This window comes from Vigna angularis, chromosome 6 (assembly GCF_016808095.1).
Source record: "Vigna angularis cultivar LongXiaoDou No.4 chromosome 6, ASM1680809v1, whole genome shotgun sequence".
NCBI classification, from domain to species: Eukaryota; Viridiplantae; Streptophyta; class Magnoliopsida; order Fabales; family Fabaceae; genus Vigna; species Vigna angularis.
In genome coordinates, this window is record NC_068975.1 from 30,158,070 (window position 1) to 30,369,058 (window position 210,989).

General features: G+C 33.9%; 25 protein-coding genes, 2 long non-coding RNA genes and 1 pseudogene across 55 annotated transcripts; 15 read left to right on the forward strand and 13 right to left on the reverse strand.

The window, feature by feature from the left end:
- Window positions 1-5,722: 5,722 nt before the first annotated feature.
- On the reverse strand, window positions 5,723-20,514 carry LOC108343177 (vesicle-associated membrane protein 722). Its single transcript, XM_017581283.2, has 5 exons — window positions 20,046-20,514; window positions 17,459-17,600; window positions 17,251-17,371; window positions 6,405-6,467; window positions 5,723-6,051 (listed from the first exon to the last, which is right to left on the reverse strand). The coding sequence occupies exons 1-5, from the start codon at window positions 20,233-20,235 to the stop codon at window positions 5,902-5,904; spliced, it is 666 nt and encodes a 221-aa protein (XP_017436772.1). The 5' UTR covers window positions 20,236-20,514; the 3' UTR covers window positions 5,723-5,901.
- Window positions 20,515-25,636: 5,122 nt separating this feature from the next.
- LOC108343052 (uncharacterized) lies at window positions 25,637-32,642 on the forward strand. Of its 2 annotated transcripts, none has more exons than XM_017581087.2 (10): window positions 25,637-26,019; window positions 26,252-26,295; window positions 26,610-26,736; window positions 26,861-26,984; window positions 27,608-28,152; window positions 28,284-28,560; window positions 28,647-28,926; window positions 30,204-30,365; window positions 30,927-31,388; window positions 32,072-32,642. In XM_017581087.2, exons 1-10 carry the CDS (start codon window positions 25,824-25,826, stop codon window positions 32,375-32,377), a joined length of 2,523 nt encoding a protein of 840 aa, XP_017436576.1. In that variant the 5' UTR covers window positions 25,637-25,823; the 3' UTR covers window positions 32,378-32,642. The 2 variants fall into 2 exon arrangements, with proteins under 2 accessions (XP_017436576.1, XP_017436577.1); XM_017581088.2 differs by having other exon boundaries at window positions 30,207-30,365.
- Window positions 32,643-33,961: 1,319 nt separating this feature from the next.
- Window positions 33,962-40,866, forward strand: LOC108343299 (uncharacterized). 4 transcript variants are annotated; one of them, XM_052879384.1, is made up of 9 exons: window positions 33,962-34,308; window positions 34,621-35,485; window positions 36,362-36,550; window positions 36,633-36,724; window positions 36,908-36,968; window positions 38,799-38,866; window positions 38,960-39,029; window positions 39,766-39,969; window positions 40,097-40,866. In XM_052879384.1, exons 2-9 carry the CDS (start codon window positions 34,787-34,789, stop codon window positions 40,481-40,483), a joined length of 1,770 nt encoding a protein of 589 aa, XP_052735344.1. In that variant the 5' UTR covers window positions 33,962-34,308; window positions 34,621-34,786; the 3' UTR covers window positions 40,484-40,866. The 4 variants fall into 4 exon arrangements, with proteins under 4 accessions (XP_052735344.1, XP_052735345.1, XP_017436982.1 ...); XM_052879385.1 differs by having other exon boundaries at window positions 38,963-39,029; XM_017581493.2 differs by lacking the exon at window positions 36,908-36,968 and having other exon boundaries at window positions 33,964-34,308; window positions 38,807-38,866; window positions 38,963-39,029.
- A 662-nt stretch (window positions 40,867-41,528) lies between these two features.
- On the reverse strand, window positions 41,529-44,067 carry LOC108341916 (coatomer subunit zeta-2). Its single transcript, XM_017579600.2, has 6 exons — window positions 43,990-44,067; window positions 43,313-43,472; window positions 43,075-43,222; window positions 42,877-42,954; window positions 41,859-41,943; window positions 41,529-41,768 (listed from the first exon to the last, which is right to left on the reverse strand). The coding sequence occupies exons 1-6, from the start codon at window positions 43,996-43,998 to the stop codon at window positions 41,709-41,711; spliced, it is 540 nt and encodes a 179-aa protein (XP_017435089.1). The 5' UTR covers window positions 43,999-44,067; the 3' UTR covers window positions 41,529-41,708.
- Window positions 44,068-47,234: 3,167 nt separating this feature from the next.
- On the reverse strand, window positions 47,235-55,746 carry LOC108341603 (uncharacterized; annotated as a pseudogene).
- Window positions 55,747-57,962: 2,216 nt separating this feature from the next.
- LOC128197320 (uncharacterized) lies at window positions 57,963-59,026 on the forward strand. Its single transcript, XR_008249714.1, has 2 exons — window positions 57,963-58,106; window positions 58,180-59,026. It is a non-coding gene; the product is annotated as an uncharacterized LOC128197320 (long non-coding RNA).
- A 3,446-nt stretch (window positions 59,027-62,472) lies between these two features.
- LOC108343386 (actin-depolymerizing factor 2) lies at window positions 62,473-64,389 on the reverse strand. Its single transcript, XM_052879684.1, has 3 exons — window positions 64,228-64,389; window positions 63,015-63,280; window positions 62,473-62,933 (listed from the first exon to the last, which is right to left on the reverse strand). The coding sequence occupies exons 1-3, from the start codon at window positions 64,228-64,230 to the stop codon at window positions 62,783-62,785; spliced, it is 420 nt and encodes a 139-aa protein (XP_052735644.1). The 5' UTR covers window positions 64,231-64,389; the 3' UTR covers window positions 62,473-62,782.
- Window positions 64,390-65,704: 1,315 nt separating this feature from the next.
- Window positions 65,705-69,812, reverse strand: LOC108343551 (uncharacterized). Its single transcript, XM_017581901.2, has 7 exons — window positions 69,326-69,812; window positions 69,092-69,161; window positions 68,483-68,538; window positions 68,259-68,334; window positions 68,096-68,132; window positions 66,080-66,194; window positions 65,705-66,000 (listed from the first exon to the last, which is right to left on the reverse strand). Exons 1-7 carry the CDS (start codon window positions 69,628-69,630, stop codon window positions 65,760-65,762), a joined length of 900 nt encoding a protein of 299 aa, XP_017437390.1. The 5' UTR covers window positions 69,631-69,812; the 3' UTR covers window positions 65,705-65,759.
- LOC108341056 (pleckstrin homology domain-containing protein 1) lies at window positions 68,482-74,474 on the reverse strand. The gene is made up of 3 exons (XM_052878673.1): window positions 73,836-74,474; window positions 69,092-69,161; window positions 68,482-68,538 (listed from the first exon to the last, which is right to left on the reverse strand). Exon 1 carries the CDS (start codon window positions 74,306-74,308, stop codon window positions 73,868-73,870), a length of 441 nt encoding a protein of 146 aa, XP_052734633.1. The 5' UTR covers window positions 74,309-74,474; the 3' UTR covers window positions 68,482-68,538; window positions 69,092-69,161; window positions 73,836-73,867.
- Window positions 74,475-75,455: 981 nt separating this feature from the next.
- Window positions 75,456-86,329, forward strand: LOC108343454 (cinnamoyl-CoA reductase 1). 9 transcript variants are annotated; one of them, XR_008250155.1, is made up of 6 exons: window positions 75,456-76,525; window positions 76,672-76,829; window positions 82,227-82,356; window positions 82,678-82,817; window positions 85,604-85,690; window positions 85,789-86,329. XR_008250155.1 is itself a non-coding variant. In XM_052879657.1 (4 exons), exons 1-3 carry the CDS (start codon window positions 75,693-75,695, stop codon window positions 85,684-85,686), a joined length of 1,074 nt encoding a protein of 357 aa, XP_052735617.1. In that variant the 5' UTR covers window positions 75,456-75,692; the 3' UTR covers window positions 85,687-85,690; window positions 85,789-86,329. The 9 variants fall into 9 exon arrangements, 5 of the variants coding, with proteins under 5 accessions (XP_052735617.1, XP_052735618.1, XP_052735620.1 ...); XR_008250156.1 differs by lacking the exon at window positions 82,678-82,817; XR_008250154.1 differs by lacking the exons at window positions 82,227-82,356; window positions 82,678-82,817; window positions 85,604-85,690; window positions 85,789-86,329 and adding exons at window positions 78,341-78,764; window positions 78,871-79,011.
- LOC108343463 (leucine-rich repeat receptor protein kinase HPCA1-like) lies at window positions 80,979-87,596 on the reverse strand. The gene is made up of 19 exons (XM_017581770.2): window positions 87,308-87,596; window positions 86,975-87,089; window positions 86,806-86,877; window positions 86,522-86,596; window positions 86,315-86,386; window positions 86,042-86,203; window positions 85,870-85,944; window positions 85,465-85,536; window positions 85,296-85,367; window positions 85,097-85,165; window positions 84,925-84,999; window positions 84,760-84,831; window positions 84,505-84,642; window positions 83,879-84,327; window positions 83,635-83,793; window positions 83,414-83,550; window positions 82,604-82,823; window positions 82,087-82,322; window positions 80,979-81,763 (listed from the first exon to the last, which is right to left on the reverse strand). Exons 1-19 carry the CDS (start codon window positions 87,387-87,389, stop codon window positions 81,278-81,280), a joined length of 2,838 nt encoding a protein of 945 aa, XP_017437259.1. The 5' UTR covers window positions 87,390-87,596; the 3' UTR covers window positions 80,979-81,277.
- A 5,687-nt stretch (window positions 87,597-93,283) lies between these two features.
- LOC108343464 (leucine-rich repeat receptor protein kinase HPCA1) lies at window positions 93,284-103,738 on the reverse strand. 2 transcript variants are annotated; one of them, XM_017581774.2, is made up of 20 exons: window positions 103,598-103,738; window positions 103,161-103,324; window positions 102,246-102,363; window positions 102,082-102,153; window positions 101,716-101,790; window positions 101,541-101,612; window positions 101,168-101,329; window positions 100,988-101,062; window positions 100,317-100,388; window positions 100,158-100,229; window positions 99,971-100,039; window positions 99,795-99,869; window positions 99,597-99,668; window positions 99,331-99,468; window positions 98,708-99,195; window positions 98,459-98,626; window positions 98,232-98,368; window positions 94,579-94,798; window positions 94,177-94,412; window positions 93,284-94,023 (listed from the first exon to the last, which is right to left on the reverse strand). In XM_017581774.2, exons 3-20 carry the CDS (start codon window positions 102,341-102,343, stop codon window positions 93,562-93,564), a joined length of 2,763 nt encoding a protein of 920 aa, XP_017437263.2. In that variant the 5' UTR covers window positions 102,344-102,363; window positions 103,161-103,324; window positions 103,598-103,738; the 3' UTR covers window positions 93,284-93,561. The 2 variants fall into 2 exon arrangements, with proteins under 2 accessions (XP_017437263.2, XP_052735616.1); XM_052879656.1 differs by lacking the exons at window positions 103,161-103,324; window positions 103,598-103,738 and adding an exon at window positions 102,593-102,792.
- Window positions 103,674-105,920, forward strand: LOC108341893 (uncharacterized). The gene is made up of 5 exons (XM_017579559.2): window positions 103,674-103,997; window positions 104,072-104,238; window positions 104,670-105,333; window positions 105,435-105,526; window positions 105,618-105,920. Exons 1-5 carry the CDS (start codon window positions 103,674-103,676, stop codon window positions 105,766-105,768), a joined length of 1,398 nt encoding a protein of 465 aa, XP_017435048.1. The 3' UTR covers window positions 105,769-105,920.
- Window positions 105,921-109,217: 3,297 nt separating this feature from the next.
- LOC108343239 (ferric reduction oxidase 7, chloroplastic) lies at window positions 109,218-115,058 on the forward strand. Its single transcript, XM_017581381.2, has 9 exons — window positions 109,218-109,668; window positions 109,745-109,838; window positions 110,064-110,264; window positions 111,122-111,356; window positions 112,773-113,100; window positions 113,190-113,442; window positions 113,620-113,875; window positions 113,985-114,417; window positions 114,617-115,058. The coding sequence occupies exons 1-9, from the start codon at window positions 109,434-109,436 to the stop codon at window positions 114,784-114,786; spliced, it is 2,205 nt and encodes a 734-aa protein (XP_017436870.1). The 5' UTR covers window positions 109,218-109,433; the 3' UTR covers window positions 114,787-115,058.
- Window positions 115,059-117,178: 2,120 nt separating this feature from the next.
- Window positions 117,179-120,830, forward strand: LOC108343019 (endoglucanase 25). The gene is made up of 6 exons (XM_017581024.2): window positions 117,179-117,691; window positions 117,799-118,112; window positions 118,517-118,975; window positions 119,549-119,684; window positions 119,785-119,957; window positions 120,074-120,830. The coding sequence occupies exons 1-6, from the start codon at window positions 117,319-117,321 to the stop codon at window positions 120,473-120,475; spliced, it is 1,857 nt and encodes a 618-aa protein (XP_017436513.1). The 5' UTR covers window positions 117,179-117,318; the 3' UTR covers window positions 120,476-120,830.
- Window positions 120,831-120,936: 106 nt separating this feature from the next.
- LOC108342084 (MLO-like protein 13) lies at window positions 120,937-126,061 on the forward strand. 3 transcript variants are annotated; one of them, XM_017579789.2, is made up of 14 exons: window positions 120,937-121,602; window positions 121,770-121,827; window positions 122,249-122,469; window positions 122,596-122,712; window positions 122,840-122,888; window positions 122,986-123,059; window positions 123,892-123,966; window positions 124,136-124,224; window positions 124,326-124,375; window positions 124,462-124,502; window positions 125,243-125,449; window positions 125,538-125,605; window positions 125,714-125,774; window positions 125,918-126,061. In XM_017579789.2, the coding sequence occupies exons 1-14, from the start codon at window positions 121,483-121,485 to the stop codon at window positions 126,059-126,061; spliced, it is 1,374 nt and encodes a 457-aa protein (XP_017435278.1). In that variant the 5' UTR covers window positions 120,937-121,482. The 3 variants fall into 3 exon arrangements, with proteins under 3 accessions (XP_017435278.1, XP_017435279.1, XP_052735263.1); XM_017579790.2 differs by lacking the exon at window positions 122,596-122,712; XM_052879303.1 differs by having other exon boundaries at window positions 125,538-125,774; window positions 125,918-126,005.
- A 948-nt stretch (window positions 126,062-127,009) lies between these two features.
- On the reverse strand, window positions 127,010-131,081 carry LOC108342034 (uncharacterized). Of its 3 annotated transcripts, none has more exons than XM_017579736.2 (5): window positions 130,869-131,081; window positions 129,374-129,643; window positions 128,423-128,659; window positions 128,091-128,308; window positions 127,010-127,598 (listed from the first exon to the last, which is right to left on the reverse strand). In XM_017579736.2, exons 2-5 carry the CDS (start codon window positions 129,626-129,628, stop codon window positions 127,370-127,372), a joined length of 939 nt encoding a protein of 312 aa, XP_017435225.1. In that variant the 5' UTR covers window positions 129,629-129,643; window positions 130,869-131,081; the 3' UTR covers window positions 127,010-127,369. The 3 variants fall into 3 exon arrangements, with proteins under 3 accessions (XP_017435225.1, XP_017435227.1, XP_017435226.1); XM_017579738.2 differs by lacking the exon at window positions 130,869-131,081 and adding an exon at window positions 130,582-130,780; XM_017579737.2 differs by lacking the exon at window positions 130,869-131,081 and adding an exon at window positions 130,426-130,780.
- Window positions 131,082-133,551: 2,470 nt separating this feature from the next.
- LOC108343149 (vacuolar protein sorting-associated protein 53 A) lies at window positions 133,552-146,419 on the reverse strand. Its single transcript, XM_052879201.1, has 24 exons — window positions 146,127-146,419; window positions 145,953-146,047; window positions 145,809-145,865; window positions 145,567-145,717; window positions 145,381-145,451; window positions 143,824-143,948; window positions 143,443-143,603; window positions 143,206-143,347; window positions 142,750-142,813; window positions 142,352-142,537; window positions 142,198-142,239; window positions 141,604-141,708; window positions 141,463-141,522; window positions 141,164-141,241; window positions 137,984-138,091; window positions 137,811-137,876; window positions 137,646-137,723; window positions 137,441-137,574; window positions 137,260-137,353; window positions 136,867-136,944; window positions 135,855-135,917; window positions 135,019-135,087; window positions 134,738-134,833; window positions 133,552-134,037 (listed from the first exon to the last, which is right to left on the reverse strand). The coding sequence occupies exons 1-24, from the start codon at window positions 146,173-146,175 to the stop codon at window positions 133,747-133,749; spliced, it is 2,463 nt and encodes an 820-aa protein (XP_052735161.1). The 5' UTR covers window positions 146,176-146,419; the 3' UTR covers window positions 133,552-133,746.
- A 2,583-nt stretch (window positions 146,420-149,002) lies between these two features.
- Window positions 149,003-152,204, reverse strand: LOC108342852 (pentatricopeptide repeat-containing protein At5g66500, mitochondrial). Of its 3 annotated transcripts, XM_052879011.1 has the most exons (3): window positions 150,343-152,204; window positions 149,803-150,000; window positions 149,009-149,714 (listed from the first exon to the last, which is right to left on the reverse strand). In XM_052879011.1, the coding sequence occupies exon 1, from the start codon at window positions 152,131-152,133 to the stop codon at window positions 150,508-150,510; it is 1,626 nt and encodes a 541-aa protein (XP_052734971.1). In that variant the 5' UTR covers window positions 152,134-152,204; the 3' UTR covers window positions 149,009-149,714; window positions 149,803-150,000; window positions 150,343-150,507. The 3 variants fall into 3 exon arrangements, with proteins under 3 accessions (XP_017436200.1, XP_052734971.1, XP_017436199.1); XM_017580711.2 differs by having other exon boundaries at window positions 149,003-150,000; window positions 150,348-152,204; XM_017580710.2 differs by having other exon boundaries at window positions 149,011-150,000.
- A 959-nt stretch (window positions 152,205-153,163) lies between these two features.
- LOC108342853 (sodium/hydrogen exchanger 6) lies at window positions 153,164-161,479 on the forward strand. The gene is made up of 22 exons (XM_017580712.2): window positions 153,164-153,527; window positions 153,602-153,653; window positions 153,739-153,798; window positions 153,910-153,934; window positions 154,127-154,212; window positions 155,211-155,322; window positions 156,606-156,668; window positions 156,831-156,850; window positions 156,939-157,033; window positions 157,171-157,199; window positions 157,297-157,328; window positions 157,428-157,475; window positions 157,574-157,634; window positions 158,121-158,218; window positions 158,311-158,386; window positions 158,500-158,519; window positions 158,696-158,793; window positions 158,933-159,042; window positions 159,373-159,471; window positions 160,303-160,400; window positions 160,486-160,565; window positions 161,158-161,479. The coding sequence occupies exons 1-22, from the start codon at window positions 153,338-153,340 to the stop codon at window positions 161,205-161,207; spliced, it is 1,602 nt and encodes a 533-aa protein (XP_017436201.1). The 5' UTR covers window positions 153,164-153,337; the 3' UTR covers window positions 161,208-161,479.
- Window positions 161,480-161,710: 231 nt separating this feature from the next.
- LOC108342854 (protein ENDOSPERM DEFECTIVE 1) lies at window positions 161,711-166,014 on the forward strand. 2 transcript variants are annotated; one of them, XM_017580714.2, is made up of 6 exons: window positions 161,711-163,515; window positions 164,198-164,317; window positions 164,678-164,794; window positions 164,919-165,008; window positions 165,449-165,556; window positions 165,638-166,014. In XM_017580714.2, the coding sequence occupies exons 1-6, from the start codon at window positions 162,580-162,582 to the stop codon at window positions 165,725-165,727; spliced, it is 1,461 nt and encodes a 486-aa protein (XP_017436203.1). In that variant the 5' UTR covers window positions 161,711-162,579; the 3' UTR covers window positions 165,728-166,014. The 2 variants fall into 2 exon arrangements, with proteins under 2 accessions (XP_017436203.1, XP_017436204.1); XM_017580715.2 differs by lacking the exons at window positions 165,449-165,556; window positions 165,638-166,014 and having other exon boundaries at window positions 164,678-164,780; window positions 164,858-165,003.
- A 3,534-nt stretch (window positions 166,015-169,548) lies between these two features.
- On the forward strand, window positions 169,549-172,290 carry LOC108340959 (uncharacterized). Its single transcript, XM_017578547.1, has 4 exons — window positions 169,549-169,862; window positions 169,961-170,096; window positions 170,173-170,340; window positions 171,249-172,290. Exons 1-4 carry the CDS (start codon window positions 169,675-169,677, stop codon window positions 172,182-172,184), a joined length of 1,428 nt encoding a protein of 475 aa, XP_017434036.1. The 5' UTR covers window positions 169,549-169,674; the 3' UTR covers window positions 172,185-172,290.
- A 1,659-nt stretch (window positions 172,291-173,949) lies between these two features.
- On the forward strand, window positions 173,950-176,117 carry LOC108341103 (aspartyl protease family protein At5g10770). Of its 2 annotated transcripts, XM_017578734.2 has the most exons (3): window positions 173,950-174,091; window positions 174,217-174,374; window positions 174,586-176,117. In XM_017578734.2, exons 2-3 carry the CDS (start codon window positions 174,272-174,274, stop codon window positions 175,899-175,901), a joined length of 1,419 nt encoding a protein of 472 aa, XP_017434223.1. In that variant the 5' UTR covers window positions 173,950-174,091; window positions 174,217-174,271; the 3' UTR covers window positions 175,902-176,117. The 2 variants fall into 2 exon arrangements, with proteins under 2 accessions (XP_017434223.1, XP_052735401.1); XM_052879441.1 differs by lacking the exon at window positions 173,950-174,091 and having other exon boundaries at window positions 174,182-174,374.
- Window positions 176,118-180,895: 4,778 nt separating this feature from the next.
- LOC128197314 (uncharacterized) lies at window positions 180,896-182,712 on the reverse strand. 2 transcript variants are annotated; one of them, XR_008249700.1, is made up of 4 exons: window positions 182,572-182,712; window positions 182,371-182,470; window positions 181,537-182,245; window positions 180,897-181,188 (listed from the first exon to the last, which is right to left on the reverse strand). It is a non-coding gene; the product is annotated as an uncharacterized LOC128197314 (long non-coding RNA). The 2 variants fall into 2 exon arrangements; XR_008249701.1 differs by lacking the exon at window positions 181,537-182,245 and having other exon boundaries at window positions 180,896-181,188.
- On the forward strand, window positions 181,914-183,698 carry LOC108342339 (uncharacterized). The gene is made up of 2 exons (XM_017580097.2): window positions 181,914-182,016; window positions 182,213-183,698. Exon 2 carries the CDS (start codon window positions 182,233-182,235, stop codon window positions 183,307-183,309), a length of 1,077 nt encoding a protein of 358 aa, XP_017435586.1. The 5' UTR covers window positions 181,914-182,016; window positions 182,213-182,232; the 3' UTR covers window positions 183,310-183,698.
- Window positions 183,699-184,557: 859 nt separating this feature from the next.
- On the reverse strand, window positions 184,558-189,841 carry LOC108343356 (uncharacterized WD repeat-containing protein C2A9.03). Of its 2 annotated transcripts, none has more exons than XM_017581587.2 (10): window positions 189,548-189,841; window positions 188,732-188,880; window positions 188,362-188,529; window positions 188,189-188,275; window positions 187,803-187,937; window positions 187,603-187,713; window positions 187,169-187,260; window positions 186,945-187,050; window positions 185,342-185,428; window positions 184,558-185,217 (listed from the first exon to the last, which is right to left on the reverse strand). In XM_017581587.2, exons 2-10 carry the CDS (start codon window positions 188,873-188,875, stop codon window positions 184,807-184,809), a joined length of 1,341 nt encoding a protein of 446 aa, XP_017437076.1. In that variant the 5' UTR covers window positions 188,876-188,880; window positions 189,548-189,841; the 3' UTR covers window positions 184,558-184,806. The 2 variants fall into 2 exon arrangements, with proteins under 2 accessions (XP_017437076.1, XP_017437075.1); XM_017581586.2 differs by having other exon boundaries at window positions 188,732-188,911; window positions 189,548-189,768.
- Window positions 189,842-190,764: 923 nt separating this feature from the next.
- LOC108340924 (uncharacterized protein At3g52155, chloroplastic) lies at window positions 190,765-196,492 on the forward strand. The gene is made up of 5 exons (XM_017578491.2): window positions 190,765-191,086; window positions 191,715-191,814; window positions 191,910-192,089; window positions 192,650-192,767; window positions 196,024-196,492. The coding sequence occupies exons 1-5, from the start codon at window positions 190,849-190,851 to the stop codon at window positions 196,084-196,086; spliced, it is 699 nt and encodes a 232-aa protein (XP_017433980.1). The 5' UTR covers window positions 190,765-190,848; the 3' UTR covers window positions 196,087-196,492.
- A 5,959-nt stretch (window positions 196,493-202,451) lies between these two features.
- Window positions 202,452-208,765, forward strand: LOC108340944 (uncharacterized). 6 transcript variants are annotated; one of them, XM_017578521.2, is made up of 14 exons: window positions 202,453-202,735; window positions 203,233-203,483; window positions 203,836-203,917; window positions 204,050-204,153; window positions 204,288-204,414; window positions 204,619-204,713; window positions 204,937-205,060; window positions 206,102-206,182; window positions 206,740-206,838; window positions 206,939-207,118; window positions 207,395-207,505; window positions 207,589-207,660; window positions 207,868-208,005; window positions 208,389-208,765. In XM_017578521.2, the coding sequence occupies exons 2-14, from the start codon at window positions 203,443-203,445 to the stop codon at window positions 208,590-208,592; spliced, it is 1,458 nt and encodes a 485-aa protein (XP_017434010.1). In that variant the 5' UTR covers window positions 202,453-202,735; window positions 203,233-203,442; the 3' UTR covers window positions 208,593-208,765. The 6 variants fall into 6 exon arrangements, with proteins under 6 accessions (XP_017434017.1, XP_017434010.1, XP_017434011.1 ...); XM_017578522.2 differs by having other exon boundaries at window positions 203,255-203,483; XM_017578527.2 differs by having other exon boundaries at window positions 203,296-203,483; window positions 203,836-203,921.
- Window positions 208,766-210,989: the final 2,224 nt, after the last annotated feature.

The following is a 210,989-nucleotide window of genomic DNA, read 5'->3' on the forward strand; positions in this document are numbered from 1 at the left end:
TTTTCTATAAAAAAGAAAATTACTGATAGTGAAACATTGCATGTTATTAACATATTTGATTGAACATTTTGTGAAATAAGTCAAATGATGAAAAATTCACGGGAAGAAGAGTGGTAAGTTTATCTGATATGTGTATGTGAATCTGATACGTAACTTCTGGACACCAATAAATATGGCAATGTCCATTGACAGAAGAGCAGATTGAAAAAGAAGCATTATTAGGTTTGGCAAGACAGACACTATCAGAAAAAGTTATAGCAAAAAATGAGAAACAAAGAGAGAGAGAGAGAGAGAGAGAGAGAGAGATAGGTTTGCATCACTTTCTCCAATTTCTCTTTTGGAGGCTGCTGCTTCACCACGACAGCCATCCATTTGTACGTATTATAAAGAAACAAAACATTATATTATATATAATTGATAGATAGTGTTGTCACGAGTCACGTACTTTAATCAAAGTTATGAATAGAATTAATATATAAAAAATGAAAGATAGAAGGCCTTAAGGGATAGGGTGTGGACCAGTATGAGCATGAAGCTCTTGTGGTGACATAGATGGATGATGGTTTTTTTGTTTCCTTTCAGAGTTTTAAATCAATTTATCAACTCATGTAAGAGTACTTGTTTGGCTTTATTCACCATGTTCATGATGTGATTCAATACAATATTTTTATATCTCTTTTCTTTTCAAACACAAGTGGAAACCCATGAAAAATGCACAACCATGATTTTTGTAAGAACTGACGTAATTTCAACTATTGTAGGTAGGTCTCTTTCATAGACCAAGCACAAGGGCTAATTAAGCCATTCAAACAAAAAAGGAAAAACAAAACATCATCCATTTTTTATATTATTCTTCCTTTCAGTAATTCATTGTATATATAATCAGTTATACTGTCAGCATATGTGTTTAGGGCAACAACCCAAATGGCACGCAAGCATGCTTTAGAAGTTTATTACAACAATATGTAAAGAAATCAAATGGTAATGGAAGAAAATTTCTTTTATACTTTTTTTTTTGTTTTGTTTTGCCAAAATGAAATTTTGATTTCGATTCAAAAGACTAGAAAAATGTTTAAAATTTTCTGGAAAGTTGACCTGAAGGTAACCTACATCATCACATGCCATGCCTTCCATAATTGTCTCATGTTAGTTATATATTAATTTACAAGAGGTGGCAATTCAAAGGGATGCAAATGTTAATCTAAGACTAAAAGGGTATATAAAAAATCAAAACTTTCCTTGTTTTGTAAGGCAAAAAATAATGATTTTAAATTCTAAAAACTGTAAGAAAAAAAAGTAATATACTAATCGAATCAAAATTTATCATTTAAAATTTTATTTTTATTTGTCTTTAATTTAAGATTAAAAGGGTATATAAAAAATCAAAACTTTCCTTGTTTTGTAAGGCAAAAAAATAATGATTTTGAATTCTAAAAAATGTAAGAAAAAAAAAGTAATACACTAATCAAATCAAATTTATCATTTAAAAAAAAGAGTATATTTAAAATTTTATTTTTATTTGTCTCATAAAGACTGCCAAACAATGCTATAAAAATTAACCATTAGCCAAGAATGGTGGTTACGTAAAGTATTTTGTTTGAGGAGTAAGTATGTGTGAGTAAGACACATGAATGACATCTTTTGATTTGAAAAAAAAAAGGATATTAATAATGAAGTGTGGGAAGTAAATAATTTTATTTATTTGTTGTGATGGCAAAAAACATGATCTCATGGTATCATATGGTTGTAATGAAGCAGAAGAAAGCTAATTATCCAGTTTCCTTAATTGCTTTTATTTGAAGACTCTTAAGATAATGATGGGTAACATAGTTATTAAAAGAAAAAGACAGTGTTGTATTGATGAGAAATGAGGTTGAAATGAAAGCAAAGAATTTGATGAGCAGAAAAGGACAGAGTAATTTGATATTTGCAATCTGTTGAATTCATGGAAATAAGATTTGGTCCTACAAAAAGCTTTAGCCACCCCAAATACTTACTTTTCATCCATAATTAAAGACTATTTTAGTTTTGGCTTGTTTGTGTGTAACCTCCAAAATGAACCATATGTGCAAGGAAAGAAACACACTAATGGACCTGTCTTTTCAGGAAAACAATGAAAAAGATGAAAACGGTTTTGGGGAAAGACATTTATGATATGCTGTGCAAACTTGCAATCATGTCATTTTCAATAACTACACCCATTTATTTAAAGCTGATTTAGACCATTTCATGTGCTTGACCCTTCTCACAAGTTGTGTTTTTTATGCTTTTATTTATTTATTGTGGTTCTCATCCACATCTGGGTCAGTCTAACTTAGAAGCAAGGAATCAAGTTATACATTTGGATCAAAAACCATTGTTAGGTGAAACGTTGAATGGGGAGATAGTGACAATTAATATACTCTTTTTTCTAATGCACCTCCTCATATATAAAATTCCACCTAGTGTATTGGATAAATGTTCCTTCTTTTTAATTCTTCTTATGTGTAATAACATGTTTGTTATTATAGGTTGTTGAAAATTTTATATTCACTATAGCTCAAGATGAGCCACAACATGAATTATAATATATTAATAAATATAAATATAATATTTTTGTAAGATCAAATTGGGTTTAAAGTCTATATCTTATATTTAAAACATCTAAATTTATCCTAATACAATTAGTTGTTTGTTACATCTATCATATTATTTGTATATGATTGTTATTATACCACTCATTAATATTTAATGTAGGAGAAGTGTGTATGAGATTTCACATCAACAAAACGTATGATAAATTTATAATGTAAATAGATGTAAATCTCATTTTATAAATTTTTTATGCTTAAAATACACTTTTTAATATATATAAATTTAGTCCATTATATCATGCTAACTTCTCTAAAACGTCTAACTATTTTCTGATTTTTTTTCTTCTCCACCTGACCCTGTGAACCAGCCTCCATGATGAAACAAGATCTTGACTTTCTCAAAATAGTTATATAGGAGATTTCTATTCAAGTACATAGATAATAGTATATACATGTTTTTGAAAAAAGTTTATATTTGATAAGCGAGAATTGAATTTATTATTTAAAATGAAAGTTAAGCATTTCAAGGCTTCTTCCTATTTTTGAAAAACTGGTCTAATGGATTGCAAGAACGTGTTAAAAGTGAAGCTTCGTAAGTGACAATGTCAAATTCACAACGGTTTTGTGGCTAATTTTTCTTCTTGTAATGTGTGTTGTTGTAGATAAATAACAATGGTCATAGTTGTTGGATGAAGAATTGTCCTTGATTGAAAGGGGTGATTTTCTTGCGTCATTTGATTACAAATTTGGGAGAGTGGTATAAGAAATTTTTGACTGACGTATATAGTTTGACTTCTAGGGTGAACTATTTAATAACAGAGAGAAGAGATATTAAAATCATCCATGCATGTTTTCTAATCAAATTTCTACTGGAATATAGCATTTGGTGTCTTTTGTGTTAACATGTGTGAACTATTAACGAAGCACACATGTTTGTAAGAAGTTCTAACAAAGAAAAGTTTGAATGGTTTGGGCCATGTTGACTAAGATAAAAGAATTGGGCCATTTAACATAAGAATTTTTGTTGATTGTAAAGAAAGGGAACTTTTCAACACCCAATGCACGAGTTTGAAAGTTTGCCTATTTGACCCCTCAGGCAACATGCAACAATAATATGCTTGTAAAGTGTATTTTACTTTTCCAATTTTCTTCTGGAGACTATTGAATCATAAAACTTTGCCCAAATTTGTGTATTTTGTTCTTTCTTATTTTTAAACTTATGGGTTTACCAATATTAAGTTGTTTTAATAAGAGAGAAAAAATAAATTATTTATTATGCATGAAATGTGAGTGCTTTTACTAAAGAACATGTGATGTTTTTACAACTATAGGAGAGAGATTTGAAGCTAACACTTCATGTAAATTATGCAAACTTTTCTATCACTGGTCAATCTTAGTGGATATCAAGCATGTGGTTATGAAATTAAATGCATTTTCTAATTTGAGTAGGTGATGCAGAACACGTGTCTTTTGATAACAAAATTAGTTAAATGTTAATGTAAAAAGTAGAGAATATTAAACAAGTTAATTGTGATTTGGATGTTAATCTTCATTAGCTGTTACTTAAAAAACTGCTAATAAAGAACAAAATAATTTGAAAAACACCTTTGGAACATTTTATTAATTGGTTAGTAAAAGCTGCAAATTAAAATGTTTAAATATAATTTTACTTGTATATGAGAGAGTTGAATGATTTATTTTTACAATTAAAAGCCAAAACCACTTATTTGGATTTTCAAAATTGAGGTAAAAATTTAGAAAGTAAATTGAAATTTTATTCAAGTTCATTTTAATCGAATACGTTCTGTTGAAAACTGGTGGCCCCCAACCTAGCATAGTAATTAAGTTTTAAATTTAATTGTTAAAATGAAATTTTTTTCAAAGTGATTTTTTGTAATGAAATGCAATGTTTGTAATTAAGAGAAAATAAATTGTCAGATCACACGGCAGAAAAAAAATGAAGATGCTTTGATGGTGAGAAGTTTCATAAGATTTCCCCCCTAAAACTTTGCTTTTATGACAGACTATTCTTTTTGACCAATTGCGCAAATGAAGGTGACTTGTTTTTTACATTTACATTATAGTATGACATTTGCAGTCTGTATTGAATGCTAAAGACTTTTTTTTGTCTTCCAACAGTTTAAATATGTTTCCATTAAAATAGTAGAAACATTACTAAAATACATAATACTTCTTATATATAATCAAGTTATACAGATAAATACATGAAAACTTCTTCGGCATTTACCTAAGAACTACATTTATTATTTTATTATTAGATATATATTTAAAGATTTTAAGTTATTGAAATTTATATCATCCATTTTCTACACTGAAACTGATAAATGGGTTTTTTTTATTAATAGTTCTTCAACAAAACTGCTTATAAAGGATTTTTAAATCTAAAGATTACAGAAAATATAATAGTTTACTCTCTTTTCCTCACCTTATAATAATAAAAATTATTAGCAAGTATGATGAGAAAGTAAAAACAGTAAAAAAATTAATGTATCGTATTAAAAAAAATTGAAACGCGATTTTAATTGGAAGCTGCCAGTAAGGCGTTTTCGAGAAATGCCCTGTGAGAAACCCAGCCCCCTCCCACGGCATCTGAACCACCGACCAAGTTGAATGAACTGAAAAAAACAATAGTGTTTAAAAAAATGTTATTAACGTGCTAAATGTTAGCGTAAAGAAGATTTCCAGCACCAAAAAGATGACACGACTAGCAGTATTCCAAACATGTATGACTCATGGTAACTACCATGTGATAAAAATACTCAGACTAACACCAAAACAAAAATAATCTACCATGACTCAAAGTAAAACATACATTTGAAGAAGTGAAAACTAATATGTAAGTTTTCAATGAAATAAAACAAGGTGAGAGACTTAAATATTAACCTGAAACTCTCACTATTATATACTGAAATAGAATCATATATTTCTGCTGTCAGCAATTTTCTTTGGTGCTACCAACCGACACTCTCACTGAAAAGTTTACTTCCAAGGAAATAGTAACCTTGGAAGGCCACAGATTCACTAGATATAAAGGTTGATAATGCAAAATGGCGTAAATGGAATCATTAGAAAGAATAAGATCAAATAACACATTTACATGATTGATGACAATAAAATGGAAACTGAACTTCAAATCGACAACCCAATTTATAAGTAGAATAAAGCATTTATAAGTAAAACAAAGCGACCAACATAAGACCTTTATCTATATCTATAACTATATTACATACAAACTCATGCGATACATAATTAGGATCTTTCCTCATATAATCTCAAGCTTGAAATAACATGATAAAGAGAATGGTGCCTATTTCCCACAGTTGAACCCACGACACACGGATAGGACTATTACAAGGATCAGTGCTATCAGAATTCCCAGGACAATGAGCTTTATCTTCATGTTTTGTAGCCACATTTTTCGACGGATTCTGGTTCCAGAAGTCCTGAAATCTTGTGCCTGAAAAATGTATTTTTCTTCAAAATGGTAAAATATAAATTTGCACTACCACATCCGTATCAAAGCCAAAAAGAATGAAAGCATACGGAAATCAGGATCCGAGACTTTTCTTAGATTTTTTGGCATGTGGAGAGAGAAGAGAGCGGAAAGTGGAATATATACAAATCATTTTTTAAATATAAAAGAAGATGTAACTAGATAGTCTGAAACAATGAAGACACCAAAACTGAGGAATCTCCTCTCAATATTTAGAAATATGCTATAGTTAGCATTCGCTTAAGAAATTATTAGTCCCACCAAAAGAAATAAATCTCCTTTCACATACATACTTCATAAACACAGTACATACTAACCTGGTTATGAAGGTTCTCTGTCTTATCCACCAGAAGCTCTATTTTTTCACCCCTGTCCAGAACCTACATTAAATTATAAATGTCAGTATAATTTGATCAAATGCCCTTATCTTATACATCAGACTTGTTGATCCAATTATAGTCAAAGGCCTGCAATAATGTTGTCTTGACTTGTCTTGGCATACGTTGATAAAAACGAACATTGTAAACACAGGTTGATAAGGTGCAGTAGTTCTAGGAAAGATATAATTTTGAAAATCACAGTGCACAAGCATATCAAACAAAAATGAGATAGGCCGGCATCAAAACTTGCCAGTTAAACAACAAAAACAGAGAGAAAACTAAAATAGTTAATATATAAACATCAGAAATAAAGTGGTTTCTAGTATTACAATAAATAAATAAAATGACCACTGATGCATGTCAAACCCATTTTTATCTGTACATTTCTGCAGAAAACTTCTGCTAAGGTTCAAAGAGAAGATACAACAAGGAACATGAAATGAACAAGCAACTGCGACCAGTGAATTTATGATGATGAAGTCAGAGAATACAAGGGGAAAGTTGCGTACAATGACACCTCCCCCCATACATTTGGGAAGGAGACTGGTGTACGTTAGCTTTAGCGTACATAAGGTAAATTTATCTTGGCTTTCTTTGAAATTTCGAACGCTTTTATTGCATCTTCGTTGTGATAATCTTACTTCTGCAGTTGCAATAGTTATAATTAGTTTGAATTTCTGCATCGCATAGTATGAGTACCCAAAACTATTTTGCTAGTACTTCATACCCCCCGTATTTTTAGGTTTTCAATAAACCCCCAATCGGCAGTATCTCTTTTCTAATCACCAGGATCAGACCTTAAAGTTTCTTTCATCAAAATATAACAGCAAAATGTAATATTGGGGTATGAGAAAAAAAAAACTTAAAATTAATCCAACTGCCCAAGGAATAGAAGGAAATAACGCTTCCAATTGTCAAAGAATTCAAATATTGCGAACGGCCTGATCCCAACATGAAATAAGCTAACGATTGCAATTTATACAATGCAAATAATTGGAACTACACATGCACAATAATGCTCAAAACTCATTAGAAAAAAAAAAAACTTCAAAAACTAGAGTATGGTTGCAGTAAACAGGGTGGAAATATACACAAAAAGGTGCTGAATGCAATGCATATAATTTATATTATAATCAGAAAACAAATAAATTAAGACACCAATAAATGCAACAGGGAGCTGGACTAGACAACATTGTCGAAGCCTAGAAATAGTTAGAAATGAAATTAAAAGGTGTTATATGAAAATGCTGCATTTAGGCCAAGGCTAACGGTGAGCAATAGCTGCCGGACAAGTAATAGAGTAACATAGAACAAAGAAATCAGACAACTAGAGCTACTTTTGTCAAATAGGTGAAGAATTGAGTCAAGTAATAATACAATGAACAGAGCAGAGACACATACCACAAGGAACTGAACAGAAAAGTACTGGGCAGCTAGAATTGACTGAAAAAATGAGAGAAAGGCCCAGATTTGGCTGCCTGACAATTGCAAGGTTTCTGCCAGAATTTAAAAAACAGGTAGAATAGAAAGCAGAATTTTCTTTGAATGAACCAGGATTTCTAACTTCAAAATCATTAAATGGAAAAAAGATTGACAATGGAGCCAGAATAACCATATGTGTGCACAAAACAGGCTTTTCAGTCCAGCTTAGTGGGATGACCATGAAGGACACGATCCCTGCCACTACACACACTGCAAAAACATAATACGATGCAACTAATGCTGCAGCTAGGTGCCATTACATGCCGCTACAGTATTAACTATGAATTATTAGAGAAATAGGTATCACTATAACACCTATTACTAAGTAATTTAGCCTGCTAATGCAAAAGGTACTCTATGTATCTAGCTCACAGCTCAGTACTTCTGTTAACAAATTCTGGCTTATTTACGAAAATGGAGCAGTTTTGGTTTGTTAACAAATTCTGTTAACAAACATAGACGTTATGATTTTTGCATGAAGTTGTGCCCGTGGGGCGATTTCTCTCTTCTTTTTTAAATATCTGATTACGTTTTAAAATATATTTAATGTGTATTTATGATTTGTATTAGAGATGATTTAATTTTTTAAATTTAATTGTGAATAAATTTAGTAAATAGTTTATTTTAATATTGTAATTATTATTTAAGATTTTAATTATTAATATTTTAAATTTTTGTCAACAGAAAGTGTAACACCCTGGAAAATAACGTACGCTGGAGTACGCGTGGCAGCTGGAGAACGAGACACCTCAACAACGTACGTGGCAACCGCAGAGCGTGACACTTCACCTACGGACGCCAGGTGTCACGCTGCATGGAGTCTGGAGTAAGGAGCGCAGTGCAGTTTGCGTGTTACTCTGAGAATGCGACACTTCAACAACGGACGCCAGGTGTCATGCCGAGGGGAGTCAGAAACCAGTTAGTGGAAAACAAGTGACGGCTGAAGAGGGGACGTTCGTCCTCGACTGTGGAGCAAAATTTGAATCTCAGAAAAGTCTACTCCACTCTCTGCATTCACTTTCTTCCTTACCAAAACTCTGACCTTTCTTCTTCTCCACCTTCTCTCTAGAAAACTCCCTCCTTCTCTCTACTGTTACTCACCCATTTCTTCTCCGTTCAACATTCAGAACCATAGGAACGTTCCCTGCGTCGTGAGCTTTATCCTGGACCGAACAGCTCCAGATTCTGAAACCGGTAAGTCTCTCGACTTAGACGCTCGTTTCTGGATGACATGCGAAACTAATATTCAGTTGCATGCAAGGGTATAAACTAAGTTCTCTGAATTTTCTTTTGGGTTAGACTTAGTTGAAGAACGTAAGAAAAATCGTGGAGGGTAGAAAGCCATAGTTGGTCGAGTCAAAATCACACTCTTAGGACGTTCACTTCTGATCCAGGTAAGGGAAGCTTATTTGATTTAATTCGTATGTTTGTCTTGTACTGTATGAACATTATGTGTGTCGCATGAAGTATGATCTGTGTTATTTGATTTTTGTATATGATCATAAGTATGAGTTGATATATGGTAAATATGAAATGTACTATGATATGAGTATTTGAAAATATGAAATATATATATGCTAAGAAATGAGTAAATGTAAGTGAAACTTGAATATAAACTTCCTTATGATAACGTACGTCCGACATTAAACGGTTCTTGACCGTTTGGTGTTCTAGTAAAATTCTTTGAATTGGAATACTTTCATTTGGGAAGAATTCTGGTCGAGGATGAGCTGTGTCGGTCTTTTACTTAGAGCTCATAATGAACAAGTGTCGAGCACCCTTGATAACACAGATCATCCATCTGTGTCGACCGACAGTGTCGAGCACCCTTGATAACACAGATCATCCATCTATGTCGACCGACAGTGTCGAGCACCCTTGATAACACAGATCATCCATCTGTGTCGACCGACAGTGTCGAGCACCCTTGATAACAGATCATCCATCTGTGTCGACCGACAGTGTCGAGCACCCTTGATAACACAGATCATCCATCTGTGTCGACCGACAGTGTCGAGCACCCTTGATAACAGATCATCCATCTGTGTCGACCGACAGTGTCGAGTACCCTTGACAATACAGATCATCCATCTGTGTCGACCGACAGTGTCGAGTACCCTTGATAATGCAGATCATCCATATGTGTCGACCGACAGTGTCGAGTACCCTTGATAATACAGATCATCCATTTGTGTCGACAGACAGTGTCGAGCACCCTTGTTAATACAGATCATCCATTTGTGTCGACCGACCGTGTAGAGCAACCTTCTTAATACAGGTCGTCCATCTGGGTCGACCGACCGTTTCGAGTACCATTGGTAATACAGGTCGACCATCTTTGTCGACCAACCATGTTGATCACCCATGATAACACAGATCATCCATCTGTGTCGACTGACCATGTCGAGCACCCATTGTTAATACAGGTCATTCATCTGTGTCGACCGATTGTGTCGAGCACCCTTCTTAATACAGGTTGTCCATCTGTGTCGAGCACCCTTCTTAATATAGGTCGTCCATCTGGGTCGACCGACCGTGTCGAGCACCCGTGTTAATACAGATCGTCCATCTATCTGGTAGTCGGTATCACTTTATTTTGGAACGGGGTAAATTCTTCGGTCTCGTTCTTCACGTTTGTCCTCGTTGTAAAGAGGGCTGAACGTTCGTGATTTTATGTACTTGGACTGAAAGACAAAAATGAAAATAAAGGTGAAAGATTATAAATGATGAACAGTATATGTGATGAATAAACGGTTGTGGAATTTGAACGAGCGTTCCAGGGAGGAACGACTCTAGAATGAAAGTTGTGATTTGTAATGTATGAATGTGGACAAAGCTTGGCCGACGTTTCATCCTGATGTTCCGTGAGTACTCGTCCTCACATAGAGGGGGTACATCATGTGTGGGAACGGCAGGAGGTCCTAGTCCTTAGGGTTACTTTGGACGGAACGGACTAACCTCGGGTGGCAGCTGAGGAGAAATTCAGTTATCACATCACCCGGGTGCAAGAAACGTAGTAGCTACACAAGATTCATACAGTCCGGACGATCAGTCTAGTATCAGGAATTGGTTGAGTAATTGAATGAGTTAAATTATATGTTGAGAAGTATCGATATGATTGTTATGATTATGAAATGTGTATTTTACTTGAATTAAATTCAATAAGCTTACACTGTGTTCTCTTCTTTGCGTTGTCGATCGTCTTTGTACGTCCGTCCTGTCTATGCAATGATCATTCGTGTGGATGTGAGCAGATGGTGAGACGTTGCTTGAGGAAACGCTGGAAGAAGAAAATTTGGAGGAAGCAACCCTCGTAGATGTTGAAGTGAAGGCCGAACAGTAGATGTTCGGTTAGACGTTTAGATTTGATATTTTATTTTATTGGTTCTAGAGCGACCCCTTTTTATTAAGTGACCGTTCGATATTTCTGTTTTGTAAACCGTTCGGTCAGGTATGCTTGGGTCGAGCGTTGTTTTGTATTCAACTTATTGTAAGGTCGTTCGGCCGGAACCTTGGCTAATTAATTAACACTGATTTGGTTTATCATTAATCGTAATTAATTCTACTATATGGTGTTTATTGTATTTTTGGGATGTTACATTAGTGGTATCTGAACATTGGTATCTGAACATTTGGGAGATTAAAAATAATAATGATAACATAAAATGTATATTGTCATAGTAATAGAATATTTGAAATGAAAATACATTATAGATTAATAACCACAATATAAATATTTATACGTGTGAATCAATGACACAAGGTGGCCTTCTAAGTTGTCTACTAGGCCTTTTGTGTGCTCTATATTCAGTGAATGGGTCATATGGCAGTGCAACTGGCATGCGAAATTGTTGTTTAATATTATCGTCATTGTCACCATCTTGCTCTTCATCCTGTCCACTTTCATTATCAATCAATGTGAAGACATCGATAATAATCTATAGGTGGTATTGGATTGTATGCAAGAAGTGTAGTTGTAGAGGTTGGGAAGATATTATGAGACGGACTTGAAAAAAAGTTGGGTTCAAATGGAAAGATATTGTATGTGGAAAGGGAACTTATTGAGATGAACATGGTGTGAAGATTACCCATGTATCTGAACATTGGTGGTGTTTGAAAATTAAATTGAGCAGCATATTACTGCTGAAATTGTTGGGCAACAAAGGAATATCCAATATGTTCATATTGTGGAGGGGTTTATAGAGGCTCCCATGGCATGTCATATTGTTGAAAATGTAACGACTAGTTTAGTTTTATAAAGACTGCATTATAAAATGTATTAGAAAATGAACTTATATTGTCATCTGATATTTGATGTTTGTTGAGGTGTTATGTGAAAGATAGTTTGTTGAATGTAGCATTGCATATACTATGAAGTATCACACAAATGGCTATTTCTACTAAAATTATTTTCTTGAATTAGACCGTTATGCTAGTCATTCCACGTTAGTATCCATTTTTATGATATTGTGACCAATATCTATTTGTTCTTCCTCTCATGTCTTCTTTAGGAAGCTTATCTGAGTTTAATGGGTTAGTAGGAATAGATTGGCCAAGCTCAAATTGTCACATGACTCGTCAACTTAATGAAACTCCACTATGACAACATGAGAAGAACAATTTTGCAGCTGACAAAGGGGATGTGAATAGTAATCAAAGTCCTGACGTTATTTCTACGGTAAGGAATCCCCAAATCTTAAAACAAAAATGGTGTAAACATGATGAGTCTCGAAAAGGAAATAAAAAACTAAGTGGAGAAATATGTAGTTATTGTTTATTAATAACCTCTTTTGGTTTTATGTGATCAAATGTGTTACTAAGAGCTCAAGGGAATGAATAAGTGTGTTTATCTTTTGTGATGGATGAGACCACCTATCGCAGTAATAATTAGTTAGAAAAATAATAAAATTATGATACAAATTAAAACTTAAAACAATAGTGTATGACATGAAACATAACCTTTCTGCCAAAGGAAAACGAATACTTGCAACAATTTTCTGAGCAGTTAAAGGTTCAAAGCTAGAGATATACATTTGGATTGTTACTATTGCAAATTAACACTAGGTTCAACCGTCCGCATGTATATTTCGAACTATTGAACCTTTAACTACTAAAGAAATTACTACCAATCTTGGTTTCCTTTTAGCAAATGGGTTATTTTTCATAGCATATACTATTGCTTTAAATTTTAACCAGCATCATAACTTTTTGATTTTTTATAGGATTAAATATGTTTTTTTATCCCAAAACTGTTTACTAAAATGGTATGTTGTTCCTGCTTCAAAGAATGTGTCAATTTCATCCTTAACTTTATAAAAATATATAAAATGTCCTCAACAGAAACTAATAGTTAGAGTCTCCCTCTCCTCCTTGCAACTCTATCTATAATTGGGGGTTCTTAGGTTTTGTGTTCAAGGGTGAGGGTGGAGGTCGTGTGGGCCCTATATGCAAGTTGTGCACGGCGGTGAGCGAGGGTCTATTCGTGGAGACCATGATGGAGTTTGTGGAAAGGGTATGGAGTTGGACAGAGTGGGAGAAGGTGTGATTGAGCTCAACGACGCTGCAAAGGGTGGGAAAGTGGTTGGGAGAAGACTTTTAATCTGACAGATCACTCTGACTGCAAATTCCTTTCATTTCAATGGCTTTTTGCACTTATAAAACCCCTACCACTACCCTTCAAATTCATCATTCCATTTTTGCAACTCCGAAACCATATTCTTATTGTCCCTTCAAAATGTCACCCTCAACCCTCTCCCACAAATCCCACAGGGCAACAATATACTCCCCAATTTCCCTTTTCTGGTTTTCCCAAAACCCATTTCTGAAAGTAGGTTTCGCTCCCTTGATGATGGGGTGGAAGAAGTTTCTAGAACCATGTGGGAACAGCATGAAGAAGAAGCAGAAGCAAAATATGAGAAGGATGGATGCACGGTAACAGACACCTCAAGAGCCTTGTGTAACTAGAGGTGAAAGGTGAGGTCGAATTCCATGGCCTCCACAATGCCAAGGAGAGAGAGGGAGTTGGAGTGAGGAGAAAGAGAAAGAGAGAGAGAGATAGTTGTGGGGAGGAGAGGGAGACTTTAATGTCGTTAGCTATTGTTTGCTATTGAGGACATTTTACATTCATTTATGAAATATAGGAACGAAATTGGTACATACTTTGAAGCAAAGACAAAATACATTTTAGTCAATACGAAAAACATATTTATCCCATTTTTATAACTAAGTATTATTGCTTATAGGTGGTCTTGTCCCAAACAGCAGACAAACACACCTACTTATTCCCTTCAACTCTTATGTAGCACATTTGACCACATATAACCAAGAGGTTAATAATAAACAATAATCACATTTTTCTCCACTTTGATTTTTTTTAGACTCATGCATATATCATTTTTTTAGTTTTTATGGACTTCTTATCGTAAAAATAATGTCAAGCCTTTGATAACTATTTATGTCCTCTGTGAGCCACGCAGTTGTTCTTCTCATATGCTTTGCCAAAGTGAAGTTTTACCAGTTGACCGAGTCAAGCTAATTTGGGTTTTGCCAATATATTCCTATTGACCTATTAAACTTAGATAAGCTTCATAAAGAAAACATGAGAGGAAGAAAAAACAGATATTGACCACTACATTATCAAAACTGGATAGAAATGTAGAATTATCAACACGACTGCCTAATTCAAGAAGACAATTTTAGTCGGAATGGTCATTTGCGTAATACTTCACAATATATGTAATGGCATATTCAACACACTATCTCATACATAACACCTCAACAAACATCAATATTAGGCGATGTTAATTCATTTTCTAATACATTCCATACTACATTATTTATTCAAACTATATTAACCATTGTGTTTCCAACAATATGACACTTCAACAACCATAACCCCACCACGATATGAACATATTGGATCTTCTTCTAATTTCAACCGCCATATGGTGCTAATTTAATTTCCAAATACCACCAATGTTTAGATACCTAGGTAATCTTCACACCATAACTAGTTCATCTTCATCTCAACAAGTTCCTTCCACATACAACATCTTTTACTATGACAATATATATTTTAAGTTATCATTATTATTTTTAGTTTTCCAAAATTCTTTCTATTGACATAAAATTTGAAATATTAATAATTACAATCTTAAAAATAATAATTACAACATTAAAATAGACTATTTACTAAAAAATTCAATATTAAATTAAATTTAAAAAATTACATCATCTCCAAATAAAACCACAAATACAAATTAAATATATTTTTAGACTGTAATAAAAAATAAAAATAAAAGAGAGAGAGAGAAATCGTCCAAATGCTCAACTTTCATCAAAATAAATAAATAAAAAATCACAAGTCCTGAAATGCAGCATGACTTCAAAAAATAAAAAAAGGAAACTAAAAACCTTTGCATCGACATAACTTCAACCCAAACATAAAAAGTGTAAAAACATTGAATTCCTCTTTCCCATCACAACTTCAGTTTGAAAAAAAAAAATGTTCCAAGCCAAAGTCATGCTTTAAAGCATGACTTCAAAAAACAAATCAGATGCACTCAGTAGTCTTTCGTATCACAACTTTAGATATAACAAAAAGCGAATAATTTGTTATCACAAAAGTCATGCCAGGAAGCAGCACTCGTTTTTTCAAGGTTAAAGTCATCCCTCGTCTCACGGTTTACGCATTCTTGTAATTTTTTTAAAAGTACCCATTTACGTATAATCAAACAAAAACTACACCATTTTCATAAATAAGCAACTAAGTGTCCGATTGTTTTCTACAGCTACTATAGGTATGTCTACTGTCATGTTCTCTACAATCTGTGTTGGGAAACTAAAAACGCCTGAGTTAAAAAGACTTCAACCCAAACATAAAAATGTAAATACACTGAAGTCCTCTTTCCAAGCACAACTTCAGTTTGAAAAAAAAAATCTTCCAAGTCAAAGTCGTGCTTCCAAGCATGACTTCAAAAAGAAAAATCAGATGCACTGAAGTTATCTTTCGTATCACAACTTTAGATACGATAAAAACCAAATAATTTTAAAGTCATCCCTAGTCTCACGACTTACTCATTCTTGTAATTTTTCTAAAAGTGCCCATTTACATATAATCAAACCAAAACGGCACCATTTTCGTAAATAAGCAACTAATTTTCCAATAGTTTTCTACAGCCACTATAGATATGTCTACTGTCATGTTCTGCTACAGTCTTGTTGGAATACAGTAAGTTCGAGAAAAGTTATCTGCCTAATTAGGTTTTGTACAGAACTACTCAGTAGTTACATGTTTCACATAAATATGAGTTCTCACCTTATTTTCTCTTAGTTTTCTCACACTTCCTATCATTTTCCTTTAACAACTTTTGGTCTTTAAAATAAATGACTGGTGACCATTACCAAATTGAAAGACAACATTATCTTCTCTCAACCTACTCTAATACCCTTGATTCCTGTCAAGTATCAACAGCTGTTAAAAACTTATGCTTACTACTGAGGAAACAAGTAGGTGGAAAGGTCCCTTACCTAACTCCCCACAGCTCAATAGAAACAAACTTTTTTCATCTAAATGAAGAACCGGAACTCACTTGGCCATAAGCATTTTACACAATCCAACAATTAGACAAGATTACATTTTATTATTCTCTATCAAAACAGAGCCTTATTTCAGTCTTCTTGCAATGACATGACAGCACTCAGTTTTATAAATGCTTTCTTGTAAACCTTATTTTACTGTAGCAGCGCTCAGCCTACTAAAACCATTACAGACTCTAAAACCTAGACAGTAGAGAGAAAACATGGGAAAGAGTTTCAACATAAAATGGAAATGGAGAACTTAGATTTCGGATTAATCTTCCAACTACCCTGCCTTGGCCTCTTTTTGCCAATTATGCAACCTAGCTACTTGAAGATTACAATAAATAATCTCATTGTCTTTCTAGTTGTATGTCACATATACAAACCACCACCCTTTAAGGGAGAAGAAGATTTGATAATCACTTTCAGATCCCAAATGTAATAAAGACAATATCTACATACAGGTATGTCAGATCACTATCCAATATGCCTAAGCTTGATCAGACCAAATACCAATGTGTCACAAGCACAATCCATGAACTTCATACAAGATAGACTCGTGTTCAGTTTTGCAGACATCCATTCAATGTTGTTGTCTTATTTATTCTGGGAATTTAAACATTCACAGTAATGTTTATTGATCGGAAAAAATGATTGTACCCATCGATCTCTTCAGTTTACTACCATCTTAAATTAGTGCAATTAAGTAGTTCATGTGTACCTTTTCAATATTCTCCATCATGACACCTTTAACTTCGGAAACCTGAGCTTTCACCTTCGCAAGCTTGTTGACCTCTTCGGGATGATCAACACAGTACTGCATATGTTCCTTTAACTTTGGCCTGGACACAAACCTTAACACATTAGCTAATACAGCAATATAAACCCACTGCCTTACACTTTAAAAGCTTAGAACAGAAACATAATACCCAAATTCCTTGTTAAGGCTGTTCGCAGGAGCTGTGGTGGCCCTTCCTCCACCATATTTTGACACAAAATCATCTTTGACACGCTCTAAAAAAGCCATGGGCACTTGCCTTCCAATTGATTCATCAGCAACAATACAATATGCTACAAAATTCCAAAAGTAGGACATTTCAGAACTACCAAACTTCAAAATTTTAAGCTTCACTTATGCAAAGCAATATCAGTTGATAAAACTAGAAAAAAGAAATCCCAAAAATCAGAAACACTGCATGGTTATCAATCTTAGATAACATAGATTTGTGGCCAGAACCTCCAAAGACAATAGTAAGATAATGGATAATTGGATGACTGCCATTCTGAATCTTTTATACAAATTAAATAATTTTACTTCAGATATGCAGATGATTGAAACAAAAATTTAAGATAAATTAAAGTCTTGAGCTAAATAACAATTCAAAAATTATATTGTTATTTTTAATTTCGAATAATCCTTACAGTTCTATAAGACAGAAGTAGAGAACACTTCTTACAAAATAATTACCTGAAGAATGGAATTAAAAATCTACTTTGTTAATGTGGGATTGTTTTCACTGCTTCATGTGTTGTGTATTCCTAGACTTATGGAAACACGCCAGCTTGTCACAGCATGTGTTAACAATATATTAAACCATTTTGTATGCATTTTAATAGAATTTGGATACTCCCCTGAATTATTGTTAACCGGAGAGGTCCTGTTTAATAAATTTTAACAATTTATTATGGTTACTACTTAATATATATGTTGAAATAAAAATTAGAATTAAATATGTTTTTGATCTCTTAACTTTTAATGAAAATTGAAATTAATCATTTTTTAAACTTTGGTCCAATTTATTCTTCTAACTTTATAAATGCGTGAATTTAGTCTTTTTAACCAAATTTTCTTAAGTTTATTTGACGTTTCAAATGTGTTTTATAATAGCATTTGAGTTATTTACACCTTTTAACACATTTTCGCTTCAATATTAGCTTAAAAATGTGTTTGAAACATTAAATAAACTAAACCAAATTAAGTTAAAATTACTAAATCCACGCATTTATAAAGTTAAGAGACTAAATTGGATCAAAGTTTTGAAGATAGACTAATTCTAATTTTCACTAAAAGTTAAAGGATCAAAAACATATTTAACCCTAAAAACTAACAAACTCACTAGACCAGGCATGCATGCTACCCAATTTACTTTCATAGTTTTAACTGGTTTTTATTTCAACAGTGGATTAAGTGAAAATTAATAAACATAGTAAATGGCTAGGGCTTCTTAAACAAGACCTCTCAACAACATAAAGTACTAGAGTATCCAAAAATATAATACATTATATACCAAAAAACTATATTATATTATACCAAAAATATAATACATTATACCCAGGTATTCTTATTATAAATTATAATAACTAGAAGATGTGTTTCCTGTCAATATCTTGGTTGGCTTCTTAATGGCCGATATAAACTCTTTTAATATGTATGCAATGGAGAACAAAATTTAGGAGTTAACTGATATAAAACACTTGATGATAATTTACACCAAATTATAACAATTTATAAAGACAAATATTATGAAAAATCATTAGTAATGTACTTATGATATTTATCTTATTTTTATGTTTATGCATTGTATTAATAAATTAGCATCTTTTACATATTATAATTTTAACATACATTCCCAAGAAAATATATTATGAAGCAAACACATTTTAGTTATTCCGAAGAATATAAAAATATATCCCCACGTAACTTTAGTTATTAACCAAACACGTTTATTTAAAAATAAGCAGACATGTTGGCCCAAAGGAATGTAATCCTAGGAAGAAATTAGATAACTCAAAGTAAACTCAAAAAAATTTTAAAAAAAAAGGGGTGACCGACGCTACAACAGAAAAACGGAAGACCGTAGACAACACTTGCGTGAGACCGTGAGGAAAAAAATACCAGCATGGAAACTGGATCGTGTTACGGATAACAAGCACAACAGAGGAATGGCGTGCAGAACTTCGATCGGTTGACTGCAACTATGTCGACTAGCATTGCATCAAAAGGATTGTGTAAAAACAGATAAGAATGTGAGAGATAACAGAAAAGTGTTTTGAACGAGGGATTTCGAACTCAACACACTACTGATGAAAAAGAATGATTTCACACAATAATCCTCCAAAAACAAACACAAGAATAGGAAATCCACAAATATTCACAATTCTAGGCATGACATCTGCAAAACCAGAGCGCTCCCCGATTCAACTAAATTTGATACCACCACAACGGTTATGTGTCGCGAACCATAAACAACTTCGCACAGGAATAATACCAAAGCTGAATAACCATTTCATTCCCCCAATAACTACAAAACACATTCCTAAACCACGTAACGAATACAATCCACGTGTCTCTCGGTCTGTTCGCAAGTTTTACGCACACGAACAACGCAAACTAGTTTCATCAACAAAAGGAAACTTAAAATAAACGATCTAGAATCAAATTCAGCACAAGCAACAAGCACGAAGAACATCATCACAAAAACTGAAAGAAAAACAAAACACAGAAAGAATACATACTGTAGCCATTGTCGACGAGGTAATTGAAGGTGTGAGCGTCGCAATTGTAGGTGAACTTGTTGTTAGTGGCAGGAAGCTTCTGAAGGCACTGGAAGGCGATGGAGTTGAAGTTTCCGCTGAATTCAGTGTACTCCGCGAGAATTACCGTTCCACGAGACACGAACGCGTAGATCAGAGACTTCTGCCCCATCGATGAGAATCTGAATTGAGTGTTTGGTAGGGTTTTGGAGTTCGGTTGTTGCAAGAGAGATCTGGAAACAGTTCCGCAGTGGTGACGGTGTCACGCTTTTGCTCAATCCAACATCCAAATCGAAATTCTTCTTTCACACACGCTTTGTTTGGGATTTGTTGAGAGAGAAAGAGGAAGAGGCAAAGGAGAACAGGGAAGGGGGTTTACGAAAGCGGTGAGAAAGAGAGGGAGAGAGTGGTCATAGGGAGGTTTTAACTTTCTGTGAACCTGTTATTACAACGCATGTCAGAATTCTCTGTTGTAACTTTTTCTATTTTCCAATGGTTAATATGGTTTCGTTTCGTATTTATCAAATTGGTATCATTTGACAAATTTTATTATTTAGTTTCTTTTTCATATTTTTTTCGTTATGATTTTTCAATTATAATTCATCTTATGCTATAACCTTGTCATTTAATTATTAATTGCAGTGACATTAGCATGACATTTGATGAGTATAACATAAAATGAATAATAAAATGTACGAACATTCGAAAGTGTAGTATTGAATTATGTGGAATTTTAAAATTAAAAAGGCTAAAGAAACTAATAATCAAATATTTAAATATATGATACAAATTTTATTCTTGTATATACACGGATATATTGTTAAATATATAATACATTCTTTTTGTTTATAATAGCGCCTGAAATGGTTTGCGTGTTTTGGTGTGTCTTTAAATTATTCTAATTTTAAAAATAGTTGTGGATAAGCTTGTTCTCTATAAGTAAGTAGAAATAATGTAACACTCTAAATTAATAAAGATCATCTATTAATTTAAAACATTTATAATTTCATATTAAATATAAAACTATATAAGTAATGGATAAATATTGTAATACATGGAATCTTTAGTTATTTAAAAATTTGTTGTGTTTTGGTATAGAACTTTGATGTAATTTGATCTGGTTCAGTTGGATGTATGATTTAAATTGGTTGGTTGAATAATGTGAAATTTTGTTTTAATTGTATTGAGGACCGAAATTAACGTTGTTATGTTTGTGAGGGGTTAATGATGTGATTGTCTCAAGAATTGTTAAGTCTTTTACTTGAATGCATTTTTTTTACATGAGAAAATATCCTCTTATTTGGTACAATTAATTAAGTTGAGTAACTTTTAAAAATATTCATCATTTTCGTTAAATTATTTTTTGTTTTTAAAAAAAAATTGTCACATGTCACACATAAAATATAAATAGGTTAATAAGAGAAAATGTTTTTTTAATTATTTCAAATATTAAAATTTAAAAATTATATTTACATTTTTAACATTTTAAAAAATTCTGTTTAAAATATAATTTTTTATTGAAATTAAAAATGTATAAAATAAACTTAATTTTAATATTTAGGTGGAATGATTTCATATATAAATTTTAAAAAATATTTGTATATATATAGCTTATAATTAAGTTTAATTAGTAATTTGATCTCATTTTATAAAAGAATAATGCATTATTACAAAAAAATAAAACTATAATGAATCGAATTTTAAATATAATAACTAAAGAATAATGATATTTTTTAACAACATTTTATTGACAACGTTTTAACATCAACTACGTGTTATTCTGTGATTGGTCAATGTTCGTGTTTATAATTATTATTATTGATTGTAGGTAATTTTGGACTAATCACATAATGACACGTAAATGGTGTTGAAATGTTGTAAAAAAAATATTGTCAAAGTATCATTATCCATAACTAAATTAAATACAACAAATAACGGTATACAAATAAAATTGTTAATAAATAGCGTGTACATATACATTAAAAAAATGACTTAATTAAATATTTTTTTTAAATCTAAAAGAGTTAATTGCATTAAATAAAAATTATAATTTTCTTTTATTGTTTTTCAAACAAATTATAAAAACAAAAGTGGAATTAAGCCTGTAATTATTTATTAAGACGAAATAAACTAGTTAAAATGATACTTAATACCCAATTTCCTTTGAAACTCATAAAAACTAACAATAATTTAAATGGTTATTTAATCAGTGAGATGAAACGTGTCAGGGACCTTATCTAAAGTACATAATTGTCATATAGATATAAGCATCTTTGAAAATGAAAAGACGGTAAAGTTAGGTCACCCAATTGAATGTGTAGAATGTACATCCATCAACACGATATTTGGTGTCAATGATTAACATTGCTAATAACATTTAATTTGCTTCTTACCTAACAATACAAAGATGTATGAAGGTAAATTTTTTGTTATTTATTTGAGTGAATTTGGAGGTAAGTGAAAGTGAATTTGGAAGTATTTTTTTTAATTGGTCACATCAATCAAATTCTGCGCTAATTATCACAAACTTTACTTCCAAATTCACTCTCACCTACCTCCAAATCCACTCAAATAAATAATAAAAAATTTATCTTCAGATCCTCTCAAATTCATTTAATCACTCTCTCCCAAATTCATTCAAGTGAACAAAGCCTAAAAGTCAAAATGAGTCAGCCTAGTTCAAATATCGTGTTGAGTTAGTTCAGGTCGAAAGTCGATTTGAGTCGGTCTATGTCAAAGGTTGAGAAAGATCGATATAGGCCAAATGTCGAGATGATTCAATCAAGTTAAATGTCAATACGAGTTAGTTATATTATGTCAAAATCAATTAGCTTAATCTTAAGATCAAAATTATCTCACAATAGTTAAATGTTGAGACAAGTCAATTAAAGCAGAGGTCAAGATGTGTCAACTCAAGCTAATAATAGAAACGAGTCGTCTTAAATCAAAATTCAACTAAAGTCAACTCAAACCAAAGCCCAAGTATCTTTAAAATATAATGTTGTCTTAAAAAAACTAGTTTGCTTTATTAAAAAAATATAATTAAAATCTAAGATATTTTAATCACTTAATTTAAAAAAGAAATACAAAAAATCTAACTATAAATAATTAAAATGTAATGCACTTCTATTCAATTTCATTGAACAATTAACACCTTAATCCTAACACAAGCTAAAATTTATTTGAGAAGAAAGTTTATTTGAAACAAAATTGTTTTTGTTAATCATCGGTTTTAAACTTAGCAAGTTAAAAATATGACAGAAATGTCATGAATTACTTTTGTAATTTCAAATGAGTTTTTTTTTACCGAAATAAATAATTATATGCACACTCGTTTAAACATTGTTTACTTAATTATAAAACTCAATCTATGTTTAAAAAACTAATCAATAATAATTTCTTAAAATGAAAATAGAGAACCCAATAAATATTACATATGACATGTAATTTTAAATTTTAGGTTTAATGTCTCGGTAGGTCCTTATTTTCGGCGTAAATCTCAAATAGGTCCCTTTTCTTTTCGGGGTCTCAATTGGGTCCCCATTTTTGTAAAATTGTAACAATTAGGGGTCTGCCGTCAAATTGAACAAACGGCCGTTTAATTGTTTGTTACGTGGCATGGACAGTGTTTTCAGTAATCACAGGTGGAATTAAAAAAGAGTTTCAATTAAAAAGTATGAGGTTAAATCAGCTTTAGGGAGAGGACATAGTGGGAAAACTGATTATGATTCCCATCTCACACTGACTTTCTATCAAACACCTTCTCTTCAACCTCGCCACGTCAGCCCTATCATCTTCCACCCACTAAAACCCTAACCCTAGCCGCCACTGCCGTTCCGCTTCCGCCGCTCCCGCCAATGCCGCAAGTCGTCGCCACGGCCAGAACATCATCTCCTTCCTTTCTCGCCGGCGCATCAACGGACCACCACGGTGCCTCAACCAAGACCGCCGCCACCTTCCTTCTCCTTCGCGCAAGGGTTCGAAGCCACCACGACCGCCATCTGCGAGTTCGTCTTCGCATCACCAACATCTCGCCGCCGTCGCACAAAGTCACCGTCCTCTTCTCCACCACCATCAACCACGCCAGCCGCCGCGACACCACTCTTCTCACACGCAAATCATCGAACACGCACCAGCCACCGCAACCTTCCTTCTCCTTCGCGCAAGGGTTCGAAGCCACCACGACCGCCATCTGCGAGTTCGTCTTCGCATCACCAACATCTCGCCGCCGTCGCACAAAGTCACCGTCCTCTTCTCCACCACCATCAACCACGCCAGCCGCCGCGACACCACTCTTCTCACACGCAAATCATCGAACACGCACCAGCCACCGCAACCTTCATCGCGCCTCTCCTCCATTGACGAAAGCTTGGCACAATCATCTTCATCTTCTCCATTCTCGGAACCCAATCGCACCTTCATCTCGGATCATCACCTCGCGATCTTCACCAACCATGTCGCGACCACCACTAACCTCCCTCACCTTGCGAGCTTCCTCGCCGTTGCCCAACCTCCATGGCAGCCATCACACGCCACCGCACCTTCCCGCTCTACAATCGAACCTGCATAAAAACCAGACCTGCAAAGAAGAACCCAACAATCACAAATCGCGCACTGTTAGGCGCAGGACCCATGGCTTCCTCAAGCGGAACATGTTCGGGTTCATCCTCTCTCCTTCAGAACTCGGGTTGTGTGTGAGAAGGAGAGGGGAAGATAAAGTGGGAATTACCACTGTGCCCTTTCTCTAAAGCTGATTTAACCTCATAGTTTTTAATACAAAACTCTTTTTTAATTCCACCTATGATTACTGAAAATACTGACCATGCCACGTAATAAACAATTAAACGGCCGTTTGTCCAATTTGACGGTAGGCCTTTAATTGTTACAATTTTACAAAAATGGGAACCCAATTGAGACGCCGAAAAGAAAAGGGACCTATTTGAAATTCACACCGAAAATAGGAACCTACCGAGACATTAAACCTAAATTTTACATGAAAACTTCTAAAACTATACATTATTATTATTATTATTATAATAACATTATATTATATTATTATTATTCTTTATTATTATTATTATTATTATTATTATTATCGGAAATCAAACAAATTTAGATCTGCGTGAAATATCTGATCTATTGGTATGCAAGCCAAATTTTATAAACTTTGGATTTTATTATTATGATATTGTTATAATAAAATATCATGTTAGAAATAATATTAAAAAACTTGAGTGCTGCATCATGTATGTATATATATATATATATATATATATATATATATATATATATATATATATATATATGTAATGTAATAATTCTCAGTAAAACTACATATTGCATATTGTTTTTTTACTATTGATGGTTTTAAACAATATATTGATTTTATTCATATTTAAAATTATATATTTTAATTATTTTAAAATATTATACTGTATTTTTTTAATTTTTGTACACTTAAAAGAAAAAACAAACTACACGACCGAATAATAATTTTTATGAATTAATATTTTGTTCCATTTTTAAAAAAAGTTAAAAACAAAAAAGAGAAGTGTTTTAAAAAAAATAATAATAAAAAGACGCAGAGAGAAAAGGAGTGGGGGGAGAGCGAGAAGGGGTTTTCGCTTTTTGGTTGCAAACTGTGAAGCGAGGAGCGTACGTGCGTTTGTGCGAGAGGTTTCTTCTTTCCCGTTGTTGTCGCGGCGGAACCCTAGCTAGTCCGGTGGTTGTGAAACCTAGAGAGACAAAGAGAGTGAGAGGATGAGCGGGAAGGGCGGTGGCAGCCACAACAATGGCGGCGGCAAGGCGTTGTCGGCAACGATTCCGGCGTCATCGCGGAAGATGGTTCAGAGCTTGAAGGAGATTGTCTCCAATTTCCCCGACCACGAGATCTACGCCACACTCAAAGACTGTAACATGGACCCTAACGAAGCTGTTAGTCGCCTCCTTTCACAAGGTTCCTTTCTCTCTCTTTCTATCTCTCTGTGTTTTTCGTTTCGAGGTTCTTGATATTTCTTTCACTTGGAGCGAAACGTGCGAACACCTTCGTTCAAGGTTTCGAAATTATTGCTTTGCTCGCTCGCGCATTGCTGGAAAATGAGAAACAACAGAACGAATTAATCCACGTGTTAGAGATGCTATCAGATATGGGTGCGATTTTTCTAATCTTAGGTTTGTTAATTGTGTAGATCCTTTTCATGAGGTGAAGAGCAAGCGGGAAAAGAAAAAAGAGGTGGACGATTTTTTTTGTTGGTTTCAGCTGTTCAGGATTGATTCCATGATATCTTAAAAACAAGAAGAAAGAATCTGTCTTTGATAATGAGATAATCAAATTATCAATTCGGTTTCTTCTTTCATGACTGTGTTCTACTGCTGTGTGACAGTAGGTGAATCTGTGTGCTAAGTTTGTACGTGGATACGAAGAGTTTGTTTGACTTGAGCATTTTGTTTCTGCTAGCTGTCTCTACTTTTGTTTTTAATATTTTGATATTTTGTTCGAGTTTGTCTATGTTTTTTGTTTACCTGTTTTTGTCCTTGCTGGTTCAGATTAAGGACCCAATAGATTCCAGGTCTCGTGGGAGTGGGACAAGCAATACATCTAGTCGTGGTGGCGGTAGGGCTGGGACAGATCGTCATGGTGGACGTGGTAGTGCCAACCAATTCGGAAGCAGCGGTATGCAGCTGATGGGTGTTTGAACTTGAAATATTGCTCTGGACTTAATGAAACTTGTATTATCTGTCACGTTTATTGTCACTATTATTATTATTTAGATTTCTGCCCTGTTTTGGGAGGCCAGATTCTGGTCTGCAGGGGAAGCCTGCATACAAGAAGGAGAATGGAGCACCTACTTATGGAGGGTCTACATCTTCAACATCTAGTGTGTTGGGAAATAATTCGAACAGGAGACCGATATCCTACAGGTTTATTTTCCTTCGTATCATATATATACTCACTGAAAATTGACATGATTGAAATGGTAAAATGTATCATGATGGCTATAAGGATTCCTGGGGATTTGATACATCTGCAAATTTGGACTAGTTATTATAAGATGAAATTGCAAACCAAGCCTGACATACTGAGGTTAATAGATAAAGTAACAATCCTTCAATTTATGTTAAAAAGTAGATTCTCTTCATCCTACTCTATAACAATCTATTTTGTGTATCGATTTTTATATTTTCTTCCCAAACAGTTGGTGATGTGTCAATTATCCTCTGGATTTGTTTTAAGGTTCTACATTGATCCTGCTGTATGTATTATGAACATTGAATATTTTGGATTTAGAATGAGTTCGGTTGGAAATGAAGTGCTAGTTTTTGTTTTGTTTTATGTTTTGTGCAACTTCTATTTGTAACATTTTAACTGTACAGAAAATCTATCTAATGCTTACGTGGTCATTCCTCTTTTCTCTCTCTGTTGTAGCATAAAATTGTCCTTTTTTCTATATATTGCCTTCATGTACTTGGATACAAATTTCATTAGTATTGGGTTGCTCACGTGCAGTTCCCACTTCTCATGTCTCATTTTAAAATTGTTGCAGTGATTCTGTGGCTACTGAAAAAACACATGCATTAGGCATCAGTGATGGACCATCATCATCACAACGTACTGGAGTGCAATCTGCATGGATGGGGAATGCAGGTCAAGTATCCATGGCTGACATTGTCAAGATGGGTAGGCCCCAGACCAGACCTTCCATGCATCACTCTTCCATCCAGAGTGGTAATAATCAGAACATCTTGTTGCCTCCAGCAGCTTCGGATAACAATTTGCATTCATTGCAAGGATATGCTTCTAAGGTTTCAGAAACAAATACTAATCAAGGTCATGCCCTTAGTGACAATGTTCCACAGATTGATGAATGGTCTTGTATTGAAAACCAACATGATGTTAGAGGATATGAAGATGCTGATACCCATGCAAATTCTGAGTACTATGCAAACTCATCGAGCTTTGTTGAAACTGATTGGCCGCAGAAAACTCCCTTGGATGAATATGATGCCGAAGATGGTTCCATTGAGAATGCAGACAATAATGAATATGCTTCAATATCCGCTAAAAGTACATCAGAAGATAACACGGGAGGTACATCTATTTTTTGTGGTTTACATGGAAATAAATTTCTACCATTCTGGCTGACATCTTTTTGGTGTATGTGTCGTACATCAATGTAAGACACATTGCCTGTGTATTAATTATTGGTTTCTTCATTTCAGCTGAGGATGATGTTTCATCAGTGGCTGCAAACATAGAGCAGCTCAATATACAGAGAGATGATCATGGGACAGAACAAGAGGATGACAATCCTTCTGTAGTAATTCCAAATCACCTACAACTCCATACACCAGAATGCATGAATCTGAGCTTTGGAAGTTTTGGATCCGGTAACCCCCTATCTGGACCAGGGTCATTTACATCTAGGCCTTTGAAAAGTAAGCTAGAGGATACATCTGGTGCTGCAGATGTTTCTACAATTGAAAACTCAGACACTAGGTACGTTGGCTATATTATAGGATATTTTATTCAAACTTTCAATACTATGATTATTCCTAGTTTCCTTAAAGATGTTTTTCTTATAGAAATTCTGACTATTATGGGGATGAGCATCTTGCTACTACTACATCAGATGGAAATTTAGTTCAAGCAACTGGTGTGAGTGCTGGGACATTTGAGCATACTTCAATTTCACAAGAGGCTTTAAAACCTGAAGCTCCTGAAATTGCTCAGGAAAATCAGTATGCATTTCCTTCACAATCTCATGGGTTTGCATATGAAAATGCCCACCAACCGGAGGTCACATTTCCTCCTTCACAGACTAGCTCACAGATGCAGAATCTTGCTTCCTTCTCTGGTGTAATGGTAATGCATGTTCTATGGCTTGGTCGTATTTTAGATTGTAATGGTGATGCATGTTTTAATGGTAAACTTGTTTTAATGATAATGCACATTTCCTTCAGTGAATTAGTTTTGAATGATTTGTGGCATGTTTAAGTTAGATTGTCATTTCTGGAAATGTGAAAATCTTATGCTCTGAAGCATTTTGAAAGTAGAGATTTGTTCCTTCAGCAAAATAGTTGTTAGGTCCGTGCATCATTAAGCAAACAAATCCTAATTGGATGTATTTTAGTGTGGAACCTTGGGGATTTGTGGTGCTGTGGATTGATTTTGTACCTAATGGATGAATTAACCTTGTATTCTCTCAAACCTTGGGTTGGGAATCTTGGGAGTAGAATAGTAATAATAAATTATTGTTAAACACATAGTCTCACTGAACAAGCAAAGACTAATTGGACGTATTCTAGTGTAAAATTGTGGTCCTGTGGATCGATCTGTTCCTTACGGATAAATCAACCTTGTATTCTTTCAAACTTTAGGTTGGGAATCTTGGGAGTATAGTAGTAATATATTTTTGTTGAACCCATAGTCATCAGTCCTATAGTAAAACTGCTGTAGTGGGATAGCGAGATGATCATGGTTACTATTTATGAAATTTTATTCATATTACATTACACATAAATACCCAAAAGTAAAAAAATCCTTAATAAAGAAATCTTAATTTAAACTCATAATTTTTAGCAAAATACAGAAATTAATAACAGAAGTGCATAATGGCCAAGTTACTATGGGACACGGGCCCTTGTAGTGTTTGCCAACCGAAGTGGATGCTATAGTTGTGCCGTGTGTTGATTCCTAGACATCCCTTTGAACAGAGACATTAAGGCATTATTATTGGGCTATTTTGGGGGTTTAAATTTCCAAAATTGAAATCTATGGATGGAACTGTAGTGTAAATTTCCAAAATTTCCAAAGACTTTTCTTTAGAAAATGATAATTGATGATTCCTTCTTAGGAAACTTATATTTGACTTTTGTTTGTATTTACATGTATGTTTTGTTTAAGACAGCAATGACCTTTTGTTGTTACTTAAGAGTTTTATTAATTTTGAGTAACTTTTATCATTTTTTCGAATTTATATGTACATAGCAATATAGTCTTTGCTGTCCTGATTGTGAAATTGATTGCCTAGCTTTGCTGTCCAGATATAAAACATTGGTTGCTGTCTTAGATCTTGTAATTTTATTTAGCAACCCTGCTATGTGGATATAAATTTTACTGCCTTGCTGTCGATGTTTCAGCAGGCACATTCAAATTCTTTGCCCAATGCTCTGCTGGCTTCAACAGTTCAAACAGCAAGAGAAGATATCCCATACTTACCCTTCCCTTCAACACAATCAATGCCTACAAAATATAGTAATATTGCTTCTTCAATTGGTGGTTCCAGCATAACCATGTCAGAGGTGCACTTCTGCTCTTGAGCGTATTTAAGCTTCTCTATTGGCTTTTGAGAGATTTTTGTTTGTTAAAATGAAATGTTATTGATGGCAGTGTTTTGAATTTTCTTTTCTATGCTGTTAGCCTAAAAGGTAAATACTGGAGTTAGAATTCTGGTTTATATTATATTGAAATACTTCGGTAGTATTCCAATATTTTTTAGTTTAATTTTCATTAAGCTGCATCACGAATTTCACCCTGGCTATTATGTCAATAGTTATAAATTACAATTATATACCAACTATGGAATTGACTACTATGTACATTAGTTAAAGCTGGCTTACATCCCCAGTTACTCAACTCAAATAGATGGGGTTGGTATGCCAGTTCTGCTGGTCAAATCTATTTGTTTCACATCAAGAAAAATGCTCATAGAGCTGCTCTTGGGTTTATTCTGGATTTTATTATTTGTTAATGATTAAATTTGCATGTTTAATTGTTGCATCTCTCTTTTGAAGTTTTGAATAAAATAGGAAGATAAAAAATTTGGGAATTCAGTTATTTGATACTCTCTTGTCAATGTGCAGGCTCTAAGAGCAAGCGCCATGTCTACACCTCAACCTAATGCCCAAAACTTGTCTGGTGCAAGTGTTGCCACTGGACCCGCACTTGCTCAGCACCTTCCTGTGCATCCCTACTCCCAACCTACTCTTCCTCTGGGTCACTTCGCTAATATGATTAGCTATCCATTCTTGCCTCAGAGCTACACATATATGCCATCAGCTTTTCAGCAGACTTTTCCTGGAAACAGCACATATCACCAATCTCTGGCAGCAGTGCTTCCACAGTATAAGAATAATGTTTCTGTCAGCAGTTTGCCTCAGTCTGCTGCTATTCCACCTGGATACGGCTTTGGCAGTTCAACAAGCATTCCTGGAGGGAATTTTTCTCTGAGTCCGCCTGCTGCTCCTACTGGGACAACCATTGGATACGAGGATTTGATAAACTCACAATTTAAGGACAGCAACCATATGATTTCACTACAGCAGGTAGAAAGATCTAGCCTTAAAATTACTTACATTTAAGTTTAACTCTATTTTTTCCTGTTATGATTCTTCTGACAAGTTTTGTAAATTTCGTAAGGATTCAATGTAAAATTATAGGTTTAATAGGTTCGGAGGTCCCTATATTTGTGGGTTCGTTTCAATTGGGTCCTCCAATTTTGAAAGTGATCAATTTGGTCCCTAATTTAACAAAATTGAGTCAATAATACCCTTTCCGTTAAATGCAATGGACGTCATTAACTTTTTAAACATGTGGTATGTTGAAGCATCCTTCAAATAAAACTGTGCCACCTGCAAATAAACGGATGCCTCAACATGCCACATGTTTAAAAAGTTAACGCCGTCCATTATATTTAACGGAAAGGGTATTATTGACTCAATTTTGTTAAATTAGGGACCAAATTGATCACTTTCAAAATTGGAGGACCCAATTGAAACGAACCCACAAATATAAGGACCTCCGAACCTATTAAACCAAAATTATATGCTGACTTTTATTTATGCTTGATAACAACTTGATCCTTTTGAAGGCTTATATATAACTGAATTGCTCTTTTTGGGAGTGGTGGTGGGGGTGAGGAAAGAAATATGAAATGGAGCCTTGTTTACTTCTTTCTATGATATTTATACTCAAAGCTGAGATGGGTTTAATTCTTGTTTTCTGGTAGAACGATAATTCTCCCATGTGGGTTCAGGGGGCCGGCCCTCGAACAATGTCAGCCGTTCCTCCCAGCAACTACTATAGCATGCAGGGACAGAATCAACAACAGCCAGGTGGATTTCGTCAAAGGCAGCAACAGCAACAGCAACAACCTTCACAACATTTTGGATCCCTTGGGTATCCTAATTTCTACCAATCTCAGAGTGGCATTTCTCTGGAACATCAGCCACAAAATCCTCGGGAAGCCTCCTTGGGTGGTCCGCAAAGCCAACCATCCAAGCAGTCCCAACAACTATGGCAAAACAGCTACTAATCCTACTCACCTCCCGGTTTTTCAGGGTATTGATGTTTGGAAGTGGTTAATCAGAGGCATTAACGGTCTAGTAACTTAATGTATCATTGTTTGGTCTCTAGAGACCACGAGCCCATTGCCACGAGGTTGTATTCTACATAATTATGTTCGTCATGTTTAACGTAGGTACTAAGTGTGCTAATTTGGTTTACTCAATACGTTTTTTGTTTTGTTTTAATATTGTCATCTGATCATAGTGGAAAGTCACTTTTGGATAGTTTTCTCACTTGTTAACTTTTTACGTTCACTGCTGTAACTAATCAGGTTAAGTTGCATCGGCTGGGTGTATAGTTCAGTTTTTGAAGTCCATCGTCGGTTATAAAGGAGTTTGACAATCTTTTCAACTTCAACATCAATGTCGTTTTATCATCAGGGGCAACATTGATAATGGCTTATTTGGAAGTTGAAAATGATTTTTAAAGATATAAAGTGATTTTATAAATTGATTTACGGTTATTTTTAAAACGAAGCTCTATTTTTTTACTTCTATTGCAGGCTTCAGTTTCGGTGGTTATATAGGTCCCCCTTTCAGAAACTATAACAACTTTTCTATAAGCAACGACGCTTTAAGACGATGTTTGTTGCCTTTTATTTCTAAATACTTGAATTTTTAAATTGATAAAATACGTAAAATTGGACACCTTTAAAGTAGAGATACTAGTAAAGCTAGAAACAAAAATCTCATCTGTCATTGATTTAAATTAGATATTTCATAAACATTATTCATTTAAAAAATTGGTAGGTACTGAATTATTTCACAATTTTAATCAGGTCTACGGACAATTTCCCCTTTCTTAATTGTTACCGTTATTATAAAAAATTAAACGAAGAGATTTACTTAGTCTATAAATCCAGTATTGACTCTTATATAGGTTGACATGGAGCATTTTCACATTTACAGGTTAACATTCTCTTTTGTCTTGAATAATATTCTCACTTTTTATACTCATCTCATATTTTCCTTCAACAAATATTCCATATCTATGAGTTCATTCAATCTAATATTCTTTTATAAGAGTTTACTTGAAAAAACTTAATATAGACAATTAATTCTCGAATAAGGATAATTAGATGGATAGATTTAGTTAAAAAATACAAGTGCATACATTGTGTTTCCGCTATTTGACTTCTAAGCCTTAATTCGGATTTGCATACATTGTGTTCAGCGTTCTCTTAAATTTTTTGAAGACTTTCTAATCATGGAAACTATGCCTCTCTAGCCTTACAATAAATCAAGGATGAAAAAAAGGACTGCGAATGAGAAATTTGAGCTTTTAAAATTTGGAAGCCCTCACTATTAAAGATCTTGTACAAAGAATTTACTTGATCTAAATGAAACTAATTATGTTATTAAATAAATTTTATTTGAAATATTTTTACGAGTACAATCGATTGTGCTATACTTGTAATAATCTATTTTCTTTTCTCTTTTTATTATATATATATATATATATATATATATATATATATATTTTTTTTTTTTATGCCTCTTCCTTTATATACTGTTGGAACACCGGAGTATCTCTGTTCTGCTAATCAAACTAACAAAATGAAGATTAGGTTCCCTCATAGACATACCAAATCCGAATAAATGCAGAATTTTGGTTAATCTGAGAGTTGAAAGTAACGTTAGACATCTTAAAGAGATAAAGAAAAGAAGAAGAATAGATGCTTGAAAGCGTAACAACTTAAATTACAGTAAAATAAAGTAGTATAAGTTATTCGATTTTTTTTTTTATAACGTGAAAAACGTGTGCCCAGTTGCAGCAACTATGATTGTTAGCGAGGAGTGGTAGAGTTTCGTGTGCTGCGTGTTCTTTTTTCATTAATTTATAATTAATTTTATAAATATTCTTTTGGGGATTGAGAGAGTCCACCCTCCTCTGTCTCTGGTAATTTCCTTTCGTTCTTCAAATCAAATAAAATGTTATTACTGTCTTCATTATTTGCAGTTTCCTTTGTTTACCTTCTGTGGCTGATAGATAGATACAGTTTCGAGTTATTTGTTGTTTGGGTATCAATTTGAATTTTGTTTTTCTCCCATGTTTGTGTAAACCACGATTTTACAATGCCATACCCTAACCTGTTCCTTCTTTTAATCAAGAAAATAGATTGCATGACAGATTAATAATTGATTTGCTAAATTTAGTAAGAATATCTCTGATGTATTTTTCTACAAAATACGTTTTCCGTGCAAATTGCAGCATTGATTTGTGATGAGTCAGGGAAGCAGGGAGCATGTTGATTGTCAAATTCTGGCTTGAAATCTGAAGTTTTTCAAACGCCACGCCATTGTAACTTTCCTCATATAAGAGTGGTTTTGAAGGGATGACTTAAAAGCTCTATGCCGGGTTCATTACGAGCAGAAAAATGAGTGATGCAGAAGTTCAATTTTATTCCGCAGGAACAACGAAGAAATCAGATAGCCAAAAAATTTATCATGGTAGAGATCCCAATCATGGAAGTAACTTTTGGATTGATGGGCTTATTTGTGCTTTTGAATATGTTCGAGGACAAAACAGATCAGCTAAATGGAGGTCCTCATCAAATACCGCAGACAGACTACAGGTTAATGGGCAACAACATTCAAAGATGCATGCCCCTTCTGATGGTTTAAAGGAGGCTTCTTCCTTGAGACCGGATAAAAACAAGTTGTCAGATCTTTCGTCTGTAAATGTCTCACGGGACAGTGTGTTTGGTGCCTCTGATGACGACAAGGAGAGCCAGGTTCGTCAGGCTGGCCAGTCTAGAAAGTATGATGGTGGGCATTGGGTACCCATTGGATGGGCAAGAATTTCTGAACTTGTCCAAACAGTTCAGGTTGATGCTGTATGGTCTTCTCATCAATTTGAGTTTGAGGATTCTGAAGATGATTTTACTGTAGCAGATTTGGCGGCTCCCTACTGGGAGCGTCCGGCTGGGCCTATTTGGTGGTGCCATGTTTCTGCTGGTCACCCCAATGTTGAGGCTTGGCTCAACAATGCTCAATGGCTACATCCTGCTGTTAGTCTAGCTTTGAGAGACGAAAATAGACTTATAAGTGACCGGATGAAACACCTCTTCTATGAGGTACTTAGCATTTTCAACATTGGCAATTGTTAGTTTTAAAAAATGCTATTATTTGGCAATCTACATTGGGATCTTTGTTTGCTAAACGCATTTACACGCAACAAATCAAGCATACATATAACTGTTGGAAATTTGGATCTTTAGTTATGTGTTTTAGTACTAAGTAGAACGAAGACCGGTAGCAGCCTAGCAGAGACCAATAAATCCCATGCTATTGTCTTTAGTTTTTCGAGAAAATGATAAAGAAGTCATTTTGGGAAAAGCCAGCATCAAGAGCTTGAATCCTTGTACTAACTTGATAGTTTTAGTATAAGTATATATTATAGCAACAAAACTTTAGGGATGTGATATGGTGCATTTTTTAGAAGTTTGCCAAGAAAAATAAGATCTGAGACTTTGTAAATCAAGAAATCACAAAAAACAAACTAGAAGAATAAAAAAGTAAACCTTGGGTTCCTTAGGCATTAAACCTCAGTCTGGATTGTGTCACACAACCAGCAGGTAGCTGTTTTTTCTGAAAGAAATCCATATAGGAACATTTGCTGTGTTGTCGACTGTGGTATTGGTACACATTATTCATGGTCCCCCAAAAGGACCTTCAGCACACATGGTGGGTCTTCCCCTCGTAATAGGGTTGGTTGATTGTATATCAAACGTGACCTTACTAAGATTAGATTCTTGGATCACTTAGTTAAAGAGAGACAAGTTACTTCTATTTGTGCCAACCATTGATGGTAAAACAAATATGACTGTTTAAGTAGACATTCAATGACTGGGACTGCCCCCCCACCCCAAAGAAAGCCTCCAATGACCCCATTGCGACTTTTCCTTGAAAACGGGTCTAAATTATTGATTGGAATTATCTCTTATTTGTAGGTCCCAGTTAGAGTTGCGGGAGGGCTGTTATTTGAGCTCTTGGGACAATCAGCTGGTGATCCTCTTGTTGAAGAAGATGACATTCCTATTGTTCTTAGGTCTTGGCAAGCACAGAACTTCCTTGTAACTGTAATGCATGTAAAAGGATCTGTGTCAAGGATAAATGCTTTAGGTATAACAGAAGTTCAGGTTGTTCTTGCTCTCTGGCCTCTATTTACACACTAATATTATTTTTGAAAGCTGTAATTCATTCAGTGACCCACTATGGCAGGAGCTTCTCTCAGCTGGAGGGTATAATGTGCCGAGAACAGTGCATGAAGTTATAGCACATCTTGCTTGCCGCCTCTCTCGATGGGATGATAGGTAATGACAGCATTGTTATTTGTATTTTTTTTTTTACTAGTGAAAAACGGGTTTTCCTTCGTATTTGAAGCTGGTAAAGCTCGCATGAAACAATATGTTAGAAACAAATAAAAAGAAAATGGCAATCTGTATTAAGAAAGAAGAGAAATGTATTACAGACGTGTATTCTGCAATACCTTGCAGGCTCTGCTTCTATTTCCGGTTAGGGTTTGATCAACTAACTCTTGAAGCTTTACATATACATGTCAGTCTCATGTCTCAATATTTTTTTCTACTTTCTATTCTTAAGTATAAACTTTGTTAAATAAGTTTTTCTGTTTGTATTTTAAAGGAGATTAGAAAGATCTTTTGTTCTTGTTAGTTTGCAAATATTTTCTTACTACATACCGCACTTGAGAAAAAAATGAAGTGGTTCATATTTGCCATCATGTCATGCACTCATGTTTTGCCTTTCTCCTTTGTAAATAGTTTCTAGCTCTTATATGCCATCATTGCATGCGTTCATGTTTCCCTTTCTCCTCTATAAACAATTTGTAGCATGTAGGCTTGTGCATTGTGATTATATAGATCTAAGCTAAGTTAATTAAAATGACGTTTTTTTTTTCTGAATTTAATATAATGGTTTCCTTGCATTTTGGATGGTCCAAATTTGATTTGATGTGTATCAATAGGAAAAGAAAATGCACTAAAGAGGAAAAATACAAAATAGGAAATAGAGAAATAGGTATGAAATGAATAGGAAAATGGACAATTGAAAATACTCACCAGCTTAGATGAATTTCTAGAGGGCCCAAGATTCCGTAATTTTCAAATTAATTGCTTGTAGTGAATTTCAATCAATACAACGCTCAGAAGAGGATACAATACTAAGGACAAGCTTTCAATCCAAAAAATCGGAGAGTTTTGATATGGTTCTCATGCTGAAAACCACCTGTACTTTAACTCAACATGACTCCTAAACTTATTAGTACTGATACTCGTCCCACTTATATTTTACACTCGGTATCCACCCGACATACATAATTAATTACATATGATTAAGATAATGAATGTAATTATAAACAATCTTTTATATGTGGTTAAAAGTTTCATGAGGTTATTTGAAATATCTGATAGTGATTAACTTTGCCTCAGAAGTTGGTTAATAGTATCGTGCGGTTCTTGACTCTCACATGCCGTTACCCACTTGAGTAAAAATGATAGTTTCATCGGATAAGTGGCTATGATTTAAGAGGGAAGGAATGTGATTATATGCAATTATGAATGTGGTTATTATTGTCATGAATCTATTGAAATATCTAATCATGGCTATCTTTGTCTCGCAAATGATTAATAGAGTCATAAAATGTTTAATAGTGGTTAATTTTTCCTCACTAATGGTTGATATCAACCATATATCATAATTATATAGTCATATGTATTTACTTTTAACCATTTATAAGATTAATTAATCATATTTATGCATTTAGTTAATCTTGTTTTCGGTTGGGAACTGGGTGGACAAAATCTGGAAGTACGCTGATCTTTATTCTGGAACTCACCTAACTCTCCATGTTATTGATTCTTTATTTTTTAAGTTACCTGGAGCTATGGATGCGTCTAAAAGTATTTCCTAATTCTGGAAAACAAGAAAAAAATGAAAAATCAGTCAGAAGTAGGTTAGGTCTTGCTTCTAGTAACATAACTTCAGATGTTTGAGGGTGACTTAAGTTTGTAAATATTATTACATATTCTAAAAGAGAAGCAATCAAGGATATGAAAAAAGAGAGTTACTGTTTATGGAACATAAAAAAGGAATATACTGTGTTGTCTATCAGTTCTGACTGTTATCCACAAAAGATAGTAAAATGTGGATTGCCAGGTTAGGTTTTGTTGCATTTCGCTATTAAATTTTGTACTTTAGATTTGTTGACTTTTACCACCTCCTACTTTATTGTACCGGGCATATTGTTCCTTAGGAATGTCCTAAAGATGGACAATGTACCTCATGCTTGCATTGATGTTCCAGCACACTCTTTTTTCCAACTTTATGTAAACTTGAAGTCATGTTACTTTGGTTTGACATTTGTTTTAGTTTTTCAGGTTATTCCGTAAATCTATATTTGGGGCGGCAGATGAGATTGAATTGAAGTTTATGAACAGGTTTTTAAATGTGCAATGTGTGTGAATTCAAGTCATTTCATTCTTGTCCTATAAACTGTCTTGCACTAAGTTGTTAGTTTTGTCTTTGACTAGGAGAAACCATGAAGATTTGAATCTTTTCATCTTAATCTTAAATCAAGAAATCAGAAAGTTATCAACACAGGTATGTCCTAAAGATACATCCATAGACAAGGTGCTGATTTCATGATTAGGATGGAAATGCATTTTTGTTTAATTATTATTTCACTCAGTAATAGGAGACTAAACGATGGTTAAGATTTTCAATCGGTTGTAGTTCAAAGGTTGATGTTGCCGTTGCAGGTTTAGTAGTTCACTTAACCAATAAAATAGTACTTAATGTTAGATTATACAGGAACTGTATGCTTAAACTAGACAACGCTAGGGTTTATTTATATTTCTCAATATTGGTTACGAGTAATATACTTCATCATATACATTATTTCCTAGGTCTTTCTATTTTTCTAACTACGGAATTAAAAGTGGTAAGTTTTCATGGGAAAATGTTTGACAAATACCCCCTCCCCCATTGATGATTTCAATACAATCTTACGGTGATTTCTTAAAAAAAATAAATTCTACTTACTGATTTCTTTATCTGTGCCCTTTGGGCACTCATTAGCAGAACCATTAACAATTGTTTTGGAAGAGATTCAAATTCTGAGGGATAATTTGAATCAAACATGCTTGAAAGTAAGTAGTTTGATTTAGTGTTGGCTTGTTAATTAACCAGATGTACTTAATCCAGAAATCAATTAAGCTCAACATTGGCCTAATGCTGCTGGAGTCTTTTAATTATATTGATTTATTTTCCTAGAAGCAATTCATAATGGTCAAATCATTACACAGAAGCTTTTTACAACATTTGTGTTTCATTGCAGGTTATCAGAGTGAAGTGGTCCCTCCATGCAAGAGAAGAGATTGTCTTTGAGCTTCTCCAACATCTAAAAGGAAATGGAGCAAGAAACCTGCTAGAGGGAATAAAAAAGAGCACAAGAGAAATGATCGAGGAGCAAGAAGCAGTTCGCGGCCGTCTGTTTACCATTCAAGATGTCATGCAGAGCACTGTTCGAGCTTGGTTACAGGTATCAATGCTTCAGAACCTTCATTTAGAACACTTTCCTTACTTTCAGACAGTAGCTAGAACAACTTTATTTTGCTCACCCTAGATTTACATGACAATTATCTTGCATCTGCTGAATACCTATCCAGGATAAAAGCCTTCGGGTAACCCATAATTTAGCTGTATTTGGTGGTGTTGGTGTTGTACTCACCATCGTTACTGGGTTATTTGGGATCAACGTTGATGGGATACCTGGGGCAGAAAATACACCATATGCATTTGGTGTTTTTACAGCCATCCTTGTCTTCCTTGGAGTAGTGCTGATTGCAGTTGGCATGGTTTACCTTGGGCTGAAAAACCCCGTTGCTGAAGAACAGGTTGAAGTTAGGAAGCTCGAGCTGCAAGAATTGGTGAAGATGTTTCAGCATGAAGCAGAGACTCACGCCCAAGTCAGGAAAAACATTTCTCCCAAAAACTTACCCCCTACAGCTGGTGATGCTTTCCGTAGTGGTGCGGATTATCTTGTCATACAATAGAGATACTAATACTATAATTGTCCAAAAGATTGCTCAACATCAATCACTTTTAGTGTTAAGGTTGTTTCAAGTTTGAAGTTAAAGCATGAATTTGCTTATTCTCATGCTTTGGTGTGTGTGAAGGAATCCTCAACCGTTGCCTGCCATTGGTAGGTCTCAAAGTCTCAACAAAGCCAAAATTCTTGTAGCCTTTGATCTGAGTTCTTCAATTAGTGTATTAGAAGTTTATATGAATTGAATATTTGTACACCTCGTAGGTCATCTTTAGTTTACCTGAATTTGCAGACGGGTGCCAATTTAATGTACATATAGAGGAATTTCTCTATAAATATCAAAGTGAAAGATGTGATTCTAGCGAGACTATAAAATTTCTAGTTTTACTACGTTGAAGTGGAATTTGTAACTTTTTACTACCTATATTTCTTCAAGTAGAATTACGTTGAAGGAACAATTGGTAGTTGTTACCTCAATCAGGCTCTATACAGACTCGTTTGTATTTCGAAGTGTAACACTAATAAGACAGGAGATAGAATTTTTGGATTATATATCGCCCGGTTTGAATTGGTTTCTAACTTAAAGAGAGCTTTTATAATACTACTAAGTATTTTTTTTTCTGTAACATAATTCATTTTTTTTTGTAACATAATTCATTGACAAGTTATATAAAAAATTTCCTGAGAAATTTAAGATCATTAAATTATTTTTATCTCTCAAAAACGGTTTTATTTATAGAACTTATCCTTTTTACACTTATTCCACTATAAACATTTAGAGAAGCTTATTCAACCTGACTCGTGTTCTAACCTTTTCCGTTCATTAATTTCAACTCTCGTTAATTTTGTGGGTGAGCATCAGGTGTTTGTATTTCTCTTTTTCCCGAAAATTATTTAACATGGCAAGTGACGTTTGCAATATGAACTTAATATAAACAATCAATTTCTGACGCAAAGTTGTAAGCTTTTGTGCTAAAGTAAGAAATTTAGAATAAATATGTACTAAAATAATTTTTTGTGAAACTTAAAAGATACGCAGCACGCCTTTATCCTTAAATTTTAATGGGAACTATATAATCAATTCGACACAAGAATAGTGCCAAAATATCCTGTATTCTCATGTCAAGTAACATTATCTTCAAGGTTCGATTGTTGGATAATGGAATGTTCTTATAAACGTTTGTAGGAAAAGTCAAAAAGACAAATTCCTCCTTTGTAAAATGCCATATGAATCATTTAAGAAGGGACCTTGCAAGATGTTCCCTGGCTGTGGCCAATGCTTGACTTAGTGTCTGCAATGCAAAGAAATACACACATTCCTCAGATTAGTGAATTTAATGTCAATTTTCATTTTTGGTATTAAAGTGAAGGATGTAACGTACCTGTTCAGACAAAGGAGCACCAGAATCTATACTATTGCTAGCAACTTTCCCAGCTATAACATTTGGATCAGTTTCAAGAATGATACTGCACAAAATGTGACGACATGAAATTTATGTGACACACGGGTGGAGCCAAGAAAAAGGTAGAGCAGATATAATAAGGAGAGAAGTGCAGAGGTGAAAATGTGTGCCATTTTCAAGATAAATGTGATTTAAGATCTGATACCACTAGTATTCCAAAACAGTACCAAGGGACCTCCGAAATCACAAAGGCAGCTGAAGCATCAAGGTCCTACAACTATACGTGTACTGTACATTTTCCCACGGAAAACCAGGGGGTAAAACATTTAAGGAGTAGCAACACAATTAACTTATAACCAAGTCAAGTGAAGTCTTTTAAGGTTAAGTCATGATCTCTGAAAATGCATGGCTTGCTGGAACTTTTATCCAAAACATCCAAAGAACCTACCACTTCATTCAAAATGTGCCATCTTTTTGTTTAGCAGGGGAAAAAACATATATCTTACCGAGGGCATGTGGTTGGCTTAAAAATGAAAAGAACTTAAAAATAGATGTCATCCTGAGAACAACTCAGCGGAAATGTCATATGTATACAAATTCCACCCTTGCTGTTGAACTGTATAGATCTTGTCAAAGTGACATTTATTGTCTCATTGATCACGCTCCTGAGCTATCGAAAATTGATGCAAGCCAGTTTACTACTTGAACATTTGAATGTTTAGAAAATTTGAATTCAAGAGTATCATGATGAACTTAGAAAGCCCCAACTCTGGTATTCAAGTTCCTTCCTAGCAGAATAACAGTTCAAAGAAGTTTCTTTTGCTTTCATGGTGAAAATTTACAATTCTAATAATTTAACCGCATTAAAAGAATCTCTGATGTATCAAATAGCTGCTACTGTTTGCATGTTGGAAGAAGTGGGAAGAGCAAGAGAAGTCATGGAGAAGCTAACAAACAAACAACTAAAGAATGTAATGTTATATGATTAGTAGCATACCCGCCATCAGCAATTTCATCAATGCACAACAGAATGAGATCCAAGTTCTCAAGTGCTTCCTTCTTGTCCACATTGCCTCTGGAGGGAGAAAGGCAGAATAAAATCATCAAAGGACTACCGTGCTAATACTTAATAGTGATAGATAGAAAACACCCTTGACTACGACGCATAGATAAATAGTTCACTTAAGACAACAACCTGAGCAGGAGCCCCACAGAATCGAAAAAAGCCTGAAGAACTGTAGCTAAGATAAGCTCGTTTTCATAATCACCACCGGTGACAAAGAAGTGAAGATCTTGGACAAACTTGTAAACAACGATATTGTTCTCAAACATTGCTATTTCCGCTGCCAAATAAACCAAACACAGACAAAGTTTCATCGATAAATCATGGCAGGGTCATTCATCATGTTCTTATATCACAGAAAATTATGGACCTTCCGTGCGAGCATTGGTCTTCTGAGTCTTGGTAAACACAACTTTCTCAAAATTTTCCTTGGCACTATTCGTTGGCCAGTCTTCAGAGAAGTATTTGACAGCAACACGTTTCCCATCAGAATCCAACAAAAGGATGTTCTTCACAGAAGGGCATGTCTCCTAAGAAAAACACAGGGAAGAGGATCAGAAAATTCCTCAAAGGGAACTTCTGAAAACGTTTCAAAATCTCAGCATTTCATCTAGCTTAAAATTATTTCAATTTTCATAGAACTAAGTGAATTAAAATCAGGTTCCATCAATCCCAGAATAATCAATACCTAAAACACACAAAAGTCATCACAGTTCAATTGCAGCCTAGTGTTTGGTCAAATCAGAGTAGTGTGATCCGCAAATAAGGCAAGAGTGCTTTCATTTTCGTAACCAAATTCAGATGACAAAACTACCACATACATAAATAGTTACACGAATTAGATGACATGATTCAATTATGACTGTAATGCAATGAAGGGAAGACATGCATGCATGTAAAATCGTAAATTAGGTATAATATATGAATCTGATCCGAGTAACAGCCACAGAGAAATGGGGCAAAACAGATCTGGATTGGTGCGAAGTGGATGACGGCAAAAGAATGAAATTGAAATGTCGAAAAGAAGAGAGAAAGACAGAAACTTACATGAGACATGGTCGGTTCGGGAACAACGAGAGAAGACTTTCACTGAATCAAAATTTTCAATCTCTGTCAACTCTAGTACTTGAGCTCCCTTTCGTTATTTATTTATTTAATAATAATAATAATAATAATAATAATAATAATATTATTATTATTATTATTATTATTGACTCAAGGAGAGAGTATGTGATTTTGTAACATCCCAAAAATACACTATAAACTATACAATAGAATAATTACATTTAATAATAATTTAGATCAGTCTTACACTAATAAGAGCGTACGGTTATGGCCGAACGGCTTAAAGATGAGCAGAAATTTAAACCTAACGCCTTAAGTAATTCAGACCGAACGATTTACAAAAACCTATACCGAACGGACAAACAAAAACAGAAGGAGAAGGTGATCGAACGACCCCCTTACTATAATTAGACTACTGGCCGAACGTCCTACTCTTCGATCTTAACTTCAATCTCCACTAGGTTTTCTTCTTCTAACGCCTCTTCCAGCAGTTCGTCTCCTTCTGCTCCCATCCACAACGGATGATCATTGCAATGACAAAGACGGACGTACAAAACAAGACAGGACAGGAAACATAGGGTAAGCTTATGTAATTTAATTCATGTATAAACATTCATTTCACACAATCAAACACACAAGATATATTTCATCATACGTTTCATATAAATCATAATACTAGACTGACTGTCCGGACTGTATGAAATCTATGTAGCTACAGGCGTTCGTGCACCCGGGTGATGTAGTAACTGGGATGCCCTCAACAGCTGCCACCCGAGGTTAGTCCTATCTGTCCAAAGTACCCCTAAGGACTAGGACCTCCTGCCGTTCCCACACATGACCTACCCTCCTCTACGTGAGGATGAGTACTCACGGAACATCAGGATGAACCGCCAGCTTAGCATGCCCACAGTCATACTTTACCAATTCAATAATCATCCATGAGTCGTTCCTCCCTAGAACGCTCGTTCAAATCCACAACATTTCATTCATATCACATTCTCTTCATATTTCATTCATAATCATTCTCAATTTCATCTTTCATTGTCAATTTTCTCAAATTCATCTTTCATTACCAAAAAAGTTAAATTCCATCTTTGTTCAAAGATTCTTACGAATACCTGATACCGAACGTTCAATCCTCACTCAGAACGAGGACGAACGCTTGGAATGAGACAGAGAAGTCTCCCGTTCCAGAATAGAATAAGACCGAGGGGACTACTATTGGTTTGAGAAAGAAACCGAGTATAATCATATATAACAGAAACGACTTAGAACGATCGTTACTTAATCAATGAGCCAATTAGATGAACTGACCCTTGAGAGTTCTAACCGAACACCGAAAGAACCATGCCAAATACTAAAGCTCTAAGCCGGAACCAAATGGATGTATACACTTCAAGACCTTCAGAGAAAAATACTTAAAAGGATTCACATTAATAAACCGAATGCCAGTCAATGACCGAACACGGTAGAGAGAAAATTCTATTGAAGTTGGACGAACGCTATTTTCATCATGATAGATCGTACAAGAAACGAGTACGAGCGTTTGGTATAAGACCGAGCACTACTAAACTTATAATAGAAAGCTTGATAAATATAATAGGATACTATTGGAATAGTGTTTAAGAATAACTAAAAATACAAATACATATATTTACAAAATTTAAGTTTATCACAGAATACTCAGATACAACTACGCTTGGCCGAACGCTCAAGTATAGTATTACCACACGAAGACGCTCGTCCTCAATTAGGATTCTTTCCAAATGAAAGAATCCAATTTTAACCAAAGTTACTAGTATTACCGAACGGTCAATGACCGTTCAATGACGAACGTACATTATCATAGGAAAATTTCACCTCCAGAATTCATTTATATTCAAACTCATTTCTCAACATATAACTTCATAATTTCATACATTCTTATCATAGTACATTTCATATTCCTCATACATCAGAACATAATAACCATCATATTTCATATAGTCAAATATCTCAACAATCATGCTTCACTTTAATTTAACAACACAACGAACGTTCATGCATCACCATAAACATACAAATTAAATTAAATAAGCTTCCCTTACCTCTGAGCGTGAACGATCGTCCTAGAGATAGAATACGGTTTGTCTGACTACAATTCTTCTACCCTCAACTCTCAATCAACTCTTCAAACCAAAATCAAACAACAAACCAAAATGGTTCATAATGAGAATATGAACCCATGCAACCGAAACTTGGTTTGCATGTACCAGAGAACGAACGACTAACTAGAAAAGAACTTGCCAGTTCAGAACTCGAAACTGATCGGTTCAAACTGAAGCTCTTGACGCCGGGAGTGCTTCTACGGTGTCTGAACGGAGATCGGAGAAGAGAAAGGGTGAGTTTTGGTAGAGAGAAGGGAGAGCTTTTAGAGAGAAGGAGGAGAATTTGAGAAAATCAGAGTTTGGAGAAGAAGATGCATGCAGAGAGTGTGACGTAATTTTCCAAAAACTCAGTTTTGCTTAAAACAAACGTCCGCTCCTCTGCTGACACCTGCATTCCACTATCTGATTCTGACTCCCCTCAGCTTGACACCTGACGTCCGTTCAGAGGGGTTTGGGTGCGTTTTTAATGGTTCTCACAGATTTAAAATGTAAATTAATTAAAAGTACTGAATATATATATATATATATATAATTTATTTATTTACTTAATATATATAAAAAAGTATAATCAAATTAAACACTTAGTAGCAGTAAACATGATCATAAAAATATCAAATCAGTAAAAGTATAAGAAAAATTTAAAAAAATCTAAAATTAAAAAATAATTGATTGAGAAAATAATATAAATTAATCAAATGAATATGAACTAGATTAATTTATTTGAGTAATGTAAAGAAAATATAGTTCATACAGTGGAACAGGACTTCTTGTAAACTTTTTTTTTATATGTAATTCTATGAAAAAAGAAAATTATGTGAGTTGTCATATGCATCAAATCACTCTAAAATAATTAAAACTCCCATAAAAAAGAGTAAGTCACTACTTTTTTTAATTTTTTTATTGTCTCTGAATCCAACCATTTTAAGAGAACCATTATAAACTTCCAATGACGATGACAAGAAAATATTTGAACTTTACGGGTATCAAATTAATGGCTGTGTTATTTGTAGGTTTTTGTGAACGTTCATTAGTGTTTGACCCAATGAAACAAATAAACTTGACTTAAGGAAAAAAGAACACCATGGAATGACAAATTCTTCCCCTTTGCATGACAAAAAGTTGAAACAAACGATCTGCTTGGCAGAAAAAGAATACATTCTGTGCTTTCAGGAAGAAATGAATAATAAATTATGCACAACATATTATTAGCATTATTCTTTGATTTGTTTATTCAATCTTGTCTGCTACAAGGCGAATCTTATTCAGAGATTCTTTAAATGCTTGCCAAGAAACCATATAATGATCTTGGGACATCATCCCCTCTTCAACAACTCGCATGGCACGTTTGTACAAATGATCAAAACACTGAACTGGGTTGCTAATATCAACATTATCAGCACTAAGATGAGGTACATACAAACGCTTAAAATCTTTCCTCCATCTTGACAAAATGTATTGACATGGAATTTCCTCCACACCATTGTAATTAAGGATATACAAGGCATGTCTGCAGAGGTAGCCCTTGAAATTAAAGCAACTACAAATGCAGCGCACTTCTGTTCCAGCTTTATCATACATGACTTCAAAATGCCTAGCATCTGTTGCAGGGTCTTCCACTTCTCGTTCTTTTACCATGTAAGTCACCATAGAGCCACTAGTTTGAGTCTGCGTGATGCTGAAACAAGAGGGTATCATCACCACCTCATCTTGAAACTTCCTAAATACAGCATTTGTGTACAATTTAGAGATTTGCAACTCGTAGTAGCATCTTGTCTTCAGTATTGAGCTCAAATCGCATGACTCAAGATCATCAAGAACTTCGGTTTTATGTTTTTTCTGCTGAACTAATTCATAAATCTCAAAAAATTCTTTCAAAGAAGTTTGTTGATGCACATGACCTTTGAAAAAGGGAACCACAGACTCACCCTTTTCATAATCAGATATTCCAGCAAAAAATGTGTCTTTGGAGTACACTGGAGCCCAATGCTCTCGTTCCTCATGCAAGGTTAGGATCTTTTCGTGATTTCTTATTCCAAAATGCTGGGTTAGATCATCCCAAGCCCTTTCAAACTCGTCTACTGTTTTAGAGTCATATATGACTTTAGTAAGTTCAATTTGAAATGCCTCGTACTCCTGAAACTGCACAAGACACCCAAGAATGCTCTGCATGACTTGCGATAGACAAATTCTATGGTGAGCTCGCGGGAAAACCTCAGCAATTGCACTTTGCAAGGCCTTACACTGGTTTGTGATCATAGTTTGTGGAGGGCGACCAGTCATACATGTGAGCCATGCCCTAAATAACCAAATATATGTTTCAAATGTCTCATCTGCAAGCAGACCACATCCTAGCAAAATAGATTTGCCATGGTGATTAACACCAACAAATGCAACAAGAGGAATCTCATAATTGTTTGACAAACACGTTGAGTCAAATGCAACCACATCACCAAAATAACTATAAGCAGCCCTAGATCTAGAGTCAATCCAAAATACATTCCTCAGTTGTCCATCATCATTCAGATCCATGACATAGAAAAAGTTAGGATTAGTCAATTGAATGCGGCAGAAGTAATTTGAAATCAGCTCCGGATCACCTTTTTTAAGTTTCAAACGCTTGGAACAATTAATGTGGTTGTTAGTTGCACCTTCAGTGGAATTTGAGCTTCCATAACCTGATGCATCTGCAACAGGCATTCGATATAACTTGATTGTTCTTACTTCAACGTCTAGAGTTGGCTCAACTTTTCTTTTTGCCCTACTGTCCATCCTCTTATGTGATTTAGAGTTTTGTGCTCTTTCAGGATCAAATGAATGGTTATGCTCAAGCTTGACTTCATCGACTCTCCACCTGTTAGATTCCACTAATCTCAATCTAATCATTGCTAGACAGCCCGTTCTTGTTTCTTTCCTGTGACTATTTGCTTCTTTGGTTGTTTTGAAACCCTCACAGTTGCAGCACAGAACCGCACCACGCTTCTCTTTGCTGTTACGTTTCGTCCAAGAAGATTTAACTCGAGTAGCAAATCCAATTTCCTTGGCATAGGTATTGTAATAGTTGTAGGCATCATCATAGGTGTCAAACTCCATTCCCACAACTGGTGGGGGGCAGTCTTTCCCTTGAGATTCTCCACTGTGACTATCAACTACTGTGGTTTCATCCCTCCCATTTTCACTTCCATTTCCATCAATCTCAAACAATTGTCCACATTCATTGTCAAGCTCGTTGCCCTCATCAACTATGTCAAGAAGTTGTTCACTGTTCGGAGAGCCATCATCTATCTGGAAAAGGTGAAAAAATATTTCAAAATCAAAATAAGAAATTTGAGCAAGCAGTAAAGTTTTACAGGGAAGTTGAAATATATTTGACCACCAAATGATCTTGTTAGTTTCCTAACTTGAAGTTTTTATATTGATAACTGATATGAGGTTTCTTTTATTTGTTCAGACAAAATCATTATCCTTTATTTATCTACCCCTCTCACCATACATTGTAATTATATACTTGAAGCAATAACTCAACCAGTTCTTCCACACAAGTTCATCGCCCAGACCTTAAGCAATATAAAAAAATGCATTAGATATCTATCTTAGTTTCAATGATTTATAATCCACTAAGAGGAAAACTAAAGTCTCTCCATCATTATCTTGTATTTGAAGAGGACCACCAATAATTTATTATGAAACAGGTATATAGGGCTATGAATGATATTTGTGATGAGATATTAATAATTTCTTGTTGACATACATGCACAATATTTATAACGAGACTTGCTGTATTTTATATTCAAAAACAGTTGTTTTAATTAAAAAAAGGCATTGCATTTTATAGTATAACTAGCTACGGCAAGTAATGGTCATAAAAACTACAAAGGAAAAGAAGAGAGTCCTCACTAGGTAAGTATCTAGGCAGATTATATGCATATGAAATATCGGTCATATATTGGTGGCATCAGATATGAATAGAACACCAATACTTCACAAATTAAGAAGTATTTAAGCTTCACCAATGAGACAATCGATACACTTCTTCCCTCATTTAACTCACAAGAAATTCATATGAATGCAGAATTGCCAAAAAATCACCAGTCCAATGACATTGTGCCTTTTTCTCAAAACTGGGACAACCCCTTGAACGCATTTAACAAGCATTAACAGGAGTATCAATACAAGAATGATCAAGAGCCTAAGGTTCTTCAAGACCTACCGCAGTATGATAGTTAGAAACCAAAAAAGTCACCAATTGAGCCGAACACACTTGCTCTTAAAAGTTTTAGATTTCACAGAAAGCACAACAGAAGACAGAGCATGAAGTCACAGACAAAACTTTACCGTGATATCAAGATTAGGACTCAGCGACAAGTCCTTGTCGCTTGGAGAACACATGGTATCGTCAGTCATAGCCAGAGAGTTTACATGAGTTCTGTCAAGTATGAGATGTCAGTTAGCCTTGCCATGCCCATAAGCTCAAATTTCAAGTAATTCCATTTAATCCAAACTTATTCACAACATTATGAGTCTCAGTTTTATAAAAAAAAAAAACTAGAAATAAAAATTCCCGAGTTAGTCAAAAAGTTAAAAACAAAAACGGTTAAACGAACACTTGATCATCACATTTACATATGAATTTGGAATGCAGAAAAACAAGTGTGGATACGAAAAAACAAATCCCTCACAGAAATTGATTGTCTACATATTCATTAATTCCATCATTGCTAGAAGAAAGACTTTTAGCAATAGACATAGACAATTTACGGTATGTGAAATTTGGATTTTACGCATAATCAAGTAATTGACCAAATGGGATTCCGATTAGGTTTGCGATAATGCGGTTTGAGCACACGAATCAACAAAATTGAATGAAACAAAAGCTATAGCGGCGGAAATCAGATAAAGATTGAAAGTATGGTGAAAAAAAAAAGATGGTTGCAGCGGAGAAAGAGAATCGTAAAAGTTAGGTTGCGATGAAAGTGATAGAAACTCACAGTAACAGAGAAGATAAGAGAAGAAAAGAGAGAGTGGCAGTGAACGAAATGCTGTTTCTCTGCTCTCTTCTCTTCACTGCCAACTGCGTTCTTCCTTCTGTTATCTATTTTCTTTTTCTCATTTTTACTAACATAGATTATTATTTTTTGCAAATTCTATAAGCATCTATTGCAAAAAAAAATGTTATTTTTCTTATTTTTATGAAATATTCATTGCAACTCACTACTGCATGAAATCATTGATGTTTGGATTTCTCTTATTTTAATTTAAGAAATGATTCCTTGATATTCCATTAACCACTTAACAACCTTTATTTTTAGGATAATTTAATTATTAAAAAGTGATTTTTTCTATTTATTAAAAGAAGAAAATACAAAATGAAATAATAAATGTTTAATTTTTTTTCTTCATAAAGTTATGTTCATTTTTTTATTTGTCATTTTGTTACAAAAATATTTAGATCACTCTACCAAATAACACATGACAAAAAAAAAACACTTGGCAACACAAAATAAAAAGTGTGCATATTGTACATACTACGTGGACTGATAGTTAGAAAAAATTATTTTACGCTTTTCACAAATAATTTATACTATTTTGTTGCCTTCTGTTTGAACAAGCGAAGATATAATGGAAGAAAATAAAATAAAAATATTACATTTTTACTCGAAAAGAAAAAGGTGAAAGGAAATCTACTTCAGATATGAAAACTGAAATAAACTCCCCCATTGGGATTAAATTGAAAAGAGGAGAATCTTTCATTGTTTTAATTTTTTTAAATAATAAATGTTTTCTTACAACAAAATAAAAATAATAAATTAATGTGTTAAAATAGGTGATATGATAAAAGTTATTCTGATTTTAATTTAACATCTTAATTAATATAAAAACATTTCAATTCCAGGTTGATGCAATATATAGCAGGTATTAAAGGGTGTGAACTGACAAATATATGTTGAGAATTGCAACCCAACATAATAAAATTAACATTGACAAGTATATATGTTGTATAAACTAAGAAAGAGCAGAACTTAAAAGATCCCATAAATATGAAGAAAAGGAAAAAGGTGACTATTGAGCGAAAATAAATAAAACAGGGATTCTCCAAAGGTTTCTCTTTCTACAAGAGCAAATGTTCATAATTCCCAATTGCTAACAAGTTTGAATAGTTAAGGTTTTTCGAATTCAGTCTTTAACAGAAATAATCTTCTGTTAGATTTTACTGGGTTTCGGTCGAACCAAATTTAAAACACAACTTTGTAACATTGGTAAACCATAACTATGAAAAAAAAAACTACTTTGTAATTTCCTAAGTCCATCAAGTTCTAATTAATGTATTGAACACATTTAACTTACAGCAAATTAGAAGAAAAAGGACTTAGGAAACAGAATGTCAATTATTCAATCAACTACCGAAGCAAGCAGTACCACTACCACGTAAATAAATAACATGTGAGAAACTACCTATGGTTTAACTCAAACATCTTTAGCTATACAAGTTATGGACATTGTAAAAATATCACAGTTAAACAGCGCTAAGCAGTTATACAAAGTAACAACACTAACAGTAATTTTTTTAGCGTACATTAAAGCCGGTCACTCTTGTCTCTGCTCTACATCATGAACCTTACTCAATGATTCTTCTAAAGATTGTAACGCTACATTGTAATGATCTAGAGAAAGTATACCCTCCTCAACAACTTGCAAGGCACTTCTAAATAACCGATTAGACCATTGAATGCGGTCAGTATCATCAGCGGTACCAGAGCTGTGATCAGGAACATAAAGACGCTTGTAATCTTTCTTCCATCGCGAAAGAATGTATCTGTGAGGTATCTCTTCAACCCCATTAAAATTGAGCACACACAGTGCATGTCGACAAAGATATCCATAAAAATTAAAGCAACTACAGATGCAACGAACTTCACCTACGGTCCTACTGTACAAAACTTCAAAATCCCGTATCTCCCGTCGGTTTCCCTCAATCAAAACACGCTCCTTGACCAAGAAAATTATGATGGGACCATCCACATGTAACTGTGTTGTACCAAAACAAGAATATACTTCTTCCACTTCTAACTGGAATTTCATGAACATTTCTCTAGTGTACAATCTGGAGAGCTGCAATTCAAAGGAACATCTAGTTTTCAGCAAGGGGCTTGAGCTCCTTGATTGAATATCTGCAAAAGACTCTTCTTTGTACTTCTTGTGAAGAGCTAATTCATACTTATCAAGAAACTCCTTCAGCGGAGTCTGTTTGTGCACGTATCTATCAAAAAAAGGAGTAATGTTCTCACCAGGGCGAGCTGCAGACATTCCAGCAAAAAACGTGTCCTTCAAAAATACTGGAGCCCAATGAACTCGATCTTCATACAGAGAACGAAGCCACTCATGATCACTAACTCCAAAATGTTGAATCATAAATCCCCATGCTGCTTCAAACTCAATCACTTTCAATGTTTCATAAACTGCTTTAATCAGTGCTTTCCTGAGTGCATCATAGTTGTGCAAACCTCCCAATTTTTCTGGTATCTTTTTCATAATTAATGACAAGCCAAAACAATGACGACATCTAGGAAAAACTTCTACAATTGCTCTCTGCAAAGCCTTGCACCTGTCAGTAATAATAGTTTGGGGAGAACATCCCGCCATACATTTAACCCATGTCCTAAACAACCATATATAAGACTCTGTTGTTTCACTTGCAAGGAGACCACATCCTAATAACACCGAATGACCATGGTGATTTATTCCAACAAAAGTCACCAACTGGATTTCATATTTGTTTGACAAGTAACTGTTGTCAAAATAAATAACATCGCCAAAATAACCACACGCAGCCCTGGACCTAGCATCAACCCAAAATGCATTCCTCAAGTGCCCTTCGTCATTGAAATCCATCAAGTAAAAGAAATTTGGATTAGTCAATTGCATTCGGCAGAGGAAATTATAAATGGCCTGTGAGTCACCTTTTCTAAGGTTCAACTTATTAGAAAACTCACAGAAACTTCTGTCTTCTCTAGCAATGGAGTTTGCAATTCCATCACCTCCCGCGTCAATCACAAGTGCACGATATAACTTAATCGTCTGCCCCTCGGAGCTAGGCAACGACTTCCTCTTCAACCCAGTTCCTATCTTCTTAACCAACCTCTGTATCTTAGCACCCAACATGTGGTTATGTTCAAGCATAACTTCAAGCACCCGCCATCTCTGTGACTCCACCAATCTCATCCTTATCATTGCAGGACAACCAGTTCTCGTCTCCTTCCTCAAATGATTAACATCCTTTATTCTCTTGAAACCCTGGCTACTACAGCAAAGCACTGCACCATACTTCTCTCTGCTATTCCGCTTGAACCACGAATTCTTCACCCGTACACGAAACCCCACCTCCTTGGCATAGCAAATATAATAATTGTAAGCATCATCGTATGACTCAAACTCCATTCCAACAGCAGGTGCAACAAATTCCTTTCTCCCCTCAGGAAAACCATTCTGACAATCCAATTCAATCAGCGCGCCATCTTCGTCTTTCTGAACCTCAATGCATTCCCCATCCGGCAATTGTTCACAGCAGAGAGAGGTGTCTTCCATCTAACATAGGCCTCCTATACCAAGTGATTGCACCTCTTAATCAACCAAAAAATTAAAATAAAACATAAATTAACTACAATCAGTGATAGGGCTTTTCATTTCAACCTAATCTTGATACGAATTTATGGCCCTAAATTCTAAACCTAACATTTTGTAAATGCTCAACTGCAATATCTCCCTCAATTACTAACCTCTAGATATATATTTTTTTATTTGAAGGAACATAAAAGGTTCCGAATCTGTGAAACCCTCGAAATAAGCATTGGTAAAAGATGAAACAAGAGAACATAATAGGATCGAGTGAAAAATTGAAGACACGGAGAATGGAAGAAAATTAGTGAGAACTGAACAGAGTTACCAACCGTGAATTCGCTAATCTCAGTCCGAAAGATAGAAGCAGAAGCACAGCATGCTGACGCTTCTTCTTCGTTCTCTTCAAACGCGCTTTTTAGCTCTCTAAAATACACAATCTTGTGTTTTTTTCGAAGAATACAGATTCCAAAATTTTCTGCACTTTTCAAGTTTAGCAAAATGTGCCGATTTAAATATTTTAACAAACGAGTAAACAATATATCCATCAGCAGAGGTTATTTATATCAATTTTTTTTAGGGTTAAACATGTTTTTAGTCCCTAAACTATTGGCCGTTTCTGGTTTTCGTCCCTCTTTTAAAATAAGGGTACAATTTAGTCTTCATTCTTTTCGAAACTTTGGTTTTAGTCCTCGAAAACTAACATCGTTAAAAATGTGCTGACGTGGCTAACGGTAGACTGACACAATTTTTTTTTTTGCGTTGAGTCAGTCTTTCTCACCTTTTCTCCCTCTCTCTCCCTCGTCTCTTCCTTCCATCTTCCACCCAACCTCCCCACCCTCTGCAAAAAGGGATACCCTTTCCCTCTCCTTCGAGTTCTAAGACTGCCGTCACCCACGAAGCTAACCGTTGTTGCCTTTGCCAAACTGGCCTGAAGCGACGCTGGAGGGATGTTAAAGGATTTGGTGAGATGGGTGTCCATGGCCCTCCCTTGTTGGACTGAGAATGTCTGCGGTTGTGCTAAGATTGTGTTGAAAACGATGGTGCACGAGAAAATGGGAATAATCGATAGCAATATCTTCACTTGCTCAACTTGCCCAACACTGCATAATCTCCATGCGCTTTCCTTTGTGTTTGTCCCCTCTTGGACTCTGATACAAGCCTTGTTCAAGAACCTGATCAAACGTAGTGCGTGTACAAAATTTATTATAAAATTGATCAGCAAAGATGCATGTACTGCAGAAATTTGGATGAAGAGTTTGAATCTTGAGGTTTATAAAGCTATTTTGTGCGAAAAAATTATCCGTATTTCTCTCTGTAAGTGAAAAAAAAATACAAGAAAGTATTTCATTAAACATTCTTAATCTGCAGACATTGCTAACAACGTCTAACTGATTATCCAACTGCACTTTTAAGTTGCATTATCTCTTCTAAATCCTTTGCTTTAGCCTCCCTCTCTGCATACTGTCTCTGACATTCTTCAAATAATTCTGCATCCATTTCTATGAACATTTTCTGAAAGTTCACGGTCAGTCCATGAACAGCCTGGTTCCAATGACTCTGGATATTTTTCTCCAATGCTTCAAATATGATTGGTAATACTACAGTCTTGTTTTGGGCAATTAAGCTAACAATGTGCTCATTATTTCACAAAAAGAGAGTTCGTTCTGCAACCTGCATTGCTAGGTATGCTTAAGTATAGGGTTCAGAAGGATTATATAAAGCTAAAAGCATCAATAGACCAAGAATTACAAAACAAAAAATAAATAGAGATTCAAAGCACTCAGGATTCTCACTTCCGTATTTTGATTATGACTGGAAAGATAAGATTTGTAAGAGATGATTACAGAATCAAATCAAACAAATAATTTAAAGAAAGAAACGTGAAGACATTGTTGATCCTGTAATGATAAAAGACCATAATTATAGCACCTTAATGGAAGAAATCATGGAAAGTAATTAACATTTAGCTTGAACTTTGGAGGCAGACCAAATGTTTCTATTTTAAATATTTGGGATCTGTAATACAAATGAGGAGGGTGAACCCTAGCACAATAATAAAGTTGTACCTTGGTGACCAATTGGTCATGGGCTCAATAAAAAAAGTTGGGTTTTTAAAGAGATAACTTCACAGAAAGGTGGGAGGTGATACCTGTGGGGAGGTTGGAGGAGAGATGGAAGGAAGAGACGAGGGAGAGAGAGGGAGAAAAGGTTCAACGCAAGAAAAAAAATTGTGTCAGTCTACCGTTAGCCACGTCAGTACATTTTTAACGGTTTTAGTTTTCGAGGACTAAAACCAAAGTTTCGAAAATAATGAGGACTAAATTGTACCTTATTTTGAAAGAGGGACGAAAACCAGAAACGGCCAATAGTTTAGGGACTAAAAACATATTTAACCTTTTTTTTAAGAATCTTTTGAATATTTTAATATTTTCGAAAGTCTCGCCTTTATTATAATATAATATAATATAAGTAGGTATAAACTTAAAGTCTATCTTTTAACATAATCTAAAAATCACTTAGAGTTAGTGATATTTGTTATTTGTTGAACATAGTGCTTAATCCTAAGTATGTAAGTGAATGTAAATATCATTTTATAAATTGATTTTATGAAAGTTCGAAATATATATATCTCGATAGGAAGGATGTTAAAGTCTATTCCTTAACATATATAATCATTACACTAACAAACTAATTATTATACTTACTTGAATAAATCGAGTTGTGAAGTTTAAAATACTTTTTTTTAAAGAAAAAAGAAAAACTCAAAAATACTTATAAATTTGAAGAGACAAAATTAACCTTGTAACATATGTCATTTGGGTTGATGTATCAATGAGTTCAGTGGTTGGAGTTTGATTTGTTAATTATTCCTTTAAACTTGTTTATTAACTTAAAATTTAATAGCATATTTTGTCCCCAGTTTAGTTGAATAATGTCAATTTATTTCCCTGTTTTAAAAGTGTTTGAAATGTATTTTCACTTACTAAATTTTGTGTCAAATTCGTCCCTTTCGTTAAATATAACCAAACGGAGTTAATGGGGTGATGATCTGACAGAGTTAATGGGGGTGATGATCTGACACCAATTAATGGTAACGTGTCATTATTTAGTTGTGTGCGTGCTGACGTGTTAAATCAGCTTTGACTCAAATGAATATGGTCAATGAGACCTTGTTAAGTGTTAGACCCTTTCCCACCCAAAATTAGGGTTTCAGATTGGGAAAAAGGAAGCTCTTGCGCCTAGAACTCGATTTTGCGAATTAGTGATTGCTCCTGTGCCGTGACGAAGAAAGATGGTTGCTGGTGGTGTGTGAGGAAAACTGGCGATTTGGCCATGGAGGTTTCGAATAGCTTCACGCGATTAGGGTTCATCGCGACTATGGGGGTTGATTTCTGAATATGGTTTTCTACAGGTTGAAGAAGAAACTCGCGCGAGGAGATTGCGAGTTCGCGAGCTCTCTGTTGATGATAGTGGAGGATTCTTGCGGTGGTGGTCACGGAAGCGCGACATGGATATCACGAGGCATGGATGAGAAGACGCTCGCGCAGCGGAGGCTTGCGGTTGCTTAAGGGTTTTTGCGTTCTCTGAATTTCCAGATTCGTGATGAAGAAGATGAATGCTGGAGCGAATCTTGTGGAGTTGCTATTGGGGTTTTTTCCGCGATTGGGGCTGGTTGGCGGAGGGATGGTTAAGAAGCTGCCATGGTTGCGTGATGGCTTCTAGTTTTTTTTTTTGTTTTCAGGTATCGGGATTGGTTAGCAAGAAGGTGGAGGCTCGCGACTTTGATGGTGAATGCGGAGCATCGCAATTTGGGGTTGAAGATGAAGGTTGGTGTTGTTTCGTGGTTTAGTATTGCAGGGTTAGGTTGCTGCAAGGGAGGCGCTGCTGGGTTGCGTTTGGGGTTTCCATGGAGGTTTTTGGCGTGGTGGAAGGTTGCGCAAGAAGATGAACCTATGGTGGCGTCTAGGGTGAAGACGAACAGGGTTGGTGGTGGCGTTGATGGTGTCTTCACGGTTGCGTCGCGGGGCAAGGTTGGTTGGGTAGCGGCAGCGGCTAGGGTTCACGTGACATCACAAGGGTTTGTGTCTAGGTAGAAATTAGGATTTCTGTGGAGAAGGCAAAACTGACTTGGCAAGAGGGATTAAATAACACGTCAACACACAACTAAATAATGACACGTTAGCACTAACTGTTGCCAGATCATCACCCATTAACTTCGTTTGGTTATATTTAATGGAAGGGATGAATTTGACGCAAAATTTAATAAGTCATGACACATTTCAAACATTTTTAAAATAGGGGACTGAATTGACATTATTCAACGATAGACTATTAAACCTTTAAGTTAAATAAACAATTACACACTTTTAATTAACTTTTTTATTATTTAGAGGTGATTAGATTAAGTTCTAAAGTCTTGCCATGGGTCATGTCATATATGATACGAGATCTTTGATTCTTTAAGAGAATTTGTATGAAAAAAAAGTAACTTTAAAAGAAAATTATTGGATAAATTCAAACTTAATGTGCTTCCTCTGCAATTTTTATTTTTTAAGCACTTTGCTGTATTATTTATGGGCAATAATACGTTAACATGAATTTTTTTATATATTTTAACACACCATACATATAATTTTCTTTTTAAATTTAAAATACATCACTATAATAATAAATAAATAATAAAAAATAAATAATAAATCCGTGATAATATTATATGATATGGTTAGAACATATATAATTTTCTTATTAAATTTAGTAATAACATTATACCATCTATAAGACTCATTTGCATAATCTAAAATTGACTTAAATGTTGTATGGTGTAAAAAGAATTATTAAAATTAAGAAATACAGTTGAAAAGTTATTCCTTAATACACTTAAAATTACGAGATACAGTTGAAAAGTTATTACTAAATAAACTTTGAAACTTATTGAATATAAGTTTCAAATGTTTGATTAGTTTTTTGGAAAAACATTTATCAATTAACACAAAAATCGAATAAGTTAAAACTTTTCTGTATGATATTTTTCAAAATAGAGATTTCAATTTGAAAATCTTGTTACTTGTTTATTTCAAAACTTTTCAAAATTTGAGTAATTTCACCATAGAGATACAAAGACCAATAATATTGAAACTCAATCATATAAGAAATTGATATTACTTTCTACCCAAACCTTTAAGACAATAAGTTAATAGATTTTTTTACTTTTATATAGTGTTCTCACTGTCCAATGTGAGACTAATTCACATTTGAATTCCCCAACATTTTCTTATATTATAGACTCTAAATAAAAAGTCTTATATACACTAGTATAGTTGAAATATAACTTAAATAATACACAAATCCATTTAAATTAAAATAGAGACAAATGTTAAATTAACTATGTTATCATTTGTATAATACGGTATTTTGTAACTATTTCTTAATACTCGATTATTCCTCTAACTTGACAAATATTCTCAAATTCCCATGTTTTTCTTAAATCAAATGAATTTGCTAAAAAAAGACAAGTACAACTCTTCCATGTTTTTCTAAAAATAAAAGCATGAGACGATATAAAATGAATGAAGACACAAACTCTACTATTTTTCCCAAATAAAACACTGAATGAATTTTTGTTTCCAAAAGCTTTTTTTTTCTCCCATTTTATTTTACTTAAGTTCCAATTGATTTGGAGAAAAACACATAATAAACAAATATTCCTTATCAAAATCGACTGGAGTTTGATATTCATTAGTATAGGTTATTTACCATTACAAGCTGAAATACTTCATATCATCAACTAAAAAAATTGAATTGTGTTTAACAATTATTTAAAGCTTAATACTAATTTTGGTCCCAATTTTTGTCAGCTTTATTCAAAATGTCCTAATTTTTTTTTTCTATTCGATGTTGTCCTAAAGAATGTAATTTATGTTCAATTTATTCCTTTTTGTAGATGGCGTTTAAATCGTTAACTGCACACTGTCCAACTGTGCAATAAGTGAATGTCATGTCATTTAACTGGTGACCTGCCTTGCCATGTGGTAGCCCCTTTCCCACCCAAAAAATTAGGGTTTCTGAATGCAAGGAGGAAAGACTTCCTTACGCCTGCACCGCCAGAGAAAAACCGAAGCTTGTGATGGTCCAATTGACCATAGTGGGTCTGTCAGAGTTTTGCAGAAATGAGAGCGAACTCCTTTCTCGCGACGCGATGAGGGTTGCAACGGCAGTGCCTCCGCGAAGGTTCGATCTCCAACGTAGTCGCGATGCGAGAAGCCCACCATTCTCAGGCGGTTTCGCGACAATAGGACTCGCGATTGAGGGTTTCGATTTGGGGGTTTTTGTTGTGTTATCTGGTTTTTGTAAATTAGAATATATAATTTTTGTTTCAAAATTGATTTGGGAAATTCTTGGTTCTTCTCTGTTTTGTGAGTGGCTAGGGATTTTGTTCTTCCTTGCAAGTCTGGGTTTTGGGTTTTGCGAAGTGGGGGATGAGGGTTCAGATTGGGAATGTTAGGGTTTCTGAACTTGGAATGAGGGTTCTTTTCTGTTTTTACATGAATTTGTTTTTTCGTTTTGGGTTCATTTGATTTGCGATAATGGGTTCCGTGGTGGTTGTTGTTGGATGCACAGATGACGCCAATGAAGGTGCTGGTAGGTGGCTATGGGTGGTGTTTTTGGGTGGTTGTTGGACGGAGAAGATGATGGAGGTGCGAAGATGGTGGTTGGTCGTGACTTTGGTGGCGGCAGTTAGGGTTAGGTGGTGGCTAGGGTTTATGTGTAGGGAAATTAGGGCTTCTAGAGGTAGGAGATGATGATGACATGTCAAGGATGATGTCTCATTTATTGCACTGGACAGCCGTTAACGATTTAAACGCCATCTGCAAAAAGGACTAAATTGAACATAAATTATATTATTTAGGACAACATTGAACAAAAACAAAAATTTTAGGACCATTTCGAATAAAACTGACAAAAATTGAAACCAAAATTGGTATTAAGCCATTACTGTGTCGTGACAATTTCTATATAGTAAAGTTCCAAAGTTTTTTTTTGTTTACTCCTTATTTGTGCTTTTATAAAGTATTTGGATGATATGGTAAAAAGCGAACGAGAGAAAATAATAAAAGAAGAAAACTGAGATTTATTAAAATAGGTAAAAGATAGAAAAAATGAGTAAAAATAAACATATATTATCAGAAATATTTTTTCTATTTCTGGTAAAAAATTGTTGCGAAACCTTTTTTTATTTGTAATGTATGATTATTACTAATATAATTATAATAAAACAAAAAGACAACAATTCAATACAAGTTAGAAAAACAAATGAAATTACCACATTTAATCTTTTACGGATTAATTAAAATTTGATGTCAAGAAAATCATTTAATTTGTATTTGGATTGAAATTTAAGAATCAAATAAATTTAATATATTTGAATAAAACATTATATGTTAGGACATTTTGTGTAAGGAAAGGGTGTGCTCCATTTGATAGGAAATTGAAGATAAGATTTTGTTTTTGTTCCACCTCATTTGTAAGTATGTTTGGAATGGGGAAGTGGTCTGGTTTCAACTAACAATACACAACCAATACCAATTGAACAAAATCTTCTTTCACCAAACCACAAAAACAAGAAAGGGATATATAGCATGAATAAAAGGCCTTTGTCCGCCCATACAAAAAAAGTCACAGAACATTAGTAGATGACACGAGTCAATAAGTGAAGAACCCCATTTTTTGTCTGATCACACAAAACAATTACAAATTCAACTAGCATTGGATAAAGACCACTAAAATACCACTCAAACGCAAAGGTTGTATAAATCACAAATCATAATAAAATACACTGGAACAAGCAAAGGTTGTCAAAAGGTGCAGTAGAATTTATTCCACAACTTGGAAAATTGAGAGTTTGGGACCATAACTACCCAAGTTGACCATCCATCCCACAAACTAGGATATTTCCATATGAGTAACTAAGGCTTAAGGGGTGCTCCCACCAGAAAGCGTAATATTTATATAATCATTTAGTTGGCACGGCTTTTGAACACATCAAGACCCATCTCAGTGGGATCAGTTGCTTGCAACTCTACTTGAATACCATCCAGCTCCCTTTTGAATCTGTCTTTGGAGCTTGCATAAATCATCTTGCTCCTGACCCTTGATGTATCAGGAGACCTACGAACAGAAAGCATCAAAATTAATGCAGATGGAAACAGGGCAGGGAAAACTGTGTGTATATTCAAAAGCAAAAATTACCACGCAATGAAAAAAATTCTGCTTTTAGGGACATTCCCTTCAGTCATGAACTCAAAATCATAAACAGCATAGCGGCACTCGTCAGCAGGAAGGCTACTAGCAAAATCTTCATAGCCTTGGTTTGGCTCACCAAGCTTCTCCACAATGACTTGCTTCTGCTGCTCCTCAATCTTAAAAACTATGAAACGGTGCGTCCTCTTGGCCTTAAGCTCCAAAAACCTTAACTTGCAGTCATCATGGACTGCCATACCTGATGCTGCGTTTGCCTATTGAATTGCAAAGTTGCAGCCACACACCACGACCATCAACACCGAGTATTTGAATAAAAAATATCTTTTTTTTTTCGATTCAAATAGTTACTCCAAGAAAGAATGAAACAAATGAGTCCTAACATATTAAAGTTGAAACGTATCCAAAATAAAGGTAAAAATGGTTACAAAATAGAGAGTAAATTCAGAGATTGAGGACAATGAAATGCAATAGAAGAAATATGTAGCGAACAAAACAAAGTAAATACTACAACACTCGTAGAAACACAGTATAGTCCAAATCAAGGAGCTAGAAGCAAACAAAGATTAGTGCCAAAGGAGAAAAACATCAGTAAAAAGCCGTGTTATGTTTGTCGCGTCATCTTCAATACCAAAATAAATCATATTCATTCATTAATGAATCTTATAAAAGAACCGTGACATATTAAATCTAATAACAGCGTAAGAATAATGTAAAAAGGAATAAGAATATATGTTAAAAAAAGAATATATGCTTTAATTGAAAATTCTTCACCGCATAGAAGAAGTTAAATCCACAAGCTCATCCCATAAAATTAAAATAAATAAAACCAAACCCATGCGTCAGATCCCAAAACCGATTTCCCCGCAGATCAAACACATCACACATCGTAAGCTGTTTAAATTGTAATTAGAATTAAAATTATGACAATAACCTATCAATTTGGAAAAAATGAAAAATAAACCGAAACACCGAAATCAGATCTGAACACGACACGATTTTATATTTTTGAACAAAAAACACAAAAAAAGACATCGTTTAAGTGCCACGGTCAGATCAAATAGGAATCCAGCTCAGAAAATCCAACGCCACATAAATAAAAATAAAAAAAAAAGTGGAGATTGGCGGATTTAGTAGTTCATGTGTGAGAACAAATCGGCAATCGAAACGGAGAAAGGATAAAGAGAAAATTAGACAAACTGACCATGGAGATGACGATGGTTTTGCGGTCGTTGGAGAGAGCGACGGTGGGGGAGCGGATATAGGAGCGCGTGAGAGAGAGAAAGAGAGAGAGCGTGTGCGTGTGTTTCTCTCAATGATCGAGGGTTCGGAGAGGAAAGGGGGAATGAGAACTGTGGTGTGGTGGAGCGTCACAAAATTATTAATATCCGCAGCGTGTGCCTTTACTTTTCGTTAGCCCAATGGGCCTGCTTGGGTCTTGCGGGCCCATTTCTATCAGATGCGTTTATTTGTCCCGTAAATTTCACGGTCTTCCCGACCAAATGTGTCGTCTCCTGACCTGGTTCCACCTAACATCCGATCTTTCCACCTCCCAAATTCTACCAAACATAATAATCTCCCCCTCCCAATCCATTATTAGGTTAATCAACTCAATCATATTCATCTATACAAATTTACCCACTCTTTATACTTTTTCCAGCTTTAACATTCATTTAAGAAATTTATCCTTCTTAACAATTCTTTCACGAACACTGTTCTCAACAGTGAATTTCTAACAAGATATTGTAAAAGTATTTTGAGCATGAGTGTAAAATATTTGCACATCGGTATGCAATAAGAGTTTACCATTTTACAACATAAAAACTAATTCAACTAAGATTCTTATTATTTTATGTATTAAGCAAGCATTCAAATATTTATATTGCTTGATAATTTGTCTCTTATTTGATTTGTTTAATCTACCCAATTTGTATAAAGAATAGAATCTACGTGAGTTGTTATTCTTGCCGTAAAATTGTATATATTTTTAATCAAAGTTAAATAGAATATTTTGTTTATAAAAAATTGGAGATAATTCAAGTAATTATCGCCTAATTGACAATTTCTTCAACGCAATACCCAAGCCAGAAGCGGTTTTTTCACTAGAAAAACAAAGCTTTGCTTGTTCCTAGTAGGGTCGGATATTTACCTCAAATTAACTCAAGACTTGGAGAGAGGACAAGTTAAACATCACACAAGTTTATGTGCACGAGGATGTAAGCCTTACATTTTGTTTTATTTTTAATGACATTTGTTTATGTTGTAATCACGACTTTGGAATTTATGATAACGGATTCATTGCATGTGAACTCAGTTTTATTTATTTTGATAAGTATGTCGAAATTATTGTGGCACTGATGTTATTATATGATGCTTTCTAAATTTCATGTCAGTTTCAGATCTTAAATATAGTTTATGTGTAGGAGACAAGTATAGGTGCATGAAAAAGCAGGCAGAGACAGCTCGCCAACAATTATGGCTTGCTCATGCTGAAAGGTCTGTGGCGGGACTAAAATAACTAGAGAGAATTTTTTAATTCATTATAACAGATCAACAAATAATCCTCTTCTAAACAAAAGGTATTAAAAGGCTTTTTGAACTATCAAGATTGCTAATACTTTTACTTTTGTCATCTTTAAGCAATTAAGAGGGTGCTGAAGTTGTGTTGAGGGTATAGGATCTCTCTAAATGTAAATAAATAAACATTGACAACATGAGTATATTGCTTACATATCATCATAGTTCATCATGTATTCTTTGTTCTAAAGGAGCCTCTATATTATGAACATGATCCACTCTGACTTGATGCAGATTCACGTTCCCTGCAACAGCTTGGGGTCTTAGGTCTGCTTGTCCCACAACACCAGCTTTTATTGCCTCAGTAATCTTTCTCTGCAACGTAAGTAGTCCAATCCGCTTGGAAACAACATAAAGAACAGCAAGGGAGAATAAGAAAAAGCCAATCCCAAGAATCAACCTATTCAAATAGTTAATTGTTAGTAATAACATTCAGGAACAACAAATGGGGTGGATACTAAAATAAACTGTTTCCATACCTGTCCATGACATCTTGACGTTGCATTACGGAGAGGAGATTTCGTGTTCTCATGAACAAAGAGCGGTGCCCTTTATATTCACTTTCAGCCTTCTTTAACACTCCAGTTGATTCATCTATATACCAAAACAATTTTGCCAAACAAATATCCAGAACAACCCTATTAATTCACTGTCCCGTAATCATATTAGTGGAAATAATTCCAGCATCTCAGTTCATCAAAAACAATATTATTGAACTTAAATTTTTAACAATAACTCCAGCACAACCAGAGAACAAAGAAACATCTTTACATAATAAATACGTCACAGGGAAGGTAAAAGAATCAGGCACATGCAAATATAATATGCATAATATAATATTCTGGGCATAAGGAGCTATATGCAATTCAAATTTCAAAACTGTAAAATATGTCATTGTTATTTGGTAGCATAAAAATCAGATGAACTTATCAATCAGTGGTCATAACTGACTAAAAAAATTAGCTCCAAGTATAAAAAAAAATTGAACCAGATAGGTTAGCCAAACACAGTTATCTACCAAGTACTTAACAATGTCCCCTGGGAACTGTTAGCAGATTAATATACAAGTGTGTAAAGTTACTAATGTTATCGTTATTGTAGCCCTATAGAATATCCTCAAACACAATCTATGTCAAATCATACAAAAAGCTCAAATCTATTTTTGAATCAGGTGGGATGGTTAAAGGAAGGTGAAAGAAAGTAAAGGTTATTAGCAATTTTTTTGTGTACTTTTAATAATGATAAAAAAAGTATCCCTCGTATTCCCTTCCAGCCTCCATTTTGAGCTGGTCAAAATTTGGGATACAACTTAAATGTTCGACCTCTCTTTTCTTAAATCCAAGGAGGAAAAGGAATGATGTCTCTTATCCTTTCATTCTAACTCTTTACGTTCCACTAATTATTATCTGCCAAAGGTGTGTCTTACCTTGTGAAATTAAAAAACAATTTATTATCCTCATCAAAATGGCATGCCTAGAGAAACTGACCATTTAATTTCACATTTGTAAATCCAAACTATAATACCTTTAAGCTTCAGTTCACACAGTAATGGCACAACAGCATACTTTGCTTTAAGGCTCAAAATTTGAGGCTGATTGAGTACACTTTCAACATATAAATGCTCCAAATTGTCAATTCTAGCAAACAAACGATCAAGGAAACTTTATAAACCTTTAACAAGTTCCACCTAATAGATGATGTCATAGAAATTGAACAGGCCACCAAGATTTTTCGACTTTATTTTCTTCAATATTCAGTTTCAAGAGCTTTTTTTTCAAGGATATGTAACTTGATTTGTGGTTAGAAGGATTTGATTCTTAGAAAATTCCAGAAAAGAGGGAAGTGGGACAAACATAGACTAGAGGGGAAAGGCAGTTATGCTAAATGAAAATTGATTGGGCCCAAAAGTAATTCAAGACAGGGAGGAGGTAACAAAGATTGTTTTTATGATCCATATCAGTGTCACCATAGTGCTCTGTTCACATTATATTAATCCAAGACGCTAAGCATAATCTTGATTTTCATGGAATCTTTCAATTTATTAACAAATATTTTAGTTCCACTGCACTACATTCACTAGTAGTGGTAGAACGAGAATGTGAAAAATTCATAGTAATAATTAATCCCATCAATTTCTTATAAAACTTTCAAATCTAGAAAACTTGAGGGCCTTGAATATTGTGGGGGTGGACACGAAGATTGATTTCAAAAGAAAAGAAGGCTTTAAAATCATGACATTGAGCAACCTGGAGCTATAAACACAACAGCCGCCAGCTAATATGAAACTCATTGCCTGCAACCTTCTTTCTTCCAGTCCAACTGGCTGATTTTGGCCAGCTTAAAATTCTTTTAAACATTTTTATTAGTCATCAGATAAATTTCACACACACCCAAGATAACATGATTTAAAACCAATGGAAACTTAAAGTACAATTGGAGAGATAAAAAAGCCGTCATCAATATAAACAGGGAGAGAGGGAGGAAAAAGTACATACCAAGAGTCATAAGTGTGCTTGTGTTTCTTTCAACCTCCTAATCAAGGCAGAAGAGATATGATGAATATGATAATCAGCATACTAAAAAGGGTCAAATTTTACAGAGGACTAGAGAGAACAATTAAACTATAAATTTAGCGAAAAAATATACCTAACAACTAACCTGAACCATCAACTGACGAGTTCGACGAAGGCTTTCTGTGATGCTTTCTGCAGCAGATGTCATTCCAGCTTTTGTCCTGGAAGGCCACACAATTTAGAAGACAAAAATACTTCATCATGGCATCATGCCAACTGAATTTTCTATTGAAATGGCACTAAATAATAAATAAATAAAATACGCAAAGCAAAATTTAATCCCAGCCAAATGAGACACCAAGGACATACTGTAAATTGCGCCTGCGAGCAGTGGACTCTTCTCCACCACCTAGAAGTAGTTCTCTCTGCACCATAAAGAAACAAAAAAAGTTGCACAGCACAATGTAAAGAAACACAATTCACACAACTCCATGATCACAATACAACATGTTTGCGGTCAAGACAGGACCTGTTTCAATAAATTTACTTGTAAACACTTTTTACGAGAAAAAAATATTCAAAAGGAAGAATAATGAAATGAGTTTTGATATTAGTTAGTCTTAACTTGCGTAGAAGTTAATAATATCTTTTACAGAAGCTAACATGAGAGATTTTATAAACTGGTTTATTCATAAGCTAAAACTAAGTTTTAACTTAAAAAAAAAAAACTCATTTAATTTTTTCTTCTTATTTTCCTTTTTAAGCATGTGTTGAGAAGTTTATATAAATAACTCCATAATCTTTCAACAACGGAAACTTATGGAGAAGTTTATCCAAATCTTCTACTACAGTAACTACCGCAGAAGTTTATTCAAATAGCTAAATAGTAATATAGATTCAGCAGGGCGGTTATCGATAAGACTAGAAAACCTTCCAAATAACATCACAAAAATTAAATAGAAAAAGTAAGTATATTGCCTCCTCCTGAGCAGTTTTCCTCAAGTTAGCCTTTGCTTGCAAATTGGCATTCCTCAGATTCAGCCGCAAACTGTTCAATTAAAAAAAATAAACACTATCAACAGAAATTAAAAAATAATAAACTGACAATCCACCACCACTAATTCAAATCAATGCACTATTCAATCAATTCAAAAGCCAACAAACAAACAAACACGAATTTAATCTCCATTTCAGGAAGAGTGTGGGCGGTACTTTTGAGTTAGGGTTTTCCAGGATTGAAGCAATGCGCGTGCAGATTTGACCTCCGGCGGGGAGGGCAACTGAGGGGCGAGAAGATCGAGAGTGAAGAGAAAGGAAGAGAGGAGTGACAAGCCATCCTGAGCGATCCCGTTCAACCTAGCGAGCGAATTTTTCTCCTCTTTCTCTCTTCCTGATTTTCCATATTCTGCGATTGCCTCGATATGTTTCTGCGTTTTCCTGTACGTTTCATCCCATTCCTTCTTCACCTTTTCCACCTCCTCCACCACCTTGTCAATCGTCGATTCTGATTCCTCCATCTTCTCGCAATCGCTTTCTGTTACTGTGTTCAACGCTGTTTTTGCTTCCCCTGTTTAATGGGATCTCTAAACAATTTGTGAGCGCCACTAAGGAACTCAATTACTCAACTCTCGTTTATGTTTTTCTTTTGCTCTTCGTTACTCTGTTATTAACTCACTTTTTCTTTTCTAATTATTTGATTGACTTCGTTGGTTGCTTCACTGTAGTTCTTTCAAAATGAAATATACTTAAAATGCATAATTTTATACTGATTAAAGATGGTGGTTACATTTTCTTAAATTTTTATTTATATAAAACAGTCTATTATCTTTAATTATATTTATTGAAAATAATATTCATATTTTAAGTTTATTTATTTTTCAGTTGTCTAAGTTCTAATTTCTTTTGAGAAACAAATATTTTCTTCTTTTCATAATAATAATAATAATAATATACGTTTGCAGGGGTAATTTTTTATTATATAAAGACGTATAATTTAATAATTAATTTAAAAATTAGCTTTGTATGAATATAAAATAAAATATTTACATTCGATAAACCTATTCCAAAATTAAAAAGTAATTTATAACTCAAAATTAATAAGCAGTGATTGAAAAAATATTAAACCTTTTCTGGACGTTTACATTTCTATTGTTACAAAGTTACCCCTCTTAATCACGTGTTTGTTGGATTACATACATGAATGAAGTTCTCCTACTTTCATTGGAACCATGGATTAGAGGAAAATCCATTTTTGTGATTTTTAATTTCAAATATTTAAGGTAACATACAGTTTGGAATTTGTTCAACGAGGGTTCGAGTCTTACGTATGAGAAACACAAACGGAGAAACAAAAGACATTAGTTCCTTTTTATCCCATAAAAGACTTCAAGCTTATATTTTTTACACAGCAATGAAAAATAAGAGAAGACAATGATGCATACAATATTTGAGGATAGAATAAATCATACATGTACAACTTAGAAGAAAACAACCTTACTTTTTAACAGTTCTCCAGCCACAACGATTGTGACATACACATTTAAAATAGCACTGATGAAATTGCTAATGGCGGGTATGATATATGCCATTCATATGAATATATCTTCTCCTGTTTATTTGTCAGCTTCTCTACTTTTTTCAGAGATTCAGAGATCATTTTTTTTTCTGCAGTTAAAATGATTAGAACTGTAACTCTTCGTCATAAAAAGCAAAAAGACTTTCTTTGAATCGTTATTCTGCTAGAAAGGAACCTGAATACCAAGTTGGAGCATTCTAAGTTCATCATGATACATAAATTGTTTAAGAAAATTATGCATATAAATTTTGGAAAAATAATGGTTTTTACCTGACGGTCTCTTTTAATAATTAAATATTATATTCAGATGATGACTTTTTCGCCCATTATCTAGAGACAGAAATACTAGTACTAATTTGTCAATCTTCTTCCTCATAATAAAGTACCCAAGCAGTCAAGTAATTTATCAAGAACTGCAATAATTATTGGAGTAGCAATTGGGGTTCTTCTGTTATGCTATTGTTATTATCCTGGCAGGTTTTATGCTTTCTGCCAGAAGATAAGGGCAGAAAGAGCGATGTCTCGAAGCAATACTTTGGATCCTTAATTATTTATACAGTTCCTGCACAGCCACAAGGAATTCTGTGGATTTATATTAATTTTCACAAAAATGCAGAAAACTGGGATCCAAGTAAAAGCAACAAGGCAGTTCTCTTTCAAGGAAATTAAGAAATACACAGACAACTTCTCACAAGCCAAGGATATTGGATAAGGGGATTATGAAAAGGTCTTGAATGTTTCTTGTCAACTTTAATGTAATCCTATGAATTATGAATAAGATACATACATGACGGGTGAGAACTATTCTTAAAAGAACAACAAAGTTTAACCTTGCAACCAATGACTGGTCAACTTCTCACCCTATACAGAAGTATGACACGCCTGGCAGAAGCATTTTTATTTACAAAACAATAATAACTTGAATTTCAAGTTAACCAAATTGAATTTCAATAATATTCATACTGCTATACGAGCTAAATATCCAGCTTGATACTTACTGCACATACTATATTAGTATTATTATTACATCCATCTTTTGGTCAGTACTCACTATTCAGTTTCCTAAGCATCATCCAAAGGACATTGACAAAGCACTAAACTATACCTGCTTCTGAAAGACAAATTAACTTACTTAAATCCAATTTCCAGTTTTCCTTTTTTATAAATGTGATATTCAAATCTGTAAGTGGTTGTCAAACTCATAACTCGGTATTTACTCTACCAAATAAAAAATAACACGTATGCAGGTAAATGCAGAATTGCGTTGAGCAGGAGCAGAAGGCTGAAAGTAGCCCTAGGTGCTGCAAGGGGTTTGGCTTATCTTCATGAACATGCTGATCCCCCTATTATACACAGGGACATCAAGATCATGATACCACTCAAGTTAAAGGAACAATGGTTTGTATTTATACATCTATGAATTTTTACTATAAAAGCAGCAGCAAAGTTACTAATTGGAATATTGCAAATGCGTGGAGGTAGAATATGATTGATTGCATGCTTTTGTAGAGTTTTAAAATATTTTTCATCTAATTTTTTTCCTGAATTCAGAATTTTCATGAATTTATGTAAGCATCTAAGCTCTTCCAGTCAACACATACCAAGACAAAGAAAACACATCGTCTGTGTGGGGCAAAATCTACTTTTCAAAATATTGTGTTGGAGAAAATCTCATTGAACTTTAGTGACGGCTGATGAGAATGCATCCAATTTGTTAATGTATGGCTACTTGAACCCAGATTATTATACTAGTTAGCGGTTGACCAGAAAGAGTGATGTCTATAGTTTTGGAGTGCTAATGCTGGAGCCAATTACTCCAAAAAATCCATGAGAACGGGGGAAATACACAGTGAAGTGGTCAGGAATACAATAGATAAGACAAAAAAGACTTGTATGGTCTTCACCAAATTATTGATCGAGCCATCTGTTCAGGATCAAGACTGAACGGTGAGAAGTTTGTGGACCTTGCAATGGAGTGTCTTAAAGAGTCAGGAGTCGACAGGCCCACAATGAGTAAACTGGTTAAAGAAATTAAAGACATGATGCGATCTGTCGGTATGAACCTAACATTTGAATCAGTAGCATCCCCTTCATCCAGTAATAGATTTCAGGACGGTACTGAGTTCCCAACAGGACCACCCTTACAGCAATTAATCTTTTGGTCAAATGCATAACATTTATATTTAAAAAGTCAGCCACTAATAAAATAGTTTAGTGCAAAAGAAATTAACTACTAAAATAGATAATCTTCATGAAAGAATCTGTATTTTCCACTAGAGATAAACTATATGACATTAGAACCACAGTCAAGTCTTAACTAACAAGGAAACATAACAATAAGCAAAATTTGGTATTCAAGTAACCATACCACAATGCATATTAGTTTTAACAGCAACCAGAATAGAATAGGAGTTAAGAGCTTAAGTGACAACAGCAACGTCGAAAGTCACAAAGGCACTTAAGAGCTTCAAAAGGCTTCGTAGGCCAACAATATAGGAAATGGTGTCAGAATAGAAAAGGATGCTCGACAATTGTCAGCTCAAATTTTAGGGATAAGTCTCACATGCATCCCTCTTTTATTCTTCTCATGTTACTGTCCCATCCTCTCTATAATGATGCCTTGTCCTAGAAATGGGAATGGCTTAAATGTATATCTAAAACATCGATTCAACCCATCACTTTTTCTTAACCAAAAAGAATCCGATACTACACGATATTTATCCATGAAGCATCTTATATATATATTTTATCCAATTTAGTAGGCAGAGGAGGCTAATGTGAGTTCACACTTTCGCTGAGGGCAACGCACTGCAACCGGATTTCCTCAAGAATAATTGAACACAATTGAAACTCAAATCATGTTGTTCACCTTCTCACTGATATATAAACGATCTCAATTTCTAGAGCACAAAGATATTAGCCAATAATGAAACTAAACTGAATTTGATGTGAAGGAGTGAAATTCAGAAACAATATTGAAAAGATTGGTCCAATCCACAAAACCCAAAAACATTACAATTTGATAGCAGTTAAAGTACTTAAACAGAGTTCCCTCGTGAGAACGCGAACGATCGGCTATTAAAGTCATAATTATAACCATTATAATATACACAAACAGAGTGAAAAAAAGGAAAAAGAAGAATTCACCGAAAGAGGCAAGTGAATTGCAGAGGTCGTGGTCAGCGCTTTCCGGAGTTGCTATCATAATCGACGATCTCGGAATCGGTGACGGATCTGGAGTGCTGGACGATGGAGCGACCGATGGAGTTGATCCAGTCTTCCTTCTCCTTCTCGGAATCAGCGATGAAGTACATAGTATCGGAGCGCGTGGAAAGCTCGAAAGCGTTGGGCTTGTTAAGGATGTCTTCGGCGCCTTTGACAGTGAGACACGTGGCGACGGGAACGACGCCGCGTGGCCGAGAGGCGCGTGTAACGGCGGAATCCTTGAACCAGAAGAGTTTTCCCTGTTTAAGGACGAACCAACGGCGACGCCAAGTCTTGATGTACTCGCCTTGCTTGGTTAGCCAGCCGGTTCGCTCAGGGTTGGACCAGAACTCGACGCCGTCGTAGTCGGTGGAATTGTCAGACATGCCGGTCGCCGCGCGCCACAGGCTCGCCATCAGAGTCGAAGATGAAAGTGTGGAGAGACAGAGGGAGAATAAGAGCAGAGAACAAACAAGGAGAAACCACTCACTCACACCGCTTGGTCTCTGGCCACTGGCTTTCTAGGGTGACCACAAGGCACCAAACCAAAAGTTGGAACCTTTGTACAAGAGGAAAATGCCAAAATAGATATTGGGTGATCCAATACTCATAAGAAAAGTTTAACAAACTAATCCAAATTAATGAGTATGTTATATTTTAAATTGCAATATTTTTCATATATAACTATATCATCACAATAATTTTTTATATGTAATATTTAAAATGTATTGATATTAATACGTTAGCTTCGGTTAGATTCGGTAGGTTTAGACTCGATTTGAGTAGTTTTGTTTCAATTTGGTTTGGTTAGGCTCGATTGGATTCGGTTTGATTTGGTTCGTTTTAGTTTGGTTTAGTTCGGTTCAACACCACTCAGCTTAGTCCGCTTTGTCTTGATTCAGCTTGATTCGGTTCAGTTTGGTTTCGTTATACTCAGTTTGGCTTAATTCATCTAGGTTCGGTTCGATTTGATTCGTTTTAGTTTGGTTTAGTTCGGTTCGACACCACTCAGCTTAGTCCGCTTTGTCTTGATTCAGCTTGATTCGGTTCTGGTTTCGTTATACTCAGTTTGGCTTAATTCATCTAGGTTCGGTTCGATTTGATTCGATTTGGTTTGATTCGGTTTGGTTCAACTCATTTGAGCTTGGTTTGGGTTCACTCGATTCACTTTTTGATTCGCATTAGTTCAGTTTGGCTGGCTTTGGTTTTCCTCGACTCGTTTGGTTTGATTCGATTCGGTTGTTCACGTTAACTGCGGAACAAATTCAATGTCCACTGAAACTGTTCTCCGGCAGAGGTTCTTGCCGGTAACAATCGCCATATTAAATTATTAATAAAAACAAAAACTGATTATAAACTTTATAATATCTTAAATTGAGAAGCTGAATATTTTGTAGCGATTCATGTGCTCAAAACCGTTAAAAAACTGGTGCAGTGGTCGCCGGCAATGGCTTACAGCAGCGGTACTAGGCGGTGGATATGGGAAGGTAATCGGAGAGATAGGAAGAGTATATAAAAGAGGAAATTGTTGTGAAAGGCAACTTTCAAATATACCAGTATTTTTATGTATCAGACAAAAACAACTTTTGGCATTATGCAAGTATTTTTTTTGTTCTTTTTACAAGTGAAGTAAATTTTGATGTTGATACAAAAAAAAAAACAGAAAGTGTGAAATTAGCTTACTGTCACTTTCCTTTCACGGTGTAATCACAGTGCAGATTTGGATCACAATTCCATTTATCACAAAAGAAATGGTTATTTAAGGATCAAATCGTTCAATAGAAAACCATTTCCATTCCCATGGCCAACGAAAACCCAGGCGACGAGGTTGTGTGCGTGACCGGCGCCAACGGTTTCATCGGTTCGTGGCTGGTTCGGACCCTCTTGGAGAACCAAAGCCATAGCTACACCATCCATGCTGCCGTCTTCCCCGGTTCCGACGCCTCTCATCTCTTCACCCTCCACCCCGCCGCCGCCTCCCGCATCACCGTCTTCCCCGCCGACCTACTCGACGCCGCCGCCGTCTTCCGCGCCGTCGCGGGATGCTCTGGCGTCTTCCACGTTGCGTCCCCCTGCACGCTGGAGGACCCCGCGGACCCTCAAAGCGAGCTTCTAGAACCCGCGGTGCAGGGCACGCTGAACGTGCTCGAAGCCGCGAGGAGCGTGGGCGTTCGGCGCGTGGTGCTCACGTCCTCGATCTCGGCAATGGTGCCGAACCCGGGGTGGCCGGCGGGAAGGGTAGTGGACGAGGAGTCGTGGACAGACGTGGAGTTCTGCAGGGCGAAGGGGAAGTGGTACCCTGTGGCGAAGACGGAGGCAGAGAGGGCGGCGTGGAAGTTCGAGGGCAGTGTCGAGGTAGTGGCGGTCCTTCCGGCGACGTGTCTGGGTCCGTTGCTGCAGCCGGAGCTGAACGCGAGCTCCGGCGTGCTGCAGAGGCTTATGATGGGGTCGAAGGAGACGCAGGAGTATCACTGGTTGGGTGCGGTGCATGTGAAGGACGTTGCTAAAGCTCATGTGTTGCTCTACGAAACTCCCTCTGCTGCTGGTAGATATCTCTGCACCAATGGTATCTATCAGTTTTCTGGTTTTGCTGCCTCTGTCTCTGAATTGTACCCTGAATTCCCTATCCACAGGTTTGATTGTTTGCTCCTTTTCTACAGCTATGGTGCCTAACAGATTTATATAAAACCAGATAGTTCGTAATTAAACAAGATAGAATGCATATTTAAGTTTTATCTGTGTAAAGCTATCAAATTCTCTGAGCAAGACCTACATGCAGGTTCCCAGAAGAAACACAACCTGGCCTGGTTCCTTGTAATGGTGCAGCAAGGAGACTAATAGACTTGGGCCTTGTCTTCACACCAGTACAAGATGCTGTGAGAGAAGCAGCGGAGAGCCTTATAGCTAAAGGGTTCCTGCAGCGCTCACCCTCACAGAGTAATTAGTTTTCATTTAGTTTTTTCTCGTCTGCAAAAGTAATCACTGCTTTATATTTTTATTTTTGATACAAGGTAGAAGTAATAACGAATGCCATTATGTCAAGCTTATCAAGGTATAAGTAGAGTAATTTATATCTATTTTGTTGTCACTATGTTCATTTTATAAACATGGATTTTGGTGTCTGTTTAATTCCTTTAAACTTAAAGATTTGTGTTAAGTGAAAAGTGGGAGTGTATTTATCTTGATTTGAATTAACTTAATTCCTAATGCAGTGTCAAAATTAAGAATAGATATACCCATGTCACTTGATCTACTTTCCCCTGAGCAGATTCAAATCCAAGGAAAACCTGTCATTTGTTTATAGCATCCCCAAAACATATTATCGTATGAAATTCAATAGGATTCTGGTTTTAGCATATGATAATATAAAAGGAAAACATTATATAATCAGTCTTTTTATTCATCCAAAGAAGTATTTTGCCATATAATACAAAGAAATACGCAAGAGAAAGATTATCACATGAAGTCAAATCTATTTTTAAAGTGAAATATTTCATAAAGAATCTGGGAGTCATTTTCCTCTTGCAAGTTTTCGAAACATTTGCAAAAGAGTCATATCCTATTTATTTTTCGAAGATGAGAATGTCCATGCAAACAGTAGTAATGATGGTCTAGATAATCCCCAGGGGAAAAGTCGTAAGATGTAGCTTGTAGTTGAAATGTTGCACAGTTTGTAATTTATGTTGCAGTCTCTTATATTTGTATGTTGACTAAGGAGGTCTCATAAATGCAATTTCCATTGATTACGGTCAAGTCCTTATCAGCACTTTTAATATTCAAACCATTAAACTAGAGGGGCTTTGTAGCATTCACCTCTAATCTGATAATAACAATGCAGGATTCTTGAATCATAATACCATTAAATAAAGTTGCTATACGTATATAAAATGATAGTTAGTTTGTTATAGGCTTTTGCTATGCTCATACGAATAAAAAGAAAACTGTCATATTATACAATTTTTGCGTACTAAAATGACTGCGTGGAATACTAAGATAGAATTGAAGACATAGAATCCACTGTTGCTTTTAGGCCCTGTTCTCGTCAATAATGGCTCCAGCTAATAATAAGAATAAATTGATGGAAGTATTTTTATATCACGTTCAAGGCAAAGAAGGAAAATTCAGGGGAACAAAAAGCTGTTTTAAATTATGTAGTAATTCTAATTATAATATTAATTTAGTAAAAAGGAAAGAACCACTCTTTCGTTCATTCCACTGATTGAACTGCAAACTGAAATTGGTTCGAAGAAAATATAAAAGAAGCATGTTATAGATCATTGTTAAGACTAGTAAAACATATGAAAACGTGACAACCTCCCATTCTTTATTTTTTGACTGAAGAAAGAACAAAGCCAGAACTTTTTAATAGCGATCAAATCTTTCGAGCAACCAAATTATCTGTTAAAATGTGTTTAGTAATGTGGTGTTGATATCGAATTCCTGGCCAGAAAAAGTGAGCTTGTGGGCGAGATCCGCAGATGGTGGTAAAGTAACAAGAAGCAAGCTATGAATAATAGGCATACTCAACTAGCAGGGGCTACAATTTCCCTACCATTAAGGGTCAAATCACGAGGCAGGTTTTAGTATTTATATTCCTAGAACGTCCACACCGGCGCTTCACAATGACCAATGTTCATGTTCCACTGCTAAAAACATGTACAGAACGTGGAACTATTTTCCCTCCTTGGATCTGCAAATCATTAAATTCCCTCCTTAAATTACACAAAATATTTCCCCTCCTCTGTTCACTTGTACCTCGTTTTGTTCCTTTCTCTTCTAAGCCATTATGGGAAACGAAGCTCATGACCAACAATACTCAAAAAAGTTGCAAGCATATGCTCACAGCCAAAAGCACAAGCTGAAGCCTATTGTGTTAGTCATACTCACCAATCTTGCCACCATTTACATCTTCACTGGTCCATTTAGTTTTTTGTACCACTCCTCAACGAGTTCTCGTGACTCAAACTCTATCTTGCAGGAACTCAACTCCACCAGAGCTCAACTTGCTGCCACTCACTCACTCTTGTCTGAACTACACCACAGACTCAACTCCTCTAACTTACTTGTCCAGGCACTGCTTATCGACCTTACGCGTCAACAAGAAAAGCAATCCAACAGTGCTGATCAGAATCAAGTGAGTAGGAAGTTAGGGAATGATGAGCTTACTTTTGCACTTGGTCCTCACAAGCTCCCCTTTGGGTACTCACCAATGATAGGGTCAGATGAGATTCACACACCTGTTGGTGCATTCTGCATGAAGCTCCATGATGAGTTAAATCGATATATGACGTATGAGATTGGAGGGGAGTGCCCTATGGATTATGTGCTTGCACAAAGGCTCATGCTCAAAGGGTGTGAGCCACTCCCTCGTAGGAGATGCCACCCCAAGTCTCCTGCAAATTATGTGGAGCCAACACCTTTGCCTGAGAGCCTTTGGTCAACCCCACCAGACACCAGCATTGTATGGGAGGCTTATGCTTGTAAAAGTTACCAGTGCCTTGTTGACAGAAAGAATAAGCCTGGCTCATACAATTGCAAGAGTTGCTTTGATTTACAAGGGGAAGAGAGGAGTAGGTGGATCTTTGATGATGGTGGACTTGGTTTTGGAATAGACCAAGTTCTTGCAACCAAACCTGCAGGGACTATTCGAATTGGACTTGACATTGGTGGTGGAACTGGAACTTTTGCTGCAAGGATGAGGGAAAGGAATGTCATCATCATCACTAGCACACTGGATCTGGATGCTCCTTTCAACAACATCATTGCATCAAGGGGTTTGGTACCGATGCATATTAGCATCTCTCAAAGGTTTCCATTCTCTGACTACACACTGGACATTGTACACTCCATGGATGTCTTGAGTAATTGGATACCAGACACCATGCTTGAGTTTGTACTATTCGATATATACAGGGTTTTGAGGCCAGGTGGTCTGTTCTGGCTTGATCATTTCTTTTGCTTTGCGTCACAACTCAATAAAACTTACGTGCCTATGTTGGATCGAATTGGATTCAATAGATTGAGGTGGCAAGTTGGAACCAAACTTGATGATGGGGTTCACAAGAATGTGTTGTACATTTCATCCCTAATGGAGAAACCAATGACTTGAGGTAAGTGTATGAACGCATAAGATTACTTAGGGAAGCTTTTTTATCACCTTGCCAGAAAATGTTAAGATCTTGACTAAAATGGAAGTTCTTCTGAATTTATATTGCACTGTTAAGATAACTAGTACTTCACTCCTATCAATTTCATGCACTGGTGGTGACTGTAGTGAGTTTCATAATCTTCCAACCAAATTATGAGCAACGAGGACAATAGAACTGATTAATGACGATAAAGGTTTTGATACTTTACGTAACATCATTCGTTTAAGCCGTTGTTGTCGCTATAATTAAAATAAAAAGTTGAGCCAGAAAACTTATATTGAGTAAACGTAACATCTAAGATGTTTTTGTCAAAATGGTACTTTGTTCCCTTATTTTATCGAGTAACTAACAAATCTCTCATTCCGCTTTGAAGCTCTAACACTGTTTTGTAAGAGGTGGAAATTAAGGGAGAAAAGTGTATTAAATTGTTTTTAACCTCAGCCGGCTCTTAAGCGATATGAAATTGTTAGGTATACTAAAAGAATAATTAGGTTCAAACTTACTTTTTATTTTCATCTTGGTGTTACAAGTTCTTTTTTTCTATACATACATTGCGCAACTTTCAAACAACAAGCAAAATTTTCCTAAATCATGATGTTCCACTAGAACAATCAAAGGGAGGGTTCTTTCTACTTTGCTAATAACAAGTTTATGGTCGTGATGTGGCTTCATCTCATCGTTAAGTATACATTTTCTTGGGGGATCATTAACTGGCATTGTTTCAACAACTTCAACATGTATTGGTTATCATTGCTTTTACTTGATTGCGTGCAAAGACAGTAACTAAATTCTACTTGGTGGCTAAGTACTGCAGGTTTTACTTTTGTTGAACTGATACATTATCAGGAAACATGTGGTGCCACTTATTTACAAATTAAGTAAATACTCTTTATTAGAAGTCAATTTTATGCATCTGTTGATTAGATTATAGATGGTGTAAAAGAAAAGCCATTGAACTCATTCATAAATTGATAAACCACGCCCATATACAAAACAAAAAGGTCTATATTTTTGTATGTTCCATATCCGAACCTATATTCTTTCTACATTTCACATCTTTAGAGGGAGAGAAATGGGAAATAAATGATAAATAAGCAAACGTGAAGCATAATACAGACTTATACTTAGAAGCTAACTACCACAAACTCTAATTCTACAATTTCTAAATTGCTTTTTTGGCCTAGAAATGCTAATAAACAAACGTCCTTTGACTTCAATCTTGAGAAAAAGACTAACTTAACTGTGCTCACTTGTTGAATATAAATTTTCTGCACTTGAACCAATAGATTCATTGCTGTAAAGGTGGTCTAGTTGGGAACTCACTATACTCACCTGAAATCTATGACTGGATGAAGAGGATGCTGCTAATTCAGATGTTAGGTTCAAACCAAGAGATCGCAACATTTCTTCAATTTCTTTAACCACTTCACTCATTGTGGGCCTGTCGACTCCTGAATCTTGAAGACACTCCATTGCAAGGTCAACAAACTTCTCAAAACCCTCCAGTGTTGATCCTGAACAAAGGGCTGGATCAATAGTTTCGTGAAGACCATACAAGTCTTTTGTCTTATCTATTGTATTCCTGACCACTTTCACAATGTATTTCCCTCGTTCTATTGGCCTTTTTGCAGTAATTAACTCCAGCATTAGCACTCCAAAACTATAGACATCACTCTTTTCAGTCAACCGCTGACTAGTATAATAATCTGGATCCAAGTAGCCCTGCATCAACAAATTGAACTCATTCTCATCAGTCATCACTAAAGTTCAATGAGATCTTCTGCAATGAAAAATATTTTAAACTAGATTTTGCTCCAGACAGATGATGTGTTTTACATGTCTTGGTATGTGTTGTACTAAGAGCATAGATGATTACAAAAATTCATGAAAATTCTCAATTCAGAAAAAAAATTACGTGAAATTATTTTAAAACTCTGCAAAAGAATGCAATAAATGACATTCTACCTCCACGTTTTTGAAAACTTTCAATCAGTTATTTGGTTGCTTATTTTATAGCAAAAACTAGAAGATATACATATACAAACCATTGTTCCTTTGACTTGAGTGGTAACATGATCTTTATCATCATCTAAGATAGACTTGGAGAGACCGAAATCAGAAACTTTAGCATTATAGTTCTCATCTAGCAAGATGTTGTTTGACTTGATGTCCCTGTGTATAATAGGGGGATCAGCATGTTCATGAAGATAAGCCAAACCCCTGGCAGTACCAAGGGCTACTTTCAGCCTTCTGCTCCAGCTCAATGCGATTCCACGTTTCCCTGAATAGATCATATGATTGTTATTACTTATAAGGTACGTTAGGAGTTATGAATTTGACATATTTATAAGAATAGAAACACTGGAACTAGGATTTGAGTAAGTTAATTTATCTTTCAGAACCAGATATAGTTTAGTGCCTTGTCAATGTCCTCTGGATGAAACCTAGGAAACTGAATACTGAGTACTGACCAAAAGATGAATGTCATGCAGTGAAAATATTCCATACTAATAGTACTCATTAATATGTGCTTTTATCAAATTGGATATATTTAATACGTACATGTGAGAGCATCCTTCAAAGTTCCATTAGGAATGAACTCGTAAACCAGCATTTGTTCTTCCTGTTCAAAGCAGAATCCCACAAGGCTAACCAGATTTATGTGGTGGACCCGGGAAAGGAGTTCAATTTCAGCTTTGAATTCTTGTGCTCCCTGCTTTGACTCTTTTTGAGCTCGTTTTATGGCTACAACTTCCCCTGTGGGAAGAGTTCCCCGGTAAACCTGTGAACATTTACTTATCAATCTATTGCTAGAAGTATATAGTTAAAGTTCTGTCAACAAATGTATAACACGTTCTTGTTAAATTTGTTGCCAATGAGGGAGTATCATGTCTCTGTTAATGGTAGCTTTAAGCTCCATGTGCATGGAATGGTTAGAAATGTGGGAGAATTAGAATAAGGAACTAACTGAGGAGATCTTCCAAAAATTAATCACTATGTGGCTAATTGACAAAATTTTTAACTCACAAGTTATTATTTATTAGTAATTGAGTTTATGCCTAACTCCACCTTACTAAATTAGTTTGTAGAATAATATTTGTACCTCTTTTATATATTATAAGTTGGTCTAATCTTTAGTCTTTGCAGAATTTTTAACATTATTGTTTTGTAAGTAAAAATTCTTGTGCCAGGTGTGTCTAAATCATACTTTTGAAGTATTATGAAATTGAGTATAGGGTGAGAAGTCCATGACCAGTCAAGTATGGTTGCAAGGTTAAACTTTGTTGTTCTCTTAAGAATAGTTCTCACCCATCATTATGTATTTATTCATAACTCAGCAGCACATTAAAGTTAATAAGAAGCAATCAAGACCTTTCCATAACCCCCTGATCCAACATCATTGGCTTGTGAGAAGTTGTTTGTGTATTTCTGAATTTCCTTAAAAGAGAACTGCCTTGGTGCTTTTAACTGAGGGGTGCCGCAATTGCTTTTACTTGGATCCCAGTTTCCTGCAATTTTTTTTTCTGCGTCAATTAATATAAATTCACGGAAGTCCATTTGGCTGTTCAGGAACTGAGTTTAGAATTATTTACCGAAAGGATTGCTTCGAGATATTGCTCTTTCTGCTCTTCTCCTCTGGCGGAAAGCATAAAATCCAGCCAGGGCTAATAACACTAGCAAAAGAGAAGAACCTCCAATTGCTACTCCAACAATTATTGCAGTGCTTGATGAATTACTTGACTGCTTAGGTTCTTTATTATGAGAAGAAGATAGAGAACTTAGGATAAGTATTTCTGTGCCTAGATGATAGAGTGAAAAAGTTAGTGGTGTAGTTACCTTCATCCTGGTTTCCTGCAATAAAATCAAATGCACTATATGCACTTCGGTTGCCAAGCAAGAAGCTTATACTAGATTTCTCTTGTTGGCTGAAATGATTTTGGTCTAGTGGGAAAATTTGTATGATAAACTCAAAACCTCGAAATGGATCTTTAGTTGAAAGGGTTAAAGAAACTGAATCAACAGGTAGATGATGAGATTGAAATTCCTTCAGTAGAATTTCCTCCAGGTTTGCTGTATTACTCCAGTCAAAATAGGAAGGGGCTCTGCAAGTCAATGTTCCTGTATATGGATATCCACATTTGCAGTTGGGGCTGAGAGTCTGATCTGGGCTGCAGCTACCATGTTCACAATTATTTTGTTGCTTTGTATCGAAGATATCCAGGTTGGTGCAGTAATCCTGCACAGTTTCTGCTCCATTTTCAGTGCAAATCGGGTTATGTGCGAGCCTGCAGACAAAAGTTCCGTCAATACTCAATAGTTAGTAGTTTAGTCATATAAAAGGGCTAAAAAAGAAAGACCTGTAAATATTGAATCTTATGCTGAAAAAGAAGGCTAAACTTGTATGAGGTGACAAATAAACTATGTACGAAAAAGGCCCAGAATCATTAACAAGTAACTCTTACATTATCCTGATAAGTGGGGGATCATTTGATTGCTTATAGTCCTGAATTGAATTTGACCTCAAATCTATAACTCGCAGTTGTCTGCTATAGTTGGTGCCAATATCCAAGGTTCCACCAAGGTGGTTGTCTTTCAGCACACTGAGAATATGTTACATGGTATTTGTCATGTATGTTATTTCAAATCTATAACTTCATTTATATTTTTATTTCTGATAGTAAAGACTGTAAGATTAATCATTAAGGCAGATGACTCACACATTCTGTAAATTGCCAAGGCTAAATAAAAAGTTCGGAATGGTTCCAACTAGGTACAAATTCTCCATTTGTCTGCCAACCATCATGAGAGTAAAATTTATTGAAGTGAAGAAACCACATATATGGAGAATTCAAAAGTGAAACAAGTGCAAAAGAAAGACATACAAGGTTGCTAAATTCTTCAGATTCGAAAGCCAAAGTGGAACGTTTGACTTTTCAAAGCTATTATTGCTCAGATCCCTTCAAAACAGATTTTGAAGAATTAATCCATTTGTCACACATGAAACATTTATTTTGAATATAGAAAACTTCCACAGACGAACACTTTTTTACTAACAAGTATCTTAGTGAGTTCATCCCAGTAAGGTTTGGCATTGCACCTTCCAGCTTATTGTTGGACAACAACCTGAAAAAAGTAAGAAGTATAAAACCAAAAATATTTCCGTACAAAGATTGAATTTCCCCTGCTATTGATACCAAAATATGAATAAAGAAGAATAAAACTGTAGTTGGCACATTATAATTTAGGTGCTAACAGGTCTGTGACATTGATAAGGTTGTCGAAGCTCTGAGGCACATGTCCATTCAGTGAATTATTTTCAAAGCGCCTGCTAGCCACAAAGATATATTTAAGCATAAAAGCATCAAGCAAAATTCTAAAGAAAATTCTTTTTGAAGATTTAATATAGTTAAGTATTCACTCACACCACTGTCAAACTCGTAACTAGCCCAAGCGTTTCAGGAATGCTGCCAACTAGTAGATTGCTGTGAAAAATCCTGCCAGTAAACATATTTGAGAATGTGTTAGAAAATGTGTTGTCAAAATGTGTGTGCGTGCATGCAGGGTACATCTATTACTCTCAAGAATTTCTTTCCCAACAACCATTCATCATCAGAAGGTGGACTAGGAAGGAAGACGATGTCTAAAGATGTAAGTGTTTGCATCTCTGTTCAGTTTTGCAATATCACAGTTAATATATTTTCACTTTGGTCGCATGAATTTTCTGACATGTGACAAGTTAATTTTAGGAAACTGAAAATGGGAAACTTTGCATACTGGTTCAATCATATTCAAATGCTACAAATGATAAATCTAAGGACAACTCTTACACATGTATCAGAGTCATTTTCGAGCTAAAAAGTTTCGGAGGAATTTGTCCTGAAAGCCTATTCTTCCCAAGATGACTGCAGACAATATTAGAAATATGTTGGATGCACCTTTCATTGCATAAATAAAAATCATTGATAAAGAAAAACTGGAAGCTGAAGAGAATTGATGTACAAGTGCAATGCATTGTGTAACATATCAAGACCAGGGGTAGTGCCACTAGATACAGGGATGGATCCATCAAGCTGGTTGTCAGCTAAATCTAGCCAAGTAAGATTTGACAGATTGCCAATAGAAGGTGGAATTGATCCAGCAAAATTGTTGGAGTTTAAAGATCTGCCATAAGAAGTTTCTGTTTTAGTGTATTTACCCAAGAATTCAAGTTACCACCAAAAGGGTATTATTTGAATTGTCTTAAAAAAATGAACAGCAAAAAATAAATCTTACAAGACTTCGAGTTGTTGCAGAGATCCTATTTCATCTGGAATACGACCAGTAAAACCACAACCAACAAGAGTTCTGGAAGATAATGAGAAAGTACCAATGTTTATTAGAACTGTTTCACCATCATGAAAGGGTCATAGCCTATTCTTGTTGTTGCTGCTGGTAAAAGGATCCATATATAAACTTGACAAAAAACCAATATTTCCTTACAGTTTCGTTAACTTCTTCAAGTTTCCAATTTCTCGTGGAAGTGGTCCTGTCAGGCCCCTATTGTTTGAGAGATCCCTGGAGAAGGAGAAAACTATTACGAAACAAACCGTGAACTATTCCTGAAAAAAGGTCTCAAAAGGGAATTATGATTCATTTGTAAACTCTTGGCAATCACATAGCCTAACATATGCTCAATGATTTTTCAAACCTTTTATGTTTTTTTTAACCCTTATGCAGACCAGTTTATTATATATGATTCTCTCAATCTAAATTCAAAGGCTTACAGATTATCCAATTCAGAAAGTGATCCTATATCTCCAGAAAGCTGGCCGGTCAAACCAATATCTGTTAATGATCTGCAGCACTAGCCAGAAAGTTATATACCCTCTCAAAAGTATATATTAATAAAGGAAACAACGTAAACAAAACAGAATCAATCAAAAGTAACCTTACATGGAAACCACTCGTGAGTTTCTGCAGTTAATGCCATACCAACTGCAAGGATCTGAACCCTCCCAGTTTTGAATTTGACCTTGCCAAGACTCACTCAGAGACTTCAGAACTTCAACTGCATGATAATTTTACGTTGAAAAGCAAAATTATATATTTCATTCATTGAAGTCTTCAATCTTAACACATGCAAGTATATCCAAACTTTCACAGGCATGCAGAAGGTAAGACTTATATCATACATGAGGAAGGCTTCTCAGTTCTCTCTATTGCATGAAGAATCATGCATATTTTTCCAGTTTCTAAGATGGAACTCATGGTTAAAACATAACTTACGATCTTTGGTAATATCTTGTGCCACTGCACAGAGCAAACAGTTGAAGAAAAGCAACAGTGGTAGCAGTATTCTTTCACCCATTATCAATTAACTTCCACTTTCATAAGAACACCATAGAGCTGAATACAAAACTGTGCTCTTTATTATCACTCATTCACCACCTTATCCACTTATAGAGAAGTTAATGACACGAAAAATCGATTTGAAGTTTTCTTCTTCTTCTTCTTCTTCCTGTTTTGTCATAAATTCGTTACCGAGTCAATGACTTCGATCTTGAAATTAAAATGGCTGCAAGTTAAATTAAAATTATACACATGTCGTTATATTGTTTGAAAAGAGAGGACAGATATTATTCATTAAACATGCACTAAAAACTTTCCAATTTCATCAGGACCTTCGTATATATACTTTTAAAATGTATAATATAATATATATAACATGTCTAATTTGGTTATCGTATTATTACTGTTATTGTTTTATATATAAAATTTGATAGAAAGAATCAGATAATATATAATTATAATTCAATTGTTAAATCAGTAAAAAAAAAGGGTCAATTTTTAAATAATTTATGTGTAATTTAATTTCTGTATAATAAATTCTAACTGACTCAACGTACAAAAATTCTTATATAGAAAAGTATGGAAGATTTAAGACATTTAAATTGGCTGGTGTAACCACAGGGTAATCAATTAAAAAAAATAATGCAAAACTATATATGTATGTATATGTGTGTTTGTGAAATTATTTTAGTTAAATTAGTTATTTTTAAATATTATAGTATATGTCAAATTATGTGATGTAATTAAATTTTAATAATTTGGAAAATTGAATAACATTTTGTATATGCATGTTGTAATTAAAAAGAATATGAAGTTTAACATTTTATAGAAAGCTCTTGAGGTGTAATTTGATTAATTTTATGTGTGGTGTAAGAGAATTTATTATAATGTAGACTTTTACTTGTTTTTCAAACTTGAATAAGTTTTACATCAGATGATCTTGATTACCTAATAAACTTTTTTTTTTCAAATTGGGTCCCAAATAAATTAATTATTTTATTTAAATTCTTGTTTTATGTGTTTGTTAGATTGTTTCACATGTCAAACAATGAGTGCTGACCAACAATAATATTCAATGTTTTCAATTATTTTGTATTATACAATTATCATATATATGATGCAAAATATATGCCGTTTTGATACAAAGGGATAAAATAAATCTAAAAATACTTATTGAAATTTTTATTATACATGAATCTGGAATCTAATTTATATATATTTAGAGTGGGAAGTCCAAGTCGTCTTCAAAATTTCAAAACCATATATTAAAAAAAGAAGATGAGGACAATTTAAGTTTCAAAAAGAAAGAAAGCATCAAAGAAGTTAAGCCTACCCTTTTATCTATGGGGAATTATAGATGGAAAAATGTTATGTGAAACAATTTGAATACTGTGTAACAATTTTTATAAAGGTAAAATCATTTTAATAAAATTTAATTTTTAATTTTTTTTAAAAAAGAGAGATAATATTAAATATCATTATCTATTATAGATTAGGTATTTTAATAATGATATACTTGCATAGTATTTTAAGTAGAGTTTCATCTATAAAATATGTTCAATTTTTATATGATCAGTTTCAGACATAAAGCTTTCTTTGGTTAAAGAGAAATTGTAAAAGTGCTTAATACTGCATGTAAATTTTTCTTTAATTGATAGATGTAAATATTGTGTTGTTATAGAAATTAAAACAAATGAGCTGTTAATATTATGTAATTATATAATAATTAAGTAATATTTTTTAATAATTTTTAAAATATTTTTTTTAAGACGAACAATAAACTACAAATATTCATAACATCATTTTTAACTTAAAATCTTAAAAAAAATTATGATTTTTTTAGTTATAATTATTTCACTCATTTTTATCTAATGAGTAATTATTTATTCACGTCGAATTTCTATCATAATTAAAGTAAATATATATTTTTTATTATCCTTTTAATCATCATGATAGTTCTGTGCAACATTTTAAATTAGTGATAATGTTGAGAAATAGGAATTAGCATTGACTGAGTCCATTTGATAGAAATTGTGGAAGTTTATGATAACAATGTTTTTGTTGTTTGTAATTAAGAGAAGAAAATAACGTTTTCAAAAGTCTAAAATTATAGGGTTGGAAGTGTTAATCAATTAATGGTTTTTGAGATCAGTTTGAAGTCACTTTAAGTTCTAAAACCACTCTTATTGGTTTATCAAATAATTCATTCTTCTATATGGTAACCAATGATACTCGTGTCATCATTTAATTCTCTTAATTAACACGTTTCTTTCATAATTCTTTATTGATATGAAAAATACTACCAAAATAGTCTTCATCACACATGTATCATTAAATTTTTATTATATTTAATATAGTATTTGTAATTTATTTTATGGAAGAACTATTATAATAATTTCTCTCATTCACATGTCTATCAAGTTGCTTTATGTGTGACATGATTGTGTACTTTAAATAATAATTGATCTTAAATTTATTTTAGGGTTAAATATGTTTTTAGTGTCTAAACTACCAAGCGAATTTGTTTTTAATCTCTCTTTTAAAATAAGGTACATTTTAGTCCTCCTCCTTAACGAAACCTTAATTTTTGGTCCTTTAAAACTAACATCGTTAAAAACCAGCCGAGCTGGCTGACAGTGTAGTGCCACATAATTTTTTTTTCTGACATCACTCCTACCAGATTTTCTCCCCTTCCACCAACCCAACCCTATTCCCCCACCATGGACCTCAACCCCCAAACGGCGCAACGCCCCCCACCCTCGCCGCCCTTGAGATGTTCCCACTGCCCCTCAGCCAACGACGATCCCCTCAGCCACCCGCTGCCCCTTCCTGCATCGCTTCCTCAAATTCCCCACCATGTCTCTCACCGCAACACCTTCCAAAAATACCACCACAGCCACTGCCCTCACTGCTAACGTCTGGCCATGTAACGTTTGCCACGTTTGAGAACATGTATGATGACCGTGATGCTCCTCCGCTTGTTCACCCGCACCTACATTTCCCAGAGTTCCAAAACTACATCCACTCAAAAATATCAAAACTCCTCTCCTCCTTCTCCACAGAACTCACCCTCGTCATCGACAAATTGAACGGGCTCACTCCGAACCCGCTTTTCGCCGTGGCACATCTCTACCTCAAGTCGCAGGAGGCGCCGAACATGAAGCGCTTCTGCGCCACGATGTCTTGGAAATTGCGCCACGTGTCCCTTTTCATGGACGACAACGACGAGATCATAGACTCCTTCAACGGTGTGCCGTTTTGGTAGAGGCTTGTGTCCTGACGCGGCAAATCGAAAGTCGTGGTGCAGTTCTTCGAGGTTTGTGACTATGACAATGGATTGGGAATTGAAGGAGATGATAATTAGGGATTTGGATAGGTTTGTAGAGAGGAAAGATTTATATAAGAGTGCTGGGAAGGCGTGGAAGAGAGGGTACTTGCTTTCGGGTCCCCTGGAACTGGGAAATTGAGTTTGATTGCTGTTATGGCTAATTATCTGAATTTCGATGTCTATGACTTGGAACTCACTGTTGTTAATGGAAATTCTGACCTTAGGAAGTTGTTAATTGCCACCAGGAACCATTCCATTCTTGTTGTGGAAGACATTGATTGCTCCCTTCATTTGCAGGGTAGGCTTGCAAAACGTATAGCAAGGTCTGCCATATATTTAAGCTGTTTCTTTTATTACAAGTACACCTATAACAAGGTCTATCGTTGATCAAATCGAAAAAGTCATTAGCTATGTAAGCTGGAACTAAGAAAATGGTTCATACCCACTTTCAGCATCTTCTTTGCTTTCTCCATTTGAATGGGATAAGGAAAATTGACAGTGGAAACTTTTTCAACATGTGCACGAAAACGAAGAATGAACTTACAGTGTCAATGACCTTTTTGCAGAGGGTGGGGAGGTTGGGTGGAAGATGGAAGGAAGAGACGAGGGAGAGAGAGGGAGAAAAGATGAGAAACACTGTCAACGCAAGAAAAAAAATCGTTTCAGTCTACCGTTAGCTGGTTTTTAACGATGTTAATTTTGGAGGACTAAAATCAAAGTTTACTTAAGGAGGAGGACTAAAATGTACTTCATTTAAAAGAGAGACTAAAACCAAAATCGTTAGATAATATAGAGACTAAAAATATATTTAACTCTTTATTTTATTATCTATATAATGCGTCACTGATGTATTCCTCGTTATAATAAAAATATATTAAGAGATAAAAAATAAAAAATTACTTGAGAAACTTATACTTAAATAAGTACACATAAAATTTATTTACGGACTTAAACATTTTTATTTATTAAGCGTAGGGTTCAAAGAAAAAATTATTAAATAATAAAAATGAAAATTAGTTATTTATGAAGTACTTTAAAATTATTTAACCCGTTTTTCTATGTACAACAAGACTCACCACACCTCAAAATTGTTCAACCAATACTTTTATTTTTACTTCAAGAAAAATCTAAATTACCAAGATATTGATTGAAATTTTTTGAATTGAATAATTCAAAATTTATATTATGTGATTTAGAATTTAAAAATTTATTTAGGATGATACTATTCTGGATTACATAATTTATAAATTTAGAATACATTTATACATTAAAAAATATATTTTGAATTTTATAACACACAAATTTGAAATATATTTCTAAATATGCATTATAGATTATAATTTAAAATTCATTTTTAAAAATGTATTTTTGATGTCAATATATTTTTAATTGTGTTTCAAATTTCATAATAAAAAAATTTAAATCAGACACAATTTAAAATTTTCAATCAATACATAAAAGGGCATGAAGAAAGCATGGAATTTGAGGAATAGATTGCACATATATAAATATTGAAGGTTTATTTACGCAAGGGCTTTTACTTTCTGCAACTCATAATTTTTAAAATTATCATTCTATTCTTTATAATAGTAACTTCTGGATTACCTTTTCCAGAAATTTTCCATAACAAGTTTTATAGAATTTCTATAATGGGATTTCGAGAATATAATTCTTGGAACAGTATTTTTGAAATAAGATTTTCAGAATATATGAGATGTAATTTAAAATGTTCTTTTTGGAATATGCTTTTTAAAATAAAGTTTTCAGAATATATAAAATAATTTTTGAAAAAAATTTCTGAAAATATCAGATGCATTATGGAACAAGATTTTTTGGAATAAAAATTTTAGAATAAACTTTTCATAACATATGAGATACTTTTCAAATTGAGCTTTCAGGAATCCAAAGTTTCTCTCTTTTCTCTTCTTCCGCTCAAAGTGGAGAAGTTGGGGGGTGTAGATAGTAATCAGTAGGCTATAGAAAGCAAAAAACTTTAATAAATATGTACTGTTATCAAAATGGGCCACTTGACAGATTAAGACAAAAAAAATGTATCCGATCAAACTGTGATTACGGAACAACAAACTATTTTCATAAATTTTGAAAACGATAGAAATTTAAATACAAACGTTCAAAAATAAATAAATGTTTTTAAAAATTAACTCACATTAATAAAATTAAATTAATTTTTAAGTAAGCGATTTTATATATAAATTATACACATGCATATTAATTTTAACTTTTTAAATATTTATTATTATTTAAAGAAATAAACCATGTACAAGTGTATATAGGTCGGTCCACCTAAGTTCATATGAATCAGAAGCTGAACAGGTGAATTTATCAGATTTTTGAAAGCAGATTTGAAGTGAACCGATATTATTTGGAAACCTTTTTTCAAAATTTATTAGTAAAATTAAGTGTCTCACACCTGTTTCTTAAAATTTCGGACCAGTTTTACACGATTTCAAAATACATTACTTAAAAATACTATTATGCTAGCCAAATTGAACAGAAACAATTTTTATAATATGTTCAAAAGAACTATATGCTACACAATCCCAGCAAGAATAAGAAACAAAAAGTAAACAATAATCTAAACAAGGATTTCTGCTCAAACTTCAGCTTCAACATTCGTGTTCAGTCTTAAGCAAACAGCATACTACATTATTAACATGTCCTCCATTTTTGTTCTTGTTTCTTACATTATTTGCACAAGTTACATTTGAAGTGAAGATACTTACATACTGAGAAAACATTACATAGCTCATAAATTAAAAACATATAATTATATGATACAAAAAGGTTGATTGAGACCATATAGTACAGGACTATGTAATAATTTGTCCATCACAGGCAGAATTTATGGACGTGGAAGGACAACACTCGAATCAAAGTATTCATTGTCGTAAGGATGGAGGGAACTACCCTTTGTTGGATTGTTATAACTAGATGAAGTGGACCCTGATACTGATAAAATGGGGCTTGAACCGGCCAACTGCAACATGTTCTCAATTTCTTTCACCACATAATTCATTGAAGGCCTGTCAGAACTTGACTCTTCAACACACTGCAAGGCAAGATCCACAAACTTCTCAAAACCATTCAATGCTGTCCCCAATTCAATAGTAGGATCAAGAACTTCCTCAAGACCACAGAAGCCTTTTGTCTTGTCTAGAGCACCCTTGACCACTTTCACAATGTACTTCCCTCGCTCTATTGGCCTTCTTGCAGTTATCATCTCCAACATTAGCACTCCGAAGCTGTAAACATCACTTTTCTCAGTCAACTGTTGAGTCATATAATACTCTGGGTCCAAGTAGCCCTACATGAAAACAAAATTTCATTGTCAATTCTTAAAATCTAGAGTATAAGATGTTAACTTACTTCAGACATATATAGGAGAATTTTTCTGTCTCTTATGAATCACATTGAATACTGGTGTAAAATGTTAAATGGTAGATGAGGATGTACAAACCATTGTTCCTTTGACTTGTGTGGTGATATAACCTTTTGCACCGTCACCTAAAGGTTTGGAGAGACCAAAATCAGACACTTTAGCATTCAAGCGTTCATCCAGTAAAATGTTAGTGGATTTGATGTCCCTATGTATGATTGGAGGATTGGCAAGTTCATGCAGATAGTCCAGACCCCTGGCAGCACCAAGGGCTATTTTCAGCCTTCTAATCCAGTCTAATCTGATTCCAGATTTCCCTACACAGACCATAAAAGCTGTTTGTTTTAGTATATTGAAAGCAAATAATTTTTTTGAAGCTCTTTCAAAACAAAACAGTATTGAAAGACAAATGATTATTATTTAAAATAAATTAGCATAAGCTACACATGCTATACTGAGGTTGAATTGTGGATAAACATATACCTAAAAGAGTGTCCTTCAAAGTACCATTTGCAACATACTCATAAATCAGCATTTGTTCTCCTTGCTCGAAGCAGAAACCAATAAGGCTGACAAGATTTTTATGGTGGACCCTTGATAGAAGTTCAATCTCGGTTTTGAACTCCAACCCTCCCTGCATAGATTCCTTCTGAGCTCGCTTGACTGCAATTAGTTGGCCGTTGGGAAGAGTTCCCCGATAAACCTGTCAACTAATTCTTTAAGAAACTTCCTAGATGAGTATTAAAAGGTTTGGTGTTATAGTCACAAACTTGCAACGAAATCTCTCATTTTCTCTTCATGAATGAGTAACAAAACTATGTCATGCGATTAATTATGTGTACAGGATACAGGAATACAAGGTTTTCTCATTACATATAATTGAGTATGTCATCTTGATTGGCAATGGATCCATTTATGTTGAAATTTCAGGATTTTATCTTGCAAAATTTTTATCTCTCTCTCTCTCTCCTTACAGGAATACAAGGTTTCCATCACTACATATAGCCATCTTGTTTTTTTGTTTTTTATTTATTAAAACCATGTTTGGCATCATTATGAAATTTTAACATCTCAACTAGGTTGATACCTTAAATTTTCATCAATCATTTACCACCACATAAGCCATCCACAAAAGAAAGAGAGAGAAAATACAAAAAGCACGAAGGGACTGGACCAAAACTCATGCAAGAAAAAGATACAACCTCCAAACAAGTAATAAAACCTGAATTCGGAGAGACTTAAGCGATAATTGTGGAAATCATATAGTCATCTTGGTTGGCAAAGGATCCATTTGTGTTGAAAGTTCAAAATATTATCTTTATGAAAATTTTATCTCTCTCTCCTTTATTACTATATTTTGACAAGGACTCACTTATTTAATATCTAAAAAGAAAGAGAAAAATTAAAAATAAAATAAAATTGTATGATATGGAACACATAACTCAGTGTTGAAGTATATCAATATTAAAAAAAATACTGTATTCTTTCAATCCCAATGTGACTAAATCACATAAACATTGGAAGAATATTTGGGTGTGTATTGTTTGTCCATATCCACAGCGGTGCTAGAGGAAAACTTGAACCTAGAGCCTTAAAATATGTTTTTATAGGATAGTCACCCACAGAAAAGGGATATATATACTATCACCCACCATCCGAAAAGTTGTGTCAAGAAATGTCACTTCTTTTTAGCAACAAAGTTACTTTCATTTAGATCATCTTTAAAGAGAGACTATAAGAAAGGAAGAGGATTCTCCTCTGCTGCCTCTTGATTATAGACTTGGACCACAAATAGGGACTAAAAAAGAAACAGATTATGAACCCACTAAACCCACTCTAGATGCGGATGATGTAAGATTCGGGAAAAATCTTGTCTATACAAGGAAGACAACGGCCATTATGCCCATGTCCATGAATCTAATCCAACATTACATGAGGTAACTGTTTTTCCTAATCCTGTAATCTCTATTGAATCAATATTTGATTTCTCAACTGCATAGGAACTTGAATCCAGTTTGACACCAACCTAAGAGGACCTAGACATTCTAATTGTCCTTACAAAAGAGACTAGAAAATGTATCATCAAGTCACAATACCCTTTAGCCAATTATCTATCCTTTAAACATTTGTCACCCACTCATAAAGCCTTCCTTACAAGCCTAAACACTACCACAACACCTACCTCTCTGTGTGAGATTGACTGAGAGAAAATGGAAATAGACCATGAACTTGGAAATGGAGGCACTGGAAAAGAATAGTACTCGAGAATTGATTACTCTAAAAAAATGAAAAAAACAACAATAGGATTCAAATGAGTATATACTATAAAATACAAGGTTTGTGGGTCCATTGAAAGGTACAAAGCAAGATTAGTAGTCAAGGAAGACACTCAAACTTATGGAGTGGATTACTTGGAAACATTTGCTTCAATTACAAAAGCGAATACAATCAGGTTATTATTACTCTACCCTAAAGGAGATTTACAAGAAATTTCCCCCTGGATATGGTGGGAAAATTGTTGTCAGTATTGTTAGTAAACTGAAAAAGGCATTGTATGGACTAAAACAATCACCACGAACCTGCTTTGGGAGGTTTACTAAAATTATGATAGGTTTAGGTATCAAATAAAGCCAAGGAGGGAGGCCATACATTGTTTGTTAAACACATTGCGTTTCAGGGAGTAACAACGTTAGTGATGTATGTGGATGATATTACAGTGACAGGTGATGAAGCAACAACTATTGAGTCAACATCTAGCTAAGGAGTTGAAATCAAGACCTAGGGAAAATTGAAGATTTGTTAAACACATTGAGTTAGGGGGAGTAGCAATGTTAGTGGTGTATGTGGATGATATTATATTGACAGGTGATGAAGCAACAACTATTGAGTCAACATCTAGCCAAGGAGTTGAAATCAAGACCTTGGAAAATTGAGAATTTTTTAGGAATTAAAGTATCCCATTCTGAAAAGGGTATTTTTATATCTCAACAGAAATACATTACTAACTTTCTCAAGGAAACTAGTAAGTTAGCATGTAAGCCTGCAAGTACACCAATTGATCCAAATTTGAAGTTCGGAAATGTAGAAGAAGATACTGCTATTGACAAGGAAATATACCAGAGATTAGTTAGCAAACTCATATTTGTCTCACACTAGATCTCATGTTGCATTTGGAGTGAGTCTAGTCAGCCAATTCATGCACCAAACAAAGGAGATTCACTTACCGGTTGCACTAAGAATTGTGCAATATCTGAAAGGGACTTTGGGCAAGGGATATACATTCAAACGAAATGGGAATGTAAATCTTAAAGTATATACAAATGTTGATTATGTTGGGTCAAGTGTGGATACGACATCAACTACTAGATATTGTACTTTCCTTGGTGGGAATCTTGTAACATGGAAGAGTAAAAAACAAAATGTGGTAGCAAGATCCAGTGTTGAAGTAGAGTTAAAGACAATGGCACAAGAGATTTGTGAACTACAATGGCTGAAAATCATCTTGGAAGACTTAAGAATAAAGTGGGATGAACCAATGAGACTTTACTATGATAATAAATCTGCTATTAGCATAACCCATATTCCGATGCAATATGATAGAACCAAACATATTGAAATCGATTTGCATTTTATCAAAGAAAAAATTAGACTTGGTCAAATCTGCCTTCCATATGTCTCCTCTCAAGACAACCTTGCAAACTTTCTAACAAAGGGGCTGAATAGCAATGACTTTGAAAGGATTGTTTGTAAGCTAGGAACAAAAATACATATTTTTTCTAAGTTGGTAATCATATTTTATTATTCCATATTTAACTGTTTATAGTTAAACTGTATAACATAAATATCCTGAATCGTGGGAATTTAATTATATCCCTAAATAATAGGGATTGGATTATATCCTGAATCATAGGGATCTGAATACATTAAGTGTTGCTATTATATTTTCAAAATTAGTTTTCCAATTGTGTATGTTTATCTTATGTACTCTTAGCAATAACATTATTCTACTCTACCCTAATATTTGAGACTTCCCAATTCTGAATTTCCTTTGTCCCTTACGACTTTTTTCATATTGATATATTTGACCATTGCTTAACTATTATAGAGAAATGAAGTAAACAAGAGGCATTCAATACCTTCCCATAACCGCCAGATCCTATATTATTGACTTGTGAGAAGTTTTTGGTGCAGTTCTGTATCTCTTCAAAACTGAAGCACCTTGCTCCTTTCAACTGTGGGATGCTACTACTGCTCTCATCCGGACCCCATTGTTCTGCATTTTATGAAATCAAACATTTAAATAAACCCAACTCCTCAAGGATAGATAGCTATGAAGAAGGATTTAAGAATAAAGTTATTATACCAAAAGGATTATGTTTCCCAGTTGCTTTTACTGGCTTATTCTTCCGGTGGAGAGCATACACAAATATAACAAGTATTAAAACCAACAGGGCAGCACCACCAGCCGCAGCGCCAGCTATGATGGCAGTATTTGAAGATTTACTAGGTGGTATCACAGGACCTTCTAGTACTAAAGGGCAAGAAAAAAAGGTAGTCTTAAAATAGAGCGCATACTATACTTAATTTCATTACCATATAGAATTGGATTTACCTGTGTCATTCATAAAGTTTTCATAGTCATCAGAAGTAAAATAATATGGTCCAAACATTGAAGGAGGCTTGTATGTTTGGTTGCTGAGAATAAAGGCTACACTGGAAATTCCAGTTCGATTAAAACGATCTTGGCCAGATGGAAATACTTTTAAAGTCAATTCAAGGTACTGATACGTGTTCTTCCTTGGATTGCTTAAAGAAACTGAGTCAACAGGTATATCATTATGTTGAAAAGACTGCATCAGACTTAACTGAAGGGTTATATAGACAGTCTCGTTTTCCAAAGCTGAGAAGGAAGGAGCTCTGAGATTTAAGGTTCCTGTATATGGGTATGCACATTTGCATTTCGGGCTTAATGTCTGATCTAAGCTGCAGGGAACAGGTACACAGTTTTCTGGTGGCGTTGAATATGAGTTGTTAGGTGTTGTTATGGAACAATAACTCTGTGGAACTCCTGTCTCTTGGCAAATTGGATTATTCAAAAGTCTGCACATATAGAAGTATTTCAAAATAAGCCTTGTAAACAAAGACAAGAAAATATTGAAACTTTACAAAGAAATTTTTTCATCTAAGTAATGAAACAACCTGTTAAAATAAAATAATCAAACAATTATGGCATACATTATCTTCACTTTAGAAACGTCGATTTGTGGTTTAAATTCTTCAATATAATTAATCTGCAAATCAAGAAGGTCCAGTTGGTCGCTGATGGATTTGCCAATATCTAAAGTGCCATTTAGCTGGTTGTTTTTCAGCACCCTGTGGATCACGGTAAGAATTTAACTTGTATTTCATTCTACAAAAGATGAACAGGAATAACTATTGAAAGTACCATATTCAAACTTTGAGGAACAAAAAATTGCAAAAGAATACAGGTTGTTACTCACACTGTCTGCAACTGTTGCAGGTTGAACAAAGAAACAGGAATAGCTCCTTGAAGTTTTGTATTCTCCATCATTCTGTCATACAAAAGAAAAGTATGAGAATTAGGGTGTTGAAAGTCGAAACCTGGAAGAGAAATGGAAAGCTGATAAATGAAAGAGTAGGGAAAGGTAAAACTGATGGATGAAAGTTGAATTACATACATTGTCGTCAATGCTGGAAGAGTGGACAACGACAGTGGAAAGTTGGATGGATCAAAACTGTTATTGCTCATATCTCTAATTTAATTTACCAAGTTAGTCAATGATACAAAATTTGCATTCATTTTGAATTACAAATGTTATATAGAAAATAAATTTATCTTAGATAAATGAGTTACAGGTAACGGAGGGAATTCATTCCAGTAAGGTTTGGGAGGGAACCAGACAGGCGATTGTTGGACAGGAACCTGACAGACACGAAATAAAAATCTCCATCAATGTAGTTAAAATTTATCATAATTGATATTAACACATACCTAAAGAAATAATGAAAATTTGTTTGGAATATTAGTTTTTTCAACTTACAGTTCCCTAACACTTGTAAGATTGTTGATGTTCTCAGGCAAAGACCCACTAAAAAAGTTGTTATCAAAACGGCTGCAGCCACAAAATATTTCACTATTTAAAGACAAAAGAGAAACAAATTCTATTGACATTTTTAAAGTATGAGATATGGATACTCACACCACCTCCAGAGACTTAACAAGGCCAAGTGTAGATGGAATGCTTCCAGTAAATCGGTTGCTTTCAAAAAGCCTGCCAAAAACATTGTATACATTAAATTCACCATTTTCATTTGACCCTGCCCTCTCTAGCCTCCTTGTTTTGACTTGAGTCCTACCACTGTGTTTCTTTCCCTTCAATGTACAAATAAAGGCAACTACAGTTTGCCAACTTAATTTTAACAGGCGAGAAATATTTTATCTGGGTCTTTTAAACCAAAGAGAGAGTTCATTAACAGACCAATAGGGGGACTTAACTACATATATGGGTGAGAGCATTTGAAACTTAATTTTAGATGATCTTGATTTTGAAAGGAGCTTTGAAGTCGACTGATTTGTAATTTGAAACTTTTATGTGCAAAGTTTATAGAAAAATTAAGTGTTTGTTTACTAAAACTCCTCCTGACCAAGTTTACAAAAATTCCGATGCATGAAACCATATAGAGATTGATTTCCCAAAGTAATTTTTTTCCAATATGGGCTAATAGAGTCACTAACATGAAACCAATAAGGCCCTAATATAATGTGGCCTCAAGGTAAAATTCAATTGGGGACATGGCATGTGCCTTTTGTTGTTACTGAGCTTTACAGCCATGCAAAATAAATTCCAGAAAATATTGGGGTGGATCTTACACATGAATGAGAGACATTTTTGAGCTAAAAAGTTCAGCAGGTATGTTTCCTGAAAGCTTATTCACCCCAAAATGACTACAAAAAAATGGAATATATCAGAGGAATTTTGATAGACATAAAGCAAACTATATTTTAAAGAGAAAAAGCAATGCCAACTTTTGCAAAAGGCATTTCACATACAAATGCTTTGTGTTGTACATCATGTCAAGACCAGGGGTAGTTCCATTGGATATGGGGATGGACCCTTCAAGCTGGTTTTCAGCTAAGTCTAGCCAATACACATTTGAGAGATTCCCAATGGCAGCTGGAATTGGACCAGTGAATCCGTTCGAATTTAAAGATCTGCAATTGAAATAAACTTTGTTATGTTAAAAGATATATGTAGCATTAAGAATAAGGGATAGCAAAAAGAAATAGATGTATGATACTAAAAACCCAGTACATATGGGAAGTAAAAGGACTCCAAATGCTATCCTGATTAGTAGATTTCTTGGTTAAGCTAAATAAAGAGGTTTTTATACATATCTTCTAAACTAAATCAAGCAACCCTTACAGGAAGACAAGCCGTTCTAGATTTCCAATTGTAGCTGGAATAGGACCAGTGAAACCACAGTTAATAAGAAGTCTGGAAAATAAAATAATAAAGAACACTGTTAGAGTTGTTTGGTCAAGCTAAATCATACTTGAGTTATGATCTTAAGTTCTTAACAACATTCATGCTGACTTACAAGTTTCTCAGCTTTCTCAACTTTCCAATGTTATCGGGAAGTGGTCCAGTTAAATTCTTATTGTAAGACAGATCCCTGCAAAGCAAAAATCAACGAAGAACAAAGTCACAAATCCGGGAAGTTGTAACTGAAAATGAAATGAAGACTTCATGCAATACTTATATAGCGTCCAAACAGATTAATTTTCAGGATGCTCAGCCATCAACAATATTTTGGCTTATATTCCACACGTTCAAAGGACAAGTTAAGATATCTGCTCATGTCAATACTAATCAAGTATTAGGGTTGAAGCTGATCATATTTCAATCCATTTGTATTTGACTTGAATATAATGTGTTACAACAAATACCGAAGTAGAAAACTTACAAGATCACGAGTTCAGAGAGTAATCCAATATCTGAAGTAAGTTGACCAGACAAAGCCATGCTTGCTAATGATCTGAAATGGTAGCAACAAAGTTAATATCAAAGAAGAAACTTCTGGATAAGGTAGCAATTTCAAATGAAATTAAACTTTGAAAGATAAAGTACATGGAGGTAATGCGTGAATTTGTACACTCAATGCCATCCCAGCCACCGCAAGGATTTGAACCCACCCAATTAGGTGGAATGTTATCCCATTCACTCATTAGAGTCAGCAGAGCAGTGTCTGCGTCAGAAATTGAAAAGCAATAAAATTCATACTGAATCCTCATACGAAAACTTTACAGAAGGTAAGAGTGAAATCTTGAGGCCTATTTTCAAAATTTGATTCTCATAAAGTATTCAGATTTTATTTTGCAACTGAAAAACAGATTGAATATTTGTGATTTGAATATATGTACACCAAAAATGTCATCTGGATGATGAAAAAAGTATTTGATTACAACTGAACTTACAATCCTGATTTGCTGTATTTGCTTGTACAATCAACGAATGAGTGAAAAATAGTAGTAGGAATACTAAAGCTCTTTCACCCATGATCAACTTAAAGGATGACACACCAAAATTGGCTACCCATACAACTTTCTAATGCTAAATAAAAAGATCCTTTGTTGAAGCATTCAGTGCCAATCAGGTGAAGCAACCCACCACTTTACGACATCTATGGAGAAAAAGTCAACAACCTTATAGTTCTTCCTTTTACCCAGTGTTGGTCTCATATAGTAAAAAATTAAACGGATAAACATGTCGAAAAGAACTGGTATATGGTGATACAATTTAAAATAGCCGCTAAAAAAATGATGGCACATTCCTGCATCACTTGAACAAATGACCAGAAGGATTAACAACATACTAAGTCAACAAACACACCATATTAAAATCATGCTAATTTACCAAGAAAGAAACCGGCTAGCTGTGTATCATGAATAATTGTTTTTTTACCATCTACACTAAATCTTCGATGAAGCAGAAAGGTTTGGAACTTTGGCAATAAGGCATAATAAAATAGCTGTGATTGCTCACCAATGCAAAATTGACTTTATCAGGTTTTGAATGCTTCTTCGCCAACTTAACTCTCTCACTGTCTAAATCCTGCAGACAATCTTACATGTCATTATCTGGCTACAACATGTACAGAAGATATGTACTTGCCACATAGTTGACTTGCTCTTTCCCTCGTCAGAAGACTACGACACAAACAAAAAGCATACTAAAATAAGCGACAACATTAATTTCAACTTTTGTTAACGTGGAGACAAAGCAACTAAGCTAAATTTAAAAAGAAACAATAAGAAACTTCAATAAAAAAATGAAGGAAAAACTTTTGAATGGTTCTTCATGTTGCCACTGATGTTAAAAACTAATTTTACAAATATAACCATATTTTATACTTTAAAATTTAAAAACAATTTCACTCATGGAACAACACCTTCCACTTCGCACAGTTGCACTATACTCACTCGCACATTAACTTAAGAGAAAATCCAGTTTAATGGTTGGTATGGTATGTTCGGATAAGAGAATGAGATAATTCTAATGGAGGACACACAAAACCAGGGTTGCCACCGTCATTGCAGCGAGCACCCAGAAGGAACAGCATGGTTCGAATTCCACATAGAGCTTCCCTCCGAATCAGAGCCATTCCAGTTGGAGCAAGCAGTCTGCAGTCACGGCTTTTTCATGATGGCACCCAACCGCTGGGACCCTCTCTCCAAAACCCTAACTCGTCCACTCCTTCTCCACAACCCTTCTTCTTCTTCCTCTTCCCTCCTCGTTTCCATGTCCCAGCGCTCTCAATCGCTCGCCGTTAGGGTTCATGCCGTCCATTCCATCTCTCCCCAACAACAGCGTCACATCACGGTACTCAACTCTGTAAAAAGTCGTTTCTTTTCGCGCTACTCATTCTTAATTCGCTTCTTCCGTTGCGGTTGTAGGCTCGGATTTCCAGAATGCTGCGGCTGTCCCAAGCGGAGGAAAAGGCCGTGAGGGAGTTCAGACGCGTGCACGCTGATCATCCAAATAGAAGCTTCGGTGGACGGGTGTTTAGGTCTCCCACGTTGTTCGAGGACATGGTTAAGTGCATACTCCTCTGCAACTGCCAGTGAGTCGTGTCTGGGTAAAGAAATATTTTGGTCGTTAGATGTGTAAACGGCTGACAATAGTTTTGGATGTACATTTCAAATGTCAAATTCCAGTTAGCACAATGGAATTCAACTTAGTTGTGTCAAATTGGTCTTTAAAAATTACTCTTTTATGACAAGATGGTGCCACAAAACATATGCACATTACTTAGTTGTTGCCCTTTTGTATGCATTGAATTAGGTTAGAACTTTTGTTGTTTCTGGGATTAAATTGTCACGTATTTGTAGATGAGAATAGTTGTTGACCCTTTATTTGTTCTGTTCCTCACTCTGTTGGCGTGGAAAACGTTGTTTTTGTCAATTGTTGTGGTGGGGTTTGTTTGCTCTTTGCTTTCACTTTGTTTTTGTCCGATGTTGTGATGGGGTTAAGTGCATAAACAAAATCTTTCAGGTGGCCAAGGACATTGAATATGGCTCAGGCGCTCTGTGAGCTTCAATTGGAACTGCAAAATGGGTTGCACTGTAATGTTGTAGGGCCGAGCAACCCAAAAGTTGAAGCTGAAGGATTCGTTCCCAAGACACCAGCTTCTAAAGAAAACCGGAGAAAGAAGGCTCCAACAAAGAGCGCGCTACTTAAGAAGAAATTAGAGTTGGAATTGGAATTGGAATTGGAAGTGGATCGAAATCTGCAAATGGACAAAAGTTCAGACACAACCTCGCTTCCACCAGATAATGGCGATTCGGAGGTGCTTGGTTCAGATGATTCATGTTATCAGTTCCCCAATGAAGGACAGTACTTTGACCGTACTGGAAATTTTCCTTCCCCAATTGAGCTGGCAAACCTTAGTGAGAGTTTTCTGGCAAAGCGATGCAGACTTGGGTATAGAGCACGTTATATATTAGAACTTGCGAAGGCCATTGTTGAAGGAAAAATTCAATTAGAACAGCTTGAAGAGCTGTCGAAAGATGCAAGCTTGTCCTGCTATAAGCAGCTTGGTGATCAGCTCAAGCAAATTAAGGGGTTTGGCCCATTTACTCGCGCCAATGTACTTATGTGTTTGGGATATAATCATGCCATTCCATGGGATTCTGAAACTGTTAGACACTTAAAGCAGGTGCTTTTCCTGTTTCATTATGTCTATCCTCACCTCAGGTTTCCTTCTAATTTTGTCTATTATAAAAATGCCCTTGATGTGTATGAGATGTGCTTATGCAGGTTCATTCAAAAAATACAACCTCTAAGACAATTGAGAGTGATCTTGAAGAGATTTACGGAAAGTATGAGCCCTATCAGTTCCTAGCATTCTGGTAAAATTAATGACTCAGTCTGCAACTTCCTTTTTGTTCTCTGGTGTTATTTTTTAGGTGTAAATTTCCTTACTCAAGTTCTTCCAACCAGGTCTGAGATATGGGACTTCTATGAAACAAGGTTTGGCAAGATGAATGAAATGCATTGTTCTGTTTATAAACGTATAACTGCCAGTAACATGAGAAGCACTGTGAAAGGAACAAACAAGAGGAAAAGACCATCACGGATATTCCAATGCTGAAGTCCTACTCCAAAAATTCACTCTTTTATCTCTGCTTTTTGATGAACACTTTTCGTTTTGTCATTGAGCTAGTTAGCATATCTACTTCAACAAAGCTCAACAATGTTTTTGGGATCTGATGCAGAATTAATTTATTGTTTCAAGTTTGTATATACCCTCGTTTGCTGCACCATGCAGCTGTTGTCTCCGCCACCACAATCATTACCGTCACTCGGTCCTCTTCTTCTCCCCTACATTCTTTGAGAAGTTCTGGAAACTTGTTCTAGAAATTTTATTTTGAAAATTCTTTTGAAGTGCAGAAAGTAGAAGCTCATAATAATTCCTGCACCGTGTCTAACAACAGAAAGACTAAAATACCCTGAAGTTATAATTTAATTAAGCTGTTTCTTTCCTTTTTTTGCACCTTCCTGTTTTCCTGCTGTCATGTGACTTTTAAAATTCCTACAATACCCCCTATGGGTATTTGTAGTGGTGGTGATTTTTGGTTGGTGGTATTGGCGGTGAACTTCTATGATGATGATGGGCTGTTTTCATTTTTTTGAATATATTTCGAATTATGTAATGAAATTAAATTACATATAAGATTAAGTTAATTTTTAATTTTCTTTTAAATGTTTAAATGTAAAATAAAAATATTAAAGGACCAAAATCATAACTCTTATATTATATAAGAATTAAAACGTAATTTAATTCTTTTTAAATTTTAATTATTTAAGTATAAAGGAATTATATGTTATATAGGGAAGAAAAACTGATAGAAGGCTTTATAACAGAATTTAAAATATATAAAAAATTAGAAAAATTATTAGAGAACTGAAATTTGGAATTACTCATGACAAGAAAAAAATAAAGTTATATATGCATAAGCTATTTGTATCACAGGTCAAACAATACTGTTAATCTTTTTTCTCTAAAAATTGGCATTTTTATTATACTTAAATAGGTAATTTCGCTTATGATATCGTTTTTTGTAATTAATTTTAAGATCGTTTAACTATTTCTCCTTTTATAAATTCTAAAAGGAATAAGTATATTAGTAAATTAAAAAATTTATGTGAAATGGAAAAATAAGGTAGAAAAATAATTTGGATAAAGTGAGAGAACTTATGTAAATCAAATATGAAAAGAGAAACGGACATAAAACACAAAACATATTAAGTTCTTCAAAAAAACTTTATTAGTTAAATGGAAACAAAGATTAGACAAGGATGAAAATTATTTCAAGAAAGAAATTCTTGAATCAAAACATGGATATTGAAAAGATTTTATTGGAAGGAGTGAACATCAAAATAGGTCAATATGATAAAAAGATTTAAGGGAAGTATGAAAGGAGAAAAAAACATGGAGATAATTTGACCAAAATAGAGAGTAAAAAGCAAAGTTTTGGATCTAGATAAAATCTTGGAAAGATACTTCACTAAATTTCATAAGGCTTAGGTTTCCAAGACTATATGACTATATGGAAATTCCATAATGAATGAGAATGGAAAGTAACATGAAAATGATAATGATTTAAGTGAAAGTTGCTTCAAGTAAATGAATTTATACATCTAATACAATAAAATAACAATTAAGAAAGTGAGGGAAGAACAGGGATGAAAAAAATATTTGTAATAAAAGTATTCGCAAATAAAAATTCATGATGAATAATTGGCAGCATTTATTATTTGTGGGCAACAAATATTTTAATATTTTTTATAAACAAATAAGGTGTGAGTATCATGGATATTCATTATAAAAAAATTAAAATTAAAATTTAATTTATATTTTATTAAGTTAAATTTAATTAAAAGTAAAATTATTTCCTATTTTATTAAGTTAAAATTAATTAAAATTAAATTTTAATTTATATTATATATTATATTTTTCAATTTTACTTAGATTTTATTTTAAAATTCATTATAATAATTCTTAATGTAGAATATAAGTAACATTCTTTATGAATATTAGTAAAAACACATGCGAGTTAAATAATCTTTATAATTTTATTGCAGGTAATGTTTATTTATTTATAGATAGTTTTTTACTATAATATTTATTTTAATTTAAAAAAGATAGTTAAATTTAAAAAACAATAAATTAGTAAAATAATTATTTTAATTTGAAAAAACTACTTAAAAAGTAAAATTAAAATTTGGAAAAAAAATACTTAAAAAGTAAAGTTGAAAACAAAATGTATACAAAAGAAAAAAAAATCTCTTTTTACATAGAAATATAGATAACAAATTAGGAATGTGTTGTACAAAGATATATTAAATTATTACAAATAATGAAAGTGATGGGTTTGTACAATTGATATAAGTAAAACTCTATATGGTCATAATATTAAACAATATATAAATAAAGAGATGAAATTGAGAATAAATATTTTTATTATTATAGACAAGATTCTAATAACTTTAAACTAAAAATATATGTATGAAAGTGTTTTGAACCAAACTTTTTAAATTAAGTCGAGTTATATATGAGATGGTTTACAATTTTTTATCTTCAACTAAATTAATAATTATTTCTTCAAAACCAAATTAAATTGAGTATTGTCCTTTTGTAAAACTGTCAGCATTTGTATGAGGAAGGAAATATAAGAGATACAGAAGAAGACACGTGGCAATATTGGGTACTCAAAGCAACAAGTGGTTCTCATGCTCGCACTTGTTTTCTTTGTCTATTTCACATTATGTCTCTATTTCTTATTTATTTGTATCCTTACACACATATAAATATATATAAATATTCCAATTTCATATTTAATTTTTAATTCACTTCAATTCAGGCGAGACAAACGAGGTCGAACATTTATGTGTCTGTCTATATGGGACAAGGGGGTTTCCTCTGACCACTACACCAATTTTTTTATTTATTTTAGCACTAAATATAAATATTATTTATTCATGCAATTTTAAAAAATATATATTATTTTCAATATCCTATTTTACTAATAATACATTTTAATCCCTAAATAGGATGTCCTTATCATGAACGTCCTGACCTTAAAAGTGTGTTAATCATATTTTCTCTACCTCAAAAAAAGAGAGTGGAAAAGATTTAATCATAAAAATAACAATATTACATTTTACTAAAAAAATCAAGAACACAATCCCTTTCATGAAGTTCTTCTTCAGTTTCTTTCTACTCAATTTTATATAATAATCCTAATAAAATGAAACATAGGAACACAAAATAAATAAAATAGTAATATTTTAAAATTGAAATAACACAAAAAGTTAAGAGATTACATTCAAATAGTGAAAATTGTAGTTTTAAGCCATTCCATCTGAGGCTCAAATGCATGGTCCTATAGAGAAAAAGACGAGAGAGAAAAACAAGTGTGTCGATGTTGACGTTGATAACCTGAGATGTTACATTTCAATTTTGTTCCTCTCTTCAATCCATAATTGTAGTGGTAATGTGTGAAATCTATGTTTCTACACCACCACATATGTTCTATCTCAATTATGTAGTCTATTCTATTATCCGCCATCAGTTCAAAAATTCATTTGGGTGGCTCTAAGTTGCTCAGCAAATCAATATTTTGGGTTCCACACAAAAAGCTTTTTGTCTTCATTTCCACTTCAAGCTGGTATTTTTATGCCTCAAGAAGCTGCAACTAATTGCATTAGTGCATAGTGTGGAATACCCTTTTCGGGGAGGAAGAATTTGTGTCCATGGAGAAAAACAATGTTGACTACAGTCCTTTGCTTTCTCCTCGTGGCGATGAAAGTGCAAGCAAGACATTATCATCTTCTCTTGTGTCAGCTACTAAAGGGACTCTCAAGTTTTTTATCTGCGTGATCTTTGTTTTGTGGACAGCTTTTATCTTTTTTCAACCTGCAAAGCCTGTGAATAAATTGTTTTCAACATGGAATGAGCTCAACCGTAACTCTCCTTTTGGAATCACAGGTTAGTTTATCTTTTTTCTTGTTTTCACCTTGTGTGTGGCGTGAGTTCAAAGCTAAAAATGTGTTTTGTTTTGCAGGAAGCATTTTTGTGGTGTTCACTGCCCCACTTCTCATAATTGCATTTCTTGCCATTGCGCACCTAAATCTTACCGGGGAGGATCAGCTTCAAGGGTATGTGATTTCCCAAAACGTTTCTATCCCTGTAATGAATTTCTTCATCACCATAACATGATTCTAAATGCGGTCACAGTTTTGTCACATCCTTGCTATTTTGAAAAATATTGGCACAATGAGATCACAATTGCAGTTGCAGTTACTTTTGGTGATGTGACCGAAGTTGCAATTTTTTTAAAACCATGGTTTTGAGTATATGTTGTACTTTGTTTATTATTGCAGGAAGAAGAGTTCCAAACATCCTAGGTTCCGCCTATGGACATTTCCTGTGCTTATCAGAGGACCATTTGGGGTTGTTTCTGCCACAGAGTTAATTGGGATTGTCCTCTTTTTGCTGTATGTTCTCTGGGCTACTTACGCTTATAGTGTGGAGGCCCTTGGAATTATCTCTGAATCTGATATGTCATCCTTTAGAGAGAAGAGGTACAATAGTCTTGTGCCTTCATTTATTTTATTTGGATTCTGCAGACTTAGTTTTTTTAATGAGATGATAAAAGGTAGTAGCACATTCTTATTAGCTGAAATTGGTTTGAAATCATTACAATTTGTGGATTTCCTTAATATTTGAAGAGTGTATAGAGAGACTGACAGTGTATGTTGCTAGTATTCCTCAAAATGAAATTATTTTCTTTGTTGAAGACTTCCTAGTTTTCCCTTTGTTGTTGGAGTACTAAATTGTTTTCGAATTTGGATTCTCTGCTGTCTTTCTGCCGTGTCTTCAAAATATACTGACGACACTGATTTTGATATTTTAAAATATATAAAAAAGAATTTTAATAAACATATCAATGTATTTTTCTTATACTTGTTCTTTAGGATTTCTTTTGGGATTCTCCAATAGATATTTCTCAATTAGCGTTTGATTGGTTATTGAAAAAAAACTCTACCATGAAACTAATAAAAAGGGGGAATTGTAATTAAAAATTCTTGGTCCAATAAACCCCAGAGAATCTATTGAGGCTTTAGAAGGTATACAAGAAAATCTCAGCCAAGTTTGATACTGTGTAGATTACTATAGCGATATGAAACTTTTGTGTCCCAACACATGTATAATTGGAGTGATGAAATGTCAATATAAATTACGTGTCTTGATATGGAATCCATATATTAGTCTTCTGATCATGCTTCAAATGGAATCTTTTTTGCTTTAATTATCAGACAACGTCCATCCTTGAAAATTAAATTTTGGAACAAGCATTTTTGGCTTAGAAATTTTGCAATGTTCATGTAGATTTAACAACGATGAACATGATGAAGCTGTTTCATTTGATTCTTTTCAGCATATTCATGATAAAAATTATGGGACTTCGAACCGGAGCAATTGGATTAATGTGTTTGGCTTTCCTATTTGTCCCGGTTTCAAGGGGATCTGTTCTTCTCCGCTATATAGATATCCCTTTTGAACATGCCACAAAATACCATGTATGGCTGGGACACCTCACAATGGTGATATTTACTATCCATGGACTTCTCTATGTCATTGCTTGGGCAATGGAAGGCCGCCTTGTAAAGGAAGTGAGTCCTCTTTAATGGATTTCTTTTCTGAAGATAGTTTATACTCACTGAATTTGAATGTACAGGAAAAACAAAAGTGTTATTTTTCAACTCCCTTTGTGTTCTATTTGTTTATTTGTGTATTTGGTATAATGATATAGTTCTTGATTGCTGAATGAATCTGATTTTAATGAACTGATGTAAATGAAACATTGAATGCTTTGAACAAGGCCCATTTGTTTTTAAAGAAAAGAAAAACAAGCAGTAATGATGCATTGTTGCAAAATAATATTGGCTATCAATGGTTGATTTTGTGCTGAATTGGTAATCTTCTAAACAAATGTTTGCATTATCTATTTACTTTTGTGATTTTCATTTTTTACTTATTTGTCAAAAGGGAACCTTCCAAACTAATAACGTGTATTTTGTAAATTGAGTTTTAATCACACATGTAAGTTCTTAATTTAAAGTATAATATAGGAAAACATAATGATGAGAATATCTCTAATTATCAATTGTAAATATTTCCCTAATTACTGAGATATCAAATCATACCAAACTCAAGCAAAATTGAGTTAAAACGGCTGAACCAAGCACAAGGAGATTGCTTTTAGCTATCTTCGTGCTACAGACAAGATGAGTCACCAGAGACTATTAAACTGGGTAGTTGATCCATAAACTTTCTTTGTACAACTCGCCATGCAAAAAGGCTTTTTTGATGGCCAACGGGTGAAGAGTACAACTATGGATGGCGGTCATGGCAAGAGAAAGGCTTTTTGCAATGGGGGAAGATGGAAACTTCAATGGATCTTGCTAGTTGGAGAAAGGAGGATTCAATGATGGTGAATGGAGGATCGCAGGGCCACAAGAGCAGTGCTACATTTTTCCAAAGAGATCTTATCTTGATTCACAATTCATCTAACTTTAATGGTTTTTGCCCCTTAGAAAAAAATAATTCTTCCATGTAAACTAAGAAGGAAAATAAACTAAATACTGACCTTCATAGCTGCTTGCATTTAGGTTTCTCAACTCTAGGTTAGAAGTATATAATAACACAAGCCATTGCACTCCTTTTGTCTTGTTCTTTTATTTTCTTATGCCTTACCAAAATGTCTATAATGCTATCCTAATTTCCTCTTAGGTTTGGTAGTTGTTGATCAGTGGTGAAGTGACATCCTTTATTTCTTTATGCATGATCTTTTTATTAGGATAAATTTGAACTTACGACCTCCTACAACCCATCAGTCTCTAGCCACTAGCCCATGCCTAATTGAGGCTTAATGAATGAGTTTGGTTGGTCTCAAGTGTCTTGTATTTAGAGAAATGATGGTTTATAAACATTAAAATCTAATTTTACTTCAATAGTTCAAGCTTTATCTTGAACACATTGGCACAATCATGCTAACATTTCCATGCCTAATATGGTCCCTTTTGCAGTTAGTACAATGGAAAGATATTGGTGTAGCCAATCTCCCAGGAGTTATTAGCCTTCTAGCTGGTCTGTTAATGTGGGTGACCTCTCTTCCTGGAGTGCGAACATGGAACTTTGAGTTGTTCTTCTACACCCATCAATTATATGTAGTCTTTGTTGTCTTTTTGGCCTTGCATGTTGGTGACTTTATTTTCACTATGACTGCTGGTGGAATATTTTTCTTTCTGCTTGATCGGTTTCTGAGGTTCTGCCAATCACGAAGGACAGTTAATGTAATCTCTTCAAGATGCCTTCCATGTGGCACTGTGGAATTGGTTCTTTCAAAACCTCAAAGTAATTACATATTCACCATAGTATTTCTGTGCACATAATTTTGCACCTTAACCAGTTCGCTGACAGTAAACCTTTTCAAAATGTTGTAGATTTGAGGTACAATGCTCTAAGTTTCATTTTCGTTCAAGTCCGGGAACTATCATGGCTACAGTGGCATCCATTCAGTGTTTCTTCTAGCCCTTTGGATGGAAAGCATCACCTTGCTGTTCTTATAAAGGTTCTTGGCAAATGGACGGAGAAGTTGAGACAAAGGATTACTGATACTGATGCACAAAAAGATTCATCAGTCATAACAACTTCAGTGGAGGGACCATACGGCCACGAAGTACCATACCATTTAATGTAAGTGGTTACATGCCAATCTTTTTGTTCTGCACACATAATAAATGATGGAAACCATGATTTAGTCCTTGTTCCTTACTATGCATGGAGTTTCAGACCAAATAAGATTTTAGACTAACTTATGTTTTTGTTCTTCACTTCTTCAGCTAATGAAATGACTGGCCTTTTTGTTCTTAGGTACGAAAATCTTATATTAGTGGCTGGTGGTATTGGACTTTCTCCCTTCCTTGCTATACTGAGTGACATTCTCCACCGTGTTAGGGAGGGGAAACCCTGTCAACCAAGAAATATTTTACTTGTTTGGGCTGTGAAAAATTCAAACGAGCTTCCACTTCTCTCAACCATTGACATGGAAACAATTTGTCCATCCTTTTCAGATACAGTAAACATTGATATTCGTATTTATGTCACTCGAGAATCAGATCCTCCATTGGTGAGTCTACATTTCTTCATACAAATTTGTACTTTCTTCTGATGGTGCTTTGTTATCATTTACACATTTTTTTTTTCACTAAATTGTATTTGATTTCTGTTATCTGCAGGAAGAGGGGTACACTCACAAACCAATAAAATCTTCATTCTGCCCTATGGCCAGTGATTATGGCATGTCTGTTCTGGTTGGCACAGGAGACAATTTCTGGTCCGGACTTTATGTCATCTCATCTACAGTTGGCTTTGTGATATTGCTGGCTTTGTTGTATGTTTACTACATAACCCCATTTCACATAGAGATATGGTGGTACAAGGGACTACTATATGTGATATGCATGGCTGCAAGTGTGGTTATCTTTGGTGGTTCAGTGGTTGTATTGTGGCACAATTGGGAAAAGCAAAGTTATTTGAAAGAAAAGTCCAATAATGAAAATGTTGATGACAAGATTCACCAAAATGAATCTTTGGCTCCCAAGGATCAAAGTCAAGTCAGTATTGAAAAGTCAACTGTCGTTACCTATGGTTCCAGGCCAGACTTCAAAGGTATGTCTTTATGAAAATAATTTTTCAACAAAACTAAGATGTGTTGTTGTATTGTATGATCTAAGTTAAAGTTTCATCTGGACAATCTGCATAATAAAGCATCCAATTAAATATCATTGTATTTTATTGAAGTGAAACTCTAAATCTAACCAAATATTTACTACCTATAGTTACTAATCAAGATACATATGCATTGCAGAAATTTATGAATCAATGTCAAAGAAGTGGGGCCTTGTTGATGTGGGTGTCATAGTTTGTGGCCCTTCAACACTTCAGACAAGTGTTGCTGAAGAAATCAGGTCACACAGCATGACAAGACAACGCCATGATTCCATCTTCCATTTCCACAGCCATAGCTTTGATCTCTAGCTCCCCAAAAGGAAGATGGAAGACACATATATGTGTGTGTGTATATATATATATATATTCCCTCCTAAAATTAGAATCCTTCTGAGGATTATAGAACTTAGAAGGGTTCTAGAATTGTCACCAGACATGTTTTATATGCAGTTTCAGGGATGATTATAATGTTAATCTTCAGTTTTCTGTGGCTTCTTTCAGTCTCATCTCTTAGAAGTGTAAATTACTGGATCAGAGGATACCTTAAATCCGAAGCAAATACTATTTTAAAGTAATTTTCAGTTGTAGGTGAGTATAGTTTTTGGTACTGTATTTAACCTCACCTAACTATCATTCTGTGATAAAATACATATCAACAGATTAGGCGTACCGAACCTTTGATTTATTAGTGTTTTTTTATTGATAAAACAACAACGAAATATGAATTATTGTAGCTAATAAAATGATGAAAGCATCTCTGCAAGTTTCATTGGTTGCACTTATTAAAAGATGGTACGTCATTATAGAGGATGACACATCATCGTTAATGAATGGTGGTTATCCATCACATTTCCTTCAGATTTTGTTAATGGTTGTGATAAAGTAACTAGTTAGTATCTGATTTATCAAACGATATTTTTTTATATAAACTTATTCTATGCAAGTTGTGCAATATAAACCAGATTGTAAAAGTTAACCACACACACTTATCTTCATACTAATCATTGATTACTTCAAGTGGTGTATGTTGTTAAATTAATAAAGGTATCTCTCATTAAGAAAAAATATATCATTATATAAGTGATGGGATTAAAGTAAAAGTTTAGTTAGAAAAATTGTATGAGATAATGAAAATGTAAAGTAATGTATGAATTGATGTGTAGTTGCATGGTCGTATTCTTCCATTGCTTCATTATTGCTTTGAAGACAAGCATCTGGTGCTTTTTAGGTGTGGAGTTTCTACTTTCTACACATTTGGCTTTGCTCTCTCTCAACACTTTCGTCAAACATCTCGCTTTCATTTTTCTCATTAATTGCATGCATGAATGGGATCTGCACAAAAATAAAATAAAACCAAAAAAACACGTTTATCAACGAAAATATTTGTATAGAAAAGTTAAATACTAAATAATTAAGAGGTCAAAGTTAGATTAAACACTTTATCTAAAATTTAATTTATCAAAATCTTTTTTCATCATTTTTACATTTAAAAACATAAACATCTTAATCTAGCTCTATCTTAAATAATACAAAACTTAGCTAGTATATGAAAATTAAATTAAAAAAATATATGTTAAAATTAGTTACTTAAATTTGTGAGTAAAACTTAGCTAGTGGTAAAGTTGTGACACGAAACCTATACCGCAATAAAAAGAAATGGTAAAGGAATTACGTAAAGCAACACCAAAAGAATATTAGAAGACTGAATAGTTTCCTTCATGTTTGGCCCACCTCAACAATAAAGAAAGGGATTAAAATAGAAAACCAACTACCGTATGTATGTACGTGTATATATACAATACCATACAATACAAAAAGTACGTTTTTATAGAGTTTTGTGGATAAAAATTATATTAAAAATGACTTGATTAACTTGATTTAACACTTGCATTAAAATTAGTGATAGATAAAAGTAAACCTAATTAAAAAAATGCTAAAACCGACAGAAGAGAAAGTGAGAGATGGTATGTATCATAATTTCTTCCTGTGTCGGCAAACAAAACCTATAAAAGAAATGCCACGTTCACCAACCATAATTTTTTAATTAGTTTTAAATTCCATAATCAACATGCTAATCACAAATTAATACTTTGTTCTTTATAGGGATCGTAATTGGAATCAGAACAACACAACACATGATGTTTTTATATTGCCCTAATTGAATTGGATTAGGTATCAATGCACGTGACACATTTCTGAGGATTTCCATTGTAATTTTATTTATTTATTTTTAATCAAATTTATTTAAATTTTATTTTTAACCTATGTTTTTTTATTGTGTTGAATGAGTTGTGAGAGCGGTGCGTTGGATTTGCGGACAGTCTGTCAGCGTCGGCGGTAGACACGTCAGTGTCTCAAACCTAATTAATACAATTTCCCAAACCAAAATCTTGATATAGTAATTAGGAAAAACTAAAACAAATCAGAAAAACGAAAGCAAAACCCCAACGCATAATTAATTAATGATGAATGATAATTAATAATTATCATTAAATATTATTATTATCATAAGAGAAAGGCAAGCACCGTCACTACCAGCCACGCAATCTTTTCAACTAAAACTTTCCATTTCCACCAATTCAAAATAAAATAATCAAATAACAGCGATTAAGTTTAACTTTTTTCGACTTTTTAAATAATTATTAAAGAAAATAAATAAGAAGAAAAAAAAAGATATATATAAAAAAAAGGAAGAAAGAGGACAGCAAGCACCAGCACAACACACGCAGTCCTACTAATACTAAGCAGCCAAACCTCTGAGTTCGCTGATTCGAAGAAACAGTGTGTTGTGTTGTGTTGTGTCGGTGGCATCGTTGGAGTGAAAAAACAAAAGGAGCGAGAATGTACGGTAGAGATCCGTGGGGTGGTCCGTTGGAGATCAATGCGACGGACTCCGCCACGGAGGAGGAGCGGAGCCGGAACCTGCAGGACTTGGACAGGGCGGCGCTGTCGCGGCCCTTGGACGAGACGCAGCAGAGTTGGCTCCTGGGTCCCGGCGAACAGAAGAAGAAGAAGTACGTGGATCTCGGTTGCATCATCGTCAGCCGCAAGATCTTCGTATGGACCGTCGGCACGGTTCTCTTCGCCGCATTCCTCGCTGGATTCATCGCGCTCATCGTGAACACCGTCCCTCGTCACCACCACAAACACCCGCCTCCCGACAACTACACGCTCGCCCTCCGCAAGGCCCTCATGTTCTTCAATGCCCAGAGATGTAAGCAACTGAGATCCCTCATCGAGTAATCGTGTTTGTGTGATCATTGTTTGTTTAGTACACGTACACTAACTTGTCTGAACTGGTTGTGTTTGTTCCTGTTGCAGCGGGGAAGTTGCCGAAGCATAACAATGTGTCTTGGAGGGGGAACTCGGGTATGCAAGACGGGAAGTCTTCTGATACGTCTTCTGCGATTAAGGATCTGGTGGGTGGGTTCTACGATGCCGGGGATGCTATCAAGTTTAACTTTCCTGCTGCGTTTTCCATTTCTATGTTGAGTTGGAGTGTGATTGAGTATAGTGCAAAGTATGAGGCTGCTGGGGAGCTTGATCATGTTAAGGAGATCATTAAGTGGGGTGCTGATTATTTTCTCAAGAGTTTCAATAGTACTGCTGACACCATCACCTCACTTGCTGCTCAGGTATCCAACGACACCCCTTTTTCTTTGTGTTTTGGTTCATTCTTCATTTCTCACGTCAAGTCATTTGCTTCAGAAGTTTCGTTCTAGTGGTAGTATAGTAGGGAGCATGATTTTAAATTGTGTTGCAACTCGCCATCCTTGATATTGTGGGAAATTGTGTACAAATATGGCTGATCCATACTTTAGGAACGGATCAAGGATTTAAATTGTGGTCAAAGTCACACGTTTGTTGCATCTCGCAATTTTCGGTATTGCGGGAGATTGCAGATACATGGGGATGACGCAGTTGCAATTTTGAGTGGTTTGAAAAGATAGGTTGGGTTGATGGGTTAGAATTTTGTTGTGGGGTGTGGAGTATGGAAGAGGATGTGTGCCAATTATTGTTTTTTGGGCTTGTTTGACAGGTTGGGGTAGGAGATACTTCTGGTGGGAGTACTCCCAACGATCACTATTGCTGGATGCGTCCGGAGGACATGGACTATGATCGCCCTGTGACTGAGTGCCACAGTTGTTCAGATCTTGCCGCTGAGATGGCTGCTGCCTTGGCTTCTGCTTCCATTGTTTTCAAGGACAATAAGGCCTATTCCAAGAAACTGGTGCATGGTGCAACCACGCTCTTCAAGTTTTCGAGGGATCAGAGAGGTAGGTACAGTGCTGGGAGTTCGGAAGCTGCAATATTTTATAACTCAACCAGTTACTGGGATGAGTATGTTTGGGGAGGCGCTTGGATGTACTTTGCAACTGGAAATTCGTCATACCTTAAGCTTGCTACTGCTCCTGGCCTGGCCAAGCATGCTGGTGCCTTCTGGGGAGGCCCTGATTATGGGGTACTCAGCTGGGATAACAAACTTGCTGGTGCTCAGGTAATTTTATAGGGATTCTTTATTATGTGTATGTGTGTATATCTATATTATGCTCTAGTTTGTCTTGGTTTGTCATTTGGAAACTAGATTAACATAAACAAACAATAGCTAGAAGTTAAAGTCATGATGATGAATTAGATATAATGAATTTCTAAGTTTTTTTGTTCACTTTTCATTTTTCAAGAAGACATCTTAGTTTAATAATAATTGTCTTAAAGTTGTAGTGTTTATGGTGGATGCTGTGTGGTTTTCAATACTTTGTCCTTTAGCAGCAAAAGTCGAGTTCTACACTAGATGTCTGGCTAATCATTCCAAAATCGGAAATACTTATATCTGGTATTATTGCTACTAACCTTGGATTATTTACCTTTGTAAATGTCATAAGTTCTTCTGCCAATGCTTTTCTGCGTTCAGATCTTCATGTTAAACTTAATTTTGTTCTCATATATGTTGCCTTTCCCGGCCTTCCCGAGATGTTTTTCCTTGCACGTGGTCTTTATGTCATGCATTACCTTGCAGGTTTTGGCAATTTTAATGAAAATTCATTAATTGATTTGATTTTTCATTATTTAGGTTCTTCTGAGTCGTTTGAGGTTGTTCTTGAGTCCTGGCTATCCATATGAAGAAATTTTGAGGACCTTCCACAATCAGACAAGCATAGTCATGTGCTCCTATCTACCAGTTTTCACAAGTTTTAATAGAACCAAAGGTAACAATTCTTGCTTCAAACCTTTCCACCAGTCACATCAGAATTCATGACTTTCTGATTACTATTCTCTGATGTAAATGTTCGTATTTTGTGCACTCAGGTGGCTTGATTCAATTAAACCATGGTAGGCCTCAGCCTCTGCAATATGTTGTCAATGCCGCCTTTTTGGCTGCCCTATATAGTGATTATCTTGATGCTGCTGATACACCTGGATGGTATTGTGGACCTAATTTCTTTTCAACAGACGTGCTTCGTAACTTTGCCAAGACCCAGGTATGTGGTATTTCCTTCGAGATAGTCATGTATGGGATCCAAATCCCTCATATTATTGATATCACTATGATGTGCCAGGGTTAATTTTTCTTTTCCTTTTTTGGGTGTTTTTGCAGATTGATTACATTCTTGGGAAAAATCCGAGGAAAATGAGCTATATTGTAGGTTTTGGTGATCATTATCCAAAGCATGTCCACCATAGAGGTGCATCTATTCCAAAGAACAAGGTCAAATATAGTTGTAAAGGTGGATGGAAATGGAGGGATTCTTCCAAGCCAAACCCAAATACAATTGTTGGTGCCATGGTCGCTGGTCCTGACAAGCATGATGGCTTCCATGATGTTCGTTCAAACTACAATTACACAGAGCCAACACTTGCCGGAAATGCTGGTTTAGTTGCGGCACTAGTGGCATTGTCAGGCGACAAGAGCACATCAATTGACAAAAATACCATTTTCTCTGCTGTTCCCCCTATGTTTCCCACGCCACCACCACCTCCAGCACCGTGGAAACCATAAGTGCACCCTGCCATTGCTTATTTCTTTCCATCAAGTACCCCTGATGATTCGAGTGACGTGTAACCTTCATTTTGTATCAACTGGAAGATCAAGGTAATTTTGCAGAGAAAAGCTTGGAGAAATGGAATTATAGTGGAGCTTGGCCTAATCAATATATAGCTGCCTGGAGCCAATGATTGATCCAAGTTAAGAATTGATAGAGTGGGTACTTGAGAGTGTGTCTCTTTAAATTTTTGTGATACACATAGTATATATGTATCTAAATCTCAAATCAAATCTTGTATTCTTTAAACATAAACTGAACAGCTTGTAATTGTTTGACAGTCTCATCTAATGCCTTCACAGTTTTTCTCAATATTTGTCTTCCATGCTATCTATTTTCGTTTAGTCTTTTATTTTTCTTCTCGTTAAGTTTGGGTTCTTTGTTATTCCTATTTTGTGAAGTAGCCATTTAAGCTGCTCTAAAAGGCTCTACTAGTGGATCTAGCCATGCACAATCAAATTTTTAACTGCTAGAAACCATCCTCTTAAATAACCTTCCCTTTTGTGTATGTACTTCGAACACTATTAAGAGACAACGACACGAAAAAGAGAAACAAGTGGCACACTATTCAATCGTATGACTTTGACAACAGTACGTTTCTTTTATGCTCCACGGTGCTGCACTTTCTCCGTAAAACACAAAAAACAACGTTACACTTCAAAATGCACTTTCGATTCTTTTTTGTCGTCGTAATGTGAAATTGCAATGTTGTCAACAAGCTATCTTTATCAGTAAATCTTGCACGCTACTCCGTGACCAGCACCTTTGAATCTGGTTCGACCTTTTATGCATGCCAACTTCATTTATTTGTCTTGATACCTTGATAAGTTGGGAAACATTCCTTGCTTGTTGTGGCTTGCATCAATTCTGCACCATGTAGAATATCGTTGCCTTGACCACCATCACTTTCAAGCCAAAATATATATTGAACAGAAAGAGTTGTTTTGTTAACGAAAGTGCAAACATGGCAGAAGAACTTAACCACTCTCTGGAATACACACCAACATGGATTGTTGCGGTTGTTTGCTGCATAATTGTTTTCATCTCCCTTTGTGTTGAACGTGCCCTTCACAAACTCGGAAACGTAAGCTCACATCTCTCAATTCACAGTTCTTCTGGCCTAGTCGATTTCTCAACCATTTTGTTCTGTTTAAGGGAGTTGTATTATTCTTGTTAAGTAATTATTTTCTTTTTGGTATGTATTAAATCATTTCATTCATGATGAGTTGTTTGTTCGGTTCAATGTTACAGTACCTAAAGAGAAAAGGTCAGAACGCACTGTATGAAGTCTTGACAAAATTGGAAGAAGGTAGTCTCTTCAGTTTCAATTTGATTCACTCTCAAGCACAAAAGCTTTTCAATATTATGATATGTTGGTACATCTAACAATCTTTATTGGCATTTTTATCTGTAAAGAACATTATTATGATTTTGAAGTGGGAATTTCAATTAACATAGAATCACTGAATCAATGGTGACATTAGTGTAATCCAGTTCCTCAAAAATAAAATCATTCAAATACCGGACCGAGTCTTGTAAGTGAAGAAAGTAAATACAAGTAACAACTGCATTTTTGAATTGGACTATACAATATGTGTTCTCAATCCTATTGAGTACAAAGCATTTGCGTCACATCTATTGAGCATATATATCATTCATGATACTTCTATAAATGTCCAATGCAACATGTTATTCTTTAGCCTGATCAGTGTGTATTTTTGTTTCACCAGAATTGATGCTTTTAGGGTTCATTTCCCTTTTGTTAACCGTCTTTCAAGGTTTAATAAGCGACATTTGCATCTCACCAAACCTTGCAACCCAAATGCTTCCATGCAAAAGGCCTCATAGGTCTTCAGAAGGTTCAGCGCATTATCAGATATACTATGATGCTATAATAAACAGAAGGAGGCTTTTGTCTAGTGGTTCTGGTTCAGATCATTGTACACATAAGGTTATTACCAATGTCACTGAAAAAAATTGGAATTCTGTAAAGCTGGAAATATCACAAAATAACATTTTCACATACAAACAAATTATTTGATTCATATTTAAATCCATGCCTTTTTTTCCTAAGCAGGGTAAGGTTCCACTGTTATCATTGGAATCTTTACATCAGCTTCACATTTTTATCTTTGTATTGGCCGTTGTACATGCAATATTCTGTGTCACAACAATGCTTCTTGCAGGTGCAAAGGTAATATAATATGCTCCTTAGTAAAAGTTGGTGATATTATGTTCCTTGAACTTGATATATTCTTAGTAAAAGTAATAGTTCATCCATGATTTGCAGCATATTAAAGTTTAATATTTACATGGTGTAGATGCGGGAATGGAAGGTATGGGAGGATCATTATCGAGATCACAGTGAAGGTTCAAATTATACTCTGAATTTAAAATTCAGATGATCATACAAGAAAATGAATTTTTTTTTCTCTCTTCATATTCTAACTTCCTAGCTCAAATGCAGCAATAGATAAACATGAGTTCTTCAAAGAAAAAAGTCGAGGATATTGGAGAAAAGCAGCTGTTATTAGTTGGCTGGTAAGTCTTCAGAACCTTCTTCAATCTTCTTCTAACTTTAACCTTTAGGATGAAGAAAATTGAAATTGTAAACTTCTACCAGTTCTTATAGAAGTAGTACTTCTAGAATTTGATAAGAATGCTCTGATATATTTATTATAAAACTCAACCAATTGCATGAAAGTGAGAATGTTAAAATAATAAGGAAATTTTGCATGTATTCCATGATTATTGTATGCATTTAATGATTATGAATTATCTTTTATACACTTGTAATCAATTAGATATCACGGTTATAACTTTTAGAGTCTGTTTGTGAAAGGGTTTTTAATGGAGGAGAGAGCATGTGACCTTTTCTTTGTTTGGTTTACAAAGGTAATAGGAGATTTTAACAATTAATTTACTTTATAATACCTTATAATTTTGGACCAAAATAAATTAATTTTTCACTAAAATGCTTTAAATCATCTCTTCTTAGTTCAAAATCCCTACAAAATTGGAGGGTAGTAAAATTAGGATGCATAGGGATTTTCCTCTCTTCCATTTCCCACTGATAAAACATTATTGATAATTATTGTAAAAACCAATAGATATATCATATGGTAGTTGTTATAAGTTAGTAAATATTCTATTTTACTGTATAGGAATAAGTTATGCAGATAAAGTTTTAGAATAAAGGAGAAAACTATAAAAGTAACAGTGTTTATTAAATTGAATAATGCGTCAAAATTTAAATTACAAAATTTATGTTACAGGGTTTTGAGAAGAATATTTTCTTCAAATACTTCATTTTATTAAAGTCACATGGCTGGTTAAACTCTAAGGATATATAGTTTTGTGTTTGTTTTGGCAGATATCATTCTTCAAGCAATTTCATGGCTCTGTTACAAAGTATGACTACTATGCACTTCGGTATGGATTTGTCAAGGTTAAGATCTTTTCATGCCATATATTGTTAATCATTTGGAGAATAATAACTATTTCATCATAACATTTTTCATATGATGAAACACCACTCAAATAACCCCAACTATAATTTCATGCCATATATTGTTAAGTCACATGAAACAAATTATGATACTCATAACATTTTTCAGAAACACCACTCAAATAACCCCAACTATAATTTTCATAATTACATGCTGAGGACACTTGAAGTAGACTTCAAAAGAGTTGTTGGTATCAGGTAAGAGTTCAGACAAGTTCTTCTCACCTATTTCAGTTCATTGCAAGAAAATTTCCTTGTAATGAGCCAACTGTTCTTGATTTGTTTACCTACTATTGTAGCTGGTACCTTTGGGTTTTTGTTGTGCTGTTTTTGCTGTTGAACATTGAAGGTAAATGCTTAATCAAGATCCTCTAATTCTGTTGAAAGTAAACACTTATAGTTTTATATCTTCCTACTTATGAGTTTACTATGCAGGATGGCACACTTATTTCTGGTTAGCCTTTTTACCCTTGATAGTAAGTGACTTACACTCTTTACAATGTTTTTGTTGACATTACAAAGAAACCATCCATTTCATCTTTAAAGTATTATCCTCTCTCCTAAATGAATATTGAAGTAAAAATATTAGTAAAACACATTTAGTGTAGTGGTTAGGTATCTTATACTTACATTGTGAAGACATTCTATTTTGGAGAGGAATCTGATGCATTTTTTCTACCTGAGGGGTTCATCAGGGAAATATTATATGTAACTTGATTCTAACCATTATCGGAAATATTATATGTAACTTGAGTCTAATCCATTATCTGAGAAGTTCATCAAGGAGATATTATATGTGACTTGAGTCTAATCCATATAAAAGATTGATACCACTTTTAATCCAAAATCTCAAGATCTAGTTTATTAGTCTTTTTTTTATATGGTATTAAACTTTGTCATTTCTATCCAATGTAAGACTTAAACTCATACTTGAATTATTTTCCATAGAATCTCAGGTTCAATCCCTACAATGTGTGTAAATTTATCAGGTTAAAAAACAGTCACTGCAATGACCCAATGAGTAAGAAAAAACCCTATAATATGAACAAAAAAGAGTATAATACATCAATTTAGTTTCTTAACTGATGGATTGGGAGAGTACTTAGAAGAGAGGGTGATGCTTTGGGAGTCAAATTGGTGATTTGTTTATAACAATACCAATTAAGCATGAGATGTTGGTATGATAAGAGTTATACTAAGCTTGCTTATGAAACAGCTTCTACTTCTGGTGGGGGCAAAGTTGGAGCACATAATCGCTCGTTTGTATCAGGATTCAATAGACATGTTGGGAAGAGATGATGACAAATCAGTGAAGCCATCAGATGAATATTTCTGGTTTACCAGCCCTCTCCTAGTCCTCCACTTACTTCACTTCATTTTGTTTCAAAACTCTTTTGAGATTGCATTTTTCTTCTGGATTTGGGTGAGTGTTACATCCATAAGCTTTCCTTTTCAAATCTTAATCATTTTACTAAAATAACTTGTCTGTCTCCTAACCATTCCCTATGCAGTGCACATATGGATTTGATTCATGCATTATGGAGAAAGTAACCTACGTTATCCCAAGACTTATAATGGGGTAATATACCCTTTCAATGTGAAAATGAAAAACCATAACTTGAATACTTTTGCTATATTATGTGCTATGTTTTAATCTCACTGCTTAGAGAGGTAATGTGTCATGCAGTGTAATTGTTCAAGTGCTTTGCAGTTATAGCACCTTGCCTTTGTACACTATTGTGACTCAGGTAATTGAATAATCTAAAAGGTTATATTTCCTCCATCGGATTCATAAAAACTAGTTTGAAAGTACAATATAAGGTTTGATGAAATCAAAACTGATACAAACGTGTTTTTCTTGTTGATTTTAATATCCTTACAATGAGAGCAGATGGGTAGTGAAAGCAAACCGCATTCCAACTGCATGATCAAAGAATCAACCCAAACTGATGAACAAGCAATAATCATGGTGGAAGATGCAACATCTGCAATTGAGCTTGTTCCCTTGGAGAAACCTAATACATCCAACAGTTAATGAATAAACACTCACTTTATTCCTGAAAATGTTTGACACTGTCATATTAGTATCTCATAAGTTAAAACAATTGATAAGTTTCTGAAATGTGAAACAAATCTTTAAATTTAAAAACGTACCACCATTTTAATTCCTTCAACTGTAGACTTTGTTGACACGATTTTCTGATGTACATTTCTAAAACCTTTTTTTTTGGCTTCAATTCATGAACTGATGTGACAGTGTCTTACAATTTCAGAATCCAGATGATTTTTTACTCAGTATGTATTCTTCATCAGTCACTAGCATGAACTGATCTTGATTGTTGAAAAATTTGAAGTGTCAATACGACATTACTAATTGGTTTTAATGATGATTTTATTATAACGTATACTATAATTCGGTTCTTATTTGTTGTTAGCATGAATACATGATTGTAAAGGGGACACACCAACAGTTCAACTGCATTCTTGAACATCACATTTATTTTTAATTAGAAGTAAATTATTCATTAAATGAAGGTACTGAGTGAAGCTTACGCAGTCCAGCTACAGCAGGTGATTCCTTGCTTTTGTTTTTTTAAAATGAAAATCATCCTTATGCACACTTCTCATTTTTCTCTCTTCTGTAAATTCATCTTAGACCATCTCATTCGTTTTCTTTTTCACATCTTACAGAAAAGAGTTTCTATTTCGTTGTTTAGATAAATTGAAATGGGACAAAAAAATAAAAGTATTTTATGCCAATTAAAAATTAAATTAGCCGCAAAAAATATAGAGGTTCATTCTATTTTCCTTTCATATAAAATTATATATTATTTTTTAAAATTTTATGCTATAGGAAAAGGCCCCCAAGAAAACAAGTTCCTTAAAACATACCTTTTCCCCCATAAATATATGAACAGTTTTATCTAATTTTAAGATCACATATTAATATTAGGCATGCACAAAATATGGATATAAAACTACATAACTCAAGCCAGTCTAAAGGATACTTTTTATAACAAAAGTATGAAGACAAAACCATAATACTTCACATCCCTGCTGAGAAGGATATTATTTCTAAGTTAAAGATACACTCTTTGGTTTAATTTACACTAAATCATGTCGTTAATTGCACATTTTATGTAATAAAAAAATGTTAGTAGGGCTTTCTTTCCAATTTATTATTTCTACCCGATTGGTGCATTTGCAGACTTTTCTATCCTACATGCTCATTTGAATAATCAATACAAGGCCTAAGAGGGAGGGTAAAAAGCATTGTGGTACATGTAGTCCTAAACCAAATTTAGATACATAAATATACACTAACATCGTGGGCAATTTTATTTCAATGGGAACCCTTCTCAATCTCAAGAGTAGTACTCCCTGATACAGAGGCAGCTTCCTCATTGGCCTCTGCAATTTTGAGTTCATTAAGGGCCTTTTTTGCATAAACAGTGAAAGCAATGGTGGTAACAACAGCAACTATGAAAGAAATTATGTTGTACACAATTTCTACAGTTGTCAATTGGTGCTTCCCGTACTGTGCGTCTGCCAAGGTCTTCAGTAATCGACCACTGTTCAAAATTGACCACCATTAACAAATGAGGAAAACATAGTTTATTAATGGCCATTGATAAAGAAAACAAGTTATGGATTCAGTCATATTGGGATCAATGAGCTAATATTTTATTCATAAAGTCATATATGTCTGTTTTCAAACAAACTTCACTAAGTTTAACTTTGACCATCTGTTGCCCTTCGACGGATTGCCAAGACATGAAAATGTCTCAATTTTTAAACAAGGAAAACTTATTTTAAATAATCTTAGCTTATGAGACAATCTCCTTCATTTTTTCTTTGTTCTTGTCTTCGTCTATAATAAGTGTTTGAGGAAAAAATTATCAAAATAGGGAAATCGTAACTCGTTTTTTCCAATTAAGAAAACACTTTATAATTATATCTGTAAGTATTTTAAAAATTGACTATACCCCTCTTAGAAAATTATAGAACTACACCCCTGCCACCCATCCAAACATAGCATAAAGGCCAAATAAGAAAGCACAAACCTGTAGATGTAAATGAAAGCTTCTGGCACCATTCCTGTTATTGATCCACATAAGTACGGCCAAAACCTCATATTGGTCACAACTACAGCATAATTGAAAATGGTGTACGGAAAAGGTGAAACTCTGAACAAAGCAACTACTTGAAATTGATGGAACCAACTCCCTTCCCCAGCAAGTCTAATCATTGCGGCATTCTTGGGCCATTTCTTTAACCATTGCTGAACCATTTATAAACAAAAGAGTATAAACAGAAAAGTAAAAAAGGAAGAAAAAAAACTGAAAAAACAACATGAATCTAGACTTGTGATCACTTGAGAAACAAAACGACTTACATGAATACGGTCACGGAAAACTAGTCCAATTAAGTAAGGGAGGACCATCCCTATGGTTGTGCCAACCATTATTATAACAAAGCCAAGGCCATAACCAAAAATCATCCCAGCCAACCACATGGAAGGGCCAGAAGGGATAAAAAATACTGGGAATAAAGCCAGAGAAGCAACAAGTACAAGGGCAAGAACTGGACGGCCAAAAGCGGTCGCTTCCCACTCCATGATTGGGTAAATTATCTACAACAGAAAATTTAGTAAGACCTGGGTTCAAAATATGAATTAACAGCAACCATGTGGAGTGCAAGCTATTCCACAAGAATTAAAATATCGAGTCTAAGCTTGTTCACAGGCAAAACCAAAAATATCAATATGGATGCAATTCCCAAACCACTTCTAAGTTTATAACCATAAGACATTTATGATATGATACTCATATGGTCTATAAAACGACTGCAAACTAGGTTTAAAGAAACAAAGGGAGGGACGAGGAAGCAGAGTTTCCTAACACAGCAAGTGCAGAAAGCTGCTTTGTTCTTTCTAGTCATATAAATTGTCACATTAGCATTCACAACATGAGCTACTATATTGATTGAACTCCTCTAATATTTTCTCATCTCGTTGGATAGAAACATAGTCAACCGCAAACTGATGCCGTATAACATTTGTGAAGAATGAAAGAGCTACCCAAATACATAAAGCTGCCATGTGGGATGCCAAGGAAAATGCCAATCTTCAAATATTATTGTCATATAAAACATTTTGGTTGACAAAAATAGGAGACCGAAGGTGCACAGAAATGACATAATTAACAATATAAAATAAATCCATGAGTCAAAAAACATATTATAGATTAATTTCTGAATAGGAATTGTAAAGCTCACATCCCCAGAGAACGCATATTAAGAAAAGAAATTCTGGTTACCAGAACAATTGTAAAGCGAGAGGAAGTACCTTTTCGAAAGTAAATGGCACTCCCCATTTCACTATAACAAGAGTAAGTACAACAATGACAAAGCACCAGAAAAAGGCTTTCACCCACCACCTGAAAGATTTAAATCTCGATACTGCTACAGGCTGTAGTATTTCATTTTCGACAGCCCTCGGTTCATCAGAAATGGCAAGTCTAACATATTCACTATTCCCCCTCACATGATGACTTGAGATTGCATGCTTTTCCAACTCCTTTGATGATTCTGGTGTCATCATTGTGATGCCAGATGACTAGAAACAAAAGCACAACACAAGGATGAAGCTGAGATTAATTAAAAATTCAAAGTGAATGCCCTAAATACTTAAATCAAGTAAGAACAATCATATGGCATAAGCAAAATCTATTTATAAACCAAGACCAGAAATTATCTACCCGAATCACTGCCATTAACAATCACATTGTATTTGTATGCAGGTGAAGAATTAAAACAAGGATGCTTAAAATGATAATTAACACGACTTCTATTTGTATGCAGCTGAAGAATTATGTAGAACTTTGAAAAGAATTGGAAGTGTCAATTTAAAAATATATAGTAGGCTATACTCCTGTTTGTAGATATAACAAGGCAAACAGAAGCAAAAGCAGTGTAAGCAAGCTATACGAGTTACTTATATTAATAAATTTCCTTTCATACCATGTGCAGAAAAATTGCACAATACTAAATCAGTCAAAAATCATGTAGAGATGGCAAAGCTGCCTCGCTATTTATATCCAATTAAAAATCTGACACTATTAGAGCGTAAGATACTGCATATAAAGGCAGGGGCCACAGAATTTAACCCAAATAAAGCAATTTGTGATACCAGTCAGAAGCTAAATAATATCCAAAGAAAAACAGAATCCACGCATGCTAGCTGAAAAAAAGCGTCTGAATATAGGGGACTGGTTAGAAAATATCAACGACTGCAAACAGCCCTGAAAGCATTATTTTCCTTTCTCTGACCCTCTTTGTTTTACATAGATGATATTTGCTCTCACAACCAACAAGAGCCCTAAGCACTAATTCAATTACCTTCGATTCCAAGAGCCACCCAACAGAAAAGAAGATCCCTAAGTATTTCAACACCAAAGCTGGGCCCCTTTTGATTTGAAATGAAAACCCAAAACAATTTTTTTCTCCTGAAGAAGACTTTCAATAACCAAATAAGCAATAAGCAATTGCACCCACCTCTCTAACTACCTGAGAGGATCAAGGTGTTGAAGCCAAATTTTCCCAATCTAGAGATAGCTCTAAGTGAACTAACTAAGCCACTCCCTTTAAGCATCAAACCACCATAACATAACTCCAATTAACTTATTCACTTCATTAAATTGCAAAAATTTAAAACTTCAAGGCGCCTCCCTCTTCAATGTCCGCAATAAATGAAAGAAACAGTTTTGTTCTTTTTCGTTAAGAATTTCAAAAAAGAAAAAAACTATAAAGAAATATATGTCCTTGGAAACTGTGAAACTCACCAGAAGAGGAAGAAAAAGGAGAAAAAGAATCAGAGAGTGTTGTAGTAACAAGCTGAGAGTAAGCGACAGGTTCCTAGATTAACCTCGGCAGAGCTTGGCCGTCGGAGGGAGTCGGCGACCACCGCGGACGGCGGACGGAGGAAGTTCAACGCGTAAGCCAAGAAAAAGAGAAGTTTGGAATTCACCGATGTTTCATTTTCAAACTTCAAACAAGGCACCTTCGTCTTATTATATTTATATTTCTAACTTTATTTTATTATTATTACTTTCAGAAAGAAAGGAAGAGAGAAGGAAAAAGTTGTTATGGTGGCTTTGGCAAAAAAAACGAAGCAAATTAAAAAAAGTTGTTTTAATTTCATGGTATATTTAATGCAATATATTTTACATTATTAATTAACTGATTAAATATAATAATTTAGGAAAGATAATAGAATTTTAGATTATTAATATGTTTGATTAAATTTTAAATCGATCATTGATTAATATATGAAAAAATCTTATGCTGTGGATACTTTAGTTTATGATTGTAAAATTGATTAATCAAGTTTTTGTGTTTATTTTTTCTTTTGTTTCTAGTAGAAGATAAAACTTACTTATTTTAGGTATGGATCAAGTTATTAATAATAATTACTTATTTTGTTAGTTTTACATAAATTTATTTTTTTAATTATTCCCAAACATACACTGATAATTTATTTGCCAACTCCCAAAAAAAAGAAAACCTAAATACCTATTGATAAAACCCAAGGAAGTGGGTAACAACTAGAGTAACTTTGATTTAAAATAGAACGTTGGATTTGAATTTTAAAATAAATTAGAAAATATCTATAAAAATAGTTCGTAGGTGATATACTAGTTTGTAACAGAAAAATTAGTTTTTAGTTAATGAATTGTTAACTTAAAACTTTTTAATTGCTAAATTAGTTTATTAAAGTATAAAATGCAGTAAAATTAGTTAATAGGTACAAAGTGGGATAAAAAAAATGCAATTGTGTTTTCTAGATAAAATATATTATCATGTAATTATAGTTTTATATTTTAAAATATAATTAAATTATAAATATTCTTTTAGTGTTTTTATTCATTTGTTGAAAATAACATATGATTTATTTTCAATAATTTATTTTATTTAATTTCGTAGATCAAATAAGTATTAATAAATTTTAATTATTTATTTTCAAAATTTTAATTTTTTTATTATGTTGAATTTTTTACAACATTTATTATATATAACTATATGTAATAATAGATAAAAATAATAATGATGGAAAATGTATCAGAATAGGAAAAAAATGTAGACTACAAAATTACAAACTAGTGAAAATAATTCTTAACTTATAAATCAAAATATTTTAAAATAAATTAATTTGAAATAGGTTTAACCTATTTTATTAGAGAATCAAATATCTCACCTGAATAGTTAAAATGAAAATTTGATGACTTTGTAAAACATAGACTTTAAATATTGTGAGCTTAAAATATTTGGAGCCATCATCAAACGGTCAACGAGGTCACGCGCTAAACTGTTGGGTGAGTTCCGTGGTATGTAGGTAAGGCGAGCATAGGCGATAGATCTGAAATATAACAAAGCGCGTGGAAACTTGTGACGTATTTGTAAGTAGGATTTTAATTCAACAAAAATCAAAGACATGAAACAAAATAACAAGAGATTGCAGATTCCGTCTTTATCTTCCACATCTAGAAGGTTAATATAGGTTATGTCAGAAGGTATTGACTTTGGACTTTTGACTTTTCTATGTCGCTTCTTTTCTTATCTATGATTGCAGATTAATTTGCGGCCAGCTCTCCAGATTTATGCTATTGATCCAGTAACGTTGCACTTCAACCTAAAACAAAATTTATTTGATGCTTTATCTTATTACTTTAACTATTACTATTTACAAATTTTATCAAATCAAGTTATTGCTTTTCAAATTTTATTATCATATTTTACTACAAATTCATTAAATACGTAATATGTAATGTATTCGATATGTATTTTATAGCTTTTTTAAGTGATTAATTTATAGGCTAGTTGATTAGTTTATCTGATTGAAAATAAATTATTTGATGTGTTCGATTATATTGATTTTTTAAAAACTAAATTTGATTTGATTTTATAGAAGTAGTGTATGACTTAAGTTAAAAACTTGTGATTTTTTCCTAATCTCTCAGTTAATTTCAAAAAACATAGTTTACATGATTAACATTTCGTTGTCGATATGCAGTCATATTTAGTTATTTGTTACTTTTAGTTCTAATAATAAGCTCTAATAATACATTTAATCCACATTTTATTAAAAGTCAGTTATCATCTTACATATGCATAATAGTTAACATTTTTCACGTCAGTTTACAAGAATTATTTAGTTAATCGGACAGTTTTGTCAAATATATTTTTTTAATTCAATTAACTAGTCACTTTTTGGTTTCCAACTCCTAGTTTAATTTTTAATATGTAAGCTTCAGAACGCGTCAGTCGAAGAACATTCCGTAACTTCATTTACTAACAGGTGTATTCCATTGTCCTCTTAGCCCAACATCGTCCACAAGGCTCTAGAAAAAATCTCAAGATCAATCACACAAAATTCAACAGTCTCACAATGGAGCAAACAGACATGACAATTTTAACAGCCCATGATAGTGTGAACAGTAAGTAATCGGGGCAGTAACAAGCAACAGATAAGAAGAATCATTTACGAGCTACAGAAAAAATGATACAAATTTGTAGACAGATCTCTTTATTATCAGCTTTCAGTTGTTCAAGTGAAATGAGATGAACATGATATTAAACTTACATAAAGAATGAAAGAGAAGAAAAAAAACACTAAAGGCTTAGGGTACCGGCCAAAAAATTGGGGTTGTAGCACTCTCTTGATCATGGATTAAAGAGCTTTCTGAAAGGACCATCTTTCCGGTCTTTGGCAGCTTCAGTTAGAGCTAGGAACCGCTTGAACCCAGTGGTGGCAGCTCCTCGTCCAAGTGCAGCAGCTCTAGTTAGAACATCCTCTCTCGATGCTATGAGTCCAACCGCAGAGGGGCTAGGTACTACAGGAGCTACTGGAGGAGCAGCTGGAACAATTGTAGGTGCAACCTGAGTTTGCTTAATTCCAGGCCCAAGTTTGTTGAAGTCATCAAGAATGCTTTGTTGATCAGCTTTTTTTAGACCCTGAAAACACAACTCAAATCATCCACACATTACAAATCATACATTCAGTTGGATCTGAAAAACCAAATGATTTGCCTCATGTGATAGAATCCATAAGCAAAGCATGAACCATTACTGAATATTAACTAATATAGTTAATTGAAATATTGGTTTATTTTGTACATATTTTCAGTTGAATTTATGCAATGCATGCTCCTCATCAGTCCGATTCTTCAGCAATTATATCAGTACCTTCATATAATTTTGAACATATTCCAAGTGTTTCCATGCAAGCTCCTCAAGTTTGCAATATAGCACTACTTTCCTTAGATTTAATGTCCATTGAATTACAGATCCTTGATCTGCTCCAATGACAGATTTGATAAATTACTAATCTTCACCAATTGAGTCTTCTAAGTGCTTCTTTGTTAGCTTCTCAAATTTTCCATGTAACATTGCTGCTATCCTTAGAGGATGACATTTGCTTATGACTGTTCAGCTAGAATTAATAAGCCTCATTGACAATGAACTGAATAATTTATTTCCTATAATTAATTGACAATGAATCAGTCGTGAACATAATCATAAATTTATTTCCTATATTCTATACGAGCAGCCTTGGCAGACCTCATCTCCATAAACAGAGGTCTAGAACAAAGAAATAATGCAAAAACCAGCAATCAATCAACCAGAGATTTCGATAGAACAAGCTAATTATAACCTTAAGCTCCAGGATGCGTTGGAATTCCATGGGTGTACCCTCAGGTAGCAATGCACGATAAGTATCTGCTACAGAATCAACTGGAGAAAGTATAACCTGATCACGGACATTCATACAAATTTGTCAGAAGGAATTAATTTCACTGTTGGCTTTGATTGAGTTTTAGGTTGAAGTATTTTTCTATTAATAAACTCCTTTAGATGTCTTAACACCAAATAAGCTATAACCCAAACACAATTATTTTTACATAATAACATTTTACTAATAAACGCACAACAAACCTTCAAAAGGGCCTCAGCTTTGCTCATCTCGCGGCTCACAAACTTGGAATAACTAGCAGCACCTGATGTCTATCACAAAAAAAAAGAAAACAGTTAGTCTAAGGAGATAAACCAGTGACAAGCATGCAACAAATTATAAGTAGAGATGTAAACACAATGTCATTTTCACTATTAACTTATTTGACAATGGATTCTAGACTGCTTGAAGATTGTTTTGTCAATGCAGTGCAATAAAGCTCATATGCGTCATAAAATAGCTGGTTGGTCAAGAAAGTCACATCAATCAGATTATTATTGTTTCCTACTTGGTCTCCGAGTTAGGCAACCAAATCTTATCTCACTATCCTAGCACCTCTCATTTTAATGAACTGTAATGCAAATTAGAGTACAAACCGTGTATTGATTGATATTTAAGCATTACTACCAACGGGAAGGTAGATTCTTTAAGCATGGACTCAAAGAGATGGATATCCAACAAAATCTGAAATATCAATTTCTAGTCACTTCGGTTTGATTCTAAAATATCAATTTCTAGTCCAGGTTTATGTGTATTTTATCTTTGAAATTTTATGATCAATAAATATCGTCCATCCCAAACCTAGAGCTGGAAATATATTTTGAGTTTCTTGTAAAAGAAGCATTTGCACAGTAAAGTGAAAATTTCCGGAAAAGAAAAACTTGAAAATGGAGTTGTCAAATTAATGTAAGCAAGGAGAGAGGGACAAATGGACATCAGAACAGCATAGGTTATCATGATGGTGATATTTCTTGCAGTACAAACATCATACCAAGTTATATTTAAGCAGTAGAAACTATAAAATACAAATTAATATCACCTGTCTACCAAGGGAAGGAACTTCAAGAAGAATCGTCTTAACAGCTTGGGTATCCAATAGCATCTGCAGAAATCAGTTCGTTAGTTTATTAACATCATAAATTGGGTTGCAAGAGCTCCTTGGAAGCTTAGATTATTATGATTACAAAAGGAAGCAAAGGGCTCTTCTTACCACATCAAATATTTAATTGTAGTCATGATACAAAATAGAAAAGAGTCATTGCGTTATTCATGTTGTTATTTAAGATATTAATATATTTCTTATTTTTATGGATTTTATCTTTGAAAAGAAATCTAGTTTAAGGAACTTTTTATTTTAGTAAGACCATATACCTAAATATGATTTATCTTTCATTTATGATTTATTTGGGTGATAAGTACCTTTAAGGTGTATTATGTAATTAAGTCATTAGCATAATTGTATGTCCTTTATCCAGAGAATATATGAAAACTTGAGTCAGTGGAGCACTCCACCCAAAAGGATCAATCTAGGATCAGGGGAGCACCCAGCCAAATGTAGTACTCTTTTTGTTCATTTGTTTGTGGTGTACCTTACAAAGAGGAACACTCTGGGTTATACACTTTACCTGCCAAAAACTATGGTGGGGGCGAACATTATGGGCTCTAAAGTCTAAACCTTTTTCAGGTATAGACAAGAGAAATGGCTCAATTCATTAAATTATCATTTAAGAGTAAGAATGAAGAAAGTTCAATTTAAAAACTTTCAAAAGAGAAAGTCAGAGACATCATGCAATTAATAACCATCTTCTATGTTGGACATTTTAAAGGGTTCATCATCACAGGGATCTGATTAGGGTATTTAAGAGGTCCTTCGTTCCTTTCTTTAATTTTAATTTTGGGTTTTGGAAGATACCTTGTCCTCTGCATAGTACTTCCATAATAAATTTCTTTATCCATAAAACATAAACCAGCTCTCAAATAAGAACCTGTCAAAAACTATGCCTTGACTTTACCACTCATGTAAATGAAAGAATTAAAACAATAGTCAGTACCTGTTGAGCTCCAGTTTCTGATATTTGTTTGCACTTGAAAATGTTAGAATAAAAGCGTGGACCAAGAGATGATGCAAGCTGCAGATTAAAATAAAATATTAGATTAAAAAACGTTCAACTAACACATCATGTGTTTACTAGGGATGCTTGAAGTAACAAACTATCAGGAGATATTATCAAGAATAAACTTCAGAAGATATTTCAGAAACAAATGAAGATGAATATGAAATAACAGAACAGTAAATTCAAAAGAAAAGATTATATTATAAAAAAAAATAATGAATACTTGATTAATTATAAAACTGTAAGTATTATGCTATAAGAGAAACTGTCCTGAGCTTTCACATAAAGAAACAAAAGTTGCATGTATTTAATCTGTGTTATAGAGATCACCTTGTCCAGGAAGAACTGAAAGTAGATGGGTGAAAGAAGACTTCCAAGTGCAGGAATGCTAGTGGTTAAGATCGAATTTATAGCATTAACATACCTGCATGACAATAGTACAGTTAAACTAATGAACTTTGTCATAAGATATATAATCATTTGATATATTTTATCAAGGAATTCAACTGACTCTGATTGATCACCAACACTCTCAAGGGTACCCCAAGGCACTCGGGTCATTGCAGCCATTTCAATGTCAAATTTAGTTTCCAGACCATGCACCAAGGTCACCAATGATTTTGTTATAACGGCTGAGAACTCATCCTGTATATATCTCCGTTAGAATGAGAGCTGTAGAAAAAAAACACACTTACTAAGAGAGAAGGTATTAATACCTGCACTTCAGACATATCCACCCCTTCTGCATATTGAGGGTCAATTATTTTAGACACGCTTTCAGCCAGTTCACCAGCCTATCAAGTACAAAGCTAAAAGTCAGTAAATCAGTCTTCAGGCATTTACTCGTTATCAAATGGATGAAAAAGGTCAAAGAAACCAACCGTTTTGTGGCAATATTCTGCTGAATTTACAATGTAACAAATCACTCTTTCGTCCCTATCAGATGTCTGTTCAACATTTCCAGAGAATAAAAACACACACATGATGAAAGCTGTTTGACAGCATTAATATGCAACTTCTCACTATGATGCATAACCAGTTGCTTTGAAAATACCTTTATTTGTCCATCCATGCCTGTGGCTGCTGCAACAATTCCAGTTCCCCCCTTTGGGAGTCTAGCAAAGAGCTTTGTAGCATACGCTTTGAGAACTCTTTGGAAAACCTAAAGATTGAAAGGGAATAAAGTCATAAACTGCATGAAGCTAGACCCATTACAATCCAGTATGCACTGCAATTGAAAATCAATTTACTTTCAGCCACAAAGTTAAAAAATACTACTTTTAATACTTCAAAACTTAAAACACTATAGCCAAAGATGACACATCCGTCTTACTAATTTTTCTACCACATTCAACTACACTTAATACTAACATAAGCTAAAACGGGAAACTCTTGAATAAGATGTGGGGCAAATATTTTGTGTCATCACTTAATTATATCAAACAGTTCTGCAAAAGAAAATGCTGTTTAACCTGATACAAGCCATGATACTCCAGGATCAGATAACTCACTCTTTGTCTTCTCTCTATTTATTTTTGAAAGGAAAAAAATATAATTATAAGACATAAAATATGTAGGAGGAAAATAATATATTATCTTAAACTGATAGGATACAGAGTGATAGAATATAATGGGTTTAGGATAGAAGGAAGAGGAAATGAGAGGGCAGTTAGGAGGGAAGAGTTCTTTGACAGTTAGTTAGTTAGTGGGAAGGGGAAGAGAGACTTTATAAATGTGTTCTGTACATGGGGCATGATTGATTTTTGTATTCATTTGAGTATAGACAGGAACATTTGTTCTGTGGAGGGGGATTAGGCTCCCGTATAGTGTTGTATGTATATCTTGTTGAATAGAAATACAAAAACCCATTCTTTTTACAGTATGAGTTCTTGATTGTGAGTGTGAGTGATTGTTTTAGATAAGTTTCATACCTAGAAACCTATCAATTGGTTCGACCTGCCAAATATCCTCAGGAGAGGAGTGCTGGATCATTGGGAGAGAACTGTGATGGAAGGAAGAGTGAAGGCTTTGGAGGGAAGAATAAATGCCCCGGAGGGAATGATGGAATCTGTGAAGAGGTGGGTCAGCGAACAGAAAAGGGAGCTAGCAGAACAGAAAAGGGAGCTAGCAGAATGGAGAAGAAATATCCAAGAAATAAAAGAAATGTTGCAGAAATCCAAGAATCACAGAAAGGGCTCAGAAAGAAGTAAGAAATCTGACAAGAAAGGAAAGAAAGAGGGAGAAACAGGTAAGGATGTTATGCAAGATAGTATGCTAGACATCAAGAAAGCCAAGAAACTTTTAGATGGAGGAGAAACAGATAACAGCGCAAAGGAAGGGGTTGTCCAATACTGTGAGGGGGATGTTTTTACCATCACATCAGGGAGTAGAGGGTCAAAAATTGTTGTTTTGAGTGATGATTGCTTTGCAAGAATTAGAGGGCAAGAGAGGAGAGAATAAAATATATGTGAAGAAGACAATGACGAAAACTGTGATGAAGACATTGGGGCGGAAGTGGCTGAGAAAGTGGCAGAAGTTGCTGCTGTAAGGATGGATAACGTGACAAATGTTGGTAGGGAAAATACATTAGATGAAGACCATGATGGGAAGGTTGTAACTCTTGCTTCTCCAAGTAAAGTTGCAAAAGCTGCTATTTTTAGTGAAGATAGAGTGGTAGGTTGTAGTGGGTATGTCAAAACAGTGAAGAAAGGGGAAGAGTTGTTGAGGTCTGGGGTTAAAACAGTGGTGTCAGGGAGTGAGTGACCCAGTTGTGGTCTGGGTGTCCATGGGTGCATCCACTAGGGTTGTTACAGATCCATTTCCTGAAATTACTGAGGTTATAACACCTGCAGATCTAGCTTCTAGTAACAGCCACAAAGGAATTTCCAGCTTTTCTGCAGAATCTTTATTAACTAGCCATCTTATATTACTCACAGTGGTGAAAGGTAAAGATGGTAGGAAAGAAACTTCAGGAATGGAAGCAGTGCAAACAGTCTTAGAAGCAAACTGCGATACTTGTGCTCCACAGTGTAAGAGGTGACAGGTCAGAAAACAGTATAGAACAGTCATATGGTCCAGGGGAATCTTAGAAAAGGAGCAGTTCTTATTAATGGAAGAAAAGGAGTCAATAATTATCTCATATAGACCACCACCCAAGCCTCCTGACTTGAATTGGAGGGTAGTAGCCAGAGGGTTCCCTTCATATGATAACACGAGGATGAAGAGGAGCCATGAGATCAAGCTTCCCGGTTCCAACCTTGAGGACAAGGTTGTTCTGCAATGGGGTGTAATGATAGGATATAGGGTGATAGAATATAATGGGTTTAGGATAGAAGGAAGAAGAAATGAGAGGGCAGTTAGGAGGGAAGAGTTCTTTGACAGTTAGTTAGTTAGTGGGAAGGGGAAGAGAGACTTTATAAATAGGGTGTGTGTTCTGTACAGGGGGCATGATTAATTTTTGTATTCATTTGAGTATAGACAGGAACATTTATCCTGTGGAGGGGGATTAGGCTCCCGTATAGTGTTGTATGTGTACCTTGTTGAATAGAAATACAGAAATCCATTCTTTTTACAGCATGAGTTCTTGATTGTGAGTGTGAGTGATTGTTTTAGATAGGTTTCATACCCAGAAACCAATCATAAACACTAAAGAAACACTTTGAACATCCAGAGTGGACTCTTGACTAACACATTAACAATAAAAGATAATAACTTCTAATCAAACTGAAATGTGAGGAAAACACTCTATTATTAAGCTTCATTAAGAGAGGTGCATTAAAATAATAACAACATTGTAAGGACTAATGATATTACAACACTCACTGAAACGATGCCTATTATTCTGCTTCTTTTACTAGTGTTCTCAATTCAAGGAATCCCGTCTTTAACAGAGTTCAAGTAATTGTCATACTTGAGTAGGCACAACCACTAATAAGCAAATAGATGGAATGGAACCCTTCAACTTTATTTGAGCAAGGACTTTTTTTTTCTTTATTAATGAAGTTCATCTGATACAAGTAAATAGGTTGACATATAATTTTTATTTCAATGGACATTATGAGCAATAGTCCAAAATTTGGACACAAACAATAGTACATCATTATATTTTGATTTCAATGGCTACACAACTATCATAACAAGGAAAATAAAAAGGCAGAAAATGAGTTAAAAGCTTATGCATTATCACTTCTTATATAAAATAGAAACATTAAACTAAAAAATTACAAAACTTTACCTTCAACAGATTGAATAGTGTCTGGTTCTTTGTTAAAGCACTGCATCTCTTCAAGCTTCTCTTGATAATAAGAAACAACTATGTAGCACGACACAGAGAAATCAAGTAAATACAAAGCATATCAAAAACTGATTGTGAAAGGGGCAAAAAAATATTTAAGCTATTTAGCCACATTAGTCTTTCACAACAGTTAAGCAGATACCAGCTATAAGAACTTCTAAGAGCTGACAAGACATGAAATAATAAAGAGGCAAATTACACTGCTCTAACATAACCTGCTAAGAGATCGAAGGACTCACCTGCATGCTACTGGATAAAACATTACTCTGACTTCCCTCCTCAATATCCCATGTCTCCTCCTATAGTGAATGAAACGTTTAATCAAGATTAAAAAAAAAAGTAAATAACAGAACACCTCTAAAAGGTGATACACAAATTACCTGTACTAGTTTCTCCAGACTTTCCATTAGCGTCTTCTCTTCCAATTCTACATATACTGTTAAGTGAGGCTCAAAGCAAGATGAAATAATTCCACGGAAGTTGAACTGTCCAAAAAACACAAATGTCTGTCAGGTTTGTCTTGGCAAAATAGGCCAATAGGAACAAAATGAGAAAACCTCCAACAAAGCCACAACTACAACCAACAGTATTTGTGAAATCAAGAAAATATAATCCACAAAATTCCTGTGTTTCTATTATGGAGAAAAAGTAAGAGAAAATAACCTTGACTCGAGATTTTTTAAACTAAAAGCAATGTCATAAGGTATAATACATCCTCTTTGGGGGTGTAAGAAAGTACTAAGTATGTTGTGTCACAAACTTAACTAGGAATTATTGCATAAATAGCCACACAGCAGAAAACAGTGACCAAGAAAGGAAAGAAAAAAAATCACTGAAAGACAAACCAAAAAGGTTAATTCCTAAAGCATTTATATCATCATGACAGCATAATATCTCAGACCACAATGTAAACATATGTACTTAATCTATAAAATCAATTATATAAATTGAACTGTAGTCAAGTGAGACCGTACCCCAGCTCCAGGCACTGCCAAATCTTTAGTTCCATCTTTCTCCTATTTATACAAAAATTAAAACATGACAATCATTTGATAATTACAATTTTGAAAGGAGAAGAAAATAACTTATAAATAAGCACTGTTAACTTCAAAAATTTATAAAACATACTTCAGTGTCACCTCCTTGATGTGCAGCAAGCTTTTTTTCATACTTCTTCCGGATATCGGAGGCACTATTACTAGAATTAGACCCCTTACCGATTTCTTCGATCTCATTTGCAATTTCTCTGTTTTGAGTGCCTCCCCCAAATTTCTCAGCCAATTCATCCTCAAACTCTAAAGTTCTTTGTAAAGCCTGCAAGAAATTGACAGATGAAACACCAAAATAACAAAAAAATGTAAGTGTTTTCATCTGAAATACAAAATTGACAGCTTTTGTACATTGTAACCAGCCTCTGTAAAATAACATAAGAACATCCATTGACAGTTATATTGTAATTAAAGGTCCTGGGAATGGGAAATGGATACAAAACAGTATCATCAGTATTGTATTACTCAATGGCTTACCAATAACAAGGTTCCAACATCTGGCTTTTCCTTTAGATTAGCAAGAATGTCCTCAAGTTGTTTTCTGTAAAAACAAGTATCATAAACCCAATAATGTTTTCTATACAATAACCAGAACTAAATTTATTACATTTGAAATGACAATATTCTGTAAAATGCTTAATTCCATCACAACATTTTGGCAAAACCATAACATAAAATATACAACAAAACATCCAAAAACATTTTTGTAAATGATCGGAAATTCAATGTCAGATGTAAGGAAAATGAGGTTCGAGTAACATTCCCAAACTTCCGCAATACATTTATTCATATTCAATAAATTAAAATGTCATTTCGCAAAACACAATGGGTAAACGGGTTTTACTATGGCCATGGTTTTTTTAATGAAGAAGGCGTGAATGTTGTCATACAACTTATATTATGATGGTTTGAATAAACAAGTAAATACCATACCTCGTCTTCTTGCAAAATAGGATGCAGAGCCGATATGAAACATGCCACGAAAGTGGAAAGATTTTCCAAATTTCTTCATTTGATCTCATTCGGCGCTTAATCCATGCATATCTTCGTTCGGTTTTGTCCAACTTCGCAAGCTCTAGAAATGTGGAAAAAGATAACCAAATATAAAAATTTGACAAGAACCCTCTGAATTAATTTATACAATTAATGTAGCACATAAATCAAACATACCAGCTCCTTCAAAAATTTGTTCATACGAAGTAAGCTCCCTATTGCAGAAATTATTTACCAATTCTTCCCTTACAGAAGGCTCTAATGCATCAACAACCAGGCAGGCATCAGACAACTGCTGTAGCAAATTAGTTTCTTCTGACTCCTTTCCAGTACCTAAGCTGAGACAAAAACAGAAAATTGAGAAAGCCAGTTACACATAGCCTCTTTGGATCAGACAGCTTCTACAACAAGTACTGTTAATGGCAAGTCATAAAAGAAATATTAGGAAAAAATAATAGATGAGCAATCTAAAGAAACATGGTAAATCCAGTTCGTATTGTAGTGCCTGTAGAGATTTCCAAACAGAGCAGAAGATAGAAATCTGTAAGAATAATATACCTAGAAAAATCAGAAAACACATGTGACTTGAGTATTTGCTTGATATTCTTAAACTTCTCCCTCAGTTCCAAGATCTTCGGGATATCCCTATAGGCCTCAAAATGACTACATAACTGGTTCACTGCCTGAAATACAAGATAACAGCATGAATAAATCGATAGACAAACAAAAGAAAGAAGTTGAGTTTACAGATTAGTAAATTAAAACAATAAGCATAACTTTCTATATCAAATATATGAAAAAAGGACCATAAACCATGATCAAATACTGAAGACCAAATAAACCACAGAAGACTTCAAAGGTATAGTATTTGGGCGAATTATTGCACTTAGCATCGGGTTTAAGAACCACTTTCTGGATAAAATAAGAAATAATAGCTTAGGGTTTTCAGGAAGCTGGAAAAAAATAAACAATTATTTCTTCAAAATAAGTTGAACCATATATGTATTTGATAGTAGATGGTTTTAATTTTGAAAAAATTATTCCAGTTAAAATTGAATCTGAAGAGAAGTGATTTATGTTTGGGAATTTAGTGTCTCAAAAGTAAGTTTGTAGTGAAACTTAATATCTAATTCTCAACTTAACGTAAAAGTTTCTTATTTTAGAATCATGTTTAATCATATCTTGCAGTCTGAAACATAAACCATAAGCTTTTCCAGATATTTGTATGTTCAGTAATTACAAAATCCAGGCAAGCTGAAACCACATGCTTAGCTGCTGCATTAATGCAAACAGTAGCCTATACAGCAATAACAATGACAAATAACCAGGCCATATCCCACCACCTGCAGATACAAATTCAAAGAAAAAAAGGGGTGTACACCCAGAAGAAAAAATAAATCAAGGGGATTGATATTAGAAAAACAACTGGTAAATCTAATGAGGTTTCGTTACTAGAGCTGAAACATCCAACAGCCTATTTGTAACTCCTCCCCTTCTCCCCAAAATTAAGAAAAAGCCTATTTGCTATACATCCTTAGAAAATCTATAGAGATAAGCAAGGATAGAACCTTCCTATGATAAAATTTCTATACATTGTCCACTCTTTATCATTTGACTAAGGTGAATTAAATGTGGAAGATATGTTACAAGGAGACACCTTTGCGGGGAAGACACCATATTAAATCACTTTACTTCTCATAAAAATTCTCTCAATATCTACAATGACGGAGATGCCTTCTTATACATCACAATAACTACATTTCCCCTTCAATACAGAATGAAATATGTCATTTGACTCAATCAATGATCCTTTAAAAATTCTTTAGTGAACTAATTTACCACTAGATGTAGTGCAAGAAAAGATATGCAAAAGCAAAACAATCAAATATTATTGTTTAAAATCAATGATAAAGCTTAAAAGTTAAAACCATAACGCTTTGCAGAGGCAACTGAAAGCCTCAAACTGCTAAACAACTAATAAGCAAACCCCATTAACAAGCTCCAATGCAAATACATCCTACACTAACACAGTAATCAGAGATATCAACAGTTAATCACAGAAATGCGGACAATGCGATACACAACAGTAAACCGTGCAGTAATTATATTGGATACCTCCAGCTGTGCAGCTGCCTCTTTATACTGACGCTTTGAAGCCATCACTTGAAGCTGTTCAACAGCAGAGACTGCCATATAATAGGTAAGTTTGTTGAAGTAAAGGATAAAAAAGCGTCTACGCGTCAAAAAAATTTACCAAGCATGCAACAGACTATAGAACAGAGGCGTAAAAGCAAGATTTACCAAGCATTGTAAGACGATGAAGTGCAGTAATTGTGGTAGTTATATGCTTCTTCGCGAAGTCCAGTTTCTTAATGTCACGGCATATTTCTTGAACCATTGTCTCACTCTGCACAGCTTTAGTTTTTATCTCTCGGATCTTATACATAAGCTCCTGCATTTACAGAGCAAGGCACTGATAAAACGCACGCGTCGAAACACAAAGGTCGAAGCAGGAAACTAAACTACTTCCCACGCGCGCATACCTCGACGGCACGTGTGGCGGCTGCGAGATCTTCCTTCGCCTTAGTTCCTGAATTGCTCTGAAATCAGAGAATCGGAGGTATGAGAGAGCGAAAACGACGGAATAAATCCAAACCAGGCGACGTTAATTGAAGAGATTTTAACACCTGTTGGCGAACGGCGGTGAGGATTCCAGCATCTACGGTGCGAATCTCGTTCTGGATTTTCTGCATCAGCGGCTCCACGCCGGAGAGAGACGCCTCTGCATAGCCAAACGCGGATTTGATAAGCGAAACGTTGGAATAAAAGCGTTGCAAGTGAGATTGGGATTTGTGGCGTACCGTTGGGGAACATCTGGTTGATGTACTCCAGAGCGCTTGACTTGTCCATTGGTGAGGGCGAGAATGAGCTCAATCAGAAATGCATGAACGAGGATGGCGATGGTAACGTTCGGATCTCTAGATACGCGTGTTCAACGCCATTGATGCTCTTCGATTTCCGGTGGATCCGACTGCAGAAGTGTCTGCTACGACGCTGGTGATACTGCTACTTTTCGTCTTCTTCTTCAACCTCTGGACACTGCTCTCTAATACATCAGACTCCGAGGACTCCTACTGAAAATTTCATTAGAACAAAAAAAAAAAAAACTAAAATGTTATTGCTTAAAATCTATATCTACAATTTATTATTTATTTAATTTAAGTAACTGTGAATTAATATATTTTTTTTTTAAATATGCTAACACTTTAAATTATTGCTTATATTTTTTTTCAATTTCATATGTTTTATCGTAAATTTTGTTGTCTTTAAACATGGTTGATCAAATTAATCTAATGGATGTCTTTTAATTTATATTTTTTTTTTCACAATTTCTACATTATCACCTACAAAACACATTTTTTAATAAAACTCATTCATCATTTTATACTAATGATATTTTACTTAAGTAACGATAATATCATTCTTATATTAGCATGTTAAAATAAAAATAAATAAATAATAGTATAATTTTTTTACAAAAATTTAATTAAAAATACTTAAATTTATCATTAACTTTAAAAATAATTAATCCTACATTAAAGAAGGAGTTAAAATCAACCTTGGTCAAATAAAATATAGATTAATACAATTTGATGTAAAAAATTATTTAAATCCTTTATTATTATAATAAAACTAATGATTTTCATTATTAATACTTTATTAAGATAAATTTGTTAACTTTTCCTTTTTCTTTTTTCATTTTGACATGGTTATGTTGCAAGCCACCCAACTAGGGATGACAACGCGTCGAGTCGGACACGGATAGTGCTTACCCACAACCCGACCCGACAAAAAAAATTCACCTGCTACCTGTACGGATACCCGCTTAAAAAATATCTGCGGATATTTTAAAACTCGCGGATACCCATGGATATTTGCGGATAATCGCAAATATTTAAAAAATATATTTTAATAAATTATTAAAATAATTTAAATAAAATTACAAAAAATATATAAAATATAATATAAATTAAATTAAATATAAATATAAATTCAATTTTAATTAAATTTAATCTTGTAAAATATAAATTAATGTTAATTTTAATTAAATTTCTATTTTTATTTTTTGCGGGCAGCGGGTATCCGCGAGTACATATAGTATAATACCTACACCCGACCCATTTATAAGCAGGTATTAAAATATCCGCTACCCGCGAGTTGCGGGTAGTAAATATCCGCGGATATCAACTATCCATCGCGAATTTTATCCGCGGGCACGGATTTTTTTGTCATCCCTACACCGAACTAATATGTCTATTGTAGGATGTTTTAGTGTATTTGAAAAAGAAGGTAAAATAAACATTTGTCATTTTTTTCATAAGCTCTAAACATTTATTAATTTAGTTAATTTGACATGAAGTTACACGTTTTTTAATGTATTAATTTCGATATTTTTTCATATCATCATGTATATAATTTTCCTTTATATGTATTTGGTTTAGTATATTTTGTACATAATATCGCTTTCCATATAAAAAATATTAAAGTTTTTTCATATATAGTACCTTGTTTGTCTTATACTTAACATGTATCACTTCTATTTTTAAATATTTGTAATTGTTTTTTTTATCTTCATTTATATTATTACGTGATGATTCACATACTTTTTCAAAATATGTTTTATATATATGTTAAATGTTAAGTCAATACGCGCAGCAATTAATCCAAGTATTAACTTGTACAATTAAAGAAACTAAGATTAAGATAATCAAAGAGAGAAAAATAAGCTAAATTATCTAAGGGTGACTCATTTTAACATTGAATATGTAATGAAAGTAGTAAGCCAAAATTTTTAAGTCTCATTATGACCATTGGGATTGTTTGAATTCCTGAAATATATTATTAATGCTCCCAGCTGTAGACATTCCTAAGTTATTGAAGGTAATCTGATCTATTTACAAATAAAATACAAACTAAAGACTTCAATAACCTATAATACCGTATGGTTAAAGCAACCATTATTATTAGTACTATTACTAATAATATAACAGTACATTTATTGCAATTTTTTTTATTCATGCTAATACTTTTTAAAATATTGAATATGTTTTTAGTTTCTAATCGAAATTAAAATTTGTATTTATTCAAAACTTAACTTTATATATTTTCATCTTTAAGTTTTAAAATAAATTGATTTATTTTTTTAACCAGTTACATTTCAAATGTTAATATAAAAATATATTTAATCAACTTACTCAAATATTTTCAATTTCAAAATAAATAAATAAAATTATTTTTTTAGTTTAAAGACCATGGCTCCCCTCAACACTACCGTAGCTCCACCCCATCCTCTGTCATTCTTTAATCTCGTATGTTTAGAGTTTAATGATTGTTATAAAGCATTTTACCACCACTCTATGTTTAGGGTTTAATGATTGTTTTTATATTAATGAATCAGAAATTCAAGGTTGGCATATCTTAAAGATTAATTATTGAAAAAAATTCATAAAACTTTTGAGAACAGATTTACACTATTAGTGCACAGCATGTATTTTCTCTTCAAAACAGAAAGCATATTTAGCACTAAATACAAATATATGTGGAAAGAAAGGGTATAAAGTGAAAGCAAACACACAATCCTGCAAAGTCTTTGGTATATATTCTGTACGTGGTGGTTCCTTCCATTACCTATCTGAAGTTGCAAAAACGCACCAAACTGTTCCTATTGTTTACTAAAAATAAAGTAAAAGGTATCAAAGTATAGAAGAAACGTCGACTACTAAAATGAAGCATATTGCACTCAGAGGATGAATTGAAGGCATAAAAATTCTGAGCACATGTGCATAGTTACCATATTTAAACAAAGGGCTGTCATAGTTTGTTGTGATATTTCACAGGAGATGCGCTTGAATAAGCGGAATCTCTAACTTCAGCTACCACGTTTAATTTAAACAATAATAAGCAGTTCCTAACTTCAGCTACCACATTTAATTTAAACAATAATAAGCAGTTCCTAACTTCAGCTACCACATTTAATTTAAACAATAATAAGCAGTTCTTGATGTTCACACAATGATGTTATTTCTTGCAAAGTTTTCACATCTTGATATAACCACATCCTAGTCACAGATCTGCATGTGTTGCGCACCATAAAGATGGCTGGTCACTGGTTCACAGATATTCAAAAAGAAAAACCCATGAGAATATCTCATTTTAGGTCGACCCCTCTTCCGATTTGCAACTAAAATGAAAAGAAGCAGTAATTCTACAGATTTCCTGTCATTTTCTGGCTATTTCTTGATATCGACAGACAGGTACTCTTGATTGGAGCCTTATAATGTAAGAAGGAATTGTGGAGCTCCAGACTTCCTAATGGATTGCTCTTTATTTGATACTGCAGCAGTGAAATTACCACTGTACTTGGAACTTAGATGCCTCTTTTGCAATCCCTGAGGCAAACAATTCATCAAAATGGATAAATTCTTATAGAATATATATCATGAGATTGGCTAACTGCCAGCGGAATAACTGCAAGACCTCGGAACACAAAATGGAATCTCATAAACATGGTGTGAATGCATTAGATTTAGAAGGAGAACTTGCAAGCTCCATGCCAAATATTAAGAAACATCTGTGTAGTAAGTTTCTATTTTGATTCAGGTCGTGTTCCGAGACCAATTAGCCTTTGTAAGTTCTGACCGGTACCCTATTGCCTTTGTAGGTTCTGACTGGTACCTATACCAAAAGACAAGCAAACAAATGTATAAATAGTAAGCAGACAACAATAATTACATAACTGAAACTATACAAGCAATAAAGCAACACAGTAAAAGCAATAGCCATAACTGATCTTGGGCAAACAACTTAGTACTTTTAAGAGATTGACTATTGACTATATACATTCTACAATACACTAGGGTACATTCCTCCTACATGTCAGACACAATCACAAGTGTACCTTTCATTTCAGAACCCGTCACTGATGATGAATCGATCGTGAATCAAATCATATGAACCACTTCTTACAGGTGAAAGGAATGGATAGATGAAATGTTTTGGAGGAATAGGAAAAAGTACCTTACTGGTTGATCTGTGGACATCCAATGCTAGCCAATGATCTAAAAGAATGAGGGTAGATAGATACGCACTGCCGGATCAAATGTAGCTATTGATGCTTTTATATTGGCAAGCACACCAGAAATCTCCCAATAACAGTAAAGCGTCATCCGTCTTGCTGAACAATCAAACAGATAGTGACCTAGCATGTTGGTTCAAGCCCAGAACATTGATCCAACTATTTCCAGCTTCCTTGACCAACCCTTTTGTCCTCATGATGCTTCTCAGTTCATCAACACGATCCCACCTGCCAATGGCTGCATAGAAGTTTGATACAAGAACAACATAGCTAGATTTATTGGGTTCCAACTGCAAGAGATGCTTCGCAGCCAATTCACCTCTTTCAACATCCTGATTAAGACTGCAGGCATTCAACAATGCTACCCATATTCCTGCAGTAGGCCTAGTACCGTGCTCAACCATATTGTGATACGCAGACCATACCCCTTCTATGTTACCCGCCCGGCCTAAGATATCTATGTAACAAGCATAGTGCTCTGGATCTGGTTCAAGACCGTACTTCTCCCTCAACAATTTGAAACATTTTTCGCCTTCCTCCACCAGTCCAGAGTGACCACAAGCCGATAAAACTGACAAAAAAGTGACGGAGTTCGGCAACACCTTCCCCCCTTCTTTCCTCATCTCCTGAAACAGCAAAACAGCTTCACGCCCACGCCCATTTCTTCCATACGCATCAATCATACAAGTCCAGGAAATCACATCTTTCTCACAAATTCCATCAAACAACGACTGGGCAAGCGAAACCTTTCCACATTTCGCATACATATCCAACAGGGCATTACACAGCTGAGTCTCACGAGTAAAACCCTGCCGAACCGCAACAGAGTGCATCTGCTTCCCTGCCCACAAATCCAAATTCTCAGAGCACCCCACCAGAGCACTGGTAAGCGCCACAGCATTGGGTCTCACCAAGCCCATAACTCTAAATGCCTCGCCATACCTCCTATTCCTAACACACCCAGAAACCAACGAGTTATACATCATATCATCCTTCCAACCCTTCAAACTGCAAAACACCTTCAAAGCATCATCAACACACCCAACACTGGAGTAAAAATCAATAAGAGCAGTGCTCAAAACAACCATATCACGCCCCATACACACCACCAAACCATGAACCTGCCTTCCAAGCTCCAACGCCTTCAAAGAAGCACAAGACTTCAACGCAGAACACAAAGTAAACTCACTACGCTCAACATTCTCCCTCCCCATCGCCCTAAGAACCCCAACAGCCTCAACAGGAAGATCACACCGCAAAAAACACGAAAGCAAAGCGTTCCAAGCGACAACATCTCGCTGACCCATTTCGTCAAACACCTTCACTGCTTCGTCCAAAGACCCGCACTTGGAGTACATATCCACCAGCGAGGTTTTCGCGACGGTGCCGGAATCAGCACCGGTTTTTACCATTTGGGCATGGACTTGTGTCCCGAGTTGAGAGATATGCAAGAGAGTACAAGCGCGCAAGACAGAGGTGAAGGTATACGCGTCAACGTCGGCATGCGCGCGATGTAGAGAGTGGAAGAGGATCCATGCAGAGACAGGATCGCCTCGGCGAACATGCAAGGCAATTAGGAAGTTGGTTTGGGAAATGTTTTGGGTGAGAGATGATGACGAAAAGTTGGTTGTGAAAGTTTGGTGGTGCAAATAGTGATTGATGATTCCGATGATGTTCGACACGTGGTTGAGATTGAGTGTGGAACAAGTTTTGTGTCTGAGGTTTTGGATCATCTTCGTCCACTGCTTCTACTGTGATTACCACAGAACACAAATGCAGGTCTATTTCAACTACAGAACCATGAAGTTTCATTATAACTAACTCTGCCACATTCTTTTATAATGCCACATTATCGTTTTTAACTTTTATTTACCGATAGCCAAATGGTTTTTAATAAAATAAAATAGAATAACATACATTTATAACATTTAAGTTTACATTCAGTTAAAATTGAAAATTTTGATGAATATATTGAAATACAATATTCAATTTTCAACATCCCTTTGTATTTAATTTGGCTAATATAAAAAAAATTCATCTATATATACACACAGTATATATATTTGAAATGCAAACTTTAAATATTTAATTTTATAACTAACTATTATATATTAAATTTATTGATTTGTAGAATGACAATTTATAAATTTACACACGTCTTTTAGTTAACAGAACAAAACTTCCACAATCATATTATGTGCCAATTAAACAATCAACCTCAGGAAAAAAGAAGAAATCACTTTTTATCTTAAATAATAAAGTTCTTAAAATAAAAAGTAGAAACACTTTTATTTTGTCACTAGTACTGTGAGGAAAAGTCAAGAGTGCACTTTTTCTTTACGTGACTCAGCACACGAAATGGGACAGACAAAAACGAAAAATTGACTCGCCTGTGTTTTATAAGAAATAAAATATTAACTAAATAAAGGTTTTTACATTATTAATTAATTAAATAAAAACTATTTCACGTAATATTTTTTATTACTATTTTCATTAGAAATAGTGTTAGGTTGAAATATATATTATATAGCGTTTTTAGAAGATTTTAATATGTGTGGGGAGAAATTGTTGGACGGTTAATTAGTAATGGTGAAAAAAAGGAAGGTTGACAAGCCAAAAACTAATATGAAACAAAGTTAATTATACAAAATATTATTACATGAATAAATTTATACTCATTAAAAATAAAAAAAAATATTATGATAAGAGTGAATAATTTATATTCTAGTTAACTTGTGAGTTCATTTATTTTTTACTATTATTTATTTATTGGTTCGTGCGGAGGCGGAGTCCAAGAGGTAAGAAGAGTGGAGAAAGGAATTGGAAGAGAGAATCTGATCAGAACAGAGTTGTTGAGAGAACCGCGTTCTGTTCTGATTCGCCAAGAATTCAACGATCCAAACGCAATCGGAAGCAATCGGTTAATTGCTTCCGGCGATGACAATGGCTTCGGAGATTGAAATTTCTCCGGCCGACGCTCGCAAGGCTCCCGGCAAAGAGCAGCAAGCGGCCGGCGTCGGAATCCTTCTGCAGATCATGATGCTCGTCCTGTCCTTCGTCCTCGGTCACGTTCTCCGTCGCAAGAAGGTTTACATCATCCCCGAAGCCAGTGCTTCTCTTCTCATAGGTACCTTCCCTTCCCTTTCTTCAACCTTTTCTTTTTTCATTTTCCCCTTTTCTAACCTAACTTTCACTCTCCAGGGTTAATTGTTGGCATTCTAGCAAACATTTCGGACACCGAGACTAGTATCAGGTTATTTTCACCAATATTAAATACCGTTATTGGTTCTTTATGTTTATTTTCTGGAGCTGACATTTGGAATGTGAAATTTGTACAGGGCGTGGTTTAATTTTCACGAGGAGTTTTTCTTCCTGTTCCTGCTACCTCCTATCATATTATATCCTCCGATAGATACCTTTATTGATTTTTTTTCCCGCGAATTTTTAGTTATTTGTTTTATTCATGTATTGTGGCTGCCCTATGTCGTGTTTTTCTTGACTCCTCGTACTCAGTCCGGGTTCAGTCTCGCACCTGTGAGTTCCTCCACTGTGGTCTTTGGTCTACAAAGCTAGAACATCTTTTGAGAATTTGTTTACTGAAAAAGAATCCCTCTATATGTTCAGTAGAGAAGCTCTCAGAAACTCTTTTTGTCCTGTTCCCAAACAGTTCTTCTTATCTCTGAGACAAGCCTTTTTGACTTGGGTTTAATGGTTATTCATTTGCAGAAACCCTTTTTCTCGAATTTTGGAGCAATAGTCACATTTGCTATATTCGGCACCTTTATAGCTTCAATTGTTACCGGTATCTTGGTGTAAGTTTTTTTACCTCTCTTTTGGTGTAATTAGTACGCGTTCTTATTAGGCTAATTTGTAGAAGTTCTTTTAGTTTTTTTTTTTTCTTGAAAGTTTTTTTGGTGAAACTCATCCAGGCATACCTTTATCAATCTTGAATCTTGAATGGTGGTGCTTAGCGACTAACTTTGAAAATGCTGTAGAGAGATAAGGGGAAGCAGGATGACCACCATTTAAATGTTATGAAGGTTTTAAATTGTGGTCATGTTACTGGTAGTGTTTTCGCTGCAATCCTTGATATTGTGGTTTATTGTTGACAAATGCGGTCAATGCAGTCATAATTGTGGTAGCAGTGATCCTAAGAATTTTGCCCTTGTGGCTGAAATTGCAATTGCAGGTTTTAGAATCTTAGTCAGAATGCATATTAAATATCGTATTTTACATATAAATACTCTCATAATCAAAACAAAATGCCCAAAATTAAAGAAAATCATGATAGATAATATCTTACAAGTTAAAACACAATTACCATCAATGTCGAACCAATAAAAACATGATAGTGATGTCAAAAAATGAAATATGGTAGTGAAAATAATGGAAAATGAATATAGCAAATTAGATAATAATTATCCTAATGTGACCTGGTAAGGAGAAGAAAAAAGAACACGTTAAAAAGAAGTCTTTTAAAATGTTTAGGAACAGAGGTAAAAGCTAAGGTTACTTTTCTGAAGAATATTGTACCCGTAAATCCCCCACAAATGGTGTTCTAGGGTAACAATGGGTTTTTAGAAGGCTGTATCATGGTAGTTTTGCTATCCCGCAAAAAAAAAATCATTTTTTCGGTGTGGTAGCCACAATGGTCACCATTGGAAACCACTCTACTATTTGAATCCCACAGCGGTTGAGGGCATCTCCTCTCCATTCCACTATTTTACTATAGTGCTGCCATAGTGTGTGCTATTGATTGTATGAGCAATTTTTTCAATTAATTGCATATTATTTTTCCTCTACGATGCAGTTATCTTGGTGGTTTGCTCTTTCTAATGTATAAGCTACCTCTCGTAGAGTGCCTGATGTTTGGTGCTCTTATATCAGCTACTGACCCTGTAACTGTTTTGTCCATATTCCAGGTGATTTTCCTCTTTATTTTATAATTCATCCGTTTATACCTGTAGTCTGTTAGTCCATTAGTATGTTTCGATATATCCTAGTTTTTTAATCCATAATGCTCTTTAATTTAATCCAATATGCATGTCCAATACAAAAGGCAGCAGAACATCCATAACCTGGGTTGATTAGCTTTCCCTCCTGTCTGTTTTTTTTTTGCTCATTTTTCTACATTTTTCACACAAGTTCAAATATTGGTTTAGATTATCATAACATTTGGTATAATGACAGATAAATTATGAATCACATAAGATAGCAGTATATGTCATATTTTCATCAATAGTATGCAACAAGAAAATAACATGAAGCCTAAGTGAGGAAATTTTAAAACTTTACAAATCTAATATTCTACACCATCAACTCATCAAGAACTGGATGAAGTGGTCAATTTATGAATCACATTAGGGATTTGTACCGTAGTTATTGACTTGAGATTGTGGTTCGTAAAACAAGAGTGGGATGACCTTCATTATATATGTATATTATATATATATATATGTGTATATATATATATATATATATATATATTAAGACAAACTAAACAATTCATTCTACACTTATATCTAATAATCAAAAACCCCAGATAAAAGAAATTCAGGATAAACCATTAGTAAAGTTTACACACAAAATCACCATCAATCTGGGGTCAGTAAAAAATTAGCAGAATGTGAACTGGCAAGTTCAAAGGAATTAGAAAGAATGGAAATAGGATAGTCATTGAAGTATGAAAAATTTAAGGTCAAAATAGTGGTAAATTGTGGAATGTTTTACCTCGAAGAAACCATCCCAAACAATGATGTTTGAGGCAATGTTGTTAAATGGCAGCACCATGGTTGAATGGTGTGGTGAATATTTTGCCAACTGCCGTAGGCAATTTGTGAAGGGAGGTCTGTGTCAGCAGTGCCATAGGCTGCAATGGTATCTTTATATGGTGGAATTCCGCCATTTTGTCATCCACCCCTGATAGTTCTAGGGGTAAAAAAGCCTTTAAGGCTTTATCATGGTAGTGCTGCTATATCGTGTAAAAGTTTGCTACTTCAGCTGCTATTTGAGGCCCATAGTGGCCTAGGCCTACTCCACTATCCTGTTAGAGCTTGCTATTGGCCACTAAACATTATGCTCTCCTATTTCCTATCTGAGGTCGTCTTCTGTTTTTCTTCATAGTAATTTTGACTGTATGCATAATAAATCTATATCATATGATATATTTAATTTCTAGCTTGGACTTCACCTTTGTTATTTGCAGGAGCTGGGCACTGATGTCAATCTATATGCCTTGGTTTTTGGGGAATCCGTTTTGAACGATGCAGTAAGTTCCTGTTGCCAGAGAATATACCTAATTTTTTTTTTGCTGCAGTGCAGATATGGTTAAAGATAGATAGTGCTAATTCGCTGATCTTTTCCATTATTTTTGTAACAAATTATATGTTTTTTCTTTTTGTCGTAACCCTCCCTCTTGTGCTATGGGCAGATGGCAATTTCTCTGTACAGGTACTTGAACTTCTGAAGTATGTGGCTTTCATCTGAAGTAGACCAGTATCATTAAGGTTCACTTTTAACTTAAGAACGTATTTTACAGGACAATGTCATCTGTTAAAGCTCAGCCATCTGGACAAAATTTATTCATGGTGGTTGTTCGGTTTTTGGAGACTTTTGTTGGGTCAATGTCAGCAGGTCAGTCTTTATAAAATGTTCTGTGTGGGTTGTGGTTAAGGGGAGTGGGGGAACCTCACTAAAGAACTAGTTTTATCTTATTAGCTTTGCATCATAGATGTTATTCCGTAGTTGTGATTCATTTGGTGATTTTGCAGGTGTTGGTGTTGGATTTATATCTGCTTTGATATCCTTTGAAATCCATTCTTGTCCTATATATTTGTAGTACACATTTTTTCAGATTTAAGAGTAAAAGTATGTTGTGAACCCTTGACTACCTGAACCTATTTAAGTATGCAGGATTAGATATTGACAAGTAAGTATTTTATATTAGTTTTCATCGGGAAGATTTGTTGTTTGATGATTACATCATGTTTGGAATAAACTGATCAGAAGAATTTATGGTTCCATCCAGCCTTCAGAACTTGGAGAGCTGTCTATTTGTCCTTTTCCCATATTTCTCGTAAGATGTATTCTTGGATCGTTTGTTCATAAGTTTCATACAATTTTCTCAACTTTCATTCATGATGTAAAACAATACAAAAATATTTTCCTTTTTAGGTACATGCTTGCTGAAGGCCTTGGTCTGTCTGGTATTGTTTCAATACTGTTCACTGGAATAGTAAGTGCATATTATTTACACACGTATTCAAGGAGGGATTAAATTACATTGCTGTAAGTCACACCGAATATTACACCGTTAATAATTTTATATAAAATGTGAATTTTGTCAATCCAAGCTTTAAATTATAAATTAATATCATTGTGATTATTCATGTGTAATTTTGTTAACATTGAACCGCAATAACAAGACAATTAAATTATTAATATTTTAGTATATTTTGATAATCACTTCAATCTTAATCTATATAATAGATGCATCAAATAATTTTAGATTAATATGAAGTTTTGAATATGTGATCTATGTGATAGAAACTTTCAATCTAATAATGAATTTTAAAAAAAATATGATCCAAGCGCAAGATATTGAACGGTGTAACATTTGGCATAACTTACATGGTGTAATTTGATCCATACACACACACATATTCTGTGTTTCATGTCTATGTTAAGACATCTTTATTAGTATTCTTGTGTTTTGTTTTAGGTCATGAAGCACTATGCGTATTCCAATTTGTCACAAAGTTCTCAAAGATTTGCTTCAGCCTTCTTCGAGTTGATATCATCTTTAGCTGAAACATTTGTGTAAGGAGAATTTCATTTGTGGTACTTACCCTGTGGTGTTTAGACATTTTCTCTGAATGATATGTGCACACCTTTTGTCTTATGTTGTACAGATTTATATACATGGGCTTTGATATTGCTATGGAGCAACATAGCTGGTCACACGTTGGATTTATATTCTTCTCCATTGTATCCTTTTTGGCCCACAAATTGGAAGTGTAGTGATATGTTATTTATATTACCTTAGGGGTTTTATTCTTTTCTCGGTGCTTCTTCCTTAACCCATATAATAATCCCTTCAGATATTTATTGGAATTGCAAGGTATTTAATTTATACTGATTGATATCATTTTATGTTTTTATTACTGTGGCACATGCTCATTTCTGGCATTTTGGATAGTTTCTCTACAGTAACTATTCTCATGCATTTTAAGCATATTTATACTTTTTCATTTCTCTTAGAAGTTGTAAATTATATTCGTGGGTTGCTATGGGCAGGGCTGCAAATGTCTTTTCTTGTGCTTATTTAGTCAATCTGGTCAGACCCAGTCATCGAAAGATACCTCCAAAACATCAGAAGGCACTTTGGTATAGTGGTAAGAAATTGAACAAAACATAAATCATGTTATTTACTGTAAAAGGTTGATTAATTCTGTCTATGAAATAAACCACTTCCTGCCTCTGGCACATTCTATAATGCCATGCCTAATTTGTTCACCTTGTGCACGTGAATAGGACTTCGAGGAGCAATGGCTTTTGCGCTTGCTCTGCAATCCGTTCATGATCTTCCAGAAGGACATGGACAGACCATCTTTACTGCAACTACTGCAATAGTTGTCTTGACGGTAGGCAAAGTCTTGTCCATCCATTTAGCTAATTACTGTAAAAAATAAATATGGGGGAAGTATAAGGTACTTGACCATGTTGTATATATCGTATACATTATAACTACTATTTGCATACACAGTGCCTATAAGGGCAACAACCGACTGTAGGGAAGATAAGAATGTGAGTTGGATAAGTAATATAAGATCAGTGACGTGTTGTTAAAGATTGGTCCTATTCACTTAATTTTCTTATTTGGGTTATCAGCTGGTAGGTAACTTTTATCCCCAGCTTTTGTTTAATTCCCATCCCTGAGCAGTAATTTCAACACCAAACATTATTTTTTTCAGGTATTGCTAATTGGTGGTTCAACAGGTACCATGCTGGAAGCTCTAGATGTTGTAGGTGGTGATAATGATAGCCCTTTGTCTTCAGTTGGTACTATTACAGTAAGTTTTACAACAAATAATGCCATTTAAGACATTGTTTTTTGTGTATTCTACTTTTATGGAGTTTCTTGCATGTCTTTTACCTTGAAATTTGCTTTTGGAAGCATCACACATCACTATTTGGAAGATGAAAGACCAGATACTAGATAGTAGGTTGGATTTATGACTTAATTGTAACTTCTGTCTGTTAGTCATGCATATATCATTTTGGTTTAGTCATTTAGTGATGGTTATGTAGGATGAGGGTCTTATTCTTGACTAATAAGACTTGGGTGGATCTAGTTTATAGCTATGTATAAAAGTAACTTTTCCTTTTTGGGAGGACAACTTTCTTTTGGTAGAAATAATATGGTACATTTGATGTAGAAAGAAGTGAAAACATGCATTGAAATAATGATTATGTTTATGAATGACTTGCGTCCAAAGTTGTAAGTTATTGACCACACGATTGTAGAGAGGATTGTAGAGAGAGACTAAAAAGAAACTCCTTTCCTATGAAGTAGAGGGTGAAGATTTTCCTGGATGATGGAATTCTACTTGCCAAGCATGCCCAACCAAGTAGCAAGTGTTTGGTTTAATTATCCCATACTAAACTGATGGCTGGGTAAAACAAGCTTCATGGCACTTGCAAAGTTCTTATTGTGTGTGATTTGAATTTTAAGTCTCCATGTGCTGTAATGAATTTTTGTTATCAAATTGTTTGTTTTATTCCTAAATTAGATCACTTAATTCTGACAGTCCCAAAATGACTCCGACAATGGATATGAATGAATCTACTTATTTAATTGATTCTCTTTCAAATAATGTCTTTTGTTTTTGTTTTTTTGCAAGAATTTTGATGGAAACAATGGTTATATTGCTCCTCCTTACAATGAAGAGTCATCTTCAGGGAACAAAATCAAGATGAAGCTAAAAGAATTCCACAAGAGGTATTGTATATGTTCTGAAACTGTAAATATGGCTAGATATGTAATGATATTGCCAGTCTAATTTCTCTTTGCTTCTTTATTGCAGTGCTGCATCCTTTACAGCAATTGATAAAAACTACCTCACCCCATTCTTTACAGTTCAAAATGGAGATGAAGATGATGAAGGTAAGTTTTATGGAAAATTGTCATTCTCACTGAAAAATAGAAGTAAATAGGTGCAATAGGAAGCAAGATATTACATGGGTATATGATAGGTTTTGAAAATCGTAGGACAAAATTGGCTAAGATATCACATAAAATTGCTAATAAAAAAATATTACATATAAAGTTAATATAAAAATATTAAATTGGGAGAACTTTTATGTTTAAAAATGATCATGAATTTGTAGACGTTATTAAAATGCTACAGTTTTGTTTAATTATTATGGAAATGCAATTTCTATCAGTATATGTTTAAAAAGTAAAAGTATATTAGTGTAAAAAAAAGTAAAAGTAAATTCTTTTTTATAGGATGAGTCTACAAGTATGTAGAGAGTATGTGCAATGTTAGGATACGGCCATTCGTGAGCCCATTTAGAAGTGTTCGTACATCCTTAGGTTGAGTATTATTCAGTATAATTTGTAGTTAGAAGTGCTTAAATAATTATTTCACTTTTGACTTTTTTTCTAAGGTAATGAGTGTTTTTAGGTGTGTTACTGTGAAGTAATTTTTTTTTAACATTAACTATATTACTGCAATTTGTTATTGATTTTACAGCCGAGCCTTTTACATCGGGATTTCATGGGCAGAACCGTTATTCGACATGATTCCTTCCAGACAACATACTGCATGCGCTTTTGTACAGAATTTCCGTTACGCAATTTATAGATAGCTCGTAGGAATTGGCACGATACAGGGATCGAATTTACCTCCTACATTATTCCGACTTGTACGATTGAGAATGTGAAATCTCATTAGGTTGGAGTTTGGACAACATCATCTCGGCAGATGTAGCATATTCCAGGCACTTGATAATTTGGATCTCACCACCACACATGCATTTATACAGGTTTTCTTACTTAGAGAAAATTCTTGTTCACCCCACCATTGTGACAGTGAAATTATATAATCTAAAAATGAATACACTCACGGAAAATTATATCACAAAATAAATACATCATGAACTATGGATGAGTCCTTTTACAGGTAATTTAAGATTGGCGAATAGTAATTGCCACAGACGCATTTAAATTTTCAGGGCGTTCAAATGATTGTGTAAGTAGAGTGCAATTTTAAATCTTAGATGGTTTTCATTTTGTAAGGATTTAGAATGAAGTAATTGTGTTTTGAATATTTTTACAGAAACGAAACAGGATAAGTTTTTCTCAAGCGAAGTGGCAGACTCTAGCAATTTAACTATATTGATTTTGGAGCAAAAATTTTGGTTTACTGATTTCGTTTTTAATAAATAATATACCCAAAACTTTATCATAATTAATTACTTAAAATGTATATAGTTATTATTATTATAATATTTAAAAAAAACTACAAAAGATTATTGATGTATGGAGTATCAAAAAGATAGAACGAATTAATTAAAAATATAATTTCAGAGGGGGAAAATCATAAATTTGTTAAGTAAAATAAAATTCACTGTGCACGTATTTGTTTTTGAACTAATGATGGAAGCCTGCCAGCCCTTAAGTTATATCAGAAGCCTCTCTTTCCATGTCAAAACCAAAACTTTAATCTCTCTAAAGTCACCTTATTCAATAACTACACTAGTAAATAATAAAAAAAATATTTTGGTAAAAAAATTCCTACATTTTATTCTTCTACAAGATAAAATGACCATAGTTATACTACCGTTCATCACATGAACATTAACAGCCCTGTTTTATAAATGAACCAAAGGCTAGCCATAGCAAATCAGAAAGGCTCCTATCCCAAATACAAATAAATATGTTTGACGAGGAACAAGTGGCATTATTTATTACCCATTCCGAAACAACACGCAACAAAAACTAACATTAAAAAAAAAAAAACTCTTTATCGAAATTTGAAATTAGAACCGTTACAACTTAAACACACATCCCCAACGGCTACTTCTCCTTCCATTCCAACCCAAACCCTTCCATCTTCTCCCCGAATCACTCAAAACTTCCGCTTATCTCATTCACACCCACCACTGTTCAGATCATGCAAGAGGACAACTCCGATCTCACCGCCCCTCCGCCGCCTCCTCCACCCCCCAACCAGCGGCGGCCGAGGGTCCGAGAGGTCAGCTCCCGGTTCATGTCCCCCGCCGTGCAGCGCCGTCCCCGGATGGAGCCCGATCCCTGCGTTGACGAGAACTCCGAAACCCCATTTCCAATGGGATGTTCTGTCTCTCAGAGAAAACAACCACAACGTTCCATGAAGCTTTTCAAAGAGAACAACGGACACGAACAGGTTCCGCCACACCCTTCAAAATCGTGTTCTGGCAGAATCGGCAGCGGCAATTCTACACCTTGTGTTCCTAGGCCTGGCACTCCCACTCCCTCGGTTTACGTGTCTTCAAGGTATAGACTCTCACAACAACACCATCACCATAGTAACCATCACCATCATAGGTTTGCAAATGGCATGGCTTCAGCTGCTGAGAAATTGATGCAAGCCAGTGGGTTGAATCAGGTCAAGCCTAATGTTGCTTGCTCCAGTGATGATTCTGGGGTGAACTGCAGTGTTCAGTCACTTCCTGAATTGGGGGATAGGGATTTGTTGCTTCAGTCCAATTTATCTGTGGGTGAGATAATTGTGGGTAGTAATGGCGGGGATTTGAAATTTCGCCACCCTTCGCCATTGTCCCGGTCGGTTAATTTACCTTCTTCTGGAACTGAGAAGCAGCCTCATTCTTCAGTCTCCAAGCAACATGGGAATGGAAATCAGTTAGCTAAGTCAGGGGGGCTTAGTTTGCCTCCTGTCCCGCCTCAGAGTTTATTAAAGCCAGCAGTGGATGTGAGGAGAGGGAAGAAAGGGTCTGGTCATCAGGAAGATGTGCATTCCCTTAGATTGTTATATAATCGTTATTTGCAATGGAGATTTGCCAATGCAAAAGGGCACACCACGATGAAGGCTCAGCAAGTAGAAAGCCAGGTTAGTCACCCTTCCACTTTCATATTGGTCAGTAAATTACAAATGTTATAGTGGTCGTGATGGTACAACAGAAAATTGCAATCATCTGGCTAGACAGTTTGTTTTTATGATCATGGTTCTTTGGAGTCCAGAGGGATAGAACAAGAAGAGGATACTTGGGAAGGTTGTTTTGATTGAGTTAGAAGGTGGACCACTGTTTTAGTTACACTGCAAAAACTGGACATGGGATAATGCTAAAATGGCATTGATTGTGTCGTGAAAGACATTGTTGCTAACTTTTTCCCCTGGAGCACCTTACATCATGAGTTAGTTTGTGGTTGTTGTGACTACTGGACGATGTGGCTTAGTTATAGTGAACAGCATAATTAAGCACCTTTTCAATTAGAGCATATTCATAAACTACTTCCACAAGTTCAAATAAGTTTTTCGAGTGCTCCCTTGCTTACCTGAGTATGAGCTGTCCATCACATCCTCATTTACCGAACATTTGAGTCTTGTTTTATTTCAAATTATATTTTTGCAAAATTGATATGGTCTTCATGTAGTAAGTCTTGGTATGAACTGTTCAGCATTTTCAGTTGGCTAAGATATATTTTATTAGCTTCAAGTATTTGACTATACTGTACAATTGAATCCGTTTCACTGATCTATTTGTTGTTTTTCCTCTTCTTGTTCCTTGCAGAAAGCACTATATTCTCAAGCAATGAAAATATCAGAAATGCGTGAGTCTGTAAACAAGAAACGCATAGAACTGGATTTTTTGCGGAGATCAAAGACTTTGACAAGTATTATTGAAGCTCAAGTAAGGCTACCAATACTTCTGAAAGCTTACTTTTATAAATTTGCATTCATGTCCCGAGAGCAATGTTTCCAGTCTGTGAAGAAAAGACAATTGTTTGTTGACTTCTTGTGGTATCTATATATGCCTATATTCTGTTCCTTCCGACGTAACCAACTCATGCAATTAGTATGTGTGTGTGTGTGTGTGTTGAAGTGGAATTAAGTAGATGATACCCATGAATTTCATAATGATGACATTTAGTCAATTGATCAAGGAGCCTTTCTTCTCTAAGTATGCTTTATGAACAATCATTTTAGTTATATATATGTACAGTAATAATCAGTTTCAGTAATTTGTATATTTCCTTGGATTAAATTACAGATTCCATATCTAGATGAGTGGTCGACTATGACGGAAGAATATTCAGTCTCGATTACTGAAGCAATTCAGGCTTTAGTGAATACCTCAGTGCAACTTCCAGTTGGTGGGCATATTAGAGTATGATTATTAATCCCCATCTCATGCTTGTTGATTATCTGATGGTGTTTATTTTCTTTATAGTATGCTTATTCACGGGAAATTGTCTGCACGGTCAAACTCACAAAAATATATTATGCCACAGGTTGATGTAAGAGAGGTGGGGGATGCTCTTAATTCAGCATTGAAGATGTTGGAAACAATGATTTCCAACATCCAAAGATTCGTGCCCAAGGTGAGACAAAATGAAAGAATGGAGCTTTCTCCTTACTTTTTTTTTACTTAGTGATGTAGCCAAAAGGGTCTAGCAGTGTCGTCAAAATTGGGCTAGTAATTAAATCTCACTTCACTGTTTACTGGTTAAATTGTGGTTGAATGTGTAAGAGTAAAATATATATTTAATTTATGTAATATACCAAGCAATGAATTGATATAAATATTAAGAAAAAGAATTAAAATCTCTATATGTAATATAGGGTTGTGGACCAATTAAGTGTCTGGTTTTCCATTCAGTTTGTCGAACTGACCAATTTGAACCACTTTTAATAACAATATGGGGTTTAAAAGATGAGGTTCTCTAAAACTTATTGAAGAAAAATACACTTAAGAATACCCAGTTAAGTTAAATCGTACATAATGCATGTGGCACTGATAATAAAACTATGTCAAACTCAGGCAGAAGAAATAGATAGTTCTATTTCAGAATTAGCCAGAATTGCTGGAGGGGAAAGAGCACTTGTTGGAGAATGTGGAGATTTATTGTCAAAGACATACAAATCACAGGTTTGTCCTGCTCTAGTAATGGTTGAGTCGGGGATTGTTTATCTCCTGCAGTTTATTTCATATCTTGAAGCCAATTTTCAGGTGGAGGAGTGCTGCTTAAGGAGTCAACAGATCCAAATGCATTCATTTTTCCTTGAGAATAAGAACAAAAGAATAACAACCAAGAACTGATATAAAACAATTGAAAGTTAGTTGTGGAAGTCCTACCCACATCTAATGTTGTAGCTGATGAAGGAACATCAACAGTACAAGTGTTCACATTCTTTTTCCATTAGTTGAGAAAAGGGGGAAGAAAGGAACATGATCATACGTAAAATTTGTTTTCTCAAGAAGTTCCACAACCATTGTATTCTTATCAACGTAAGTCTCAGGCTTTCAGCCTAGTCACCATCTCTTCCCCATTTCACACTCATAGGATGCCCCAATAATAGTAATAGGACACTTTGTCCTTGAATGAATGGAATGAAATGTTTGCAGAGTGGTGTTATTTCCTTTTTGCAGCTAAAACCACATTCATTATTCATACACACATGATGTTGGAAACCTTGTACTATATAATTAGTATGATGATTACAAAACTGACATTAATTACAAGTTCTAACCACCATGGTTTCTTACGAGTTTGATTTATAGTTAAAAAATTTACACACTCTCTCTATTTAAGTATTGAATATATATATTTCATATGTGTAACTCCATATTATTCCTATTTAATTCTTTATTGACGTTTTCAACTCATGTTTCTCTCTGTATATGATTGTTAAATCAACAAAAATATGTGTTTTTCTAACTTGACTTATATTTATCTGATTATTTAACTTACTGAGCTTTTAAATATTTATTATCAACCATAACATTCTCATAATTGAATTTTAACAATATGATCTGAACTCATTTGTGGTCAATAAATAAAAAATGTAGCTATTATGAATTTCATGAAAAACAACAAAAGGAAAAGGAAAAAAATAATATGAAATTTTATACAGTCGGAGTATTACATAAACTTGCGTTTTTAGTATTACACCATAAATAATATATAATAGATATAAAATAGGATTTATACAGAAACATCACTTTAAAATGTACAAAATAACTTCGATTATTGAAGAAATTTGTGACGTATTATAATTCTTTTTTTCTTTATAAATTACTTAAAGATAGTTTACATAAACCATACTCTGCCATTTCAATTAAAAAGTGATAAAATTACTCTTTTTGTTAGTGTATATATATTTTTATTGTAAATGAGTTTGTATTTTTATTGCTTATTTCTATCATTTTTTTATGGATTTTGTAATCAAATTTATAGTTTTCCTATTCACACACCTCTATTTTTCTATTACTTCTCGATAGCAAAAACCAGAAAAAATGTTAATTCCTGCGTACTATTATTACTTTATATTCATAGAGAAATGTTACATACATAATAATAATAAAATATGAAACGTTAAATTAATACTATTTTTTAAGATAACTTCAGTATTTGTCAAGTAGTATTCAATATATTATTACTTTATATTCATAGAGAAATGTTACATACATAATAATAATAAAATATGAAACGTTAAATTAATACTATTTTTTAAGGCAACTTCAGTATTTGTCAAGTAGTATTCAATAAAGTAGATAGAGTTAAAGTAACCTCATTCGTCTTCTAACGAATACGAAATATTTGAATTTTATGAATGCAATGCAATGCTCAGAAATAAAAGTGAAAAAATTATGCTCATAGAATTAATGTTTGAAGAACAAAGAGGAAACTTAGAAACACAATTATGATGAAATAAGCTAATTTGACTGCTTTTCCAATATAGATTCATCATCGGTTATCCACATATCATTGTTCAATTGATTATTCTTTAAGTTTCAAATTAATTAAAGTACATTCTTAATTAATCTGAGGGTGATCATGTAGTTAACTAAAGTAGATTTTCAATCAAATGCAATACCTTTTTATATTATTGTCAATGAATTCAACCAAAGTACATTCTCAATCAAATTCTATTAAAAGTTAATTAATCAAAGTAAATTCTCAATTAATTATAGTTGAAATTATTTCCACCAATCAAATTACATTCTTAATTGATAGCAAAAACTCGTTTAATAATATGAAAGTTCCTAAATTTAATCAAAGTAGATTTTCAATCAAACCTATAAACCCTTGAACTCATATGATTAATATGCATGTAGATTCAAACACGTTAAGATGCAAAAATCATTGCTTTTAATATGATTGAGAGATGAAAGACATAGAAGATGAATAACTCAAATCAATAATAAAAAGAAACAAATTCATTAATTCAACTTAACCTCATAATCCATAATGAAATTACAGTGGAATAGCCCTAAAAGCTTAGTCCTCCATGAATAGAGTGAAACACATGATGAAATAAAAGTGAAAGGAGTGGTGGATGCTTGCTTCAATGGAAGAGTTTGAGAATGAATGAGTTATGATTTCTGCCTCTCTTAGGTCTCTTTATATTGGCTTGATTGGGGTTGGACTCTGAATCTTCTATTGATAAGATCTTTTATCTTATATCTAATATCTTCCAAATATTCAAATATTTGATAATATCTTGTCTAGATTCAAATAGATTTGACAAATATTATTGTTAATAGTGGACTTTTAAGCCTAACTCAACCCCACAAAATCGGCTTATAGGGTGAGGTTTGCACCCACTTAGAAGTAAGAATTGGCCTTATCTTTAGTCGATGTGGGACTTCCAACACACCCCTTCACGTCGAGGTATAGACATCTCGTGCGTGATAGTAGAAATTGGGTGGTCCGATAACGACCTGATAGCGGGTGGAATAAAAGAATAAAATGCCCACTCAGAACTCGTTAGGATAGGCTCTAACCATGGCTCTGATACCATGTTAGTAGTGAACTTTTAAACCTAACTCAATCCCACAAAACTGGTTTGTAGGATGAGGTTTGCACCCACTTAGAACTAAGAATTGGTCTTATTTCTAGTCGATGGGACTTCCAACAATTATCTTTTTTATATTTATTGATATAGTTAAATAAGATAATTATTAACAATATCAAATAAAATATCTTAAGATATATTTTCTCCAAATTATCTTTTAAAATATCTAACATACTTGAACCTCCCAAAAATTACAATTCAACTCTTTTTATTTTATTCAAAATTGCACAGAAGTTCAAAAATTCTTCTAATTGCACTTTAGCCTTTTCTTACTTTTCAAAATTGCAATTCAAACTTTTATTGCAACTTCATCAACAAACATTAGACTCTTTAAAATAATTTATGCAATTAAAATCTAGCCTTTTTAATACCCAAACCCGATAAAGCCATGTAAAATCTTATTCAAATAAATCATTTAAGCACAATTATTCCACTAAAATTTTGAAATTAAATATAAAATGTGAACATAAATATAGACTCATCAATTAACATCAATTAATTAGTGTAATATGTACTTATTTTATATTTTTTTAATAAAAAAAATTGCGTTATTAACTATAATACAGTAGTTATTTTGAAATCTACTACTTACAAATTTAGTTTTGGTCGAAGATAGTTAATTATTAAACATACATCCTTCTTTCATGTATGTATTTATGTTTCTTTTACTTCATAAACATTTTCTCTATTCATATCAATTATAATCTATCAAATATTATTTGCATATTGGATAATACAGCTAATATCAACATTATCACCTACTAAAAGGCATATTGATTCCCTTAATTTGTACAACAAGATAATAAACCTTTTATTTTTCCCATAAAAGATAAAATACTATTTTTGTTTTTTAAAATACATAAATTTCTTTAAATTCGTGTACTCTATAAAATTCTTTCTACAAAATACAAAACATCAACTATTAAAAAATATTACATCATTACACAATCTTAATCTTTGTGATTTTTTTGGCCTAAAGGTATTTTGAATTTTGAGTTGAATGCATCTCTTTAATTGTAATTACATATTACATATATCATATATAATTTCGTGAATTTGTAGGCAGTGGAAAAAGTACATCACCATCGCATCGACATCCCACATCGTTTCGTTTATCTTTCTTCGTTTTAGGGTTTTACGTTGTGCTTTGTTTCTGAAATCTAATCGTCGAAACAGTGAGAGAGAGAAATGGCGTTGAAATTTTTGAACAAGAAGGGATGGCACACGGGGAGTTTGAGGAACATAGAGAACGTGTGGAAGGCTGAACAGAAGCATGAAGCGGAGCAGAAGAAGTTGGAGGAGCTTCGCAAACAGATCCAGGAGGAGAGAGAGCGCACCGAGTTTCGTCTTCTTCAGGAGAAAGCTGGCCTCGTTCCGTAATTTCTCTTTCTCAATTCAATTCAATTCCTAATTTTCGATTCTTTAGGGTTTTCGTTTTTTTATTTCTGATTTCCTTGTTTCTGTTTGATTGCAGGCACCAGGAGCGGTTGGAGTTTTTGTATGATTCGGGATTGTCCGTCGGGAAATCTTCCAATTCCGAAGGATTCAAGGCACTTGAACAGTTGCCGAAATCCGATGGGACGGATGCGCCAAGCTCCTCTGCTTCTAAGGTGTGTTGTGAACTGCTAAGGTTTTTGTTTGCTGTGAATTGGTTTACTTATGATTGAATGGGTTTGTTTGCTGTAGGAGGGGGCAAGTGTGCCTGGAGCATTGTTTGAGGAGAAGCCTCAGTCTGCCAATGATGCTTGGAGGAAACTCCATTCTGACCCCTTGCTCATGATCCGCCAACGTGAGCAGGAGGCGCTCGCAAAGATAAAAAACAATCCTGTTAAGATGGCTATGATAAAGAAATCGGTAAGTCTTTTTATTCCTTTTTTTTATTATTTAAAATGAGATGCCATTGCCGGAATTAACAACTTAGGCGTGGATTATTGTTCCCTTTCATACCAGTTATGCTTATGCTTAAGATATGCTATTTTTGTTTTAAAAAAATTGTTTCGGGGGAACTGAGGAGGGGAGAGGGAAATAAAACCCCTTCAATATGAAAGGGGAGGCATAAGTTGCTGGGAGGGATTTTGGCCTCCTAATTTCCCTTGCCATGCAGTCTGAACTTCTAACCAAACACTAGAAGAAAGAATATCTTAATTTTAAAATTTCTCTCACATCTAGCTAAACATTGTTAAATGTGTGTTAATTTTAAAAGTTCCTCTCCCATCTAGTCTGGATCACATAGTAATGGACTTTCACTAGCAATAGGAAGAATAATCACTCGATCCATTTTCTATAATTTAATAATCCTTGGTTTTAGGGGGAAAATTACAATAATCCATGTTCCTTTTGCAACCCTCTACTCCCCCCTGGCCCAATTTTTTGGATTATATTTAAGTATAGATGGATTGATTGGACTGTGAATAATGGATTACTTTCACCCTTTTGTGCAAACCTGTGCCCATAGCAGCGATGTAAGTGTCCATGCAATTTGAGGTTGTTGCTCTCTTTCGTAGTGACTTTTGCTTCTGTCTGATATTGGTGTATAATTCTATGAAATTTAAGAATTGCATTGCTTTTTGCTAACTCGTCTAGGCCTTTTATTTTTTCTTCTGTGATTAGCTGATTACGTTTAGATTTTGAAGAATCTTTAAATTGCGTTGACATGGTAGGATGATGAAAACAATTGTTATGGTTTACCTTCAGTAAGACCTTTTGTTTAATGTTGTTTCTAATTTAGGTCCTGTCTTAATAATGCCTGGTATTGTTGTTAGATTGAAGGAACTGATCACAAGGAGAAAGCACATAAAAAGGAAAAGAGGAAGAAACATCGTTCTAGTAAATCAAAGCATAAAAAACACTCTGATTCAGAAGATGACCCTACAGAAGGGAGGAAAAGAAGGACCGATAATGAAGATATTGACAAGAAGCATAATAAGGCTCAATCTGATTCAGGGTATGAATCAGGTGAAAGAGAAAATAGAAGGAAGGATCGGTATGAAGACAAAAAATACAGGGAAAGATCACCCAGCCACCAACAGAGACAGAGAAAGGGCAAAGACTACGAAGAAGGTGCTGATGACAGAAATCATGGCAGGTCCAAGTCAGAAAGGAGTGTCTATGACGCTCAATCAAATCCAGGGTATGAAAGTGATGGAGGAAAGAGAAGGAGGAATCACTATGAAGATAGAAAATACAGAGAAAGATCACCCGGTCACCAACAGAGACAAAGAAATGGCAAAGATTACAAAGAAGACGGTGGTGACAGGAATTATAATAGGTCTAAGTCAGAAAGATATGCTTCAGAAGATAAGTCCAATATAGATGCTCCTAAAAGCGGAGGTGAGCGATTTTCTGAAACAAGCTCCAATAGATATTCAGCTTCTTCACATGAACGTGGATACAAACGCAGAAACGTGGCTCCTAAGCTTTCAGAGGAAGAGCGAGCTGAGAAACTGAGGCAGATGCAATTGGCTGCCGAAGTGCATGAAGAGCAGAGATGGAAACGTATAAAGAAGGCCGAGGAGTCTGATGCACGTGAAGTAGTCCAGAGTAATAACGCTGGCGGCAAGAATTTCTTGGACAGTACTCAGAAAAGTGTGTATGGTGCAGGGGAAGGGGGAAGTGCATCTATAGCTGAGAGTGTTCGTCGTCGGACATACTATTCTCAAGGCAGGTCTGGTGGTGAAGGCAATGCATTTCGGCGATGAATTCTTGGTGTTTTCTTTCTTGGATTCCTTTGGTGTATAATATGTCAAAACCTGTTTAATTTCATTTAGATAATATATGAAGAATTCATGGTTCACTCTTTCATGATTCCAAATTTCTTATGTTTCTCTGATTTAATATCTTCATTTCTCGATGGGAAATATTTTAAGGTATGACATACTGTAATTTTATTATTATCCTCGTTAATTATGATATATTCGAGACATATTTATATAAAAAAGTATATCAATTATTAAGTTCAAAATAAGTTTTCAATTTATACTTTAAAAAACTAAATTTAAAAGACCAACTTTCAATATGCTTTCATTCTAGATAAACTTATTTAATTTTAGGTTTTGTACTACTTTTGTATCAATAATTGACAATTATTTATGTGATTTCTCATTTTTTTTTTCATATTGGATAAAAGGAGTTAATGTAGTTATTTTCTTTAAATTGGTGTTAAAAACCCTAAAAGGTGATAATGTAATTGACATGTGATATTAAATAATTGTTTATCCTTATTGAAATGGTAAATAAATTTAGTTAATAAATCCATATATTTTTTAAATTGGAAAAATAAAATAGACTTTTTGAAAAAAACTAATTTGAATTTTTATTCAAAATTAAATAATTAAAATATATTTAATCTTATAAATGCAATTCCTTACAATAGCTACTCAATACATATTTAAATTGTCTATTACCTTATGATTTTTAAATTAAATAAATTATTTTAAAAAGTTTAATTTGATTCAACTAACTTTCATGCATTCAATTTTTATCCCAAAAAAACACTTCACTAGTCTACATCAAATACCCGGATCAGTCAACAGTTTCAATTTAACTAATGGTTCTATTTGAATCAAACAAAACTTCTTCCAATGGAAGATATACAAAGGCAGTGTACCCTAATGGCCCCAATGAACATAATCAAGGCAAAAAAAACCTTGATTTCTGGTTTATAATAAAAGAGAGTACTTTTGTTCTTATGTAGCAAGCAGCTAGTAGCTACTGATGTGATATGGCTAAGCACTCTTCACTATGCAACGTTTCCTCCTTCATTAATACTGTGGTACAGATTGCAGTTTCATGTCTCTTTCATCAGTTTTTTACAAGTAATAAGGCTTTAAATGAAGGCCAAATCATCATGTCATGTCAACTCCTACACTCATTGGAACTCTCATCAACAGCTAATTATGATTACACCTATCATTAATGAATTTCTGCCGACAAACACCTTGGTAACTAATATCTCATCATGGTATAGCATATTTTCAGATCTCATATTCTCTACTGTTTTTTCTTTTCCCTTTACTGAATATTGTTTATATTTAAAACATCAAAAATATTAAAATATTTTGAAGACACTTTGCAAGGTAAACATTTCATGCAGTTTAAGTTAATAAATACAGCAGAGGCAGAACATGTTGGTCACAGTTTATGACCTTTTGATATCTTGCCTTATCCATTCTCATTCATTGAGCTAGAAAAGATAGAGCTTCACTATCAGAAATTTATCTTCAGCAAGCATGGTTATTCTTCTTCCTCTCCTGTTCACTTTTGCTTGGTTGAAGTTATGTGATTAATGATATTAACACTGTTATTACTGAAAAAGTGTATGTAGGTGTAATGTAGGTGCTCAGTATTTAAGATACTGTTGTAACAACTTTAATCTATCATGAAGAATAATATTAATACCATAGGGTCATAGTGGACCATGTTTCTAGTTACTCCATTGTAATTCACGAGCTGTGTGAGCTCCTTGGGTTGGAGGACATTTAAAGCATTCACTATGCAGATACTGAAGGAAACTCCTTTGAACTTCTGCCAGCCTGCTATTTATTTTTGAGTGATTCCAAATCCTCGTATAACATCTTTCTATTACTTCTCCCACTTTCTTTCTATGGTAAATATCAAACACTTTTCATTTTCCTCAGACATTAAATGTTTTATTTTTTCATTTCATATTTTTATTATAAAAGAAAGACCTTTAAGAAATAGAGCATCACCCCTTGATCGCTTTTCTTGTAGGAAAAGTGTCGGTTTGGCTACAACTTATACAAGAGTTAAAGCCATTCCAAAACCAATGTTGCAGAAGTTGCCAAGTGAGGTGTACAAGATGACCATCTTTTGGTTTCTGGTTTTCTCTGCACATCTTGCTACAGCATCCTCTGTTGTGGAAGTTCAAGGCATGCATTTCAGTGGCTTGTTAACCAGTTCTTGAGTTAGATTGTATTACTGCTGTCAAGTTTCCTTTTCTGTATAGATAATTTTGTTTTAGTTTACAAGAATATTACCTCTGGTGTCTATAAAAAGAAAGCAATCTTGAGTTTTGTTTTCAATATCATAATGAAATGATGAGTTTGTGCATATTAACCTTACAAATAGTTCACTTTTCAGATAAGGATCCAAGGCAGAAGAAAGAGGGCATGCAGCTTAAATTGTACCATGTGAAAGGTCTTGAATCCTCTCTAACCTCCACATCACCATTTTCATTCTCTGACATGATCAAAAAGGACGAGGAGAGGGTCAGATCTCTTCATTCCATACTAGCAAACAAGGAGGGTGTCAGCAATTCTGCCACCACTGCCTCTTCTGATAAACTAAAGGGACCTAACCTTCTGACCACACCACTGAAATCAGGTTTATCAATTGGTTCAGGCAATTACTATGTGAAAATAGGACTTGGGACCCCTGCTAAGTATTTTAGCATGATTGTTGACACTGGTAGCTCACTCTCCTGGCTCCAGTGCCAGCCTTGTCTTATTTACTGTCATGAGCAAGTTGACCCTATTTTCACCCCTTCCACCTCCAAGACATACAAAAGATTTCCATGTTCATCCCCTCAGTGTTCCTCTCTCAAGGCCTCCACACTGAATGCTCCAAGTTGCTCAAATGCAACTGGAGCTTGTGTGTACAAAGCAAGCTATGGTGACAATTCTTTCTCAAATGGCTATTTGAGTCAAGATTTTCTAACCTTATCCCCATCAGAGGGATCATCAGCTTTTATATATGGCTGTGGTCAGGACAATCAAGGGTTGTTTGGAAGGGCTGCTGGTATTATAGGTCTAGCCAATGACAAGCTCTCCATGCTTGCACAATTGTCCAAAAAATATGGCAATGCTTTCTCCTATTGCCTTCCCACATCTTTTTCTCAACCTAACTCTTCCCTATCAGGTTCGTTGTCCATTGGAACCTCATCATTGACATCATTACCGTACAAGTTCACTCCCTTGTTGAAGAATCCAAAGATTCCAAGCCTATACTTTCTTGGTTTGACAACTATTACTGTGGCTGGAAAGCCAATAGAAGTTTCTGCCTCAAGCTACAATGTGCCTACTATTATAGACTCTGGCACAGTAATTACAAGGCTACCTGAAGCTATTTACAATGCATTGCAAGAATCTTTTGTGAAGATCATGTCCAAAAAGTATGCACAAGCCCCAGGGTTTTCCATATTGGATACTTGCTTCAGGGGGAGTGTTAAAGGAATGGCAACAGTGCCTGAGATTCAATTGGTTTTTCGTGGGGGTGCTGCTTTAGCACTTCAAGCTCATAACTCCCTTATAGAAATTGAGAAGGGTCTTACTTGTTTGGCCCTTGCTCCTACCGCAAACCCCATTTCCATTATTGGAAATTACCAACAACAGACATTTATGGTAGCTTATGATGTTGCCAATTCCAAGATTGGATTTGCAGCTGGTGGCTGCAAGTGATCACAAAGCTAGCTAGCAAAGGGTGCAATTTGTCAGTGCTGTCTGCAAATATTTGCTTCAATAAAGGTTAATGAACTCTAATGAGGCATGTGCTGTGTATCTTAGTGAAAAAAAAAATAAGAGAAATGAAAATTAAATACTCATATGAAAATTGCAGTTGTGTTAGATTGAGTGGAAATAGTACTTTGAATATATATATTTTGCAGCTTCTTTCTATTTTTCTGGTGGGACAGATATATATATTTAGTCAGTTTGTAATAGATTGAAAAAATGAGTAATGTAATATAATCTAAAAAATAGTTTTAGAGATCTAAACAAATTAAAAGCTGATTTATACTTGTTTATTTTATAATCTCCTTGAAAAAAGTTAGACAAACTCAAAGAGTTGTACTCATGTCTTCAATTCAAGTTTATGCTTAGATCTTCCATGGGGAACCTAATAAAGGTGTTGGTTTGAATAATTTGTATTGGTTTAGGTGCAATAGTGCAGTTGTGGCCTTCAATAATCTCATTTGGTTGTTGCCACCCATTTCAGCTAGAAAGAGGAAAAGAGATCAAAGTATCACAAAACAAATAATAATTCAAATTATCCTAAAATTGGTAACAATAATCCTACTATCCAAAACTATAAGAAATCATAATATAAATAAGAAATATGGTTTAAACTGGTGGCTGAATTCGGTATTAATATGATAATTAAAATCGATAGGTTAAAATCTTAGTGAAAAGTAAGTCTAATGTCCCTTTCTCTATATGATTAAAAAGAGTAGATGAAAACTTCGTATGATAATAAAATCCCTAATTCTCTTTCTCTAAACTTTAATAGACGTAGGTCAAATGTCCAAATAAATCCAATGCTCTTAAAGGATTTATTCTTGCGACTCTTTCATAAGAGATCCCATTTCCTTTTCTGTCTCTAAAAACCATTAAAACGTAAGAAAAAAAATAAACAAACCTAATTAATTTTCAAACAATGGGACTGGAGAATACTTTTTATTCTAAACATCATTTTCGAAAGGGAACAACCCAATTAAGTGGTGTATATCCTTTCAAAAGTTATCAAAGTTATTGAAAAGGATGGAGTATGAATTTTTAACTTTAATTTGAATGAAATATAAAATGTAGTTGTGATGGTTTCTTATCGTCAAGATGAATTAACATAATTGAAATATGCTATGATTTTAGAGTATGTTAAATACAAACAAAATCTGATAAAATAAAAATAAAAGATGAACATACGATTATATAAACATAAAATTTTACGGATAATTTTTTTTTAAAATAGTATAAAAAACAAATCCGTAAAAAAGGCAAAACTATATAATATTTTTCAGACATACATTAAACCAAATTCTGATTCTTCAATAAATCTCCTCCATTTGGAAACAATAAGTTCAATGATTTATCACATAAATTTTTTCATTATTCACGGTCTCTTTTTACTTTTCAGAAAATTGTACAATGAATACAAAAATATTCCTTAAGCATGAAATTTATGTCCTTATATAAACTTACTTTTGTACGAAGATGATGTAATTCACACATTAAAATTATCTGTGATATGATAACTTTATGCATCTCATGGAAATAATGGAGTTTTAGAGGTTTTGAACTTTGTATTGCTAAGAAGTCACTCTCATATGTGCATTAAAAAGTTCAAAATGGCTACATTATAGAGCAATTGTTGTTACTTGCTTTGCACATTTAAGAGGACCACACATGTAAAGAAATAAAGGAATATCACCTAATTTGTTTTAGTAGCATTTAACTGTTTAGTAATAGATTGAACCTCATTATTGAACTCAAAAGTGTTCTAATGCAAGTGCAAACTGTGTCCAAAAGCTAAAATATGAGATATTGGTTATAGAACAAAAAACTTAACTTTTGGAAGTAAATAATGTTGGGAATCTAGTGTGAGTCTAAATCCCACACATTAGATAGAAATGAGAAAGTAGAACATTATATAAAGGTAAAAGACTCATTAGCCCATTGATTTAAAGTTTTGGGTAGAGAGTGGTGTCAATACTTTATATGGTTGGACTTTAATGTTATAGATGTTTGTGTCTCACAACCTCCTTCTTGTTAGACTCAACAAACAGAACATTCTAATTCAAGTGTTTTAACGTAACAAGCTTCCTTATACGAGAGTAAAATTATCCATATTACCAAAGTTAAGATTTAAAAAAAACGTATTGATAATGGATGATTGATGTTTACATATAAAATGATTATTGTTCTCATTTATATAGTACAAATTAACATAGATGAGACAATATATTTGTAAATATAACACCATAAATCTAACAAATTTTACTATAAAGTAAGTTTAAATTTAATTCACATCACAAAATTAACTAATATGATGATACTAATTTTTATTTATATATTATAAATTAATTTCACCTCTCTTTTTAACGTGAGATTCCCAACCATTAGAAATAAAATTTAGATTTAATTCTTGACATTTGTTTTCAATTAATGTGCACTAATAACTTTGTGTATTAAAAACCAACAAAATTTTAATTTAATTCAGATAATAAAAAAATAAAATACTTATAAAATGTATTTTAATATTGTTGAAACTGTTGGGTCTAATGAGGAGGAAGTTCGAAGTCACAAACACCAATGAGAGATGAGTCCAATCATACAAGGGATTGACACCACGTCTACTCAAAATCTTAATATAATGAATTAATAGGTCTTTTATCTTTATATATTGCTCCACTTTCTCATTTATATTCAATGTGAGACTTAGACTCACTTAGATTCCCAATCAAAACTCTGTAAGATTAGATTTTTAGTTTAATGTAACAATTTAAAAAGCATAATTCTATATGAATGTAAATTTATACTTATACTATTTTTTTTGGCACAATAGTAATTTTCAGGCTCTTTTGGTAAAAAGACTAAATCATACATATTATAATTAGGCTTAAATGCTTATTTGGTTTTTATAAGTGAATTTTTGTTTAGTATCCAGGTTTAGAAATGTAGACATTTAGTTTCTATATTCACACTTACGTGGCTGCACTTTTTTTCTCTCTCATATGCTCTCTTTCTGTCACATTTTTCTCTCTCTTCCACCATTAACTTATGCTCTTCATGCCACATTAAGTACCATAAATTGCACCATTAAAGAATAAAAAAGGTGCTTCAATTCCTCATAGTGCAAAAGAAATAGCAAATCTTTATTTTTTAAACTCATTATTTTAATTTTGAGAAGAGGATGAAACACAATTATTTTCTTAGAGCATTAATAATATATTTAGTTTGTATTTATAAAGTTAAATATTTTTTATTATGTATTTTAATTTGAGTGAGTAGTTAAATTTTAAATATTTTACATTTTTTAGTTCAGTCAATAAAGTTTGATTTTATAATCAATTAATACGACCTACTATTATTTTTTCTTTTTTATTAAATATTTAAATTTTTTGTCATTAATTAAGATAATCTGACTGTTTGATTTTACTTTCAAGATATAACACTGCAAATTTCAACAATAAGAAAAATAAAATTTTAAATCTTGATTATTTTTCTAAAAGGTAAGATGATTTTATTTTATAAATTAAACTGTAAAATACAAATTAGCATATACAGTTACAAAATATATATATATTCGATAAAATAATTAAAATTTTAAAATTTATTATTGTTAATATTTGAATTTGTAATATTATACACAAAATTCTAAAATTAAATGGTGATTGAATAGTATACTATCAGACAACTATTAATAGTACAGTCAACTATTATTCCAATTCTAAAATTTTGATAATCTTAAATAATACCGTTAAATAAGTGATAGAAAACTGAAATAATATGATTCATTCATTTGATCAGTTATACTAGGTTGAATAAGAGGAAAGTGATTATGCAATTTGAAATTTACATGGAATAATATGAATGAAAGTGATTCATTCAAAATTAAAATAAAGATTTGTTATTTCTTTTGCACTATGAGGAATTGAAGCACCTTTTTTGTTTTTTAATGGTACAATTTATGGTACTTAATGGTGATAAGAAGAGAGAAAAAGGTGAGAGCAAAAGAAAGAGAAAAAAAAGTACAATCACCTAAGCGTGAAGTTAACGCTCTTTCTACCAACTTAATAGATAAGACTAAATTGATACCGAAAACAAAAGAACCAAATATCTACATTTTTAAAACTAGATACTAAACATAAATTCATCTCAGATCGAGACGAAGTAAGCATTTAAGTCTTATAATTATTACTTGATTAACAAATTTACAAATAATAAAAGTAAACATAAATAACATAATTCTTTCTAACCTTAAATATTATTAAACCTTAAACCTTAGTACAAAGGAACGTTCTTAAGATATTTTTTTATTAAAATATTTCAATATAAAAATTTAAAACTCAATATTTATCATTCTTTGTTTTGTTATATTTAATTTTATTTTTTTATTCAATGTAAAACTTTTAACTCATTATTAATTTTTATACTTTATATATAAATTACGTGATTATATCTTATAGAATTATTCAGTTTTCCTATATGATATGAATAATTTATAATCAATTCTCTAAAATAATGTTATTATAGTCTGGTAAGTTTCACATTTGGTAACCTTTTTTTGGCTAAACTACACCTCAATGCATCTTACAATGGGAAGACTAATATTCAATAAGTCAAACTTACTTATTTACACAAAAAATGCTTTAATTATTTGCAAAAACTGTCAGGTCTTTTCTTTTATTTTTTTTAAATAAATAAAAAGTCTTCTGTTATCTTTTATACATATGTAAAAAAAAAAAAAAAACTGACTCAATGGTTCTATACAATAGAATGAGATTATGTGATGCAATACTTCCAACCTCCCTCAAATTCAACCCGAAAACTGAGACTTTTTATTTTTTTAGTAAAAAAGTTATTTACTTTTTCAGTTTTGATATGATTAAAATTGCTTTCATGGGGCATAGTAACTGTAACATGAGACAGTGACTGGTTAATTTAATTAAGAATTAGCTAATGATGTATGAACATGAATTAGTTTAGTTTGGGTTTGAGGGTCTACAAGGGACCCATTCTCTGCTGTCCAAATTCATTTTTCTCCATTGATGGTAACATGCATTTGATATGGTAGCAGCACAACACGTTGCGTTGGCCACACTGCATGGCACTGCACAAAGACTATGGTACCATTATTTAATACAAGTTTTAGGTGCAAAATTCAAACTTAAAATTTCAAATTACTGGTGGGGTCCACCCATATTTGATTGTCAAATGATATGTCTGTTGCAGCCTCTCATGCTGACCATATCTGCAAAGTCCAAACCTTGAATGAAATCAATCCAAAGGGAATGCAGAATTCAGAATCAGAAGAAGAATTGCAGATGAACAACTGCTGCATCCAAATCCACTAATGCAAGTAAGTTGTTACATACGACATTAGGACATTATTTGTATTTGTTAATGATCATGGTCAGTGATGGTGGCAGAAAAGCTGTGCATATTGTTAATCTATGTTTTGTATTTGTATATGGAGAGAATAATCTTTTGCGCAAAATCCGGATAGAAAATGCTGCAGACATTGAGCATTGTGCAGTGAACATAAATTTATGCATACATGGCAAAGACATTGCAGATGGTATCATAGCACTTTCTAGACCTTAAATAAAGAATGATTATGTTTGATTCTCCAACTTGGTCGTATTACCACCAATTCACAAACAGTTTCCAGATCTCAAGTTAACAAAATGAAGGCTGGCTCCACTTGTTCACTCTTAGCATAACCTGCCACAACTAAAAAGACATGGTTCCAGCAAAATGGAACACTATGATCAGAGGCCAGTATTTAAATTTTAGATTATAGGGTCTGTTCATTGTAAACCTAGTCAAATGAGATAATTAAATATCTGGTAATAAAGATGCGCCCTAGTGTATTGCTGGATTTTGCTTTTCATAGCTGAAAAGTGAAAAGTCTTGATGTCTAAAAGTGCTGTCATGCTGGATTTCAATTTCATCATATAAAGTTTCTTGTTTCAGGTTCTTATCGTTGCTTGTATTATCAGAGGGACTATAGGGATTCAACCTCAGAGAATTCGTTGATTCAACACTTGTGTGATATTTTGCAGGTGCAAAACTACTGGTAAGGATTTCCCATGTAATTCTCTAAACTCTGGAGTTTGCTTATTTTATCTCCTTACATACTATAAATAGATGCCATTCAGACAACTCATATTTCATGTTCTCTAGGAATTTGATTCTATTTGTGTGAATTTCCATTTTCTATGTAGTGATTCATGCTACTCTTTGTTGCTTCTGTCTCCTCTTTTCCTTGTCAGGTGTGCCTTATCTTTATTCCATGGGGTGTTTTTCTTCAAAAGTGATAGCAAGATCAATTAGTTTCCATGAAGAGAGAAAGAAGAGATCACAGAGAGCAAGTAATGGTATTCCACTGTTGGAAGATCTAATAATCTCCTCTGGTGGCAGTGATCAGTACCTAGCTCTTGTCTGTGCAGCTAACACAGTATCCAACAAACTGCACTCTGGGAATCTTAGTTCTAACACATCCTCAAAACTTGCCATTGAGCCTGCCATTTCTGAAACCATCAAGAATTTGAAGCCTGTATCAGAAAGACTAGTTCAAGGAGAAGGGAAGAAAATTGATAGAGAAAAAAAGAACAGGTCCAAAAGTTGGCACCAGTTTCCAGAGCATATTGTGCAGTCTCTTGCTCAGGAGAATTCATCTGGTTTTGATGATAAACATGACTCCAGTTCTAAGGGTGCTGCACGTAGTAAGAGTTTTCACACAGTGGAGGAATACGATGATATAGTTGAGAAAATATGGTCAAGCAAGTGTCATACAAATCAACAAAGTGAGTTCAATGATGAAGAAGATTCTGGTTCAGGATCAAATACAACTCACCACACTGATTATGCAGTCAAGAGGATGCAAGTACCAAGCTTAATAAAAAAGCATTCATTGAAAGAAAGAAAAATAGTGAAGGAGAGCAAGAACTTGATTACAGCAGCATCAGAAAGCAGCACAGAAGCTCCAAGTCCAAGTCCTAATAATAAAAGTAGCATCATTGAGAAGGGAAATAAGAGAAAAGCTGTGGCAAAGAGGCTAGAATCACTTAGAATCCCTTCCAGTGTTGAATATCCAGCCATTGCTAGTCTTAGAGAATGGCTTCCCAAAGGTGGAATATACTCTCCTGGATCCTATGTCACCCCAAAATTTGGTAGCTATTCTATAATGGATATCAGTAATGCAAATGAGTCCAGTGAGGATTCTATATTCAGTCCAGAGTTGGTGTCTGCTTTTGAACACTGTATGAAGAAACTTGAAGCAGAGGAAGAGAACATTCTGAAACAAATTGTAGAGCATGTGGATGAAGAAAGCGAAGCAAGCAGCACCATCAAAAAACACTATGCATAAAAGTCACACTCATACTTCAGGTGAATTTTGTTTATAAAGGATAAATAGCAGATAATGTTGCCATTTCTACTCCTCAATATCGTTCACATCTTCAATGTCTGTGCATGTGAATTTCCAGTTCACATATTTTCATTCGAGAGTATTTTGGAAAGAGCTGCAATAATTTTTATGACAGTCAATGTAAATTTACGTTCACAGTTATAAAAATATTGGACAAAAAATTTCACTACCAACTAATTTACAGTGTTTTTTTTTTAAAATTTTTTGAAATGATAAAATAAATATTTACGGGGACAACAGATGAAGCTACCAACATAATTTGTAAAGGACAAAAAGTTTGAAAATAATAAAAGAAAATTACAAAAACTAAAAAAAAATCATCATATTTGAACACCTAGATTTTTTTTTATAGGTGTTTTCTTTTACCTAAACTTTAACCTCGTTTAAAGTAGTACCTTGTCCAAATAAGCATTTAAAAAAATTAGTAAAATTATTTTATTTTACATAAAATTGCTTCAATTTACTAGAAATAAATAAAAACGTTAAAATCATATTTCTAGAACTTTAATTTTTATATATATATATATATATATATATATACACACACACACACATTAATCAAATGACTTTTTTTCGTGGATTACAAATCACAATATTTAACTTATTGTATAATGTTGTTTAATACTATGTTTAAAGTTGATTTTTTTTTTATTAAAATCAATCATCATAATAAGTAATTTTTTAGACTAAATAAAAAAATCTCTCAAAAAGTAACATTAAATCCAAATATAAAAATACAACAAAATAATAAAAACACAGCATGCGCCTAAAAAACTAACTAAATATTTTTCTCACTGATTTTTCTAAAAACTCTATGTTTTTATCATTTTTATGATAATAATAAGAACACCAATAATAATAACAAAAAAAACTCTTTAAAGAGAGAAAAGAGCGAAAAAGCTTTCTAGATGAAGCCTTCAATGTTGCCTTCATATATTACTTTTGCCTGCTTATATATCCCAATTTAATCCACACAGGGTAAGCACAGATGAACAGCACTTGGTTTCATCAAACACTCACTCTCTTTGTTGCATTCTTCAATCTAGTATGGGAATATATGCAAAGCTAAATTCACTCATTCTCACCAACATCCAACCATGGAAAATGAGTGAATCTCTACTTGCACAAGTTACCAAAAGGTGGAAGTGACCAACCAAATGCTGTAAAATATTATGTGTATAGATCCTCTGTACAAACTTCCTCCAATTTATTACCATCCCAAGATTGAAAAACAGACATTCCAAGACAATGTTATTTAGCATGAAGGTGTACATCAAACAACTGTAACATCCTCAACCCATGCTCTTCTAAAATGTATGATGAGGCAATCCACCAGTTTTTCTTCTTTGGCTAAGATGGTACCACCAAACTCAAATTCCTAAACACTACACAACACAACATAGACTGTAGGTACTTACAAGGTGTAAGGTTACAAATTTACAAGCAGTCCAGATACATGTAATTTCTGCGTCGATTCAGCTGTAGAAGGCTTCCATAGGTGCGGTCCCAAACACCAATGAAAAGTGATTCTGTGTCAGGGCTAAAGGACACACCAGAGATCTCCCCAAAAAAATCAATCTCCTGCTCCTTTTCAAACCCATGCTTTGCATCGTAAACATGCACGAAGTCGGCTGGCTCTGCCATCGCCATGAACTGCCCGTCAGATGTGAAACGTATTGAACGTATAGCTCCAAGGTTGCCTTTAAGAACAGCAACAGATTTTGACAAGTTCCGAACATCCCAAACACGACATGTTTTGTCTTGGTTCCCGGTAGCAAATATTTGCCCATTAGGATGCCATGCAGATGCAAATGAGAAATCCAAGTGTCCATGCAAAGGTGTGATAGTCTGCAAGCACAACCGAAATTAAAATTAGATATTCACAACTTTTCACATTTGCATATATTCAAGAGAGTCCTTTTGAGAAATATAGAACGGGAACCTATAACATAGACAAACAGAACATGCCAACCTTTCCTGTTTGAGAATCCACCAGTAGTGCTTCTGGGTTGTCTCCAACAATTGCAAGTAGTTTCCCATCAGGGCTTAATGAAGTATGCTGCAGACCGAAAGAAAACAAATTCATATTACCATTTATGCCATTTACCAATAGACACTAAATCATATTTTTCCAACACTATCAGCAGGCATCCACAATGCACATCAAACATGAATTAAGAACATATAAATAGAAACTGACAGGGACTAATTATACTGAAAGTAAGATAAAGTTCAACCGGAAACTCTCATTTACAAAAGAAGAAATTGAACAGGTAATATAGACAGAGGGCAGAGCGGATATTGAGCTGAATTATCACACTCTTCCCTCCCAGGCCACCTTGCAATTGCACCCCTACTTATCTCATCATTGTGTAATGTTCCTCTCCAATCACTTGCTGCCACATTCACACTTGTTACTTTCCTTCCACCAATTCATCCTCAATTCAAAACAGCATCCTTTCCTCTCTTCTCATACACATATACGTCTCCTTCACTCCACCTTCACTGGTCCATTTCTTTTTTTCTTCTTTCTTATTACATGTGCAGAAGGCCCATAGACACAATTACTCTCAATTCTCTCTCCCTTTTAAACTTTAACCATACGAATCTAAAGATTATGATACAATTTTGAATTTGTGAGGAGTTTCTAAGACAGATGTAAAGCTGAAAAATCATCAGGTCTTAAAATTGAAACCAAATGAGAGTTTCTTCTTTCTTTGGTGCAAAAATACTTTTTAGGCTGCTCATCCAGAAATGACTTCTTAAGTTTTAACACCAAGTTTAAGACACACAGAACCCAATTCAGCCTCAATTGACCAGAAGAGGGTATTCAACATTAAAGTTCACATAGAATAAATTTATTTTGCAAGCAAGCTGTCCAAATTCAGGCCAAAAGATGGTCAAATGGTACCAAAATGTTTTTTCCCAAAGACACTTGGCCAGGCAGTCAGTACGTAAAATAACTAAAATATATTATCAAAGTTATTAGAAACAGAAAAAAATAGAATGAAATTATTAGAATACTAAACAAGGTTTCAAAAACTGAATTTCTACGAATTCTTCACAGAAACTAGATTTCAACTAACAACCGGAGGATATTTCTATTATACAAATAAAATTATCAGACCTGCTTTTTAGGAAAAACAAATGTTAAAGGTGGCTTACAATTACCAAACAGTTCAACAAAGTCCAACAGGTATAATGCTACAGTTAAAAAGCTAGAGCAGAACTTTAAAAAGCAATAAATAGGTAAAGAAAAAGCAAAAAGAATGTATCAAGTTAGGCATATGTTCCATATCTAATTGTAATCCAGCATTGGTCCTTTATAACGCACAACTCTGTTTTTTCCCCTTCTATCCCCTTCTCATTACTTAAAGCGCAAAGCCAAAGTCAAGCCAATTCAAACAACAACCAATCCTTTTTTATTATACAAAGTCATGCCAATTCTCAATTGGTCAAAAATCTGAGCATAAACCAATAATCTTATCATATCTACGCAACAAAATAACAATAATAACAATGTCACTATTCATATCTATAATTTAAAACAAGGAAAATCAAGTGGAAGTACTTACATTTACTGGCCAAGGAAAGGAAAAATGCTTTGAAAGCTGAAACCTCTCCATATCAAAGTCTCTAACTCCAGAGTCATTGTTTGAAGCCATGAAATGAACAGCTCCGCTGATAGATTAATCAATCGTTAGTAAGAAGCCCTATTTGAGGGCTGTATACAGTTATTACTAACATCGTATTAACAATTTAAGACCCCAAAAATATCAAGAAAGCAGAGAAGAAAGACCTCGGATGATCATAAATCTCCACAGCATTTGTGATTGCATTGTCCTCATATGTAGTTCGAGTACAAAAACTAACTCCAGGCCGGTCTAAGTACTGCAGGACATTGAGATCAATGGAAACAAATTTAAAAAAATTGAGGATGACTTCATATTATTTCCATTTTATCAAGCAGTTTCAATTAATCATATAAAAAAATAAAATCAACTCTATCTCCAAAAAATCAAGGTTAACATCTATACTGTATAATAAGTTAGAGAATTAAAATCAATATACTAATTTGTGCAACAGAAGCCAAAAAATTAAAAAAGAAATGTTGTGCATTATATTTTCTGGGGCAGCATCACATACAGACATAGAAGAGTGGAAGGTTTAGTGCATCTGATGAATAATTATTTGCATTAAAATACTAATCATCCATAAGTAAAAAAGAAATACCTTGCAAATAAGTTCTCCTTGAAACCCTCCAGCAATCAACAAGTTATTACGCACTGCCAGTGTACTAATTTGTGTCTGAGTAAAACCTTCCAAGAGGCTTCCAGGATGTTTCTATTAGCAAAACACACATTTGAAATCTCAGATGCTTTGTTTCCAAGTGAAGTGTTCAAAAGAATCAAATAACCACGAAAGATGATTACCTCACACGGAGCTACATGCCCTGCTACATTCAAGACTTCAGAACTCTTAGAACTTAATGAAGACCAGTGAACAATTGAGTAATTTGAAACAAGATATACGTCATGTTTTGATGTTGACCAAACCAAATTCCTCAACTGCAAATGAAAAAAAATAGAGGTTTCACATAATAGTATTGCCAACAACTGCTTAACATAAAGTTCCACAAGAAAATAGAAAAACAAAACATATATCCCATGTAGCAAAACACAGTGTCAGTTATCACAAAAGGTGTATAGTGAGGTACAAGTCATTCCACAAGAAAAAGATGATAACATAGAGCGCAGACAACACAAATCTCATTAAATCCTCACATGAACGGAAGTAAATAATTACAAAATCAACATACTTGGAAATGAAGTATTGTTGACTTCACAGATCTAGTGTTTTGCCAGAAATCATAATAATTTCCCCCTTTATCTGTTGCTTTGCATTCCTGTAGATGTGGAGAAAAAGGTAGTGTCAAACAATATTTTAAAATGAAAAATAACTACCTAGACAGCTCCAAACTAACATATTTACCTTCTCTGACATTTCCCCAGATTGCGGTATATTTTCATAATTCTTGTATTGCTCTAGTCTGGTTTGTCTATATTTCTCGCGACTAATGGTCAACCTATCCCAAGGTATACCTTGGATATCCTTCCCCCTCCTAGCTTCTGCAGCAGTGGTATCTGTTATTCGGTCCTCCTGCATCAGGGAACCAAAAAGAGAGACGTGCAAGAAAATGAAAATATCATGTCAACGACCACATTGTACTAAGTTGTCCAATAAAACCAAAAGGAAGCAAATACATATGCAATTATACAGAGAAATGTGTGCACAAACATATAACATCGGATAGGGTTTCACAGTTAGAATGAGCAAACAAGGTTTTGTTTATGAAACAAACCAAAGGGTCATATTCGTAGTCGTCATCGTCATCTGAATCTGATTCACCAAATGCTCTGCCGCGAAAATACATGTCATCTTCTACCTCTGCCATTTCATTATCATCTGCCGCATAGTCCATTTCATCACCATGGTATTGAGACATGTTTCCTGATGCAGTTCGGATTTTAACAACCGATATCTAGCATTGAGATAGGGTACTAAGATGAGTTGGAAAACAACAAACTCTACCGCAGATGCTATGCTTAAATTTTATAAGAATGCAAAATCCAAACATCAAATTATTTGTTATAGTAGGCACTACGATACTATTGGTTCAATTTTACAGAGAAAATAACACCACTTACAGCCATTTAGCAGCAACAAGAACTTTAACCAAACCCTAAAACCAAATACTTTTTTTTTCTAAAAAAATCCCATCTTGTCTCATTTAGATTCCAAACCTAAACTGACAAGCTAAGTGAAAGCAGGTAAAGCTTAAGAGCAACATAACATTAATTTGGGCAAATTTCAATTACCCCAAAAGGAAAATAAACACATCTACATACATAACATGAAAAAAAAAATATTTTTTTACTAGATTCAGAAATTAAAACTATAGTTTCACATGGTCCTAGAAAACAATATTCGAAAACCAAAAACAACAAATTAAACGTAGCAAACCGAAGACGAACTGGCAGCAAATATATGAAAAAACAAAAACAAAATTTAACAGAGAAAAAGGATGATTGAATTATTAAAATTAAAAGGGGTGAAGCAATTGCAATTCATAATAGGATTGACGAAAAGGGGGTTTGAAAGGTTAAAAAAATCGAACCTTTTCAATCTAATTTCCTGGGTTCGTAAATCGAAGGAAAAATCAGGTCCTTGAAGTTGTGAAATTGTTGGATCTTAGTGATAAGGACCCGAACCGGATCTGGGCATAAAAATGGAGCAGGCAGGTTTTGCAAAATATATAGATTATAATAACTGCACCTGTGAGTCTGTGATTGATAAAATCAGATACAGGTTACTCTATGAGATTTTCTTTTCTTTTTTTCTTATATATTTTATTTTTAAAATAAAATAATGCTACTGTCTCCCATATCAATATGGACATCACAACCGAGTCACCCAGGATTTCACTCTCTTCTCAATTTTTAGTCAGGTTTCGAATTTTAATATTTCTTTTTATTTAATTTTATCTAATAATTATAAACGATGATAAAGCAATAAACAAATGCATAATTTAAACTTTCACTACCCAAAATTCTAGAAAGTCCTAGATTTTCCTCTGTCAAACATCAAAAAATATTTTTGAGCATTCTCACATACTGTGGTTAGGATTCCAAATGTTAATCTTTAAATCCTATTTACATTATGTTGGACTATAAATATTTAAATTATTTATATTAATTTTGATACCATATGTTTATTTAGTATAAAAGCTTACAACGATGATATGTGTTTATAAATTTCAAAGCATGTCTTTAAAGGATTCAAAAAAAAAGTCAATAGTGTTCAGAAAATTTCTCAAAAGAAGTATTAATAAGGTAGAACCAGACACTAGTAATTAAATTGCATGGACGATTATACAATCAAAGGTACAATTTTATTATGCTCAACCAAGCATTTGGTTCAAAGGATTTTTTTCATGTACTTAGATTGGAAATATAATAAATTAATTAAACCTGTGATATGACATGGATTCTAGATTTTACACAAAGAAACATGTGTAGGAATCTAAGAATTGAGCAATCTCCTTAATAATTGGGTAATTCCTACCAAACAAGTCAGTTAATTCCTTTGAAAAAAAACAGTAAAAATGTCATTTTTTTTCCCTCTCATTTTGTATCACACAATATTCCCAAAATGGCTCATTTTTAGGTTACTTTCAATAAAATGTAAACATAATTATTAACAAATATGTTTTTTTTTTTTAAATCTAGAAGAAATGCATCTTTATTGTATAAAAGTAAAAATATTAAATAAATTAAAATACTATATCTGCAAAATGTGAAAGTGGTTCATTTTGGTATGAGGGTAAAATTATACAATGTGTGTTTGTAATTGAGAAAGTCAAGGAAAGAGGAAAGGCTAAAATCCTTAAAGTGTGACATTTCATCAGAGATAGAGAGCATGAATGTGGGTTTGTGCGAGATGCATTCTGTAATCTGTACCACCGCCGTCGCACCTGACTTTTCCGGTCGCCGGAGCAAAGTTCGGAACCCTAATCAATTACGCGCTAAATCCTCTCTGCTCATTCAAAAGCAGGATACCCAACTCGCAGAACCCTTATCCGACTCCGTCTCCGTCTCCCGCCGCCTCATTCTCCTTCGCCATGCTAAGAGTTCCTGGGCAAACCGCTCGCTCCGCGGTAACCAATCTCCTTCCCAACTTTCACTCTTAAACTCTCAATCTTTGCGCAATTACTGAGTGAGAACATAGCCTTCTAACAAATTGGAATGGAAACGGAGAAAAAGTGTTAATGCTTCCAAGTAGAACAACTGGTGGGTTTCTGCTTAGTGCAATTCCGTGGTCAAACTCTCGAACTTATTTACCTTACTCGTTTGAATAACGTCTGTGTTTTGGGACATGCATGCTCCCAGATTCTTGGAACACTTTTTTCTTAACCTAAGTACTGTTTTGGGTCCATGCAAATGTACCGATTTTTACTTTTAGTACGTATTTTTGTTTTTTGGGTTATGATCCTTGATTCTTTGTATGTATTGGGTTCTTACTTTGACTTTGTTTCAAACTCCATCTAATGTTTTCGCTGTGTCACATCCGTATTCTTGTAAGGTGGGACTTCCACAAAACCTGGTGGAGTAATGTAAGCGATTTTGTAACAGAAGGAAAAAATTGAAGGTTTTAATACGGATTAAACGAAAGACATAAAGGACTTAAAGCAAAACGTGTTATATTTGCCGGAGGAAAGGGATTTTTAAACCTTTATCTTAAGAATTTGAAAGGAAGATAAATGAAAATATGTTTTTTTTTTCCAGACCATGATCGGCCTCTGAGCAAGTCTGGGAAAGAGGATGCTGTGAGAGTTTCCCGCAAGCTCCAAGAGTTGGGTTGGATTCCTGAACTTATATTGTCTAGGTTAGCAATTTTGTGGCTCTTGCTTGTGTTGTGGCATTTGAATTGATGCTCGTTGGGACGAACTGCTGTTTGAGTTGTGTATTGATTTGTTGCAGTGATGCAGCGCGGACTAAGGAGACACTTAAAATAATGCAAGAGCAAGTGCAGGAGCTGGTGGAGGCTGAGGTTCATTTTATTTCTAGTTTCTATTCAATTGCAGCTATGGATGGGCAAACTGCAGAGCACCTTCAAAAGGTTATTTGTAGATATTCAAAGGATGAGATACTTACTGTCATGTGAGTATCTACAAATTCTAGACTTTTTGGGTCTAAATTTTTTTGTCTTGGCATTTGAAGGTGGAGATTGATGAATGTGGCTACATTAGAAATGTTTGATATTTTTCACAAGCACAACCTATGGATAGAAACATTGTAGTCATTTTCAATACTTTCTTTGATGCCATATTTGTAGATTAAATTTGATATACTTAATAAATCACACGTGGATTTCAAATTCAGAAAGTCAGTAGAGTCACATTTTACATTTTCCCTTTTCAAAACCATAATTAATTGCGTTGAACTATTTGATAGTGTTTTTGGACTTCTTCCACAATGAGGATTGAGATTCACATGACTCGTCTGTTGGTTGAATCTGGGTGGTAATTGTGTGTAGGTGGTCGTTATCTCAATCATGTACTATAGAACCTATAGCTAAAAAATAGAGTTAATTTTCAAGTATTCTCTAAGGGGCCTTTATTTATTGTGGGATAATATCTTTCAATTTTCTTTTTAAGAAACAAAGTTTGATATTTACAAACTAAGATTGATAAGTTTTGATATCATTGAGTGGTATGCAGGTGCATGGGACATAATAGGGGGTGGGAAGAAGCAGCATCAATGTTTTCCGGGGCCTCTGTGGAATTAAAAACATGCAATGCTGCACTGCTTGAGACTGCTGGAAAATCTTGGGACGAGGTTTCATTTCATTACCTTGCATGACACTGCAATTAGTGTATTTCCTTTCAAGACTTTACTGTCTCCCATTAAATATTAGGTGCCGTCTTTCATTGTTTACCCTTTTTTATACTTATACGAAGTTATTATACTAAATATTCACTGGGGACCACACAAATATTTTATGGACTCGTCTTTTGCAAACTATTATTTGCTCTGATTAACTTCTATTTATTGGAGTTTCAAATCAATATGAAGTAATAAATTTAAGGTTAAACCATTTTCTGTACAAGTAATTAAAGCGATTGTATGCATGGATAATATTCTGTATGTTTCAGCCATTGGAATTTGATGTACACAATCCTTTGTATGTGGCCAAATATTGGCCATGCAGTGAGGGTTTTAAGTAGGTTTATGCCAAATCCAAGTCAATCTCATTGGGAAGCAGTTAAATGGATTTTTGAGGTATCTACTATGATGCACCACATTGAGGTGTATGTATTTTGGTAAGGGAGAATTACATGTACAAGGCTACATAGATGTAGACTTTGGAGGTGAAGTTGATCACTGAAGAAGTACCACTACATTTTCACTGTTGGTCTACAATTGTTGGTTTGACATTGTAGATGCAAAAGACAGTTGCTTTACCTACTATAGAGGTTGAGTATATTGTAGTAACAAATGCCAATAAAGAGTTTATATGACTTCAAGGAATATTAGCAAAGTTGAGATTCATCAACTAGAAGATTTTTGGATAGAGATAGTCAGAGTGTGATGCATCTATCAAAGAATTTCAACATTTTATTTTATAGCAAAGTACATCTGTATCTGTTATCCCTTCTTCCTCAATTATTTGCTTGATGGTGAGTTGTTAACATTTAGAAAGATCCAAGGAAGTAAGAACCCAACAGACATGATGTGAAAGATAGTAACCATTAACAAACTAAAGTTGTGCTCCAGTTTAACTGGCTGTTAGAATAACAAATTAGAGAAGGTTGCTGCATTGATCAAGATGTGAAGACAAATTGAAATTAGTCTTCAAGTGGGATATTGTTGGATGTGTTTATACAACCCCTAAAATTGAATGAAGCGTGTCATTCTTTTGTTTAGTTAAAGAAGGAAATTGGGTGCATAAAATAGAGTTATATGAGATTTCTCCATGCACGTATAAATGCCTCGCTGCTATAACTACTTATTTCCATTCCAAAACCGATAAAGATTTTAATGAGAGAAAAACTTTAGTAAGAGAAAATATTCATTTATTTTTTTAGTGTAATTGTGTTGAGTGTTTGTAAACATTATTTTTATTTTTTCCCTTTTTCAAGTAGACGAACTCTGTTATTAATTGTGTTATTATTCTGCATTTATCATATTTCTCACAAATCAGATTATAGGGAATGTGCATAATTTCTCAACAATGGGTAATCAGTCATTACTAGGACCCATAATCTTTAAAGTGGACATACCCCAAATTCCATGGAGAAGAAATTGTGGTTTCCCATTAAATGAAGAAATGACACCTTATTTATGTGTCTTTGGATTAGATTTTGTGTATATTGTAGATGTAGTAAAACTATTCATGATCTTCACCTATCTACATACTTTTGGGGAATTCTCTTCCCTGTGTCTACCTGTCACTTGGTCTTGATGATCAATCACATGTAAAACATGGTTAACTTTGTTTCACAATTGGTTTAAGAGTAAAATAATGCGATTGTATACAATTGTTGACCAATATTTATGACAGTAACGGGTAAATATGTCTCGAAGTGGTTTAGTATCATGAAACTATTGAAATATTTAATGGTGATTAACTTTGCTTCAGAAGTGGTTAAGAGTAAATGAATGTATGTATATAATTACCAATCTTTACTTGTGGTACTAATGGTTAAATATGGCACACAAAAGGTTAATAGTGTCTTCAAATTATTGAAATATGTAATGGTAGTTAACTTTGTCTCACAAGTGGTTAAGAGTTAAAGAATGTGATTGTATACAATTATTAATTTATACTTCTGGCACTAGTGGTTAATATACCTTACAAATGGTTGATAATGTCTTGAAGTTATTAAAATGTCTAATGGTGGTTACTGTGCCTTACAAATGGTTAATTGGGTCGGGTGGATGCTTTAAATGGGACGTTCTTCTTTTTCCTTAGTAGAGTTCCTTGATAGTCACAAGTTGCTTTTACCTGGATGCAGTGTTGCTATTCACTGAAAGTGTATAGTTTTTCTCATGTATGATTAAGCATCCTTCGTAGTTCATAAAATTTCTCGAGAGTGTTTTGTGGGGGAACACTATTGTTTCACTTGTGGAAAATGTTTATTTTTCTTTTGATTGCTTATAATTAATTTTTGGGGGTTAAGTGACTCTTATTGATTAGAGGTTTGGGATATCTGTAATAAAATCTGTGACATGAATGCTGTATGGCATGTTTGTTTCTTAATTAAAGCAGCCTAAACCCCATATGAAATCAAAGCTTGTGTCTTGGTCAGTTGAGTTCAAGTGGGGTTCGAGCTGTTTCATGGGAAAAACAAATATGCCCATAATAGTTTGGGAATTACCTTTTAAAATCAAACTTTTTTATAAAACTGATAGTTCTAGATTCCTAGTAACTGCGGGCATGATGAAGAAAGCCTGTTCCTTGTGGTCATCATCACTTCCTGGAAATTACTCCTTCGCTAAATCTGATGCAACTGTGACTCATAATGTGTTGACGGTGTAACCCAAGATAGTCAGTTATTGCTTCCTTGAATTTCCACAAAGTTGTTTCCTATAACTAATTGCTATTATGCCTGACACTTGCCCCAAAAAGAAAAGCTATTAATAGAATTTTACTTTGGAAACAGGCGAATTTTGTTCATTCACCACACTGCTCACTTTATAAATTTCAAAGTATGTTATAAAGTGTCAATTCAGACTCTAAGCGCTTCGTATACTTGGACGATTATCCACAAAGCTTTAGTTTTTAATGCCAGGGTGGTGGCAGGAGGTATAAGTCTTAAAGTTTTGTAACATTATTGTAACCTTTCCCCACCCAGAAAGAGCTATGGAATGGATTAGAAAACACTTTGATAGGTGTGTTTTGACCTTTTAGTTTATCTTCACAGGCATAAAAAGAGGGAGGGGGGCGCACCGTGCAGGGAGGGAACCTTAATTACTTGCATACCTTGCAGCAGTGCAAGACTTTCGTTCAATTTTATATTAGCTCCCAAAAGATAAAAATATTCAGTTTTGCAGTGACAAAAAGATGTGTATCTAACTTTGTATCTTACAGGCATTTGCCGCCGCAGGATTTGGTGGATGGAAGCTTCAAGGCATAGTAAAGCCAAGTAGCTAGCTTGCTGTGACTTTCCTGCTGGGTAAACTTACAAATAAATATGCAAGAGGTTGGAAGCGTCAATACTTATTCAAGCAAACCTAAAAGGCCTCAGTTAGGTAAAGGCTACAGTACTGATGACTTCGGAAAGTATATACTGGAGGATATGATGCCAAAAGCTTCAGTTAGATCTGTTTAATTTAGCAGCTGTGATGTTTACATGGTGATTCAAGATGATACATGGCTGAGGATAATGTGCAGGATCTCAATGGTTCATATATGCTGCTTGGTATGGGTCATTTGTTCATTGAAGTGAACTTATGCTGCTAGGTGGTTGTTGATTCATACTCAACTACAGGTTTCCAAAGAAAAAAAAATAATGCTTCTGTAAATCATATGCTGTGAAAAGAAAAAGCATTACTTGTTACTTTTCTCCCTTTTTACTCCGTTCTTCTCTTACATTTTGATAATAAAGACTGAAAATCTATTTTGAAATACCAAAATGCTATTGGTTAATGATTATCAGCAACCAAAACGACAAGAATTCCCGGCCTAGATTTAAATTGAAGAACGATACATTTTATCAACTTCTGCAAATTTCCTCTTGTGGAGATTACTTCAAATGATAGATGAAGGGTGCACTCTTGCTTAATACTTTTTTATCAATAAAAGAAAATATATATTTTTCAAGTAAAAAGCATACAGAAAAATGATGACAATTATATCAGTATATTGTTGCAGCGTTTTTAAATTTATCTACTGCATTATGAGTATGCTAATCAGATAGCTTCGTTTTTGCATATCGAGATGCCCAGCTGGAAGAAATGGGTGGGTGGCGAGAGAGGCCTAAAATTTTATCCCAAAAAACTGCAATTTCATTGCTTAAGAACTTGTGTGGTCAACTTTACCTCAATTTTTATAAGGCATTATTAACAACTTCTGCAAATACACTCTGCTATGTATAATTCCTTGAACGAAATTGCTAGCTGAGTCATATCCATCCACATGGATAAGATTCCCTCTAAAAGAAATGATTAATCAAAGCTCAAAACCAAACAGTAATTACCTTGTTCAATATGTCAAATATGTTCATAAAGATTCCCCAGTAGTCATTTTGCTCAGATGCTTCCTCAACAATCTGCATCAACTAATAAGTAACCAGTTACTAATGTATGATTATGGCATTGGTTTATGCTTCAAACAGATGAAAATTCCAAGAGGACCCTCTTTGAGAAAAGGAAAAAGCAAACGATACCATTAAATTGTACTGAATAATTCGACTGAAAAGAGCATAATTGGATAACCATGCCATCTTTGTATCACTTCTCACCCATGTCCTCCACATTTAGCTTTGCCAGTTCGTATTTTCTTGAAAAACTTAAAATTGATCAAATTATTCTTAAAATAAACAAAGAGAAAAAAACATGACTAGAAAAAGATAGAGCCGAATTCAATACATTAGACTGTTTTCGGTATAATTAGTCAGCGCGACAACTAAATAGCTGAAAAACTAACTAAAATCTAAAAATGTTTGTCAAACTAGCTAAAATTAAAAAATGATTAATTTGGCCTTGATTAATTGTTGAATCAAATCTCAATATTAGGTAATTATATATTTTCAATTACTATAAATTGATATTAATTTATTTTAATCTTTTTATATAAATTAAATTTCACATAATATTTGTTTAAAATTTTATTCTTCATTATATTTTAAAAGTTTTTAAAATCAAGGATTAAATATGTTTTTATCTTTAACTTTTCAGTGAAAAATTAGAAATAGTTCACTTTCAAAATTTTGGTTTAATTTAATCTCCCAACTTTAGAAATAAGTGGATTTAATCTTTTGAACTAAATTGTATAAGGTTTATTTGATGTTTTAAACACGTTTTTGAGGTGAAATGTCTCAAATTGTGTAAATAATTCAAATACTATCATGAAATCCGTTTAAAATGTCAAATAAACCTGATAAAATTTAGTTAAAAGAATTAAATCCACACATCTCTAAAATTTAAGAAATAAATTAGGCCAAAAATTTGGAAACTAATTCAAATTTTTACTGAAAATTAAAAAACTTAAAACATATTTAATCTTAAAATCAATGTTATTTTGGAATAAAAAGTTCAATAATTAACAAATGTAACGTTAAGTAGTCATAAAAAATGTAACAATAAAACAATAACCTACGGATTATACAGTATATAATATATATAATTATAAAGAGGATTGGACATTATGATATTTATTATTATTTTAAAAGATAAAATGATAAATGTTGTTTAAATAAACTGTTTTGAAACGTTGGTATAAATAATTTTTTGAGAGAAAGTAAAATCTATAAAACATTTAATTATACAGCATAAATATAATAATCTGATCAAAAATTCATCTACCACATATGATAAGTTACAAAACTTGGATCTTACCTTTCACTGCATTCCCAGAAAAGAGATTGCATACAAAGAATCAGACAGCCAAATCACTTTTCCTAAAGTTCCAATAATCAACAATATTCGTTTTCCATGTTGTTTTTGTATACACCTTCTATCTTTAGTTCTTCTGCATCAAACCAAACGACACTAAGTGTTTGTTTTTAATTGCTATTATTTATTTTTCTTTAATGCAAACATTTTAACTATTATTACATCGTACAAATACAAGTGTGTATTATTTTCGATCATACTTTTGAAAATTTTAATTTATATTTATATTTTCTTAAATAACAGATAATTTGAGACAAAGAAATATTCAAAGAAGTGACAAATCAATGCACAAAGGCAATATCATCATTTAGATTTGTAATGAGAAATAAAACAACAAAGATTGTTGTCACAATGTAGAACTCAGAAAAGTGTGCAACTTTTAACCTTTTAAAAATATTTAAATTTTAGCCTATATATTATGTAAATGGTAACTTTTTATTTTTATATAATTAAAATTTATAATAAAAAAATTCAATATGTAAATTATCTTCTAATTCATATTTGTAGTAAATAAAAATATTTTAATATATTATATTTATTATTTATAATAACCAGTACTAAATCTTAATTTAAAATATTTAAAAGAATGAAAATCAAAAGGATAAAATAGATTAGCATAAAAGTAACAGTTTAAGATAGTCCAAAAAAGTGTTTAACTAATTGTAAGCAAATGTATGACTACACAGAATAAAGATCTTCGTCTTAAACTAAGTATTAATGATATTTAATTTTTTTTTCTTATGAAGTTATTAAATGGCATTGAATAATTTAATTAAAAGTTAAGCTATTGATATTTTAAAAAAATTGAAATCTAATTTAAAATTTTAATTTGAGATGATTGAAAGTTGTAACATCCCAAAATATAGCATAACATTGTATCATAGATTAATCAAGAGTTAGTAGAGTATTTAACCTTACAGTTATCCAAAATAACCATAAAACTAAAAACTTTACATAACAACATAAGTCTGATGCAAAAGTATAGACATAAACCGAACGGTAATACAACAGCCTGTATAAACCAAACGACTTACAAAAGGTCAACTAAACCTATTGACCGAACGGTCAAATCTAAAACTATACACAACTGATGACCGAGCGGTCTTATCCTAAGCAACAAGATCCTCTCCTTCCAATGCTTGCTCCACCGAACACTCATCACCTTCTGCTCACATCCACAGGATGATCATTGCAAAAGAAAAAATAACCGAACAGACATAATAAGACGAAACAAGAAAGTAGGGTAAGCTATTGTAATTTAATTATAAACACATATATGCATTTCATGCAAGTTCAATCCATATGAAACTGAACGGTACATCATACAACAATGAATACAATTCATCACATACAACCAAAACATCATAATTCATATAAATATATATAAACCGAACATTATGACTTGACCATCCGGATTGTATGAATATGTAGCTACAATCGTCCTTGCACTTGTGGTAGTGTAACAGCTGACACCAATCAAGCTACTACCCAAGGTTAATCCCATAATACCTACCTCGACACCCTGAGGTGGTAGGACCTCCTGCTATTCTCACAAATGATATATCTCTCTCTATGTGAGAATGATACTCAGAATTTCAGGATGAACGCCAGCTTAGCATATCCATATTCATACTTTACAAATCAATAATCATACACGAGACATTCCGCCTTGGAATTCTCTTCCACAGTATTCAAAAGTTCAACCTTCTCATTTTTTTTCCACAATCTATCATTCATTATTTATATTTCCATTTACAGAATAAAGAGAACATGTGAACGTTGGAGACCGAACACCTTCACACTACCCAACTGAGAGTATCGAACGATTCATAAGAGACAAAACATAAACAATTGACCGAACGCTATTATAGACCAACCACTATAGAAACCAACTACTAGAAACTTAGCCCAAATCGAAGAGCTTAAACCGTACCCTCATAACTCAAACCAAAACTCTTAAAAACTTATACCAAACACTATACTAGACCGAGTACTTAGAGATTATTGAATACTCTATCCAAACTCAACACTAGTTTAAGATTAGAACATTGTGATTAGACCGAACGATCTTACATAGATAATACCTTAATAGATCAAACTCAGTAAATGACAGAGTACGTAACACGGCTGAACGGTCAACAAAGCAAAACCCTGAATAACACTTCTTAAACCAAGACAAGATATTTTTCTTAATTTCTAAACTTCCAAACTTGATTTCTAAGTTATTTTAAACCTATTCTACTGAACCTATTACTCACTGCTCACCACACACATTTTCACATACTTTCATTTCCAAACCAGAAATGACCGAACGTTCTACAACATGGAACTCCAACCCAGTTCACAAGTCTCGGCCAAACACAGAAATTGAATACAAATCAATCAAACATACCATTATTCATACATGCAAGCGTTCAAACCTCAATTCCAAACACAGAAAAATATAATTAAATCACTAGCTTCCCTTACTTTTTGAATAAACGAGATACTTCCTAAGCTTCCACAACTTTAACTAACCAGTAACCACTTCTAAAACAACCCACTACAATTTCGATCGATGAAAAGTGACCAACCAGAGGATTAAAATAGAAACAGGTTCAGAAAAAGATAGATGAATAACACATGCAAGCTGAACAACGCTTGCATGTTCCAGAAAATACCGAAACTTAAATAAAACAAATGAGTTTACTTACCCACTTCACACAACAACTAGATTGATGGAAAAGAACTTCTGACCACCCAGGAAGAACTCACACACAACCTAGATGATGATCATAAGAAGGATAAAGTGAGGATTTTAGAGAGAAGAAGGAGAATTGTAGAGAGAAGGAGGGGAAATTCAGAATTTTGGAGAGAAGAGGTGCATGCAAAAGTGACTCAAAGTTTGAAAATTTTGTTTATATACTACCGTAAAAAACCAATTAGCCAACCAGATATACACATATGTCTTTCACTTTCTGAATTTTCTAAACCCTCACACTAACACCTCGATTCCACTAAAAGCTGAATTTAATAGTTCTGACAAAAGTTAAGCTGTTTCTGTTTTAATTTGGCTAAGTTGTAAGACATACACTAACTTTTTAAAAATAAAATATAAAATATCTATATTTAAGTTTTAATTTATCACTGTTTGTATGTTTAGTCTTTTTTTTAACTCAAACTAAATATAAATATTAATTGATTGGTTATTTAACCACGTCTTCTCCTATGAACCTTTCTAGATACTTAAAAGAGTAATTATACTTTATTCTTAAAAAAATACATTGTTAAAAAAATATTATTACTCCCTTATGAGTTGTTTAAGCTTTATTTTTGTACTTCTCAAAGGACAAAACTTACATTATATTTTCTCTATTTTCTTTATCTCTCAATTCTACGAAAAACTATTTTTTTTTTCTTATATGTCTCCTTAAAATTTCAATAATATTTTTTTTATATCTCTTCGGTTTTTGTAATAGTTTAAAAATAATTTATGTACGTATCAATTGTGTTATTAAGAGATTTTTGATTAATTATAAATAAATAAATTTTTAATATATTAATAAGTGTAAATTTTTCTTTATAAATTATTTTTTTATTTTATTCTTCATTTAATCCAAAAAAAGTATTTTAAAATAATAATACAGAAAACAAAGTAAGTGTTATTCAAATTACAAAGAAATATAGAAAAGATAATTATTTCTTTTCAGAATTTATACAAATTATTTTTTCCAGAAAACACCAAAGTGGGATAACATAAAACAAAGTTTACATGAAATTAATAACATTTATTATTTTTTATGAAGACAATAACTGTCATTTAATAGCATTTAATATTTTAATTGAATATGCTCTTCACGTAATTTAATATTTTGATTGAACAGAGGTACTACATAACACGCTAAATTTGTAAAGACTTCATTAATTGATGTTTAATTATGAGACAGAGAAGCACAGCATGAATGAATGAAGGAATAATAAAGAGAGAAAAAGTGGAAATTTAAGGAAATTCCAGCTGGTTGCTTCAGATGTTCTGTCTGTTTTTTATCTTCTCCTTCATTTCCCACCTCCCATGATTTCTCCTACTCAGTAAAATCCGAAGGACAAACCAAAAAACAGCAACAAAACTTTCATTTCTTGTCATTTTTGCTTACTCTTTCCGATTGGCATTTGCTTCTGTTGATGGTCACACCCTCTTCTTCTTTCTGGTAAAGTTGTTTTCTTTTTCTTTTTATCGCTCCATTTACCCGGGCTTTGCTTCCCCATGTTGTTAAAATCAGATTCTGGGTGCATTGCACTGATATTCATGAACATGGTGAATGTGGGATCTGACAGAATTTTGTCCCTGTGTTTCATCTCTCTGCCTGCATTCATGGCTCGTTAGTTGTTTCATCAGCTTTTGCCATTTTTGTTGCAACGTTTGGGACTGTTTCGTGGGACTCACGTGTATACTTTTACTCGTGCTTTGGAATTTTATAACGTGGATAAAGTTGATGCCATGACGGTGGGAAAAAGTGGGGTTCAAAAGGAGCTTTTGTTAGGGGTAGAAATTTCGGCTTTCTGCTCCTTTTCTTTGTTTTTCTTTTCCTAGAAGCAGCTTTTGTGAAAAAATTATGGCGTTTGATTATGGAAATGCTTTCATTTTATTTGTTTTTCTGCATGTAACCAGTTGCGTTTTGATTAAAAATGACATTTTGTTAGGAAGGTTTGGTGTATGTTTCTTATAGGAAATGGTGTTCCTTGAGTAACGTCCGTCATTCAAATTCAGGCCTGGATGATTTGAGATTAAGGAGCAACTACCGGAGTTTCATCTGTTTCGAAAGATGGGGGTGAATTGACTTTGAGCTTCTCAGAGGCTCCATCCTAGTTGTAATCTTATGAAGTGGAGCTTCTCTGAGGTACATGTTGAAGTAAGATGATTGAGCAATTCATCAATTTCATTATTCGGCCCCCAAGGTATTACATTTTTCTCTTTGTAGGTGGTTTATCATTAATGTATTTGCATTACAAGTTTGACTAATTCGTAGCCTATGTTGTCATCAAGGACTTGTGTGTTCAAGCTGGTAGATTCATCTTTTTATTTTATTGAAACTCAATCTGCACTGTACTTTTCAACTGAATGCCCCAATCATTTTAGGCAAAGCTATTGAGACAACTTTCACTGCATAATTAAATCGCTGCTGTTTCTGAATTTTTTTTCTTGTGTTCAAGTACCTAAGTGCCCCTGCATCCAATGCTCTACTTGTGGTTATCTTTTCTGTAGTAAATTGAATTACAGATCAGTGTATCTGATTTGTCAAATATACAGGGCTGAATATGATCCAGATCGATACCTATGGGAAAAGGAATTCACCCTTGCAGGAAGAACATACCAGCGGCAGGATTTGGAGGCAAGTATGGACAGTTTTTTTTAGATTCAACTACTATTGTCCACTTTTAGGAGTTTATTTATGATTACAAGTTACTGCACATTTTTTATAACTAGATAGATTATCTTCCTTTTTTCCTTATAAACCCTGCAGCTCAAGAATTCCAGAGGTTATACCTTGCAGTGTAGCCATTATCTACCTTCACCTTTGCCTGAAGATATTTCTCTTCCTTGTGTTGTATATTGCCATGGAAATAGGTAAGTCAGCTTTTAGGAATACTGCTCTCACTGCAATAACCATGAAGACAATTTTTTAACATTTTTTTTTCAGAATGACACGCTCACTCAATTCTTCTCTACTTTTATATGTATGTACATGTACAATGATACAGTGGATGTAGGGCTGATGCCAATGAAGCTGCTGTTATTCTTCTTCCATCAAATATTACTGTTTTTACTCTTGACTTCTCGGGGTCAGGCTTATCTGATGGAGACCATGTTAGCCTTGGTTGGCATGAAGTAAGTTTACCTATGTATTTATTTCTTTAATTAGTTTCCGAAATTATATGTTTATTCATCTGACTAAGTTTTCTCTTGAGTATCTTTAAATTTTATCTTTCATGAAATTAACAAGGCAACACATGTATACACTTGCATCATGTGTATGCTTATCTGTGTAATTTTCCTGCAATGTTTTCTGAGTTTAATATTTTTCCGGGACAGAAAGACGATCTCAAGATAGTGGTGTCATATTTAAGAAGCAACAAGCAAGTATCTCGTATCGGTCTTTGGGGACGATCAATGGGTGCTGTTACTAGGTATGACTACTTCCAATCAGCTTCTTTGATTTTTTATGCAGTAGTAATTTCTTTCTATGTTCTTATATTACATGGTAATTGAACAAAAATCAAAAAGAGGCCTTTCAAGAAAGTCTAAACTTTAGAACTAAATGCTGGGTTTTTAAAGTTTTTGTAATTATAAGCCTCATATATGAGAATCTCTATTGTAATCTACTTCTCATTATGCTTTGGTGTGGTGTAGCCTTCTTTATGGAGCTGAAGACCCTTCTATTGCTGGGATGGTGTTGGATAGTGCCTTTTCAAACCTGTATGGTCTGATGCTGGAGCTCGCTGATGTCTATAAAATTCGACTTCCAAAGTTCACTGTACACATTCTCTCTCCTTCCTTCCTTATTGTGTGCATATGTAGTACTTTAGATTCTATCTTCTCCTTGGAATTAAAATAGAAAAAGAGGATCTTCGTCTGGTTACCTTTTGGAACGATATGATACAAACCTATGGATTGTAGTAGTTCATGGTATCTGCCACATGTGTGCATCATCAATATAATTTTTTTCTGGTTGTAAAAGATTTGACTATTGATCTGTTAGTTACTGATTAGTTGATCAAATAATTAATAGGAGGATGTAAGGGGAAAAGGGGGATTCAGATGTTACTTCTTTATAAATAGAGTATTAGCTCTTTGTTAAGGGGATCCAATTCAAAAGACACTATTTTGTCTATGACATAAGATATGGTTCCAGCACAATGTTAATAAGGACAAATACAATGATTTTCTAAAAACCCAAAACTTATTGCATAAGTTTCTAATATGTCTAAGAAATAAAGAACAAATCTTATGTGATCACAAATATATCCTCTTTTCACTTTTTGGATGTTAGATGGACTAGAATCATTTTTGTCTTAGGTGACAATATTTTTAGATTATTATATTTGACTAATCTTGTTTGTAGATGATTTTTAATACATACATATTGGTTATTGATTTAAATAATTCATATTGATCTAATATACATATCCATGTCCCTCTGTCTTTCATTTTGGAGACTACATCTCTCACATTGTCCGTGTCCACGTCGGTATCCATGCTACATAGTTGCCTTCTTCTGCTGAATGATTCTCATATAAATACTATTTCACTACATGCTGTCAATCTGACTTTCAGCCCACTATATCTGCTAAACTGCCATATATTCATTTCAGCATATTATCCTAATTAAGATAATAGAATAACAGCTACAAATACAAATAAATGCACAATCCCATGTAGATTGCTTTTGGCCCATTAGTTCTATTGACACTAAAATAAATGGGCTATAAACTTTGATTGTCTTCTGGAATGTAATATTATGAGCATTTCTAATTTTGACTAAGTCTAAGAATTTTGCTGATTTTTTCCAAATTAGGTTAAAATGGCTGTACAATACATGCGGCGGGTTATTGAGAAGAAAGCAAAGTTTGATATCATGGACCTGAACTGTTTGCTGGTATGGATTCATTCTGCAATTTTTCTTGACCTGGTCCACTTTAGAAATTGTAGAATTATTAATGTAAACTTAATTTATCATGTATGTTTTCACCTTTGAATCCTCCTCTTCTATTTATTGTTAACAAGAGAGATATTGTTATAATAAATTTTAACCATTTATTGCGTTTTACTGCTTACTACCATTGAAATAAAAATCAACTAAAACTGTGAAAGAAGAATGGGGTACATGGATGGCTGATTTAGTGGATTAGTTGGCTTTATGCCAACCTCAATAAATGGTTATGATTTATTAAACAGAACAAATTCTGTTAACAAGAAACGGGATAGGATCCCAATCCTACTTTCACCTTGAAATCTTACACGTTTGGATTCACCCAATTATTAGGGAGAACTCGCAACTTTTTTTATTCTCCAACGAATTTTTATTGTAAATTATGTTGAACACAAACTATTTGACACATAATTATAGTATAACGATAGCATTCCTTTTTTTGGCTAAACAGATAGTTTAGTCACTTCCTTTCATGACTATCTTAATGCTTTAAAAGCTTACAGGTTGCACCGAAGACATTCATTCCTGTTTTATTTGGACATGGCAATGATGACCAATTCATTCAGCCTCACCATTCTGATCTCATCTCTGAATTATATGCGGTATTCCTTCAAGCCATCAGGCCAATGGTTTTAAAAGAAATATACTATTTTGCACTCTTTTCTACAAACAATATATATAAGTTGGTCTCTATATTTGTAGGGAGACAAAAATATCATAAAATTTGATGGTGATCACAACTCCTCTAGACCACAGTTCTTTTTTGACTCAATTTCCCTCTTCTTCTACAATGTCCTCCGCCCTCCTCACATTCCCAAATCTCGCAAGCTTTACGGATATCTTGATGTAGGGGATTTGAAGATCGGTTCTGCTGTGAATGAGGTATTAGCACTTGAGAGAAAGAGAGTCTACAAGAAATGTACATGAAATTATACTTTGTGCCAAGAATGTAATTTGTGAACTCAAACAATGATACATCAGCAAACTTCTGTCGTAAGTGCCTGCAGCCTGTAAAATTTGAGATGTCAACTCCCAATTCACCTTTTGAAAATATTATAAGGAAATGTTACTGTGTAGATATATATGCTCACTCAATTAAGTTTTGTTATATGTTTTATTTGAATAACGAAAGACTAATTTTCCCTTGCTTTCATTCAGAGCTTATTATTGGGGATAATCTCTAGTTTACAGTCTGCAACTATTGATGCTGCAAGTTCATCTTCCGCTCCTAGAGAGCATACTCCAAAAGTTGCTCCTAGAGCTGCTCCTGTACGATAGTTCCTTCCATTTTGTCTCTGTAATTTTGAGTAAAAATCTTTGTGCTGTTAATTCATTAATTGCTTTCAATGCAGGACTCCATGATCAGAGAGCAACTAATGCATGGAAATTATGAACCTGGCCATGATGAACCTGCAGATATGAAGGTGATTTTGTCAAGGACCCTCTCTGAATTAAGAAATTATTCAGGAATTTTTTACATCTAGATCCACTATTTCCATCTAAAGCGGATTTGTTTACCTTTTTTTGGTTATAATCATTTTCTGTCCATTGCATTAGTGGTCTTAAAATGCCTTTGTAGATCTTGACTCATTTTTATTTTGTTCTGAAATGGACTTTTAATGATTCAACAGGATGAGCCAAATGACTTGACTGAAGATTATTATTCATACACCAGCTCAACTCGAGAAAGCTTGGGCAGATGTTCTTCTTTAGTATTCAGCGATGAAGAATCTTGTCCAGATTACAGGGATGATGATAATGGTTCCGAGGTCTGTCTCTGATACGCATACATGCATGCAAATGCACATGATATTTGATCTAATTATTAGTTGAGGATATATATTATTTGGAAGTGATGTGAGAAACTTAGGTGATAGTAACTTGTGTGCTCAAGCCGTGGTTGAATAAACTTTTGCATAGACATACAGGAAGCAGTATAAAAAAAAACATTTATGGGAAAACAAAATAAGAATATAAAGTAAATTGAACTTCTTTCATTCTAAAATCAACTTAATGTCTTAACTTCTATGAAGTTCCATTATCTTACTGCTCTAAAAGTTGAGGTGCATAAGTTGATTTTAACTTGTAGTAGACTATTTGGGATGGTTGTAATGTGCTTCATGTGTCTAATAATATTGAAACACTCTTGAAGGTATTTGCAACACCCCTTGGAAGCCTGAGAGAAATATCTGCAGACCCTAAAGAAGAGGAAAAGGGCCAGAAAAAGAAGAAGAAAGCTGAAAGATCCACAAAGAAGCACAAGTCTGACAGATTTGAGAAGTGGGAGTCCCTCAGTCGAAAGCTGAGACTTTGCATTCTGAAGGGATCTGCCAATCGGAGACCAAAGCCCTCATGACATGTCTTGACTACTATGTGTTACATATTTAGCTAACTACATGTTTTCATAAGATCAATGTAAGACACTGCTATATTTAGGCACTTCATGAAACTCAACTTGTTTGTAGGTTAACTAGTTGATTGACTCAATTCTCATTTGGGAAATGATTCAGCATTTATTTTTGTGCGAAATGTTGGTTTCTCTTTCTGGCTCATCTTTCACTACTTGTTTACTTTTGCAGCAATGTTACTTGTTTGTCATTCTCACCTTATTGCTTAGTGTAGCAGTATCTACTTTGGGGGCATAATGTGCTTTTTATGTGATGTTGCAGGAATATCAATTCTGCCTTAACTATATTTTTATCATAGCATGAATTTGGTCTTCCGGATTCCGTTTGTGTCTTTTAAATCTTTTAAGTTTTTCTTCTATTTACATATAAGTCTCTTAATTAGATTCTATTCAATATTTCTTATTGGCTGAACATCCATTTTTGTCTTTGAAAGATATAAACGGTGACAGGTAGATTTCTGAAAGAAATTTTGTAACATTTATGTTTTTATAGTTTTCAATTGTTGGACACTAATTCTTCTGTTTGGGTAAAAGATGTCTGCTAAGTGTTAAGGTTTCATCTTTTTTACTAGTCGGTGTTTAACCCTCTTATCCAGGTCAATGCCTGCCCAGGTTTGAAAATAAACCTTTCTTTTGTGCTTCTTAATCTTCCTCCTCTGCAGACAAACACTGCTGCTTCGTCTCTTCAATTTCTTCCAGTTTTCCAATGGCTAATGATGGGTCTATCGAGGAGGAGGTTCTCTCTTGATTACACAAACATCAATAACATTCGAGTCAACTATATAAGGGATCGACACCACTCTTTACCCAAAATCTTAAGACAATGGGTTAATGGGTTTTTCACTTTTATATACGGTTCTACTTTCTCATTTCTATCTAATGTGGGACTTGGACTCACACTTGAATTCTCGACCGCTCATTCATCTCTTCATTCCTTCCATGGTAAAATAAGAAGATTTGGAAGGAGAAGGATATGCAAAGAAGAAGAGAAAAAAGAAAGATACGCATAGAAGAAGAGAAAGAAAGAGAAAGATACCTTTATGATAATGATGTTTACTAGTAGTCAAAATTCTAAGTAAAATTACTAAATAAAAATAAAATAAAAATCTATACTATATTTCGACTCATGATAAATTCCAACCAATAATAAAAAATATCTTTAAAAACGTTAGAAAATATTATTACAATTGTCGTGTTAATTTGTGTCTAGTCAACCTATTGGGTTAGCACACTAAGAATTGGCCCATATAGCGCTTAGAGTGCTTAGCACAAATCTTAGTTTAAAAATGTTAATTTAAAATTACTTAATTATTAACATGTAAAAAAAATGTATTAATTTTAGTTAAAATATTTAAAATTAAATACTGTTTAAAATAAACGAGTAGTTTGTCTAAAAGTAATATTCAAGCAATCTTTCAAAGAAAACTTAAAATTTACACTATTTTATGATAATTTTGTGGTCATAATACATGAAGTTGTACATGTAGATATAGTTCTTTAAGAATTATGATAATACATGCCCTTTTAAATTTAGTCATTGAACTTACTCTTATTTTTATTCTGAATATTTTTTTAATTTTTTAATTAAATATTACATCAACAAAAATTGTTGGTCATTTTTTTATTTGTTATTTTTACATTCCTTTCACGTGGTTTATGGTTTATCTTAACTTTTTGTTTTTTTATCTTTATATCAATTTCACCATTTTAAATTTAATACTTATAATGTTAAGATGTGTCGAGTCATACCTTCAAAGTTTATTGTGAAGTTTGAGTAAATATTTTACATTTTCATTGATTTGATTCATTTAATAAAATGAATATATAAGGTCAAATGATATGATACTACTTATTTATTGTACTTATGAAATAACCATATTTTGCTCTGTAAACTCAAATTTGAAAAATGTTATAGTAGATTTTATAGCCGTATATGGTGTGTATTATAACTAACAAAATTACATATATTTGATCATATAATCATTAAACTAATTTTTGGATGCTTAAATCATTAACTAAATTTCATAAACCACTAATCAAATTAAAAAGTATATTTTAAAGCTTTGATCTTATAAGAATTTAAATTTTAAATGGAAAATTTAATATAAAAATGTATAATATGAAAATTAAGGCGACTCATGATAAGATACTAATGCCTTTGTAAGTATTTTATTTATAATGGAAGATTTAATTGAAAATGTAGAAGTACTTTCTAATATTATGGTAAGACGTAAGTGATCAAGTTTAAACACTTAATTGAAGATGAAATATTATGATATCATAATGTTTTGGAAAAAAAAACAGTTTTGATTAATGAGTGTATACAGCATCAATTATCACCCATAA

Bases quoted from the DNA above. Each gene is read 5' to 3' on its own strand.
- LOC108342034 (XM_017579736.2), bottom strand. From the start codon at position 129,628: ATGATGACACCAGAATCATCAAAGGAGTTGGAAAAGCATGCAATCTCA. The intron at 128,309-128,422 runs GTAAGTCGTTTT...TAAATGGTTCAG, and splicing joins TTTTCCGTGACCGTATTCAT to CAATGGTTAAAGAAATGGCC. The intron at 127,599-128,090 runs GTTTGTGCTTTC...AATTTTGAACAG, and splicing joins GCTTTCATTTACATCTACAG to TGGTCGATTACTGAAGACCT.
- LOC108340959 (XM_017578547.1), top strand. From the start codon at position 169,675: ATGGCGTTGAAATTTTTGAACAAGAAGGGATGGCACACGGGGAGTTTG. The intron at 169,863-169,960 runs GTAATTTCTCTT...GTTTGATTGCAG, and splicing joins GAGAAAGCTGGCCTCGTTCC to GCACCAGGAGCGGTTGGAGT. The intron at 170,097-170,172 runs GTGTGTTGTGAA...TGTTTGCTGTAG, and splicing joins CAAGCTCCTCTGCTTCTAAG to GAGGGGGCAAGTGTGCCTGG.
- LOC108340924 (XM_017578491.2), top strand. From the start codon at position 190,849: ATGAATGTGGGTTTGTGCGAGATGCATTCTGTAATCTGTACCACCGCC. The intron at 191,087-191,714 runs GTAACCAATCTC...TTTTTTTTCCAG, and splicing joins GGCAAACCGCTCGCTCCGCG to ACCATGATCGGCCTCTGAGC. The intron at 192,090-192,649 runs GTGAGTATCTAC...AGTGGTATGCAG, and splicing joins GATGAGATACTTACTGTCAT to GTGCATGGGACATAATAGGG.
- LOC108343386 (XM_052879684.1), bottom strand. The intron at 62,934-63,014 runs GTAATTTTTGCT...TTCTGTTCGTAG, and splicing joins AGAATTTTTTTCATTGCGTG to GTCTCCTGATACATCAAGGG.
- LOC108343454 (XM_052879657.1), top strand. From the start codon at position 75,693: ATGGCCAACGAAAACCCAGGCGACGAGGTTGTGTGCGTGACCGGCGCC. The intron at 76,526-76,671 runs GTTTGATTGTTT...ACCTACATGCAG, and splicing joins CCTGAATTCCCTATCCACAG to GTTCCCAGAAGAAACACAAC. The intron at 76,830-85,603 runs GTAATTAGTTTT...GCGTGCATGCAG, and splicing joins GCAGCGCTCACCCTCACAGA to GGTACATCTATTACTCTCAA.
- LOC108343551 (XM_017581901.2), bottom strand. From the start codon at position 69,630: ATGGAGGAATCAGAATCGACGATTGACAAGGTGGTGGAGGAGGTGGAA. The intron at 69,162-69,325 runs GTACCGCCCACA...TTAATTGAACAG, and splicing joins TGGAAAACCCTAACTCAAAA to TTTGCGGCTGAATCTGAGGA. The intron at 68,539-69,091 runs GCAATATACTTA...TTTATGGTGCAG, and splicing joins GGAAAACTGCTCAGGAGGAG to AGAGAACTACTTCTAGGTGG.
- LOC108341056 (XM_052878673.1), bottom strand. From the start codon at position 74,308: ATGGCGAGCCTGTGGCGCGCGGCGACCGGCATGTCTGACAATTCCACC.
- LOC108343019 (XM_017581024.2), top strand. From the start codon at position 117,319: ATGTACGGTAGAGATCCGTGGGGTGGTCCGTTGGAGATCAATGCGACG. The intron at 118,976-119,548 runs GTAATTTTATAG...TTCATTATTTAG, and splicing joins ACAAACTTGCTGGTGCTCAG to GTTCTTCTGAGTCGTTTGAG. The intron at 119,958-120,073 runs GTATGTGGTATT...GTGTTTTTGCAG, and splicing joins GTAACTTTGCCAAGACCCAG to ATTGATTACATTCTTGGGAA.
- LOC108343239 (XM_017581381.2), top strand. From the start codon at position 109,434: ATGGAGAAAAACAATGTTGACTACAGTCCTTTGCTTTCTCCTCGTGGC. The intron at 113,101-113,189 runs GTAATTACATAT...AAAATGTTGTAG, and splicing joins GGTTCTTTCAAAACCTCAAA to ATTTGAGGTACAATGCTCTA. The intron at 113,876-113,984 runs GTGAGTCTACAT...TGTTATCTGCAG, and splicing joins GAGAATCAGATCCTCCATTG to GAAGAGGGGTACACTCACAA.
- LOC108342339 (XM_017580097.2), top strand. From the start codon at position 182,233: ATGGGGTGTTTTTCTTCAAAAGTGATAGCAAGATCAATTAGTTTCCAT.
- LOC108341916 (XM_017579600.2), bottom strand. The intron at 43,223-43,312 runs GTCCATAATTTT...TTTATTTGGCAG, and splicing joins GACCAATGCTCGCACGGAAG to CGGAAATAGCAATGTTTGAG. The intron at 42,955-43,074 runs GTTGTTGTCTTA...TTCTCCCTCCAG, and splicing joins TCTGTGGGGCTCCTGCTCAG to AGGCAATGTGGACAAGAAGG.
- LOC108342084 (XM_017579789.2), top strand. From the start codon at position 121,483: ATGGCAGAAGAACTTAACCACTCTCTGGAATACACACCAACATGGATT. The intron at 124,376-124,461 runs GTAAATGCTTAA...TTTACTATGCAG, and splicing joins TTTGCTGTTGAACATTGAAG to GATGGCACACTTATTTCTGG. The intron at 125,606-125,713 runs GTAATATACCCT...TGTGTCATGCAG, and splicing joins ATCCCAAGACTTATAATGGG to TGTAATTGTTCAAGTGCTTT.
- LOC108342854 (XM_017580714.2), top strand. From the start codon at position 162,580: ATGCAAGAGGACAACTCCGATCTCACCGCCCCTCCGCCGCCTCCTCCA. The intron at 164,318-164,677 runs GTAAGGCTACCA...ATTAAATTACAG, and splicing joins CAAGTATTATTGAAGCTCAA to ATTCCATATCTAGATGAGTG. The intron at 165,009-165,448 runs GTGAGACAAAAT...TGTCAAACTCAG, and splicing joins TCCAAAGATTCGTGCCCAAG to GCAGAAGAAATAGATAGTTC.
- LOC108343052 (XM_017581087.2), top strand. From the start codon at position 25,824: ATGAGCGGGAAGGGCGGTGGCAGCCACAACAATGGCGGCGGCAAGGCG. The intron at 26,737-26,860 runs GTATGCAGCTGA...TTGGGAGGCCAG, and splicing joins CAACCAATTCGGAAGCAGCG to ATTCTGGTCTGCAGGGGAAG. The intron at 28,153-28,283 runs GTACATCTATTT...TCTTCATTTCAG, and splicing joins ATCAGAAGATAACACGGGAG to CTGAGGATGATGTTTCATCA.
- LOC108343463 (XM_017581770.2), bottom strand. From the start codon at position 87,389: ATGGGTGAAAGAATACTGCTACCACTGTTGCTTTTCTTCAACTGTTTG. The intron at 85,368-85,464 runs GTGAGTGAATAC...TGTGGCTAGCAG, and splicing joins GTTACGAGTTTGACAGTGGT to GCGCTTTGAAAATAATTCAC. The intron at 83,794-83,878 runs GTAACTACACCA...CTCATAATAAAG, and splicing joins TGCAGGAAACCAGGATGAAG to AACCTAAGCAGTCAAGTAAT.
- LOC108341893 (XM_017579559.2), top strand. From the start codon at position 103,674: ATGGAGGACACACAAAACCAGGGTTGCCACCGTCATTGCAGCGAGCAC. The intron at 103,998-104,071 runs GTACTCAACTCT...TTGCGGTTGTAG, and splicing joins AACAACAGCGTCACATCACG to GCTCGGATTTCCAGAATGCT. The intron at 105,334-105,434 runs GTGCTTTTCCTG...GTGCTTATGCAG, and splicing joins CTGTTAGACACTTAAAGCAG to GTTCATTCAAAAAATACAAC.
- LOC108343464 (XM_052879656.1), bottom strand. From the start codon at position 102,674: ATGGGTGAAAGAGCTTTAGTATTCCTACTACTATTTTTCACTCATTCG. The intron at 99,669-99,794 runs GTATGTAATTCA...TTTGTATGACAG, and splicing joins CTTCCAGCATTGACGACAAT to AATGATGGAGAATACAAAAC. The intron at 98,369-98,458 runs GTATAATAACTT...CATAAAATGCAG, and splicing joins TGGGAAACATAATCCTTTTG to AACAATGGGGTCCGGATGAG.
- LOC108341103 (XM_017578734.2), top strand. From the start codon at position 174,272: ATGTTGCAGAAGTTGCCAAGTGAGGTGTACAAGATGACCATCTTTTGG. The intron at 174,375-174,585 runs GCATGCATTTCA...TTCACTTTTCAG, and splicing joins CTCTGTTGTGGAAGTTCAAG to ATAAGGATCCAAGGCAGAAG.
- LOC108343299 (XM_052879384.1), top strand. From the start codon at position 34,787: ATGAGTGATGCAGAAGTTCAATTTTATTCCGCAGGAACAACGAAGAAA. The intron at 36,725-36,907 runs GTAATGACAGCA...AATACCTTGCAG, and splicing joins CTCTCTCGATGGGATGATAG to GCTCTGCTTCTATTTCCGGT. The intron at 36,969-38,798 runs GTCAGTCTCATG...CATTTGTTTTAG, and splicing joins TTGAAGCTTTACATATACAT to TTTTTCAGGTTATTCCGTAA.
- LOC108343177 (XM_017581283.2), bottom strand. From the start codon at position 20,235: ATGGGGCAGAAGTCTCTGATCTACGCGTTCGTGTCTCGTGGAACGGTA. The intron at 17,601-20,045 runs GTATGTATTCTT...GGAATTTTGTAG, and splicing joins CCTCGTCGACAATGGCTACA to CATATTGTATTGTTGCTGAT. The intron at 6,052-6,404 runs GTTAGTATGTAC...TACATTTTTCAG, and splicing joins CAGAGAACCTTCATAACCAG to GCACAAGATTTCAGGACTTC.
- LOC108343149 (XM_052879201.1), bottom strand. From the start codon at position 146,175: ATGGACAAGTCAAGCGCTCTGGAGTACATCAACCAGATGTTCCCCAAC. The intron at 137,724-137,810 runs GTTGGTTTCTTT...TGTACTTGATAG, and splicing joins CAGAATATTGCCACAAAACG to GCTGGTGAACTGGCTGAAAG. The intron at 134,834-135,018 runs GTTTGTTGTGCG...GTCCGTGATCAG, and splicing joins AAGCTGAGGCCCTTTTGAAG to GTTATACTTTCTCCAGTTGA.
- LOC108343356 (XM_017581587.2), bottom strand. From the start codon at position 188,875: ATGTCTCAATACCATGGTGATGAAATGGACTATGCGGCAGATGATAAT. The intron at 187,261-187,602 runs GTATTTCTTTTT...AATGTCCTGCAG, and splicing joins AAGGAGAACTTATTTGCAAG to TACTTAGACCGGCCTGGAGT. The intron at 187,051-187,168 runs GTCTTTCTTCTC...TTAATCTATCAG, and splicing joins GAGATTTATGATCATCCGAG to CGGAGCTGTTCATTTCATGG.
- LOC108342853 (XM_017580712.2), top strand. From the start codon at position 153,338: ATGACAATGGCTTCGGAGATTGAAATTTCTCCGGCCGACGCTCGCAAG. The intron at 153,799-153,909 runs ATATCCTCCGAT...GACTCCTCGTAC, and splicing joins CTGCTACCTCCTATCATATT to TCAGTCCGGGTTCAGTCTCG. The intron at 159,043-159,372 runs GTAGGCAAAGTC...TATTTTTTTCAG, and splicing joins CTGCAATAGTTGTCTTGACG to GTATTGCTAATTGGTGGTTC.
- LOC108340944 (XM_017578521.2), top strand. From the start codon at position 203,443: ATGATTGAGCAATTCATCAATTTCATTATTCGGCCCCCAAG. The intron at 203,484-203,835 runs GTATTACATTTT...TCAAATATACAG, and splicing joins TTCATTATTCGGCCCCCAAG to GGCTGAATATGATCCAGATC. The intron at 204,415-204,618 runs GTAAGTTTACCT...TTTCCGGGACAG, and splicing joins TTAGCCTTGGTTGGCATGAA to AAAGACGATCTCAAGATAGT.
- LOC108342852 (XM_017580711.2), bottom strand. From the start codon at position 152,133: ATGATCCAAAACCTCAGACACAAAACTTGTTCCACACTCAATCTCAAC.